A 288,358-nucleotide genomic window follows, 5' to 3' on the forward strand; every position below is an offset into this window, starting at 1 on the left:
GTAATTTAAAAATATCGGACAAATGATAAATAAAGACAACAGGTAATTTCAACAAGAGCAGTCTATTTTAATTTCTTTTTTGTGATACCTTCTCTCAGAGTCCCTACTAGCCCCCCTGTAGACTGAGAAATATGGAGAATAACATACATCTCCTTCCATTAAATGAATGCAACTTTATTTCATTTCATAATATGTTAACTTGTCAAAACTCATTATCTTCATGCTACACAATAAAACACTTCTTGATGCAACACAGTACTGTGTTGACATCCAGCTCACCTAGAAGAAAAATTCCACATAAACTATTTTGCTCCCTTTGTTGCTCTGCCTTGACAAATTTTCCCTTAAAAGATAATGCCTGTGACATGTTAATTGACATATTGTTTGGAAAAATTATGAAGAAACCTCTTCCATTGAATTAGTCTTAACATACTAAACTATTTTCTATTCTTATGTGTTTGCATTTTTCTTCTGATAAAAATAGTATTTTCTTCCTTTTTTTCTCGGAGAAACTTGAATTTTATTCCAATTTTGAAGAAATCCAAGCTGGTTGTCAATAAAGAGTGTACCATCTTATTAAAGATCAAAATTAAACAGAATTAGTTGTCTTTAATATTGCTCCCACATGTAGTAGGGCTGCTTTTCATCACTTGATGTGGGCATGATTTCTTTTTTAGAATAACTCTATTGCTAAGACACCCACACAACTCCCCTCTTGACTTGCTGAATTTCTAACTTATGTTTTATATCAGGTTGTTTGGCATAGAAGCAGACTGAAGAGAGAATATTTTAAGGAAAAAAGTGCTCTTCTCAATCAGAAGTGTAAGGACAGTCTGGGTACACTTGTGCTGCATGACTGAAGTTTTGTCTCTTTGCTTGCATTTTTGGTGAGAACTGAAATATCCTCCACAAGAAACTGTGGATCTCAAGGGAGAAAAGAAGGGAAGAGACTGCAAGCTATTATTCACCAGGATGTTACAAAAATAATCTTTCATGTGTCAAGTGGTACAATGTAGGTGGTGCAATTTAACATTATCTTGCATCAATGCTCGTCTATCACCACACTTTTAAAAACTATCCCTGTCCTTGGCATGGTGTTTACACACAAAGTGATTTCACTTTTTACTTTCCTGCAAAACAAATCCAGATTTCAAAACAATAGAATCAGACCAGGACAGGACTAACCAATCTCTACTAAAATATGTATACTTATATACATATAAAATGGGATTTCCAAGTTTTTATTTCATAGGCACTGATAGAGAGAGAAGTTTCTATTTTAATAACCTAAAGAGTGAGTTTGCAAATCCTTGCAATAAGGATTTAAAGAAAACCCATGCAGTAATATGGAACTGAATTTGGAGGTTTAAATGAGATTATTCGCAGAATTGGCTATTTTACAACATACTCCAGAAAGCAGTAGGCAAAAAACTCGCATGGAATTTTGTCCTTCCATTACTGACATAGCAATATGGGCTCTGGTAAGCCAGGCAACTGATCAACAACCTCACCTCGACTGTAAATGAAATGTTGAGAAGAGATTAAAAAAAGGAAACAGGAAAAAGGGAGATAATTTCAATAGAAAAAGAATAATGCCTAGGATCATGAGCAGGCAAGTAGTTTTAGTTTTTCATCAGTACAAGTAAAAGAACTCGATTCTTACAGCATGACACTATAAAGTGACATTTAAAGAGTTGCCAAGGGAATTTCAAAGCCCTTACCTATTGAGCCTTACTGCAAATGCCAGATTCAAATTATATAGAGGACAAAGGGAATATTTTGTACAAAACAAAACATGCAGACATTATCCTCTTCTGGAAGTAAGGAAGCTTTTAACCTGAGAAAGTCTAGATTGGTTATCTGGGGCACAGCACACTGTTCTGAAAATATACAGTATATATTTTAAAACTACGGAATAGCACTAGAGTAAAACCTAGGGTTTTTCAACCTTATTATAGACTCTCTGATTCAAAGAGGCTGGATATACATTATATATTTACCTGAATATTTTCAAAGTTACAAAGATTAGGGATACAATTCTATTCTTGTTTTTCATTCTATTTTGTCTCTTGTCCACAAAGTGTGGTTTGATTTTTGTCAACCCTTTGACAGCAGTAAAGTCCATGGGAAACTTGTTTTTTACCTTGCACTGTAGAGATCCTTTCACCATTAGGGCAGAGAGGTGTGATCCTAGGAAGAACTAGGTCAGTATGAATCCAAGTCTCCAACACTCTCTACACTTCTAAGGAGACCAGAATGGGAAACAAGACAATAATTAAAATAGTGTGGGATGAAGCCTTTAAACTAAAAGTTCACAGAGCAAGTGTGGAAACGTGATCTGGTACCTCTTGGCAAGTTAACTGAGAATTTAGAGCATTAAAAAACTAAGATAATAATCAATGGTTTAAAACCCCACTGATTGAAAGGTGCCTTATCTCTTTAAAGATAAGGTTGCTTCAGGTCCTAAAGGGATTTGCTGTTATTCTCCACTATCATCAGTAATTCCAAAGCAAGCCAGCATACTGTGTTATAACTGTTTCCAGACTATATAAACTTTGCAGGAATAGCAAGTATTGCAGAATACAGGTGACTGAGCCCTCTCAACTATTTGATGAGCTAACTATGGAAGTTTTAGGGCAGTCCTGTGCAAAACCATACTTTGAAGAAAGACAGAAAGCATCTGAGGTCATGGCAGCTAGAGACTGAACATATGCTCTCAGCCTGATCCTCTTAGTAAGGGTGGACACAATCTTTCCTGTATAATAGGAAACTGTATCATCTCTGACATTGGTGCAATAGCTACTGTAATATAGCAGCCAGCATTGGCCCTGGCCTGAACACTGTGAATGTCCACTAGACTCGCAAATAAAGAATTAAAAGGTTACAAAACAATCCGAATTATTTTTTCCACCATCGAAGTTAGCCTTAATATCTGATCATTGGAATTCCAGGCATATTTCTGTGTAGAGAGAAAGACTCCTCTCCAACTAAATCACTATTCCATGTATTGAGAATTAGAAATTGTGACCAAGATAAATCAAACTTTTTGTTAGGCAACACTTTAAGAAGGTTGAGTGCACTGTGTTATTATTTTACAGCAATGCCTGCTTTTTACTCTCTTGACCAATATGGGCTCCTGCAATATGCTCTTTTTTTTTTTTTTCTTGTGGAAGGTAGAAGGGCCAAGGGGCTCTTTTCTGATATTTGTGTTTTAGCTACATTTGTGTTTTGGTTAATGCAAAAGGATCTCCTTGTGTCCCCAGTGAAGAGGAGAGCTGTGACAAAAAGGTGAGGTCTGTTCCTGAAAATAGTGCTTATGTGTTTCTTTCCACTTTTATTAATCCAATTATTTTAGTGTGTGTGCTCACAGACACATAGACTCAGGATTGTCCTGTGAAGGTTTATGCACAAATTTTACTTGATGCACTGCAAACTCAGAGACAAGATGTTCCTGCTGAGTATCACCAAGCAATTGTCAGTTCTTTGATCCCAAACTTCCCACTATCTCTCTGTAGAAGCTAGAATGCTGTTGCAAATACTGGTATTAACATTAAAATGCTTGCAATACCTCAAAGTCAGCCTTGTCCCTTCTGTGAAGATCAGTTCAAAAGTTTTCTTGTGGTTTTGGGGATTTTATTTTCAAACTAAGCACTGAGGGCAAAACTCTTCTCCTTTGAGGAACCCAAAGCATGGAGCTGACTTCTGCAGATTGTCTGCTCTGAAACTGAGGAAACCTCAGTGCAAGGACACAAAGTATTGTCAGCTGAGAGCTCATTTGCTGGATCGTCTCTCCTTTTTAACTCTGCTTAATTCTATCACTGAAATAAGGACAACAGGGTCTATTTTTGGGTTTAAATGTAATTTATGATGTAATTGTTGCTCGGTAAATCAGTTTACGTGGGATACAATAATACATAATTTCAACTGTACTTTAAAGTCTGTCTTGCAAATCAATGTCATGTTTCTACTTGTTTAGGATCAGCACTGTCAAATATTAACAATATACAGGAAATATGTCCTTCTTTTTCAGGAAATGCTTGTATCATTGAGTCAGTAAAACTGTTTCAGCTTAAGAGAATCAGATTTAAATACCACTTAGAGACATGCCTAGCATTTATAAAACCAATAAATATTAGTGGTATATTAAGTGTTTGCTTAAATTCAGAAGCTAACAGACTAACTACCTCTGTGTTACTATTTTTCTTTCCATATACAACATGATATAACTGCTTGATAAAACATTTGCTATTAAACATTTCTGAAAATATTTTCAGGACATATATGTTCTGTATAATACAACAATTTTGGGTCTTGTGCAATACTGCAAATAATATATATCTGTGTGTTCTTTGTATATTATGGTGTGTATTCCTTGACAGCTGGAGGGAGAAAAACAAACAAAAAATCTTTAGAGGATAAACAATATTATTTAATTTCACCAGCAGAGATTATGTTATTGGGTTTTGAATCCTAAACAATTTTATTTAAAATTTACATTTATTTAAATTGAAAATATATGTGGTATCACCAAACTGGTGAAACTTCTGATAGTAACCCTATACCTCAAATTGTCCCCTTTTTCCTTTTTTCCTGCCTTGTAACTGGAGACAGGTTATAAGTTGCAGGCTGGATTCTTTACTACAATTCAGTTTTGCTGGAAGGAAGAGGCTAATGGGAATGTCACACTTTTTGTTCCCATCATTAGGTCCACGTACTATTTACTCTAACTACTTCTTTACTTTGTCTTTTTTGCCATGGGCTAATGGATGATTCTGGTCTCACTTTCCACTGACAGTATTTAGTCCATTTATGCCTAGCAAACTATATGAAAAAGAAATAAAGAATAACAATGTTGGATCTACAGCAGCCAGGGAGCTTTATTTATTCTCCAGCCACAGTTTGGTGATTGATGCAATTTCTTGCTCCAGCAGGTCTTTTCCAGATACAAACCAGAATATTTTGTGTCCTTGTCTTGCTTTGTAGAACCCAACAGTAATTTTCCAGACATTATTTCCTCTCGTGTTTTTTTGTCATTTTGCTTCTCTCTCTTCCAGATTATTTCACATATTCTGACATAATCCAAGAAAACAACAGATGGCAACTTCATCCAAGTGGGTGTTATCCACTGCAAAACAGGAGCTTGTTTTCCAGTAACTTCCTGCCTTTCAGGTTAAACGTTGCAGTGCTCTAATGTGAGTCTCAAACGTGGCTTAGGGCTGGATTGTCTTAGGCAGACTTAAATCTGCTGCTTTCAGTAAGATGAGATGGAGCCCTGCCCTCGATCAAAATTCTGAGTCCAACCTCACCGACTAGACTTGGATGTGGGATTTCTAATATGTAAGGCATGAGTAGCAGTGATAATGCAGTCCAGAAGAAGAAACAGAGGTAGTATAAAGAAAAGTAGAATGTTGAGAAGTTGTGTGGTGATGTGGGAAACAAAAAACAGTTGGCAGATTAAAAGGCTTGGAAGAGAAGCAGTAAGAGGAGGAAGGGAAAAGGAAGGAAAGTAAGGAGGGTCAGACAAAGGAGAAAAGTGAGAGAGAGAAGAGAGGAGAAAAGAGGGAGGGAGGAAGGAAGGAAGGAAGGAAGGAAGGAAGGAAGGAAGGAAGGAAGGAAGGAAGGAAGGAAGGAAGGAAGGAAGGAAGGAAGGAAGGAAGGAAGGAAGGAAGGAAGGAAGGAAGGAAGGAAGGAAGGAAGGAAGGAAGGAAGGAAGGAAGGAAGGAAGGAAGGAAGGAAGGAAGGAAGGAAGGAAGGAAGGAAGGAAGGAAGGAAGGAAGGAAGGAAGGAAGGAAGGAAGGAAGGAAGGAAGGAAGGAAGGAAGGAAGGAAGGAAGGAAGGAATATAAAATATAGAAGGGCATATTTAGCCATGCAATGGTGTCACTGAACTCTTCTTGACCAAAGTTCCATTTCTTCAAAACTTTAGAGCTTCCAGTTGTGCCAAAAAAACCCAATGAAAATAAATGCTCTAGAAGTCTCTATTTTGTCCTGACAAACAACTAAGGAAAGTTTTCCTTCTGGTCCTGAATAAAAAATATCCTTTTCATCACAAAGAGAGAGGAGTGCAAATACCTTGAGCTACATATGGTGATTAGCTATGAAATGGGGAAGTAAGCATAGAAGCACAAGAAAATTTAGGTCAGGTCATAGATGAATTTTCAGCTTTTTTCTTTAGCTGGGCCTTAGCCTACAGTTTAACCAGTACAGCAGGCTACAGCTAATGTATGTAATAACTGCTACTGAAGAAAGTGGTATGTACTATTAAAAACAGTGTCAGAACACAGGAAAAAATAGAGAATATAAAAGAAAAAGTAGGGAATAATTTTAGTTCTAGGATAAAGGGTGACTAGAATGCAGGGCATGTCTATTGTCACAACTGAAGAGGTTTCAAAAGGCATACAAAAAAAAAGAGCAATTCAAATCAGACAAAGATGTAAGTAGTTAATTGGCTTCACCTCACCTGCCTTCGGGTGTCTAAAGTAACCCATTTGGCCTGAGCTGGTGAGGCAAAATTCCCATTGGAAGGAAATAGGTGTTTCAAAGTAATAATTCATCTGAACTGTACCTGCCTTAGGTTAAGAGGAAGTGTCCTTTCAGGCTGTCTGCTTTTTTCTCTGTAAGTATAAGGTGGACCTTCTGCTGGTTGCTCAAACTTTGGTGACGTTTCTATTTGCTCAGGCTAGAGCAATACTAGGCAACCCAGGATATGCACTGTCAGCACAGAAAGCATCAATACCTTGTTGAGATGAGGAAGACTTTTGTACTGGGTCTGAGAGGACTGTGGTGAGTGAACCCCAGCCAACACCTGAACACCCACACAGCTACTCACTATCCCCCTCTCACACGAGACAGGGAATAAACAAGCATCTGTGTAGTATTGGCACTTGGCCGAGGTCAATCCACCGCATGAAGTGGCACTCACCAACTTTATGTGTTTGTCAGTTTTGTACTAAAATCCTTTATTTCACCTACTTGTCAGGAGGATTTTGTATGTTAATCAACTTGTTGAATTAAAAGATTGCTAAATAATTGTTTACAAACCCTGAGAGCTGTAAAAGCAATCTGAAATACTGCTATCATTAAACATATTTTCCACTACACATCAAGAAACAGAAAGATTCTAAATGATGGCTCTTTCCCATGGACTTCTTAACATTGAGAAATCTTTACAGAACCAAGAAATAGGGTTTGTGAAATACAGATATCATCTTTTTAATGGAAACTTTTTTCCTGAGCTAACACACTTGGCAAGAAATTAAAATTAAATTCCACATTTCCTGATACTGAAAGAAAGTAAGAGAAGCAAAAATTCTGATTTACTTACACACACATGCACAAAAAAAGAAGTTCACTATGTTTAGTTGTCTAAACACTTTTCCTGTTTGTTCCACTTAATTTCTTTGGTGATTTCAACTGCAATAGATTCTTCAATTTGTCTCCCTCTAGTGGATCATCCCTTTTGTATGTCGGCAGATACTTTATTTTCAATTTTTCATTTTTCCATCACTGGTATTGTGTGGCTATAATGTTATTATAATAATTGAATAATCTATACACGGCAATTTCTCTATTTCATTCCTGATGACGGCATCATTTAAATTTATATTTGTTCCTATTGCCCCAGGTATCAGCTGTCTGGGCTACAATTCATGCAATGTATTCTCAATCCTCTTCTCATTTAAAAAAATTACAATTATACTGTATTGCTTTTTGGTCATTCTTCTGTCTTCTAGATGAGTTCAGGGACTGGATCACTAGAGGCCTATGTAAAGCAGCCTTTTAAGTGGTCTAAATTAGGGCCTGGTGAAACAAAATAAAACTAGGCACAGTTAAATCATGTCACAAATATGGAATGCCTTGTCTAAGCCTCCAGCAAGTATCATCTTTCAGCAACACAAATATATTCTATTGCTTGATGAATATAAGACAATATGGCCTGGTCTTATTTTTCAAAGGATCCATATATAATTTGGGGAAGAACATATTTAATTATATGCAATGTAAAATCTGTCTTGGGCTTATTTGTATCATCTGCATTATGATCTTAGTGTTTCTGTGGTGGACCAGAGCCCTTCTGTGTTTACCACCTATAAATCACAGCAAAAAGATCTTGCTCTACAAGCCACCTCAAAGGTCTTACTCTACAAAAGATAGGGCAGCCAAAAAAGTGGACTTGGCAAAGAGAAGGTGGGAATGGAAGAAGCAAATAAGAACTGATAGTTGAATTGTTGCTGAATGTTATTAGTATCAGCACAGGCTGCCAAACATCTTTGTGAGTGCTGTATTTTGTAGGCAAAGAAAAGGTTTCAGATTTACAAATGCAGATCTGAAGAAGGAAAATTTAATGACCACTGGTACTGCCATGTCTGAAGGGGCACAACTCTTCCAGAGCAGAAGTTTCTACCGGTGAATACATTCAAATTATACTGTCGATTTTCTTTCCTTTTGTGCCTATCCCAGATAGCACTGCTGTTCAAGTAGGACATAAAATAGATTCTGTTGTAATTAAGCAATTAGCTGCACAATAAAATCTGAAGTTAGATAAGTGGTGTGAGCTGCACTTCATAACTATCTGTGAAGTTATACCCGGGTTTATTTGTTCCCTGTTCACTGGACTTCCACCTTCCCTTCTTCAAATTACTTTTAACACTTATGGGAATAATAATTAAGAACAATAGCAAAAAAATCTCACCATCATGCTCCTGCATACTGAGATACTAAGCCACCACACTTTTACTTGGGCCCATTCCCTCACATGGCAGTGAGATGATTCATCTTGCACCAGCTTAGAGAGTGGAGAGAGAGGAGCTCATACCCATTCCCACTCCCTTTTTTATGCTGAAATCCCTTGGGAAGGGATTTCAGGGGTTGATCTGGATGGAAAAATTGTGTAAGAGGGCATTAGAACCTTCCCTTCCTTACCTACTGTACTCCCTGCTTCCATAGCACACAACATAGTGGTAATTAGATTGCCAGCTGCTGTTTGTGCAATAGAAAGCACAGCCAAAGCACTCTCAAGTTTTAACAAAAAAAATCCTGTCTCCCATGAACTTGTGTAATTGTTCTCCTTGGATCGATTCTGCTAACGCCTACCCACTTGAATAACTGTATTCATTCTTTGAAATCAAAGTATGACTGACTAGTTGCATACAAACTGGTTTAAGCCCTTAAATTCTAAGCTTTTGAAGACAAAACTGCATCTGACGTGCTTTGTGCTGTTCTTGAACTCCTTCAGCACACTATGAAGCAAGGAAATAAAAGTAGAAATGGAGGCAAGGCTTTTAAGATGTCCTTAAACTGACCTTCAGAAAGAACCAACAACGAACACAGAGAAAATTTGTCAATGAAGAGGAATATTGTCCCAAGTGTAAACAAAAGCTCCACAATCCCATTTAAGCATTCTTAGAACATTAATCCATTTAAGATATTAGGACAGAAAAAGACCATTGCTGAGGACAGCGAGTGAAAGTTAAGATGGGTTGGGTTACTCTCTCCAACTCAGACAGCCAGATTTCAATTCTGAAAATACATTCAGAGGAATTTGAGGTATTTTCTTATTTAAGAGGCTCTATCGTGGACTTTAAAAGTGTTTATTTTACCATACAGCCACTTGTAAAACAATGCAAAAAATACACCTCCTAATGTATGAGCTAATAAGGTACAGGTAATTTAATTCCTCATAATTACCGTTTTCACGTTTCTTTCACTTGTCATAAAATTGAATCTTCCCAGACAGACTGTCTGATAAAATTATATAGCTAACTACAGTACATCAAAAGGAACAAGTGAAAGTAAGTTTCATATTCACACACGCTGAAATTCCGGTTGACCTGAAAAGAAAGAGTTCTTTGTATCTCTTGCCTCTTCTTTTGGAATCTATCCTTGGTGCATGCAGTTAATGTCTCTAATTTTCAATTTGAACTGTTTCATCTGAATGTAACAGAAAAGTAAAACAAAGAGATGAAACAACAATCAGATTGTTAAAGGTTTGTCTTTGCCTATTGTGTAAAAGATAATGCTGCTGCATTAAAAACACTAAGAGAATGCTAGTGAAGTTGGAGTTTCCCTGGAGGACCTGTGTTAAAGTCTTTTGCTGAGAAAGTAAAGATCATACTTAACTTCAGATGTAGACTTTGAATGACAAACATTTTCAAAGTCTTTTCTTTTAGAAAAAAAATTCCTATCATGGCCTCATAACAGCTGTCTTGACTTCTTTTTTTTTTTTAATTTCTTAGAAAATTTTAGGGCATTTTTAAAAACAGATTTAATCAATTTTCAGTTTAGAATTCCCAGAAAAAAAAAGTAATCTCATTCATTCTAATTTATATTAAACACAAGAGACTCTACTGATACAACTCTGTGGGATTTCAAATCTCAGCCAAGGTTATTTAGAGCTATTTTAAATCTGCCTTTCCGTACATGTGCAGCCTGTTAAGGTTTTCATTCTGTGTTCATGTATGCTAATGCAGTCATGACATGCAGGCCACACTGCCTCTTGCCACAGATGACAGCACAGAAGGCACAATTTTGTGTATTTTATTTACATTGACAAGGTCAGGGGTCAGGCTGCTGACTGTGAACTCTCCTGTTAGATGGACCCAGAACATATGCCAGCAGGGAATTTACTGTCTGCTCCCTTAAGCAAGGGCTTGGGATATTAATGTCTAAATGGAACAGCTGGGTGCTCACCTCAGCATTTGTTCTGGAGCAAATACTTCACTGTGTGCCACTCACAGCTCTGCCCTGTGGCCAGCCAGATGTGTTGAGAATTTTACATAAAAGTAATGTCTAGAGAGAGGTCAAAGGTTCAGGAATGAGGCAATAGGTATTTTCAGTAAGTAATAAGCACTTTTGGGAATATGTAAACCCCATAAAAGGCCTCATGCTCTACTGCACTAATGTTGTAAGTTCTGTAGCTAGAGTATGGTAAAGCTGTATTCATTAACAGCAAACATGAGCTTGTGAGATTGCCTCACAGTTTTTTGAAACTTAACTTTTGTGATACATGGAATTAGCCTGTGCTTCACAGGGATGATGCTGAACTATAGGGGAGTAACATTATTCTTGTCTTCAGGAAATCCGGCATTTTACTGATGATGTTGGGTCAATGGCACATGCCACCAGTGACACCTTGGAGGTTATTCTGTGCAATCTTCTGTAGACAGAAAAAGGCAGTCCATTGAGATATAATCATTAGGAAAAGCCAAGTTGTTTATAACTTAGGGAAAAAGTAAACCTACCATTTCAACATGGAAAAGGATTAAGATTTCAGGTAATCATTGATCAGATTTTGCTTAGCTCTTAATATATTAACAGCTCTACTAACATTTTGTGGCTGCCTATGAGCTGTGGGCTGCATCTGGAAAAGCTTTAGAATATAAGCACATTAAGACTGGGATGGAACTAGTGTATTTTATCCAGATACTACCTGTCCATTCCACTAACCAGCTTTGTGTACAGTTGCATAACACTCCAGTTATAGAGTCAAACACTAAATACAAACCAGAGAAGTTTATTTGGCAGATATTTTACACCAGTGTTGAGGTGGGTGAAGAGGATACCAGATTTGTTTTAGAGGATCATGACAGCCATGAAGGACACAGGAAGGACACCAGTGCCAGAGAGCATATATCTGATGCAAGTACAGATTAATCAAGAAAAACACAAGTGAGCTGATGCCCTACATTGATGATTACTGTGTATCAGAAAGAGTGTGGCCAGCAGGAGCAGGGCAGTGATTGTCCCTTGTACTTTGCACTGGTGAGGCTGCACCTTGAAACCTCTGTTCAGCTTCGGGTATCTCACTACAAGAAGGACACTGAGGTGCTGGAGCCTGTCCAGAGAAGGGCAACAAAGCTCATGAAGGATCTGGAGCACATGTCTTATGAGGAGCAGCTGAGGAATATGGGGTTGATCAGCCCAGACAGAGAAAAGGAAGCTCGGGAGAGACCTTATTGCTCTCTACAACTGCCTGAGAGAAGGCCGTAGCCAGGTGGGGGTTGGACTCTTCTCCCAAGTAACCAGTGATAGAACAAGAGGAAATAGTCTCAAGTTGTGCCAGAGGATGTTTAGTTTGAATATTAGAAAAAATTTCTTCCAGAAAGAGCTGACAAGCATTGGAACAAGCTGTCCAGGGAGGTAGAGGTATTCAGAAGACATGTAGGTGTGGTGCTTAAGGACATGGTTTAATGCTGGACTTGGCAGTGTTAACAGATAGATTAATCTAAAGGTCTTTCCCAATCTAAATTAGTCTATAATTCTAAAATACACATCCCTGAGTTCCTCAGATGGTTGTAGTCACTATCCAGGTACTGTCTTCTTCGGGAGGTGAGACAGCAGCAGGGTCTCAATTTATGGATTTTGTCTCTCTCTTCTTAGAGGGGTCATTGTCTTTGCAGAAGTGCTAACACCTGAAGTGTTAACACTATGCTAGGTAGTCCCTAAATCCATTAGCTCATACACAAGCATTGTCAATGCATGCTAGGCTTCATCAATCTGTGAATATCTGTAAAGCCAAAGAAATTCCAGTATCTGGTCATCTTACTAATTCTGTAAGAAAATTTTGTATCAATAGCAACAACAATATAGGTATATTTCACACATTGTTGTATATCAACAATATTGTTATATTTCATGTAACAATACCATTTTGGTATTTAATTCCTGAACATTTGACTTCATGCAGTTCTGAAATCACTAAACTGCTATATTAGTTTATTGTAGCAGTTTAGTTTTTCCTGAGTTAAAAGAAATAACAATTACAAAAATCAAATAAAAACAGCCCTCCTGCATCAAGTCATGCATCATCAGAAGAGCAGAGATGCCCCATCAGAGAAACAACATGAGTGAACTAGTTCAGTATATTTTCAGTAGATTTCACAACTATTTTTGTAAGCAGAAGAATACTGGGGGTTCCAGTGGTGCTCAGGAGATGTAAAACATGGTCATGGTCCTTTCAGCCACTGTCTTAACCTCATTCCTTGTTCCTATTGAAAAGCACCTGAAAGACAACGCAGTTATTGATCACAGCCAGCACAGCTTCCTGAGAGGAAAGTCCCATTTATCAGACCTAATTTCCTTTTATGACAAGGTAACTCACCTGATTGATTAAGGGAAGTCAGTAGACGTAATCTTTGTGGATTTCAGTACAGCTTTTAATACAGTCTCTCACAGGATCCTGATGGATAAAATGGCCAGCTCACATCTGGATAAACACATCATGCAATAGGTGAGCAACTGGCTCACAGATTGGGCACAAAGGTTTGTAGTGAATGGGGTGACATCAGACTGGGGACCTGTCACTGGTGGGGTTCCACAGGTCTCCATCCTAGGCTCTTCAACATCTCCATAAATGACTTGGATGCAGGACTGGAAGGGATACAGAACAAGATCTCAGATGATACAGGAGTGGGAGGAGCTGTTGACTCCCTTGAGGACAGGGAGGCCGTGCAGAGAGACCTGGACAAATCAGAGGGCTGGGCAATCACCAACCCTATGACGTTCAACGAGGGCAAGCACCAGATTCTGCACCTGGGATGGGACAACCCTGGATGTATGGACAGACTGGGGAATGAGAGGCTGGAGAGCAGTGCCATGGAAAGGGACCTGGGGGAACTGGTCCATGAACATGGACATGCAGTGCCCTGGCAGCCAGGAGGGCCAGCCCTGTCCTGGGGGGCATCAGACACAGCATGGCCAGCCAGGCAAGGGAGGGGATTGTCCTGCTCTGCTCTGAGCTGGGGCGGCCTCGCCTCCAGTGCTGGGGGCAGTTTGGGGTGCCACAATGTAAGACAGACATGGAGCTATTTGAGAGTGTCCAAAGGAGGGCCATGAGGATGGTGAAGGGCCTTGAGGAGAAGCCGTGTGAGGAGCAGCTGAGGGCACTTGGTCTGTTCAGCCTGGAGAAGAGTGAGGGGAGCCCTCAGTGCAGTTACAGCTTCCTTGTGAGGGGAAAAGGAGGGGCAGGCACTGATGTCTGCTTTGGGGTGACAAGTGACAGGACCCCAGGGAATGTCCTGAAACTGTGTCAGGGGAGGTTTAGGTTGGATATCAGGAAAAGATTCTTCCGCCAGAGGGTGGTTGGGCACTGGAACAGCTCCCCAACTGTGGGAAGCACTGGGGAAGTGATCACAGCCTGAGAGAGTTCAATAAGTGCTTGGACAACCCTACCAGGCACATGGTAAGACACCTGGGGATGTCCTGTGCAGGGCAGGCTACTGGGCTTGATGATCCTTGAAGGTCCTTTCTAACTTAGCTTATTTTGTGATTCTCTGATAACTTTTTATTCTCATCCAACATCCATGTAATGTTTTCATGCCCCCCTGCCCCTTCCCCTTTGGGTTCCTTGTGCTTAATTCACCATTTTCTAACTGTCCCTTTAGGCTTGGCTCCTAGTCCCTCTGCTCTGAAGAAGCACAGAAAGTACATCAGAGAGTGTCTTTGCAGTGCTCTCCGGCCACGAAGGAGAAATAAGAGGGGGAAGTCTGGCTCAACCAGTGCAGTCTTCTTGTATATTATCCTTCATACAAACAGAATATGTTGACCAACCTGTTAAACTATTATATATTTCCCCAGTTTTCAGCAGCTCATGATTCACACATACAAAAAAAAGAGTGTCATCAAAAAGCATCTTTCTGAAGAAAGAATTACTCTCTTAGCAGAACTGTACTCCTTGATCTAAAGCTCGTATACGGTGAAGTACCTAATTTTAGAACTGTTTTCATGTAGGTAAAACCAGAAGCAGATTTACGAGGCAGGACAAAGGTTTTAATCTTCATTCTCCCCACTACTCTCCAGAGAAAGCAGTAAGCATTTCCTTCATGTGATATGGCTGCTCAGCCATGCAGCTTTCTCAGTCACCTAGGGTTATAGCTGCTCCTGAGTAAAACATTCTCTTTTCTTTTTTGAAAAGTGGCTAAGCTATTTTTGTTCAAGTTTTCAAAAGAAGTGTTCTGCCTGCGGCAGAAATCCAGCATGAGAAATTTCTGCCCAAATTATTAAAGAACGGTGGAGTAACAAACTACTGAAAACAGATGGAATTTGGCATAAGAAATTACAGATGCCATCACTCATGGCCTTTATACTCTCTAAGCATTTATACTGTAACACATATTCAAATTTGCACTACCACTCAGCAGAGTTCTCATTTCTCTTACCTTCTGTGTTCCTTAAAAAAAACAACTAAATACAGGCTTTCTGGCTGTAATACTGATCTTCAAGAAATGTACTTCCAAGTAGCTAAAGGCTATTAGGTCAAACTTCCACTCCACAATCAGGTGGCAAGAACGTCCCTACCTCAATGTTATTATTTCTTACAAAAATCAATAATTACTTTATCCTTACTCACTGTTTTAGTTCAGTATAACAGTGCAAACAGCACAGAAAAACTCAGAGACAGTGGGATCTGAACAGACACCAAGAAAGCTAATGGAGTGGGTTTTAATAGCGTGGGTTTTAATTTCTTGAAGGAAGTTACCATACAAACAGATAGCAAAAATCTTTCAATCCTTAACTGAATTGGTAGTAATTATATATTCTGAGATGGGAAATCTATCATAAGCACCACTTGTAGAATGAATTATAGCACTGACTCTTGCTTATATTATAAGAGTGAAGAGGAAAGAGGTGCATATTCTAATAACCATTAGATACAAAGAAAGGCATAATGAGTGAAAGTCAGTTTAGCAAGAACTAGGAGATTAGGCACTTTACATTAGAACCTTTGTATCTTATTGGTGGATCCATTTCTCTTTTTTATACCAACTTGGATTAAACTAGGGGACAAATTTAGGATTCAAGTCAACAAAGAAACAGCTGTGCATTTCCATTTTTATTTGATTTACATTGTTACAAATCAATTTTCATAGAGGAGAAGCACCTTCTGGTATATCAAATACTCACTGTAGTGAATTAGAGTGGCTCCATGGAAATAATAGTTATATTTGTTCAAAATTGATACAAAACAGAAGAAAACAAGTCTGGCTCTCTACATCTACTATCTAAAGCAAGACATCAGTGGCTAGAGCTAATTTGGGAGAACAACTCTAGGTTTTAATCCAAGGAAACTAATTTTGCCTAACTGAAAAGAAATTATACAGAAGTATCCTCTTGATTTCAGGAAAATTAATGGTAAGCAAGGCCTGCACCAATGGCTTGACTTTCTCTGTTAGCATCACCAGATGGAACCCACAACACTAGGGAATTGTATGAATTCTAAGATACTTCCTTTTTTGTTTCTTCACATTCTCTGGACATAGTTTCAAAAGAGTTTAGTGTTAAACCTACCCTCTAGACAAAGCTTTAATAGTAAATGAAGACTGACTTACTCCTATTACTGCAGTCCAGCCAGACCATTTCAGCAAAATTCAGGCCTCAGTGCATACACTGGGAGATTTCCTATGAAGCTCAGATGAAGCCAGAGTTTCATCTCAGCTTCTCTGTTCTTGTGTAGGAGAACTGACTACAACTAGGCAGAGATGATGCATTGTTCTTTGCAGTCTGCACCTGTGTCTAATTCAGTCTTGCAGCAAGAGCTACACAGCAAAGTACTTGACAGCTACTAGATAGAATAGTCTGGAAACTGTCAACTCAGAGGCACGTTTTTAGAGCTCTCACTCTTTGGAGTAAGTTATTTTCTGTTTAATCAAAGGAAAAGTATTTTTGTTAAGAAACTTGACATTCCAAATAAGAGTGCTGTTAAGTCAGGGAATGAAAATATGAAATTGCTGTTTGTTACCAGTGCTGTAAATCTTGCTGAAAGCCTTCACAAATACACCAGATGCAGACTGCTAAATCCTTCCACTTCATGACAGCACTGAACCACTGACGGAATCACGCTTTCCACAGAGAGGATTGAGCAAGAACCAGATATGTAAAGCCTGTATGCATCAATGACGATTAGCAAGTGAGGCAGATGCCATACTCAAGCAATAATTTAATATTGTACAACCAGATAAAAATTTCACACGTACAAGAAAAAACTTGATTCTATACATTCACACTATTACATTAAATCTTGAGTGCTGTCAGGACTGAGTGTATAGCCTAAGAACAGTACAACATTCAAGTTGTGTATCTAAGTGTTTGTGTATACATGTACACATGCAACAAAATTACCAATCCATAATTATGCACAGAGATAACAATGTTTCCATTATATCTTTCACAGCAACAGTTTGAAAATCAGTCAGTATAGTTTTCTCTTGCTGCAGATGGAAAGTTGGAGGCTGAACTACAAGCTGAATTTGAAGTTTTGGAAAAGTTGATTAATTCAGAATTTTAAGACAATACTTTAAAAAGCAGAGCATTTTATAGATACATGACTCAGAAAGGGCTGAAATTTACAGCATTTATCTTGACAGGTGCATATATATACACACACACAGAGGTAAAAGGAGGCTTTGTACATTCACAGTGTGAAATTACTATGAAAACACCGTGAATCTGTACAAAACTAAAATGTCTCCTTATTTTCAGCATAGCATAAACCTATTCAGCATTCAGGTGATGCATTTAATCGCTTGCGTATCGCTTGCTATTTATTTTTTTTATATAGCTATGACAAAAAGGAAAAATGTAGTCTTCTAATTTAATATCCCAGACTGCTAAGATATGTTCATAAACCATTCTATTGTTATTTTGCCTCACTGACCTTCTAGTCTGTTCCAGCAAACCTTCTTGTTACTTAGCCTATCTTTAGCCTCCAGCATTTGTGATCTTCAGCTTACAAGAAATTAGGGCAATATCCATAAAAGGATGTTTCAATTTAGTTTATCCTGCCTTAGACCCCGAAAACAGGTTCACAGACCTATATTAGGTACTAAGAATAGAAATTATACCTAACCAATACCCTAGCCAAGAGGAAATGCTGAAGATCGTGAAATCTCACCTCCTGTAAGTGTTTAATGCACCTAGCTGCACTGAGCTGCAGAAACGTCTGGGACGAGACCAACATTCCTAGTTCATGATATCTTATGGGGGCTTAGAAGTTTAGGTTGTCTATGTTTAAACTGATGCTTAGCTCCCATTTTAATGACTTTATTTGGGATAATTGTACAGTGCTGGAAACATGCAGGAAATGGGAGGTTAACGGGAGCAAAATCCTCCCCTGAAACAGCCAAACCCTGAAGGACAGCTGATAAAGGTGGTGGCTTCACTCTGGCTTCTATTTCCACAAAGGTCCTTCACCGTATTTCTACTGGTGCAGAGATCCAAGTCTCAACTGGATTTTCCTTGGAATTAGGCTTACGTTATCGTGAAAGCTTCAGCCTTCCACAAATTATTCTAAAATTTACTCCTGAGCTTTTACATAAATCCAAGGGCAGTACCTTTACCCGGAATAAGCCAGTTTTGAAGTCTATTTCTGCACCGTGACCTTTTACAAAAATCTCACATCTAAGCCAAACGTCACTCCGGAGTAACTCAAATTCCTCCTGAAGTACGAAATGCCTGAATCCCGGGAGCGCAGGCGAGGGGCGGCACTGGGGCAGGACGGACCAGAGGTAGGAAATACCTTGGGAGCACCAACCCACCCCAGCCTCCCCTGCCCGCCTGGCTCTCCGCGCTGTTTCAAACGCTTCCAGCTGTGGAGTTCAGCCCTCTCACATAAAAATAAAACACGCTGCCCTCGCAGCTGAGTCCCCATCCTCCCGAAGGGCGGCCCCAGGGCTATGGCTCCGCTCCGGCCGGTCCCCGCACCCGGCGGCCCCGGCCCTCGCCCGCCCGGGCCTGGTTTCCGGCGGGACTTTGTGCGGCTGCGCTTCCCTTCCCCCGCGCTGTGCTGGGCCGCGGCGGTCCCGGTCTCCCTGCCCCGCCTGTGCCGTCGCCCCGCGGTCCCCATGCCGTCGCGGGTGCTGTGCCTGGGCGGCGGGGCCGGGGGTCCCGCTGCGCGCAGGGTCCGCCTGCTCCTGCGGCAGGTGGTGGGCGGCGGCGCGGCCGCGGCGCGGTACGGCCGCTCCGAGGTCAGGGCGCTGCAGAGCTCAGGTAACCCACCCCGGCCCCGCAGCCTCCCCCGGCTGCCCCTGCTCCGGGCACAGCCCCGGCGCTGCCACCGGGCCGTGGGGAGGCCGGCAGGCAGGTACCGCCTTGTGGGCTGCGGGCTTGTCCAGGTTGCGCTGCCGCCCCTGTGTCTCATACTCGTGAATGCGGGGGGTCCGGAGAAGGGCAGCAGAGCTGGCGAAAGGTCTGGAGTGCAGGTCCCATGAGGAGCTGGGGTTGTTTAGCCTGGGGAAAAGGAGGCTCAGGAGAGACCTTGTCGCTCTCTACAACTCCCTGAAAGGAGGGTGTAGCCAGGTGGGGGTCAGTCTCTTCTCCCAGCTAGCAGCTGACTGGATGAGAGGGCATAGGCTCAAGCTGCGCCAGGGGTGATTTAGATTGGACTTTAGGAAGGATTTCTTCACAGGAAGGGTGATTAAGGATTGTAATGGACTTCCCAGGGACGTGGTGGAGTCACCGTCCCTGGAGGTGTATAAGGAACGACTTCACGTGGCACGTGGTGCTATGGTGGTGTTCGGTCATAGTTTGGACTCGATGATCTCGGAGGTCTTTTCCAACCTGGCGTGAAGGGAAAGGACAGAGTTCAGTCACAGGCGTGCAGAGACACTTACTGTGGTTCGTGATAGCTCCTGATCCACGTGCTTCGGCCACAGTGAAGCAAGGGGCAGCCCTGCAGCTCCTGCCTGTGAGACCCACCCTGCTCTGCAGAGCGTCTGTCACATCTTGCCATGCTTTCTGTTCCTGCATCACATGGCTTCCTCTGTCGGCTGGGGCAGAGCCTCAGTGTTTGTCACCGGAGGCTGCCAAGGCTGGTGCGTGTCTGAGTGTGCCGGCAGCATATGGTAATGAGATACAGGGTTGACCTTGAGCCTGCAGATGCCAGGAGGGATGACCTGAACTGCCCTGGAATATCCTCTGGTGACCTTTGAGACAGGTGATGGGCTCGTGCAGAGTAGAAGTGGTGTCTGGAAAGGGTGACATATGCCTGTGGTAACTGACACTTCTCAGGATGAATGCCAAAAGCAACAAAGCTCCTAAGTACAGAGTGAGTGATAAGTAGTGATCTGCAAGTGATTTTGATGGGGGAGTACTTGCACAAGATCTTAACTGCACCCCTTTAATCCCATTTCTCTCAATTTTAATATTTTTAAATCTGTGTATTGACCAGTTCATTTCTTTGTTTAGTTTCTGAAAAGTTATTCAAGAAGGAAGTCTTTGAGGAATTGATAGCCGTAAAATTCCTTCAAGAATTTGTGAATAGGTAATATTTTATTTGTGAAAAGTACTTAGAATACTAGAGTTATTTAGCATTAAACAAATTAGGGTGAAAGAAAACACGTTAACAATGACGCGCGTCAAGTAAAACGCCTGAAGATAGGTAGCTCAGCATTTTCCAGCCTTTGCTTGGAATGAGTGACCTTAAGAACAAAAAGAAATTTTAACAGTGCAAAATGGTAGCAAATGCACCATTGCTAAGAGTTTCATCATTTTAAATATGCTGTGGAATGCACCTGAGTTTAACTCAGCGATATATGTGGAATAGTAGGAGTATTCCCAGTTACAATCAATGATGGTAGGAGTTCTGGTAGAAAGATTTAAGTCTCAAAGCTCTAGAGAATCTTGTAGATAATGTTAGGGATATTTGCCCTTCTGACAGCTGAGACATCTCATTCTTTGTAGTGCTTCCCACTTTTCTTTGAATTTGGGACTTTGGCATTAAGAATACTGGGGTTTTTTTCCTGTTTTGTTGTGGATGTTTTTTTAATCAAATTTAAAAATGTTTGTGTATCCTCTTGCAGATCCTAGCGTTTCTTTGAGGATACTGAAGTTACCAAGGATGATCTGAAATTTTTTTATGCCATATTTGTTTTTGCTATTTCTGTGCAGCTGCTGTAATTAACATTCTTGTTGTAAGCAATGTTGAGGTTGCATGTCTCTTACATAAATAAAAAAATAGGTCTTAAAAGGCTGAAAGCTGTTAAGAGTAAGCTAAACAGCGAATTGTTGTGTGTGCAGTAATTTGGATGTGACATCCCTGCCAGGTTGGATTTACTGTCTGTCCTGGTGCCTTTTGAGGGTAAGGGAGGAACTGTTGCCTGATGTTGTGCTGTTACACGTGAAGAAGCCATCCTTCTTGGCTTTTCAGCATAGTCTTTCCAAAGTAAATGTAGCTTAATGGTTCACTGGGGGCTGTGGAGGAATTGCTAAAGCTATCAAGTGGTAAAGCTTAAGTCTCAAAGTGAAAGAGACTGCATGGCATAAGGGTAATGGAAATATCTAGGAAGGGTTTGGGGTTGCACAACTTAATTAATGAGAGAAACAGTTTATAGTAGCAAATGTGTAGAAGGCTGACGGTCAGAATCGTTTTTAATGCTGGTGTCATGCTTCCTTCTAAAAGACTAAAAAGTATCAAATTTTTGTTGACTGTAGATTTACTTGTGATGAATTAGTTTAAATGCACTGTGAGCTAAATAAAGTGGAGGTCTATGTAACTCAGTTCACTGTTATTTTATTTTAATCAATATGTAATATGAATATTTTTAGAAAGCTGACAGAATACACAATATTGGAGTTGCTTTAAGAAGTTAGAGAGAACAAACGTGGAATTTGATGTAAACTGAAGAGCTGGAAAAATAAAAACCATTGCCAGTCAGATAGTATGAGTAAAGGCAGATCTCTCATGTGCTTTGCTGCTCAGTGTACACAAAATAACTTATGCTTTGACCAGAATATAACAGCTACATTCACTATTTTCTACAGTGCTGCCTGTCCAGGTTCGCTTCCTCTACTCTGCTTATATGAAATTTCTGGTCAATTCCATTTCCTAATCAAACTTGTGTTTAAAGCCTAAAAAAATTTCAGTAGTACATATGAGTGTATTGGCTGAGTAAAACAGCCACTTGTGAAAATTGCATCACACTTCAGAATCCTGTAACATTCATCATCCTGTACAGGATCTAAGTGATTGTGGTAAAAATCAATAATCTGAAAGAAGGTTATGAATTTGACTGTGTGTTTGTAAGTGGGGTTTTTTTTCCAGGTTTGTCATTGTCCAAAGACTAAAGAACTGGTTGATGATGGGTGTAAATACTTTCTGGCACGTTGCCTTTTCTAGTTTTACCTGTGTCATTATCTTTGAAGTTCACATGTCGACAGCTGTGTGTGTTTCTGATAATATTTTTTTTTTGCTGGCAAAACCTATTTATAAAGAGACTTCATTCTTTCTTTTTTCTCATGACATTCCTATAATTGTTCGTGGCCTCTGTAGTTGTGCTTAGGGGGCTGCATTGTGGTGACTGAAATTATTCCAGGGATTTGATTTATGGTGAGCCTTGTGTACAGTTGTTGCGTCAGCACAACTCAGAAGGCAGCAAATGGAGAAGGGAATTTTCAAAGCCAGTTGTCTGAAAGTTTGCAAAGTTATGCCTGGGTTATTTCAAATTATTCTAACATTTAGAAAAGAAAAGGTTCATGATAAAAAAAAAAGTGTATTTTGTTAAATGTGCTGATGTAGCTGGAACAAAGGGGTGAAATGTCAGGCCAGCTTATGTAGGACTTCACTTTTGGTATATAACTGGATGTCAGTAAATAGTTGCTGAGTATTAATATTTGCCAGTTGTTTGAAAATTATTTTTTTCTGTTAAACAACTGTTACAGGCTCGATATGTATTTGTGTTCTATAAGCTGTGCCCAGTTTAATGTATAAGATTGAAGTTGTAGCTGCTTGGCATACTCAGAGACTCAGGGTAGTTGTAGGCAATGCCATAGCTAATTTTAAAGCTGTTTTGTCAGTTTTGGATAGCTTCTCAGTAAATGTGGAATTTCAGAGACATTTCTGTTGATTTTCAGTTGTAGATTCATTTTGGTTGAAATACATTTTTGAAACTATACTAATGTGCTTGTTATCTAAGCTCAGTTTGGAATAGATAGTCTGTTTTTTCTCCACTGAGAAAAATGTACTTCAGAAGTCTTTATTCAGTTTTAAAACACTCTGAACTAATTTTTCACAAAAGTAGCACTGACTACAGAAGATTTGAAAGGGAGCACTGGTGATGTGGTGGACATCTGTTACCGTGTGACTAAGAGGAGCTGGTGGATATTGCTTTCTACAGACAGCTAGCAGTAACCTCCCACTCATGAGCTTTCATGCTCTCGGGGGATTTCAGCCATGCAGACATCCTCTAGGAGGGCAATCTGTCATTGGGTGTGCACTCTTGGTACTTCCTAGGTTGTGTTGTTAAAAATTTTTGTAACTCAGATGCCAGAGTCAGTGTTAACTCTTTGCTTTGTCTGCTACTTTCAAGTAGGGAAGAGCTGTGACCAGTTTGGTCATAGGTGACAGCCTGGATCTCAGTGACTGGAACATGACTGAGTTGCACATCTGAAGGAAAGCTGGGAAGGTGAGCAGCAGAACTGGATCCTGGACTTGAGGACTGTAAGCTTTCACTTATTCAGGAGATTGGTAGGTAGAATCCTTTGGATAACAACCATGAAGATGGAAGGTGCACAGGAGAGCTCAAAAGTTTTTAGAGAAAACTTAATGGCAGCTCAGGAATGAACCATTCAGCAGTAGCAGAAGCCTGTTTGACCAAGCAGGGAACTTCTGAATGACCTAAAACACAAAAGGGCAGAATACAGAAGTGCAAGTAATGACAGACAGCAGGAGTATAAAAGTGCAATTTAATATGTAGGGACAAAACCCTACCATCTTGCCAGAGTGCAGACATTTATTCCAGAAGGACCCTGATGAACATGAGAACTAGGACAACAGAAACCTCAAAGTTTAAGAAGTATGAAGATGGACTAATGGACTGAAGTGTTGCTGGGAAGGGACTGGCTGAGTCACAGCTTTGGTGAAAAGGCTGTGGGATTGCATTGATGTCTGGTTGACTACAGCAGGGGAAGAGATTGGCTAGACTGGCTGTGGAATATCTGTCCTTGAAGGTTGTTGAGATTCAATCAGACAGAGCCACAGCTCATCAGATCTCATCTTGGTGATGAACTGATGTTGAGGTTGAAGATGACCAGTGTTTTGATATTTGATGAAATGAGCAGCTTAACACCTGTCTCAATTGATGTATGTATTATGAAGAGATATTCTGGAATTTATCAAGTCTGTGTAAGATCATCATGGTAATAAACAATTGACTTTTCACCTCATAAGACTTCTGTAATTGAGCATTATCAGACTTCTACATTCAGGGTATTGGCCCAAACAAATAGTAGCTCTTGCTAAGTCAAGATTGTATGCTTCCTGCATGGTTGGATCATAGAATCACAGAACATGCTGAGTTGGAAGGGACCCATAAGGTTCATTGAATCCAACTCCTGGCCCTCTGTGGGTCACTCCAAGCGTCACACTGTGTGCCTGATAGCATTGTCCAAATGCTTCTTGAGCTCTGTCAACCTTGGTACTATGACAACTTCCCTAGCAAACCTGTTCCAGGATTCAACCACCCTCTGGGTGAAAAGCCTTTTCCTAATTAATACCTAGCCTAAATCTCCTCTGACGCAGCTTCAGGCTATTTCCCCAAGTCTTATCACTGGTCACCAGAGAGCAGATATCAGTGTCAGGTAAGATGCTGAGTTCATGTTGTTGATCTTCTACTAATGCGGAAAAATGAATGAAAATGTTATCTTTCTGTAAATACCAAGATTTTGTTTTCCTGACACCTTGGACTGTAACCAGTAAAGACACTCATTAGCCAGCCTGAAATAGACAATTGGAAGTTATAGTGTTTGCTTCAAACCTGAAAACTAAAAAAAAAAAAAAAATATAAGGTCTAAAAAGAATGTTGAGTAGGGATTAAGTAATAGTCAAATTTTATGTTTGAAGCAATTGTTTAGGTTTTTTTAGAGGGAAAGACTTCCTTTTGCCCATAAAACCCCAGAACTTTAGTGGATATTTTTGCTTAGCTTGGAGAGAAGTTTTGTTGTGTAAACACACACTCATCTATTTCAGCAGCTGTCAGACTGCAGTGTGCTGTTGACAGGAGCTGAGCTCCACTTCATCTATGTGTGAAGGCACTGGTGGTCAAGGATCAAACCTAAACCTTGTGAGTGCAGGAAATAGGCTTCTGTCCCTCTTACTCACATGTTTGGGAGATTCCAATACTGATATGAGGTGTAGAATAGGTAACAGTGTTGCTCAATGGAATGTAATATTTGCAGCCATGAAGATGGCCAATAAGAGCTGCTGTGAAATGTAAAAAAGAAGTAAAGTTACAGGGCTGCCTTTCCCCCCCCCCCCTCCTCTGAACAGTATATTTGGAAAAGTTAAGAAACCTGGAAGGTATCATTTCGGTTTCTTCAAAATAAGTCAGCTCTTCAAGGATTAATAAGAGCTGACACTCTTGTCTGTTTCTTTATGGACGTGTGCTGGATAAATACCAGTTCCAAGCATAATTTTTCCCCTCCTTCACATTAGAATGAAATATATTGGAAGTATACATTTGAATATAATATGGATTTCAGACTTTCCTTTAACAGGTGTGGTTTAATCACATAAAAATTATTATTATCAGAGCTTAGCACCTTCACAGTTTTAATCCTTTCTTGCTGTTGCTGGCTCTTGAAACCAGATGGATGGTCTGTGTACAAGTGAATGTATAATATACTAAGAAGAGTGTGTTAATCTCACCTATTTTCAGGACTAAAGAGGCCAGAAGGCAATAAATTCAGCAACCTAAAAACATTAATATTCCTGAAGCTTCATTGTAGTGTCTTATGAAAACACAGATAATACAAATATAATTTGCACATGAGATGGGAAGTGTTTGTGTTGTGTACTCAAAACCCTAAAAAACATGCATAGATCTCTTCAGGTTCTTTTCTTTTATAATAGGATTTCTTTATTTTAAAATAGCCTTTTCAAATGTATTAATTTTATTCTTTTTGTATTAATGTGTTATTTTACCAGAAAAATGGCAAATAGAATAAATCTTTTTTCCACTTTGTAAGTTCTTAGTGTGTAGTTGATATGCAATCTGTTTATCTTTGTGTGACCAATGTTGCTGTAGATAATTTAAACAGCAGTGGCTTTTTCTTTTCAGCACACAGGAATAAATAGTAGGATTAAGGAATAGTCTCATCTTGGGAGTTGGAGAGGTGAGGAGGGATAGTTGGTGTCATGCTAACTTTTAAGATCAAATGTGCCAAGTGCACAGTGAGACTGCATGTTCAGGAAGCCTTCTCACTGAGACTGTAGCATCACATTATCCACAGTGGGTCAGAACAAAGGTCCATCAAACCTACTGTTCCATATTGGCCAACAGTGAGTAGGAGATGCTGGGGGAGAATAAAAGCACAGGGTGTTCATGCAGGGGAGGCCTTCCAAAGTGCCTTCATGGGCTCTGGCTCTTTCCTCTGTAGCTCAGGGTTTTGGAGCTGGAGCTGCTGCCTTTCTATTCAGACTGAGTAGAAGAAATAGGCCTGGTTGTCTGAAGAGCTCTTCTCAGTTACTATAAAAAACAGATACAGACAATAATGTTGTTTTGGTCTGAAATGTAGGTCTAAGGAAGAGAGCATGTCATTCAGTGCTCTGCTATTACTGGGTAACTATATGGCCATGTGTGAATTTCCATACTGCCTGAGGTGCAATTCACACCTGTCTTTTTCAGGTGCAGTAGAAAGAGTTCATTGCGTGTATTGAGGCTGTTTTCTTTTTTTTTTTTTTTCAGAGAATCTCTGCAGGATCCTGTTACTGGTTTCAATCATTATGTGCTGCCAATTTTTGACCCCTATTGCATAGGCTCTTAAAAGACCTCTTGTGTCTGTATCCTGTCTGACCCGTGAATGGGATGTCCCCTTTACCTTTTGGGTTTTGGCCAATGTGGCTCTTGTTTTGTTTCAGCAGCCATGTTTCTTTGTGCACATGATGCACTGCTTGTGTCCCACTGTTTCCCCCAAAGGCTATAGTATCTAAGGGTACTGTTTTTTCTGTGGGAGACCAGAAAGCAGAAGCACATCTTCACTGCTTGCCCAAGCAAGCCTGATACAGCCTACAAAGTCTCCATCACAAAATCCTGTGGATATAGCTCATGTCCACTATAGTGTGGTAGTAGCTTGTGGAATGGGTTGGAGTATACGTGGGCTGTTCCATAATTTGCCATATAACCAAACAGTTTGGGATACATGTGCTCAAATTATGGGCTTTGTGATTTAACACCACCATTTTACCAAGGAGGCTGTTATCAGTTCCTTGCCAGCTGGTAAAACACTAGAAAGAGCCTGTCCAGAACAACATCTCTATTCAAAGGATTTGGAAATGCAGTGGAAATGGAGTAACCAAACATGAGTTTTTAAACAAGTACAGAAGAAACAAATTGAGACAAGAAAATATAGCCCAGGTGGAAGTGTGTGATAAGATTAGTGGGCTAATCCTCCCTATGATCATTTAGCTAGGAAAATGGACTCTGCTGTCCTGGTTTATTATTGCTTAAGGTTCTATTAAATGTTGCTAATATTTTTGCTTTTTTGGACAAATGCAAGCTGAAGGCAACATTTGTCTCTAGGCAGCAACAAACAGAAGCTGAATACCCTGACTGTGTGCTCAGCTCTGACCACAGCTTACATATAGTTCTCTCTGTCCGTTTTCCATGAAAGCTTGTAGGGCCCATTGATGTCTGGAATACTTGTGGGATTTTTACACATGACATGGTTGGATGTGTTGATCAAGGGTTAGTGTGATATGGACTGACATAAATACTACCACAAGTAATACATTTTTCATTTTTCACCTAGATGAAACTGAGTTTTGGGTGTTTTTTGTTGTTTTTTTTTTGTTTGTTTTAAGGGAGTATAGGAAATCAACTAAGGCTTTTCAGTACTGTGCTAATAAACTAGGTGGAATTCTATCCTGTAGATGATATCTATGGTATTTGGAAGACTGTGTATGCATGAAATAGTATTTACTATTGAGCTGAGGTGATTTCAGCTAGGAGCTAATTAATCATATACTCTTGTCTCATTGCATGTTGGCTGGGGAATTCTGAGAAGATAAACTGTCATTAACAGTCTAAAAAGAGCAGGTTGCCTTATATATCCCTAAGAAATTAAAGTTGTTCCAGGCTGAGCTAATGACAGAGATGTCAACTTTTGTAGGGAGCAGTGGGCTCCTGGGGTGTTTTCATCAACTTGGAGACATTTTCATAGAACGATATATTAATAGAATATCCTGAGCTGGAAGGAGCCCACAAGGATCATCAACTCCTGGCCCTGAATAGGAGTTTGACCCAAGAATCCCACCATGTGCTTGAGAGCATTATCCAAACATTTCCTGAGTTCTGTCAGGCTGTGATCACTTCCCTGGGGAGCCTGTTCTAGTGCCCAACCATACTCTGTGGTGAAGAGCCTTTTCCTAAATCTCGCCTGACACAAATTCATGCTTCCCCTGTCACCAGAGATAAGAGATCAGTTCTTGCCCTTGCCCTTCCCCTCATGAGGAAGCTGCAGACTGCAATAAGTTCTCATCTCAGTCTCCTCCAGGCTGAACAAGCCATGCGACCTGAGCCACTCTTCATATGGCTTCCCCTCATCCCATCACCATAGGTAGCCCAGATTAAGAAGGTGTGGTGGTAAAAGTGTTGGTGCCCTGCCATGATCCCTATTGGCTGTTCCCCAGTGAGAAACAGCAAGCCTGGAACTGCAGTAGAAGAAAGGCAAAGGGAGATGATGCTTAGCCAGTAGAATAGTTTTTCATACTATTAAGTTTTTTAAAAACATGAGTTTTTAAAACTCAAAGGAACGGGCAAAACACTGGGATAGCCAAAGACTAGATTTTAGTCCCTGCAGTGCTTGTGTCTGTTGTTCAATGACTTTAATTTATGTAAGTGTTCCCAGAGTCAGGACCAGGGCTCTAAGCTATTGCAGGACTTTCTTTTGGACTGTATTTGAATGCTTCAGGCTGGAGAGGGCACAGTACTGTGATACATTAGAAATGAAAATTCAGCAAGGGCCAGAAAAGGAGCTAAAGCCCTAGACAGCTGCCTAATTCTTAGCTTTACTCAGCTCTGTTTAGAAGCATTCCATTTTGGGCTCTTCCACAATCAAAGAAGGGTGCTTAGTTCTAGCATGGTAAGTGGGAACTGCTTGGTTCTGCTTTCCCTGAGAGCCAGGGATAAATCTTTTTCTGCCTTTTATATGGCAGTACTGCTGTTGCCTGTGTCCCACTTTCTGGCAAGCTACCGGAGCTCTGTATTTCTCCAACTGTATTGTTGCATAAAATGTGGGGACAATCACCAGCTTACTACCTTTTGCCACTATTTTAGGGAATAATGGAGGGCTGATTATTTATACTTCAGAAGCAATGCAAAGACCCATGTGCAGGCATGTATGTCAGGCTGTGAATCTCTGCATTCTAGTCAAGCCCTTCAATTTAGCAGGAAATCAGCTATAAGCCTTTCTTCACCGCTTCCTGTTTGTTACTCTAGGTGATTCTACTCTGACTATTTTAAATCTAGCCCGTTCCCATGAATTGTGTGAGCCATGTCAGAACCTGGGGGTTCTCAGTCCTGTGAGATGAGCAGTAACATCTGGATATGCTGGAAGAGTACTGCATTTAAGTGTAAAACTAGAGAAAAGGAGAATTAGTGCATGTGTGGGAGAAGTTTTAATTGCCTCTTTTAATTTGGTCAAGCTACTTCTCCAGTATATCTTTCTGGTTCCATCATTGGTCTTCCAAACTGTTTGGCTTCTTTGATAGTGCTGGAGATAGGCAACTGTAGATTGGGTCTTCTTGGATGGAATAGGACAAGAGCAGATCTACGAGAGGATTGGATCCTTGTTTGATCTTGTCTGTGGGCTCTCTACTTTCTGCATCTTGCTTCTGAGAAAAGTATAAATACATGAGACCATTCTAAAACTTGGCCTCAGTTCATGGAAAGGAGATGTAGTCAGTGCTGTGGCAAAACTATACCCCTGTGCAGCAGTCTTACTCCAGCAATCCTCTTCATGGTCGCACATGCACTACAGTGCAGTGGAGGTGGTGTTGTCTTTAGCAGCAGTAATGGGAAAAATGTTATTTTGCTAGTCATCTTCGTTTCATGGTCTTAATACTTGTGAACTCATTTGTAGGGCCCAAACCCTTGAAAAAAAACCCAAACAACTTTGGTGTTCTTATTAGTCCAAACCTCATTTTCCTGGATTTTGGGTGTTGTGCTGTTTTTCCATGTGATTACTGCTGCTTTGGTGCTTGCCCATTTCCATACTGCAAACTAGATTTCACTTTTAATGTCCATGAGGAAGTGCACAGGGCATGCCCTGCAATTTAATTCTAGCCTGTGGTTACAGAAAGATAGATAAGACAGGCAGGTCCTAGTGAAGAGACCATTAAGTAAAATGGCCAGATGCTTTAGATTTGTTGAAACCCAGAGCAAGAAGTGCTTGAGACCACTCAAACTTTGGAAAGGTGCCAGGTTCTGCAGCCATATAGTCAGGAAGGGCCTACTGGCATGGATATGTCATTTTGTACCTCCAACAGATACTGTTCTGGGCCGATTGAAAACTTGGGAAAATCATCACCCCTGCAGGTGTTTGCTGCTTATAGCTCTACAGGCAAACATGCTAAAGTTTTAATTTCAGTAAATCAACAATGGTAGCTGGAATTGTGTTCTAGAGGGCTTGATTTCCATAGCTCCCAACAGCTTAAGGGTCTAAGAGCAGCAATAAAAGAAAAAACAGGAAGAAGGATTATTAATTACATGTAAATTGTCCTGATCTGCTGAAAAGCAGCAGAGCCTAATTAGTAAACACCAACACATTAGAGGCTGCTTTGAGAGCACATAGTCAGCCTCAAAACAGCAGGCCTATGATTTAAATTTTAAGGACTTTAAATAGTTAAAAGTATCTAAGTATGTAAGAATTAATATACTTTATTTTCTTTATTTTAGGTGATACTGTCACTATTGGAGATGTGTCTTTTAAACTCAAAACACCGAAGAACCCGGAACTTGTTCCACAGAACTACAGTAAGGATCTGCTTTCTCTTTGAAGGAGTTTCAAGGCTTTATTAAAAAAATTTATACTCCCTCAAATCACCTCACTGACTTTACTGAAGTAATCTAACAAATTTTTTTCAGGAGGCTGTCTTTGCTGAGTTCATTGCTGTATCTCTGGTTCAGCTGGTTGTTTAGGAATCTTAACTTTGAATATAACTTGTCCTATTGCTAGTGGGACAGTAAGAGAATAATTTATATATGCTCAGAAGGGTTCTTATCCAGGGATTACTTCTAGAAATAATCTCAAATTGTTTGGTCATAAAACTGTTGCCATTTAGAATTATCATTCAATTGCGATACAATTATATGTCTTAAGAGTTGCAGATGTATGGTGTTTTTCTAGTATTTAGTATTCCCAGATTATCACATAGCTGTTATCAGCAAACATACAGATCTTTGCAATCTGTCAAGTTAATGAGAAGCCAGTTGCATGGTCATGAAAAATGCTGTCAAATGGAAAATATGCAGCCAGTTATGCACGCTAACAATGCACACGCCTTGATTCACATTATCATTTGATACCTTATTACAGACTTCAATGGTTTGCAGCCATCCCTTATTTCCCGACTATTCATAGAGAATACATGCTTCTCGGACTTTTCCTTTTGCAAAAGTGAATCATGTTTGCATTGTGGCTTTTCTCAGTACACAGGCCAGATGTTTCCTGAGGATCCAGAATGCTCAGCTGCCATTTTTTCAGTAGTCACATGTAGGTTGCTGGATATCCAGAGTGCAAGTTAAAAAACATCCCCTAACAACTGATTTTTCCATTCAGATAAATTTGCAGACCAAAACCAAGCATGTGTGGCATTCTAAAAGTGTATGCAAGTCTTATACTATGTTTTACACAGGGACAAGCACTGAGAACTCCCAATGACTGTCATGGTACAGTTCTACAGGTGGAAAGTGGGTGTAATCATTGACTTCAAATGGATTTGCTTTCTTCATTCCATGGTATTTTGAATCAAGAAAGCTCCTGGGGCACTCATCTTTTTGTTTGTTTTGTTTGTTTTTTAGAAGGATGACACTGATAATATCAACAATAGACTTGCTACTGCACAGCTGGCAATATAAAAAGTTTCTATTGTTTTCTTAGGCAATAGTGCTGCAGTTCATCAGAAGGCTTTAGGTGGTCCTGCTCGAGCAGGAAGGTTGTACAAGCTGGCATCAAGAGGTCCCTTCCAACCTTAACCATTCTGTGTTTCTCTGATTCCTGATTTTGTAATAACTGGAATAGTAGACTGTTAATATTGACATGTTTAGATAATTGTTTCTTATCTCTATTTTGTCATGCAACATTTAGTCTGAAATATTTACCCTTGGAGAGGTGTAGCAGAAATGCAGAATCCTAGCGCATGATTGGAAGGGGACCTTTAAAGGTCATTTAGTCCAACCCTCTCTGCAAAGAGCAGGGACATCTTCAGGTGGATCAAGTTGTTGAGGTGGCAGTATTAAAAGGAAAGTTTTGTTTGCTTTGGCTCTTTGACTGGTGTGAAATCTGCCAGTGGTCTGGTGGTCCAGATCACCGATCTGCATCTGGACTGTGGGCTGCTGAAGTCTCATAACTCAGTAAGCATCACACTTTCTGATCTAAGGTACTAAAAATTTCCAGTGCCAACCCTTGTTACAGGGTAGCCCATGAGGAAAGGGTTTCTGTTTCAGACTGTAATGACACTTCCCATTCCTCATGAGTTCCCTAGGAATGCAGCCAAACAGTCGAGAAATGTTGCACGGTATTATTACTTTTTTCACCTCCTTAAATAATAGATTTTTGCTTTTCACCCTCTATTTTGTATGCCTCTTTTCTCATTTTGATCATCAAGGACATCAGTTTCTATGCTAATCTGTTTCACTTATTTATAATTCTGTTAGATTGATTTGCTTTCTCATTTTCTGTGCTGTACCCAGCATGTTAATTATAACAATGCTTTACCAGAGTCACTATTACATATTTTGTTCAACCTGCACTTTTCACCAAGTTAAATGTTAGCTCTTAAGTTACTTTAACAGCAGCTCTTTTCAGTTCTTTGGACTGAGAATGTAAGAGAATTATGAAAGCATTTTGTAGAATCAAAGGAGAGATTTTTCTATTTAATGACTATAAGAAGGAAACAGTGGTTGAAAACTGATAGTGAAAAGTTATTAAGCATGGAACTGTACAGAATGAGATCTTAACTAAAATCTGATACCACATAATAATAATGTTATTGTTACTAACCTAAGTCTGATACCAAGTAACAGTAATATTTATTAGAACATTTGTATTATTAGTAGTTTCTCTCTTTTTAAAAATTTTTAATAATCATGACTGAAAGGAGCCTGTGTCATGCTCGGGATACTGTTGTTCATCAGTAGTCAGGTACTGAAAGTAGGCTTCTTAAGGTACAAAATTTTACTTGTAAACCTAAGTATTAAATGAGTTAAAATTAAGTAAGGAAAAATACTAATGTTTTTTATAGCAGAGAATCTATTTCAAATACTTGAGTGCAGTTTCTTTGTATATTTAGACTTAGGATTTTTTTAACCCAAGTTCTTTGATTATCTTACTATGGAGAACAAAGATATATTCCTGTAGTGGAATTAAGTAGATTGCATTGACTTCATGTTGATTATCGTCTTCTTGTGAGATATTTAGAGTGTGTGTGCACTACTTAACATATTTTTTTCTTCTTTTAAGAGTGTTTGTCTTTTTGCTGGGTGAATGACTGCTGTAGATGCAAGTTGTTTTGGCGTAAACCAAGTGGAAGTAATTGCATATTTATACTAATTTATAAACTAAAACATCATATATTTTGAAAATCTGTTTTTGCAATTAATACTAAATTTAAGTGAAAAATGTACTTACCTGATTGCTTTTATACTAAGACCAGAAATAATTAGATCATTTGCTTAAGTGGGAAGTATCTCAGAGAAGGTCTCTGACACTGTAATACTGGAGTAAGAATAGTAGGAGGGAATTGAAGCAATTGCAGTTCATTTACTAGTATTGCATATGATATTGTTTTCTAGCTATTTGTGTAAAATAGAATGTTTCTGCTTTTGTTCTTCTGCCAGATAAAAGTGATGTTAAAATGTGGTGATGTTGAAAGTTCATATCTATAATTTGCAGCAAATTTTAGGTATATTATAACACACTCTAAACTCAGCATTTTTTTCTACGTGTAAAGATAGCCTTAAAATCCAGGAAAATCGTAACACAGTAAAGAATGTAAATCTATTAAGTACCTACAAAACTTTGCATTTGTCATTTTGTCACATAATTGATACCAAAATTTTTCTTTGTGGTACCAAATTAGATTGATTTTAACTCCTTTATTGCACCTTACTACATTTTGCAGAAATAGATAGGATAGTTATTGCTGCTTGCCCTATGTTTCCATGTCTTTGCTTTTCAGGTTTTTTGCTAGGTCCCTAGCAAGTTTTCTATGAAATGCTCCATTCTGTGTGTTAATGTGAAATATTAATTTGTTTTGCTGTTGTTGGCAAATGGCTTTTTCTTGGAAGACAAAAATTGAAGGTGCATCAAATCTGAGTTCTTTTTGTGACAAGTGAAAGTGAGTCATGAACAAGGGAATTTTATTAATGAGATTTCTGTCATAACTGTGTCTGACACATTCTGAAAAGAGGGCACTTATTTTTGCATTACTTGTTCTTTAATCAGTAAAAATTAGCCCTACATTTTAAAGTCTTACCATGTCTGAAAGCATGATTGTTTCTTTAATTATACTTTGGAGAAACTTTGTACGATGGCAAATCCTCATTAGGGCAGGAAAAGGGATGTTCTTTTGCAACAGGGCTTTGCTGCTCTGTGAAGGTGCAGGTGCATTTGAGAGCATTTAAATGCAACTGCATTGAGCTGTGGAAGATTCATTTGAAACTGTCGTTTTTGCCAGATGCCCTCAATCTGAGTACCCCCCAGTGTGTGATCAGAAGTGACATGTGTAACAGGGGTTTAAGTGATGAATTATGTTAGGTTTTTTTCAGTTGAAATAGCTGAAACAGTAATTATTGTGAGGAATTCAAACAGAATGTTTGTGCATGTAATAATCTGTGTCCTCATAGGATAGTATGTGCCACGTAATGAAGCTGGGACTGGTGTATGTTCAGTTTTTGCTCTAAGTAGGCTCAGGTTTTTACTGGAATGTGCTTGTTCTTTTTTGTGTTAACTTTATATCTGAGTGTAAAGAGTGCAACACTTTCTAGACAGGTTGTATTGCAGGATGACTGTAATTTCATGCTGACAAACACTTCAGTCATTACATTTCTTCATTCCTAGCCTCAGGGAAGGTGTCTGCTGTCACAGATGATGACTATTTCAACAGTTTGAGTTTTCATGTAGGCTTCCAACTGTTCTGCTATTTGGATGTTACCACCTCATCCAGAATCTGAAATAGTGAACTTTTTGTCAGTAGAGCTCTGGACTTTTATGTCATTATCCTCATTTTGTCTGTACTGGGAGTGAGGCACAGGCATACATGGGTCGTGGAAACTTTCAGAGAAGGTCTGGATGGAGCTCAGAGTTATCTGCGCTGTTCCTTGTGCTTCAAAGCAAGGTCAACTGTATCCGAACCACTCCTGTGGGATGCTTGTCCTCCTTGTTCTTAAAACGTGTTTGTGATGCAGATTTCAGAGCTTCTCTGCACAGTTTGCCCCAGTAATTAAGGATTCTTTTGTGACAAAAGCTTGTTGGAATGCTTCATTTAAGTTTTTTGGGCATACATTTAGTTGCCAGGGGTTTATTCTATCTAGCATAACCTTGATGCAGAGAACTTTTTTTCCTCATGGTTGTTCTGTCTTGCATATTGGGAAACAGTTATTTCTTTTCTAGACTCAATTCAAATATCTTATGATATTTTTTCTTGTTTTTTATCCTAGGTTCTCTCATACTTTTTGGTGCTGGCCTGAGCTGTTGTGCTCAAAAGCAGCCACACTGTGTCCCTCCTGTTGGAGTCTGAGCTATGGATAACTGTTCTGACTATGTATTTTTCTGAGTAGTACATCCAGCTAGGAATTGTTTCACTTATTCCATGTTTGTGTCACAGGGAAGTCTTCAGAATACCATTCAGGGTTTCTTCCAGAAAGCTATTTGGTTTTACATGTTTCCTTTATGTTATCTTTTAATTTATACTCACATGGGGAAATGATTTATCTGTGTAGAACTAACACTTTCCTGTGAAATAATCAACTCAGAAGAATTGATAAATGAGTTTACAGTCTCATCCAAGAAGTAACTTCCCCCTTTCTAAGCCCCTGCAAAAACTTGCAACTTGGTTCCTTAACACCGCAAGACCAAAAATTTTTGGAATGAAGAGTGTTCCCATGAAAAATTTATGAGGAAACATAGTATTCCAGTGAAAACTGTCTGTGATGTAACCATGTTACGAGACTGAAAACTGTTTGGGTTCTGTGCATCAGCATAAAATGGGAAGAGCAGCAATATTTTATTTGCTAAATGGCAGCAGCTGCAAGCAGAGCACATAGGAGCACCTCCCTCTCCACCTTGGCCATGCTGCTTCCTTCACCCTGTCCTGGCCAACTCACTCTCCTTCCTCATTGTCCCCTAGCCTGAACAAACTGTGAAGTAAGTCTCAGTGAGCTCATTTAAAAAGTAAAATAAAAATTCTCATTTTGAAATGTGTTTGTTTTTAGACAAAGACCTCCTTCCTTGTCCCTTCTCCCTTAGCTGTGTTTCATGGCTGCTGCTGCCTATGTTGGATGTACTGCACACAGCCGTGGACAGCTACAGGACCCCTCGGTATTCAGATGGGAGGGACATCTTGTTCCTGTCATTAACTTTTAGCTCTCCTGAAACGGGGAGTCATTTTCAGACTCTGAGCATGCCGTGAAGTGAAGGTTCAAGGTGTGCAGAGGTCTTTTTATTTTTTCTGCTGAAATGATGTATATTGATGTCTTCTAAGTGGCTGTTGGTTATTATGTGATTGACCAGAGTCATACAGGGACAGGAGTTCTGCTATATTTTGTACCTCATCTGGAATAGGTATTCTTGGGAATCAATTTACCTAACTGTCTGAACAGTGGTAAGAGTTGCATGTCTCCTTCATTTATGGGATTCCTTCTGTAGGTGGGAAATAAGGACTTGCCAGCAGATACTGTCTGGTATCTCCAGTGAATCTTATGGCTTCAGTGAGTGTGCCAAGAATTCAAGTATGAGTGAACTGGAATATTTCCGAGGCTAGCATAGCATTTCAGTCTTGGCTTTATCAAAAGCTGATTTGTGGATCAAACAAGAGCAGCTGCTGCATTTGCTTCAAAATCTATCTAAAACAGTTTCTACTTTTCTTATTTGGAGATGTCTCTCTTCAGCTTCAGCTGCTCACTTTACAGAACGTTTGTACAGATTCTGCTAGGTGCTGTTCTACTTATTGCTTATTACAAATCAATAGAATGCAATTTCTTTTGCTGTCTGTCCTTGGTACACAGGAATAGCAAATTGTAGCACCAACTACTCTCCTGCATATGCCAGATGGTGTCTTAGAGAATACACGGCAGAGGCTTGCTATGCACCATCCTGCAGATTAGGAATATAGGGCCTTCTATTTAACTGCTGCAAATCAGCAGAGTGCCACTAAACAGATTGTGCAATCCCAGTTTGCATTAGATGCTATCTGACTCATCAGGTAATTAATAAAAATTGCTGTAATATACTTGCTGATGCTTTCCTCAGCGAATTTGCCCTGTCTTCTAAATGTCATAGAAAATTATTAAAAGCCTCGCAATTCAAAGAACACAGTACAAGTAGTCTAAAATTATGTAAATGATATACAAGATACTGACTATGTGCATCTGAGGTTGCTTTTGAAAAGCATACTGTGCTTTGGAAACTGCAGCACAGACTGCACGTACAAGAAAATGTTACATTCTTCTAATTTTAAAAAGACAACTGGGCAGGTCAAGTAAGTTTAGTATCTGAACAATATACAGATATTACATGTTAGAACTGAAGGAACTGACAAGTGGAAGCTGCTCTCTTGACAGTTCACCTCAGGGAATTCTAGCTTGGAATTGTCAGCGTCACTTGTAACAGGGTTCCTTTGAGTGAGTTTGCAGATGTCAATGTGGTACTTTGTGATTGAAAACATGTATTATAGTTGATCTACCTGTTTGTGAGGAGAAAGATGTGAATGGGGAAGCAAGGAAACCTTTTTCGACAAAATTTATCCATAAGGAATTGTCTTTTGTGATCTTTTCTCAAAAAAAGCAGGAAATTCTCAGACAGTAAGTTGTATTTTTTATATTACTATTGCAGAGTACATTTGGACGGTTTAAACATGATCATAATATAAGGGTCCTTAAATTCCTTAAGGTTTTCATGGGGATCCTCTTCTAAGATTTTACATTTTTTTGACTACTGTACACTTGTGTTCTCTTTTACATGATAGTTTTTCTTGCACATTCTGCTGAACATTCTAATTCCTGTTGCTATTTATGGTACTGTTTTGAAGTGTGAGCCAAGTTTTTTCTTGAGACCATCCTAAAACCGAAGAAGATAGCTACACATATTAATGAGAGTTATGCCAGAGGCATTTGTAGTCAGGCTATGTCAAAGCTGGTTTTGCTGTGCTTCTAATGCATGAATTTTGACATGAAAGAGTTCCAAGCTTATTTTTTCCACTGCAAGCAAAGTACTTTTTTTTCTTTTGAGAACAGCCATTGTAGAAATACATTAGAGAGAGGTACATCGGCTTTGTCTATGTAGACATAATAATGAGTGTGAGATCTGCCCTAAAATTTAAATTGTACCTTGAAGATAATACTTTTTCTTTGTGTTGTGCTTTTCAAATTTCCATACCTGTCCAGAAGTAAAGTTTGGACAAGGCAGTTATTCTGGTGTGATCTATTACCCTTTATTTCCCGAAGAATATATCTAGTAGGAATTTACTTAATTTCCTTGAAAATCTTGTAGAAAGGAACATGTTATTCCCTGTGAGGAATTGATTTGCACTTGGCCAGCTGTGTGTGGTACAATATGCATTGTTTTTGAACTACAGTACTTCAGCAAGGAAGAAGAAAACATTTTACATTCATATGATCTCACCACACCATATATGAAAGCTAATCCTGGACACACTGACAGTTGTTCAGAAAACAAAACTAGACAGTAAGCCAAACCTGAAACGCTTGTTTACAATGAATCTGATAATCCTAATGTATAGATTGCTCGCCTGCATGTGTATGCTGTTTCTGTTCGCATTGGTAGTAAGGGTATTGTAAATTTCTCTGAAAAGTAGATGATTGTAAATGGATTCCCCGAATACCAGACCAAAGACCAAAACCTTCGGTTAGTTTTTGTTAAAATTTTCATTTATCTCCCTTATGTTTGAAAAATCTTGATTCTCACACAGTCATTTAATGCTGTTTCTATGGTCTTACAAAATAGATTTTAATTCTTGTTTGCAAAGATTCAGCAGTGAACTGAAACCCTTTCAGAACTGAGTGGCACTATTGCCTGCTGTCCTTAACTGCGCTCTGTACGTACTGATTCCCCTGTATCCCATGTAACACCAGGGCTTGTTTTTGTAAATGTTAGGTTCTAATTGCACCCAGTAATCACACTGAAAAAGGGTAAATAACCAAGTATTAGTTTGGAGATTTCATGGCCTCTTACTCCTTTCTTACTGCACTTCAGCATCTCAGCCTCTGCCCTTGAGCCTTCAGCTTCAGATCTCATCATTGGTCTTGTCAGACTGTTCTGAAAGCAACCATACACATACATGCATCCATAAATCTCCTTCCTGACTTTCTTACGTTTGCCTTCTCCTCCTGCACGAGTGTTTTTTGCTTTTGGCTGAGAGAGCCAGGCTTTGCTGGGGGTTATGTGAAGGACTTGTCTGGGATTGGGCAATGTGTGGCAATGAGTGTGATGTATGGCTCCTTCAGTGTGCTGTTTCTGCATGATGATTTCCAGTGCTGCCAACATTGGTATACACGTGCTAAAAGTTTGTTTAATTATCATCAGGTTATTGCTTTTTAAATTACTGTGTATATTTCTTAATATAATAGATCTGCTTTGATTTGTTTTTTATTGTGATTTTGGAAGCTGTATGGTATAAATGTAGTGATAAAGCAAAGTTTGGATTTCCTTGATAATTTAATTCAATGGTTTATTGTGTGCAATTATAAGCAAGAGTGCAGCTGTCTTTTAAAAAAGTAGCAAATTAAATTTGTCACTGAACAGTAATCTTAGTCTGGTGCAATCAAAGTTGGGGTTAATTTGAACTTCACAGTTCACAGAAACATTGCAATACAGGCTGGATAAATATTTTACAAATTATATTTTGTAAATGTATTATGTAAATGTAATATGTATTTATATTAGCTGATGCTGGAGAGTCCACTCAACATTGAGTAATAAAAAACAGTCTTTATGTTGATCAGTTTAATGTGAAATACAAATTTGCAACTTTTTTTTCTGGTTTATGTTGGTTGTTGTTTTTTTGAAGGATGAAGCTGTGCAGAGAATAATGCAATGGGTAAGATAGATGTATAAACTTCTATATTTTAGTAAAGTGGTCTAATATAAACTGTGTGTAATTCTCTGCTTTTCAGCTGTCCAGATTAGGCAGTACAGCTTTGTGTATTTTAATTTTGGAGATAAGCTCAAAGAAAGTGTTGGATGGCCAGGTATCGAACACTTCTCAAAATTAAATAACGTGTTCTTATCTTTGTGTTTCAAAGTGACAGAGTCTCTGGCCCAGTCTGTAGTCCACCATTTAAGATGGATAATGCAGAAAGATCTTCTTGGGCAAGATGTTTTTCTTATTGGGCCTCCTGGGCCTCTCCGGCGATCTATTGCCATGCAGTATCTGGTGAGTGTGTTGGTTTAAGTGTTTTGGAGACATCATTATTAATGTCAGTCATTCTTATACTAGACAAATGGTAAAAGGTAGTCCTATAAAATCTTAGAGCAAACAAGTAAGATTTTTCATAAATATGCCTTCCAAAGCTCAGTTTTTGTTAGAATCAAATAGAAGGTACAGACATTTTAATACATGTTTTTCTTCTTAAACTCCAGGGGGAAAAAAAAGAGTTGGAAAACTGTGTTACCATATGCTATCACAAATGGAGAAACAGTTTGTTCTCGGCATTATGTATGTTAGAAGATTAAGATATCTGCCTAGTGCTACAGACAACAAATCGTTTTTGCTTCATTACATAAAAAAGAGATGAAGGGAAGGATTTGGGAGAGAAGTGTTCTGAGTAACATTTGGGAACAGTTATTCTGAGTGTTTTGAAAGAGTAGATGCGTGTATGATCCTCTCTTGGAATGTGGGAAGGACGTGCCTACAGCCATCTGCATGAACTGTGGCAGCACCATGTACAGAATTTCACGTTTAGAAAGTCAGTGCCCTTAAACGATCAGGAGGAGGGGGATGTCTGCCCCAAAAAGTGATGTGGGTAGGACTTGGTCTGCCATGAGCTCTATCTGGCATCTGGTTGAGCAGAGGGATCACAAATGAAGGAGTATAAACAGTTGTTATAAAGATCAGTCATTCCTTTAAAAATCAAAAGCTACTAATTCAAAAGCTAGCTCTCTGAAGTAAAGCATAGAAGAGAAAGCTGCAAGATTTTGAACTTTGTACAAGAGAGAAAAGGTTTTTTAATTCAGCAAACGAGATGTGTTACTTGACAGTTTGGTGCACTCCTTAAAATAAATTACAAGAATTTGGTATAACCTAAAAAGAAGACTTGGGAAAACACTTGATAGCCAGGCATAGGATATAGAATGTGCCTTGTTATTTATGCCACAGTCTCAAGTGTATGCACTTGAGACTTTTTAGAAAGATTGCAGCTTACTGATTCAATGCCATGCCAAAGAATTACGTGAGGGCTGGTCTTTCCATGTGAGCTGATAGATGCTGTGGTGCCTTCAGTGAAAATGTATAAGCCTGGAAAACTTCTATTTGCTGTTGCTGAAAGCTACTATGCATTCCTACACAGAGCTAATTGTTGAAAAACACTCTTCTTCCAAGACAAAGTGCAATTCTATCTACATGCAATATAAAGGAATTGGTGGCTTTGTAACTCAATAGGCACTGCAGAAGTGGAAAGGAAGTAGTTTTAATTGGATTTTATATCTTTGCTTTATTTTTTTCATACAACTGCAGTTGAAAGCTACCTGTTAAGAGAGGTGTCTTAAATGAATGACATCTTTAATTGAGGAGTAAGGGCTAAGAGCATTTCATTATCAATCTGTTTCCTAAGCAGAATGCATGATAACCCAGGTATGGAAGTATCAGAAATATCTGTTACAAATACATGGGGGAATTGTTCTTATTTCTTTAAGATAGCAAATTCTAAGTATATCTCATATTGAAACAAAATAAGGAAAACAATAACCTGAGGGTTCTTCTTTTTTAAATAGTCTATAGTTATACAGGTGCAGAGTGCATCTCACGACAGCCAAGGAAGAGAGGATAAGTATAATATAGTTCATCAGTTTACTGGTAGAGTATCTGCAGGTAATAAGCACACCTGCATAACAGTATAAGTCTTACTGAACTGTGAGAGTTGAACGTTTCAATCTTTTACAGAAAACTTCTGATTTTTATTTGTGATTGGGTGATTTTTTCAGCATCTGGAACCAGAAGATTAACCTACAGGATTTTACAGATGTTCAATGGAAAGAGTATATAGCTGGTTATTAGGTTCTTAGAATAGGTTTGGGGAAAATAAAAGTTTATTGAACAGAAATTCAAGCCATTTTGTTTGAGGCAGAACACACCGTTAACATTTTGAAAATAAGAGATATTAGATTTTGTTCAGAGGTATTTCAGATCACTGTGCTGCTGCCTAGAGCTTTTTTTGTACTATTATACCATTAGGCGTATTTTTAAAGTTCAGCCACTCGGGTTATAGTGTTATTTTTGCAATAACTTTAGACTGTTGTCCACAGGAACTGACAAAGCGAGAGGTTGAATATATTGCACTGTCAAGGGACACCACAGAAACTGACCTCAAACAGCGACGAGAGATCCGAGATGGCAGTGCTTTTTATCTTGACCAGGCAAGTTACTGTCACACACCACCTAGTCATTATTCACAAGTAGTTTGAAGGAGGTCATGGTTTATATTATGAAAAGTCAATATGTGGATTGACGTGTTTCTAATCCAAGCAGAAAGTCTCTTGCACAATGATCTCATTATTATCATAAATATTATCTTTACCCAATTCTCAGATTATTCTCTATTTTAAGAGTACTACAGGGTTGATTTAGACAGACCATTTTTGATAAGAGTAAGATCCATTCTGTGCAAGTTAGATAAGCACTACCCTTGCTATGTCTCTTCCTTGAAGCACATTAGATGTATTCCTGAAATGAATCTTCTGATCTAGCTTAATTGGAAAAGCATCTAGTTCATGTGTTTTATGACTGCTTTGTGTTGTGAAATCCAAGCACAGTAAAGGGAGACAATTGGGAGATTTGACTTGAAACCTCACTGCTGATCTGGAATAAAATAATGATTTAAACACTCTTACCGTCTATATTGGCCCAGACCAGTAGGTTATTTAGCACAGCTGTAGCGTGACTTGCACTAGATAAGATTTTGTAAGTTACCAGTGGCATGTTTGCTTTCTGATTATGCAGATAAAATACACACTTCATGTGAAATGCCTGTTTTCCCAGATACCTAACATTTTTACAGAAGTTTGGTTTCTAGTTAGATGGGATGGGTGAGTTCCTGTGATGTAGTATGAACTTAAAGGAGTTATATAAAAGAGTTTTCAGTTGGTGATGCTATAGAGGTTAATGATACCACCATCATACTGGTGTTTCGTGAGATAAAATCAGAAAGCTTTGTTCTCTCTTTTAAAGAAACATTTTTCCTTTATTTTTTTCTTAAATTCCCAATGATCTCTTTTTCAGCTTCCAAACTTTCAAGAAACCTTTAAATAGATTTTCTTGGGACCACAATAAATGCCTTTGAGCAGTGGAAGATCCTCAGAATGAAGAATTAACAGTTAATCTAAGTACATTTTATTTTAGTTACTTCTAGGACTTCAAATCTTTTCGTGCTTACCTGGAAATGTGAGGATTGCACAAAGTAGGAGATAATTTGAAGCACTGTACTGTGTACTAGGGCTGTAAATGGCTTCTCATTTACCAGAGGATAAGAGCATTTGTGTAGGTTGTGGGATTAACTCATGGACTAATGTCAGCTCCACACCTGTTGTGGACAGTCTTATCCTCACACTAGCTACAGGATAGTCAAGGTAATTGACCCATGATGTAAGAGCATTAGTTAACTAACGTTTGTAAGAACCACTGTATTGAGGACTATAAGAAGCTCACCAAGATGTGAGATGGTCTGTTACCTCTGTATTTGTCGTAGACTTGGATCCCAGTGTAAGTATGAGACAGCTTCACTTCGTACAATCTATTTTGAGTCATCTCACTCCAGCATGAACACTCTGGGAAGATCTGCTTCTTAAGATCAAAGTCTGAGATGACCACCTTCCTCAGTGCATTAGAAATTTTCAGTTGAAAGGTTTTTGCCATAATCCAGCACAGCAGTACTTCAGAACAAGACTTTTCTTCAGCAAGATACCAAAGTACCAAAATCAGTCTGAAGCATTGCTTCTTTCCTGAGCTCATCACATTTATAACCAATGTATGTTTAAGCTCTGAATAGAACTGAGGAAAATAAATACTTGGTATTTTGATGAACACTTTTAAAATACTGGAAACATGAAAGATGAGTCATGAAACATGAATAGATAGTGATGTTCCAGCTGAAGTTTTCTCATCCTGCATTTTAATTAAAGACGAATAAAATATGCTGCATAGTTATGTTTAGAACCATCATAGATCTAATTATTCCATTCTGTTATTGAGCTATAAAGTTTTACAGATTACACTAGTGCCTGAATTTCGGTGAGTTCATTTAATGATTTTGAGGTTTGAAGATGCTGTACTAATTTCGAGCTCTACAGAAGCCAGACACTACTCTTCTTTAAACTACAAACCACTAACAGAGAAAGGTATCGGTACAAAACCTTAACAAAACATTTCCTAAAGAGCTTGGATTGCTACAGCTGGCATAGCTGAGACCAAGACAAGGTGAAATCATATGGTGAACTAAAGACAGTAGACTGCTTTTTAGATTTTTCTGCCATTTCCTTTCCTGTAGAATCTCATGCTTGCTCTTCATGTCACCCAAGAGAAGACAGCAGAGCTTGAAAGTCAGGTTTCCAGAACACGTTGCATCTGAGTTCTATGGGTTCGATTAAACTTAATATATAGGAGGCTCTTTGTAAGCAATTCATACTATTATAATGCAGTTATTTTACACTTTGAATAATAATATACTGTAACAAAACCTGGCATCTTGTGACCAGAAAGAACTTTAATTTAGTGGATCATCAGGTTTGCAGACACAGAAAGGTTTGCAGAGTTGTGTCTGAATGACTGATAAGATGTTGTAGTTGTATATAGCTCCACATTTAATAGTGACAGATTAAATGCTGTAAATTATTATCACAGACGTTTCAAATATATCCTATATGAAGTTAGAGAATGATTGCAGTTACTTATTTAAAATATATTTGAGAAGTGATGATTTGGAAGCTGTTGTTGAAATTCCATATTGAAATATATTGAAGGGCCAGCATATAAAATATTCTTGCATATCAGTATTTCTTAGTACTAGAGTGAATAAAGTGAGAGAGTTGGAGTTAGGTAGTTAAAGACATATAAGATGAAGGCTGAAAAAAAGGATTTATTTACCTCAGAAATAGATAATTAAAATAAAGGTAAACATTGAATTGTCAAATTCACTTCCAGTTAAAATAATGTAAAATAACTTATGATGAGATAACGGTGAACTATTTGTTTTAATTCATGTACTGACAACAGAAAATTCTGCTTTTTGTCTTTACTTTGGGCCATTAATTTTGGCTTTCAACTGTTAATTCACTGTTAAAATCCTCAAAAATGTCATTTTTGCTGTTACTGAGCTAATTAGGTAACCTCTTGGTTTTATTCTCTAATTTATTGCATAGGTTAATTATATTGTATATCAAGTAATCAGTTAGAATTACTTTATATTGCATAAATATTCAAATGGCACCTTCAGATTTTACTGTTATTGGTAGAAGAGCTTGTCTTGCAAAGTAGTTTTCTGCTTCTATAACTCTGACAGTTAAGCTGTCAACTTCATTGAACCAGTGAGAAGATTCTAATAGCCTATTGTATTTCCAAAAATTAGAGTATTAGATTTGGTAGTTTCTGTCTCTTCTTTTTCCCCATTTCTGATGTAGTTTTACTTTTTATTTTGTGTGTACAACTACGTAAGTCACATCCCTGGTTTAAACTCTTATTACTACAGCCTCTTACATTAATAATTATTACATCTAAGGAAATCCTACATGAATTTAATGTAGCAGGTCAGTTTGGGAGAGCAGCTTAGCACTTTGTTAGTGCTTGAGAGATGTATTGCTCCAGGATTCTGTTGCAAACCACATTGTCCAGAATGCCCGTTTTTGTTTACCCTTTATCTTCCAGCATGTACATGAATGAAGGAAGCTTCCCAAGCACAAACCATGTAATAAAGTGTACAGTCTTTTCTGCTCAAGACAAAGTAACTGAGGCTGGAATAAGTAGAAAGATGTCATATGATTATGTGTTGAAAAATTTAAAATATGATGTCATGTTTTTGAAGATTACTGATAAGGCTGCATCCACTGAGTGTATATATATATACATATATATTTATTTCTGTCTGTACAAAATTAGACTCTGTTTTGCAGTGTCTTTGAACTATGTGAACATACTCATCTTAATTAAATACTTTTACATCCCTAACTGCATCAGCATCATCAGTTATACAATGGTAAAATGTGAAATTGATTGTCAAGATACCAGAAGAATAATCTTCTGATGTGGCTTGAAACAACTTCATGTAGTAAACACTCAAACACCCAGAGTGACAGAAATGACAGCTTAAAGTATCCTGTCTGTAAAATGAACATAACATGAAATCCCCTGGAGTAGCACTACCCAGACTTGAGTTTGGCTTCTTTTAATCAAAGCAGATTAGAAAGGGGATTATAAAATGAGATGTGAGATTAATTGAATGAAATTATAATTACATTGGAGAGTGAGATTATAATATTTGAGTGTGTGTGTATACACATATGTATGTATGTTTGTGTATAAAGATAAAAAGCTTTCTATATTCCTAAAGAGATGTGTAAGAATGATTCAGCTTTTAACAAAAATTAACTACTGACTGGAAATTGTGTGATTCTGTGATTTATTAACTTCCTGCCTTGGAGGTGACTGTGAGTTTTTGATGTGCTGGTAGGTTAGCCACAGCCACATTGTCACAAAGTATAACTGCATGGACTGACTAACACTGCAGTGTCTGTGTACCTAGAATAAGAAGTGAGATAGTGTAGTCTGTAGAAAGAAGAGGCAAACAATGCACTCCGAAAGTGTGAATGTTCCTATTCATTTCTTTATTTTCTCCAACATTGGAGACAAAGAGGGAAATATTAGGTAGAAATGAACAGTATTTGGATGAAATTAATATTTGTTGATGTTGACATAATATATCTTTTATCTAAATGAAAAATGCATGTTAAGGACCCCTATATGGTAGCCTCTTAACTTGTAGAAGTGATTTTGGTCATTTGCAATCCTTAATTCTTGCTTCTTAAAGTGTCAGCATTTAACTGCATTTGTTAGGCTAGCAGCTCAGACTCCGGTATCTTGTTTTGATGTATGGGGCATATAGATGAATGTCTGTGATGTAATGTGAGGAATATTAGGATCATGTATTTATAATTCCTTATAATAAGCACGAGATTCTTTTTTCATTTGTTTATGTCTGTTACATGTATATTCCACTTCCTTTTCAGCTGTTATTTCCTACTATGGGGAAAGGAGCAATACTTTGTAATGTGTGGGATCATAATATCCATAGGCAATATGGACTTGATGGATGGTGCTCTGAGTCAAAGTGATTTAAAAGTGATAACTAACTTAATAATTTTTAGATATCTGTCAAGTATTGACTTTTATTTTGCTACTCATTGGGAAGAAAAAATTTAAATTGCCCTTCTCCCTTATGCAAGATAAACCTTGCCTAGGTTTATTTCTTTGTAGGCATTTTTGCTAATAAGTCTGTTAAGAACCTCAGTTTGCTTTCTGCTGGGCCTTGTTTTTGGCCATGAGGCAAAATATTTTAAGTATCTGATGTAACTGTGCTCTCATACTAAGATACTTGGTGTGAAGCAGCTAAAATGACTGGACCCTGCCAATGTTGGACATAATTTCTTGTAAGCACAGTTTGCAGGCACTGTTGCAAAAACACCTGACCGTCATGTTAGGATAAGGGGTAATGGAAGTAAAACCAGATCACTTGATGTGTGGTGCTTCAAAAATGGAAAAAAAAAATTGTGGAGGAAGGTGAAATCAGTGACTGGGGAGACAAAAATCAGTGACTGAAATGAAGGACTGTTCCAGTTCTTGTCACATTTACATATTTGTGCTCTCATCATATGTTGATTCATTTCCTTGGTTAAATTCTTCTAGCCAAGTTTTTTGATTTGAAACTGAAATAAATTCAGGAGTTTATTTCTTTAGCTGCTTTTCATTCTGTGCCATGGTATAGCATCATGAAATAGATGCTCACCAGTTCAGGCCATTCATCCTCACTGAAACACTAACTACTGCATACAGCTGGATTCCCCCTTTGGATACTAGCTAGCCTGGCTGACAGTACTCTGGTGTACTGCAATTTTTCTGTCTTTTGTGGGATTTTAAATTAAAAAAAAGAGTGGATAATAGTATCTGCTCTGTAATTTTGCTAAACTCACAGGAGAAAAATAGCTATAAAAACTACCCAGAAAACACTTCATTAGCTCAGTGGGGAGGTGGGCTGGCTAGTGAAGATGTAGGCCCCTGCTCCATTACAGAGGGAGAAAAAGGTTGAATTAATTCTTACTTTTTTAATTTGACTGATCATATTAGTTACTATTACATTGATTTTCATTAAATATGAACATCACATTTGGAATATGTGTAACTCAGTATATTTGTGGCCTAAGTTGAAAAATGCAGAACTGCAACTTATCTACAAAGTGAAAAATTTTGTAACAAAAGATAGAATACACAGTTTTGGTGAACGATAGGCATGCTTGTCATCTTATCTTGGAATGGCATTATACATTCATAGCTTTTTTTATTAAATACATTTTATTTTAAACAACTAGCATAAGATATTAAAAATATTTAAGGAAAAAGATAACATTAATTTTTCATTGAAAGGTGACATTTTAGCTTTTAAAGTGGCTGAATGTGGCTTTAGTAGGCCTTTATCTTACTGCACAGTTTTTGCTGATACTTTTATTTTGGAGAAAACATGTTCTCATATTCGGTCATTTACCAGGAGTTCTTGTCAACTGTGGAAGTCCCAGGTGACTGGAAATTGGCGCATGTGACACCTCTCTCAGAACAGTTAGAGCAAATTTGTCATTATAGGATTCTATTACTTCAGTCCAGTAAGTAGTCATCTATTTTAGTGTGGCTCAACTGGTTTCTAATTTGCTCAACTCATAAGGGAAAACAATAGCTAGGGAATTAAGAGGCCTTAAAGCTTGAATAATAAATACTTTGAAATATAGTCTTTGGTAGAGGTATACCATTAGACCTGTCTTTTACATCTTGAAAATCTAACAAAATAATATCCCCAGTAGGAGACAGTAAAAGCTCCTAATATTCCATTCTGCTTCTCTGTCATTTCTTTTCCTGTTATCTTATTGGGTAGTTTTAACAATTTAAATTTTAAAGGTTTTATTAATTATATTGCACTTATGGAAATGAATTTAGAAGATATCAATTTCCTCTGAGTTTTGTGATATTTTTTATCATGGTAGTTTACAGGGACTCAAATCTCACCTATGGAAGATAGACTGTACCATGTATTTAATAGTTGAAGTTTTGTCAGCCTGCTGCAGCCAGTCAGCATTGTGTTAGCTCAAAACCAGCCCAAGTTTTGTGCTGTCTTTACCAGATGATTGTTCAGGACCTCTTTTTATCATAAGTGACATCTGGACATTACATTGTTGTGATGTTTGTGAGATACAGAAATAAGTGGAAAGAATTGGGTGGATGAGTTTGTGTGGGATATTGTGCAGGGGGTGGGAATAAGATACAGCATTGGAAGGGACATCTGAAATGTAGGCTGCAGATGAATCCTTACCTCGTTAATTCTCATGTTCACTGAGTTGCTTGTACTGTTGTTTTTTTCTACGTTCTTATGGTTGCTGTGCTTGAGATGTCACGATAAGGATCCAGTTTTCAGAGCAGGGGCAAGTCATCATCCAAAAAACCCTAAAATGTACCTTAAGGTAGCCCCTATAAAAGACAGTTATTAATTATTGTTGAGCAATTTCTGGCCTTTTAATTATAAAACAGTTCTGAAATTTAGCCTGTCCATCATATTCTGAATGATGCCTAGATTAGAAAAAAGTCCATTGGAGTTCCCCCGGAACCTTCCTCATGGATTTCAGGACAACTAGAATTTTCTGGTATGCAATAAGCATTTCCCTGAGAGAAAAGAACTACCACCTCAGTTCTGGTATGTGAAAACTATACTGTTAAAATTCTTGTGGCTTTACAAACTATTTTGGTAAGCTATGTAAAAATGTCTTTTCTCCGATGTTTTTGCACTTCAGTGTGTGCATTGTGGTGAGCTTTTTTTTGTTCTTCTTCCTGTTCTGACACTATATAACTTCATCCATATGCTTATACACTGTGATTTATGCCAAAATTGGGGTTTACAGCTTCCTGCATTTGTCATACTTTGCACTGCTCACCATGGTTCAGCTACAGGAAAGTCAATTAAGTGCTGCCTAGGGTTGTCTTGTTCCTAAGGTGTTTTTGCCTTTAAAGATAAAATTTAGTTTTTTGTAGGTGCAGTGTGAAACCATTGTAAGCCTTCTGTGTAATGAATTTGTTCCATAAAGCCACTACAATGAAAGCAGTGCTGTGGGAAGTGTTTCTGCTCCCAGCCTCTGGTAGCTTCAGGTATTCCCTGGAGCAGGTATCCAAGTTACCATCCTTCCAGAGCTCTGGGAGCACAGGTGGGAGGCAGTAGCATCTGTCCTCTGATGAGCAAAATAGTCCCCTTGCTGCAGTGAGAATAAATCTGAAAGAAAGTGTTCAACAAATCCTTCTTGGCCTTTTAACAAGAATTAATATGTTTAATCTCAGATTTAGTGACAAGGTTACATAATATAAACCTCCCTGTCAAATTTGTGGTTTTTGTTAGACATTTAGTGTGAACAAAACTAATGAAAGAGGGGGGTCAATGCAACTCTCTCTGGGTTCTCATTATAGAATTATGAAGATTTGTTACTTTGAAGCATTTTTAAAAATTCTTTTCAGAGACATATTGGAAACTTACTTTGCTTCCTCTGATTTTTTTAAAATGCATTTTAGCTTCCATACCAATCCATCAATACACAGTTAAAAATGATGTTTTCAGAGGATGCCTTGTAGTATGCCTAGATTATTGGAAAAACTTAGTACTCATTACCAATCAGAATGCAGAAATAGCATAATTCAGCGAGAGATATTTCAACTGTTTTGGACTTAACAGCAGACTTTATGCTACTTAACAAAAGAACTTTAGAGGCAGACGAAGTGTGCAGTTACTTCATTGTATTCTAGAGAACAATTTCCAGTATTCAGGTATGCTTTGAAGATGGAAGAAAGCACATCAGAGTAAGTGCCCAGGGGGTGGTGGTATCATTGTTATGAGGTGTCTTTGATTAGGAAATAAAAAACTATGGTTGTGCATTCAGTCTTTCCTGAATCTGATTGTAAAAGATGCATATAGGTAGGCGAAGATAATTTTAATTTTGTTTTCTTGAGAAACAAAATTTTGAATGAAAACTTCAAACAGTTTCTGGGTTCTGTACTTTTAAACTTTTGGTCGAGTAAGTTGGTGATCAGCAGTGTATACAATGTATGTAGTAAGCAGTGTCTCAGGATTGCATTGCTAATGGAGAGCATTCTCTTTTTCAAAATTAATGATTGTGATACACTTCTAATATTTGCTGTCTATCCTTACGGCAGATTTTCTTCATATACCATTTCAAGAGAGAGGTTTTTGTTAGTACTGGAAGCCTGTTACTTCAGCACATCCATAGTGTGTGTGTGTGTCTCAACATGAGTCAACAAGATTCTATGGATACTCAAAATATTTTGAAACCATATGAACAGAATGTGTATTTTTCTCTGGCTAGTAAAAATCAGTCATAAAGTCTTCATAGACTTATAATATGCAGAATCCAACCAGCTTGGCAAATAAATTGTTTGTTAAAGCAAGTTCTGACTGTGTCTCCAAGCTGCATTTAGACAAAATAGCATTTTGTTCGTGCCAGGTATTGGACTGTCTGCTGGAGACTCAGGTTTTCTGTTCAAGCAGGTTGGAGCAGATTTTTGACATGACCAATGACCTTCCTATGGAAGAATGTTAGTAGAAAATCTGTTCTTTGTACATATTTTATGGGATTAGGAGAGAGGTGTTTTATGTTGCTTTTTAGGTAGCGTATGATGTCCTGAATGAAGAAAAAAATTCATTGCTTTTTTTCAAAAGAATTAGTGGTTCAGTGAAAGAGGAATAATCTGAGGTTTAGTCCTTGTTTAATGGGCTTCTTCCAGGTTCCTCTGATACTGATTATGAGGCTAGATATAAAAATGTTGTCTTTTTAAGAAGGGAACTTGATCTGGAGGTCTGTACCAGGATTTATGAGTGCTTTTTTTGGTAATGTTTGCCTGAGTCCAGATTAGATACATTAATATTTAGGAATTGTTTCCATCTTAATAGTGATGTGAAAAGTTTTACTCCGTGGTTAATTTACCAGTTGTTAGTTATGCTTCTAAATTGCACAGAAGCATCTTAATTAATCTTATTGTTTAGTGTTGTGGTGGTTTAATACCAGCCAAAAATTAAACTGTGAATAAGCCTCTCCCCTTCCCTCCTTCCCCTTTCTGGTGAGAGAGTAATGAAATCTGAGATATGGGTTGAGATAGCAATTTACTGAAACCAAACACTAATGGAATAAGAAATGCACAGTAAAAGGAGCAATATTAACAACAAAAGTATACACACAGAAAAAAGAGGTGCTTTACACACAAAAGGTGTTCACCACCTCATCTTAATTCTGTCTTTCCCAGACAAAGATAAGATAGTGGATGCTCCCACAGTCAGTGCTTCCCATCCCTAGCTCCGAGACAATGAAAAGCAATGATGGACAAACCCCTGGAAACCAGGTCACATTGCACCATGCCACCTGTTTCTGGACAGCTCTGTGGGGCTCTGTTCCATGTGGCACTGCTGCTTTTGAGCACTCCATGCCTCTGGGGCTTGGTTTGGCCTGAGGTCCTCTCATCCTGGTTTTGCTGCCACTTCATTCCCTGCAGCCACTTCCCACACTGGCACCATGCTGCTCTGGCTCTGCTGAGGTTTGCCTCTGTGCCAGCTCCACTTCCAGACTGCTTTGCCAGGATCCACTGGGCTCTGCTGTTTTCATCACCAAGAGTGGCACTCGTCTGAGGGATGGGAAGGGGAGGGCAGGGTGCACATGGCAACCTGGCAAACTTCTCCCAGAGACAGAGAGTGGAGGCAGTGTCCCACCTGTGGTGTGTGCTCTCCCTTTGCTTCCCTGAAGCCAGTCCCATGGTGACCTGTGTGGTACAGAACAACAGCCTGGCCATGCTTGTGTGGCTCTGAGCTCTGACCCCTCTCCCAATCCAGGGTCTTCTGTGTCTCCTCAGATGAGTGTCTGAGTCAGTTGTGTGCTTTAAACCCATGCAGCAATTAATTTGTTGTGCTGAACTCATCTCTGTTTTTACTTTATCTGTATGCATTTGTCTTTCATATGTCTGCTTTCATATGAAATTTTTTGCTGTGTTATTTTTGTATTCTTGTGCTTCTTCATTATTCTTTTTCATATCTTCCTTCTTTCTCTCTGACCTATTTTTTGGCATCTATTGTATTCACCAGAGATTTCCATCTAGCATTATATGACAAGTTCTTCTGTAGGAGTTTATAGGAGACATGCTGGGAAAAGATATCATTTGTACTCCCTTTGCAACTGTGCTTGTGTCTAGAATTGTGTTTAAATGTGATAGGAATGCAAAGAAAGGCTCTGTCTCTAAATGTTGCCTGTGCCCAAACTGGCCGTGTTATTATCAGCTTAAACTTCCACAAATCAGAAGAAGACAAGAATGCATTGTATTTTAGAGTCTTTTACTGGGCAGTAATTATGAATATTAGCTATCAAGTGTACTTAATGTACTTGAGTTAATGTCATTGTAACAAAGTTGCACAAAACTGTCAGCGCCAGAGGTTAATTTTACATTTTGGCTCTGCATTAAGGAGCAGCCATATACAAACGACCAATAAAGTAGAAAAGAAACCATTTTCTAGTCCTAATTTTTAAAGGATTATCAAGTTAATGGCTGCATTTTTATTCTGGCTTTGTAGAAGACCATACTCAGTCAGGGAACATAATTTTAAATTAAATTAATGTTTTTAATTTTATCATTCTTTTAAAAATCTGGTTATTTGTGGCATTATTTTGCTTTCATCATCCAAGTTTGATTTCAACAGAGTTATATTCTAATCAAACTGAAGTGATGTACTGAGGATGAATTATGCTGATGTATATTCAGAAAAATATAAAGGAATACTGGACTTTTTTCTAAATGTCTTAATATAATTGTAAATAGTAAAACCCCCTTGATTGTATGTTTTCTGCTAAAAATGCTATCCCAGAATGGTTTGGTCATGTTAAAATACTTGAAAATGCAGAATATCATGTCACATCAAAAAGAAAATATGCCATATATATTTATATATACTGTGTTTAGTCTAAAATTCTGCAAGGTTTTATATCTTATTCTGTTGGAACAAAATACTGGAACTTTTTTCTGTCAGTGCTCGTTATAGTTAGGCAGTAAAACTCCAGTTCATGAATGTGTAGCACTGTTAAAGGTGGTCAGGCATCACCCTTCCTGATGACTTCTGATATGAGTCATGTTGATTCTTACGGAAATAAATGTTGTTTTGGGAAAGTTCTTGGAAGAACTTGGAGGTTCTTTTTCAGTAGGATTGAATTAATTATGCCAAGTTTATTTCTATTAAAATGTTGTGGGGCTTTATGTTTTTTTTGAAAGTGTGCAGTTCGTGCAGCTACTGAAGGCAGAATCCTTGTTCTGGAAGGCTTGGAGAAGGCTGAGCGGAATGTCCTGCCAGTGTTAAACAATTTGCTGGAGAATAGAGAAATGCAGCTTGAAGACGGTCGTTTTCTCATGTCTGCAGATCGTTATGACAAACTTTTACAGGTATGGAAATGCTATTTGAATTTTCTTTTTTTTTTTTCCCCTCCTCTTCTTGGTAGTGCTGGAATATTATTGTGAAGGAGAGAGTACTTAGGAGTCAAATGGGGGAAGTCCCACCAAGGTTTCAGTGGGTTTTTTTTATGTTGTCTACATATGAAAAAGTGTAGTCCATGTTAACCTTCCATGAAGCCTGTATGTTTCTAAAATTTGCAAGCCACAGTGTGAGAATAGCTAACATGTCCTTGCGAAAAGATATTTAAGTTGAAATTGTTGCCATGAAGTTCAGATAATGCTTCATGGTGGTAGCCTTGTTGCTAAGCTTTTAAAATATTAGGATACAAAGAGAACGAGATCAAGATGAGTGTCACTATATTTGGTCACTATATTGGTGCTGTTTTACCTTTAATTTACAACAGTATATGTAAACAGTCTAAACTATAGAAAATTGTTAGAGGCTTTTCCTTTGATAGGAAATGGGATTTCAGTGTCTGCTGTCATTACTGATTTAAACCATTTTAATTTCTTTGTGCTTTGAATCCCACTGCTTGGGTGGATACTCTTCAGGCTTTTATTTTGACAGTTTCAGTAGTACTTTGCATCTTAGTGCCATATACTGTAGTTTCCAGTCGCATATCTGTCAGTCTGACACCTGCTTCCTCACTTGCTTGCTCATGTTACTGTCACACCTGTGGTTAGGTGTGTGATTCAAATCCATGTGGCAAAGCAAGGACATTTGCAATAAGCTTTCAGTCACTGATCTCGATTATATGAAGTTGCCAGCTCTGCTGAAGTACCATAGTGAATTTCTGAAAATATATCATTATTTCTTATGCCTTTCATCTGTGGTTAATATTCCTCTGATCCATGCCTTTTCAAAAAATTTTTTGTAACATTTAATCAATAGGTGCAGTTGCTAGAAACATTATTATTATATTTCAAAAACAAGCTTTTAAAATGTAATTGCATTTAAAGAATGGAAATGAGAATTCAAACTTATATTCTGTTGTAAAACGTCTCTCTTCCTTTTAAACACTTTTCTAATGATTAAATGTTTCAAAACAAGTGCCTCAGGCACACTGATAATAGTATATGAATTAAATAGATCTCTTGCTACAATACTCAATCTAATATTGTTGTTTTATTGTTTGGGGACTATTGTATTACGTAAACCAGTGTTTAATTTCACTTCTCATATGGGAATAATTACTGAGCATTTTGGTCTGAAGAAAATGTATTCATGTGTAGTTTCAGGGAGCACTGTGATGTGGATAAAGAGCATTTTTGTTTGCAAAGAATCCTTTGCTTGACATAATACAACGTATAATGTCCTCATGAAGGAGACTAGTTCTATATTATTTCATATAATAATTTGTGAATCAAGCTTCTGAAATGGAGATTTTAGTTGCCTTCACAATTGTAAGAGAGGGAAAAAAGAAAAACAAACTTGTTCATTGTAACACACTTCTAATGTTTTAGAATAAAATATATTTTGTGGTCAGTTTGTTTTCTGTTCTTTGTAAAAAGAGTATTGTATCTGCACATTTTCACAAGATATAAGGTAACATTACAACAGGCACCATCATCTCTGGGGGTTTTTGGTCAGAATGCTACAGGTCTGAAAGCTATACCTAAATAATCTTTTTTTTCTGTGTTCATTTTTGAAAACCTTTTTTTTTATCATCCACAGATTTGACCAGTTCAAGTCTTCCTAGTCACTCTGTATGAAAGACAAGAACATTTGAGAACATTACCGCATTTAGGCTGGAGGACTGGGGCCTTTAGCTGAGCTGGAGCTTGGTCATCATAAGTTTTTAATGACACAATGTGGGTTTTTGTCTTCTTGTTGCTTTGTTTTAATTTATTTAGGAGCATACAAAATCAGAGTTAGATGCATGGAAGATTGTTCGCGTTAGTGAAGATTTTCGAGTGATAGCCTTGGGACTGCCAGTACCTAAATACTCTGGTAACCCTTTGGATCCACCCCTTCGCTCTCGATTTCAAGCTAGAGATGTTTATCATCTGCCCTTTAAGGTGAGTGTGGTAGCAGAAGACTGGACCATTTGTACTGAGTAGAGATAAGACCCTGATGTTGTTTTACTTAACCTCGCTTTTGAAAAGAATTCTTGGGTAACAAATTTGTCTTAAAGTGCATTTTTCATATTTTCGTATTGAATAATAAATTCTTGACATGCAGTCTTAGAGTTCCCATAGAATGCTGCAGCAGAGAAGTAACTTCTGTGACACAGCCCTAAAGAAAGAATTTGATTTTTTTTTTTAATTCTTAAATAAAATTAATTAGGTGTCAAGGAGTTAGTAGAATCCTCATGTCTTAATTAGAGGGAAAGATAGAAAATGCTTCATATCATGACCTCTGACCCACAGTATGACGCCAAAATTAATTTACTCTGTGATTTTATGTTCTATTTCCAGGACCATCTTCAGCTATTATATTCAATTGGATCAAACATTTCCACAGAGAGGTAATTTTTCAAAATGAAAAAAAAAATGAATGAAGAAGCTATGTCCTTTCAGGATTCCATGCTATGTTTGTGTCTCTTTCACTGCATACAGGCCAGAAGTGAAGAAATTTTTAGTATGTGTGGGCATATGCTTGCACAGCTTTTTATATGCAGCTTTCATACAGTGAATCCTTAGTGCTTTAGAACTTCGGTCACATCTTACTTGTGTGCACTCAGAAGTAGTTTCAGCATCTTTCACTATATTTAACTTCTTATGCTTTAGCATTTTAAATACAGATAGCATGTATAAAACTCTGTAATTACTTTTTCATATGCAGAATTTCTCAGCTCCTGTCTTTTGCTACAACTCTCTGCTCTCAAGAATCTTCTACACTGGGACTTCCAGATTTTCCTTTAGACAGCTTATCAGCTGCAGTTCAGATTTTGGTATGTACATACACGTGCTGTGAAACTGTATGGGTTTAAAATTTCTCAGAATTAGATCTGGTTTATTCATGTTGTTCGAAGAAGATTAACATGAATATTTAAAAAAAACCTCAAAAATCTAAGAATAGTTTCAGGGAGAAAAGTCTCAGATATCTCTGGATGTTACTTTAACCAAACATATAGCATAATACTGAAGAACAAAGTATGGTATGACATAAGATCTGTATTGTTATTAAATCTATCTTAGTGCTCAATTTATTTTTTTTCCTCCCTCTGGTTAATCACCTTACATCACTTCGGGGCATCTACAGTATATCTGTTGGCACTGAGGTAGCAGAAAAATAAAAACCACAACCTAAAACTGCTTTGGATTTTAATGTTAGACATGTAAATCAGATTGATTGCATTACAAAGACCTATTGCTCTCCACTGACACATTAAAGGACCCAAAACAAATATGGGCATAGGAAAGAATTAAAATTCTATGAGATGAAGCCTAGATTAGGTTCATTTGGGCTGACTGGTGGATTCAGAATGAACAGAAATGGAGGATTATATGAAGATGCAGGCTGTGCACACTTGAAGATGCAGTGCTTCCTGACAGCTAAGTCCAGAGGGAAATAGGAATTGTACATTTGTGGAGTTCACAGTGACAGGTCAGGACTAAAGCTGTGTCAGTTTTTCTGCTTTCCTGGATAGTCCTTTGTCCCTTGGACTTTATATAATTACATGGTAAAAAGTCAAAGGCAACATGAAAGGTGCCTCCTGAAGGAAGTCAGGGACGAGATCTGTATAAAGAGAGAGGGGTGGGTGCCCTTTTGCATGCAGGAAGGTATGGTCAACCCAGGAGGGTAAAATGCCAGGAGAATTTCTCAAACCCACTCTCCAAGGTGCAGGTGTCTGTAGAAGGAACTCTGGATAGTTCTCTGTCTCATGTGCAGTCATTTTACCTACAGTGCTGCTCAGCAGCAGATCACTTCCTACATATTTTATTGGATTATATACATTAAAGCATATAAATTACTTGTGTTACTGCAGTACTCAATCCCCTCAGTTGTGCTGGATACTTACAGACAGAATTAGTTTTCTGAATTAGGGGTCCTGCATTTGCTATTTAAGAAGTAATAAAAATTCAAGTTCAGTGAAATGAAGTAGTATTTGAAGGCTTTGGGAAAAAAATACTGTTGGATTTTCAAATCAATTGCAACTTTTTAGACTTTGAGCCACAAAGTGAAAAATTATTTTTAAATGAATGCCAGATGGCTTTCAGAGTAACAGAAAGAAAATGAGCCCTAAGCTATTATCTAAACTATGGAGTGAAGGAAGCATTTTATTTTGCATTAGAGAATGTGAAGTGTTACCATTGTATGACAGTGTCTTTTTTAGGTAAATGGAAACTGTTTATTTTAGAGTTAGTTTTAATCACTTGGATTTCTAAGCTGTGCTCAGCGATTTCAAGCTACATCATTTTTCCTTTATGTGCTGGGTAAGTGCCATACTCTGCTTCTAGTTCAGTTAGTCTAATTGTTTAAAAGTGTGAAGAGAGTGCATTGTGATGAGTAGTTTCTTATCTTCTGTCATAGAGTCACACAGTTCCAAAACATAATCTCTTAGTTTGAGAACTCCTGCCTGACAAAAGGGGAATTTTTTGGTAGGGTGTTGTTCTGAAGAGGCTTATTTTATTTTATATTCTATATATATTACATTCCATTGTAATTATTCCTAATTTGAGATAATGTGGAAAAATTACATGGTATGTTTTCATATACAGATGGAGGCCTTTTAAAATGCAATAAAGGGTTCCCTGATCCTTGAAGCCATACTTTAAATATAGTGCAATAAATGGTTTATTTTAACTGAGTTTTTTTTTTTATTATTATTTTGGAGCATTATAAATAACATTACTGCTTATAAATTAAATTACGCATTTCATAAAATATGCGTCTCCTGGCTTCATTTCCAAGGAACTCTTCTTTCAGTTGTGTGCTTATGTAAATCCAAGTGTATAACTGAAAATCAGTTAATTTCATTTGAATTGTTTTATTTGCTTTGATGAAGGCTTAAAAAGATAGTGCTAGTCAAATGACTGTTTACCACTAGTATTACACACAAGTAGTCCTTAAAATTTTGTATGTAATTTTTGAAGCAAACAATCAACACTTAATTTAGAGAGTTTGAAACACTTTTTTTACTAGGAAAGGCTTTATGCATAGTGCCTTCAGTAGTCATAAATGCATTTCTCTTTATTGCTGCAGCAGAATAGTCAGATATTTTTTCTAGTTCAGGCAGCATTTGACAGAAGACTTAGTACTTAAATCTAACAAGGAGATAGTAAAAAATAAGTTTGGGGTTTTTTTCTGTAGGTAGTGCAAGCAAACTTAGTTATTGTTTTCAAAACAAAATAGTTTTAATGTTTTAATCAAACTGTTCAGAAATTTCTATGAACTGATTTGTTAAGTAGAATTGGTACAATATAATACAATCAAAATTAAATACTATAAAATTGCTGTGAATGTGTAGATCATTATTGAAATAAAGATTTCTTGTCATATGATTTCTGTTCTAGTAGTACTGTGGAACTCATTTACCTGTGGTGGGATTTGTCTCTCGGCCATATTTGTGTTTAGGTATCTGAGCCAGTCAGTATAGCTTCCATTTAAGCACAAGAAAGAAAATAATTTTTAGGATGTAGTTCTTCTTATCTACTTTGGATGTTTAAATTATAATGAATTCACCTGAGAAGTGCCTGTTTCAACACTTAGTCAAATACTGCTTGTAGTGGTCCTTTGTATATTGCACTTACAGTCTTATTTTAAGTTCAAAGCTCTGCAGAATTTTGAGTTAATGGCTGGTGACAGAATGTGCCAATAATTTTTTCAAATTTTTAAAAATTTTAATTAGGATTCCTTTCCTATGATGTCAGTCCAACATGTTATTGACCGGCTTTACCCCTATAATCTTTTCCTTGGAAAGGAAGGCAGGACTGCAGTCAAAGACATGTTAAAAGTAAGTATTGAACTATATATTATAATTCTAGGGAGTGATGAATTATGTCAATAGTTCTCCTGACTAATGGTATGTCCTGGTTTGGGGCAAATTTTGGGAGGAAACTTTGGAAGTGGTCTTTTCTAGAAAGCAAATTCAAGTGCTGCTCCCCCAGCTGGCTTAGGAGGTAAACCTCCTTTGAGAAAAGTGGAAAGACTGTCTATTTGACAAGCAAAGTAGTCACAAACATGGAAAAAATGAATAATATTAAACAATGGAACCTCTCTCTGTTCTGAAGAGATGGCAAATTCAGAGAGTCCTCATCGTGGGGGCTAGCTCAGCTCGCTCAGTCTCTCTCAGTCCCTCCTTTGCTGGAAAGTGCCGTGTTCCAGCCCCAGTGGGCCACAGGTGTGAGCTCCTGGTGTTCTTCTGGGTGATCAGTTCCAAGAAAAACATAAATCTTAGGTGAATTAAATGGCTGCATTATTGCTGATGGTTAAAACTTTCATAACAGTATTTTAAAAAAACATCATAAACTAGTTAATTGCATAATAGTGAAAGGTGAAACCTCTAGGATCTTTGGAATATTTAGACTTTTCAGTTGAAGACTACAGAAAAATCCTTATTATATAATAAGTGGTTAATTAATTTGGAAGTAGTTACTTGTATGGTTAAAGTAGTCAAATGCTTAAAAAAACCTCTGGCATTTGACATTTAAGAGGGGATTCTAAAAAGACTAGATATCGCATGCACAAAGTACATTTAGTATTGCATGATTATAGATTGTGGTCGTCTCTGGATTTGGTCTGTGTTATTTTTTGTTTCTAGTTGTTGGTCAGATCTGTTTTGTCAGTTTGTCCATGTCTAAAAGTAGTTTACAAAGCCAATAATTATGATGGGTTATTTAATTTATCTTTGAAAACTTAAGCTTTCTTTAACTTTTTAATGTGTTGTAGGAGTTACATATGTGCTGAAAATTAGCATTAAAGCATTTTAACCAGCTCTTTCAGTCCTGAAAATTAGATATTATTTCTGTGTTCATATTTGGAAATCACCAACAAGGTAGTTAGCAAATATTTGGTTTCCCTAAAACCAAGTTTATGCATCAGGGAAATGTTTGCAGCCCATCCCTGCTGACGCGTTCTTTCCCCCTTCTCTCCCCTCCTTTTTGCATTGGAGTTCAGTCCTGTATTCCCTATGTAACTGGGCTGCACTTTTACTTGTCTTCCTCACTTTTGGGATGAACAGTCCTTGCATTTGATTAGAAGGCTATCCTGAATGACTTGCTAGCTTTTCTGAACCATCAAAGCTGACTCTTGTGGGGTCCTATCCACCACTTTTCTGAGTAAGTTAATATGGCGTGAAGTGCAGGACTGAAGTAATTTGTCACTTGCCTTTAACTGTTGCACAGGAAGTTCCACCTGGATATGAGGAAGAACTTATTTACTGTGTGGGTAATCCAGTACTGGAACAGATTGCCCAGAGAGGTTGTGGAGTCTCCCTTGCTGGAGATATTCAAGAACCATAAGGACACGATTTTTTGCCACTTGCTCTAGGATGACCCTGCTTGTTCAAGGAGGTTGGACCAGATGACCCCCTGTGGTCCCTTCCAACCTGACCCATTCTGTGGTTCTGTGTCATGCTTTCCTTCCACCACAGTTTGGGGTGATTGAAATTGTCTATAAGAACAATCATCCGTGTGGAAATAGACTTTACTAGAGCAGTAACAGTCGCTTCTATCTTAATATGACTTTATTCTAAATACTTTCTCATTTTGTTTATTCCTTCAATTACAGGTGGTGAATGTCTTTGTGTTCAATACCATCAGCTTCATTTTCTTTTAACTTTATGCATGCTTTTGCTCCTTGTATAAGACAGATTGATTTGGCTCATAAAATTTTCTTTCTCAATAATAATCTACTTTTAAATACCTCATTAATAAATGTTTCCGTGTTAATTTTCCTCTTTTTGAACAACGTCTTCTTCATCATTACCTTCACAAACTTACTATGTCAACAAATACGAATAATCTTATTTGGAATTTTATTCTATTTGCACACCACAAATCTTGTTAAGCAATGAACCTTAAGAAATGCAGAAAATAACTGGTTGTATTGAGGAACATCTGTTTATAATGATGTTATAATAATAGCAGCTCCAGAACTGTATAAATTTTAATAAGAGATTATTTTTTGCATTCTCTAAGGATGGCGAGGGAGAGGAGTCTAGCAGAAGCAAGATTTCTCTTTTCTATGTGTTTCCTAAGTGTCCCGGTAATAACAGCAGATGAATACTTCTTTCTGTGTAAAAGGAAATGCTAATCTTAACTGGATGGTAACAAGAGTTGAAGAAAAAAATAATTCTGGAAGTATGTTGGCATTGATGGATTAATTTGTGTATTCAATCACTTCTTAACACCAGATAACATTTAAAGAAAGAAACCCCAAATTTCAGGTAATGGAATGTAAAATTTAGGTGTCAGACTCAGAGGCAGATATGGGAATGTAGTAATATAGCTGATAACATACCCTAATTTCGGGATATCTTCTCTTCCAGTCCACTTTTGGAGCTGAGAAGTGAGATAGCCAGTGGTTATGCCAAATAGGTAGTTTTGGCAGCTATTAGACGCTCTGCATGTTTCCTGAAGAGATCATATTCTTAAAGCATTGTCTTCCAAATTATCTTCAACTTGAAGAAATCCTTTTCTTATACACCTTGCTACTTGTAATTCACAGCAATGAAATCATGTGACATATTGACTCACACCTTCCCTGGGAGTGAAGGTAGTTTCTTGGGACTGTTTGTGGATATGGAACTTGACATGATGCAGCAATGTAAACTTTGAGCCCAGAAAGCCAACTGTACCCTGGGCTGCATCAAAAGCTGCTTGGCCAGCAGGTTGAGACAGGGGATTCTGCCCCTCCATTCCTCTCTAATGAGACCCAACCTGGAATAATCTTGAAGAAAAAAAGGATGTCTATCAGCCAGCTTTTTAATTTGATACGAATGTAGTTCCTTGTTTCAAACTAGTTAGCATAAAAAAGGTATTTAAGGATTGCGCATTAATCCAGCATCAGCAGTGGTCTTTAGGGGTGCTTAACATATAAAAGCATTTGTACAAGTGCTGCAGTTTGCAGCATTCATTAATTCACTAGCTTGCAACTGACAGTCAGCACAAAAGTACCAAAATAAACTTTCTGATGATGTGCCTTTGTTTACCCTTATTTGAAGTTTCTGCACTTTGGCAACTGTATCAATTTGTATTCTGATTCTTAAAGGTGGTTCTTAACTCAGAAGATCTAACAAAGGAAAGTATAAGTTGGTTGGAATTTTGGCCTTCAAAATTATTCTGCACTTTCATGAAATACTGTCATGACAAATTATTTTGACTCACAGATGAACACTGAAAATATAATTTTAAAAATTAGATTTAAAAGTATTTGTTTTTCTCTGCAAGACTGAGATATGGAGAAATTACTGAATTCAAGAAAAACAGCTTCCAGTAAAACATTGTCAAACAATGAGCTTGAGCATGTATGATGTGTTTCCCACAGCACGAGTTTTCTATATGCAACTGAGAGGCTTTTATAAAACACATTGGCTTCATTTTGGCTGAGCATGGTGGCAAATAAGAGGCTCCACATTTGCTATACTTACTTCTTCATTGTCCCATAAACGTTTAGTATTTTACTCCAGATTCATTGGATGTTTTGGTTTTACTCTTTTAATTCTCACATGTTTTGTGCACCTTTTTTCACAGCTGGAAACACCCACTGTTTGAATTTTTTTTACCTTTAATCAGGAGAATCTTTCAATGAGATTTTAGAAAAATACATACAGAATAGATTTGTTTTAATAAATGAGCAAGTCACTTTTAGCCTATATCCCTTTTTATCTTCACTTTAAAGCCCTTCATTATTTTCATGCTTTTATTAATTCTGTTTTCTATCTTGATCTTATATCAAATAAAAGGGGTTTTTTTTGTTGCCTTTACTCATTTTTGTATTACTTGTACACCCATTTTAATCTTACCTGACCTCCTCATTGAAAACTTTTTCCCTGCCTCACAGTACATAGGAATGCATGTAAGACTGGAATTCTATTTCATGTCTAGACAAGAAAGAATTCTTCAGGATTCTTTTCTCTTCTAAGATATTTCTGTTGCAAATTTTGATCTAAAGGAGGATTTGTTTCTCTTACTCCTTCCAAACTATTTTATAATCTTTGGGGTTTTGCATTAATAGATGTTCTTAGTGCCAATACGGTACCATTGTAGTGGAATCTGTCAAACTTAATCTATCAATCCATCCTATCTTGCATTTGCAGTTCCTATTTTGCTCCTTGTGAAGCAGCTCAGTCCTCTGGTTCTGTGGAAAAACCTCTTTCCTTCCCATGCAGAATCTTCCAGCCTTTGGATGACTTTTGAATAGCCTAGCTGCCTTGTGGGTTCAGCTGAGTGGTCATCTGCAGCTATGGCTCATTTAAGGTCTCTGTTCCTTTGACCAGCTGGATTGCTGGTGTGTTCTTTGCATTTTCCATTTAGAGATATTGCCAATCATTAGATGCTTCCAAGTGGTCAGCATTCCTCTTCCTTTTTTCCCTAACTATTACAGTTTGCCTTTTCTCACATGTTCATAAGCATGCAGAACGTGGCCTGATGATTATGAGCTGCCAAACCACTTCCCTGGCTTTTGTGACTGATCTATTCTTTTTGCTTTCCTCTGAGTCAATGAGGCTGCCTGCTGCTGGCTCTTCAAGTATCTCTTAAATTTTCTGATACTGAATGCACTTGGGTAGTTGTTCTCTCAAACCCCAAATACATTTTCCTTTGCAGCTATCAGCTTAAACATTTTATAGAGGAAGTGTTTATTGTGTTGTACATCTATTTTATGCCACTTTGAATCCATTTCTGCCTATCATAATTCTAAATGAAGAACTGTGTCAAGGAGACCTGTCTTGGTCTGAAAGCCACAGGCAGTTTTGTTTGATGCTCCTGTTCAAAGGTGACGGTGTGGTATTTACTAGAGGTGTGAGGTTGTTTAATTACTAGACTATTCAGTTCAGCAACATCTATGTAATTACATGTGATAAATTTGAATTCAGTTAGATGAATTTAAGTTGTGTAAATTCAGTAACAATTTGCACGTAGACATTCCTCTTTCACTGTCCTGACTTAATGTCTAAAATGCTACAAAACCCTCAACAACAACAAAGAGCAACAAAGAAAACTCCACCAAACAAAAAAACCCAACCCCAACCCCCCCCCCCGCAACCTATCAAAAAAAGACTGTAGAAGTTTTAAACTCCCAAGACCTTGGTGTACAAGTTCTGCTGTTCCTGTTTCTAAATCTGTTACCCAGTATCCAGTATGGTGCAGGTAATCTTGCTCACTCACATTTATTTTCTCTTCTTGATAAGGGCTTTTGTGTACAAGCAGTTGGCAATTTTGTATACAAGCACCCTTGACTCTGTCTAAAATGCATTAACTTAATAAGAATATTGCAATTTATTGATGAAGGTTGAAGTGAGAACATTTGGTAGTTGCTTTCACAGAATTCTAGTTAGAGTTTCTTAGAATCATACTTGGAGGTAGTACTCAGCAGGCATTCCTGTCCTCTCTTGTTGTTTAAAAATTTAATGGTATCTGAAGTAGACTCAGCTGTTACAATAAGAATATATTTTGGTGCAGTCCGTTACTAAAGCACATTTATCTTAAATATATTATTTTTGTAGGCTTTTGCTCCAGAATGGAAATTTACAAAGTGATGAAGAGAAAAAGCTTTTATAAAACTCCATCTCAGTTTTCTTTTGAAACTTAAATAGGCAATGCTATGAATCCTAGTAGTAATAATACTATATGCCTTTAAGAGTGATTTTACGTTAATGACTTCTGTTAAAAAAACTCTGTTTTCTAAGAATTCTCGAGAGTTGGACAATACTCCTTTTTCTCTTGTTTACTGAGCTTTCACTCTGTTGAATAAAATAGCTTTATGAATTCAGTAGTTTGAGTTATTAGAATTTTTTTGTGCATAAAGTTCCCTATGTGACTCTCCTTACTGAACATTTTTAAAATGTTTTTTGTACTTTCTATGTACAGAAAAAATAAAAAGCATTATGCTCGAAAGAGGATTGAGAAAAGATATGTCCTGTTTTATGTCCTTGGTATAACCAGAACATACTGAAGGTTTAATTTGTACAGGTTGTCTTCTATTTTCATTGTATGAGACAGCTATGGAACTAAGCAAGTGCAATGTTTGCTGGTTATTTTTATTAGTAGTCAGATGTTTAAATCTACAATTGATTATAATGAGCTGCAGAGGTAGGTGATCTATTATTGCACATGCTAAATGCTACGGTTCATTTCTTGTGTTATTTTAGATTGTCAGGCTAAGAACTTGGCAAAGTCACCATGTGACATTGTCACTTTACATCTGTCACTACAGTCTAAATAAGTATACAATCTCTCTGCTTTGGTTTTAAATGTAAAATATATAGGCCATCAAGAAATGTGAACACAGGTATCTGCAGTAAAAGTTGAAGTAAATGGATTTAGGACTTCACACACTAGTAATCATGAATTGCTTCTGGCATTATTTTAGAAGGAACAGTTTTTAAAACCACAGAGTTTTATTTTATAAATAATTTCCTCACAACTGAATTTTACAGCGCTTTGAGCTTCAAGATTCAGAAAATCACTTGTTTCCCAGGAAGATTACTAGAGTACAAAGTGTACATGGAAACAAACCCTTCAAAGCTGATGTAACTGTCCAAATTGGTGAAAAAGAAGTTACATTCCAGGTATGAATTTATATAGTCATCAAACTATAATATGTTTTTTAAAATTACTAACTTGTTTTTGTCTCTTCAGGAATTTGACACACTTCATACTAAAAGTCATTTGCAACTGAAAATATATATATATTTTTTTTTAGAATAATACATGGTATTTATTGGAGACACATTTAGATGCAGGTATATTAGTTTATTGATAGGCATGATTTTATTTCTAGATAAACTTGGAGTTTCCTCCATGTGAATCATTGCAGTTTGGATGACAAAAAAGCCTTTCAATTTCTTTTTTTGTTTGTTTTATTGGATTAGAATAGTGGAGAGTACTTACGATGCTCTTAATGCTGCTTTCCCTTTTTCTTTTTGTAAGAACAATAGTCTGTCTTTGTTTACACTTGAAATAAAATCTAATGAGTGCTTGGTAATGTTCCGACACAGGATGTTGGGAAAATGGAACAAAGTAATCACATCCAATATGATTAGTTTGAGTTTCTTCCAATGAAATTTATGACCTGCTAGGTGGTGAAATAAGTTCTTACTCAGGAAACAGATGCTGATCTGAGAATTTGAAGTCAATGTTGAATTTGGAGAGTCTAGAGTCTGTAAAGAAGGTGAATTAGTGGGAGTCAGATTATAATAACATTGGTGAGGAATATCCTAAGAGAGTTTGTACCGTGACAAAATTAAGAGGGGAATAACAGCAAATGGGAATTTTTCAGGAAGAGTTGAGTCTGTAGGAACTTGATTCTGTTTTTTTCTGAAGCAAAGATTTTTGTTTTCATTTGACATATAGGTAATACGTTCTGAAAGTACTTCTGCAGTATGTCTTATGCTCTGTGAACAGGAGGGCATAAGAAGTTTGCAGATGAAACTGTTTCCAGACTAGAGCAGGAAGTGGAAATGTAGAGCAAGTACCACCTTAATGTGGTACCTTAACAATTGAAACTCTCCAAAGTTCAGGTCAAAGTAGTTCCTTCAGATTTTCAAAACAATATTTGCTCTCTTCCATGTATCTCTGATGAGCAGTGAATATTGGTGGCTTTTTATTTGTCTCTTTCATGAACAGCCTGAAGTTCTTTGCATACCCCAGTGCTGTAATTGTATTGATTCACATTTTTAAATTTATTTTCAGGCAGAGTGGGTGAAGGAGTTTGGCTATTAGAAAATAGGTGGTTTAATTTTGTGACAGTTTCAAGTTTGATGGATGACAATTATCAGCAAAATATCACTGTAGTTTTGGACAAGCATAACCTAGTTCATATGAAACTTAGAGTTATCACAGTATAGCTTATTTAGCATTTTGATTTACTCTTTTTTTTCTTATAGGTTCCAGCTGGAACTGGAATGTTAAAAAACCGTTCTCGGTCAGATACTTTCATAAGGACTTCCAGCCATAATCAACTGTTGGCAGAAATGATGCAATCCCATATGGTTAAAGATATGTGTTTAATTGGAGGAAAAGTAAGAATTTAAATTTCTGTTCTCCTTTCTTCCCCATGATCTTTAGAATGTAGTCTAACTAATATGTTTTAACTTTTTAGGGCTGTGGCAAAACAGTTATTGCAAAGGAGTTTGCTGATATACTGGGATATAGCATAGAACCTATCATGCTATACCAGGTAAGGAAACTATCTGATGATGATCATGCTTTAAATATGATCTCAAATAGAGACTTTCTCACAGCACTAAAGGTGTTGGGCGTTTTTGCAAGCCTCAAGCTCTGACAGGCTTAAGAGCAATGTCATAGCCAGTGGTCACTCAGTACTTGTTTGGAAAGAATTGTCTGTCTTAGGTTGTAGTACACTCTAACCTCATGGCATAAGCTGAAAAATTACAAGATTTAAAAGTAGAATTAATTAATTTGCTAGCTTTGCGCACAGAGAATCACATGTGTAGGTTTTCTCCATAACCCTGAGGAATGAAAGTGCTTAAAGAAAATATGAAGTCAAGGGTCTCCCATGACCTTACGAGTCAAAATACACCAAATATAACAGGATTTACAGTTCTAAGTGAAACAGGATCTACAGTTCTAAGTGATAATTGGCAATGCTGCAGGAAAATATTAGCTTCAGATTTAATGTAATATACTGGTCTCTTTCTTTGATCCCTCTTCTGCTTTAATTTTTTTCCAGACAGCATGGAGACCTCCAAAGGAGGAAATGGCAGTGGCATCTGATTTGAATGTATGCTGCCATGTAGGGAGAAACACTGACAGAGTTGGGTGGTGAGGTTGAAGGGTTGAAAAAGTGAGAGGAAAATACAATAGAGAAAAAGTAATGATAATGATGAAAAAAGACAGTTCATTTTGTGTTTTCCTGCACTGTTGAGAACCTCCCCAGACAGGATCCCACTGCTTTTCCTTCCCCCTCTGTGTGGTTCAGCTGATAAGGGTGAAGACTTTGAAACTCTGTCTGCATAACTGGAGTCAGACGGATGACTTCTGCCCTTTTCTTATGCTTTAACGTGGCTGAGTGTGAGCAGATTTGGGTTCCAGGGCTACATATCCTCATCAGTGTTATGTCATGTTCATAGTAATATACCTGGATTGCCAGCAGTGCCCACTGTCTTTTGTATGGTGGTGTATTAAAATAGGTGTATAGTTTCTGAGACAGAATTGTGTGTCCAGCTACTCTGCGTACTTCTCTGTACTTGTCACTGTAAACATAATTTTAAAGCATCCCAGAAAAATAACTTCTGCAACTTGACAAACCTACTGAATGGCAAGCACATTCTAACCCTTATATTGTTGGACACAATAGAATATTTGGTATTCACCAGCAAAATTAGATAATTATTTGCATAAAAACATGGCCACTGTTTCTCAACTTCCTACCTTTAATTAGTATGGCTTCAATTAATATGAGCAGAAGGCTTTATTTTTGGAGTCACATGAGCAGAGCTGACAATGGAACTATTTATTTAGTAAACATCTTTCTTTGAAAGAGATCTGTAGTTCCTACAAAAATCTAGGAAAGGATTTGAAGTATTTCCCAGTGAAGTGAACCTTTCTTATGGTTTTACCAGCTGATCAAGCTCAGAGGGCAAAGGGGTTTGATAGAAAGGCTTTGGTGATCTCAAAACAGTATCAATAAAGCAAATAAATGACTGAGAGCTGCTTGTTCACTTTAAATTCCTGTGTAGCCAAGAGGTAAGATCTGCCTATGTATCTATATGTATATGTATATGTTTCCTAATGTACAATGTGTTACATAAACTTAAAAGTTTTTACAAAAAGCAGTGTATAAAAATAGTATTGAATGTAGCTGAGCTATAAATAGAATTTTAGAATGCATTTGTTTTTCTTCAAATGTATAACCTACCATAGGCTTTGCATAGCAAAGTAATAGGATAATTTAATGATGGAACAAATTTTAAATTCATACACTAATTCAGCAGTTAAGACTATGAAAAGTTTGATAATGCTATAAATGTAGCACTTTTTTCTACTTTTGTTCAAAAAAGCTCTTCTGGGTATTTTTCAGAGAGACATCATACTGTCCTGAGTCTATTTCTAAACTTAAGGAGGCTTTTCTTTGTTCTGTGGTTCTCATTTACTTTCTGATAATTTTTGCAGGCACAAAAATGAATAGAGGGACACTTACCTTTGGTCTGTAGCAATAGGACTGTTTCTCCTCAGGCTGACTGAAATAATTAATTCTTGGATTTTTTTTATATATGTGTGTGTATATGTATATATAAAAATGTGTATATGGTCTTTACTTTTAATATTTGCTTTATCGTTCTTTGCAACTGAAGTTGATTTAAGGACTTCAGTAGTGTGAAAAGATGTAGCTCTCTATATTGATTTCTCAGAAAAAAGCAGCTCTAAAAGCTTTGATGTTGTGAAGTGAGAATCAAATTTACCTAAAGCAAATCTTTTGGAACATAGATCATCTCTTATACTAACAGTTGACTGAGAGGGCAGTTCCTGTCTCATTTGTGATATCTGACATCATTATATGGATTTCTCCTTATATGCAGTTCTATGTAGGTAAATTGCTGAGAAAGGAAACTCATCCTGATTAGAAAAGGTTTGTTTTTACGTTGTCTCTTAATGCAGTTAAGCAACAGAAAATGGGAAGCAGTAGCCAGCTAATGCTTTGTGGACTGTAGCTAGGGAACTTTCAGTCCAAATTACTTAAAATAAAATATTTTCTCCCCCCAGAATTTCAGAGGGGAAAAAAGTAACAGTCGAAGTGATCTTATAACAGTTTTTCCAGCAACTTGTTCCTTTTCTTCCCTAGCAAAAACAGTTTTGTAAGCACATCACTAGTGTTTGTGTACTGTGATGTTTTTGTTTCTAGGACTTTTTTTTTTGCCTGACCTCATAATTTTTCTTTACCAAATCCTTCCAGTTTTTTGTTTGAGAAATACTAACAAATGATGAGTCCAAATTGGCATGAAAAGCAGGAAACATAGATTCTTAATACATAATTGCCAAGAACATGATTAGTACAACAAGCCATGAAAAATGGCCAGGTTGGAGGCTTGTGTTGGTATAACTGCTAGAGGGAGTGCAACAGAAGTTATCCTACTTGGTTTTTCCCCTAAACATTTTTTTTTCCTGTATACAAACTGCTCTAGGGAATAAACAATTAAATGTAAAACACATAAGTTATAATGACTGTTACAAATTAAAATAAGCTTTTTGTTTCACAAGGCAATATATTGTTGCCATTGCTTTGTCCAAAATAAGAGGAATAATTAAATCTTATACTTCAGTTACCTCCCCTCCAAAGGGAGGCCTTTTTAGCATTAGAGCATTATAAAATTAGTTTTAATATAATATATTTAGTAATTTGAATAGCATTTATTAAAAAATGGGTTAACATAAATAAATAAAAACAATAAATCACTGGGCAGGTACTTAGCCATAAAATAAGCTCCTTGCAACAGCTGTGCAGGTGTTAGTAATGGTATTCCTTTCTAATCATCCCTTAACTAAATTTCATTCAACCATTTAAATCACAATGTTGTATTCATGTTGTAGTTCAGAAACTGCTTTGTACAAAATACTCTTCTGAGTTTATCTGCAGCAAATTAATGCATGGTTCTCATTGTTGGAATTAGAGATGAACATACTGTATATCATACCAGGCTCCCAGTCAATTCATACTGTATGTTGTTTCATTTCTCTAGAGGTGAATTATCCAAGTTAGTTAGTTAAATATTCATTACAGTATTTACTAGCTCTTGAACGCACAGTTCTTAAGCAAATCCTAAACCCACATTTTTCTGTCTTTTATAAAAATGTTTCATGTCTAATTCATTAATAAACTAGGATAGAGTGACCACAGCAGTAAAACAATAGAAGTATAACAATAAAAATTACAGTATGGTTTTGTGGATTTGAGACTTTAAATTAGATAAATGTGGAAGCACTGAAGGAGCCAGATTTTGTTCTGTTATTTTAGGGCTTTTAAGGAAATGTAGAAAAAGGAAATGATTCAGGCAATATGACGTAATGTATTTTATTTTTATTCTTTAAAGTTCAAGGGGTTTGTAGTTGTGAAAAAGACATATGCAAAAACTACATTTACAATAGAAGATGTTTTTATCTGATTTGGGGTTGTGTTCACAGCATAGCCTGAGGAAGGAATTTAGTCTTCCAGGTCACAAAATTACTATCGTGTCTTTGTTTCTCTAGTGCTATAATGGAACTGTTTCTCTACCTGTTGTAATGGAACATCTAAAATACATGTGCTGGAGCGTATACTAGATTTTGTCTTTGGTTTTATTCCTTGAGCATTATTTTGTGATAGGCTATGTACTTTTGATAAATTCTGTATTACGAGCTTCTTTCTTACCGTGTTTGTTATTCTCTGATGCTTCCACTGCATTTTCCTGCTGAGAGGTGCAATGTTGTGCTGTTTGTGTTCAAGATTAATGATAAAATCTTTGCTCTTTCGGGTGACTTCCATATGAAAGAAATTATTCTTGTTTGCTCCAGGTGTAAATTGCTGCCCCCTTCTGTACACAGGGCTGTGTACAGGTTGTCATATGCTTCTGTCTTGTTAAAGGGGCAGGGGGGAGAAAGACTTTTGTTCTTGTTTCAAAGAGGTGATATTGGCAAATCTAGAACTTCCAAAGACTATTTAGCTTTTTTGAGTAGATTTGTGTGTGTATTTCTAATACTCTTTGGAAAAGTAATTGAAGATTTCCTGCTAATCTTCTTATATTCTTGGGAAGAACAGAATGCAGTTTTTAAGGAGAAAGCATGTACTTGTAAATGAAGAGAGTAGATCATAAATATATTCTTCTTATGGACTGATACTTGCAGGATATGACAGCTAGAGATTTGCTACAGCAAAGGTACACTCTTCCAAATGGAGACACTGCTTGGAGACCGTCGCCACTTGTCACTGCAGCTCTGGAAGGAAAGCTTGTTCTTCTTGATGGCATTCATCGAATTAACCCTGGCACTCTAGCTGTGCTCCAAAGGTCAGGATGTGGGCTTGGATAAGTTGGGTGCACGTGATGTGTGTATTGAGTTCATGCATACCGAGACCTTAAGCTCCTGCTGGTGGATATGGCTTTGGAACTTCAGGAATATTGTAAAAATCAAGCCGAGCACTGAAGTTTCATAGAATATGTTGTACTCATTTTTTTACTTAAGACCAGAAGCAATTCTTTGTAAGCCTAAAATAATACAGGAAATTTCAGCCAGTTGTAAGTACGGAGTCTGAATTTTGGAATTACCTAGATTTTATTCTAGAATTATGAAATCTAAAAATTAGCAATATTTGTGCAACAGTTTTAAAATGCAAGATGTCAGAAAACGTTTGAAACACTTACAGTGTATTCTGCTTCTAAACAAGCATGTTAAAATATGAAATATGTTACACGGCATAGTTCATATTGATTGCAAAGATCTCTTTCTAAATACTATTTCATAATTCAATAAAAAATAAACTGCAGAACACAGTAATAGCAAATACTATGTTAATATTATTTATACTGTCAGGTCACATTTTTATGCCATTTCATATGCATGTGCTATACTGCCTTTTGCAAATCAAAGGACATCGTGAGCTTTAAAAGCAGGTTGTAGCTAAACCATTTTCTTTTTTCTCTTATTTTATATATATATGCAGATGGACAGAACAGAGATTTATACTTGCCTGTGTTTTTGCCTTTTCATCTGTTTAGCGTTCCTTTCTGATTTTTAGTTCGACATGTGAATGCATTATAGCTAATCAACTTCTGTATATCACAAAATAAAAGCTGGCTCTGTATGTAGGTTAATGATTAAAGCCAAATGAAAGAGAGCATTTCAAGAAATAAAAGTGTATTACTTGATACAAGCATAACAAAAAAGCAGTTTCATGCCATTTATGCACACTCCACTGCTAATATATTATTTTATTTTTCATATTCTTACCTTATGCATTTAAACTAAGTTGACTGACTATGCTCTAAAACTTATATATGTTATTTTATTTCCATGCCTGGATGCATCTTGAGTTGGTATCATTTTTTCTTTTTACTGAGGTGTATGTTAACTGAGATAGCTTTTAAAAACACTCTTAGTTGTTCTATGTGTTATAAAAATTAATGAAAGATAAGATAGAGCTTATTCTTTATTTTCAGACTAATACATGACAGAGAACTGACTCTCTTTGATGGCACCAGATTGTTAAGGGAAGATAGATACCAAAACTTAAAAGAAGAATTGCAGCTCTCTGATGAGAAACTACAGGAGAGGTAAAGTATCAGCTACGACTATAGAATGCAAACAACATTTCAATTTTATAATTTTTTGTGTAATAAAAAAACTGCAAAATGCTCTTCCATGAAACTGATTCCTTTTAATTGTTAAGAGAAAAATCTTTTAAACCTCAGGTTCCTCCTGAGTTCTGTTCTGAGTTTAGTTCAAGCACTAAACTTGAACTAAAAGGAAAACATTAAATATCCTTTAAAAGAGGGAGTTAGAAATTGAAGAGGAATTCTAAGTAGGTACAAAAATAGCTATAAGGCTATGTAGTACTTAATTTTGGAACATTTTATTAAAAGTCTTGGAAAAATAAAGCTAAATTGAAGTTAAATACCACTTTTACCTCATGAGCTAGAAAGCTGGTATTTAATTTACAACTAATATGGGACAGGAAATCCTAAGGATGGGTTGGGACCCATTATGCTTGTTCTTTTTGTTCCTTTACTTCCACTTGTCTGCTAGAAACATTCTACAGATAGAAATTTTTCTGGTCCTCTGAGGCCATACTTGATACATCATCGACCATTGCTGACTGATTTTTAGTTAAAGGGAGGGATGTTGTTAGTTGTGTGTCAGAACAAATGAAATCTAATATTCAGTAATATCTAAGGAGCTGAACATGCTGTGAGTCTGAAATGGATCTATCCTCTGAAAAGACAGTTGAAATTTTATGTCAGACATCCATGCTCATATTTATGCTGCAGTGTGTGTGGGTGTCCAAACTTTGAAGAGGCCTGATGGGTTTATAGCAGGGATACATTCATGATGTGCTACTCATTTTCTCTCAATTGTCTTGCTGAATCTGATTTTTTTTGTTTGACCTCCATAGTCCACCCTTTGGAAAAGCTGCTTTTCTTTTACTTTCTAGTTGTTTCCATATTTCTGGTTCCCTTTTTGATCAAAATACAGTGGGTTTATAAAAAAAAAGGCAAAAACTTCGCCTACAAAACCAACAAAAAACTCAAACTCATTCTAAGCCTACTTGTTGCAAATTCTATCCAGTCTGCAGTGGTCATACACCTAGCTAGATGTTAATTTCCTACGTTTGTTTTATTTGAGTGAAGAACTATGTATATATGAGGGGAGTGTTCTGTTTATCAGGATTTTAAGCACAGACTTTGAAAAGAGCAACAAAAAAGCTCCAAGGGCCCATCTGAGATGATGTCCCTACTTTGCATTAGACTTTGTGCTATGAAATGTATCTGTTGTGCCAGTCTCCTCCCAGCTCTGTGTTCATGGTCTTGACCAAGGTGCTTTCAGGCAGAAAGGCAGTGGCTGTACTGTTTTGCCTAGTACCCTTTATAGTTCATTGCCAATATATTCCAAAAACCTGGACAGTTCATTACACATTCATCTTCTGAGGTGCCACTCTTAGTGGATCAAATCTCTCACAAGAATAGAGATTTTCATCTGGGTCCTGCACATCCTTTTTTGTTCTTACAATGGCTGTTTTGGCAGTGGGCTCTCTTTAATCTTCGTTATCTGTAGAAGCACTGTCCAAGCTGTCTTCTTTAATGATTGTTTTGTAGACCCTTCTCCTTTGTGTCGCCTCTGTTTCTACTTTCCTTCTTTTCAGCCTCATTGAGTAACCTTTTGGTTCAGCTGTTCAGTGGTAATTGTGCATAGTTTTGGCTACTTTGGAGGCTCCAAAAGTTGGGGTTTTTTTTTGCTTTTCTTGAAAGGCTGTCTCTCTTTCCTTCTGATTCAATATACTGCTTTTATCTAACCACCTCAGTATTTTGTAATATAACGTTTCTGAGTTGCTGAGCTCTTAATTATCAGTTTGACTGATGGTAAGCTTTCACGCTCTAGTCCATAAGTGAGGGGTGACTGTTGCACTAGACAAGAATGCATTTTTGTGTAGGACTTAGTCTTAGAAACAAATGGATACCCCATTGTGTAGACATTCTTATATCTGGAAGCTCAGTCTGACCATTTAGCACCATCTTGGGTGCAGATGAAAATTCTTGCTCCTGAATTATCTGAAGTCCATTTTGCTGATAATCCTCTCCTCCTAGGTGAAGTGTTCAATTTGCCCTTGTTTTCTGTAATGACTTATTTTTAAAAGCTAGGTTAAAGTAATGCAAACATGTAACTTCTTATTTGGTTTTGGCTTTGGGCTTCTCTAGCATCCCTGGACAACTCCTCTATAGAGAGGGTACTGTTCTCATCAGCCCTTGATGACTGAAGGTCTTACAAGACCTTATCCTGGTTTTGGTGCCTTCTGTATTCTGAAAACATCACCGCCTTTTAACTGACTCTAGGATGCAATGTCAATATTTACTGTTTGATTCCAGGACTGTATTTGTTTTTGCTACTCATCCTTTTCAGCAGTAGTTACCAGTCACTGCAAATTTCAGTACCTTCCAGTGTTGCAGAATCCAGCAGAATTAATCCATCAAATGATATCTGAGATACTGACAGCTGATTTAATCACAGATTTTAATCACAACAGGGCTCACAATCCCTCCTTTGCCTGCAATATGTTGTCTTTGGAGAACCTACATAGAGTGTGTTGTAATATGAATTTATTAGCAGATTGGTTGGGCAAATTCATATCTAAATCACAACTGGGAGATGCTCTCCATATTGATGAGAGAAATCTCTCTTGCTGCATGCCAATAACTGTGACTAGTGGCCTTAGCTGGATTTCTGAAGATAAAAGACAACTTTACTTATCCTGATTTGCTGGATTTGATTAAAGTAATTTCAGTGAGACAGCATTTTGCCAGGCCTGTAGAATATATGATGTCATTCTCAGTTTTGTTGGGACTGAATCTGCAATATTTGAGTGACACATTGTTTACCTAATTTTCCAATAAGGGAATAATGATGTGTTCCTGCAGTTTTAGTGCCTTTAATCTTACAGTGCTTCAACACTCATATGATAGTGCTTCAGAATACTCATATGTATAGTAGAAGAGAAAGAAGAGGATCAAGAGGCTTGCTTGGGTTTTTTTTACTAAAGGAATGGTATTTCAGATCACACTGTGATCTAGAGAAATTACATGCCTCTGTGTACAAATGCAAACAGTATTACAGTAGAGAATGTGAATATGCTGAAGTCATGATGGTGTTATTAGAGGTGCAGGACAAAGAGGTTTGGTTTTGAGATTGTTTTCAGTTTGTGCAGATTAGATTATTTTTGACAACATTTCAAAGTTTTATTACTTTTGTAAGAGCTAATAAAGTATATTCTTATTTTAAATGAGGTTAATTATTGTCATTGAGTAATATGGTCACTATTATTTCATTACATTTCTACATCTGTAGAAAAATTTGCATTGTTCTAAGAAGAGCTTCAGCCTGGTGGGTACAATAGCTCTCTCAGGAGTGACAATTGCAAGCAGTGCATTGCTCTTGGGACATTTTGAGATAGTCCTTGGCCTGTTGAAATCCTCTGAGCTACAAAGTAACTAGTGGTGGCCACAGAGTCCTTTTTCCTATATTCTTTATTATGCCAGTTTGACTGTGAAGTTAAGTTAGCAAATGGTCATAGAACACATTTGCTCCTCTGAGGAAACTTAAGAATTCATGTTTATGAGTTGAAGGAGAAGAAAAAAAGCTGCCCTTGAGAAAGTGACAGATGGTCCTTAAAGATATTTTACATAGAAGGAAATTACAGCTGCTGATACCTTATTCATTTAATAACTTCATGATTCATTTCCCTGAACAAGTTCAGAGCAGAGAGTAAGAGAAAGTATGTCCAAGTAGTGTGTATATCTAAGATTTCTATATAGAATTTCTTCTGTAATCAACCATTACTTCATGGAGACACATACTGTAAAGGTGGCACACAGCCTTTACAAATCAAGCAGCAAAGTGTTTGTCTTAGGATGCAGTATGTAACCTGTTTGTGTGAGTATACCCCCTCAACACACACAGATGCTAGTTTCTTGGTGTGGTGAGCAGAAAGGCAGCTATTATAGGAAAATCGAGGAGTAGGTACATAACAGGATAGTTCAGAAACTAAAAAAAGTGTCTCATAATGTATGGGTGGTTTTAATGCCTTGCAGACATTGGGGCTATTTTCCATGTGGTTAGATTGAAAGGGTATGCACAATAGATAAGATAAATATGAAGTATGGCAGGGAGTGAATTTAACAAGCAATATAATTTTTAATTGCTTACATTTTTTAGCTTTTATTTCATTTGTTGTTTAGGGGTTTGGCTTTTTTCCAGTTTAGTGAAATTTAAGATAAAGTGATCTGTTAATGTTAGACTGTGGTGAAATTTAAAAGAAACAGCAAGAAAATAACAATAGGTAATTTTGGTCCTAGTGTTACAATAATTCCCAACTTACAAAATTTGATAGAAAATTACATTTATTAAATCATGTTATGGGAAGAGATTACCAAAACCAGTTTGGTCTTACAAAAGGTGCCATTAAAAATGCAGTTCTGCATTTTATTTTATTTTATTCTATTTTTTAATGAGAAGCTTCAATTGCTCAAAACCATGGTCAATAACAAGAAAATCTTTTCCTAAAATCACCCTGATCAATATGTGTGATTTTCATTGTAAGAGCAATGGTGATAATCCTTGTCTGAAATTAAACAGTGATGTCAAAAGAAGGACAATCGTTTTATCAGGAGAGTGCCTTGCTGCCTGTACTGTCAGTAAATGTGTAATAGAGAGAAGGATAGAGACTCTTTGCATGAATCAGTTAACATCAAATCTTCCCACTGTGTTTGAGGCTCATTAATTTCAAAGATGCCAAGTTTTTAACAAGACATACTTACTTCATCTGTAAAACCCACAAGATTTCTTGTCATGACAAAGATTTCTTTTCTATGGAGTGCAGCTCCATGTAGGAGCTCCTCCATATTGTATTCTTTTTGAGACTTGATCTGGAATGTGATGGAACAACTTTGAAGCTCTTCAGTTGTGCTGATGGAAGATGGGAACTTACAGACCACTGCAGAACGAAGTCATTTATGATATTAGCTTAATAATACACTTAGCCTGACATATTCAGCATTGCAAACATCGCTCCAAACAATAGGCTTTTGAAATAGCTAATTAGTTTTATTCATGTTTACTGCCTGGAAATCTACAGCAATGGTGTTGTCCAAGTCTAGAGAGTATGTCAGTGAACTGAACTGATATCACCAAGTTAGCTTGCCCTGACTTTGCATCTCCTCTCTTCTCATTTCTTTCCATGCCCTCCTTGGCTGTCCCCACCAAGCCTTTTGAGGGCAGTGACTAGGAGGTGATACAAAAGAAATGCGATTCCTTTACCAGGAAATGATACAAATGAAATATGATTCCTTCATCTGAAAAGTTGAGTCCTTCATGTGTTCTCTTATGGTATTGCAGAAGGGCCAGAATTTGATTGATATCTGGAGGAGAGTTGCTTTTTTTCTTACTAATGTTAGGGAAGGTAAGTCTGAAAGTGTATTTCCTATCTAGGAAATGTTTTCTTCTATAATAAAGTTGGCTAATGTTCCCATACCTTCTTTTATGCTTAGTGGCAGTGACATTCCCATTGGTTTCTCTTTCATGTGATGTTTTCAGACATCTATTTCTATTTTTATCAATCAGGGAGTAGCTTCCAGGCTTATGACTTTCCACTGAGAATAACTCATGCCACTGCCTTTGTTTGCTTTGATAGAAGAGACTGCTGTAATTGCCCTGTTGTATCACAGGTTTATTGTTGTGATGTACAGATGATCCAGCTGTGCTCAGTAGGTTTGTCAATTTATGTCTTCAGTAATTTGTATGAAAAATGACATGGTAACAGCAATATAAACTGCCTAATCAAATTTCACTTGTTTTTTTTCCAAATGAACATCCCCTGTTTTAAAAAGAGTGCTGTAAAATTAGTTGATGAAAACAGGCCCTTCTGCACAAAATTTGACTAGCTTTTGTATCTGATGTGTTATTCCACTGTTTGTGCTACTTCTGGAAAACATCTCAGTTGGTCAAAGCATGGTGCTAATAACACCAAGGTCACAGGTCTGATCTCTGTATGGAGATCTGTCATTCACTTAAGAGTTGGACTTGATAATTCTTCTGGGTTGCTTTCAGCTCAGACCATTCACTGATTCTGTGTGATGCTGTGATCTTGCAGGTGTGCTGATTAATGAGTACCAATGAATGCCCAGTCAGAGGAGGTGAAAATATTACAGAAATAAGGGATACAAAAGATGTGAAGAAGGCAGAGATATCGAAATCCAAGGCAGCAGTCTTTTAATGCCCATCTAAATGTTGCATATTTAAGTTTGTGTTGCAAGTTCCCCTTATCTTCAGTGGAGACTGTTAGTTACCACATCTTCAAGTGAGAACTGGGAAACCCTGACTTAAGCTAGGATGTCAATTCTATAAATATTTTACAAACAATAACAATAAAAGTACCTTTTAGAGCCAAGAACAGTGCGTGTTTTTTCACAGGAAGCTGTGGATGCAGATAGGATGAAGAAGGGAAGTTCAGAACGGTATTAGAAAAAAATTTTGGGCAAAGAGAGATTAAAGCAAATAATGATCTATACTATGATGTCTTTGAAGATATGGTTGGGGAGGTGCTGAAAGAATATGAGAGGGACAGACTACTTGTTGTGGCTAGACTTTTGTGCTTGGTTGATTTAAGGAGCCAGGATGGCAATTCTCAAGTTCTGATAAATCTTAATCTTCCACTGGAGACACCTGTCTCTTCATGCTGACTCTAAAATGAGCCAGGGTGAAGAGATTGGTTTGGTCTTTGAAGCATAACTTTCAGGAGTGTTATGAAGTTAGACATAAGAAGTTAGACGGACCACAAAGAACATCTGTAAGGAAATGTTCCGAAGCTGTTACTAAATTCAGCTCTTCACAGTATCTAGGCAGATCTCTCCAGTGTCATCCTTTCTGTCAGTCTAATTGAGTAAGTTACTCAATACTGCAGTGCTGTCTTATTTTTTTCCCTGCCTATGAGACACCCTGTTCTAAGTAAAGCACTTGTAAAAGTCCGTGAAATGTGAGATGTACCCATTTCAGACATACAGCACAGTAAACTTCAGCTTAGTTGGTGATACTTGTCCATCTTGAGGCATACAGGTCTTGTTATAGATGAGGAGACTTGGGTGCATTTCTGAGAATAAAAAAAACTGTGTAAATTTAAAAAATTTCAAGTTGCTTTATAGAGTCTGTCTTTTTTTAAAAAATAAAGTTGCATTGCAAATGATGTGAATATACTATGATATGTTTCAGTACAATAATTTATCTTGTTTTCATGTATTGTAAAAATTAAATCTGTTATTCCTTAAGACAGGTAAAACTCTTTTTAAACTTTTTAAACTCTTTTTTGCAGGTCAATCTTTCCTATCCATCCTTCTTTCAGAATAGTGGTCATGGCAGAACCTCCTGTCATTGGAAGTAGTACCCAACAATGGCTGGGTCCAGAGTTTTTGACACTGTTTCTTTTTCATAATGTTCGATCTTTAAGCAAGAGTGAAGAAATGGAAGTTATTAAACAAATGGTGAGTACATTCAATACTTTACGTGCTTAATGGCTATTGCATACTGAACAGGGTTATCTGCTGCATATAAAATATATTGCTACTTCAGTGTAGCATAAAGGAGCTGATCTTTGAAGCTTATCAAAGCAACGTACCTGCTTATCTTTTAATGGCGTAATTCTTAATTTAATATTAAATGCTGCTGTAATGAAAATTACTGGTTTGTCATAAAGCAACTATGTCAACTCTATGCTTTATTGCATATGTGGAACTTGGATATCTTGCAGTAAGATTAATACTGTTTTTATTTCAACCAGATTCCAAATGTACCCAGTGTTGCTGTGGAAAAGTTGTTGACAGTAACACACAAACTGCGGGAGACAAATGATGCCACTGTGAGCCCTTTTTTTTTCTTTTGTTTTTTCTCTTTGAATTTACTAATTCCTGTTGCGACTGTCTTAACAAAGGCTAGGTGAAACGTGCTAAATTGTAGTGTCACTTCAAAGGCTGCTTGATTGGAAAACCAGCCCCAGAAAGCTATTGCTGGCAATTACTGTGCTGCATACTATAAACTTCTTTGATTTATGACGTATGTATTTGGAATTTCCTTAAGTTTTAGGAATTTGCACAAATCCCAGAGAATCAAGAACAGAACACATGTTGTCAGTGAGTTTAGGTATGTGGCTCACAGTGAAACATGCTGAGGTGCCTTTTGAATGTGTATGGATACAATCACGTGTGTTCAGGTATTTTCTAGTCATCAAAAAATGTAGTCATTATAAAATGATAATGGCAGCAGCAGAGATTCAGAAAATAGAAAGCTCCAGAACTCCTGGCTGTATTGCTGTTATAGACTATTCTATTAAAGAAGTAATGTCAAGAAAAATAAGTTCTGCTGACAAAGTGACCTCAGAATTCTTTAAAAAAACCAAAGTTAAATCATGGTGAAAAGAAAAATAAATTATTGCTATGGCAGCTAAAACACAGCATGCCTTTGATGTAAGCAAAATGTAAAACATCTTTAGTAGAATCCAGCAGCACCAGCTTAACTGGTACACAAATTTAATCCATTGTCCTTAGTTTTCTTGATTTTAACATGGATAATAGTTTTTATAGGTTTACTATTTAGGAAGCTGGGAGTGGCTGTTAGGTTCTTTTGAGCTTAAAAACATAAGTAAAAAATTGACTTCTAGGTACATTGTTGGGACAGTGGTTATAATTATCAAGTGAACTTCCTACATCTAATGTATAAATGTATTGGTTTTGACATACTTGGAGACATACCATGCCTGAATAGAGCATCATAAAAATCTTTTCCAAATATGTGGATATCTGTAGAATTGCGAAATATCTAAATGAATTATGTAATACTGAATGAGAAGTGAGTCATGGTATGGTTCGAGAGAGGATTCTTGTAGATCAGCGTTGACATGAGGCATGTTGGGACCAGAACACCTGTGCAGAGAGATTAAATGTGTGCCTTATGTACATTAGGCTGTTTATAGAGTTGTCTAAGTAAATAAGTCTCTGCCAGAGATTGTCCTGAAATATTAACCATTGTTTAAATTGATTTTGTTAACAATAGAATACCTGTAGACTGTTCACTCTGTGGGCGTTGTCAGCGTCATCGTAATTGTTTGCTTGATTTACAATAGAATCTGGAGACCACAATCAAGGTCCTGTTGAATTAGATGCCTCACAGATACATATTAAAAAAATTGTCACTAACACAGTTTTGAGTTTACAGTTGTTAAATATGAAAAAACCCAAACAAATCAGGTAAGAGAGGAGGAAATTTTGTTGACAATACTTTTAACTACTAATTGGAAATACTCATATGTGATACAACTTTTCCTCAATGGTCTTATCCTCTATGGATAGTAAGGATAGAACATTTAGCCTTCCTCCTTGCCCTTGCTTCAGGCATGACTTACTAGGTCTGGAAGTAACACATGAAATGCCATCATTTACATTGTAGTATCCACAATGCTGGGTTGTAAACTAAACTGGGTTGTTCAGAAGGTGCTTCAAAATCTTCTGTCAGTAAAAGCAGGAGGAGCAGGGATATTTGCATTTAGCAATATATTTGCAAATATTTGCAGTTAGCCCAATCTAAATAATTCTTGCTCATTGCCCAGAGGTATGCTAAAAAATATTATTGTTCTTTCCTTTCTCATAATTTGAGAGAAGTTTTGAGTGATTTCATAGAATTGATTTTTTTTTTTTTTTAATTTAAATGCCTTTTTGTCAAAACTGCTGTTGTTCAGGGGAAGAAATTGGTGTGAAGTAATTTCTCATGCTTAAATATTAATAGAGGAGGAAAAGGCTCTGAAATTCATTAAGTGTTGCTTTTCTCTATTTTGTCCCCTGGATTTCAAATGTAAAGATTTTTTCTTCCAATTGAAACAGCATCATTAAGACGATTATATTAATATAGTTATATTATATATAACTATATTAAGACCATTTTTATGCAGTTATAAATCTTATATAAACTTGTATAAACCCAAACAAAACATTTTGAAATTACCTAATTAAAGTATTTCACTTGATCCAGGCAAAACATGGTGTGACTTATCAGATCACTCTCATTGTTGTGTGTTTCCTGCTAAAATAAGGAACCTATTTGTATTAGATACCTTCATCCGGTAGATATAATTATAGAATGATTTCTTTCTCAGTCTTTGGGTCATTCTTTAAATACGTGGTTGTTTGTTTTGTGGTTCTGTTTGTTTGCTTTTTAAAATTTTGCTGTGTTTATTTGAGGTCTGCCTTCCTTAGCATTGAATAATTTCTGTAAATCTTTGCTGAATCATGTCCAGTTTTTAACATTTGTTTTAACATGTAGACAACAGCAAAGAACACAGTGTTCTAGTAATCGCCTGCCCAGAAGGCGTGTGCAGAGGTGATACAATCTCCCTACTGCTGCCCAGTGTTTTCTTGTTTATGTCTGAGAATCCTGCCAGACCTTTTTGCCAGAGTGTTACATGTGGAGCTCATGTTCAGTTTGTGAAGAGCAGATGAGTTTTTAGCACACTGATCCTTTCATAGTAGCTAACCTGCTTTTTATTGCTGGTATTAATGTTAGAGTTTAAATTGCACATAAAATTCAGTTCACAGCACTTTTTTCTTCCTGTTGCTTATCAATGTAAAATATCAATGATACTTTAAGGCTAATCTTTTGATGACATAATAATTTCCATGATAGTGACTTACTGCAAAAAAATACAGAATTACAAGCTTGCCTATTTAAGTGCACAGGTTGCTGTAGAAGGCACAAAGCATCTGTGAATCAGGAGAAAAGTTGAAATAATTCCTTTCAGATTACATTTTTCTCCTGACTTGTACGCTTTAAATCCCTCACACAGATTAAATAATTAAACTACCCCATATTTTTGACAGGCACAGTCGCTGGCCTCGTTTTTATCTACTCGACAGCTGTTGCGAATTTGTCGTCGACTGTCACAGCATCCAGATGAAAGCCTTTATGATGCTGTTAATAAAGCCTGCCTTTCCAGGTAGATCTGCTAGTTTTGGTGGAAGTTCAAGAGCTTCTTGGTCAGTTGCTAACATGCAAGATAGCTTCTAATGTGTTTTAGTAAATTCTTGCTCCTTGAAGTTGGTAATTTCTTAAAAAATATTTCTGTGGTATTCTCAAACTTAGAAGGTAAGTAGAAAGGACTAGGTACCCTTTCCCCATGTTTATGTCATTATGTTATGTAAACTAGGTCACCATTATCAGCATTACTGCCCTGTCTAAAAACACTCAAAGCAGAGCTATATTAATGACTAGTTAGACTATGTTTCATGGATACTTGGTTTCAGTTCTAAAAGAAAAGTTATGAGGGTTTTGTTTGCTTTGGGATTTTGTTTGTGTGTTTTGGTTTGTTTGGGCTTTGTGGTTTGTGGATGTTTTTGGGTTTTTTCCTCTTTTCAAAGGAAAGCAAGTTGTTATTATCAAAAGGTTTGGAAAACTGAAAGGGTCTAGTTCTAGACACCTCAGAGCTTACTCTTTCTCTCTGGAATCTGAGATCCAAGTGAATTTAGTCATGAGAAAAGGTATTTCCAAAAAGCAATTGTTTCTGTTGTTGCTCTTATTTGCATTGGATTGCGGACATTACATGCCACCCTACATTACAACCCTATTGCAATATTTGATAACACTGAAGCCTTTTTTAAAAAGAGTGCACCATCACATGTGTAGTTCATTGCCTGTGAAAGAAACTCAATTCCCTTCCTTAGGGATAGGTGAAATATGAAAGGCTTTTTGTGAAAAGAATTGGCATTCAGGCTTTGGAGGTGCAAGTGAATCTTCACTTTAGATTTTACATTACAGATTACATTAGCTTTAGATTTTACGTTACAGAAAATACTGAAAACTTTAGAAATAAAAACCTTAAAATACAACCTCCCTATTATTCTCCTTCTTTTAGATTTTTACCAAACCTCGCCAGATCAGCTTTACATAAAAATCTACAGGATTCTAGTATTGAAACAGGTCCAGAGGACACAGAGAAACTAGAGGGAAAAGATTATACATGTAAGCTTCATCTGGTTTTTTTTTTTTTCCTGCTTTACATGAATGCTATTCAGTTTGCTGGACATACAAAGGTATATTAGTTATCCTCAAAATTAAATGTAATTTTCTTCAGTTATGTCACTGACTTTGTTCTATCAGAATGTGTTGCTGCTCTCAGTACGTTGTATTGTCTACTGAATTTCCTGCTCGTGGAATTTTGTTATCCATCATGTTTAAGTGTTTCTCAGTCTATAAGATCAATGGTCTCAGGCTTTTAGTGCTGTTTTTTCATTTCTTTTCATCATTGATAGCTAGTCCTCTGTACAGTTACAGCCTTAGTTTGATCTTAACATTTCTCTGTTCTGTTTTTTTGCCGTTGCTTCTTTCTCTCCCATGTTAAAATCACTTTTTTTTTTTTTTTTGAGATTCCTGTAAAAAATTTATGCTATCATTTGCTTTCATTCTGGCACACACTTCTTTGTTATTCTCTTTATTCTCTTTAAATTGCTGTAGTAGTTGCATGTCACCTTTATCGAGCAGGTCTTTGTTTCTTTGGCTTATCCAACTTGTACTCATTTGTAGTGGCCTTCAGGGCTATGCATGTATTTCTGCTTCTGCCATTTTTCTCACTTCTATTTTCTCATTCCTGTATGACCCCCTTCATGCTGCCTGTATATCTTTTCATATCCTCTGTCAGGCAGCATACTGTGAGCAATTTGCCATTTTCCATTCAGTACGTTTTTCCTTTTCTGACTCACCAGTGTTATCTTTGCTCTTGTTCTTCTGTGTGTTTGTTCCCAGTTTTGAGATGTATTACATTTCTATATTTTTGCTGTTAGATCTTTGCAGTGGTAAACACATCTTTGGTTTTAATTCATGTGGATTCTATTTTTATGAATTTATAAATTTGTGTGTGTATATAGAAGTACATATGTAGATACTGATATATTAATGGATATATAGTTTATATTATATGCAGTATAATATCCGTTTATAACTATATACAAATATCAAATGCAGCCATATGTGTGTATATATGTATATGCAAGTGTATATATTCATATATGTATATGCAACTATCTGTGTATTATTATATTTCTTATTCACATTTTACATATATATAAAAACTATGTATACAAAGTAATTTGAACTCTTGCCAGTTGTGTGATGCTACTTGCTTAAACTTTTTTTTTAACTCTGGATACATCCCTTGAATTTTCTGTTTCATGCCATAAAGGCAAACAGCTAAAAATATCTGTCTAGAAATCAGGGTACTTTCAAATTTATATCATGCCACATTCAGAAATTAGTAGCAAAAAAAGATTATTTTTATTGTATATGTTATTATTTATGCTTATTTATTATTTTCCTAAGTACTGAATTCATGGTTCTTTTTATGTAAAATTTTTTAATGTACTTTTTCTCTCAGAGCTGTAGTTGAGGGATATTTCACCTATGCAGTGGTGAAAGGGAGAATCAGCAGTGGCTCTGTACTGTTGTGGTGGGTACGCTCCCCCTCTCAGCTGAGCACCCACACAGCTGCTTGTCACCTCACCTTTGCACCTCACTCCACAGTGTGACAGTGACAGGGAAACAGAAGAATGGAAGTGTGAAATCTTGTGGGTTGAGGAAATGTAGCCTTAACAGTATTGTGATGTTCCAGTAATACAATAAGAGTGTGAAATTAGACCAAGGCAGTGGTCACAATTTCTGATGTTTCTTATGTTCCTTTTTCTGTAAGATCACCTTTTCATCATTTATTGTAATACACTTCTTTACAGCTTTAAAGAGAATTCAAATTCATGATAATGAAACCTTTTGTAAATTGATACCCTTCCAAGTGTTCTCTTTCTTTACATAGAAATAAGTTATTACAAACCACAGCCTTGTTAAAATTTGTAAATCATTACTTGCAAATGTTGGGTATTGATTGTATATCTGCTTAGAAGATGTTGTAAGAAATGCATTTGTTTATTTCTTGAAAAACAACTAGGTGAAATAAAAAACGGGATTCTGAAGATAGGGTCTGTGACCATGCCAATTTATAACCCAGCTGAGAAAATGAAAGTGCCAGATGTTTTGTTTTATGAAAATGCACAAGTAAGTACAAATGTCTTGACTTCTTATTTACAAAAGTTTGTGAATATGTACTAAGGGGTATGCTCATATGTGTAGTAAATAATGTACTAACTAAATTTTAAGGATATATTTCTGAAGTAGTTTCTTTAGTCTTAAATTTTTCTTATAGCTTTTGGTTGGTCATTTCAGACATGCATTCATCCCCATTTGAAGAGATTGTAAGAATTCTGTTGAACATTTTATTTATATTTACTGCTGCTGGACTGATCCACCCTTAGGATTAGATTGTAGATTGCATCCGAGACTGTGTTTTACAGGTCTGTTGCATAAAGTTGTACCTCCCTGGGGTGGGTTGACCTTGGCTAAACTCCAGGTGCCCACCAAGCCACTCTATCATTCTCCCTTCCCAGCTGGACAGAGGGAGAGAAAATAAGCTGGAAAACAACTCATAGGTTGAGATAAGGCAGTTTATTAATCAAAAGCAAAAGTTTGTGTGTGTACAATCAAAAAGAAAAATCAACAGTTTACTTCTCTACTTCCCATCAGCAAGTGATGTTCAGCCACTTCCCAGGAAGCAGGGCTTCAGCACATGTGGTGGTTGCTTGGGAAGGCAGACATTGTAAATAACAAATGCCCCACTCCTACTCCTTCTCTTAGCTTTTGTAACTGAGCTGATGTCATACAGTATGGAATACACCTGTAATTACTTTGGGCCAGCTTGCCTTGCTATTTCCCCTCTCAGGATCTTGCCCACTCCAGAGGACTGATGGGGGGGAAATGCTGGGGAGACAGTGCTGATGCTGTGCCAGCCCTGCTCAGCAGGAGCCAAAGGTGTGTTATCAACACCTCTCCAGCCACCAGTGCAAGGCACAGGACTGTGAGGGCTGCCAGGGGAAAATGAACTCATAGAATATGATGAATTGGAAGGGACTCAGAACGATCAGAGTCCAACTCCTGGACCATTCACAAGAATAACATCATATATCAGAGAAGATTGCCCAAACACTTCTTGAACTCTATCAGGCTGGTGCTGTGACCACTTCCCTGGGACTTCTGTTCCAGTGCTAACCATCTTCTAGAACCTTTTCCTGATACCCAACCTAAACCTCCCCCGACACAGCTTCAGGACATTCCCTGGGGTCCTGTCACTGGTCACCCCAGAGCAGAGATCAGTGCCTGCCCCTCCTTTTCCCCTCACAAGGAAGCTGTAACTGCACTGAGGGCTCCCCTCGCTCTTCTCCAGGCTGAACACACCAAGGGACCTCAGCTGCTCCTCACACAGCTCCCCTCAAGGCCCTTCACCATCCTCATGGCCCTCCTTTGGACACTCTCAAATAGCTCCATGTCTGTCTTACATTGTGGCACCCCAAACTGCCCCCAGCACTGGAGGTGAGGCCGCCCCAGCTCAGAGCAGAGCAGGACAATCCCCTCCCTTGCCTGGCTGGCCATGCTGTGTCTGATGCCCCCCAGGACAGGGCTGGCCCTCCTGGCTGCTAGGGCACTGCATGTCCATGTTCAACTTGCCATGGACCAGTTCCCCCAGGTCCCTTTCCATGGCACTGCTCTCCAGCCTCTCATTCCCCAGTCTGTCCATACATCCAGGGTTGTCCCATCCCAGGTGCAGAATCTGGTGCTTGCCCTTGTTGAATGTCATAGGGTTGGTGATTGCCCAGCCCTCTGATTTGTCCAGGTCTCTCTGCACGGCCTCCCTGTCCTCAAGGGAGTCAACAGTTCCTCCCACTTTTGTACCATCTGTGAACTTACTTATCACCCCTTCCCGTACTTTAGTATCCCTTCCAGGTCATTTATGGAGATGTTGAAGAGCACAGGGCCGAGGATGGAGCCGTGTGGAGCCCCACTAGTGACTGATGTCCCCCCATTCAATACAACCTTTCATACCCAACCCGTGAACCAGCTGCATCTTAGCCAGACCCAATACACATTAGAATTAATATTGAATGAAAAAAAGGAGAAAAGCAAGGAGAAAAGAACTTAGTAAATTAATTATTATATTTATTAATTATTTCTTTTAAGTAGTTTCACTTACTAATTAGATAGTAGTTTCACTTATTAATTAGACATTAGTGTCAATTAGTTCATAGTAGTAGTAAAGAGTGCTTAGGAGAAAGAAGGGCTTTTTTGGTTTCTGTTTCTCTAGCACCCCTTTTGTAGGGCAGCTTTTGTCTCTAGCATGGAAGCATCAAAAATGTCAGACAAAGGTATCCTTAGGAAGAGATTTACTGTCTTGGTGACTTTTAGAATATTCTGCTACTGAAAGGCAACACTGATAGCGTGATCTTGTGAAATACTTTGCTTTAGGGGCCTGGTATGGGTTTCCATACTTCCCTTTCCTAGTCTTTTTCCATACCTCACTTATAATTTTGCCCCAGAAAGACTGTGGTACATGGGTATCACCTATTAAAGGTGATGACAATCTCTGCAAGGGGAACAGGTGACGGAGTTCTTAATCTTCCCTACTAATATTTCATGTTAGATTTTGTTCTGTGTTGCCGTTTTGATAAAACATGTAGTTTCTGTCTGTTGGAAATGAAATCCTGAGTTCTCCTAGCACTTAACACCTGTATTGTTTTTTCGACCTTCTTACTTATAGCTTCAGAAAACTGTAGACAAAACTCTGACCAGATTTTATTCAGGGAACCTCTGTTAAAACTCTTGCAGAGAATGATCTGCTCCTTATCTCTCCTTGTGCTGAAGGAAACAGCAACCGAATACCAGCCAGGATAGGTGTTCCAACTCCTAAATGAATTCTACTCTTATTTTCTGTATTGCTAGTTTTTAGTTTGGTCATTCAAGTGCTGTAATGATCATTTAACAAAACCTGCTGGAGAACAAATTTGATTTGAGTTTAGTGCAGTGCTTCATTACCTAAAAGCTACAGAAATAAACTGAAAACAGAGAAAAAGATATGTCCTCAGCCCTTGCAATGCTGCACAGTGTAATGAAACAGATTTTTATCTTTGTATGTTTGATCTTGAAACAATTCACATTACAATGAAATTTAATATTGCCATGAAACATTGCTGTGGGTCCACAACAGGTGGCATAGGGATAGGAATAATTTTTTTAGGTAATATGCCAAATGCCATTTTCAGACATGGCACTGGGGAAGATGGATTGATAAAGGTGACAAATGTGTCTACTTACAAGTCCTTTGCATAAATAGTTAATATTAAATGTCTGCATGCATCAACATACAATGCTAATTTAAGTCCTGGTGCAAAAAAAAACTAACAAAAGAAGTATCAATACACAGTATTTCTTGTGGGTAATCTGCTTAGCAGGGGAGCCATAATGTATGCATATTTGTTCAATTTAGGATAAAAGAAGTCATCAAAAGGATGTATTTGTGCCTTAGCAGTAAAATTTTAAATTCAATCAGTGTGTGTGGTAAACTGACTTCCTAGAATTTCTTCTGTATCTGGTCAAATTTATTCTCAGTTATAAATTTCTAGTATATACACATGCCAAAAGACAGAGTATTTTGCCTTGAAGTGCTCTCCTTAAATTGTGTGTTGAGTATTCAATAGTCTTTTGAAATGCCTGGTTAGGATTTTAGGGTATTAAGCTGCCTTTACAAGAGTTTCTTTCCCCACCCCCAGCCTGTTCTAGAGAGATTTGGAAATTTAAACTATCCTTCACACAAAAACGGAGGGTTTCTGTTCTCAGAAATTAGGAGCAAGCTGCTGATTTTTAATTTTTATTTTAATCAAGTACTAGAGATGAGATGATAAAGTGTTTATTTAAAGGCAATCATTTATTTCTGTAAGTAGGCTGACTGACCTACTTACGGATGACCTATTTTTACTAGATACAGTGGAGAAATATACACGACTATTGCGAGTAAAGTAGTCTACATTGCCACATTATCCTGAAATCCTTTCTATCCATTTAAACAAACCATTTGTTAGAAGTGAGATAAGGTTAAATCATGTACAGTCTGTGTTACCTTTTATGATATTGGATGTATGTAAAAATATACCTCCAGTATTTTGGCTTCAATTAGGCACATATGAACTAATAATTAATAAAAATTGAATAGTCAGGCACATATTGTAAGACACGTATAAACATTTTCAGACTTGACCATGCGTTTTCCTATCTTTGTTTTCCTTGAAAATAAAATTTAAATAGAACAGGGAAAGTATATTTGTTATTAAGTTAGACTCAGTGTTTAATGTTTAATAAAATATAAATGTATAAGTAACATATTTATTTTAGTCTTTCTTTGGTTTCTATGATGTTCTACTAGAATATTGCTGGAAAATTGGCACAAACTAAAAGTTCTTACACTCTGGGTGACAAGCATTCAACTAGGTAAAAGGAAACACACAAGGAATAATTACAGAGAATTAAAAATATTTAGGGAAATCGGGTGCCCACAATGAGTTTGAGCAGAGGATGTAAGTGCATCTTTGTTCTAGTCACTGGATATATTGCCTCTGCTATTACTGGCTGAGAGGCTCTTGCTATGTAATAAGTAGCTATAAGTATAAAGTTCAAAAATATTTGGCCACATATCTTTGAAGTTAGTTTCCTATTGTCATTAGTGAATACATATACTTGAGAGCATAAAATCAAGTGAAAATTGTGGTTTTGTTTCTGTAGCATATGATGGTAATGGAAGATATGCTCAAGGATTTTCTGCTGGGAGAACATCTTCTTTTAGTTGGCAACCAGGTGAGTTAAATATTTCTTGCAATGCATGGAATAAACTCACTATTCAATAATGAAATTAAATCTCTGTTTTGCTGCTTTGTAATTGCATTCATTTCTACTACTGAGGTATTTGGCCCATTTTTCAATTCCTTACTTAACAGTGTCCAGGGGTTTTATGGGCACACATATGTGGAAAATGTAAATGCTGTAAATGTGTTTGATATGTCTGTCAGAGTAAAAAGTCAAGGCATTAATCATAGGATATTCTGAGTTGGAAGGGACCCACAAGGATTATCAAAGTACAACTCCTAGTCCTGCAAAAGACCATCCTCAGGAATCACATGCTGTGCCTGAGAGTGTTGACCAAATGTTTCTGGAATGCTGTCAGGCCTGACCACTTCCTTGGGAAGCATTTTCCAGTGCCCAAACACCCTCTGGGTGAAAAACCTTTTTCTGATATCCAATCTAAACCTCTCCTGACATAGTAATAGCTATATGTAACATCATTATCATTAAAATCTTCAGTTAATAGCTTTGGTTATCCTTCTTGACTATGTATGAAACCACTCCTTTAAAATCTCTAGGGGTAGGTAAGAGGCGTACACTTCAGTGTTACTTAAATCTTCTTGATAGCTAAATATTAGTTTTCTCTAAAAGTCTACCAGATTTGTATAGTTCTTTGGCTATTGTCTTTGCTGATCAATACTCTATTGGTGAGATTGGTTTTCCCCCAAGAAGTAATCCTCCTTTAGTTTAGCTGTCCCTTAGCAAGGATGCAATAATTTTTTAGTAGATGTTTCTCTTTTGTTTTGTAATGGTCTTTAGAAAATGTCTAACACAAAGCACTAACAATCTAACCATCATGGCAATGAACATAAAATGCTAATTCTTCTTAATGTGCGTATACTGAAGTATAGTCCCATCTGTTTAGCATCCTTGTTATCAATTAGAATTTATGAAGATGGTGTATTTGAAACCTCTGTAGACTTTTGATGGATAATGCCAGTTTCTCCAAGAGGTTAAAGCTCTTTGTAAATAGAAATTGATCTATTTCATAAATGAAACAAGATCTGTTTTTTCGATTTCATAAACAGTGCTGTCTATGCCTGCTTCCAAACTGGTGTTGAAAATGTTATGTACTACTGATTGCCTGCAGCACCTGCTGTCAAGGAATAGCAGGAGTGGGCTGAACCGCAGGAAAAGGGAAGCAGGGACAGAGTCTTTAATGACAACTTTTGCAGTCCCTCAGTGCCAAAGCAAGAGTAGCATGTCTGGGGTCAGCAGCCATGATTACCCAAGTGCTCAGTGGCTGCCAGAGTAGTCCATGGTGATTGAGGCAGGTCTGAGATTAAGCTGGAAAGTCAAGTCAGCAGGTCCAGGCTGGGATCAGCAAGATACAGGGCCAAGCACAGCATCGCCACCGTGCAGGTTGGGAAGGAACCAAGGAAAGGGCTTGAGTGTAAATGCAGCTCCCAAGGCGTGGGGGACAAAAGAAACCCCAGCAAGGCAGGAAAACCATGTCAGAGCTGACCTTTAATACCAACAAGTAAAACTCTAGACATAGGGAAAGAGCTTATGTAGACCAGTGGTACAGTCAGAGCTCTGACATGTGCCTCATTTGGCAGAAAAATTTTGAAGACTATGCAAGTACAATTACTAGGGTATAAGATCGTTTTCCAGCAGTTATATTCTCATCTCTAATAACTTCATGCATGTCACATTTTCTCCCACCTTTTGAGTTTCTAATGGAAGACAGCATTAAAAGATCTGACTGGATTGAGGTATTGGAACATCTTGCTTTGATTCCAGACATTAAGCTGGACAATTATTTGATTTTATGAGGTTTCTCTTTGGCAAATCAGCAGTACAGTTGTTTTTTTAATTGCAAACACACTTTTGAGTACTTCCAGGTTTACTGTTTACGAATTTGTTCCACAGTTTTTATGTGTGACTAAGAGAAGGCCAACAGGTCTTTTCCTTTCAGAATATAGTTTTTAAATTCGAAGTGCTGTATTTGCCATTCTGTAGTCTTTCAGAACCACAGCAATCATTCTTCATTTCTCAGGAATGATCACTAACCATTTAATTCCTTGGCTAATTCCTGAAATATTTTACTGTAAATTTTTGGAGCTTGTGATGAATCATTTTCAAGTACTTTAAAAGCAACCATACTACATCAATTGTGCTTTCAGGCAGTATGTGCAGATAGCTCATTGAAGATATCAGACTTTTTATCCATCTTTTTTAAAGAAAATTACTTTTAAAAAGGATTGGTTTTTTTCTGTTCAGTTACTTTTAACAGTTCAGTCTATATAAGAAGCTAGGGTTTTGTGATTCCTTGATGTATACATCAGTGTGTACCTGTGTTTCCCATCTGGAAGAAATAGATAATGATTTTGAGGAGATACAAAGTACTGTTTTGAGTTCCTTTCTGTTAAACTTCTTGTTAGTGAATGAGTGAATCATGGAAATTCAATGTAATAACTGAAAATTCAAATTCTCTGAACGTGGGTATTTCAAAACATAAGATTAACATCCCTTTGAATGCTTGTGTCATTTCCTAGATATTTAATTGAGTTGGCATTTACCTTAGGACATAATTTGGTCTTTCAAAATGATGACTGTGTGAGTGCCTCCATTCAACTGTGATTTAATGTGTAAGGCTTGACCTGTAGTCTTTCTTTTAGAGTCTGGATTTGATTTTGGTTGGTTGACTAGATGTGATTTTCCACCTTTGCCTCTTTTGCTTGCATAACACATGTACATACACAAAATTCCTGTTAGTTTAAGGCCTCTGTCTTTTCAAAGTCTGTAAATGTGGTTTCTTCTATAAATCTAAGAGCTGACTGATGAGAGCCCTTTTACCAAGATCGTTTTCAAGATTCTAACTCTGACAATTAATAGCAGTAAATTATAATTATCTTGGTGGATGTTAGAGACTGGCTTTCTTAATGAAACTGAGGAGAGTTTGAAGACCAGTGTTAGGTGCCAACAGATATTTTTAGAAGTACTCGGATTCTGGAGTAAACTATTTTACAACACTTCATTCATGTTTGTTCCCTGAGCCTTATATGGCCCAGGATTTCACAGCATAAATGTTTTACATGAAATATAAATATTTGTTTGCGGTGGGTGATGATTTACTTTGGATGTTAACTGGAATGTCTTTCCATTCCGTATACAAACAAACAGGTTTCTTTGAGTTCTGTGGATAGATATGAATTTTCAGCTATGAAATAACTTCCAAGTAAAGGACATGACAGTGCCTAAATATGAGTTCTGATATTGCTTCCTGAATGAGCCTGTAGTCTGAGCATGAATGAGACCATCTATGACCATCTACAGTTTTTCAAAGCACCTGCAAAGCAGCTTCTTCTTTTGCTGAGAGTAAGAAGCTGCATATTACTCTGACACCAGCAGGCAAAGGACAGCAAGAGCCCCCAGTTATTTCAAATGTTGCAGTGACTGTTTGCACACTCATTAAATACAGGTATTGCAGTGGCTTTTGAGCTTCATGACACAGACTGGAGTAGTGATTCTTACTACCTTGGAAAATTTTTAAGCTGTGTTTTTGTGATATTTTTCCTGATGGACAATATGTAGTTCATGGATTGGCTTGAAGCTATCTTTTGGCTTGGCTACCATGGATTGGCTACCACTACTTGCTATCTTTTATTGTCTCCTTGGATTTTCTTTGGCAAATGCAAGAGAAACTTAATAATGTGTTCATAAGTAGAATTTGTTTATGTGGAAAACTTTGGAAAATAGCATTGGCTGAAATGATTTTATTCTGTCTCACAATTTTAAATGTTAAATATAACATTTCCCAAATTGTTACATTTGGAGGTTTTGTAAAGAGATGTGTTGGATGCTCTCAACTTTCTTAGTCATAGGTGAGGTCTTGGCAACCATCAGCTGTCTTTAAAGATACCAGACATAGTATTTATAGTTACATAGGATCTGTGGCTTTCTGGATAGAGAAGACTCACAACCCTTGCACTTCTGAAGTATTTTATTGCCATGAAATTCTAAAACACCCAACAGCATGTTCAGAAAAGTTGAAGTTACTTGACATCACTCTGCCATGATTTATTGAGTGAGCTGTTCAGAAGTAGAATGAAGAATTCTATGAAGGTGCTAAATGTTGTAAATAATCTGAAAGAAACTCTGGCAGCACTTATTAAAAGTGTTGATGTGAACCTACAGTAAGCAGACTACCAGAAATACCTGAATTATGAGTGCTGTGTCCAGTCTAAGAAGATGATGAGTGGACTGGAACATCTCTCTTACGAGGAGAGGCTGAGGGAGCAGGGCCTGTTGTGCTTGGAGAAGGGTATCTTGTCAATGTATACCAATACCTTAAGGGTGGATGGCAGGACAATGGGGCCCCAATTCTTTTCAGTGGTGCTCAGTGACAGGACAAGGGCAATGGCCACAAACTGAAATATAGGAAGTTCCATCTGAATATAAGGAAAAACTTCTTTAGTGTGAAAGTGAAAGAGCATTGGAACATGCTGCCCAGAGAGACTGTGAAGTCTCCTTCCCTGAAGATTCTCAAAACCCTCCTGCATGCAATCCTGTGCAACCTGCTGCGGGTGGACCTGCTTTAGTAGGGCAGTTGGTCTAGATGATCTCCAGAGGTCCATTTCAACTCAAACCAACCTGTGATTAAAAGAACTTAGAAATGTAATGGCATTCTGGTACATTTGCTAATATATTTCCCTGACTCAAGACTCTAATTTCATCCTTTCTGCTGCCTTTCTTTAACTGGAAGATCAACTTACATGAATTCTTGGGCTCACACTAGGAATTTATTTTATTCTTGAAGAATTTAGTAGGACAAATGATTGAGTCTTTCTTAAAGATATTTAAAATTACATGCTTGATTAGGTCTTTTCTTCTAATATAATATTTTTATTCCTAACTCATTGTGAAATTGAATTAAGTACAAACTGGGACTGTAATAATATCAGTCTTCAAAAAACTTGAAATAGCAAATGCTTGGCATTTCAACTTTTCTAGAAATAAATCTTGTTTTCTTGCTTAAACTTGTTTAAAAATAGACAATTTCCTCTGCAAGTCAAGAATGTACTATCCTAAACCAATTTTTTATTATTATTGTGAGCATGAAGAAACTGAGCTCCAAATGAGCTAAATTGGGCCAAATGGTATGATATTTCTTGTCTAGGGAATTAAGTATGACAGTTGTGGAAAACTCAGAAAATATTTCTCTTTGACTTGGTACAGTCAGTGTGTACACATACGAGAGTAGACAAGCTTTTAAAATGTCTCTGCCTACGGTATTGCTTTCTGCCTTTACGTGTTGAACTGAAGAACCAGAATTTTAAAAGAAACACTGAACTGATGTTTCTCTTGGATATTTCTTCTTAGAGTTTCTTTCCATCATAAACTTTTCATATGCTCCTCTCCATTGGGCCACAGTTGTCTTAATCTCACTGGAAATGTAATGATTGCATTTAGCCTGACAGGGCTCTGGTTGTACTTAAAGTCAGAGAAAGGCATAAGCTCTACAAGCTGATCTAGAACTACAGTCAGAGATGTATTCAAAGTATTCCATTCGTGATTCCTATCAGGGAATTAAGTTGATTCTTATGGTGAAATTTTCTTCTTTTGCTATCACTATAATTTTTGTGTGCCCCAGACGATAAACTTGTAATTTAAAAAATGAGATACTAAACCACAAAACACTATTTTGTAACTGATAAATATGTAGATTGCAGCTGGGGCAAGAGTTAAAATGACTGCTCTTTTTCACAACTGTTTAAATTTCTTGCTAACATTCAAGCAAGGTAGCCATGATAGGATTGATTGCAGTGGTCCTCTGGTAGCAATATCTGCTGGCACACCTTCTGCAGTTATTAAAATGCATTATTCACATTTGTTCCAAGCAGGGCTTCTCAACATCTGAAGTGTGTGAAATAATTCTGTGTAGGTACTGCAAGTTGCTTTGCTGACAGTAGTACAGTTTTTTGAAAACCAGAGATGCATTCTCTGGTCTAAAAATCACAGCCTCAGCCACAGTACATGCATTGCAAATGTCTTTGTTGATAGAAACACGTGTGCTGTGGCCATGAAAGGTGGTTTGGTGCCACACTCCATGGTAGAAACATTGTTGAAAGTGTTTTAATTTTCTGTATTTTCATTGTTCAGCAAAAAGTTTCTGTGATAATGCAACACTTTGTATGATGTTAGAAACTGAGAACTCTGACATGAGGGTTCTGTGTACTAAAATTGTTAAATTTGTCTTTCATTCTCTAATAATGCAATTTTAAAATTAATTATGAAATGAAACTTCTTAAGGTGAAAAAGTGATGAACTGCTTTCTTACCAGTTTCAAAAATTTGTTTCATTCTTTTGTAATGAAACAGGTGCTCTGATACATGTGATTGCAGTGTTTCAGCTGAAAGGCAGTACTGAAGAGCACAACATGACAACCTCTTTGGCTGCTCAGTATGACCTGCAAATCAGTTAAAAGAAAATAAAAATGAGGCAGCATGGTTTAGATGGTTTTTTAAAATTATTTTTAATTTTTTTTTTTACTAAGTGGCAGAATGTTAATTTTAAAAACTTGGGTCCGGTTCCTTTGGACTGTATTGTATTTATTTGAGCTATGCAGGGGATAACTTTGTCCCACTACTGTCAAGTCTGCATCCTGAATTGCAAAATGCCTCCTGGGACTTAGAACAACCTTTTTTATATTTGAAACTGCAGCTTCTGGTGGGAAATTAAGCAGTTTCATCCTTGGTAGCAAGTGTTTACAGTGTCAGTTAGAAGAATTTTTAACTAAGGGATTATTTTGCCTTCTAATTGCATAATTTCTTGTTTGTTATTCATTAGTGCAGATATTTACTTCCCATTTTTCTATTTCAGTTGTCCCATATGTCTGATGGAGTAAAAATTGTCTAATATTTGCTTTCTGAAGTATTTTTATTCTGTTCAGCTGAAACACCAACACAGATGTTCTTTTCTCTCTAATTAGCATATGTTTATATTTCTGTTAAATTAAGTAACTGCAATAGTGTGTATATAAATAGCACACAGCAAGTGTTAATGGCAAACTGGCTTGTCCTCTGAACATTACCTTAGGCTGCAATAATTGCAAAATTACATGAGATTATGTTCTGAATCCAATTCAGGTTCAGCTCAGTCTTTGAGTATGTTCATGTGGAAGATAGTTCAGGTTATTCCTGTTTAAATAGTTTACTGCTAGCTGTATGGGTACCCAGAAGATCCAGCTGGGTCTTTGGCAGTCAGGGCAAAGGAGACTGACTTGTTCCCGTTTTTGTAATTTCTTTTTTCTTAAGTGCCTGTAACTAGAGTTGCTTCGGTTTGGTTTTTTTTCGAAAATGTCTTAGCATTTTCCACATTTCTTTTTCACCTGAAGAAGACTACTACACATATTCTTTATCTCATGGAGGTCAGGTGAATTTGGAACAAACCTGCTCTGTCTGACCTTATACTAATGCATACTACTTAAGGAACAAACTCATCTAAGCTCTTGTTTTTTGTGGTTTCTTAATGATGCTAAAGAGCCTTCTGAATATCTTTGGTCTCTTCCTTCCTTTCTATTATATTGTGACTTCTCAGTGAAGTAGCTGAGACCAAGAGGAATGGTAACTTGTCATCAAATAGGAATGTAGAGGGATAGAATCAAAAAGCTTTGACGTGAGCTTTGTTCCAGCTACTGTTGCCAGCCAAAGATTTTATGTGGTACACCACAGCCTCTGTGTGAAGGCACACAATGTACCCTCTGAAGCAGTTCAGTCTAGAAGTTGGGTAATGTTAACTTGTTTATAATAGCTAAAACCTGGTGGGAATGCCTTTTGGCTTTTAAATACTGCATGCACCTTTTAAAAAAATATATGTTCTGAAATTGAAGTATACTTAAATAAAGGGGATAATGCAAAGAGTGTGCAGAGATGCACAGATGAAAATGAAGAAAGGGCGTGAGATGTGGTCACGGCAGAACTCCCACTGACTTCACTGGGTTACTTTGGTAACTGTAATTTTTTTTAATTACAGTAACCACTTTGTTTAATATTAAGTATGTTTTACATTGATTCAGTATGTTGATCTATTTCATCATCTTTGTACTTGCCACAGCTGGCTGGAATCCCACTCTGCACTGAAACAGGATACGCGATCTGCTTGGGATCAGTACAGAAATTCTGTGCAGACATCTGCCCAGCCATCTTTAGCTCTCTTAGGAAAGGAAGCTGCTTTCAGCATGGGTGTTTTGTGCTTGACATTAGAAATATTCCTGTTTAGTCACCCATTTATTCACCCTGCAAGTGGCAGGAAGCATACGTGAATAAAACTGTCTGTGTGCACCACTAGGGGATTCTTAGTCTGTTTCTGGTTACTTTTAATGTCACTGATAAACTTTCTCAACTTACGTATTTCCCCCCAAATGGGTATGTCCTATAAGTTCCTGAAAGAGCCTGTGAGCACAATTTCATCCCCTTTCACAGCAGTGGAGAACTGTTTCAGGTGGCAGTTTTCAGAAACTACTGTGGAAGGTGTTAAGAGTGTTGCAGCTTCTTACTACACCTATAGAAAGCTGTAGATTCTTCTGAAGAATTAGATAGAAGATTTGTGAGGAGGCGTGTGGCAGGGCACTAACAGAGTTGGCTCTTCTGTGTGGGAGTCAAGTCTGCAGTAGAATGTAGGTAGTACTATTTTTATCTCATCTGCAGTATTTTTTCCTCTGCTCTCATGGTGAGAACTCTCCTTCTGTGATTTCATTATACATATGTGCATGATTCTCTATTCTTACAAATGTAGTCAGAGGAGAGACTGTGGTCCCATTTTAAGAAGCTTAAAGTTTGCAATTCTGCAGCTGGCAGTTACCATCACTCAGCTAGAACTCACAGTCATAAATGTCATAACTTGCAGCTCTGAAGGCTCTATTCTGTTTCAATGCCAAGTGAAACAGATTAGTGAATCTCAAATTGGTTTAATCTAATCTCTTTAATCTTTCTTTGGGTTATATTTATCTTCTTTACACTGGTGTGGACTAGTAGATACATTCATGCAGTCTGAGTGAGAATCTCGGCAGAAGGCTAGTGTCTTGTTAAACAGCTTTTGGCTGGTCTATAATTGAGCTTTTCTTTCTACCGTTTCCTTTTTCTTTGCAACCTGTAGCACTCTAACTGGCATTATGAGCTTCCAAGTCTGCAGCCACCTCCTTGCAGGAGGGATAAGACCTTTTGCATGTGAGCTGTCATCTTGGTCTGCATCTACATTAACATTTCAGACCAGATCTAGAATGTACTTTTGAAGGGAATCTCCTTACTGCAGTTCAGTACATACTCATCTCTCTTGGGATGAGAGTGAAGTGAAGGATGTTCCCCAGCAGCCCACCTAATTCATGCTCTTTGATAATTCCTTCCCTGGGAGCAAGTTTGACCTGGACTGAAATACCAGTTCCTAAAATGCTTTTATGGGGCACACCTGATTCACTGTCATCATTTTTCACTACTTGCTAATGCAGACATCCTTCAATAGAGTTATAGATCAGTTTTATCTCTGGATTCTATCTGGTTGTAATGCCATCGGAATGGGATCAGCAACTATTACCAAGGTTGTGCCCAAATTCCATGTGACAATTACAGGATGTTTCCTATGACCACCAAAAATTAACTTTGCCTATTAAGTGCAAGACAACTTCCTAGCATTGACATTGCAATACCTTTGTGAAATAAAAAGGCTGGAAAAACTTGTGTTAGTTAAGGGATGCACAGCATGTGTGACATAACTCTAGGGACACAATCCTATTTCTGGTTATTTCTAGTAAGACAGATAAGTATTTTGTGAATATATATATATAAAATAAAATACATGTAATCAGCTTGTGTTCACAATTTTCTGATATAGGTAGAAGTTGTATATACATATGAAGCAGTATGGAGAGTATTTTAACCATTTTGGCAAGTTATCTTTTCTGTCTTTATAACTTTTAGATACGTAAATCTGTATTATGTCTTAATATTGTAATTTTTTTCTGCAGGGTGTTGGGAAAAACAAGGTTGTTGACAGATTCCTTCACCTTTTAAACAGACCCAGAGAGTATTTACAGCTACATAGGTAAGAATGTGTTAGATTTCCATACTTTTTGTTTTTAGTTGAATTTCTTATGTTATTAAAATTCATGTTTCTGAAGTTTAATGTGTTCTTACTGTTTGAACAAAGACCCCCTAAGTGGCACACAGACCACAGGAATGTGTCTGGCAGAGGCAATAAGCTGGCAGGTTGAGGAGTGGGTGCAAGAATGTGATGCAATCACCTTGTTTGATACATGAGGAAGTAGAAAGTGTGCTGATGCTAAACTTTGTTCATAAAACAAGTTATATTTTGCTATCATTTCTGGAAAGATTTCCCTAAGCATGAGGTATTGTGTGAGGGAGAAGGTGTTTGAGTGTATCATTCAGACAAGAAACATTTTACATAGTAAAGGCTTTCTGGCTTTTTTCCTTTGGCACTCCTGCTAAGTGCATATATTTCTTTCTCACCCATAAAAGTTTGGATTAGAAAATTACATCATAAGCTAAAAAACAGACTTCAAGACAATAAACCGACTGAAAACAATTCAAAAGCTGAAAAAATAGAAACTTATCTGCCTGCTTTTTATGACATGAACTTGAAACTAATAAACGGAAATAAAGAATAAATATGTCTAGAAGACTCATTTTCAAGTGAACTGAATCCCATTTTAGCTTCATTCCTAATCTTTATCTCTTTGTCTTTAACTTCCTAGCTTCATCACCCTGTCTCTTTCTATAATTGCTGTTTTTTAAATAGTGCTAATAAAAATGTCGGTCTTCAGTATTTTGCCCATTAACAACACAGTCTTTGTAACACTTTCTCTCTCACTTTCTCACCCAGATTTTTGTCTTCAAATGTCTTGTACTTGTATTCCTGGTACTTGGATAGCTCTATCTCATTACTTTTCTCCTAGTGTTTTCCATTGTACTACCTATTCTAGACTTCCATCACTTCTATATGAAATAGTGCTTTTGAGACCTCCTACTTTCAGCTTTGCATTAACCTTCCTGCTTGGAACAGCCACCCTCTTTGTCTGGATAAAATACACTGATTTTTGCAAATCCCAATTATGTCACAAAGTACTACAGTATTTCTGACCTTTTGTGTGTTCTCCATTGAGAAGTGATGAAGCAGAACAGTGCTTGAATATGAATTCATATAGCTCTGGAGAATATTGTATAAGCACCGTGTTTGAGGTTTTCATGTGGCTGTAGAATGTATGAATTACACCATGCTAGTTGAGACATCACTAGGAAGAAAAATGTGCATTTATTGTCTTGACAATACAGTGTTCTATGGTCTCTGTGAGGTACTGCTTATGATTACAGGGTTTAAGAGATGGGTTGAAGTAGAAGATTAAGCAGAAAATTATGAGCAGTCCTATGCAATTTTACAAAAACAATTTATGAATATAGAAAAATCAGGAATTTCTATTTCCTGGGTAGCATTTTGAAATGCTATGTGAAGAACTCAATCTATATAACATTTTGGTTATACTTTACAGGGTGTTTGCAAAAAAATCCTAACAGTTTGCTAGTAAACTTTTACATACTTTGTGGGGAGATTCAGGTGGTAGCTTATGGCAGAGATTTATTAGAAAATACTTTATTAGAAAATAATCTATTATTTATTTAGGAAGTACTTTTTTAGAAAATATTCTAGAGTCTGTGCTTTATCTTCAATAGCCCTGTGTGTTTCTTCAAATTTCCTAGCTAGCTACCATAAGCATTTCCTGGCTAGCTACCTCAGATTTCCTAGCTAGCTACCATTGGCATCCTTTAAGCATGCCAAGGAAAGTATTTCTAAATATAATGCTTTTAATGCTGCTCATATACCTGGATTACAAATCTTGACAAATTCATTAGGGTCGGGTTTTTTGTTGGTTTGGGGTTTTTTTTACTGTCTTGATAGAGTGTAAGGAGTTCTGCTGTTCTAACTCTACATATGGTCAATAACATTCAAGCAGGGAGTATTTACCTTAAAGGCAATAAGCTATTACCAGGAGTCATTTTAAAATCACACATTTGTCTTCTACTTCAAGAGGATGAGAGGAGATAAAAGGCAGAAAAAGGGACGTCCCTATTTACTTGCTCTGCCACTGATTTACATGACGTCAGCCTGACCTAAAGGTTTTGATTGCTTAAGGAGGTTATAAATTCTTTCTCTTAACCTTTCATGCAGTATCTCATTGAAAAGTTTTGTATTCTTGAAATTTGTAAGTCTTACAAATAATTTTGGTACCATAAAGCAGAAAATCTTAATGGAAGGAAGCTGCAATTAGATTCAATAAGGACAGAAATTAAGAAAAATGAAAAACGTTTATGAATTATTCAAAAAGTTGTCTACTTTCTCTTGCAAACTTCCTGATATTAGCAGCTGATTATGAGTTGACCAGCTCTCTCATTGCATTAGTTATGGGGTTATGGAAACAGGTAATATGGCACATGCTCAGCACAGCATTTTCCTAGGACTGCAAGTATTAAGCATTTTGCTGCTTTTCTGTGTTAAGGAAGAACTTCCATCTGCCAAGATTTCCCTGTTACTCCTTTCCTACAAGAGTAAGTTTCAGCAGAGAAATCCCAAATTTTGTTTACCCTCCTGGTATTGTTGTCTCCATTTTGTTCACCCAGGACACCAGCTACATGTTACAGAATAAGCAACAACTTTACCTTGTCTAATATTCAAGAACTTTTAGGAGTTCTTCATATAAATTAAACATGTACTGCCAGTGACTAAGAAACTCTCTGTAAAAGAAAATTTTATATTCTCTAAGCTAATGTAACAGAGTTAAGTATTTGTTTTGCTCCTAAATTAATGAACTCTGGACAGCTTCATTATTTTATGAACCTTTCTGTTACTACTTTTGCTATGTCTCCTGTGAGTGATGTTGCAAGAATTTTCCAGTGGTTCTACACAAAAATCTGAAGTTAAACTTGGTGGACTAAATTGGTATTTTATTAAATCAGGGAAATAATTTTGATGGAGACTGATAATCATAGAATCATAGAATGTGCTGAATTGGAAGGGAACCACTAGGATCATCAAAGTCCAGCTGCTGCCCTGTGAAGAACCAGGAGTCACACCATGTGCCCGAGAGCATTGTCCAAATGCTTCTTCAACTCGGACATGCTGCAACCACTTCCCTTGGGAAGCTGTTCTGGTGCCCATTCTCCCTCTGGCTGAAGAACCTTTTTCTAATATCCAGACTAAACCTCTCCTGACACAACTTCAGGCCATTCACTGGGGTCCTGTCACTGGTCACCAAAGAGAGTTCAGCGCATCCCCTCCAAAAGATATCTTGCTTTATTATTCTTTATTGTATATTTATATTTATTTATATCTTGCTTTTTTTATTCCTTCATGATAATATCTTGCTTTGAATTACAAAGTCTCTAAAACCAAGAGCATTCCACAGAAATAAGAAAAAAAGACCTTTAGAGAAAGACTCAGGCAAGAACATATGCCCTGTTAAGACTGTAAAATCCTTAGCACTGATGAGAGCAATAGGTAAGTATAAAACTTTAAACTCCCAGCTCTCCTACATAAAAATGTCAGAAGAAGGTATCATGGACTTTAAATAGTTGTCTCCTTTGATACGATCATAGGAAAAAAAGATTAATTTTACTTCTCTTACCATCAAATTACTAACTAATTTCACACCAAGAATCTTTTTCTGGAGTAAGATGTACTTTATCTGTCATTTAAACATTTAAGTTTGCATCTATTTGTAATTAAGTCATATTCTCAAGCTGTTTTTTATATTTCAATTAGAATGATTTCTCCTCCTTCCAGTTACTATTTTTGTGAAGACTATATATACAGACCTACAGCAATGTACAGAACTACCTTTTATTTTCAGTGCAAGCCAGATTTATTGTTACAGTTTGGGGATTTTGGAAAGATTTTTTGGTTTTGTTTGGGTTCTTTGGGGATTTGGGGGATTGTGAAGAGACTTTTGATACAAAGTTCCCTAAGACACTAGGTTCTGACTAGGAATATGTAAACTTCAGGTTTTTTTAGGTTTTTTTGCAATTTTATGGTAGGTTCTAGTGGTATAAATGAAGTGCTAAATGTGTAGGGATGTGGATTAATATATATGCATCAAGTTTTTGGAGTCGTATGTTGTTATCTGATCTTTCATCAAAATACACTGCTATGCTTAATACAAATGCATTAAAAAGTAAAAGAAATATTTATGTGTAGTTTATTCCAATATACTATGTCACTTCAAGACCTGTGGAAGCTCTCACCTCTGTTCTGCTGGTGTTGGATTTGCTTCAAGTTGCGTAGCCAACATGAAATCTCTGAAATTATCATCTGCCATTGTGAATTGTGCTCTGAATTGCTCTGAGAGAGAACAAAAACCTCTGTCTTGATAGTGCCTTTACAAAAAAATAATTGCAGAACATCTGTGTTCTAAGAAACATGTTTGTGAGGTTCAGCAAGACATGAAGTTCAGTTTTCCATGTCGAAACCTTTTCTTTAAAGTTTGGTGTACATTGTGCTCCTTAATGTTTTGAGATATTCAAAATCTGGACGCTGGACACTGTCTTGAGTACCTTGACTTTATTTGGCCCTCTTTAGCAGGGGTGTTGGATTTAGATGGCCTCTAGAGATGCCTTCCAAACTCAACCACTCTGATTCTGTGATTTAGAAATTTCTGCAAGGTAGCAGCTCTTGTTCAAGGTATGTTGTAGTAAAAAAAAAGGTGAAAATTAGTTTATTTTATCTTAATAAAAGTGTATAATCCAGTAGTGGTTGTTGCATGAGGGGGAGACCATTTGCACTGTCCTTAGCTGATGCTCAAATATATTAGTAGGAACAGTAGTTAAAATTGTGAGAATTAAGAAACAGCTTCAGACTCAACATTGTTTTCAGAACACAGTGTGTTAATGAGATGAAATATGATGACTTCTAGATCATTTATTTGTTGTTATGCATGTAAATAATGAGTGATTGTTAAGCAGAAGTTTCTCAGATATGTATCCAGCTTCATGCTGTGTCAGCAACAGATTAGCTGAAGCAAATGCAAAATTTAGAGCCCACAATCTCCTCTGCAGACTGTCTATGACAGGCATTCCTCTGTACTATTGAAAATGGTCAGGAATAAAAAGTACTGATCCTTTTCTGTTGTGATGGGAGCTTGATTGCTCTTAGCTAATGGGAGAACTGGATCCCTCCTCTCAGCTACTACAGAGTCAACTTCAACTCTAATGTTTTCAGTGTATAGATCTGCATAAGAGCATCACTATCACTTACAGAAATAGAAGCTTTTGATGTAAAGACTGCAGTGTAATCTACATCAATAATTTATTGATGGCTATGAATGGATTTTCTGCTGCTAAAAACCTCAGTGAATCTGCAGAAAATGTGAAATGATTAGTTCCATTCCATTGTTCTCCTTCTGTGCATCAAAAAAATAATCTTCTAGGAAATTGCTTTATTGTGAAAAGAGATAATATGAATCTTCATAGAGTCATATGACAAAAAGAGGGAATGTTTTTTAGTGTATGAGGGTTGTTCTCTATGAAGTGAAAAATGTTAGAACAGCTTGTAAATATGATGTGATGCTTTCTCATGAAAATGGAGAATGTAGGAAGTTTTCTTCTTTAACTTTTGATAAAACAAGTTTTACCCCTAAATTAGCCATATTAAGTCTTAGTTCTCCATGTGATATCTTTTTTCTTACAAGTTGAGATAATTAATTTTTCTAAGCATTTACATATACACTACAGCAATTTATCATGGTTGTAAATGTGATGTTTGACACTGTCAATGGAATGCTAGCTGCTATTGAAATTCTATTTTGTATCTGATGATCTTACTATTCTCTTTCAAGATATTATACTGCCATGCTCTATGTGCCCCAATAACAGTTTTCTTTCAAAGAATTTGCTTATCACATCTTTATTTGATATCACATCTTCCTGTCAGAATTCCTGTATTTATTCTAGTGATTGACGATTGGAAAGAGTGATACAAAGTTCATTTTAAAAATCTACTACATTTTCGGTCTTTTCTAGTTCTGTAATAAATTACAGTAATCTGATGATCTTTTTCCCAAAACTTACCTGACTTTGCATATGTTATCCTTTTCAAAAGAAATGTAATTTTGCTGTGATCTTTAATAATCAAATTAGTGGGGAGTTTGGGGTAGGAAAATGAGCTTATGGTGTCCCTACAAGCAATACTTACTACAAACTGTGCATTAGTCTTTAGATCTTAATTTTCTTTCCCTCTTTTTCAGCACATGTAATAAGTATAAAATCTAATTATCTGTTTCCCCTACTGAGATAATTTTAAACTACCCTTTCAGCTTTATTGACTTAAGATTTTTTAAATTGTAATTTAAAAAGGCTGTTTCAGAAGAAACAGCTTCCTTTGCCCAAGACACAGGTGGACACTAGAATTACAGTGTGCCTTTTCTTAGAATTGCATGTGATTATTATATCTTGAAAGAATATAGGACTACATAAAATAATTTAAATGCTGATATAGCTCTGCAGATGTGTTTTTACAAATGAACAATACAGAAAAACTATCTCCATAGCGGGCTGTTGAAGGAAGTGTTCTATAGCTGCATTGATTTATTTCAGTTGAACACCGGAAAGGTGGGGGAAGTGTTGCTGTGTTTTTGTTTGTTTGCAGCCACAAACAAAAGTCTAGGTAATTTTTCCTCATGATTCATGAGTCATGAATGTTTAGATTATTTTCTTTTAATATTGTACTTTATAGTGGTGCTTTATTCTTTATGTAGCTCACGTTGGGAAATAAGTAATAAGAGGACACATTTTTGTCATGAAGATTTATGTTGTGAAGCACTGAATGCATTGATTATATAATAGATGTCTTTATGGGTTTTTACTTGTTTTTTGCCTGTTTTCTTAAATACATTTTCAGCCAATACAGAGTTGCAATGCAAAGCTTCCAAGATTTCATGCCAGCTGATGGTTCCTATTTTCAGTGTTAGCTTTTCATAATCTGGCTGACTAGCTCTGCTATTGTCAGATTCCAGGTGTTAAAAAGCTACTTCATTTGTCTTTTTTGTAGGAATTGAATTCAGCTTTAATACCCTGCTGCATGGCAGTTATGGAGAAATAGCTCAGGTTAGAAGACCCTGTTGTTTCATTTTGCTCTAAAGCTGAAGTAAGAGTTTCTCACTGTTTACTCAGTTAAATGTATTCTTAAAAGCAGTAAAGGAAGCTGCAGGGTGTCATGTTTCCCCATTTATGGATTTTACAATTAGGGTGAATGAATTTTGCATCTTGTTTTGGCAGATGGATCACGTACAAGTAATTGTGTGACTTCAGATTTAAGCATATAACATGAATTAAACATAATTCCCTTTGACCTTTCTTCTGCAACCTGCAGTCATACTGAGTAATGAGTACCTTTATAGCACAAATAATTTCTTGCATTTTAAACAAACTTATGTCCTGCTGAGTAGCTGTAACAGCCTAGCAGGAAAAAAAGGTGGATTTAATTATCAGTGCATACAGATAAGTCATAAAGCCTTTACAGGGTCATTTTTAACAGAGCAATGAGACATCTGGTTGGCTTTTCAGATATTTCAGACTTTCCTAAACATAGCAGTCAGATCATGCAATGCAATGACTCTGTGATGGATTGGCTAAAAAAATTAATTTGTAAATGTCAAAAACATGCAGATTGATTCTTTGTGTTGGGATTGCCTGCTTTTCATCAGGATAATCCATGAGTAGATTAACTGACCAATTAACGGCTTCAAATGGACTTTGGACTAATTATTCTTCAAATACTCTTTAAAATTAGGTCACAGCAGATGGGTATATACATGTCTGATTGGCATGTTGAGAAGAAATTGAGAAGAAATATGTGTCTATGTACATAGGTATTTAGATAATAGATGCCTCATAGAAAAGAAGAATAATTTCTAGGGCATACATTCTGCATCTCTGATTTTTCCTTTCAACTACCATAAAGTTTTGTGGGGTGAAACAGAAGAAGGCCAAACCTGAGCTTGGTTTATGTAACCTTGTTACCATGAGCAGGGACTCTACAACACAAAGTTGCCTTGCACAAATAATGCCTTACCCTTTTAGCCTCAGTGTAAGTACATACAGAAGCCAGGACTGTATTCTTCTGCACTTGTCAAGATGGAGTAATTCCAGGAAATGTGAGTGTTTGTGATGTTAGCTGGGGCCCTGACATTGTGTCCTGTATTTAGGCATAAGCCTTGCTGGGGACTCAAATCTTAAATTAAAGTGTTGGAACACCTTTTGTTAAACTAGAGAATAACATCTAACTCTCTGAGGTTGATGGAAATTTCTCCTGACAGAGTTCATAGTTCTTCTCCAGAAGGAAGGCATTGCTGTCAGTGAAACAGAAACTGTCACAGTTTGAGTCATTCTGCAGACCTCAGAAATAGCTGCCTTTAGGGTAGATAATGCAGCAGTAGCAAAAAATAAATAAAAGACAGTGATATGAGCTAATAAAAAACATGGGAAGAATTCTCAGAAGTCTTGAATTGAGTGGTCCTGTCAGAAGAGTTGCTGTATTTCAGTAGTAAATATATTTTTTCTTGTTGTTTTCTTCCCTTTATTTTTTTTCTTTTTAAAGGGAGCACTTGTGAGAACGGCTTCCTAGATGAAAGTAAAAGTACATTCTTAGGAAAGACATTGGTGAACTTTTTGTATTTTTGTTTTACAATCAGGTGAAGACAAAATCAATTCAGTTAAGTAAGATGACAGTATGTCAGACATTTTTTCTCACTCACTTCTATGTTCCTACAGCCTTGCTTCTTTGTGTCAGACCTATTTTCATCTTGGGTGCTAAATGTGATGAAATTAGAAGGTTTTGTTAGAGCCTGTTAGTTATTATTAAGGTGCTATTATTACTAAATGAAAGTGAATTGGAGTTTTTAGTTCCTTTCCTGTGGGGATTTTGAGTGCCAGACACATTTTACAGTTAGGAAATGCTGCTTGCCATGTTGTTCAAAACTATTTCAGACTTAGTGTGTTTTTATCTTTCTATATTTCAGTGCCTTTACATTTACATAATTCATTACAAAGTGGAAATTTAAGAAAAAGCCCTAAGGAGACAGTTTATTTTTAGCCATTCTTTACTGTGTTTGGGTCATGGTAGGTTTCTGAAGAACAGAAATTAATGAAATGAAAGTGTATAGCATATGATTCTGAAAGGAAAATAACATTAATCTGTAATAACCCTTGTAAAATCATTCTTATATACATGTCTGAATCTAATAGCCTAAGCAAATACAGGAGTTCTGCATACACTTATCAAGCCAATGGAATTAATATTTGACTTGTATTTGACTTACATTTAACTTCTGTAGTACATTGCAAATCCCCCAATATATTTCCTTAAATATTAAGCCCGACTATCAACAAAGCAGAAGAAAGAGAAAATAAGAAAAAAAAATTAGACTATAGATTCAGGATGTCAATTCTTATTTTAGTTTGATGTTTTTCTGTATTTTTTTATTATGCTACTTTTGTAATAGCACTTGAATAAACAGTAAACTCTTTCAGTGTTTATTTTCCCCCAAAATATGTCAGCTCTGTCTTCTCTGAAGAATGAGATCATCCTAAGGATTTGTGTGGGCTGCTGATTATTATGGAATACTAAGCACAATTTAGTACTCCATATTAGGGGCTTGTAAGTAATCTCTGCAGAGCCAGAGGATTAACTCGCTCAGCAACAGTTAATTTCTGTTTCATGTTAGAGAAAATACCATTTAACATTTTTGTCTTTTCTTGTGTCATCACCTGTGACCGTCTGCAGCACCACTAGAGATCTTAATTTCCTGATATGTTCTGTTCACTTTATTGTTTTTCATGCATTATCTCCATGCAAATTTATGATCTGTAAAGTATTCTGCAATGCATCTTCCTTTCCATTATTCTTGGTCTATGCTATCCTCTCATTTATCTATTCATAGCCTCTTTACCCTCCTATGCTGTCCTCTCATTTTCTCACCTTTCTATTACTTTAAAGAGATCACAGTTCAAATTTGACAAATTCTTCCCCTTTTTACCTTGCATTAATTCCTCAGAACGTTTTTCCTTGAGTTATTTCTGACTAATTAGTACCTGTGACTGTGACTTTCATATATTCTAACATTTGGTTTACACATATTAAAATTCTTCTGCATCTGCAACTGTATAGGTTTGAACCAGAAATGTTAACTGATAGTGGACACATACAATCTGAGAATTTAGTCCCTAAATGATGTGTGTTCAAGGAACAAAAATCATTGGTTCGTTGTTATTTTTGGATCTGTTAACGATTTCTCTGCTCAGCATATAAATTAGTTAGACACACAAGATGACAGTAGAAGCTTTGTTTTTGTGTCCACAGTAGGATTTCTAAGATAATAGATTAGTGCTACTGCTTATTTTAGTGATTTAAAAACTGTATGTTGCAAGTGAATACAATGTTAATGCAACCATTTGGAGCAGGATTGCCTAATTTTAACAGAATTAAATGAAGTGAAGGTGGTCCCATCTTTGTAACCTTTCCCCTTCTGGATTGAAGTTCATGTCAAGTAGATAGACATTAGAAGTCTCTCCTTATGCCCTCTGCTTTATTTCTGTGCTTGGGAACTGTGGAATAAATCAATCGCGAGCTTAAAGCTAAACAAGAAATTATTAGTTATTAGGGACAGAAATCCTGCTGACAGCAGGTTCAAATAAAGAAAATGTGCAAGTTAAGCTCTCAATTTAAAACTGTAATTGGAAGCTGGCCACTTAATAGTGTGCTGCTAACAGTACTGTTTTATTTCCTGTACCCATGAAGCTTATCAGAATTGTTGGTTTTTACAAGGTGTTGCAAAATTAAAGATAGAACTAAGGGGATATTTGGAAGCGTGAGTCAGCTAGGCTTAAGCAAACAGTTTTGTTACACAGCACGGCTGTGAAAAGTAAGAGATTTTTGTTGCATCAAATGTTGCATACAGTGCAAAGGTTACAAACCTTACCAATGGACCAGTATGTGGATCTCAAGCAGTGTTGAGAGGTTTTCCTGTGATCAGCCCATCATTCTTTTGATACAGACTAATCTAAGTTTTGAAATACAGGAGGAAAGGGATGGCAAAACCCACTGCCTTAAGATTGAATTTCCTGTTGCCCATGAAAGCGTGGGAGTCATGGGGGCCTTCTGTCATCACCCATGTCTGTATTATTCTCTAGCTCATTGGTCCATCTAAACCCCAAAGTAAACGGGGTTGATTATATAGAGTATGATAAAGGTCTGGGCAAATATTTTATACAATCAGGAGGGGCTTTCCCCAGGTTATGGGGAAATAATTTACGTGAGTGAATCCATTGTGGTGTTGTCTGTTGCTTCACCTTTCTGAATTGCAATTGATTTTTATTCATCTGTACATTCAGTGGTGGTGAAAATAGATTAAAATAGTGAAGATTAAGGAATATTCTCATTACGGATTTTAATTAGCACAATTTTAAATTTGAAGAAGAGGTAATTGAGCAACTCAAAGACAAATAAAATTTCAAAAAGAAACTGCGCTACAAAAGCCTCTGTCCCGTCTAAGAGCTTATACTGTTTATGATATAAAATGTAGCAAGCCAATCGGTCTTAGAACTAAAAATAATTGATTTTAAGAATTCCACGTGATTGGTTGTTGGATATGTTTATTTGTTTGTAGATTTTTTCATGATGATATGCGGAGAACAGCTAAAAGAGTAACAATTCCTGTTTGTCACATAAATGACAGTTTCAGCTAGAAAGTTTTAACTAGAAATAGTGACATCTGTAATGTGCCTGCGTACAAAAAATACCGAGTCTCTTCTCAGCGATTTTGTTTTCAGGGTTTATGAGAAATGGGGAACTGATGTGAAAGTCCTGACAGAGGCAGGGATACTCACATTTGACCACTAAGCTGGCACACTGTTGTTCCCAGTTATTCAAGTATTCTAAAAAAAGATACTTTTTCCTCTTAGAAAAATAGACTATTCAGTTTTTCATTTATTCATTTTGGATTTTATTGTAACTAAAATTCCTGTGTGTTTTTAATTAAAACCATCTGCTTTTCCACATTTCAGGGATACCACTGTACAAAGCCTTACCCTTCAACCTTCTGTAAAGGATGGTCTTATTATATATGAAGATTCACCACTGGTCAGTAGCATTTGGATTTTATATTTGGAAACGTTTTTGTTTTAAAATGTTGGTGATTTGATTTTTCACGGCATAGTGAGTAAGCATAGTAAAAGACATTTTATTAATTTTTATTTGGTCACATTTGCTGTGCCAAATGTGAATAAGATTATAATCTTGGAAGTCTTCACACACAAAATGAGTATGGAAAATATTTTAGTATTAACCTGACACATTCTAACTGGTAGAGTGGTATTTGCCTCCTTCTTTGTAGCACCTCACACTGACATACTAAGTTTGGCTCCAAACAGCTGTTGCAGCCATTCTTCACTTCTTTCAGCTACGTGTTGACAGGCTAGATGCAAACTGGCTTTGCACTTCTCTGTCTGCACTCCAAGTGAGTCAGGCTCCTCACTTCCCTCCCTAGTACACCCATTTTCATCCCTATCCAGGAAAAATGGAAACGCTCAACTTTTCTGCCTCATCTTCCTTCTATTGTGCTTTTGTGACAGCTTATCCCTTTTCTTGGTGGTCTCAGTGCCACCAAGGTGTCACTGCTGCTTACTGAGAAATGATGAGAAATGTTATGATTCCTTTCTCTTCTAGGTAAAAGCAGTGAAGTTCGGACATATTTTGGTAATTGATGAGGCGGACAAAGCACCAACAAATGTTACCTGTATCTTAAAAACTTTAGTAGAAAGTGGGGAAATGGTTTTGTCAGATGGAAGGCGAATTGTTGCCAGTAAGTAGAGCAAAAGCATTTTCATTGTTTCGGTAAAATGTTGCTAGTTTTCAGCAATCACATTGCTCAGTAGCAACACAGACCAAGCCAAATGGATAAATCTTTTGTTGCTAAAAAGTTAACAATTAAGGAATTTACAGTCATTTTCTTTACTACTTTTGCAATAGCCACCATGTTGCTTTTTTTAAATTAGCAGTCTTGTGAAGTTTACTGAAGAACTACAAAAAAACCTAAACCCCAAAAGTGTAACTCGACCTCTCTTCTTCTCATTCACCATAATAAATAAAGATCTAGTTGAGAAAATTATGATCTTGGTTATGCCTGCCTAGACAGTTGAGGTATTATTGGATCAGGTCTAGAATGACCATATGAACATACCTAGGGTCAAGTTGTTAAGGGTTTATCTAATCAAGTATTGCATATGCTTATTTCATTATTTAAATATATCCTGCAGGATGAGGCTATCTGTAATTTGATGGAATTTAATTCATCTGAGTTCCAGGAAATAAATATTTTTCATTATTTTTCAAAGAAAGACTGTGTTTGAAGGTATCTCTGGATGCTACTAGACATCATACTTTATATAATTAGTTTCATTTTAACAATATTAGAAATAATGTTTGAGTGTAGCAATCATTCAATAGTCTCATGGCACATCTGAGGTTTGCTTGTCATTATAAACTCTAGGTGGGCTTATCTAAAATATTTTGCTAGCCAGTCCTAATTATTACTGCAGTATTTTTAGAAGCAGTTAAAAGATTCCCAAGCACCATGGCCCACTGGAATCATGCTGAAAAGGAACAGGGTTCTGAATGAGGCCAGTCTGAGTAGTTTTGGAGAACCACAGACTTCACATGTGTTAAATAATGTATCTCTGTCTTCTCACAAGTTTTGTAGTAAATAGGAGGAATTTCAGTCCCGTCTTCCCAGATCAAATAACATCAGACCCATATAAAATCATGTTTTATTCACCATTGGCATTACCATTTTAGTGAAATTAAATATAAAGGAAGCAGATAGTCGAACCCTAAGAACAGTGGATGCATTTGCATGTTTTTTCAGTTAAACACTTTGGTTACATTTTTGTGAAACAAACTATGAAACTTTAAAATGAAACCTAGAAAACTCAGTTGAAGAATGTGTAAGAAGCTATTGAGTCTTTTTGTTTTTGTGACTGTTCTTCTAATTCTAAGAAGAATATAATTAAATCAGAAGAATTTTTCTTCTAAGAATTCTTCATCTAACCTAATTATGTTCATTCATTCAGTATTGCAAAGCTTAAATATGCAAGTAATACATTTTATTTCTTTTCTAGATGACGCTCATGTAGAGGGGAGAGAAAACGTAATAGTTATTCATCCTGATTTTAGAATGATAGTTCTGGCAAATAGGCCTGGATTTCCTTTCTTGGGTAATGACTTTTTTGGCACATTAGGTAAGTGATTCATATTAATTTAGGATCTTTAATAGACTTGACTAATAGAATATCTGTCTTTATTAATTAGATTGCATGAGGAGAAGGGGCCTTATGTATATTGATACTTTGTTCCATATAAGACACTAAGACTATCGTGTAAATTTACATATCTTTATAAAAGTGCCCAGACTTGCCCTGAATGGAAAAGCTGTATGTGATCATCTGTGTTAAAACTATTTTGTTGCATGGGATCTGGACAGACATTGCAGACACAAGGTAATGGGAAATCTTTGCTAATGAGTGTATAGAGTATACAAATACTGCAAACAAATTAACTGTAAACTTGACACCTGACAGCTCTCTCAACTGCTTTCAACTGCTGTCCCCCATACCAAACAAGCCACATCTCAGGTGCTGTTCTGTTTGGTACAAGAGAGGGTAGCTTGATGGATGGTTCTTTCCTTTGCTTTCAGCAGTAAAGGCTCCTGTATTTTTTGCTGCTCGCTGTGCTACCTGCTTCTTAATCCTCATTTGCTTCTCCATGCATATGGCCATGTGTGATAGCCTTAGTAAAATACATATATTTGACAAGATACTGAATTTATCTCAGTATCAGGTAAGGCTGTCCAAATTTCATATCAATTATTTTCATATCAACCGAAGCCTTATTTTGAGGTCCCAGAAATTCTGTGCATCAACAAAGATTCCTTAGAGCTTCATCTCACAGAAAAGACAAGAAATTAAGTTGCACAGGAGCAACTGGTGAAGAAATCATTGGCCTTTATAGTCCAGTGTTAGTCTAAGTGGGCCTCTGGCAAAGTTTTGGCATTGTTGTTATGTGATTTTGAACTAAATACCTTCCAGACTCCACTGACTGTTTTATCTATGTTAGTTTGGCCATTTATATGCAGGAAACTTAATTTATGTGGTTTTGCCTGTAAACTTTGGCCATAATGCTTAGTCTGCAAGAAATAACATACTCAAAAAAGCAGGTGCAAACCCCATCCATATTACCTAGTAGTTCTTTTGTTTTTCAGGTGAGATTCCCACTGAATAGACATTCACTGTCTGAAACTCATTGGCTTTGAATTTCACCAAGCTATGTTGCTCCAAGGAAATTTATTGTAGTGTATTTCTTTTTCATAGCCTATTTTTCTTCCTTACCTGGACCCTTTAAACAAAGTCAATCATCCCAGTGTTGCTTCTTTTGATCCACGTGACAGAGGTGTGGTTGAGATTTTGGGGTTCTTTATTGATATTGTTTTTCCATCTTAGGGTGTCTTCTGCCTTTAGTTCAAGTCCTTTTTCTGCAGGATCTGATCATGCTTCTTCAAAGTTTTGTTCAACTGTTCAGAAACTTTTTATGAATAAACTCGATTTATAGATCATATGTTAGGGATCAATAGAATGCCAATGTATGGAAAATATTTTGCCACGTTTCTTACCATACTTCCAGACAGGCAGGGAGAAAAGATAAGATAAATTCAATATTTCCTCTAGACCTTTTAATTGGGTTTGCATTAGGGCCCTCTGCATTTCAAGATTACCCCGCATTCTATGGTGTTTTGAAGGAGTTAAAAAATGAGTTCCATTCAACCAGTTATGTTTTCTTAAAATATTTTTTCTCTTATTTTTTCCTGCATTCATTTGACTTGTGTTTCTTCTTGAAGTTAATTTCTCCCTCATATCAACTTCATTAAAATGACAGGCGAGATCTCTGTGTTTCCAGAAACATCAGTGTTCTTCATAACTTTGTACTTCATATTTTTTAGGTTTTGCCACCTGTTACTCAGCATTCTTTTGAGTCATATCTTTTCTATTAAAGGTGCAGTATTAAACAGGCTGTTCTGATGCTACTTCTTTATAAATTATCTAACTTTGTGCTTTTTCTTTTTTCTTTGTAGGGGACATTTTTAGTTGCCATGCTGTTGATAATCCCAAACCACAGTCAGAGCTGGCAATGCTTAAACAATATGGTCCCGATGTTCCAGAGGCAATTCTGCAGAAGCTGGTAGCTGCTTTTGGAGAGCTCAGAACCTTAGCTGACCAAGGAATTATTAACTACCCCTATTCAACTAGAGAAGTTGTGAACATTGTAAAACATTTACAGGTACAGTACATCAGATTTAATTGAAAACTTGAGTTCATCAATACTAGTGTTTTAATGCCTGGAGGCTTTAAAAAAAGATGCCATTTTTATTTAATTCTTGTGAAACAGTATACATTTTGAAAGAAGCAAAATATTAAAGATGTTCAGAGAGTCGAAGGGTAAGGATCACAGATGTACATGGGCAGATATTTTTTCTGCATATTTATTTATCAATAGGAAAAAACCCTGTAAATCTGTTTTTCTACTATGTGAGAAAAAAATTGCATACTGTGTGTAATGTTCATACTAGCCCTCTTTATAAAACTCCATATTCAACATATGATACTTCCACGACAGTGCAACTGTTAATTTTATTCTGCTATAAAATGTATGGGTTTAATCCTTTCTTGTGAAAAACACAAGTTCCTGCTGCATAACAATAATACATCTGAAGTGTATTTTTTCTAAGGAAAATGCTGTATGAATAACAACTCACCAAGGGAAAACGTAGGATTCATGATTACTTCCTACACACATTAACTGTAAAATTGTGAATTCTGATTTAATGATGATCTGGTTTTTAAATATTACAGTAAAATCTGACTTCTGTCTTTATAAATTGAAAGATGTTTTTTGCCTGGAGGATTTGAAATATAAAGTGTCTTAATGCTCTTTGAAATAGCAGTGGTTACATTTTGTTCTTTATTTTGTTATTTATGATCCTAAAATTGTTAATTAGTTAATTTAGATGCCATTTCTTGAATTATTGAATCCTAGATTTTTTTAATAGTGGAAATTAATATAATTAAAACAATTATAATGTCTCACACATTTTTACCTACTGCTCCTGTGTTTTATACCGCATAGTATAGCAGAGTTGCATGATAGTTTTGTGCTTGTGATCATAAACATATTCACACATATTCAGCCATATACACAGACTTTCAGATCCTGTAGGGTCTTTTAAAAATCTTCATCTAGGTTTTTGGGGAGGATAGATTTTTGTGCTCTGGGGTCTCTAGAGTGAGATCTCAAGACAAACTGGTGGTCCTATGTTATCGATGATATAAAGAAAAAATAATGCTCTGTAACTTTGTACTGAGGGTTAAGGTTATTCAGACCTAAAGGCTGAGAAATCCTTAAGCAAACATAAGAATATCAGAAATACATAAGCAAAGAAGTCCATTAGGATCTGTTATCAGCTGATAGGTTTTTTTACCAAGCTGATAGAACATGTACATGCTGATCTCTAAAGATATAGTAGTTGCATTCAAAATGACAGTGGAAAAATTACAGACCTAGGCAATATTTGCTGTGCTGCTAAGAGGCTAAATTTTAGGGTGTTTGTTAAATTAATTCCTTTTTTGTCTTCATACCTTTCTGCTGTACCTACCTTCCTTCCTAGCTTCTTTCCTTCATCATCATCTATCCCCAAGTAACCTGAAATTTCTTTTGGTAACCAGTGCAGAAACATAAGACTTAATTCTTGTTTTGTTTGAGTGTGAAAAACATCTAATTGAAAACTGAAAGAGCTGCATTGCTTATTGTCTTAAAGGCTCTTACTGTCTGCTTCTGTTTCCTTCACTTAAGCAGATTAGTACAGTCACTTCAACCTGGACTTTGGGTGTAGTTCAGTGGGAAAGTTTCCCATCTGCTAAGCTCTCACCTCTTTCAAAGTGTAAATATCCAAATACATCTCCAACATGCATCTTTGTTTTGTATCATTTATTTTCAAGATCCCAGTCTCCTTGCAAGAATGCAACATTTGTTTACTGTAAGTTGTTTTTCAATCTGAATAATAAAAAAACTGGGAGTAGCCAAATGTAAACAATGAAGATAAACATAATGGTTATTCCAAAGTAAGAAACTTTTGGGTCTTCAGGTAGAAAAGAAAGAGGAAGGAGGGAAATGAGTCAATAAAATTGCTGGTCCTTAGGAAGGAAGGAGGGAAGTTAGTCATATTGTTAAACGATTTCCCTTACAGCAGTTCCACAGCCCCGCTCTCTTTGTACTATTATGTTGATTTCTTTCACATAATTTTGGAATTTTTTGCTAGTGTAAAAAAGGGTTGGATGTTTTGGAGGAAAAAATTGCTTTTGATTACTGCTGTCTGAGAGTACATCTGAGCATCAGGACTAGTCAGTTAAAAATACACTGATTGCTATGGTATCAGCATATCATTAGGCTAATCTGTGATTCTGACTAATTGTGATCTTCAGCATTTAGGATACTCATAGGGAGTGCAGCTACAAGATTATCCTCCCCTAAAGATTATGCAAGTAGGGAACATGTAGTAATTTAGTTTTAAGTTAGACACTGTGCTCAGTATAGGTTGCCTATACTAACTTTTTCTTAGGGAAAGTTTTTTTTGGTGATGCTTGAGACACCGAACTGTTTTGAAGACCCAAAACTGCAGGCATAGGGAGAATTGTCTAATGCAGATACCTAACTTGATGGTTGCAACTTTTTCTCCTCACATACTCACATCAGGAATTTGGGTCTTGCTGCTCTAGTTGGCAGGTGACCTGGATACAGCCTTTGTGTCTTGCTCGCCTCCAGTTTTCAGACTGTTAAATGCCAAAAGGCTTTATGTTAATAGTAGCTTATGGGTAGGCTCAGAAGCTCTGCCCTTGCTCTGTTGGGTTACCCCAACCATAAGGTGCCTGTAACCAGGGTATGCTATGACTGCTTCTCTGCAATCTAATAGGCTGTTTTTCATGAGACCTTGGTAGGTGCTAATCAGGAAAGCCACATTAGTCTAGATATAATGGCAATAGCATTTTTACTAACTCTTTTTTGGTGTTGGAAAGCTGAGGTTTCTTTCTTATAGGTCATCTTTCTTGTTTATATCTGAGATTGCTTTCTAATAGTAGTCACTAGTTTAACAGTTTTCAAGCAGTAAATGCATGAAAAGAAAGCTGGATCTGAAGTTTACTCATCATCAGGTTTTAAGGCCTATTCAGTAAGGTTTTGTAGTAAGATAGTGCTTCTTTTTTTTCTTTTTTTAATGTTCAACCTAATCTCAAAAGGAAACTAGGCTTATCAAATAACAGTTTTTATCCCCTTCCCACTTTGCTGCCTAATAACCTTTCACCCCTTTGACCAGTCACAATGAATCTCAGTTATCAATTTTCAAAGATAATTAAGTTTCTGCTGGTTTAATCAAAATCAGTGGCTATGTGACAGAGAGGAACTGATTGAAGTTGCAGGGGGATAATTCAGCTGTGTCATTTGACAGTAAATGATGCCTACTGAAGGCACACGTTCTGGTTAATCCATAAGCATGTCTGTCACTCAGGATGAGCCATAGACATGGTGCTTCTGGCCCTGCTGAAGGACAACTGAGGAGACACTGAGCTGGGAACACTGAGTTAAAGGGCATGGGATGGGTGCAGGGGGAAACCAAGAGCACAGAGGAATGAGCAGGTAGGCAGAGATCTGTTAGAGTGTGCAGCCTTTGAGATGCTGCTCACAGGATGGAAAATAATCAGATATCTGAAAGGCATCAAGATACACAGGAAATTGAGTGTTAGTGAGAACACAAGCTAGAAGTCTAAAACAAAAATCTGGACTCATTAGAGACTGATTACCAGATAATTTATCACTTTCTATTCTGGGCAGCAGTAGAGGTACAGTAGACCTCAATGGGTATAGCATATTTGAATTAATATTCTCAATTTCTACTAGAAAATTACAATTTTCCCATAGATTTTACACAGATTGTAGCAATACATATCCTCATGGAATTTTAGATCCATAAAATGCAGCTTTTTCACCAAGTCAAATTTTTTATCAAATAAAGCATGCGGTATAAAAATAAAAATATAACATTGTTGAAGGCAAAAAACTATGTTACTTACTATTTTAAGGAATAGCCAAGAATCTAAGTTTTGGAAATAATCTAAGGTACACACAGAAGTGTTACTTGTAAGGGGAAGAATCAGTGAATGGCAACCAGACAGACTGATAAGAGATCAATATTTTCCTCTAATAATCTCATTTTAAAAATCAATAGAAACCAAATTTTTTTTAAATGCTCAATTCAAACCCCAAACATTTAACCTTTTTTGGGTTTTCTTTTTTTCTGTTTAAGTGAACTCTCATTTCCTTTCTTCAGACAGCAGTTGTGCAAGTAGTTATTAAAGAGGGATTGGATTTGTTCTGGTTGAAACAGGAGAGTTGTGATTTTTTTTTTAATTACTGAGTAGAGGACCTTTGTACAAGTGGCTTGTGTTTCTAGAAGCCATCTGTTGTACCTCAGGAAATTTTTTTATGATGTCCTGCTGACACAAGAGGTATGGAACTGTTGAGGCAATTCATTGCAGAAAAATGTATAGATGTCAGAAGTTATGCAATGATTCAGAAAACTGTGGACGTGGAAACTTCTAGGGAAAACTGGATATTATTTGAAGTTCTTGATCAAGGTTTCTGCAGTACCTAATGCAGGGCAGGTGAAAGCATAGCTTTTATAGCTTCATGAGTGAATTGGATGGTTATGTGCCAGTGTGTTGGTTGTGCTTTGTACTGAGAAGAGCACAGAAAACTCAGTATTCATCATATAAATGTTGATTCAGAATTATGCTTACTTTTGACTCAAAGATGCAATTAAAAATATAGAAGTTAACACTTTCACTACTAAACGTAGTCATGAACTTTTCGATACCTTACGTGTGAAATGTTTATACAGTGTTTATTTAGAATGGATGATGAGAGAATGGGTTTAGTGCCTATTGCATTCAGTAAGAACTGGACGTTGTAACAAGGATGGCACAGGCTGTATAACAATTTTGTATTACCCCACAATAGTTTGTATTTTGCTAAGCTATAATGATGCAGAAGTCCTAATTAGTCCCTCAAAAGCAGGTTTAGAAAGCAGAACATAGTTTAACATCCTTTTATAACAACACTAGTACTAAAATATTCTGTGCCATGTACACCACAGATAAAAAAAGGTTTGTACAAGCTTAATTTAGCAGTAGTATTTTAGTCTATCACAATGACTAGCTAATTTTAGTATTATTCACGTCACAGGTATTTTATTACTGAGATCAGATATTTATGAAGTTGGGAAAATATTAAATTCCTAGTGCTGATATTTGATTAAGAGTACAGGTCAGAACATTTCTGAAAATCTTCTGTTTTCTTCTGTTTTAATTTTTAATCAGGATTCAAATACCTGTATTTTTAATACATTTATAAACATCTATACACTTAAGTCTGTTTTTCATGTTCTCTACCAGCCTAGCTCACTAATGGGGCAAAAAACAATTAAGACTACAGCTTTCTAAAATACCTCTTCACAAGTTTATGTTCATCTCTGTAAATGTGCCATACTGAGCTGGAAGAATCTAGGTCCTTGTCTGAAAGATCTAGTATTTGAATGAAAGGCTGTGGAGAAAAAATGAGACATTTTTAAATAGAAAGATTCTCACTCTCATCTCTTGCCAAAAAAAGGATAAAATAAATCAGTTAGGCAGTAAAGTTCTAAGATATACAGCAAGTTGATAATTATTATAAAAAATTATTTTTATTTGGTTTGCTCCATTTACATCTGTGGTGGGCTGACTCCGGCTGGATGCCAGGTGCCCACCGAATCTATTTTGTCACTCCCCTTCTCAGCTGGGAAGAGAAAATATAATGAAGCACCTGTAGATCAAAATAAGGGTAGGGAGAGATCACTCACCAATTGCTGTCATAGGCAAAACAAACTTGACTTGAGGAAATTAGTTTAATTTATAGCAAATCAGAGTAGGAAGATGAGAAATAAACACAAATCTTGAAATACCTTCCCCCTACTCCTCGCTTATTCCCAGGTTCAACTTCACTCCTACTGTTCACTACCTCCTCCCCTTCAGCAGCACAAGAGGATGGAGAAAGGTGGCTGTGACTAGTTCTTCACACGTTATCTCTGCCACCCCTTTCTCTTCGGGGGAGGACTCCTCACTGTCTTCCTCTGCTCCAGCATGGGGTCCCTCCCATAGGACACAGTCCTTCATGAGCTTCTCTACTGTAAGTCCTTCCCACTGGCTGCACTTCTGCAGGAGCTGCTCCAGCCTTGGGCCCTTCCACAGAGTCACGAATTCTGCCAGCAAACCTGCTCCAGCATGGGCTACTCTCCCCATAGGGCTGCAAGTCCTGCCAGGAGCCTGCTCCAGCGTGGGCTTCCCACAGCCAGAGATCACAGCCTCCTTTTGGCATATACCCACTCCAGCTTGTGGTCCTCCCCCTCAGTGGCTTTCTTAATTAATGACATCAGTCTCTCTGAGTGGTTTTGTGATATTAAAAATTCTTCATCCCTCTTATTTTTACTTATATAATCCTAGAATAGTTTTAGCTGGAAAGCACCTAAAAGATACTCTAGTTCTAATCCTTCTGCTGTGGGAAGGGACACCTCCCACTAGACTAAGTGGCTCAAACCCCATCCAACCACTTCTTGAGCATTTCAGGAATGGGGCATCCACAGCTTCTCTGGGCAACCTATGCCAGTGACTCGCCACCCTCATCGTAATGAATTTCTTCCTGATACCTGATCTAAATCTGCCCTTTTTCGGTTTAAAGCCATTCCCACTTGTCCTATCACTACATGCTCTTCCAGTCTGTCTCCATCTCTCTTAGGTGTTATAAGGTCTCCTTGGAGTTTTCTCCAGGCTGAGTTACTCTTCCAAGCCTATCTTCACAGGAGAGGTGCTCCAGTTCTCTGATCATCTTTGAGGCCTTCCTATGGACTCAATCCAGCAGGTCCATGTCTTTTTTATGTTGGAAACCCCAGAGCTGGATGCAGCATTGCGGGTGGGGTCTCACCAGTGCAGAGTAAAGGGGCAGAATCCCCTCCCTCGCCCTGTGCTGCTTTCAGTGCAGCCTAGGACACGTTTGGCTTTCTGGGCTGCAAGTGCACATGGACAGGTCATGTCCAACTTCTCACCTTCCAGCACTCCCAAGTCCTTGTCAGAGCTGCTCTCGATCTGTTCATCCCCCAGCCGGTGCTGATACCAGTGGTTACCCCAACCCAGGTGCAGGAACCTGCACACGGCTTTGTTGAACCTTATGAAATTCCTGTGGCCCCACTTCTCCATCTGTCCAGGTCCCTCCAGACAGCATTCCATCCCACAAGCATGTTAGCTGTATCAGTCAGCTTGGTATCATTTGCAAATTTTCTGAGAGGGCACTCAGTCCCACTATGTCATTGATGAGGATAATAATGGTCCTGGTCCCAGTACAGACTCCCGAAGTGTGTACTGACCATTTGTTGCACATCTCCATCAGGACCTCAAGCCATTGCCCACTTCCCTCTGGATGCAGCCATCCACACATTTAATTCCACATCCAGAAAAATCAGTCCAGCACAGTAACAAAACTTTAATTGCTGTTAAAGATACTAATGAATGTCTGATAAATATTTGGGGTTTTTATGTACATAGCACATTTCAAACTAGTATTTTTCCCTAAGGAAAAAAACAGTTTGTGAATCTTGAATGAATTTCTCTGTCTGCTAAGATCCATCATGACCTAAAATAGTTTTTGTTAACCAAGCAGTGTATTATTTGTTTCTCTATGGTCAACATTAAGAATCAGAATTATTAAATTAATTGTATGGGTGAATTTTATGAATGTGTATCTTTGTGTCATGGTTTACAGAAAGCAAATTTTAAAAATACAGGCTAGTATTAATTACACCGTCTTGTTATGTGTATAATGAAAAGAATTCTTTAAACCGTAAATGATGTTTAGTGTTAAATAATTGTCACATGCCTTTTTTGTTTAAATCAAGCTTAGTGTCAGTAATTTCATTCTGACTTGAAATGATGTCCTAGAAATGAAAAGTAAAGATTACTTCAGCACTTGTCTGTCAATCAAAGTTACTGTTACAGTTGTGTATTTTAGAAGTACACAATGATATGCTATAACTTATTAAATAGTTGCTAAAAAATATTTGGTGACCTGTTTCTTCACAGAAATTTCCATCTGAGGGACTCGCAAATGTTGTCCGAAACGTATTTGACTTTGACTCCTACAACAAAGAAATGTGTGATATTTTATACAACACTTTGCACAAATATGGGATACCCATTGGAGCAAAACCGACCAATGTACAGCTGGCCAAGGAGTAAGAATAACATAAGATATATATTAAGAAGACATGTTTCTCATGATGACGTTTTATAGTGTGTTATCTTGCTGCTAATTGATTTAAAAACAACCTGGAATGCTTGGAAGTCAATCCTCCACTGGTTCAAATTTACAATCTTCCAAATAAGTTACAACAATATAAATTACTTCATGATCAAATATTTGCTTATTATTAATATTTAATCTATAATGTCCGTGTACATATTAATAGCTTGTAAGGTAAACAGGTGTATCTTAATAAAGGGAAATACTTGTTTCTTCTCCTGTGTTTTTAATTGAATTGCAATACACTTCTGTCCTGTTTCTTATCACCTAAGTCTGCAGAAAAAAAGTTGTCTTCAGTGGTAGTTGGATTTTGTCTTTGATGCTCACAGAGGGCTCTACAAAAGTATTTCTCCTGAATAGAGCAGTGCATGTAAGCTCCAAGAGCAGCTGTTGTATGTGTCTGTAAATCACTGTTATTCTTTAATTCTATTACTGCTTGACATATTACACCATATACTTATTTTGCAGAGGTTAGAATCAAACCAGCTACATTATGTAGTAATACCCTCCCATCTTCAAGCCACCCCCACTCTCTGAAGAGACCTTACCAGAAAGCTGGAGAGGTACTTTTTGCAAGGACCTTTATTGACAGGACAAGGGGGAATGGCTTTAAACTGGAAGAGGGTATGTTTAGATCAGATATTAGGAAGAAATTCTTTACTGTGAGGATGTGATACACTGGAAGAGGTTGCTCAGAGAATTTGCGGATTCCCCATTTCTACAAGTGTTCAAGGCCATGTTGGACAGGGCTTTGAGCAGCCTGGTCTAGTGGAAGGTGTCCCTTCCCATGGCAAGGAGAGTTGAAACTAGGTGATCTTTAAGGTCCCTTATAACCTTATGTACTATTTATGATTCTGTGAAACAAATCGAATATGTTCTTCCAAAATTCACAGAAAACAGGCATAAGTAGATCATATTAAAAAGCAATTGGACAACTTACCGTCTTGAACTCTAATACATAATTTATTTATGAAGAAACAAATATTTCCCTTTCGAGGAGAAAGCTTTATGGAGACATGGAAAATTGAGTTTGCAACATGGCATACATACTTTACATTTGCTAAGGAGGGACTGATTTTTATGGCATGATGTATTGATAGAGATTCTGGTGCCAGTGAGTGACCACTGGAACAAATTGCCCAGAGAGGCTGTGGAGTGTCTCTTACTGAAGATATTCAAGAACCTTTGGATGCAGCCTTGTGCCATGTGCTCTAGGGTGACCCTGCTTGAGCAAGGAGGTTGGAACAGATGACCACTCTTGTCCTTTCCAGCCTTACACATTCTGTGGTGTTAAGTGTCCATGTGTAGGTTTCTCCTGCTGCATCACCACTGTTATCATATCTAACATTCTACATACAATTATTTAAAAAACAATTGACAGCATAGTGCCTGGGCTGCATCTTTTAGTTTTGACGACAGGACTATTACATGCCTGGGGAACCAGTATTTGAGCAATGACAAAGTCTGTCAAATTGACAGATCCCACTTGAAACTCTTGCCATAATTTCTTTGCTGAATGTCCCTTGGTAATTTCTATTTTAAAGAATTACAACGTTTGTCATAGTTTTTGAGAAATTTGCTCTCTATATAATTTTAGAAGTATTAGATGTGGGAGAAGACTGTTTAGTAATGAGACAATCAGAGGTTTAGAAAATATAAGATTGCTGTAATTGGGGGCTGCTCAGTCTAGAAGTGAGAAGATAAAAGAAAAATGTAATTATATTGAATTAAAGATAATCACCTGATAATTTTGAATTCGTCACTGAGGTTTTCTAGTATAGGTTATACCAAGGATGATAGAAGATCCCCACAAGATGCTCATCAAAAACTTCACTAGGCAGGCAGCTGCGAGCACATAATTTGTGCGCAGGGAAGGAGAAACTAGAGGAGCAGTTCACATACAGCTCATAAAAGCAGCTTTTTCTTAGATCTCACCATGCTGGGCTGAGCGCCTGACTTTGATCTGCCTGTCTTGGTCTCAGTCCCTCATTTGCATCCACTACAACTGGCATTGCAGGTTCTTACCCCTCCATTGTGAGACAACCTTGGGTCATGAGATTCACTCTTATGGAACATGTAAGCCACATGTAGATCACCTTGAATTACAGCCACCTCTCTCAGGTTTAGGCAGAGTTGGTTCTGTCCTGAGATTAGAGAACATTGAGGTAATTGTCTCCAAATCTGTTCCAGCCCATATTGCAAGCTCCCATAATGGACAGACACATTGAAGTAATTGGGTATATGTTTGGACTGCTACAGAAAAGGTACTGGAGTGCTGACATCTCTATTGCTTTCCATGAATCTGAGAATAGGATAATGGTGTTAATCTAGTCTGGCCCACTTCCTTCAGAAAAGATATGGGTTATTCTAAAACCTTATCTACCTCATTTTTGTCATGATTCATGACTGAAGACCTTCAGAGATTAAGTTTTATAACCTCCCAAGGCAAGTCAGTCTTGCTTCTAAAGAGCCTCAGCACTAGAAAGTCACCTCTCAGTCTTCCCTGTTTTTGAAAAAGGACTCTGGTTTTATTTTTCCTCTATGCTCCTTGTCTTCACTTGATGTGTGTCCATCGTTAAGTTTGGGTGTGAAACTGGTGATATTTTGCTGGAGCCAAGTACAGTAGTATGAGTACAGAATAGAAATGTATTGACACGTTAAAAGTCCAGTATGTTTGCATATCATGCAATATTTAACTCATCTCTGGTTTTCTAAACAGATCTCCACATACTTTTCGTAAAACCCTTCATAGCTCTCACTTTATGTGATCGACTTTCTTCACACTTACGTTTTTCTTACTGTGTTGGATTTTTTTCAGATTGGTTTTATGACATGTCAGGATCACTTTCTGTTTTAAGCTTGTTTTCATATCTGCTTCTAGGCTCTCACAAGCTGGCAATCTGAAGGTGTGATTTCTATGCTGTTCCAGTGACAACAGCATATCCCCACAGATGACTTCTGTGCCCCAGTCTTTTTTTGGTAGACTTTAAAGACTTACTAGCTATCATAATAAATTGCTTAGCAGTTCTATTAAGTAACTTGAAAACTGGGATAATAGTCCAGAGCAACTCTGCCTGAGGATGTTAGTCATACAACAGCAAAATCATTGTATAAGAATACAAATCCTGTACAATTAAATTTTGCGATACAGAAGCATTTCCAGGAGATTCTGGGACAGGAAAATCGTTCTAGTGAAATGCTGACTCCTGTATACAGGTGGTCTCTAGCATGTCTTGGATCAAGCAATTTATGAATTCTTATTTTAATAAGCTTTGGAGAATTCTGTCACATATTACTGAATTGAAAAGAAAACCTGTATAAATCAGAATTATTTAAATTGCTGCTGCAACATAATTGCTGTAAATATAGGGGGAAAATCATGAGACACACAAGAAACAGGCTAAAATAGAGGGTCTTAATAGAATAATTATTTAGGTATGTATCCAGCTGAAATTGCTGAAATCTAGCGGAAATTAAACAGATGTTTGCAGTGACCCTTATGGGAATTTTAGATTAGACCCTGGAATTAATATACTATTCTTGAAAGGGAAGATTAGATAGTGTACAATGACCATTTACAGAATAGTTCTTGCAGTAGTTGTTTTTTCAAGAGAGAAATTAATTTTTTTATACTAATTTATGTGTTAGCAAAATTAGTATCATATATTAGACCTGTAAAGGAATGCTTTACTTGGTCTTTTTGCTTTCTTCAGTTGTCATTTTTTTCCCAGATAGGATAACCATTCTTCAAGGCACTTATGTGTTCAATATTGTCAGGTGCTAAAATACTGTCTCTCCTGCTACCACCTGTTCACTAGTTTATAATTTTTATCAGTATTGTATGTAAAGCAGATGGATTGGCTATGATGGTTTGCCAAGACATAGTAGGTAAAATGAATTATTCATGGTACAAACTCATTATCTTTCTTTATGTATACAATTACATTTTGTTTTTCCCAATGACATCTGTTATGTCATATTTTTCTGAATTCATGTTAAACTGCCATTTTGATACACAGTTCAGACCACCTGCAATTTCTAAGTAAAAAAGCATTTAATCCTAATTCTGATGTTTATCCTTGATGAAATTGCCATTCCATTTTTTTCCTCCTGTCACTTCTCACTTCAGTGCTTCCTATAACTTCAGTATTTGTTTTATATTAATTGGGATTTTTATATGTAATGTAAATACATAAATTTTAACAGCTTTGTTTTTCTCTTGAGACTGTTCTTTTGTGTGGCTTTTTTTTCCCCCGGGTAATCTGTAGTTAATGATTGGATATGTCTCATATTGTACATATCTGTTGTCAACTCTGTGTGTTGTGGGGCCAGCTGAGGAAGGGGAATTGTCAGGGAACAGGAGTTTTAGCATACAACTGTTCTGAATGTCTACTGAATGCCTTCAAATCAAAATATCTTTGGATAAATTATGGAGAGCTGGTTGGCAAGGAATTTTCCCGATTTCAAGCAGTATCTTACTTAAGTCCAAAAAGATTACGTGGGATGGAAATCTTTTCAGCTAGATGGAGCACAGGCTGTTACTGGAGGCCTTGAATAATGCATTCTGTGCCAGCACTGAGCTGGTTTACAAGATCATATATTAAGCAGCTTTGTTGTCTGTCATAGTTCTCGTCCACAGCCGTACTAATGTGATGTCTGGCAGAGAAGAATTTGCTTTCAGTGGAACTCCATTTTTACAAGATTCATAGCCATCTTCTAGTACATTCTCTGAAAGCTTTATAAAATAACTTTATAAAGCAGGTTCTGTTGACTTTTTGAATACAATTGTTTGGTGATTTAGGTTTTTTGCTGTTTGATCATTTTTTAAAATACTCTAAAACGAATTTGTTTTCTTAAATCAAAAGTATAAAATGGAAAGAAATTGTGTTCTATAGATGTCACTTTACAAAGTTTTCTAGCAGCACAAGAGAATTACGTTTTGACAGATCATTTCCCCTTTGATGACTGTGCATGCAGAAATTCAGGCTAAATATTAATTTTTTGTAGAATTGCCCCATCAACTGTAAGTCTTGTGCAATCACTCTTCTGAACATAATATTCTGCCTATATATACATTTCATGGACAGCAGTAATCCTGTAGAGAACCGGGATCTAAAATTAAAGGTGAAAAAACAAAAACAATTTTGGATTTTCCTTAAGCAACAGGCTTTGATACGTCCATATTTAAAGAACTGATCAGGAATAATTCCTTAGAACTTGCTCTTAAATCTTGGATTTCTTACAAGATTAACATTTACAAGATTAGATGCAGTTTACCTGTAGTTTTTCTGTTCTAGAAACCCTTTCCAGCTTTTGAGGAAGGCAAAAATTAAGAATTGCTCTGTACACCCCAGCTTGGAGAGACCAGTGAAGTTTTAGTACCATTCTTACCCAGCCACTGCACTTTTTATACCTATCAGTTTTCTTTGCCTTACAGATTTTTGCCAGTCTTGACATTTCCATTGTATTCTATCTGCCTTTTATGTAAATGCTATTTGGTTAATTAATTTGAAATACAGCAGTGTGGCAGGAGCATCTAGTGAAGTTTTTACTAGTCCTGTCACTTCAAGTTATTTTCAAAATCTGTTTGTTGTAATTGTAAGTCCTGGGAAAAGAAGGTAATTTCCTTTCTTCGATGTGTATCATATGTATTCACTAGGGGAAGGCTGTTGAGATGTGTACACATTTTCAGTGTGAATATGTTGTTCCAGTCGTTCTGCACCCTCACTCCCTCCTGAAAGTCATTCAGGAAGCAGACTGATTATAAGACCTTAATTCCACCAGCTTCTTCAATACTCTTAGTTTTTCTTAGACCAGATTTACACGAGAGAGCAGTGAGACAGCAAAAAAAAGATTGTCAAGCCTTGGAAGAATGACTTGACAAAGAGCTTTGTATTATCAATTCTGCTTTCTGTTTTATTCTGAAATCCAGATCTGCATTTCCCTCCTCTTTGCTATTTATGATGTCTCTCTCTTCTGCCTCAGAGAAACTAAATCATTCAGGAAGAGGGAAGAGAACAAAACCTCAAAAGGTTTTTTCTCTAGGAGAAAGTAGAAATCAATTTTCCTGAAGGAAGAGAGGAACTATTAGCAAAGAAAATCTCCAGAAAGCTGAAACAGAGTGAAAATGTTTATTTGGGAATGCAGTCTGTAATTCTGGTGCTATAAAAAGTATTTGGTTAGAGCTGGTTATTAACATATGTTTTGTTTTAAATTTTAATAGCTATTCATGATCATTAGTAAAGTTGTTTTTCTAGGATGTTGTCCATGGGAGTAATGTGTAAGGAATTAAAACTAAAGTCCAAATCCTTGTGAGAGCTGATGTTCCACTGAGCTAATGGGAAATAACTGTTGCTGATTATAGGCATATCAGAGATTATGCTACTCAGAGTCATAGAGCAAAAGGAAGTTTCCAGCGTTTTTTTGCACACAAGACAACTTGTGGCTCAAGACATAACCAATGCTTTGCCAAGAAATCATTTAGAAACCCAAATGGAAGCCTGAAGTAAAATTCTAGTTCATAGACATCTAAACTCACATTTAGTCTAGTGACTTGACTGCATTTTTCTGGTTGCATGAATAAATATATCTAAGAATTTTGTATATGTTGAAATACTGCATCATGAATGTTTTTTCCTAATGGTGTTGAATGTTGTCATTTGCCATGTAAAACACAGCCTCATGTACTTGGAGGTTTTTGTTTTGTTGGTTTTGGTTTTTTTTAAAATCTGGCTTGGTTTCTCTTCTTCATTTGGGAAGAATTTCAGGTATACTAGCTAGGTGTAAGAATGGAAAAATGCAGAATGAAGTGAGGAAAAATGCTAAACTAATCACTCAGCAAACATTGATATCTGTTGATAATTTTAGCCAGGCAACAAACAGGCAATGAAGACTCTCCTGGCTCTTTGACCAAGAGAGAGAATTAATGAGGTACTCTTTCCTCATTACACGCCCCAGTGGCACACTACTGGCAGCTGGCCATTTATTTATGTGTGAGCATCAATGATCTATAGCATCCAAACCATTTTCTGTTTGCAAAACAGTGCTTTGGCTGTCTGACTGCCTTGGCAGATGGTACAAACACACAATGGTGATGGAGGCTGAGTGAATGCCTGTAATTTCTGGCTTTTGGTTGCTTGAGATTTGGTATCAATATACCATTAAAAAATGTTAAGACATCTTTTCTGAATGAGTAGTGAAGATTAAGGGATATCTATATTCATTCCCTGACTTTTCCATAAGTTCTTAGGGGAAAAATAAAATAAAACTAAAATTCTCTAAGTTTTATATATAGTCCAACTGATCTTTTAATATTTTTTTAAATTTGGGATCCCTTCTTATTCTGAAAATAATATAGAGAAGAAATTAAACAAACCTCTAATATCTAAAAGTGCCAGGTTGGTTGGTGAGGAGAGGGAAAATAATTGTAACAGTAGGAACAAGAAGAGACCAAGGAGATACTTTTAACAAACAGTCTAAGAGAGCTTCCTTAAAATAGACTTTGAAGATATTTATAGAAACTGAGAGAAGGAATGTCTTCTATTCTATTGCCAAATCCTGTAGCTGTACAATAATGTGCAACAGCATGTAACACAGAATTCTGTTTTGATAGGAAGTTTCTTTAGGAGTGACTGGACCCAAAGAAAAGAAGCCAAAAGTTACAAGTTTGTTAGCTTGAAGGTATCTGTGCCAATTAATGAAGTCAAACCGCTTTCAGTGGCTGTAAATCACTTCAGAGGAAGGAAGGAAAGAAAGAAAAAAAGAAAGAAATTGCGCTGTCTGTATTTTGCTGTGATGCTACATTGTCACACATCAGCATTTTCTTTTCATGTATAAATGAGTTTTGCTGTGGTCCATATATTTCTTCCTTAGATAAAAGATACAGAAATGAGGAAATTAGACCAAGGCAAGCAAATGTAGCTTTTGAAGATGTCCCTGTCCTTTCTGTAGATTGTAGTGTAGAAGGCAATGGGATACTCTCATGTCTGCATTCCTTTGCCTTTGTTCATGTGAGCAGTGGTAAGATAAACAGAAATACTTTGCAGAACTTTCATTGTGTGGTTAGCAAGCCACAGGGCTTATTGTGCTTATTCTGCTGGTCTTTTAAAGTGAGCTACTGACAGGGGTTCCTTTAAGGGGTGCTGTCACAAGCTGCCTGATCCAAATAAACCAAAGCAAGAGATAGTTTGGATATATCTCACATAATTCAGACTGGAAAACTTTTCCTTTTGAGGCCGTGTTATATGCATTGCTTCTTCTTTTATGATACTGCTTAGATTATGTCTTTATTAGTAGAAGGCTAAAATTTTTTGTGATTTAACCTTTTAAAAGTAATTAAATATTTTGGCAGGGAAACACCTTCTGCAAGAGAATCTTCACATATATTTTGTTGAAAAAATGCAGTTGTCTGAATTATTTATTCCATATCACTTTCTGGTTAATAAGTGTAAAAATTCATTTGTTCCTACATTGTTTGACAGACTGCCATTACCAGATCATAAGTTTATGGGCTACTGGAAAGTCGATCAGCCGGGAAATGCACAAAAGAAAATGTTGTGTCCATCAGAAACTCAAAAAATAGATGTAAAGGTTTGTCTTTTAAATGATTTTTTTATTCATATAATACTGGTTTTATGTATTTAATTTCTTCAGGAAAAAGAGTGTATACAAAGCATGGTCCTTGACACTTCTTCTTGTAGTTTTTACACTGACTAGAAAAATTACCATTTTTGTATACCTAACTTTCTCAGTGTAAGATGTACTTGAAAATCAGTAAGCTTGGCCAGAAGTTCTTGAAAAGAAGTATTATTAAGGATATTGAAAATACCTTATCTGAAAAAAACCTTGTAGCTGCTTTGGATTTTTGGGGGTGGCCAGTTACAGGCCTCAGATCTCAATTTTTGACTAAGATCAGAGACTGAAAAGAAAGCTGTTTTCTGCTTCTGTTTTGCCTGCTGCTGAAGTCTTATGGGTCATTGGCACAGGCAAATTTGCATCTGAACCTTTGGTACAATTTGATCTGCAGCCAAAGTTTCTAAGTCATTTTCAGTTCTGAGTTCTTGGTTTAACTTCAGTAATTATTACTCCAGTGAATAAGGAAAAATCTGTACTTCTAATGTAGTGTATGGGTGAGATTTAAACTTTATGTAATAAGAAATTGCCATATAATTTCTTTGAAATAAAAATATTCTGGTATTTTCCTTGTATGAACTGTGTTTTATCAGTACATGATATCTCCTCATGCTACTAAATCATAATGGTTCCAAACCATGGAAAGACAAAGAGGAGAGGCACAAGGTTTCTATACTGTAAAGGAAATGGTAGTGTGGACATTCAGAGAGTTTATAGAAAAGGCATTTCCTTTTCCCTTTAATTTGTTTCGTAATAAATAAAAAAAATTTAGTAGTTTTTTATTGTTAACAGTATTATAGCATGAAGAAGACTTCTGTATTTTCATAAAGAATGGGGAGTGAAATATTTTAGGAAGCCCTCATGGTTATTATTTGTTTTAGGGCCCTGTGTACTTAAATATTCAAGGCTTTCCAGTGGAACGACATGAAGCCAGGTCCATCAGTTTCACAGAAGAACTTGCTTTTTGGACACTGCCTTTAGATGAAATTAACTTAGTTTGTGATGTCACGGTAACAAAAGGTACAGTAAGAAAAGCTACTGACTTTTGTAATGATCTGCAATGTTACAAAGAGGTGAGATGTCCTGGAGATGAGGAAGGACTGGGCTGTTGACTTTGTAAGTGCTTACCAATAGCCAGTGAGAGAATATAAAAGGGCAATATGAGGGATTTCAAGTGTAGTAACAACACTCCACTGCATTTACAGTAGTGTATATTTCTAGATATGCTTGCAGTAGAGTATACAAATAATACTAGGAATTGTAATATTCACATTCCTAGGAATAATACTAGGAATTAAAAATATGAAGTATAGGAGTGAACTATAGGAATAATAACTTAACCTTTTTCCACTTTTTTTAAAAATACTAGGTGAAATACAAAAATAATACATTGAAATCAGTGCATAATTTCACTGAATCAGTGGTAATTGTAATGCGTCTGTCTCAAACTAAGAGAAAGATGTGTGATTGAAGTAGAACACAGCTACAAAATTACAAGTTTGTTAAATTTGTGTATTCAACACTGCATTACTTGACAAAAACAATTCTTTGACTTTTCATCTCTCAATTCAGTTTTAATACAAACCTTTTAACTTAGAGAGTGCTGTGCTTTTTTCCTCTGTGCTCATACTGATTCTTCCTCATTGGACAAAACCTGCCTTTGTTACCTCTACAGCTTATGTCCCAGAAGCGCACCATTGGGAGTATTAATAAATGTTTTTAGGGTTCATCATTAAGCATGTATTGATGCCTTAAGTTTTTAGCTTTTATGTTTTTCAGACCCTGTACTGCATTAGTGTATAACCCTGAATTCCTTACAGAGTGTTAGTAAGCTCTCTTCACATTTGGTCAGACAAAACAATCCTTCCAGGCCTGAGAACTGAAGTCATCATCAGGTCTGAAAAGTATAAACAAAAGTAAACGGGGGAGGAGCAAACTCGGGGAATGTGACTTCATTACTTGAAGCTGTAATCGGACAATTAACCCCTGATATGCAAATAGACCAAACTTATATCTGTCTGAAAAACTTGTGACCATTGTCCATCTTGGGTATAGCCTCTGCAGGCTCTTGCAGTGCCCAAGATTTATCTGTTAAAGCCCTTTAATAAATACCTACTTTATTCTCTAACTCTGTCTAGCCTCTGTTTTAGGTAGCCATTCCAAGGCACCAGTCTAAACATTATTATGTATTATAAACAGATCTTTAATGATCAATACTGGAATGCTGCTCTTTCTACTTGCAGTCCAGTGTACAAATACATTAGCAGACTTTCATGGAAACAAACCAGAATTTAGGTAGCTTTGTATTGATTTCAAGAATTGTCTGAAATTATTCAGGAAGGTAGTTTATATGCAAAGTTCTGAACAACTTTTGCATTCATCCTATGTTTAAATACATAGGATAAGATAGAGAAAGAAGAAGAGGAAACAAAATTATAAACCAGCAAAATCAGGTAAATGTACTGTCTTGGACTACTTGTTTAGAGTTAATAGTGTTGTGGCAAGGTTCTGCCTGTTAACATTTAGTTAATATCAAGAGATCATTTCTCTTTATCTGCCTTGTCAACAGTGGTAATTTTTCAGTACTTTTTGCTGTATCATGTCAAGTTTATGACATATCTATTTCCAGAAGAGAAATGCAAAATGTCAGTAGACTTTCACTATTTTGTTTTCTTATTTCAGAAGAGGAACCTGAAAACGTTCTTTATGTTACTACATGCAATCCCGTTTCCTTGTACTTCATGAACATTTCTAGTAAGACTGGATACTTTGTGGATCTTTATGACCTCTTCCCAAGAACAGTTGGAAGTGTCTGGCAACCTTTTGTGACTGCAGCACCACTGGGAAATCCACTTAAAGGTCAAGTGGTTCTACATGAAGAGGAGGTAAAAAAAATTAAGTTCCAGCTAAATGTTTAGTCACGAGCAAAGTAGTGTCATGAGGGTATGTCACTGGGGACTCTACCTCTATAGACTGGACAAGGCTACCTCCTACTGAATCTTCTCTCTTTTACTGTACTTTTAGCTTGGGAGTTGCCTTCAGCTTTAGTTTTTAAATGGAGATTTTCCTCTTTCCTCTTTAGCTGGACCATGTCCTCTTCCATTCTTGAAGCTGAGTTCTACCTGCTTATCTTCTCTCACTGGCAGAGGGAGGTTGGCTTTATGGGAGAAAGGAGGAGAGTGGGTCAAGTTCAGGAGTTTCGGTCAAACTGCATGTGTTTGCAAAGTACAGAGTAAAGTGTTTTATGCAAACTTAAGTTCTGCTCCAATCTTGTCGCCCTTTTACTTCTCAACTAGTATATAAAAGAGATATTTCCTGAGTCACCAAGTCAAATGTGGCTTGTATTTGCTCCATATTTGTTTTGTGAATCCTTGTATTTCTTCTTCTGTAACCTGTGAAGTGTTGAGACTAGAAGGAAGACTAGGTAAGCCTTAATATCAGCAATGCAAATTGAGAACCACTGGCAATTTCAGTGTTGGTTTGACTCAAATCCTTCTTTAAAGACAACTATTGCATACTTTGCACTTACCTATACCATCTGTGAGCTGATTGTAACATTTCCAATTCAAAACTTATTTGCCCAGTAATGGGAAGAGACAACAGTGTGTACCAGGCTGCTGCTGTTCTATTTTTAGCATTAATAATAGTTTATTTCGCTGCCTACCAGTCATTGTGGTTTGACATGGGCATTAAATCTATCATTATTGTTGGCTGGTTTTTCCTTGCTTTGAATTTTTTCTGTCGATTTTTCAGTAGGTGAGAGACTTCAATCTAGAAGAACCTTTCCTGCATTGAGTTTGGGTGTTAATAGTTTTCAGTCATTTCTGGTATACCTGCAATAATGTTGTTCCAGGAACATTTTTCAAGTGTTGCTGCCACTTTCTGGTGTCAGATGCTGCAGTTAAGCTCAGTGTCTTATGAGAAACCCAATTCTTCTGCCTTTGGTAGAACTGCCTATACAGGTGCTGCTGCCTAAGGGATACTTTCCAATGCAAACTGGAAACAGTAGGATTCTGAGGTTACCTGCTTGTTGAACAGCTATAGAAATACCATTTGGGCTATTTTGAGGTTCACATAGCATATTTTTTGGTTCTAAATAATTCTTGGCTTCCTTTGGTGAAGTTGATGCAGGAAACTAAAACAGATGGCAGTCTGTCTTGTATCTAAGAATGTTTAGAACGTCTCACACTTTTTAATATGAAGCCAGCAATATTTTTTGCGTTCTAAATCTCCAACATTCCTACCGTTTTGTATTTAACAAAATCACAGTAGCATCTGGTGTCAGAAATGAAGGTTATTCCGTGAAGCTTTAGGTAGTTATCTCAGAGTCTGGTTTTGGCTGTCCTCATGGAATATACCTTTTAGTGATGGTATGATATGATACTTTTTCAGACTCTGAAATAAAACTTGTTCTGTAGAGAAACTGCGGTAGTTCTGTGTCCCTTTCCAGATTACTTCAGTCGTGCTGTAACCTCATGTTTTACTCTGACAAAGCTTAAATATTGCCAGTCTCTGACTTGCCTTTCTTGGCAAGTGCTACAGGTGAACACATCCTGTCTGTAAAAAAGCCTGTTTGACACTGAAAATAATACAGAATTAAAATATTCTGAATGTTTTGCATTATCTTAGGACTTTTAAAATATTTTTACCATTAAGGCAGACCTTATTCACTGTTTCTGTAAATATGTTTCATTTAATTACAAACTTGTTTGCAAAAAGTCCTTTTCTTAGGGCACCATTTAAAAGGAATTTTAGACTTCTTGAGAACTTAAGCAAGCAACTTAGGGGAAAAAAAGAAGAAAAAATATTCTCTTGTATGTTGCATGCTTGTATCCATGGACTACATTGGTAATTTATTTGGAATTGGTTCTTAATTGAGGCATTAAAACATAGGTTAGACGAGTGCTGCTGTTGTAGTCTTCACAGCCACTGCTGTCCTATCAAGTGTTAGGATGTCTAGTTCTCACTGATTCACAAGAGAGATTCTCAAGCAGTGTAATTTTTCCACCTAGAGCTTAGGTTTCATTCCTAACTCTTCCTGCAGTGGAACCATGGAAAAATCATGTTCTCTGTGTACCTGTGAAACGAGGTGGATGTTGCTGTGTATGAAATTTAATCCATTATTATTGATGTTAACAGGTGAGCATATGGTCTAAGATAATCATCTGGGTAACTTCTGTATTTGCTAGGATAGAGGTGACCTGAAGAGCATTTAATCTCAGCTAAAGTAGAACATGTTTAATTGCCCTCTGGAAGTGCCTCTCTCTTTCCACAGAAGGAGGCTTGGCATACAGTCAAGATGCCTACATTGGGGTATACTAAGATCACTGGCAGGTATAAACTCAGAACCTGCAGCATTCAGATGTTAAGAAAAGTAGACTAGTGGCACATCTGCATTTTGAGCAAGGCTATGAGAGTTGTGCCTAGGTGCATCAAACAAAACAAGAAAAACTAATTATATAAATAATATATTTGATGCTTTAGAAATTCATCTGTGTTTAGTTGCAGAAAGACTAAGAAGTATTAACAATATTTGTAGAAATAAGAACTTGCATTTATTAAATAAAAGGGCCACTTGACAACTGCTATTTCATAATAATCAGTATAACCCATTAATTAGACAATACCAAAAGCAGCTTTTTCAATTTTTTTCTTTTAATAAAGGTCTTTGGAGATTAATGTTTCTGACTAAGTTATAAAAAAGAACAATTTTAAATGGATGATAACCTTATTGGAAAATATGAAATGATGATATTGTGGCTCTTCAAATAAGCTTGTGTGTTTTATCTTGTTCCCAGATGACATCCATTTAGATTCAGTAGAGCCCTCCAGTGAAATAAAATGAAAAATCACCATTTCTTCCTGTCCTTTTAAATTAAAATTTACTGAAAGTAAACTCCTTGGGGATTTAACTTAATGGCACAAGTGGGAGATTTATCTGATTTTAAGCCACATTTACATCTTCTTGGAAGAAAGGGTAGATAATTTTATTCCTCATGGTGGCCATTGGTCTCAGTGTGTGCAAGCTGTTTTGACTCTTTTTGTTCAGACTAAACTCATAGACTTTGAAAAGACTGCAGAAATCTCAAGTAACTTCTTTGTAAGGTGGGAATTGCATTTATATTTTCAAAGTAGCAATACCTCTGCCATCTGTGCTCCTCACAAGTAGTTCAGGGTCTACGCTTATCTCCTGCTAAAGCTCTGTGCCCTCCCTATGCACTTTTCTTTCTGCATCTATCACATCTACTGCTCAGAACAACTACTACAGACAGAAAAGAATTTTCATAACTTTTATGCATTATTTCATATGGGGTTGTAGGAGCAAACTGAATTGATTTGCCCATAAATTAACAGCACATTTCCAGGATTTTTAAAAAGCAATTTACTGTGTTGAATGGCTACAACTGGACAAACAGAGTAACCTACAGGCTACCTCAGGGAGCACAACAAGCTTTGTTCAGGCAGTGTCCTGCCAGCATCGTTTAAATCTGCTTTTATCTTTCTTGGTCAGGAAGTGGGGTGGGGAGGGAGGGAAATGCTTTTCCCTGTCCCACTTGCTGCTGCAGTTCTGTCAAAGCTCTCTCCTAACAAGGGAGTGAGGGAATCTGTGGCACAGAAACTGACAGAGATCTACCTCACTCACCACATGTAGGAGACAGCAACCATTTTTTAAAAGACTTCTTTTAACAGTTTGTGATCTGGCCCTGATGGACAAGTGAGTATCTGAATATGAAAGTACCAGAAACATAGTAACTTCTGTAACATCTAGTCCCCATGATATTCTGATGTATATCTTCAGAAAAAAGGGTGTAATTTCTTATTTTCTTCAAAAACTAATTCTCATCTTTTTTTGATATTGTGTAAGACTTTCCTTTTCTATGAGTACACCTTATAGTAAAGGTCTGCTTATATAGAAATGTTTGCACCTTCTGTAGAATGCTCATTTTCTATAAGCACAAAGCTTATACCACTACTCGTTCTCAAATACAGTAAAGTCTCTCAAATCATCTGAAAGACACTACTTGCATTAATTAAACACCAGTAATCTATTTGCATACATTTCCCTACCTCTGAAGATGTGATGGTTTGAGCCCCAAACCATAAATTCTTGCAACAGACTTTTTCCAATTGAACCTGATGAACAGTGTATTAATAATGTTTCTATGTGTTCCTGTTATTTACAGTGTCAGGGTTGTTATGTGTCTATCACTGAAGGGATCCTTGAGTAGCTCTAATAGAAAAGGTGGGGCAGGAGGCAAGAGGATGTATGATTACCCTGCCAAGCTAAGGATCAGCCTCAGTCTGAAGCAGTGTGTTTGCAAGCTTGCTTGCTCAGGACATGAACATCGAGGACAGAGCAGATAAAAACTGACAGTGAGTTTGGGGAGAAGAATACAAGAATTTTAAACTGAGTTACTTGCACTGTCCCACTCTGAAACTTCCTCAAGCTCTCCCCTCTGTCTGCAAAACCATAAAGAACAACTTCCCATACCAGCAAAATGAAGTCACAGCCCTGTTTGGTTTAAGAACTTTTTAGAGGAAAATGCTGGCTAAAATAAAAACAGCAGTAAGGAAAGGGAAACTTTGCAGTAACTAAAAATAAAGGCACACCACTTCACAAGATTGGTTATTGCATCTGTCCAGAGTTCGGAATTCCAGACATTGGGGTCGGGAGGTCGCCCAGAGGTTACTTTTCTCCCAGTCAAGAACAAACGGAATTGCACACCAACATCTTCTCCCAGCCCACTTGAAGAGTTGCCAGAGCTGCTCTTGGATGTGCTCACAAGTGACGCAAAAATCTATTCTTGAACACAGACAGAATATACATCAGTCACTTAGCACAGAAGGAAACCATTAACATCAAAAGGGGTGGAGTAGAGAAGCTTTTTATATTACCAACTGGTCTCATAAATTTAACACTAAGTGGAAGAATGTAATTGATTTGTATGTGTTCTTTAGCTCACGTGGAAGGCTAATGCTGTTTCAGAATTGTATAAATGAAATATGGCAAAAAACCAAAATCCAAAGCAAATGTCTTAGTTTTTTCCTGAACCACATTTCTATAATTTTAGTTTGTAATACATAAGCAAGCTTCTTTTTTTGGAAATATTGAACTTGAAGTGAAATTTCCAAATGCTCCAAATAACATGATATTTTAAATACTTTACCATATTTAGCTTCAAATTACTGTCATTATTAAAGTCAATTCTCAAAAATATTTCTAGTGAAAGTATGAAGAGTACCCGAAAAGAACAAAACTGCTGTGACTCAGATTGTTTGTATTTGTTTTATTTAGGGGAATTCGTGGGAATTTATGTTTTACTTCCTTAACGTCTATTGTGCGTTATTGCACATGTTGTACGTAGGCAGTTTACTTTTAGTAAGTCCTTGCAGAACCTAATGTCCTTGCAGAACTGGATGTTTCCTTGAATGGCAAACAAATAATTGAACCCAAGGCTTAATTAACTTATTCCTTTGTACCTTTTGAATTTCATTTGATGCAATTAAGGTTGTCCCTGACTATTGTCTTGAATTCTTAGTTAAACACGTTAGGAGCAGCTATACTACTTTGCAAAAATAAATGTTTAAAAAGCCCCCATCATTTGACAGCATGTGTTGGCCCTTGGGCATTGAGTAACAAATGAGAAATCAGAAGAAATTCAAAATTTAGCGCACCATATTTTCACGTGATACGTGGAGATTTGCACCATCCAGTCTGCTTCTGGTCTCCAGCTTTTTGAGTTGTCCTGCTGTCCTCCAAGAGCTGTCCTACCTCTGACACTGTAAGCTATCAGAGAGTGCAGGCCACAGAAGGATTGTCACACCCTGGGATATTTAATAAAGTCCACAGTATCAGAAGTATGAACTTGGAGAGAAAGTACTAAGCCATTTCTTCTTTCACCAGTTTGTCACCTTCAGTGAGACTTAAGCAATAGGTCCAACAGAAAATTGGTAAGAAAACATTAAAACTAAAACGAATTATTTTAGTGACTTGACAGAACTAATTGGTATGTCTCTTACCTGTAGCTCCATCTTAGACATGTAAGCCATACTAGTCCAGTTCCTAGAGGTTTTACAGAACTGAATGTGAGGTGTATAGATAAAATGCTGTGGAAAAACTGTAATATCATTCCAGCCCTTGCATGTACTTAACCTCTTCAGTTTGGTTTCTCTATGAACTTTGAAATGGACCAAGAAAATCCAGCTTACGTTTTGCAACAAAATCTAGATCATCTTTTCAAAATATCCTAAGTGGCTCGAGTTGCAAAAGTCCTTCAGACAGATATGTTGTAGTCTCTTAAACAAGCTTGAGATGTACATGGATCTGCTTTTCATTTACAGAGCAATGTTGTGTTGTTGCTGGATACAAACAACAGTTCCCTTCGCCGACTCGTACTCTCACCAGATGCTCAAGAGTCTCCTAAGAGAATATCTTGGTGGAGAAACAAAGAAGAGACGGTGAGGAATAGCACCTGCCCCTATTATACTAAGTTTTTTTAAAAGTAAATGTCAGTATTGGAAAAAAGGATCATTAAGTTTTTCCTGGTTTTACAGCCCAAGCGTTTGTTTACTGTTATGTATGTTTAAATGTCTTACATATAAAATAGTATTGTAATGGAATATTGCTATAAAAAATATAAATAAATTTCCTGAAAATATGTGTCTTTAAAATATCCCTTTTTAGGACTAAAACTGGAAAAATTGAACATTTTTTTACAATGAATTATGTCGTGAGCTCAGTTATGATACAAAAATAATAATGAGCTCAGTTATGATACAATTTATAACTAGGAACAAGGCAAGCTAGATAGCAATTTGAGAGGTAATTAAAGCTGTGTATTCTTCTAAATAAAGGAAAACAAACAAGTACACTTTCAGAGAAGTCAAGGAAACTCACTGGGACAAATCTAACAAACACTAATTGTCCTATGATGTATTTTTATATAGAGCAACTACAAAATGTGCCGAGAGTTTTCACACAAAAACTGGCTGGTGTTCTACAAAGAAACAGGGTGAGAGTAAATTATGTCCTTGTATTCAATTGGTTTATATCAGATCTCCTTGTGTAGATCCCTATCTAATTATTCTTTTCTTGGCTTCCAATTTTATAGAAACCACCTTATTGTACTGGATGTATTGGAGGGTCAAACTCACACCATCTCACTTCCAATCAGTCTGAAAGCTGTTTTCCTGGTGGCTGAAGACCGGTGGCTCTTGGTGGAAAATGAAACAAATAAGTTAGTCAGCCTAGTTTTCTTGATGGCATTATTTCTTGTTTGTGTCTCATTTGTGTTCAGACGTTTCACTCCTGGTCTCAAACTTGGTTTTTTTTCCTGTTTGTGAGACTGACTGGACTTAAAAAGTGGGTGTTTTAAGATGCAGATTTGCTGTGGTGAAAATGCGTGTAGACTTTTAGAATAGGAAAATAAGAGGATATGCCAGCCTGTGAAAGTCTAGACTAGTTTTAATCACATGTGTGTTAGTATTAGTTTTACTGATGTGATATTGATCTTTAGAAATCAGAATGTTGGTGGACCTGTCTCTGGAAATACAGACATGTTGTCCAGAGTTAGCACCTGCTTACTTTCATGGTTACGTGAAAGCAATGTTACTCTGCTGTCTCATTTTTATAAATGCAGAGCAAATGAAAGTGTGTAAATAGCTACCAGAAGACAAATCTGCCACTTGCTGGCCTACCCTTTCCTATCTCACAGATGTCTGGGAAATTATATTTATTTTAGCAAACGGTGTTGATAACCTTGTTTATATAAATGTAGAGTGTTTTCACTGTTCCAGAAGATAAAAGTCCTTGTTTAGAGTGACAAGTGTAATCGGGAATTATTATAAATGTGTGTATTTTACAGGAAATTTCTTTTAACCAAGCGTGCCCATATGGAAGCTCAAGACAATGAGGTGTGCCAGCTGCATGCATTGAGTGAAGAGCCAGCTGACACGGGATTTGGCTTAACAACAGGTATGGAATGCATACTAGTTCCATTTTTTGTTGTTCTTTTTGTCATTTCTGTTTGCAGCTGCACAAACAAGACCCTTTAAAGATCTGAGTAACCATCTCTCTGATTCTGTTTTTGCCCCCTTATCATGTTTGGTTAATAATATCAGCTTTTCTCAAGGCATGGCACATTCCATGCCAAACTTTTAAGTTGTTTGAATAAAGCATTTTTGTTTCATTGTAGCATTCAAGACCCTCAGTCATGGACTTCCAGCAAACAGAGAAGCATGTAGAATGGGAAAGGAAGAAAGATGACTGGGCAGGAATTAGAACAGGAATAGAAGGGAACAAATATACTAATGATTCCAGACTGTAGACTGTTGCAGGTCTGCTACTCAACTCAGATGAGGTAGAAAACACTTCCCAACCCTTAGAAAAATACAAACCACCTACTGTTAGAACAGAAGTCTCTGTAGTTCTGTTGTTTCTGTAGTTCTGTTGATAGTGTGCAGGATACCATTGGTGCCATAACGCTTGTGTTAAAAGGTAGAGGGAATTTGATCAGTAAAATTCCCAGATGGTGCTAGGCATTGAGGCATATCTTAGTTACACAGTAGGGAAGAAATCTGCAGTGGTTGTCATTCTGCCTGGTAGATCTGTCTGTCTTCAAAACTGATAGCATTTGATCATAGTGCACGAAATCTTTAGTCTGCTTGGTTTGATAAGACTGGAAGCGCATGTGCATCTCATCTAAGAGTTCACAGGTTTTGGTCATTATGTATCAGAGAGACAGAGGAAACAAATAGAGAAACCACTTTATATCTCTTAAAGAAGGAACAAGTTTTGTTCTGGTTATTGTGGCTAGCATAAATAAGAAAAATTAGATTAACACAGTGTAAACATTTTACAAACAAATGTTATTGAAAAAAATAGGGCTTCGTTTACATAAACAGCAGCCAGGTGGATACCAAAAACTAATCATAGCCTAAATATTCAGAATCCTTTTTAACTCCTGTACAGTTTACTCTACCAACTTATCAAGTACTATCAGAGCACAGTAGTTTCCTTCCTCTTACTACCTTATTTAGAAACCATTCTGGAGTATCATTCCTCACATGGATAGAGATGTTATTATAATTTCCAGTCTCAAAGTATTTGTGGGCAGTTTATTGCTGCATGCTTTCTGTGCTATTTTTATTCTTTGTTATCTTGTTTCTTCTCTTCCAGTCTGAAATGTTATCATATCCCCCTGTCCACCTTTTTCCAAATCATCCAGCAAACCCCAAATGTAACATCTTCAGGCTGTTTTTGTTCTTTGAGGCAGAATTTGTGATAAGAGAACTAAAAAAAGGTAGACCAGTGTGGGTTTACTGCTGACCCAGACCAGTTATCCTTTGAGGGAGGAAAGATTTTCTCCCATGGTCATGTAAACAAGATAGACTTGTGCCCATCAAAGTGGAAACAGTGCAGAGCTAAAGATAGCAATTCTGACTGTGTTGATAATTTGAGGCAAAGTAAAGGGCTCTCATGGATGCACAGAATAAAATTGAGTATTTCTTAGCTTAAAGACAAAGAAAACCAGACCATTATTTTTACAGGAATGCATTACAAACAACATTATTTAAATTGCAAAGACAGCAAGAGAGTCACCAAGAAATGTCACATTGACACTTACGTGTTCAAACCTATGTTTTGCCTTGTGGTGCATTTGCATTATAATAATTTTCAATGAGATCACATCATGTTCTGTTCTATTTCATAGGCTTCCTGCCTCATTTGTACAGTAGAGGGCAAAATTAAGTGGTATAAGCAGCTACAAAGCTAGTGTTTCCTGATTTTAAGTACTTGACTTTACAAAAATAGGATTACTTCCTTCTCCTCTGTGTTACAGTGTAGTATAATCAGATCTTCTGCTTTTTAGTAATTTTATGCTCAAAGTAATAGCCAATGTTCAGTGCTCAGCAGTCTTACAGTTAATATTGTTTTCTATTGCACATCTGGATTTAATGACTTTCATTTTGTTTAATTTTATCCTGTTTAGTGTCAGAACTGTGTGTGCCTCAAGCAGTTTCAACTGACCAGCTATCTTCAGAAAACCTCAGTGCAGCTGTGGGACAAAAGATCAGCTCCCCCAACAGGATCTTCTCAGATGAGCATAATTATGCTACTATTGTTATTGGTTTCCCAGACCTCTTGGTAAATACTCAGCATTATTGTACGATGGAATAATATGATCTCATTTATTCTGTAACCCATTAAATACCTGTTTACCAAATGATTTGGGATGAAGGGAATGACAGCAAGGGAAGAATTCATGTAGTGTATACCATTTTTTATGGTAGTCCAATCTAGAGGGATGTCAGTGGTTTTTTAGGTTATAGGAAATGGCACAATACAATGTCTAGCACAGACAAAATTAATTTTTGGTAAGCTCTGAACACTGCCGACTAGAGTAATACTTTTTAAATCATGTGTTTTTGCAGTTTTTTAATTAAGCATAACCTCTGAGAAAAAGGATCAATGTGAACTTCTTGCCCAGTTTGAAGCAGGTAGATTAAGGAAAAAGAAAAAAGATACAGAAAATTATAGCAAAACTATAAAGCCCCTTCACTACTGAATAATGTATCTAAGTGTAAATACTATATGTAAGTGTGCTCACTGCCATGACACAGTTAGAAAAAGACCAGAAAAGAAAGTAAAACTCAGCAGTCTAATGACCAGGGCTGTTGCAAGGAGTAAAGACAAATACAGGAAAATACAAGCAGTATGTTTAATTCTTTGGACTTTTTTTTTTAATAATTGCTGCCTAATGGTACGTAAAAAGGGTAGTGATTATAGAATAAATAATTGTATGTCATGTTTATTTGATAAATTGGGGCAAATTAGAAAATGTAACTGTTAACAGACATGCATTTTGGAAAAGTCAAATGACAGAAGAAAAATCTTTGCAATCCAAAATGATTCAAAAATATGTTCTTGTCAATAAGACAGTCTTTGCAATTAGCTTTTGAGTTTTCCTTGGTTTTATATTACCAGATGGTTTATTCAAGTTTTTCATATTGCTTACAATAGATGTGAGTTAATTGCTGGAAAAGGGAGGTGGCAATTGTGAAGGAGCTGCACACTTCAATACTAACACACTAATGCAGATGGTGAAGCGTTTTTTGCTCTGCCTGATTTAGAGTGAGGTACCATCTTTCCTCATATGTAGTTTTAGATATCCATGTGAATTTCAAAGAGAGCCTGATAAGGGTGCATGTAAAAGTGATGGGGTAAAACTTCAGATTCAGTATTTAGTGCTGGTGGTGCAGGTGTTTAGTATGAGCAAGGTATCTGAGTTCTTATATGTAATAGAATTGCTCAGTTTACCGAGCACTGAGACCTTCGAGATGATTTTTTTTGCCAGGCTCTTTCAACCATAGTGGGAGATGAAGTCAATGGCTTTCATGTGGAGACCTACACTTAAATCTTTGAACCTGGAGCTAAGTCTCAGCCCTGTTGCTTAGCTTTGAATTAATTACTGAAATATCTGTATTTATCTTTATTAGTGGAAATCTAACAGTTTTTTACATAATTTGATTCCAAAATAGGTTATTTCAATGCTTTCTGTTCCTGGTTCAATTAAAACAAAAATGTCAGTTCAACTTTGGATCTTCAGAGCATCTTGGTGCCTAACACTCGTGTAGATGTTTGTTAGTTTTCACCCCATAGGAGTTTTTGATGACAAAATAATCCAGCCATTCATTGTCATGTGGTAGCATAAGAAATAACCACAATATCCACATTTTATTTGAAATTAAATAAGAAGTGGAACTTTTCAAGAAGTGTTTCTTCTTAGATTTAATAATAGTAATGTTTTCTTCAGTAGATACCTTCTCTTTTACAGTCTCCCAGTGAAGTGTATAGCTGGAAAAGAAACTCCTCTCTGAGTCACAAGCGTGCTTCTCCTTCTGATCCACTTTATTATGGAGCCCAGAGGAAAACAGGAGCTGCAAAACAAACCAATTGTGTTACTTTATTGGCTTCTAATCAAATAGTCCGAATTTTAGCACCTGGAGATGTGCCTCTGAAAGACATTTACCCAAAAGGTAAGAGGTTCATATACTTGTGCTGCAACACACTTGTTTTTTGTTTTGTAATCTGCTACCACTCATTAATTTTTCCAGAATGTTCGTAAGAGCAAGTATTTGAGAAGGAATGAGTGTAGTTGCACTTAGTTTTAAAATTAATTTAAATCTTATTAGCATGCTGAATTATACTTCTGAGGAATTAACAGGTTTTCTACTGTGGATATCTCAGTAGATGGATTTCCCTCTGTCTGCAGAGGAAACCCAATAATAGAATATGATCATTCCAGTTCAGCAGTTGGCCCTCACCAGTATTTCTAGCTTCTGCTCAGTATCATCCAGAGATGCATGATAAACCTGTTGTATGAGTAACTCAGAATTCTATCCCCAGCAGGGACAATAGGAGAGGTTTTTTTGGAAATGCATGTGAGCCTGTCCACTTCTTTGTCTTTCTCTTCATACTTTCTCAATATTTGCACTTGTTTTGCTGGGGATGTTGTAGAGGACATCCCTGCCTCAAGCTTTCAGTCTCCTTTTGTTCTATCTCTCAAACTGTTGTCTACAAGTTTATCTGGTTCCTCTTTGAATCTATGTATCTCCACAACAAACTCACAAGTTCATGATTTTTTGTGATCAATTGATCTCTTAGCAGGTTTATCACATGCCCCTTGTTGTAGCATGGCAGTCTTGGGAGAGTAACAGTTCTGCATTCACCTTAACCATCACCTTCATGACTTGGCAAAGTCACTCCTGCCTTCTCTCCAAACTGAAGAGACCCAGATTATTTAGTTCTTCTGCTGTCCAAGAGAATGTTGCATGAACAGCTTTCATATGCAGCAAAACCGTTCTCTATTTTGACATTAGTAAAGCAGGTGTAGACTACAGATCTTTAGACATTTTTGTGCTGCTGTGCCAAGCTTTCTGTTATCATTATAACTTTAGCTTCTTCAGCCAATTGCTAAAAATATACCAATTAGTGCTAAATAACAGCATTTGTGAGTTTTGCATTAATTACCTTTAGGAATCTCCAAAGTTTACTATCAAAAGAGAAAATGCCCAGAATATTTGTATATTATTTCATCAGCACAAGAAGCTATTCCTGATTTAGTCTCTGTATGAACTCTCTGTCCCAGAATAAGCATTTTATTCCAAATTAACTCAAACAGAATGAATGATCTAATCTGCCTGTCCTCATTTAACACAGATCAACTTCCCTATACAGAGAAACCCTTTTATTTATTACCAAGAGGTTAAAACATTTACTTGACTAAAGAAGCCAAGTCAAGGATATCAACAGGGTAGAAAACTTCAGTTTCCTTCTTTTGTAACTGAAGGAAAGCTTACCTCTTAAAAAGATTAAACTTAATAAAATTAGTTGCAGTTAAAATCTTCAAACTAATTATACAACTTCAGGCTGTAATCTTCTCATACTTTATAAACTGCAGAAGGGTCAGACTGGGTCACGTTTTTTCAGGCCTTCACAGAAAAAAAAAAAAAAAAGGTATCTGAATCTGATGTTTTAGAAGGTAAATCTTCTGAGCTTTTGTTAAAATTAGTTTACTGATTTGGAAGTGGTGGATGTATCTTCCCTCAGTGCTTCCAAAAGATACCTAAATTGAGATCTTGACTGCTATTTCTAAAAGCCTTTTAAGTTGCTGTTCTATGTAACACCTTGTATTGCTAAGTTAGTATAATTAAAAACCAGGGGACATTCTTCATGAATCCAGGATACCAGTAACCTGAGCATATTATCAGTCTGAGAATTGGCTTCTGTCTGACCAAGCAGTTTAATTGTTTTGCTCAGCTGTGATGAAATATATTTATGAGTAGGGATTGATAGCTTTAAATGTATAGAAAGTTGTATGAGGTTTGTACAGTGCCTTATGGCCATATTTATGTTGAAAGATTTCATGCCTTGAAGGTCATTATTATTGATTTTTCTTTTCTGAATGTTGTTTTAATTTATGAATTTAATTTTAACTGAATTGTGTTTAATATAACCTTACTGATTCAATTAAATAGGACCTGAGCAAGACTCCAGGTTTTCTGTACCGTAGCCTTTTTCAGGACTTCTTCAAGACATTTCCATTTATCAATTAATGGCTGGACTTTCTAGTAGAGGAGAAGCTATGAGGGAAATCCTACGGCAACCTCTGCTACTCAGCATGTCATGAAAAAAATTGAAATACTAAGTAACACTGAGGTAACAGTGCTGATGATAGTAGTTATTATTCATGATACGAAGGATTTACCATGAAGAATTACGAGAGACTACAATTCTGAATCAATATAACAGATGAAATTCAGTATAGGTGAATTTGTAGGAGATAGGAGAAAGAAAAAAGTCCTAATTCTACATCAAATAAGATGGGGATGATGAGAACATCTTACTAGCATTATTTTGCTGTCACAATAGATGGTTTAATTAAGATAACAGTTCAAAGCTCAGGAGCACTTGAAAAAAGCAAATCAATGTTAAGAATTACTAGGGAAGAAGCAGAAAAAAGCAGAGAACCTCTTTGTGCTGTTGTACAAATCCATGTGTCCTTAACACTGTTCAATTTTGGTCCTCAATCTCAAGGTGAGTGGAGCCTGAACTGTGATAAGTTCAGAAAAAGACAACAAAGATGAGCAAGATTGTATTGGCCAACCCTCCTACTTGTGAAGACAAGATCAGGAAAGGGACATATGGTAGAGTTCTACAAAAACTTGTATGGCATGGAGATGTGGAAAAAAAAAGACGATTTTGCACTCACTACCTGAGTTAGGGAGCAGCTAATGAAGCTATTAGGAACTTCATCAAAACAAACAAGACATAGCTCTTCATGGAGTACTAACCTGTGAAACTGCTTCCCAAAGGATATTGCAAATGCTGAAATGACAATCCAAAAGAAAACTGGACAAACTCCAGGAAAGTTAACTAAATACATAGGCATAAAAACATAGACACCACATTTAGTTTAAGAAGCCCCTAGATTGGAACTGGTTGGTGATTTGAGGAAAATATCATGTGCACTTGCCTGTTCTTACACATTTCAAGCATCTAACTACTCCTGGAGACAGGATACTAGATTAGAGGGACCTAATATTGCCCTTGTAATGGCACAAATATTTCCAGATGAAAAAGAGAAGCATGTGTCTTTGTGCTCACATGGAAGGTGAAATAAAAAGGTAGTAGCCCTTATGATGCTTGTTTGAGATTCTGTTCTTGCAACCTTCTATGCTGGGCTGTTGTTTCTTCTGGAGTTTGCCTCTCAGTCTCACTAACTGACAGAATATTTGATTAAATACCCATTTAACTGCTACCAATTGCTGCTTAACAGTCTTGGTCCCTTGAAATTCACTGCTGCTTATTCCTAATTGTGCTCCATTGTTTCTGTATTGGAAACCTGTAGTTTCTTACCTATGAAAGTTGTAGCCTTCCCTGGGAGATGATAAAGTGAAGCAAGGGCATCCTGCTATGTGAAATCAATTATGTGTAAGACCCTTGAAGTTCATGCCCTATTGTCTTCTGTTGCCTTTGAGAAGTTGTTTTATATTTTTGATTTTGTTTCCATATCTGTCAGATTTTCTTTCTCATCTTTTTGGACAACTGGTCAGTTTTGGCATACAGCCTTCCGTTTCTATTAATAACTCAAAGTACTCAGCCAAACTCTGGCATACTCCAATATGTATTACTGAAGCTGTTCCAGGAACAATAAGCAAAGGAATAATTGCCTATATGTTTTATTGGAACTGTAAACCAAATGATAGTTGTATTTGAAAATAAATTATAACAAGTAATAATTTCCCCAAAGACTGCCAAATGGATGTATGGACACAAAATATAAACTCAGACAAGAGATCATAGCAAAATCCAGCAAAGAAGAATTAATGTTTATTCTAAAAACAAGACTGTAGCAATGAGGGACTACTTGAGATCAAATATTTACTCGGATTCTTAGCACTTCCTATAGATGAACATAAAATAACAGACTGTTACTAAGTGTGTATCTTTATAAATATGACAATAACTGGAACAACATGTGGTGTAACACACGATGTTACCAAAATAGCCGTGACACATCATCTGGTCCACCTGTTTATATAAGGACAGGATGACATGTGTCGTCTCTTCTTAATTGATGTTTGTCAAACAATTGGCCTATTGCGTTGCTTCACTCTCTTTGTATGGGAAAAGCTTTTCATGGTCTCCATCTTTTCTTTCTCTAAACAAAGCTGAATACCTCATGTCACCTTCACTCAGGATGATATTTATTTCTTTATAATAATCTTCTAAATAGGATTGGATGTGTTTTTAAAAAAAACGCTCTGTTTATTAAAAAAAAAAAAAAATCCTGGCATTTGTCCTTATAACCCATCTGTTCTGAACACTTTTTCATCCTCAGGACTATTTCATGTCACAGAATCACGGAATGGATAAGTTGGAAGGGACCACTTGAGGTCATCTGATCCAATCTCCCTGCTCAGCAGGGTCCCCTAGAGTATGTTACTCAGGATTGTGCCTAAACAGTTTCTCTCCAGGGAAGGAAACTCTACAAGCTCTCTGGGCATCCAGTTCCAGTGCTCCATCACCATCACAGTAAAGAATTTTTTTCTCATGTTCAGGTGCAACTTTTTGTGCATCAATTTCAGGCTGTTGCCTTGTCCTATTCCTTGGTACTACAGAGCAGAGCCTGGTCCATCCTCTAACACTGTCCCTTTAGATATTGACAAACACTGATGAGATCCCTTCTCACTTTTCTTTTCTTGGGGCTGAGCAGGCCCTGGTCCCTCAGCCTTTCCTCATAAGAGAGTTGCTCCAATCTCCTCATCTTTGTAGCCTTCCACTGGACCCCCTTCAGGAGCTCCATGTCTCCCTTCTGAGGAGCCCAGAACTGAACATTGTGTCTGTTTTCCTTAAAGTTTGATGTCTGGAGCTGTGCATAGACGTTTTTCTCTGTCAGGCTTTGACAAAAGAAGAACAAACTGCGCTTGTTCGTGTCTGATGTTCATGTTTCATCGTCAAGATTCTTGACTGCAGTTCTGGAGCCTAGCCAGCAGTTCTTGTATAGAGTTTAAACATTTGATTGCCTTTTTGTCCACTTCCTACTCTGCAATCCTTTGTCTTTTTATTGTCTTTAATTTGTTTGATTTGTGTTCTTTCTCTAATTTATTAACTTAATTTTTAATTCTTATCCCACAGAGAATTCCACTCCTTCTAATTGAGCATCTGCCCTTGTTTTAGAGCTTCATCAGAATTTTTAATGTGTATCTTATTCTTCATTACTAACAAAAGAGAGAGAGCATATTTTAAAACAGTAAAAAAATCTAGGTGAAACCAAAACTGGTCTTTGGCCCACAAACCTGCCTTTGTCCAGACCTTTTCCCCCTGTTTCTGATGTTTTTGATATTCCCATTTGTATGAAGATGAGTAAAGTCAATAGATGTGCTGCTGTAGGCATGTATACTATAGATGTATAATTACATTGGATATGCATAAAGTGCTGCTGTGAGTTGTTCTGTGTGCTCCTTTGAATATTAGATCTCCTTATGGTACTGATCTTACTGGTCTTTTCTGTGTGTTCTCTCTGCAAGCATGAACACTTCTGCAGGTAAGGTCAGACTCCTTCCTTTCAAGGAGGTGGAAGATATGTTGTTTCAGAGGAAAATCTAAACTTGTTTTCATCTTGTGACAATGATATTTTGTATCCATGCTGGGCAGTGCGATTCAGTCTTGTGGTTTCTTTTCTGAAAAACTGCCTCAATTTACTCCACGCAGATGAAGGTCAATCCAAACTGGCAGCCACTTCTGAGCCCAGGCACAATGTACTCGTAAGTTGGCAGAAGCCAGTGTAGGCACACAAACACAAATTTATTTCTGAAGGAAGGACCATATATTATTCATTATATTATATATTATTCATATATTATTAATTAAACTGTCCATAAAAACAATATTTAATACTTAATAGTCTAGGGCCTATAAGTTATAAAATCTTTGCATACTGAGAATCTGCCTCCAAAAAAGAGTGGTTCGATTTCAGGGAGCAGTGTTTAGGTTAGTATTATTGAGAAGTTTTCAAGTGGAAGTCATAAACACAATGTTTTGAAATGTTCCTGAATATGCTTTTAAAGTCAGATATACAACTGACATTCTCTTCAGTGACAGATCAAAACAGTGAGTTAGAGATTGCAGTAATGCTTGAATAGTGCTTTTGTGAGCAGTGCTATATTTGTGTGTAATTTTGACATTTGCCATACAAATACATTGTTCTTTTGTAACTGTGACTGTCTGATTACTCACTGTTGTAATAATAAAACAATTCCTTATTTGCAAGTTATATTCCTTTCTTGAATATGAAAGCATATCATTTTCTGACAGGTACTGTGTAATAAAATGCTTAAATTTAATCTGCTTAATGCAAATGTAATAACCAGTTAATCATGCAGCTAGAAAATAACATGTTTGTTTGTTTTCAGATGTCACTCCTCCACCAGCTGCTGGATACTTGGAAGTGACAGATCTTAATTCAAAGAAAATCAAATACATTGCAATTCCTAGGTAACTGATTTTATTGATTAGAGCACTGTCATCTTAGAAGAAGAGCAAAGAGAATTTAGTGTCTATTATTACTTCAGGATAAGCAAATATTTCTTTTAATGTCAAACGTAAGACTAATTCATACCTAGTGTAAAAATCTGCTAACATTGCAGTATATTTTTGTCAACATTATGTATCTGTTTTTACTAGGTACTGCTGATGAAAACGTAGCAATTAATTAGTAAATATGAAAGGTAGCTTTATCTTCTGATTTTCATTTCCTTTGTTCCTACCTCCTCTTCCATCCACTTTATTCTCAACTCTCTTTCATTATAGTTTGCAGTCTTTATTTTCTTTTCCTTTTTCTCTATCTTTTGGATCTGGGAAAGACAGGCAAAATGATCCAGTGCCAGGTGTTAGGAAACTGGGAATCAAGTTCTAGTCCAATATAAAATTCACTTTGAAAATAGATTGAGCTTTTTTGTGGTTCTCCCTTTGGAAAGTATACATTCCCAAGTATCTTGCATGATACACAAATATCTTGTATGATAAATTAGAATAGCCAGATTCTATGGCTTCTCTTTGGTTTTAACATCTGTCTCTCACAACTGTAGAGAGTATTTGCAAATATTTTATTATATAAAGGTATGTTTTGGTCCAAAATTGTCATTTTCTAATGTAATAGTAGTAAAGATTTTTGTTTTGAATGGCACTCTTTCCATTTTGCATATTTAAATAGCACATGCATGAAAAACACAATTTTTAAAATTCTATTCACTTGATGTTGATTTTGGAAGTACTTATTTAAATTCATCCTGGTTCATTAATAATCTGGGAAAAATTTAATTAATAGAAAATTATTATTGCACCATTCACCATTTATGATTGGTCCATTGGCCTACATCTCACACAGTCATTCAAAAATTTAAGATATTACCATAAAAACAGCAAGTAACTTTATTTTTCACTAGGATTGTATAGGAAATAACAGAAATTACAAAGCCATATTTTAACATTAGGACCCTGAAACTAGCATTAGGATTTAAGATGTGTATGGCAGGTCTGTGCAGAAGCCCAGTCAAATGCTGAGATAACTCTTTCAGTTGAGTTAGTACATGGTGGTTTCAGTCATAGGTAGCATATATGTTGCTCCTTCTTATATTTTTGAAAATTATTAATTTTGCCATTAGTGCAGGTTGCCAAGTCATTTATGTATGTAATTAACAGTACTGGAAAATGCATAGATTTTTCCCTCCATTGTCTAAATTTCCCTTCATATTATTACTTATTACTCTTTCAGCAGTGAATTTTTGATAGCAGGCTGACTGTTTTAAAAAGTGCTACAGTTCTGTGTACATAAAGCTGTATGATCATTAGATGAGTATTTAAGTCCTAAAATTTTATTAAAGATCTAGAGAAAGGTGTTACTTCAAGTTGATGGAAATATATTTTCCTCACTGCTCAGATCATGTTCTCTCTATTTCTTTTTTAGTTTTATATTTTTCTGAAGCATCTTTTTACTTTTTTTTATTCATAATAGTTGGGTTTTTTTCTAAAGATGGACTACTTTTAGATAGATTAGATACAGCAGTGTATCTAAACTACAGCAGTGGTTTTGGCAGCATGCTGCCTTTCAGCCTGGTGTTTCATACTGCTTCTTGTACAGTCAGGTGTCTTTTGGTTATGGCCAGTTTCATTAATGGAAAGTTTCTGTTAAAATAGTGGGTCTACAGGGATTGGTTATAGTCTCTCATGAAATGAGGATGTAATTTCATTTAATTGTTGCCTTAACTGCAGAAATACCCATCCCCCTTTTAATTGCAGCTTCAAGAAAAATCACATTGATTCTTGTTTTTCAGCTCACAGTCTCTCTCTCCATACACATCTTGGCTCTCTAAGATCTCAGATGCTGATGCCCTGCTGGCACCACTGGGCAAAGTAGGTTTGGTTACAGTGGACATGGGAGGAGGTGTGAGGCTTTGGGAAACTGGGCTGGAAAGCCTCCAGCAGTCACTGCAGGAATGGAGGAACATGATTGGCCAAGAAGATGGTCGTCCTGTGCAGGTAGGACTTCACAAAGCTGAACTGGAAAATGTAACAGAATGAGCTATGGATGAGTTTTTAGCTGGGAAAGGAGTTGAGGGGAGAGCTGTGTTGAAAAGCACTGTGAAGTAGAAGTGCACCTGTGAGAAAAATTTAATAGACTTCTTCCCTGAAAAAAGAGGCACAGTAGCTTAATTTAAAAACATTTTGTAACCCCTGTAATTATGGTTTCTGACAGACTCTTTGTTTTACACTGTTTGTATTTTTGCCAAATTCCAGTGCAATTAAATGCAAATAAATTCTTTATCTCCTACTGATTTTTAACTGTAACTTTCAGAATGTAGAATAATGAAATTAATTTTTAAGAAAATTATGTACTTTTCCAGAGTTCAAATTCCTGAGAAAAAAATACTGGGGTTTTACTTCGAAAAAGAAACTTGAAACCTAGGTTAAAAGTGCCTTGAATTCACAGTAGAGCCTTCAGCTAATCTTAATAATTCTCCCAGCTGAGCAGAGTTGCAAGGATCTCCATACAGCCATGTTCTAATGTGGAATGTTAGGTAGATGCTGAAAATACACAGCATATACATGTATGGTGTGTTTGTGTGCATGTATGTATATATGTGTGAGTGTTAATGTATTGGCTAATATGTGTGATCACCATTGCAACACAGAGGGAACAGTCAGGACTGTTCAGTTGCATCTTTAAATAGAATGGGAAAACAGAATGACTCTATTCTTAATTAGATCTCTCTCTGGTTTTGGTTGGGTTTTTTTGTGAATGAGATGTATTAGGCCAAAATGTATTTTACTTAATTTTCCCACTCTTAGCTCCCTTTCTACAAGATGTTTTGTGGTTACAGAGACTTGGGCAAGAACTGTTCTTTTTACTGGACCTCAGCAAATGCCATTCATAAATGTCATGAGAAAAGGGAACTGCTACCCAGTAGCACCTTTGTACTCCACACTCGTGGCTTTGCCAGTGCAGTAGCACTAGCACCATCTTATGGTCAGATATAGTCGGTTTACACCATCCCAAGGAGTTTTACTAGTTTTAATAGATATTTTTTCCTTTTTCCTTTTTTTATTTTTTAAATAACTCGATATTTTATTCAACAATATTACTATATTGTCAATAATAGCCAACAAATTATTAGACAATACTGGCTTGGAAAGTACATGCCATAAGAAAATTTAAGTCATTTAACTAGAAATCTCAAGAAACCATTTGAAAGAAGGCTAAGAGGTTTTCCCACAGTCACTAAACAGTTTTCAAAATGTGCTGTAGAATTTCTCTCCAGTGACAGCATGCCTTGCTACTAAGCACACTTCAGGGTAAAGTCTCCTTAGAATATCTTTCTTTTTTTCTGTGTCAAACTAGTGATTTGTCAGAACTGAAATGATGTGTTCTTTTATTTGTGCTAAGGGGCTGGAACAGAGCCTCCTATGTGATCTTCTGACTTGCATGATTATCACTAACTTCTGTTTCCCTACTTTACTTTTTCACTTTGCTTTGAATGAGGAGATAATGAGACCTAAGAAGCTTTGTATGCAAAGGCATGGCAGAGCAATAAGAAATAAATTAGGTCTTTTATTTTATGTAATCTCCAATAAGATAATAGATATGTAGTTGCTGTGTAAACTGTGTGCTTTGCTAATTGGATATGAAGGGGCCATCACCTTTCCTACTTAATTTCTCATTAGGTCTAGACATAAAAGCAGTACTTTATTAAGGCATTCATTTCTGGAAATGAAAGGATCCTGTTACCTTAAAAACATATTCGTGTAGCTTCCCTGTGTAATTGAGCATGGCAGGAATATGTCTCCTGATCCAGGGGCAATTACTTTGCTAAGAATACTTCATCTAAGTATTTCCTGATACCTATTTTTGCAAAATTAGACATATTTTGCAGCCATGTATTGATCTGATCATTCAAGTGTATGAAAATGACCTCCTGTTGTGTAGTATTTCGTGTGCATGCTCGTGTTAAGTAGCTTGGAGTCTAATGAGGTTTCTCTGGTTCTTTGACTAAACCCATCATTCCCAATCATCTTGTAGCAGAAACTCACTTTAAGAGAATTGTCAGTGTTCTACCTATCATCCACTCACCTCCAATTTCCCCTTCCCTTAAAACTGCCATTATTGCATCCTACAAAACCGTGGCAGGCTTAGCAAACCTTCGTGGTGATTTTCTTAGACCAATCCAAGACCTGTCTATGTGGCTGGGAACCACTGATCTGCAGAAGCACACACAAACTCTGTGAATCTTCCTGACCCTTTAGAGAAAAAAGGATTAGAGGGCCTTCAATATAAATATAGTTTCAGAGAATTAGAATCAAATCTTCAACCAGGCTTCAGTTGGAACTATTGGTACTATCTTCTAGGGAAGAATTTCTGCTTTCACAAGCATGTTAGCTCTGAGAAGGAGGCTGGATATACATAAGCAATGAAACAGAGGAAAACAAACAGCTGTTCCACTTGTAATCAGTAATTAGGCTCCCTTGATATAATTTGTGACAATCTTCAAAACAGTCAACATTTGTTTTGTATTGTTGACATACTCAGCAGAGTTCAAACTGCTGAAGTCTTAAGGCTACCAAATTAGTTTATCAAAATATGGTATGTGTTTACGTAAGCCTGCATTTATGCAGGCAGGTCAGAGTTTTTTGTCATTTATTGAGGTTTTAAACTCAAAATAATACTACAGGATTCTGAAATTATTAAATTGGAGTTTCTGAAGTACAAAATCTAAACAAAATACTGTATTTTCTAAAGTTGTAAGCTCTACTCCAAAAACCATTGAGCTTTTCCACTTTTTGATGTCTCTGACAAAAAGGTCTCTTAATTATCAAATACCTTTATTTTTAAAATCTTGTCCTAAAAGTTTCATGGCAATAGGCAGACATTGATAAGCTTGTGTTACCTTTTGCAGTCCAAGGGTCATTGATGGAAATTAAATAGAACAGCACTGTAACATTCTGATATCGTTCAGATATTGTCTTTCAGTAAGCATTATTTAGTTGTATGTCTCATTTAGATAAAGTACAATGCTTATATAAAATAATTTAAAGGTGCATCATTTAGAGGTATTTCAACAGATGTTAAGGCATTTAGCAAAACCATTTAGTTCTGTATTCACTCCACTTAATGTTCTCCTGCTGTAGACTGTAGTCCAAAATGTTTCATGCTATGTACTCAGTGTGCTATTGTTTTCAGAAGTCCCAGGACATATCCAAACCTGTAGAGTGCATAAAAATGTACTTAGTGAAGGATTGCAAAAACTTTGTCATCTGGTTTATACTAATATGTATTTGAACTCAAAATCGAACTTGCAACATTTTTTTAAATCCATGTGTAGTCTTGGTCTAGGTAATATCACCATGCAAAGTGACATCCTGAAGCTGATAGCCTCCTGTCATTTCAGTACCAGGATTGTCCAAAGAAGTGATCTGATTAGTTAAAAAAAAAATAATTCCTATAAACTAAGACTTCTGAGGGGTTTATTTGGGTAGGGGGTTTTTTTGTGTGTCTATTGTTTAATGTATTTGTGGAAACAGCAGTAGCTGTATCATCTCCTACATGCATGAGATGGGGTTTTGAAATTGCAGTAGTGCCCTCTGTTTGTAGCTATATATAAAGCTACCCAATGAGTTTAGTAGTGCTGATTGCAACTATTTTGATTTCCTATGGACTCTTCTCTCTCATTTTCATTATAGGAAGCCTTCCTCATAAACATTCAGGTACTTAGTTGGAAATCAATTCGTATTTACATCTCAGTGAATAGTTAGCAAGGAAAAAAAAAGTGACTTCTTTGCATTTTCCCATCTTTCTGCTGTCCTAAAACAAGGTCACAATTTCCTCATACATCCCAGATTTTAAAGGTCAAGATCTGCTTGTTCTGTAGTACACTTCTTCAAGGATAGATATTGTTTATGTTTCTTTGGCCTATGACAGAATCCCACTCTAACATAAGTGTTCTGTGTAATGTGTGGTTTTCCTCAGAAACTTAAAAAGCTGAAATGTTTGACACAGGTTATGTCTCCTATAACTCTAGAAAACTCAGGTGGATTTCCTAGATGATTCAGGTTCAGCTAATATGATGTCAAGATCACATAGTGTAGGACTGAGCAGGGCAAAGATATAGCACGTGTGAATTGAGTGTGCACCAGCTGTTTAAAAATAGATAAAGTACATTTACCTGTGAGCAAGTGCATATGCTATGTAGAACCTGGATAATACAGCACCTACACCATCCCAGCTCTCTAATTTGTAGACTGATGGGCAACTCTCAGCTTAAAAAATGACATAATTCTTTGTAGGTGTCAGTCCAAAGGAAGTGTTTAAGAGACACTGACACCTTAATACAAAACCAGGTCCTTCCAAAGAAAAGGATCAGCTTGGAAACGTTTTCTCTCATTTTTTTCCTCACTTTACTTTTGTGACTTCACCTGACATAAATGTTCAACTGGAGTCCAAGTTGAGTACATTCTGGAAGTATTCATAATGCCAAAAGTCTCACATTTACTGTTAAAGAGGGCCAAGCACGTTAAATTAGGTGAGGGGTGTGCAAATGTAGCTGAATATGTGTATCATATTTATTCACACACAGGTACATGTATATATTTGCAGACACACGTGCATGTGCTTATTCTTTTCCCAATTGTCTGGCCTAGACATTGGTTTTCTTGAATTAGAATTACTTGAAGAGATCATCATAACTTTGCAGGTAGCCAGTCCCACAGGGACTGTATTTCATAATGAGCAAGAATTGAAAGTCAATTTGGATAATGATCGTCTTACTCCCTTCCTTGAATAGAATCATTTATTCCATTTGTATTCCATGCAGCTAATCATGCAGAACTCTACATGAAGTATTCACCCCTTAAGAGAATTAATATTTTTTTATTTTATCGAATGCATCTTTTTTTTTCTCTTGTTATTTTCTGAAGCTCTGCTTTAAAGTTCAAGTTAATGCGAGTTCACCTGATGAAATTTAATTTTTTAAGTTGAATGTTTATCTAAAGAATAATTGATTCAGGACTTTTAGTGATTCCAACATGCTTATGTTTACTGCTCAGAATCTACTTTAATCTATACTGATAGTTTGGGAGTTTTCTCCCTTTTTAAAAAGTGATACTGTACTTTATAACATAACAAAAATCCAGCCTTTTCCTTATGTTAAGACTGAACTGGGCAAAGCTGCAGTTCTTTAATCGAGACAAAAGCATGACCTTTGGCAAGAGTGGCCGGTTCTTCCCCGCCACCCTTTGCTGTTCTCAATTTTCTACTTTGCACCAAGCAGACTTGGTCTTCTGACCACATGAGGGCATCGGCGGGCTAATAACAGTGACTTCCCTCTGCTTTTAAATACTGTCGCTGCAGATCCCATAAATTATGAGAAATGCATTCAGTGGAGTGTTTCTGTAAGTTTGTAATAACCATATGATGGCATTCTTCAGACCTGCACAGGATCCTGAAAATCCTGAAATATTGCAGATTGCAGAGTTATCTAGTCAATAGGTGGATTCCAAGGTATAGTTTGATAGCATTTCCAGTTCTGAGATCCATGAGCCCCAAATCCACAGTTTAATTTTGTGACCTCTTCCCGGACCGTATAATTTATTCAGCTGAGGGTTACCAGCTGTGTACCAGCCCTTGAATGAAGGCATCTGACTGTGGGGAAGCATGAGACTGGAAAGCTGTGAACTCACAGAGCTAAATAAATGCGTATCTCTGAAAGTATTTATGGGATAAAGCAACTCAGATAAAGATCACTGGTTCTCTGCCAGATACCTTTTCTATAAATTTCCTCAGCTTGAGTGAGGCCCTTGTTAGAAGCATAGTACAAACATGTCTGAAATACATTCCCTTTCCTAAGGAGATCTTCCAGTCTAATTAGAGCAGACATACAAAGAACAGGAGGGAAATAACCTTAACTTTGTATTACAGCAGACTGATCCAGCACAAAGTTCTCTTTTCTTCCTCTGACCTTCCTGTGGAAGCCCAAAGTTCTCATGGGAGAAAATATTATTACCTCAACACACCATCTTGAAGATGTCAAAAAGTCTGCAGCAGTTCACATTGCTGACTTAAAGGTTGGGCTCCTAACACCAGCAAAATCCTGCTGGCTCAGCAAGACAAATGCATACTAATAATTGTGCCCTTATGAAAGTTGTTCCCTGATTAATGAAAGGATAAACATAGGGAATATTTAAATAATCTGATCTGTTACACCAGTGCCAATTATAAGAGACTTCCCTTTAGAAAAGAAAACAATGTAGTAGATATTTAATAACTTCTGCCTCTGCTTTTTAAGGATGGCATTGACAAGCTCCTAGGTATACAGAAAGTCAGGCTTTTCTCCTTCCACATGTAATTTTTTTCAATTTTCATTTTACCCTGTGGTATTGAGCCTGGACCATTCCAAACTGACATAATGTGTTCACTTATCTTGCCAGCTGGTCTAGGAGGTGTGTAGTAGCCATGATAAATAACCAAGCTAGACACTATCTTGTCTCCTCTGATAACATTTCATAGTGGATTAGAATACTAAAAAGGTGATGACCTCACATCTTAAAGTTGAATAGAATTGAGTAGGGAATTTTAAATAATGACATAGGAAAATGGTGTTATACAAGTGTTTACATAACAGAAGATCAATTAGATGAAATAAATGCATTATATTCTCTTATTACTTTATTTACTTTTCCAGTTTTTAAGCCACACGGTGTATACTTGTGGGCAAAATACTTTAACACATCTGCTGTGCAGAGTTTCTAAGTTGGCTCTTCAAGTGACAGCATTTAGTTCAAAAAGGAGCCCACAGCAGCATTTTGTGCAGTGGTTTGGTTTTTTCAGTTGTTGTATATGAGCTTCATTTGCAAGCCAGATACAACTTTTTATAAGTTTCACTCCAAATCTCTACCTCTTCCTCATCCAGATTCACGTTTCTAAAATGCCATCAAAGTTATGATGCTTTCAACAATTTTGGTATTCAAGACAAAAGGTTAATGCCTGCATGAATTTTAAATGCTACTTTTAGAATTAAATTTTCTCAGGAGTCAGATAGTGCATGAAGCTTGATTAGTTCAGTTTGAACTCTCGCAAAGTTTTAAAGACAAGATAGAAAATCAAAATGAAGTCAAATAAAAAAGAAAACATTAAAAGTTTTACACTGCAGTGCAATGTTTTTTTCATTTCAGGATACAATTGAAGAAAGAATGTATTTCACACATCTTTATTGTCTTGTCTTAGAATTAATATCTTTTCTGTGGAAAAATTGCTTGTGGACTCAATTTTGTGCTGTTCTTGTGAACAGAAATTATGCTATTAATTTTTAGTACATAGAAAAAAGCTGTACATGATATGGTACAAGTTAACATAATAGAAGCCGTTAGAGGGGTTTTTTCCTCTTTATGCCTTTCTCTCTCCCGTTTGTGTAAGTAGATTATAAAAAGTTTTATTTCTCTCTTTAGTAGAATCAGTTTTACAGTAGAGTGTAAAACCACAATGTAAGAGGCAGGTTAGCCTGTGATCTGCCTGATGTGGAACTCCTTTGCTCTTTGAGAATGTAATGCATATATTCATGCTGCTGATATGGATGTGTTAGAGGAAGGTGTGTTCTTGTGACCTGTTACATGCAGCCTACGATAATACTGAGAATTTAAGGTTGGAGAAGCTCAAGAATAAAAGAAAAACAATTCTTTTGTTTCAGGGAAACATCAATCTTTTGCACATCTGCAGAAGTACATTCTGCATTCCATGGAATACATTTCCTAATCCTTTGTGCCACTGTGGGATGGATTACTTAATGCATTTTTCACATGGAGTACAGTTGTGTTTTATTACAAAGTAAATCTTCTTTTATAATAATGTATGAGAGTGAAAGCAAGTTTTGTACTGACTTTAATGAAGAAACTACCATCTCCTAAATCACCCATAAGGCAAAAATCTACAAGGTTTTTCCTTCTTTTCCTGAAATATTCTTGTGACACATGTCAGTCTTTGTCTATGGCACTAATAAAGAAAGCGAGTTAAGATATTTTTTACTTTTTGGTGTTTCTAGTGGGTTTACATTCATATAACAAATATTTTTCGGCAGTAATTTAGAGCATTCTGTGCAAAGTAACACATATTCTTCACTGACTATAAACTGCCCTGTTTAGTATGTTTTTTGTTAATGAAAAGGCAAAATACCTGATTAACCCTTTCATTCCACATCTCAGATAAGTTACAATAAGAGAGGATATATTCTAATTTGGATCTTGGAAGGATTCTTTCCTTTATGATAAAAAGAGTAAGTGAATGGGATCTTGCCAGCCTACATCTGCCTACTTTCCAGGACTATCTAATCATGCAACTAATTAAGCTAATGCACGCTTTCTTAATTTACATTGAACTAAGCACCTGAATTGTACGAATTATATTGTACCTCAGATCTTAGTGCACACATCCTTTTCCCTATTTTCTTCTGGTCAACAGTAAGAAACAACCAGTAATACAGTATTATTACTAATAGTAGAATAAGTGCTTGAGAAAACAATATTTGGGCACCCTAAAATTTTCGTTTTAAAGATTTTCCTCCACAAATATTCTTTACAGCTGTGAATACTGAAGCTGTGTCCCTGTTTACTTGTATAATTTGTATGCATTTATACAGTTGCAACACATGAAATCATGCTGGTTGCATCTTTAGTAAATGTGTTCTATGTGGAATGATCCACTGAATGCTTAAAAGGGCTTAGCAGAGATTGATTCCTTGTCACCACATGCAACAAAGAGGAATTCCATTTATTTCTATTTTGAAGATGTAAAAGCCTGTAAGGAATGCCCAGCTCTACTTAAACATTCCTAAAAGGATAAGAAATACTTGATTTGGGGAGGTTTGAAGAATGGAAATACAGACTGTTTCTTAAAGTAAAATTCCATCCCTTTGCACCTGCAGGATGTTAGCCTGGAATCAAAGTGGGTTTTTTCTGGTTTTTCCACCTTTTTGTACCTGGAGTATTAAAATAAGCATTGTGTTTTATGTGAGAGTATTAGATATGAGTTCACCCTGTCAGGGCCAGAGATAATTAAAGCCAAGAGATGAAAGGTCCATTCCCCTGTACACGAGGCAGCTCACCCCCATTGGAAATGAGAGTTTCTTTGCCATTCCTGAGGCAGAAACTTGCTTTTGTTGCTGTGAGCCCCACAAAGAAACTTTCTGGCAAGCAGTCCTGAATGGGAGGCACTGACAACTCTTGTGCCCTTCAGGAATTTTAATGAAGTTAACCCTGTCAGGATACAAAAGTAAGCTGCTTTATTAGAAGACCATCCACTCTCTGGCCAATTTGCAGTGTTGCAGTGTCAGTTGCAGAGCAGGATGGCAGGAATATCTACAACAACAAAAAAAAAAAACTATTTACATCCCAGTCAGCATTAAGGAAAAAGCCCATCACATTTTACTGAAAGCTGTCACTCATTGATTACTTTTCTATTGAAAGCTAGAAATATTTTCAAGCTTGTCTGACTTCTGTTTACAAATTCTAAAAGATATTTCCTAACCTGCAATCATGAATTCTCTTTCTGCCAGCAGTTAAGCCTTAGTATATGTTCTGCCCCTTGTTTTACAGAGTCAGCTTTTTACACATCTGTAATGGAGGTTTGGACAGTGAAAGCTGTTGGCTTAATCTCTTGTGGAAATCTCCCAGGAATAAATAAAATTTCAAGTAGGACAAGACAGGAGGAGATTAAATTCCCTCTCTTTCCCTGTCTCCACAATAAATACAGCTTGAGGAATTTTAGTCTTAAGTTAGTTGTAAAAGACTTGAAGAATGAGGAGCTGATGCACAACTTAAAATACTTGAGGGAATGTTAATAATCTGAAGCATGAATGACTGAATAATAGATCAACTTAAATGTTCATTTCAGTTGACTTTGCTAAGTGTCTTTTACTCATTATATTGATACTATTATAAACATGTTAATAATAAACTATTAATATACATTCAATGCAGATGTACTTTGAATAATACTTGCTAAGATACAAAAGTACGTAGTTGTGCTGCTTAGGATTCTCTTTAAATGGCAAATGTTCTTTTTAAAGATTTTTTTTTCTTCTCAGTTTTCTCAGCAATGTAGGATTAAGATTACTGGATGCTAAAATGTCATTCAGGTCACCTGCACAAAATCAACTGAAGCTAAATTTGATAACACTTTTGGTCTGTTTTACTCAGAGAGCCAGAGAGACTTTTTTGCAATGCATTCGAAGAAAATTAATTCTGAAATCAAAAGGGAAGTACTGTATTGTGAAAATAACTCATATGTTAGAATGAAATATGGGTATGTGTGGGACATCAATAATCTTAATAATAGAGTACAGCATCCGTCTTCATAATTCCCACGCTTTTATTGTGGATTATTTTCTAATGGGTTCATGCAAGCTCTTTTCTTCCCATAGCTGTGGCAGTGTCTTGTAGGGGCAATGCACAGTGTATCTGGGTCAGCTCTGTGATCCTCAACAAATACAGCCTCTGTCTCTTACTGAGGGATTATAAAAGTGTCAAAAATATGCCAGTGCTTCTTTACTCTCCAGGGGAAATGTTATTAAATTAGATGATTTCACATCGGAATTCAATCCTACATTCACTTAACTGGCATGAATGTAGTTGTAAATCCACTTCCAAAATAGTTAAGATTTGTTTAGTACACAATATACCATAGTTTGTTTGACCAGCTGAAGTCTAGACAAAACTACCAGCCTTTGGTTCATCTTCACAGTGGCCACTATTACAGGCTGGTATGTGTTTAATGGCTTTTTGGCATAAATATGGCACAGATGTGAAGCACCTGGTTTCACTGTGTTGTTGAGTGCGGTAAATCATGTAACTGACATTTTTGAGCTTCTTTATCTTCTTCATGAAGGATGATAAGACCACTTAGTTTCCAAACTGACTATGTTTGTATCAGTTTTCCCTACTCTGTTCACTCTTAGAATTCCAGTGTTGTCAGGAAGGAAAAGAAAGGGGGGGAAGAGTGTAGCCATGAATGTAAGCCATTTTGGCATACATTCATATTTTTCAGAAAGAACTGATGTAGAGGAAGTTGTTCGGATACCATGTATCTCTCACTGAAAGTAAAACCAGTGTTTAGTTCCTGCCTGGCTACCCTTACTGTCAGGAGTTAATGGATGTATAAGAGGCAGGACCAGAAAATTAAGTCAAAGCATTAACAAGTCGTGGTATTGGTTGTTGTTTCTTAATTTCCCTTTTTCTTAAGCACTCCTTTCATGCCATTGCCTCTTAAGAAAAACACATTCCTTTGGCATCTTTCTGACCTGAACTGTTCATATTCTTTTCATGCAAAATTTTTAATTTTTCCATTGAATTTGGAAGAAGAACAGAGCCTGCATCACAAAGTCCTTATGCATGTACCCATTACCTATTGCTGTAAGTGCCTGAAAATATAGAAAGAAAATGTGAGAACAAAAGCATTTGAAGCCAGAGACTAAGATCATTGATGATTACTGACAATTAGGACTCTACAGGGAATAAAATAAGAATCATGTATTCCAGGAGAGGAGGGCAGTTGTGCTTCTTGTGTGTTGAAGATTTTGAAGAAAAACCTGCCCAAACAGGGAGTGGAAAAGTGCTTTCACACTCTGATTGTGAATCACTAATATGTATAAACAAGTTTAGATAATTTACAATTGAAACGTGTGCCTTGAATGTTTTGGAAATAGTGGTTATTTTGGAAATCAAAAGGAACTTTCAGAGGGAAAAATTTAGTTTCTCCAGCTATTCTACTCTGACCTATGCCTCATAGCTGGAGCTCAAGGCTGCACGACTGAATTCGTGTGTTGTTTCATAAAGCCATAATATGCACACCAGGCAGTATGGAATCTGCACAATGATGCAGTAATGAATAGTGCCTTTCACTGCATGTACAGCTAGGAAGAGCACAGATTTCTCTCAAGAAGGGGTGATTAATCAAAACTTGTTGAAAGAAATAAAGTTCACAGAAGTCTTGCAATTAGATTCAAATGGAAAATATTCAGGAGGGGACAGGTCAACTTTTAAGCAAGGAAATAATTTATATATTTGAAAAATACCCATCATAACAGTAATAGAAATGTCATTGTAGAAATTACAGTCAGACAGCTTGGCAAAGCTACTGTGGAATTTAGGTTTACTTGAGTCCTTTCTCTGCTTTTTGTATTTGTTTTTCTTGTCTTCTCACTCCAGGTAAGCTAGGTATTTCCAACTGAGTGTTCTTCAGTTTCTCGGGTTCCTAATGCATTCAGTTTTGGATACTGCCCTTTAAATCTACCTTCCAATAGTTCCTAATGTCAAGAATTCCTCCAGACCCAAGAGGGGTGACTCACCTATGGCTCTTCCATCTCTTTATATTTGTCATGCCAAAGAATGTATCATTGTCCTAAAGTTTTTCTCTTCAGTTTTTTCCTCATCCTCCCTCTGATTTCATGTCAGGGCTCACTGATTTTCTGTTTATTTGTTTGTAAAATGTATGTTCAATTCTAATGTAGATATTTGCTAGTCTAACTTCTAGTTTATAGAGGTGCTTTCAGAGTAGAGAGAATTTGTTGGCTGTAAAAAAATACCTTGAAACTTATAAAATTACCTCCCATAGCTATGGGAATGGGAAGGAGAAAAATCTGATCAAAGTCAGTAAGGGAATCTAAGAGCTCAAAGAAAAACCAGGGAAGTACATCCAGAAGTTTGTCTTCAGATGTGTGCTAGTATACTGCAGTTTCTAAGTATATGGTAAATTTTAAAATAATTACCCCAACAAGCCAGTGCTTGTCAAAATGGGCTGTTAAAGCATTCAGAGTTAACAAAATTCTACTACCTTTTCTCTGCGTAGGTGACACTTAAAAGTAAATGAAACTAGTGCAATTCACTGGCATGACATTTACACATCCACTGGTGGTATTCCATTCCAGTATCGTTGAATTTTCAATTATTTTATCCATTCAGCCATTAACTATACATAAAAAGAAAAATAGTGAAGAACTCGCATTCTTAAGCTTGATAGATTGTAGCTCTTGTTTCTTTTCTTCTTTCTCAACCAATTTTTTTCAAAGTTTTAACAGAAATTAAATGTTGGATGTTTGGTCTCCTTTTAAGAAAAGAAAGCAAAAAAATAATTATAAGATAGAAGATTTTCTATTAACCACATGCCATTTCAAAGTTACAAATACCTGCTTTAGTGAGATCTAATCAGATCAATACTGTTGTAAAATAAGTTTATAATAGAAACTTGTCTAGTGCTTGTGTACTAGAAACACTGTTTGTGAACAACTTATACTTGCAAAAGATATATGAGCACCAAAGCTCTTTTGTTTACAGACCTTTTACTTAGATTTAAACAATGCTTGTATTTCAAAATGTTTAGTAGATTTTTTCGGTGGAAAAACTTGACAAAAATAGAATATGATATTTGCATCACTGGTTATAGTTATGTTTGTTTTGTAGAGCTTTCTTTATAAGAAGAAGTATTTTTCTATAAAGAATACATAAGCATGAACACTTAAAAATTTTGCCTAATTTCATGTTTCTCATTACAGAATAATGTTTCGTTTCATGAGGCTGAAACTACCATTTTGGGTTTACAATTTTGCTTTAAACTAAATTCAGAAATTTTTGTTAACCAGTGTTTTTGATAGTTTTTAAATCTACCAGTTATGGGGGAAAAAAAAAAAAAGGGTTCATTTTAGAGGAAATCTCTTAAATCAAAAAAAGGATAACTCTAAGGATAACATGCTGTTGTGGTTACATGTTTCTCCCTATACAAATGTTAAATGGATGTAGTTTGTCAGATTAGATCTTGATTTTACACTAATGACATGGTTCACAGAGGATGTATTGTACCTCTTTGAATTGATATAAATTCTGTAAAGGGAAAGAAAATGATCTTTTGAATAGCTGCCAGGACAGTGTTGTTAGAGCATATGTGTTCAGTTCAAAAATACGTGTGGAATTCATGTCAGCATGAAGTTGAGTCTGCAAGACAGTGAATTCAAGGATTAAGCTGCTCTACAGTGAAAACCCTGATAATGCCAGTCAACTTCTGAGAAGGCAATAAATCATAGTTATTGGGACACATAAATTCCTTGAAGAATTAAATGTATTATGGTAGATAAGAAGAAAGTTAATTTTAAGCGGTAAGAGACATTAATTTTCTATCTCAGTCATTAGGTTTCGTTTAAAAAAGTATATAAAGTGGTACTAAATTATAGAAGATTAGTAAGGGGCAGTTCACGCATAATTCATTGATTTACTACATGACTCAGAGTTCATAACGGGAAGGGGTATTTTTGCCTTCAGTCACCACTTAAATCCAGCCCCAGCCTAAAGTGACTCAGCCCTGACCATCTGGCAGCTGTTGGGCGTTCAGCTGTGCCATGAATCAGCGGCCGAAGTGCCCTCAGCGGGCAGGTCTGGAAAACCCAGCATGGGAGACCTGCTGTGGTCCAGGCATTTCTGAGGATTGAGTGAGCCTGTCATTTGAACTGGCCTTTTGCTGACCAGTCCCATCTCTTTAGTCAAAGGAACCTCAATCTACCCATCAATAGGGACTGTGGGACTGCAGTTGGGTGCACATGAAATGTGTAAATGGATGTGCAGTGCTGTGGATATACAATACTCTGAGAAGTGTTTGAACCACAGGGGATTCTGTCTGAGGGATTTTGACTTATTTCTAGTGTGGGTATGAACAGAATGCAGAGGGCTTCAGATGTGGCAGTAGTCTTAATTTGGGTGTGAGTCTAATGTGCCACTCAGGGGCCCTGTTTTACTCTGCTCTGTTCTGAGGTGGAATGTTGCATTTATTGGACTAATACTGGTCCTACAGCTACTCAGTACACCTGGTATGTTATTATTAGTTTGTTAGGGTGGTTTTTTTACTATAAGAGATATTTGCATCTCTTTCTCTCTTTTGCAGATAACTATTGAGAGGGAAAGTGGTTTGGACGTCAGCTCCCCTAAACATGGAAAAGTGGATCCATTCAACATGCCACATGTTGGTGGAAATATGTGGGCTGGTGGAACAGGTTTTTCATTGTTTTTTGTATTTTTTTAATGCATCAGTGACAGATATCTAAGGGAGATGCTGAGATGCTGTGCTAGTAAAAAATGGTTTTACACAAAGTTGTTCTCTGCTTAGAGCTGTTTTGCCCAATACAGGATTGCTTTATTGCCAGAAGAAGAGAAAGGAAGTATTTGCAATGTCTAACTTTAACTGTATGTAGCAGATCTCTTCTCCAATTATATTTTTTTGTTTCTTTTTACTGGCTATACAGAGAACAAGAAACTTGCAGCCACAGAAAGTAGGCTGATTCAATTGCCATTCTCTTAGATGTCCGTGTAGCTGCAAAAATTCTGGTAGTGTAGGCGAGAAGTGCACAGAACCAGCAAAGTCTCTCCCAATTCTAATAGGTCATGATAGTGATCACTAAAAGTGATTTGGAAGCAGTGTAAACCAAAAATTTCAAGGGAGAAGACAGAGTCTGGGACCAGGAGCTTGGAGGAGATGTACAAGATTTATATGTTCTATGGTCCCCTTTGTACAGCATAGAAACCATTATGAATCTTGTCTCAAGATTATATATATATATATATATATGTCTATAATGAACAAGTGTATATATATATAATAAACAAGTATTTATATATGCTATATTATAATGTATATTATAATTATAATAATTAATTCTAATATATATATATTATAAACAGGTATTCCATGGGAGTTCTTTATCATGATAGCTGTTTGGTTTTGGAAGCCTTTGGCAATAAATATTTCAACTGGGTATTGTTAACAAGATTTTTGGAACGTGTGTAGATGACAATGGAAGCTTTAAAGAAAATGTGTTCTTATTTTTTTATCAAATATATATTCCTAATTTTTTTTCTTATCTCAACCATTGTAGGTGGGAGAGACACTGCTGGGTTAGGTGGCAAAGGTGGGCCGTATCGACTGGACGCTGGCCACAGGGTTTACCAAGTATCTCAAGCTGAAAAGGATGCAGTTCCTGAGGAAGTTAAGAGAGCTGCTCGAGAGATGGGTGAAAAGGCCTTTAAACGGAGGTAATGTGAAAGTCTTCTTTTGTTTTCCATTTCCCAGAAGACTTTGAAAAAAATGGCTGAAAAGAATTTTCTTTCTTAACTGCATTTATCAGCTACCTTACCCTATTCATTATCACTTAACAGAGATTACCAGCACATGTTTAGCTATTCTCAACAGGATGTGTGGAATGTTTTATTGAATTAAGCAACAATCTTAAAATGACTGTGTGATTTGGTAGAGTAAAACATAGCTAGATGGAGAAGGAGATTGAGGTAAATGTTTATCTTTTTAAAAAGTAATAGATTATATGAAAATTTCTTTGAATTACAATGAATCCAGATTGTATGTTGTTAGGAATTAATCACTGAACAAGTGTCTTTCAAAATGGACCACTGCAAGTAAATTACTTCTGTTTGAAAGATCTATGACCAGATGGTTAGAGCATGGTGCTAATAATATTGTGGGTTTGATCCCTGTGTGGGCCATTCACTTAAGAGTTGGACTTGGTGATCCTTGTGGATCCCTTCCACCTCAGAATATTCTGTGATTCTGTAATTTGAACTATTAAGCTTCAGCAGCTAATTAAGACGAACAGCAGGTCTTCCCAGCATGAGTGTAATGTGTGATTACTGATCAACTCTTTCCCAGAATATGCACAGAGATTCAGATTTCTTCCAGCAACTGTACTCTCAAGTCAGTCACTGATACTTTGTATTTAAAAAAGCATCACCCCTCTTCAAAATTGCTTCTGAGCTGCTTCATAGTAGAAACCATGGATATGTATGGTCTTGGATACTGTACATCTGTCTGTGCATATGTCCATATACACACCTGGCATGCTTTGATGAGTTTCTACTGCCTGTGTAGTGATTTACTAAAATAGAGAAACTGGGAAATTCCTGGCTACTGCTACATGCTGTGGTAACAGTGCAGCTATGCCCTGTAAAATCTGGGTATCTGTACATGAGGTAACAAAACCCAAGTGGGTTGGCTGCAAATGTAGCCTATTATGGAAACCACATTTGACTTGGATCATTGTTCTGTACCACTTGTATAGTTGTGGGAGCTAACAGATAAGAATAGGGAGATTGTAGTCCTCAGGCTGACAAAAAAAAAAAAAAAAAAGGGAAACTGCAGATTTCGCTGCTTTGTTTATATATTATCTGGAAAGGAGAAATTTTATATAAAAGTTATTGATGCTTTCCTGGCTAGGTAGTATTTCTAGTGGTAAACATTTTAAATTGCCCTATTTGACAAAAACAAAATTAACATCTACTCTGGAATAGATGCAGTATTTTTCATGGTATTTTTCTGAACTACCTTTCACTTTGGATTGATAGCATGTGAGGTTCTTTTTGTTTGAAACAAAATATTTCTTTTATAGATCTGAAGATACTAAAAACTCTGTTGGCAGAATTCATGAAATTAAATATGGAGCACTGAAAGTTACTTTTTCCTACCTGTCATGAATAAAACCTGACTATAATGACTATGTGTATGCAAAACTTCAAATAGAAAAAAAAATCATGATAGGGACAACAAAGATTTTGTGTTTGATTTTAGTATTATCTTCAAAGGGCTGGTCTAAACAGCAGTTCTCAGGTATGCTTTATGATCCAGGCAATTAACTTGTGATAGTGCTAATAAAATTAGCCTATAATTTATAGTTCAGTTAAAAGCACAGTATTTTTTAAACACTGTGAGTGAGATTATGCTGTTACAAAGTGCTTGTTTGAAATGGGCTGGGCACAGATCAGCCAATATCTTTTAGCTTGAGACTGAACCCAGCCACATGCTGGGGGTGGGGTGGGCAGGTACCCAAGTGCTGCCTCCCCGTGTGATGTTGGGTCATGGCAAATACTGTGAACACTCCCAGCATTATTTATCTGCCTGTCCCCTAGCTCGTTCTTCACAATTGGACCTCTGTAATTACATTCTGGTGGTGAATTTCACCTGTTCTGCTAAGCTATGTTGTTTAAAAGCTGATACAGAACTTGAAATAGACACATCTTTGCTTAGAAAGCATGTATTTGTTTTCATGGTGCAGGTGTGCTCTCTATTACAGGCCTCTGGACAGGATAGTGCATGACTCATTTTCTATGGGGGAAGCACATTTTTGTTAATGTTCATTTAAAACTTCTTTGTTTCAAGGATTCTTCATTTAATGAAGCACAAAGATAAGTATTTGAGACAGTTACTATTTGTAGGTCTTCAAGGACAGATTTTATAGTGTGTCTTTACTTAACCTTTGTGTTGAAGCATGAATCAGGATATGTTTAAAATACTCCGACTGTGAAGTAATGAATAGACACTTGTGATCCTTTTATGTACAGATAGCAACACCTGAGCCAACAAGACCTTTCAAATTTGATCAGATTTTTCAGAACCTCTGATTTACTTTGCAAACTTTAAAGCAGATTAGGAGAGTCATAGATTAGTAACTTGAATAAGTTTTAATGCGATACAGTCCCTGTAGACATTGGTGAACATCTGCCTTATCAAAAATTCACAAGAGCGGCTGCCACTTCTTTGATTCATTTCTTCTGTGTACTTGTGCCATTCTAAATTTCCTTGTTATCAAGTAAATAAGCTTTTAGTTTACCTAAGTAAGTGAAAGATATGCTTGTTTCCTAAACTATTCTTAGTTTAAACTGTTCTTTCCTTTAGATTGAAGGAGATTCAGATGAGTGAATATGATGCATCAACTTACGAAAGGTTTTCCGGGGCAGTCCGACGTCAAGTTCAGTCACTCCGCATCATCTTGGACAATCTGCAGGTAATCTTAGATTCTCTGATAAAGAAACACAGGGAGGTCATTATATTAGGCCCCAAATACTATCCTCCTAATATCCTGTTAACATCTGGTGGTCATATCTTTGAAGGGTAAAAGAAGGTTCGGGTAATAATCAGGAAAAACAGTTTCATATTACTGTTTTAAAAGGCAGCTTACAAGTGGATCCCAGTGCTCATCTGTACATGTTACAGTATTCCCATTCCACACCTTACAGAGATTACTTACTCAGGAGCACAGTTTTGTGACAGAAGATTCTACTACATATTATGAAGGGAATTTGTGAAGGTGTGTAATGCCCAGTCTTTGTCTTTACCTTAGTCCAAAAGAATATTGTTGTGAAGTGCAAATGCTATAGATGTTAAAAGAGGCAACTACTCCATATAGGAGCTTTACTGCATATGCAGCTGAAAACATTGATTTTTCTCAGGTGTGTTTTAACTCTTGTGAACAGAAATAGGTATAGCCCAAATCTCCTAAGTGGAAACTCACTGAAACCACCAGTTTGCCTTCCTTTTGGTAACTGGTGTAGTGGTTGTTCTGGGGTTTTTTTAGTACTAGTGTTCATATACAGGGTACATAAAATTGTAACTGCATTGTTTCTAGGTGGCATCTGCTAATCTTCAGTGAAAATTAAAGGAAAGTGATTTACTCCTTTTAAAACATATTTGATTGTAAATATTTCTGTTGAGGGCTACTAACCACTAGTGTATATATACCTTAGTTTATTAGTCACTGTGCAGTGTTTTAAGTAATAAAACTGAAATACAGAAAGAAGTCACTCTGTATGATAAACAGCCTCCTCCTGGACAAAGAAATCCAATCCCCTGGTATTGCAAGTAAGAAGGGTAATATTATTTTGCCTTATTTACACCTTTAAACCTTTGTAGCTACAACAGCATTACTATAATCACATACATACACAGAGAACCATTAACCAGTTTTATTCTGAATGTACCAATTGAGAGAACTCCGCCTGTAATGAGCATTTAAGTTGGGCATGATTAGGTGATTCATGCACTTAAGATGTGTCTCAGTTCAGGACAGACTTTTGGTTTATAAAGATAGGTCTCTGTTGAAAAAAATTTGATCTATCTCAGTTTTTTCTACAACACATATCTAGATGGGGTTTTTGCCATGTTTCTAGCACACATGCAATTGGAAGCACATCTGGGTAAGAAATCAATAAGTGAATCTTCAGTTTGAAGTCTTTTTTTGAGTTTGCCTTATCTGTCCCTTGAAGCCAAAATTCTTACCTTCAGGCATCATGTTAATCATAATAAAAAATAATATATTTTAATATAAGGAGGCATATCTTCTTGCTTTTTAAAAAAGGTCATTTTAGTATCAAGACAAAGTCTTATAAGGCACAGTATTTTATGAGACTTTGCTAACTTCCTGCCAAAACCTGTAACAGCTAACCACAAAGTTAGGAAATGTAATTTATGATGAAAAAACCAAATTACTGAATTTGAAAAAGCTAGGCATAGAATAAGAGCAATAGTGAAAGAAAATTTTTCATGTTATAAATTTTTATGTAGATTTTGGTAGGGATTTTATTAGAAGGTGATCTAGGAAAATGAATAAATTATTATAGGAGATAAATGATAATAGGAGTTACTTAGTTGCAAAATGCCTTTTGTTAATAAGGAAGGTGACTACAAACACATTTCGTGTGATATTTTTGAGAGGGGGGGAAAAAAGGCTGTTTGAATTCTTTAGCATAGTAATTCATCCAGCCCTCATGAAGAACTGTGCATATGTCTCATGTAGCCGTGGAAAGGGGTTTTAACCCTTTAAGTGTGGCAGAAATAAGATGCACAGCTTCATGGTCGTCTTTCATGACAGGAAGAAAGAGACAAGTTTATTCAGAAACACACTTGGTTTTATAGCATGACTCGAAATTCCAAGAGTAGAGAAAAAATGATTGGTTCAGAGTGAAGACACCCCATTCCCAGGGCCTGGTCACACACCACAACAGGTGTTCTATCTTTGTTATTAATTCCTTTTTATTTTGACCAAATTATCACCCTGGGAGAAATTCTCCCTAGCCTTGAGCTGGACCAGCTTATCGGCTGGGAACAGAGCTGAAAAGCTCCAGCCTGGAATATTTTTCTGGCTGTAATTTTCTTACTTTCTCAATATGTGTCCCACAGTCTCACATTATATTCTGAATTGTCCTGAGTACACCGTGAGTTCTCAACTAGAACAGTTTTCTTTCTGTTATCAGTCAGTCATTCCTCATATCTCAAATAAGAAACCAATGGCAAAGTTCATTGCAGTAAAATTTGCAACTCAGATGTCTATGCGTTTTTAACTTTATGAAAATCCCAAATTACCTTCTCAGTAGAGAGGGTTTGGCTTTTTAAAAATGTTTGAGCTTGCTTTGTTTCAAACCGTGTTCACGTAATCAAAATACATTGCCCATATTTATTTAACCTGGATTTTCTCTTCAATATATGCCTTTTTATTGTTATTTTTGTGATTTTGTTTGAAAGTATATTCATTTGATTAAATTTTATCTCCTTAGAATCAAGAGACTGGAATTCAGGTCTAGTTGTGTATGGCTTGCCAAAAGTTAGTAGCAGCAGAAAAAGATTTCTGGAATAGGCAGATCCCTGAAACTGATACATAAACATAGTCTGAGAATGTAATTTCATTGTTCATTTTGCTTTTTATAACTTGCTGATCTCTGTCAGCTCTTTGAACAACGTTATCAAAACATAATGAGTTTTTGTTTATCTTCTGTAGAAGTAGCAAAGCCAGAAGTCCAGGAAATCCTGTCACTGATGGGCTCTTTCTTCTCTCCCCTGAAGCTTGTCTGTCTGAACTCCAAATTCCAAAGTTCATAATCAGTCAGTCACTCAGAAAGACCTTCTTTAATATTAAGTGACTTGCTTTCCAGAAAGTACTTCTCTTGTTATTGATTATTGCAGAGAGAATTAGGGGCAGCTGTCCCTGTAGCTTCTGAGTACATTTGTAGCTTCCCTACATTTGAGCTGGGCAAACCTGAGCCTGAGTTACTGAGCCTGCTGGCCACTGTCTTGATTTAGACCATGTAGGAATGGTCTGGTCATAGCAGCAAGAATAAAATGTAGCAGTCCTTTAATAAGCATGGCTTGGAGAGCTGGAAATTTGAAAAACCCTGTGCCCTGTCAGTAGAAGATTCGTGATTTCAGCAGCTAAGGGAACATTTGTGTAATGTTTTCCCAGAAACAAATGCAGACCACAACTGGCAGTGTTGAATACATCCTCTGCTATTACGAGCTACATATTTAGATGTGATAACTTCACATACACAACTTTTTCTCTGAAATTTGGAGACATAACAGGTGTTGTTTTTTGTTTGGTTGGCTGGTTTTTTTGTAAATATGCATATGATACATCTTCCAATGAAAAGAATTACTATAGTGGTGCACTGTGATCAGCCACTACCATATTGATAAGATACAGTATCTAGCACATTTTTCAAATTTCAAAAGCAGCACCATATTTTTCCATCAATATGGTTGCAGAATATTGAAATTGTAATATGTTATATGTCCTTTCTAGTCAAGTATCAAAACAAGGTGTATATATATTAGTTATGGTTTTCTCTTAAAAGTGTAAATGTTTTTAAACTTAAGTTGGTTTTGAACATATGAAAATTGCATATTAAAAAGGATTTGAAGTTTCCCTGTAATATGTAAAATGCGTGCATTGTATAAGATCCTTGCTTAAGAGGATGATGTTTTTCAGCATTCATAAAAGGAAACAAATTCTTAGTAGCTCTGCATGGAAGAGGCAGACACTAAGTAGCCTGATTTTAGCATTATTTTGGAAAGAGGGAAGATCAGATTTTTGGCAGCATTCTTTCCCATTTTAGGATAAGATACCAACTCCATGCCCCTCCAATAAAATTTCAGCTCAAATTCTGACTTTTGTTGAATAAACTTCTGAAGGTATTAAACTGTTTTTAGCTGTTTTTATCCATATTTAAAAGCCATTTTCTTCTCACACTGCTGTTCCTTGAACATCAAATAGCTGCAAAGATAAAGCATTGTAAATAAATAGCAAAACTAGTTGAGAATTTGCTCAGTAAAGCTGAAAATTTATAATCTTCTGTTGGTTGTCCCTCCTGCCTACTAAAAGAAAGCAAATTACAAAAATTTGACAAAACACCAGTGCTAAGGAAGTGATAAGGATCTACCTGTGTTCCATGACTTAGAGTGGCTAAGATGTGTAGAAACGAAGCCATTCTCATCTGCATCACCCTGGAAGGTGCATGATTCATTTTAGACAGGCTTTCCTTACTCAGCAGCAGGTTTTCTCCAGGAGTATTTTTTAATGGTTAATTGGAGTCTTGAAATTTGCCTCTGGGCTTTTCACAGGAGGAGAACTCCTACAGTGGAACATTTTGGTGGGACATGTAGAGGTCACTGGGAATTTGCAGGTGAATGTTACACAGCTCTGAAGGCAACAAAGGAATCAGTGATCCTATGGAAGATGGGATTTAACTTTCAACCCAGGCATATTTAATGATAGTAGAAATTCCTAACTGATGGTACAAACTCATGGATGCCCCACAGCCAAAGCAGTTTAAAGCTCAATTGACTGTAGCACCATGGAAATGTATCAGAGAACACAACTGGCTGAATTCACAACCTCAGAAATCTTTTCCACTTTCCCTTCTGTGATTTACTAAAGGGCTAAGGTCTCCATGTTTTTTGGGGAACATTGCTTTTACTTCCCATCAGGAAGCATCTATAAAGCTTTTGATTTCGTTAATCAAAACATTTTTCTGTGGCTTTGTAGTCTTTCTGCCCACTTATTTTCATGGGCAAGTAGTCCATTAATCTTGAGTAATTATAGGCAATAGTCTGAAGTCCAGAACTCCTCTACACACTGAAACAAAAACTCATACATTTAGTCCAAAGCAAAATCAAAGATTCTCTGAACCTGAAGTCATTACCTGCCTGCTCAGCCTACACAAAACTATAAAGATTCATCCTTTCAAATCCCAGGCCTGCACTTTACTGAGGATTTGTAGTGTAAGACTTCCTGCTCATCAATTCCTCAGAGAGGAATTGATTTTCATTCCTGAAAGTCAATGTTTAAGGCAGTTTGTGTCCTGTTGGATATTTGATTTTCCTCCAGTTGCTGACCAGCAATTCACTGAGAGGGGAAAAGGATTAAAAGTATACAAATTCAAAACTGGCTTTCCCTGTTGGGCTAACTACTGTGATGAGCAATTTTAACGTGAAGATTTAAACAAATTAAATAAACGATAAACCGCATATGTACAGACTTTGCTGTCTTTAGTATGAACCTATCCTACCTTGTGTATGATGAAGCTATCCTTTGGAAACATGCTTATATATATTGCTTATAATATTATAATACTCGAGTCTTCAATCTTAACTACATGCTCTGTGTGCAGGGGTTCCATGAATATTTGAGTTCAGGGATTGTAATGTTTTTTCATCAAGTCGGGCTGTAGATAACCGATGTCCTTTTAGCTAAAACAAAAGAAGTGTTTATTGGACTGTCTCTTGAGTATCACGATATTAAAAGTAGGTTTTTAAAATAGGCACTTAGTTTATACTGTTAATAGTGTTTGTAAAGCAACTATTTGCCATTGCCTAAAGTGGATATTCTTTAGTTTTACCTTTAAGTCACCCAATGAATTTTTTTGTTCTATGTGGACTGAAAACAGCTAACAAATGGTCAGTTATGTGCGTCCCTTCAGTTGTATGTGTATCTGAACAGGCTTCTCACACACATTTTCAGTGTATTTGCAAGAAGGGCTAACTAGACCAAGTTACAGAGGGAATATGTTCTTTGTCAGTGTTGATTTTTCTTTCAGAGAAGACCAGGACAGCTGTGAACATGTGTTAGGATTTCTTTGACTTATGCCAAAACTATCACATCATTACAAAGAAATTAATGTGTATGTCATGTGCAGTAGGTCTTAAGTTGTCTAACACACACTCACATCACTGACTAAGATTTCTGTTGTAGGCCAAGGGTAAAGAAAGACAATGGCTGAGACACCAAGCTGTTGGAGAGCTAGATGATGCCAAAATCATTGATGGGCTGACAGGAGAAAAAGCCATCTATAAACGACGTGGAGAGCTTGAGCCACAAGTAAGTATCCAGCAAGAACCAGGGAAAGGTGGAGAAGAGCTTAACCAGTTTGCTGATTTCCTAGTGGCTGTACAGTATCTGTGCTTGGAGTTTGAGTACGTTATATGGATGAGAAACTCAGAAAAATATTTCTGGCTTGGGATGTCCCTGACACAGAGACAACCACAACATGGAAAATGTGCTGTACCTCTTCACATAGTCTTACATAAATATTTCCTGTTGGCCACGCTCAGGGAGAGGACACCAATCTAGGCAGTGCTAAATTTTGATCCAATTCAACACTTTTTTATGTTCTTATTTCATATTTTAATGATCAGAAGGCAATTAGCAGAAAACATTTATTTTGTTTGCTTTTATAGATAAAAGGAAAATATTTTCTCACTAACTTAATTTTTGATAACAAATATGCTAATCCCCTCAGAAGTTTTTGTGAAAAGTGCTTTACAAATGTATTTTCCTTATTCCATGGCATGAAAATCATTTCAACTTCCACAGATACTTGGATTTACAAGAAAAAAATTATGATAGGAAAAAAAAAGTGTGAGGAAAAGCCATTAAGATATGATAAAGTTGACTGTCCTATGGCCTGGTTCAGCTGTTCCTTAGAAGGCTTTACAGTGAGACCTATGTGAGTCAGCAACAGAGAAACCACTTGAATCAGACCAACTAAACCTGGCCAAAACTAGTGGGACTAGTCCATAATACTTAACAGTAATACTTAATGACAGATTGCAGTTTTTAAGTACACTAAGTTGTGTTTTTTAAATGGCTGAGTACAGCATCTTTTTGCATGTCATCTACCCACATGTGATAAATCCCTGGTATTATTTTTATGCTATTTGGTCCTTATGTTGCTTTGAATTATTTTTGGAATATGGCACTCCTTGTGTGAAAGACCAGTAATGGAAAACTGATTGAATCTTCAATTTGTTTCAAAATGTGTTTACTCAAAGTATCAGTTTTAAGGCGTTGTAAAAATAATTCAATTAGGGGAAAAAAGGACCTTTTATATCACAAAAAAAGCCCAGCTTTTATATTTAAAAGGACACTTCTATAAAAACCAAAATAAATGTAGGATTTAATTGGTAATCTCTTCTTTTGTTTCTGGGAAGGCAGGGATGCCACAGTCTATTAAAAGAATAATTAAAAGAATAATGTACACAAATCCTTTACAGGTAAAAGGAACATCATAGTTATTTGTTTATATTGTGACTGGGGTTTTTTTCAGATCATCTTTAATAGCTTCATACTTGAATCCAGACACGTCTTATTGCATGCTAAATAAAACACCTCCCTTGAATGTACTGTGCCAAAAATTATTAGAACAGATGGGATTTGTTTCGGGAAAAAATAATGGTTTCAGCATTAGAATGAAGATGGAACTAGTAGTTAATCAGAACAAGATTTCAAATATTTTTGGAATGTTATTAACCTCAGAAGACAAGTTTTTACAGTCATATACAGTCCCTGTTAGTACTGCATGCCAAGGAAAAGCATTTCCATTTTGAGCCTTGGCAGAAAGAGCAAATTTGAGAGTTTCTTTACTGAAATAAAATGTTAAGAATCAAACTGAAGCAGAAAAAGTATTTTCCTGACAAGCATGTGTGGAATTTTTTGAGGTATTTTGTTTCCAGTCATTGAAGGTGAGGGAAAACAGTGAGCTATCTGTCAAAGAACTGGTTTGAAATAGAAAAATATTTGTGTTCTGCGTTCTTGAAAAACAAAAAGAAAAACAACAACAGAACCAAACAATATTTGCTGGATAAAATTTTCATGGTTTGCAAAGTGGATCTTGTTCTCTTTCTGGACTGTTTCATCTTTTCTGCTGTTTGGCTTTCCCACTTCCCCTGTGTTTATTTGTGTTGTGTTTCCCTGTCAGCCGGGGAGCCCCCAGGAGAAGCCCAAGCGCCTGCGCCTGGTGGTGGATGTTTCCGGCAGCATGTACCGCTTCAACGGCGTGGATGGGCGCCTGGAGCGCTCCATGGAGGCCGTCTGCATGGTCATGGAGGCTTTCGAGAACTATGAGCACAAATTCAAGGTAACTGCAGCTGGGCTGGGAGCTCTGTGGTTATTGCACAGGCTGTGCGCAGCAGTGGAAAAAGTGTTTCAGCAGTCAGTCTGGCCAAAGATTATTATTCATTCCCATAAGGAAATAAAGACATTGATCTATTTCTAGCAACCTGAAAAATAATACTAGTGAAAGGGTAAAAAACATTACACATTTCAGCAGGGGAGTATTCAATCTAAGACTTTGATTTAGTGAGATTTGCAGGCGAGGGGGGGTTTCTGGTTTTATCAGTTTCTTTGAGAAGAAACACTTAAGCCTACAAAGCACAAGTAAATATGAGCTTCAGGACATGCAGAGATACCATGTCCTTCCATCCACCCAGAGTGCACACAGCAGTCCTTGATCATGGGGAGACCAGACTTCTTTGTCCCTTCTCTCTTCTAGTTAACTAAAAGCAAGAAATAATTTCTTATACTGAAACATACTAGGTGCTAAATGTTATTTAATAGTAGCCTACAAATTAAATGTAAATAAATGTAATACTCTTTTTGTCTCAGTAAGCCTAAACAAGTCTAGGCCATGTTTCTTTAGCCATAAAGAAGACAGGAATGGCAGTCTCCAGTTTTTTCTGGACATACCCTGTGTTTGACAGAAGAATAGAAATGTCTACTACCTTTACTGAAGAGTGTATCAAACATGAGAATTAAAATACATCTGAAGAAAATGTAAAATCTCCTAAACAAAGTTAATAGAAACTTAGTCCAGATCAAATCAGTCAGGTCTGCTTTTGTTCCTCCAACAACATTATTCTACAGGTTTCTGTTCTCCCATAGAATCTCATGTACAAAATCAGGCACATGCTTTTAGAATGTCTTCTAAAGTACGGTCATGCACACTTCTATTTTTCAGTAGAAAAGTCTACAGAAGGAGACAGGCATTATGTTTTTCCCTAAGAAAGCAAGGCATGTGCTACCATCTTCTTTGGCAGAAATGCATTCTTGCCCTTTAACTTTCTTAAACAGAGCGTGTTGCAGAATTTCAAACAAATTTGAAACTATGGTTTTGTTCCCAAAGTCACTACATTCCTGAAAACATAATTAAAACAGGCTGGGTAGAGAGTGATGCTGTGTAATCCTGTAGGAGGAAAATGCTGTAACCATAAACTTCTACCTTAGCCCAGAGAAGCCATGTGGCAACTCAAATGTAATTTTAAAAAATAATTGGAAATCAGGGCTTTATTGGTTCTGCTGTTTATGTATCTCCTGCTCACTGATAATAGAAAAGTTAAGGGCAGATATTTACAGTGGCAGTGCAACTAAGCAGCATGATTTGTGTAGCTTGGTAAGTCAGGCATATCTGAGCAACACAGATATGAGTATGGCAAAATGCAGGATCCACACAGAAAAGTAGTGGGCACAAGGATAAATATCATATACTGTAGTGCAGTCAAGATGGTTTTGTAAAGGGAAGTAACAATGTGTGTGATAAGCAAGGTTGGTTGGTTGGTAGGTAGAGTCTCCTTGGCCAAAAGCGACTGACAAAGTCCCTCACCAGAGACTTTTGTGGATAAAAAGGAAATCCTTTAGATAAACAAAATATTCCTAAAAATATAGGAAACTGAATGAGTGGTCATGTTTTAGTGGGTCAGTGGTGGAGCTGTGTTGGGACCTATGCCAGAGTCCATGCTGTTATGTTGTTCTCTGTATTTGAAAATGATCTGTTAAAAGGGATGAATAGTGAGGTGACAAAAGTTGCTAATTGTTGAAGTTATTTGAGAAAATGAAAAGAGAAATCCAGCTGTAAGAAGCTGGAGAAGGACCTGGCCATAAATGGTGACTGGGAAATAAAATGGTAGCTGGTGCTTTTAGATGTGAAGTGCTGCAAGTGGAAGAAAAGAATTTTTATTTTAAATGCACAGTGAGAAGGTCTCAGCTTTCTGTTAGTCCTCAGTCCCAGCTATAGACTGGTGCACAACAAAGATATCTTGTAATTATGTTGTGTGGTTCTTTGAACACTCCGTTCTCACGAGCTGTCAAAAAAGCTAATAGAATGTTCTAAACTATTAACAAAAGAAGAGGGAAGAAAGGAGAATGCATGAGAATGTTGCTATAAACATCCACAGTGCATTCACATTAGGAGTAATGCATGCAATTTTGCTCCCCCATCTCACAAAAATTCTTGTAGAGCTGAAAAAGAAGAGAGGGTAACAAAGATTGCAAAGGGTATGGAAGTGTCCCCTTATAAGGAATGACTAAATAACTAAGCAAGTTACTTAGTAAGAACCGCTCAGTGTGGAGGAGATAAAAATCAAGGAGCTGATAAAATCTTGACTAAAACAGAAATGGTGACCAGGGGACACTTGTTCATTCTGCTCTTACTTTGAACAATAAATTATGTTACATTCACACAGCTGAGGAAAATGGCTTAGAAAGTGATAACACTTGAGAAGGATGTAACACAATGGCAGAAAACCACTTGTCCTTATTTCCAGTGAAGCTCTAAAGCTGAGAACCCTCAAGTGCATGATAAAGGAATGACTTGTAGAACCAGACATGCAGCCAGCACACTGTGGAGTATTACTTAAGATCATTACAAACTCTCTTCAGTTCTGTGATTTTAAAATCCATGGGTCAGGATTCAGAGAGCAGGAGAGACAGTGTTTTATTTAAATATCACTGACTCCATGCTGTACAACTCTAGACACTTTGCATGATGCTGCTGTTTTTTCTCAGGATAAAGCTGAAGGTTTGGTATGTCTGCAAAAATAGCATACATTTCTCATATCTAAGAGAGGAGCCATTTGTAAAAGAACACACAACTGTGTAGTGTGCAATTAAAAATCTGCAGTTTATAACTTTTTTCTTTCTTCCTTTTCCTTACTCTCTTCTTCCCTGATTTTATAAAAACATTTTTTTTGGCCTTCAGATATGCCTGCTACTGTCTATCCCTGTTGTAGCCCCATCTGCACAGTTCACAACAACATATGCTGCAAATTTGAGGGGTATCTTGCAAAACATGTGTTGAACCAAGGGGATCATCTAGCTTGTTGAGCAAAGGGGATTTACAGAGTAAAGTTCCCTTCAGCTGTCTAACTGCAGTGCAGACTTTGGAAGGCAATTCCTGGCTTTTGGTCAGAATGACTTTTCTGATGTTGCTTGGTTTACTTCTCTGCTAAACACGGTTGTGAATTAATCAGATGGGCTTTTCTTTGGCTGCTTATCCTACCCAACTGAGCTTTCCCCATGGGTGATACCCCTTGGTATCAGGGATGATGTTGGTTGTCTGATGATCTTAACAGCACTGAGTGAAGGTAGAAAATAGTTTCTTCTTGCTTTCTTATACAGAGGAGCTGAGTAATGGGTATGTGACTGCACCAAGCAGGTATTGAAGTTACTTTTTATAAAGGCAGACAAGTGCAGTAGGTATTTTTCAGCTTTTTATGTTCGTATGGGACATCCTCCCTACTTCCATTTCCCATAAGTGCATGTAGCGAATCATTCCTTGTCAAGGGGAAAGCAGGAGGCCCATCTTCTGAACTTCCCATTTTAAGTGTCAATTGTTTGAAAATGAACAGAAGGCCAGTTTGTTCTCTTTTTTATCTGAGGTAGTACTATGTCTGTCACAAACTGTATGTTTTTATATCATTCCCGATTACTGTGATTTGCACACATAATGGCAGATTGAGGAGGCATGTCCAGTAAATTATCCAACAGCAATTTTATGAAGCCTTAAAAATATTGTGACTCAATAAATAGCATATTATGTAACAGGTAGGAAAAGCCTGAATTGTTATTTATAGCTATATTAAAGGGATAGTGAAGATTTTAGATGCCTCCTTTAACATTCTGTGTTTGTAAAATTTGCTGTGGAGGCAGCACTGCTAATTCAGGAAAAGAAGAAATGATTCACATGTTTGGCAGAATAGTTTCTTTTAAATAATAAACAAAAGGTTTGAAATAAATTCAGAAAAATAAAATGTTCAGAATTGTCCAAAGAAGGACGAATTCATAAAGATCTAGCCCTCCAGCAGAGTCTAATTCACACTGCCTTTTACATTCAGCACACATCTTCTTTCAGCTTTTTTAATGCCTTCAGAAATGAAACCTTTTGGCATGGCAGCTGCAGAAGACAAAGTCTTCCATTTTACCCATTTTAGGCAGCAGCAACCATCATTCAGTGCAGAATGTGACAGTGGAACAGAGATTGTTTTAACCTTTTGCTATGGAAAGAAACCAACAAAATGATGCTATTTCAAGATACATGTTTACAAGTTGTGTACTCTGAATAGAGAAGTCCTTGTCGCAGTGTACCTGAGGCTACTGGAAAACAAGCTCCTGTGTACCACAACAATATCTTATTTCAATTAAGCTACACTACAGCAAACTATTTTGCTGCTGGATTTGTCCTGAGTGCCTTTGCTTGCAACTTTGTAAAACAAAACCAAGTAAGATTGTATCCAAGTTCCAAGTAAGATTGTATCACAACTTTTCTCTCACTTGTAACTCCATCCACGTAAATCCTCCTTAGAGAATTTATGAGGGAAAAGCGTCAGATTGCCTCCCTGCTTTCTAAAGGCCCTTCTTCTGTGCTCGTCTTTAGCTACTGCAAAGGAAGGAAACTGGTTTTGACAAAGTCTGCATGTGCCTGCATGTGTTGGGGTTCCCAGTTGACCAGGGCTGTGGAGCTGTCTGCACTTTTTCTTTACAATGAGTTCACCAAGATAATATGAAATCACTGAGGGTTCATTTACTTTAAGACAGATCAGGAGGAGGTAATAATTTACTTCAGGAGAGATTTTAATTCTTTGCCATTTCAGAGTGAGCTTCTTTGCTCCAGTTTTGCTCCTCTCTCAAACTCTGTTTTTGTAAATTGTGACAGATTCTATACATTCCCCTGGGCAAACATCTCTCTTCTGTCACCTCTAGAACTTTGCTGTCAGCCTACTCTCATTCCCCCTCCCAGGGAGGGTCTCTCAGCCTGCAGTCTTATGTTGATTTAAGTCAATCCAAGTCAGTGCAGCTACATTCCCTTGCTGTGAACTCATCGAGCTTCATAGTTTGGGGAGCTGAGCTTCCCAAAAGCAAACTCACACTCATTAGATTTTTGCTGCTCCTGGTCCTTGACTTGGCTTCCAGAGGAATCAGAGGAGCATGAGCTCCAGCACACAAGGGCTGTTGATCACAGCTCCTCTCTTCCCCAGCACAGCAGGATCTGGAGGCCCTACTTGACCCAGAATGCAGCAGTCAGGATGAATCAAATAGCCACTTCTTCCCTGCTGCCTCACCAAACGTTTTTAAGTCACAAATAGCATAGTAAGCTGTCAGCAAAGAAACAAGGAAACTGATAACATCTGTTAAAGATAAGCACACGTATCGGGTGCACGCATGGGCACACACAAAGAATAATAAGCAGCTCTCTGAGCAGGGAGCAGACAGGACATGATGTTCCCAGGTGGATGCCTCTCCATGCCTGCCATAGTTTGCTCAGTTCATTTCAGCCTCGCCTTGCCTGTATCCAGATTGTCTGTTCGTGCCTTGTGCAAGAATGTGGAGGGGGCCTTACTGTAGGGTCAACATCTAATGTTTCATCGAGGAGATAGAGCAATTCCCCTTACACAGGCTGTCACACCGAGTTTAAACTCAGACTGTTTGGTTGAAAGCTTGGTCTGTTACTGGTGTATATCAAGAACCACAATGATATTCCCAAACAGCAAAGTTTGGCCTATTCCCATGAACTCAGTATGGCAGAGCTGACTCAAGATCAGCCAGTGGAAGACATCCAGGAAGCCAGGAAGGAGCCTTCTGCAAAGGGATTAGCCTTTTTACATGGGAAAATGGTAGCATCTTGCTTTACATGGTTAGGTTGTTGATTTAAAAGTGGTACCGAATGCAAAACTGCTCAGCAGAGGACGTGCAAGATTTCATAATTAGGAGCCTACCCTGAAGATGTGTGGGCATTTCTGACATTGCATAAGAATCACGAGCACTGTATATTTTCTGCTCCATTAAACCTCTGCTTTATTTAGTTCCTCTGATTTGAACAGTCTCTAATTTTTAAAACAATACTCATGCACACATTCTCTGTGCATGGTTCAGGTTTTTTTTCAACAGAATATATTCCTCTTTAATTTAGGAAGTATACTGAATGTAACCTCAGCATTATTCTCAAAACTTTTATATTTTAATTTGCCATTTGTCTTCATATCCATCAAAAAGGAGAGACTCTGGAGCATTATTGGTGATAAGAAATAGGTTTTGAAGAGAAAGCATGTGGCAGACTGAAAGCTTTACATGAGGCTGGGTAGCAAATACTAGGCATATAAGAGCTGAGGAGAGCAGAAATGGGAAAAACCAACAGAGCAGAAAGAAATAGGATTGTGTGAGGACTAGGTTATATAAAGATTTCCTAGGGAAAGGAAGTCTGTTTTACATGGGGCTGTCATAAAATGGCCTGACCTTGGGTGAAATAATCTACAGTATGTTGCACGTTTGCTCTTTAGCAGAGTGAGGTGTCACCTTTAGAAGTGTTGTTCCAGCTGCTCTAGCTTTCTTTTGATATATTTCTTAGCAAATTAGTGATATGGAAACAAAAAGAGCTTTGTCTGTATTTCTCCTCTCTCTAGGACCTGACTTACACCAAATAAAGTGTCTTTCAATAGGAAAGAAAAGACAGGAAAAACTTTGAGGAATAGACCTGCCTTTTACCAGATGATTATGTGGGAATTAGGGATGGTGAACCCAGCAGGAACCTGTAACTGTACTTGAAAAAATAAAACAGAAAGGTAAAATACTGCATCAGGGCTCCCTGTCAAGTAAAGGCAGGTCTGTGCCAGCTAGGCAGGGGGAAATACAGGCGTGTTCATGCTGAGGAATTGCCAGCTCAGGTCTCTCTGAGCTCAGGTTCTGGACACTGTGCTGTCTTGCTTGGTGTAGACAGCTCTTAAATCCATTTTTGTCTTGCTCATGAATTCTCCCTGGGGTGACTGCCACATCCACAACACAAAGGGCAGGTCAGGACCTTGCCATAACTCGGCTTGTCTTGGTTTTCATGTAACAACAATGAAGCTCTCACATAAAACAGAGGCGTTCACAACATTGTGTTATTTGTTCAACGAGATATTTGAACTATTGCAGTTCTACATGTCAGTTTTGCAGCATCTTGCAGGAGAATGATGCGCACACCATCTCCTTTGAAAACATAGAGAGGCTCTTGGAATTTGCTTCTCTACATACTTTCAGCAATGGCTTTGATCTGTTATGCACAAAAATAAGGAGTGCTGATTTTCAAGAAAGGGGACTTGTAGTACTTTTTTTTTTTCAGAGCAGAATGAGGTCAGCAAAAAGATCCATCAAACATAGGAGCTACTCTCAAACAATGTGCTTCTTGTTTGTCAGGCTCAAGACGATGAAAATTGCTGCTTTAAAAGAAATACGTGGACAATGTGAGAGGGCAAGGTCTTGGTCTTACACATCACTCTGCAGTTGGTGGAATGATGTGAAAACTGTTAAGGAACTGCTCCTTAATTCCATTATTTAACAATTCTTTCCAATGTTTTTGTGTCAGTGAGAAGTTGCAAGTAGTTCTCTTAAGCAGCTCATAAACAGAAACAGGGAATAGTACTTGGGGTCTTTTGTTGAAAATTGCAAATTGCCTTTGATCTGTCTTATGTCATTGTGAGCCAAGGGCCATCTGTGACTAACAGGTGACTGATGATATTTCTTTCTTGTAGTACGACATTGTTGGACATTCAGGAGATGGCTTCAACATCGCCTTGGTTGGGAGTGACAAAGTTCCCAAGAACAATAAGCAAAGATTAGAGATTCTTAAGGTAAATCCTACTGATAAGTGGTGCTGGTAACTAAGGATTTTATGACTGCAAAAATAAAATTGTAGGCAAGTCACAGAATGCAAAACATGAGGATAGTAAAATAAAAGAAAGACAAGAAGGCAAAAATGTATGCCTTATTCTGTACTGCTGCACCCTAAATGTGTCATTTTGACTACCTGTCAAAGGATAGGGGAAGTTCCAAAGATTATACAGTGATTATAGATAGCTCTGCCCAAATCATGTGATATTATTTGTGCATAAGTGACTCATTCAAAACTGTAGAGGGATCTCAAGTCAGTGATTTAGCCTGGTACCTTCAAGAAGTTATGCATCACACTAGCATTGGGAAAATGTTTCAGTGCTAAACTGGAAACATTAAATCACGATGTCAAAGCAAGTGTATTCACCAAAACTTTTCTCTAGTCGGATGAAGAAAAATTGAATATATTGTAGGATTTACCTGGTTGGTAGCTTGATAGGCTAGAAGCATGTATTTGAGCTTCCTTCAAAAACCATTTTTAAAATAGCTCCTTTGATTAGAAGAACCTGATTTAGTAACATCTGAAATTCATGGCCTTCTACATAGGTAACAGCTTCATCAATGAATATGGTGTATTTATTTTGTAACAGCTCAAACAAAATGTTTTATCGTTTTTAAATGTGACTGCCACTGTCAGGAATCAGATATTTGATAATAACTAAGACACTACTAGAATTTGGAAGTCCAGTGCAAATTATGAGCTTACAGGAGCTGTTCATAGCATTAGGAAACTAAGCCCTGTTTTCTTCCTAAGATACATAAGAATGTATCTACTCGAAGTACGGCTGACCAAAGTGTTTTACCGTCCCTAAGGCCCAGTCTCATTGGGTACCTGTATGGGTTTTGATTGTTTAACCAACTGTGTTTTTAAGAAGTGCTGCCTGTCTCAAAATATGACATATCATATACAAAAAGCTGCATCTTCTTTTCTATCTGGAGCACTGTCTGCATTTCTGATCCCCTAATACAGCAGTACTGAATATTTACTGCCTCCTGTGCTAGCTGAAACGAATGCTTGTTCCTAAAATCATCTTATGTGTTTCCACATGGTTATGCTGTGCACACAGACCATGCATGCCCACGCTCAGTTCTGCATGAGTGGAGACCATACCTTGGAAGGGACAGAACATGCCATTCGGGAGATCGCCAAGGAGGAGGCTGACGAGTATTTTGTTATCGTCTTAAGTGACGCAAATCTTGAGCGGTACGGAATTCAGCCATCAAGGTTTGCACAGGTCTTGACCACCAACACTCAAGTCAATGCTTTTGCCATATTTATAGGATCCTTGGGAGACCAGGCAGATAGGTAAGTGTGTTTGGTTTATCCCTAGTACTTATTTACCAGGGCCTGTGTGATGGGTAAAAACTCTCACTATGTCCTTATGAGCCCCTTGTATTTATTGAGAGGCCTCAATAAGGTCTCCCTGGACTTTCCAGGCTGAACAACCACAACTCTCTCAGCCTGTCTTCATAGCAGAGGTGCTCCATCCTGCTGACCATTTTTGTGCCCATCTGCTCCAACAGGTCCATGTCTTTCCTGTGGTGTGGACCACACAGCACTCCAGGTGGGGTCTCACCAGAGTGGAGTAGAGAGGCAGAATCACTCACTCACCCTGCTGCCTGCACTGCTTTTAATGAAAGAAAGCCAGAGTGCAATTGGCTTTCTGGGCTGCAAGTGCACATTGATGGGTCACGTCTGAGTTTTCACCCATCTTCTTTTTATTATTATCATTATTAATGTACTGGTGAGAAGCTGTAGCTCCTGAGTTGTGTCAGGGAGGAGACTGGCTTGTGGATCCTGCAGACATCCCTTATAGCCAGCAAATTCAGAGCATCCTCTGCATCCATGCTCATGCTGATGCCATCCTCCTGCTGCAGGATCTGCAGTAAACCCTTATGTAGTGTCACAATGTAATCATATTAGAGATGTGGTACCTGTGTCATTGTCCAGTATATGGTTACAATGTGTGTAGGCCTAAGAAAAGAGATTAAAACAAAAGATGCTGGACTTAATTGGTCTTCCAAACAGCCAAAAATTTGACTCAGATACTCCCCTTGTGTTACAGACAAATTCTGTGGAATGTCCGAGACAATATGCCTGGGTTTAGTTCTACTATATAATTTCACTTTAAAATATTTGGGCACAAGGGGGAAAAAAGAAATTCTGCCCCAGGTGTTCTTCCAGGTTCCACATCCATCGAGGACCCATACCTGCAGCAAAAAGCTGGTATAGCCACAAATATCAACAGTGTCTTTTCTATTTTTGTTTGAGTCTTTAACTAGAGGAGAATTAAAGAAATCTGAAAGGGAGCTGGCCCTCAGTAGACAATTTTAAGCAGTAAAGGATTGAAAGATACAACTGGACAGACATCATGAGTTGTGACTGCAGGTCTGTACCTCAGAACTGTGTTATTCATTAAAAGATAATCCATTCTGAAAGATTATAATTACAGAAAGTCCCTTTATTTTTTATAGAAATTTTAAAAAAGAAAAAAAAAATCTTTGACTACATCCTTCTGTGTAAGAGATCTTAAAATGGCCCAGTTCACTGGGTATGGAAAATGCACACCATACTGTCACTGAAATGTATTTCTATGTATGTGGACATGCAGAATTAGACAAAGCCTTCCTGAAACTGCTGTGGATGAAGGAGAAGGGAATTCTGTTTTTATTAAACTATTTTTCAAAGTGGGAATTTACTTGGCATTTGAGGAATAGTATAGAGCAAAATTTCATGTAAAACTCCTAGAAAAAATAAACCCCAAGCTTGCTAACTGGACACAAGGGAGATGGGGTTTGTAACATGCATCTAGTTTGACTTTTAAGGGTGAGTTAAGCTGTGAATAAAATGTGTCAGGTTAATATTGGCAGAAGAATCCATTTCCATGTAATCTTCAGCGATGTCAAAGAAGAAATACAAAGAGCACAGTTAGAATCGTTGGACTTGTTGAACTGAAAGAGCTGTGGGTTCATGGTAGTCAATTTAGGACAAGTATCTTCATTTCCAATGTAAATCTGTAGCTGTCCACAGCAATCTAGTTGTGATGACCTCATGGGATCCCTGGTACCTTGATCAAAATGGAGTTCTGGCATGTCAGAAAGACGACATGGATAGAAGTCTCTGGAAACACTCTTGTTCATGTTGCTGAGAGGAACTCAGTGCCCTACCTGCTCTCAGTGTTTTCTCCCTCTGTTGCGCTCTCAGACCTTTAATTGCATGGTGACAGTAATGTAAGGAATCCTGTTTTGTGGTAAGGAAGATAATTTGAGGTGGTAATTGTGTCTTGTCCCTCATTCTGCTCCTTAGGCTGCAGAGGACGCTGCCAGCAGGTCGGTCTTTTATTGCCATGGATACCAAAGAGATCCCTCAGATTTTGCAGCAGATATTCACGTCTACAATACTGTCAAGTGCCTAAGCGTCACTGATGTCACCAGGTGTGAGCTCAAAGAGGAAATTCACTCCTGCTGGAGGTACAAACCCTAAAGCTGAGGATAAACACAATTATTAATAAAATACATACTCTTCTCTAATCAGCCAAGCAACCATAATCTACATGACAGCCAGGCTGTAAATTTTCCCAAAGAATCTCTCAAGTGACTTAGCACACTCAAAGAGCTGCATTGGGGCAGAGGATGGCGACAGAATGAATGTTTTTCCGGAGGGACAAACAAACAAAGGACAGTCTGTGATCATTCCTCTGCCTGCTGTGTTGCCAGCACTACGGAATCATCTCACCCTGTTTCATTAAACATGGCTCACTGGGATTTGGTAATCCTGTGCAAGGCAGATCCAGGCAGTCTGTGTCAGTGTTTTGCGTGCATATGTTTGAATGGGTGTTTAACTCCATCTCTGATTTGAACAGGACTGCTCTTGCCAGGCAGGAAATCCTTCCTTCCTCTCCTGTTGCTTTCTTGTCTTGATGGGCATCAGGGCTTCACCCTGACGCTGGAAACAATGGAGCAGTTTGGAAACACTGACCGTCACATGTAAACATTCATTATCTGATCAGGCACGGTGCTCCGAGTTGTCAGATCTAGAGAAAGTGGCTGTTAAGAAGTAAAACAGCACAAAAATAGATTGGTTCAGTTCTGCCTATGAAAAGTAAGGGGAAAGGGTCAAAACTCTCTTAAGAACCCAAGAGGCAGTGTTTCCAAGGAGAGAATTCCTACCATGTCTCCTTTGCACAGCTGATGATGCTGCATTCACTGCAGTGTTACATAGAATCCTTGGGATGGCCTCAGCACACGGGGGTGACTCTTCAATCAGGAGACAGAAAGGTTGCTAGTGCTTTGCTAGAGCACATTCATGGTCTGTTTTTCTTGAGTCATTTGAAGGTGAAACTGGAGGAGAGATTTAGGCATGAAAAAATAGTTATTTTTTATAAAGGAAGAGGAAAGAGTATTTTAGCAAGATATCTGTGTATTTAATATCCAAGTTAGTTGTAAAGACTTATTTTATGATTCAATCAATTGGTGTTTGGTTTGTTCCATGAGGCAATAATTCCTTTTTATCTGCTAAAGAAGAGATATTTTGTAGTTCTTTGGGAACAATGGAATATTTGATGAATTGAATGTATGATTTAATTAAGCTGTTGTGGGGGATATGCACCATCACTGATACTCTGCTGATGTTAATTAGAGAGTAACTGAATAAAAGAACATTCAAGAAGAGTGCTTATAAAAATCCAAAGGAGGAATTGCAATTCTTTTAATATTTCTCTTAGTCCTGCAGTTGAGCAAGCGGCACCTTGAGCAATATCTTTGGAAGGAAGGAGGCAGATTAATTTGGTCTTTGCATTAAATACAACCATTGGTGTTTTAAGTTTATGGTGGTCATTCTCTACTCTGTCAGTCCTACAGAAAAAAATCTTTACCAGAGCATGAAAAATGTCTCCTGTTTAGGATGAGTTTCAAAGTCTGGTCAGCTTTCAAACTCTTTTTGACAAGAGGGGACGGAAGACATTTTTCAAAGTCTTATTGGCATTGTTATGATAACCATATATGTGAAAACAAAGAGATTGAAGATGCAGTTCCTGTTTAGAATTGGGAGGAGAAGGTTGGGAAGGTTATCTCTGGTTGGAGCAAATGCACGTGTACGCACATACATACAGATGCTGCTGCTAAGGGGAAGTGCGCTTCAAAATAAAAATATCTTGGTCCTTTAAACGTATGATGAAATACTAAATGCAATAAAGAATCGATATATTAATAAGGCTCTTACTAAATTTGTGTTTACATGGAAATTCCTTCAGCAAGTCTGCCTTTATTGCTAGCAGTCTTGAAGAAAAGAAGCTTTTTTTTTTGCAGTTAACTAGCACTTTATATATTACTTATGTGGATAAACTTTCTCACCTCAGATTTATATGCAGTAAAATACTGTTGTCTTTATCATTAAAAAATTAGTGCTACTTAAGGGAAAAACTATGATAAATCCAGTTTTTAATCTTTAGTTTGATTATGCCTCTAAATTGTACTTGTAAAAGTATCATGTATTAGTATCATTTACAATTACCTTTCTGTAGTGTTTGGTTTTATTTTTTTGTTTCAGGAGATGTCTGTTGTGTTTCAGCTCATGTTCCTTGGGCCCATAGGATACAGCCGTGTCCAGGGCCAGGCTTGCCCATGAGGCAAGCACCATGAGGGTGGGTGGGAGTGGGTGAAAGCTCTAAACCTGCCCTCTTTCAGTTTAAGGCCTTTCCCCCTTGTCCTATTGCTACATGCCCTTGTAAGAAGTGCCTCTTCACCTCTCCTGAGCCCTCTTTAGGTACTGAAAGGTGCTGTAAGGTCTCCTTGGAGCCTTTTCTCCTCTTGTTGGCTGACGACCCCCAGCTCTCTCAGGCTGTCTTCACAGGAGAGGTGCCTCAGCCCTCTGACCATCTTTATATCCATCCTCCAGACTCAGTCCCACACGTCCATGTCCTTACTGTGCTGGATGCAGCACTGCAGGTGGGCTCTGTCAGGAGTGGAGGGGAAGAGCTACTGCAGTAGATTTTGAGACAAAGGGAGAAGAAACGAGTGAAGCTTTTTTTAAGTTTTCAGTTCAGAAGGAAAGGGTTTGGATTTTGGCTTTACTAACACTGCATTGCAGAGCATATTTGACCTGACAGTGTCTCTCTAAATTATGAAAATTCAGGGCAGAATTTTCCCCAGGCTGTACATCTCTCACCTGCTTTAATGCCCATCGCTACCCCAGGGACATCAAAGCAGCAACTGTGCTTTTCCCTGTCCCACCAGGACTTGCAGCATTATTTCACTGTTTAAAAAAATCAGCAAACACTCCTCTTTCATGTTCCTGGGATTTGCAGAGCTTCCTATTATGCATTTATTTTTAATTAGTGGAATGCTTTGTCTGGCTAACAGCAGCACCAGTGGCTGCTCTGATTGCAATGCAGGCACCAGCTTTGTGTGTCACTCATCCCCTCTGAAAGCGAGTTAAGGTATTTTTCATCTCTTCTCACAGTTTAACAAGGCACTTTTGCACTCATTGATTTTTATGGAAAGGCCCTGTTTCAGCACATGAATAGAGCTGCCAGTTGGAGCAGGGCCTGACCTATCACTAATGCTTTAATAGCATTAGTCACATCAGCAGTAGTGATTTTAATTACCTCTTGCAATGCAGATTGTGGTCTAATTCTGTTTCTATCTGTAATGTGTTCTTACCTACTAGCCAGTTAGTAGCACTACACAGTCATTTATTATTTAACTTCGGTGCAAGAAAAAAAAAGGGAACCAGAAAGTCCAGGCAGGTGAGATTTCAATCAGAGCAAATGCAAGTGATGTCTCACTCAGGCGTGTGAGATTGTTTACAACAATTTGTAGCAAACAAATTCCTCTACAGAAGAAACAGCTTGCAAAGCAAACTGCTCAGCTGAAGGATTTCCTCTTGTAGGAGACAGGCTTCACATCACCAAAATAAACAGGTTACAAATTGCCTAATTCAGAAGTGTTTTTGTCTTTGAGACTGGTGTGTCAATGTGAGCAGCATTGTCACTGAATAAAATGTTTTAAAGTCAGCTACATTTTCTGGGAAATAAGTGTATGTGGGAAGGATTACAGAAGAGATTTGACATTCTTGAGAATAAAGGCAATGGTGGGTTTTTTTCAAAGGCAAGGCAAAATTATAAAATTTGAATAACTTCGTTTTCATGACCGTCTATTCTCCACCTTTTGACAGGACAAGCATGTGAAAATGAAAATCTATTTTTAAAAACCAGATACTTTAACATTACTCACAACATCCTTAGTCTGAACATCTGGCATGACTGCATGCTGAAAAACTCTGTGTATCACAACACAGATTTACTACTACACTTGTAGTGTGATCCTAGTTAAGAAAAAACTCATTGCAGTAAATGTACTGACAGTTAGAAATGTAAAAAAAATTTTAAAAATCTTAGATATTGACCCTGGTTTTTCCACCCATCACATACAGTTTTTCTTTGGACAGGCTGAGCTGTGCAAATCCAGGTAGGGCTGGAAACTATACCCAGACCCTGGTTGCCTGAGGCTATGGATCCCTACCAGCTGGGTGTAATCTGGCACCAGAGTTCCCTCAGTTCCAAAAGAAACATAAGGAGAGAGAGCAGCAAGGGAAAAAGGGACAAATTCCTCATTTTCAACCTTCTCAGCTTTCTGAGCTGGCTTGACTTGAGCACCAAAGCAGGCATGGTCAGGATGGAGGTGAGAAAAGCAGATGAAGTAGCCAGAAAGATCTACCAGACCCAGCCACAGCAGGAGAATTTCCCCCAGTGAAAATCCCAGTTGGAGGCCGGGAGGGGCTGCTCACTTGGGGCTCACAGAGCAGCAGTGAGGTGCTGCCACGTCCTGGCCAAGCCCCACCGTGGGCACCAAGCAGCACAAACCCCCCCTGGCTGACAAGGGGCAACTCAGAGATGGAGCTCAGCTGCCAAAGTCAGCACCACATCAGAGCCATGAGGGCTGAGCCTCAGGCTTCAGACCTTCAGCTCTTGTGCTTAAGCCTCCTCATCAGGAACATGCTCAGAACGAATTGAGGCTTGTTAACCTCATGGAACAGTGGCATGGGGACTAGAATACAAGATCTATTCTGCCTGCATACAAATTGTAGGAGCTTTCTTTCTTTTTAAATGCGTTCAAGTTCATTCTAGCACAAGCCAAAATTTACTGGCCCCTGGAACCTTTTACTGAGGATGGAAATATTCACTCAGCACCTATAAACTAAACACATCTCACAAATATGAAGAATAAAATATCAGGACTTGATACAAAGCCCATCCTTAGCAACAGCAGCCTTTTCAGTTCAAATAATTAAATGAATATTTTATATGAACTACTCACGCCAGGCTGAGTAAGATAAAATATTGTATGCAGACTGTGGTCTGGAAAAAGTCCACAAATAACATTCGTGGTTAGGAAAATGTGTTATACTGAAGGGTGATATAAAGAATGGTGTCCCACATATTTTTGCTGTCATCATGACTAAATCATGCTCCATGCCATCTGCACCAACATGTGCATTTCAGCTTGGATTGGTTCAACATCTGCAAGGTCATCTACTTGGTTTCCAAGTTGATAATTATAAACAAGTTGGAGGTTTTTAAAGAAACATTTTGTTAGAAGCAAGGATGCTCCCCTTGAGTGCTGCATTCAGCAGCAGAAGGTGTGGCAGAATTTGGATGCACCAAAATGACCATCAGAATTATCTCAAACTGCTCTGAAGGTCTCCCCCACTCCCTGCTATCCCCAGCTCCCTTAGCATTCCTCAGGAGGGTGAATAGGGAATACTGAAACTCTGTCCTCCTTCTCTGCTGTACTGAGGACTGAGAACCTCACTGCATCCCTTTAGAAAGAAGTCATATAATGTAACCAAAACAGAAAAATCAGAGTAGTGATACAGCTGCCATAGTCCTCCTCCTCGTTCCCTCAGTTTTCTGACATGACCCACTTTCAGCATGGCACAGTTCCCAGAGAGCAAGCCAGCTGTGAGAGGAAAAGGGACCTTCAGTTCACCAATACATTTACAATTAAGACCCTGCAGAAAGACCATATCTATGTTTAAGCACAGATCTAATGGGACAAGGTCTGAGCAGGCAGGCAAGCCCCTGGTGAGGACGTGTTCTAAACTGGCTGTCAGCTCGGTATCTGAGGGCAGCAATCGTACTAGGAAGAACAAACAGTGGAGTTCATGCTTGCCCCGGGCCATGCTGACCTGGAACACACGGGTCTGCCATACTGCAGCTGCTCCCCCTGCCATCACCGGCTTCTCCTTGGCTGTTATCTTCTCGTTTGAAGAGGACAGAGTTTGTTCCCTGCTCCTGCTGTGATTTCAAAAATTTGCTGCAAAGGTTGTAGCTGAGCACTGAACAGGCACGGGCTGATGAAGCAGTGAAGTGGGGGAAGTCACTGGAAGTGCCACTGAAAAAAGTTTTTCGGAAGTTGCCTTATTCTCACTCATTCTTACGTTTTTTCAGTTCTCTCAGTCACCATTGCACTTAAGAGGGTTTCCATGCCCACAAAACAACAGATTTCCCTCTGTCTTATAGTGCATTTAAAGACCTCAAAACTCTCCTCTCCTTTAGCACCAGCTCAGAGAAAAAGAATAACATCATTCCCTCAAATCACTCCTCTCTCTGCTGCAAACAGGACTATAAGATCAAGGAGCCTATGGGGTCAGGTCTTTCACAGGCAGGACAGGTTGGAAGCAGAAGGATCTGGATGAACACAGCAGAAGCCCCACACCCCAACACTCAGGAGCCAAGCCCTGAACTGCAGCATCTATACCCAAACATGGGCCAGCATTAATGCTGCTTGTGCACTGGGTGCAGAGAAATGTGAATTATTGTATTAAAGCTTTAATCACGTGGTATTAAAGCTCTGAAGTTATTAGGGAGTTTATAATGCAATGAAAACATAGAGTGTCCTTTCTCCTCTGCTTTTTAATTCACCAACTGAGGTTTATCCACTTGCATATCACAGATAAATCATTCAGTTAGAGCTATATAGTAACAAAGGCCAAAATATAATTTAAAACTAGCATCTTAAAGTGTTAATCCAATGCTTGGAATCACAAAATATAAGCAAAGCATTTCCATAAATGCATGTGAATGATTTTCAAAGCATCTGAAAGATCCTTGTGTTTGGTCAAAAAGCAGCTCACAGCTCATTAGCCTCTTTTTCTAATCATCCTTCCTGTTCAGTGCAGCTCCTAAGGGGTGTCTCAGGATTGACAGGCAGATGCCTGTCACTTTACACAAGTTACATCTTACCCACTGGCACCTGCAAGTCCCCTCCACAAGACCCTGCACTCCATTCTCAGCCTCATGCGGATGGTTTGGCTAAAGGATTGCACAAGTGGTTTGCTAAAGCAAGGCAAGTATCTACAGCAGGTCTCTGCATTGACACCTAGGCACGACCCTTGCAGAGAGCTGTCACATGAGCCTTTTGAGCATTGTTTGCACCCTCCACACAGCACACCTGCCCCAAAATCCGTTACACAAATGGGAGCCAGTGCGTGGGGGGGTTTAAAAGCTTCCTACTTCTCAAGCACTGGTGTGCGCCCTCATTAGTCTGCCTCATTTGCAAGGTGAAAAAATGAAAAGGAAGCAGTGGTGATTCTCTGTAAAAACAAAAAGGGAAGAGATCCTTCTTTTCACCACCATTGCCAAAAATGAAGAGGGAAGCCAGGAGAGAAGTTATTTTCCAAAAATAAATGAGAGCAGAAGTAGATGCAAGGGGCTGGCTAGAAAGAGGCAGGAAACAAGTTAAAGCCAAGCTGACACAAACAAAAGCAAATGGCTAAGAGTAAGTGTGCCCAGGCAGAGATTGCGACAGAAGAGACCCTAAAAAGAGCTCTTTTCTATCCTCTGAACGCTGAGGACAGTGGCTCTGAGTAGGTGTCAGACTCCAGACTTGCTGTCTCCTCATCCCACCCAGCTCTCCCCCAGCCACCCTTTGGAGGCCCGGGCTTTGCAGGGCAGCGTCTCCCTGGGCTTTCAGCTGAGACCTGCTCAGTGCCTGCTTCAGAAAACAAACACACCTCTCCAGAGGGCTGGAGTCCTCCTGTCTGTCAGCTCACAGCTTGCAAAGCCCAGCCTAACTTGAGGTAATGGGAGACAGCAAACCGAAAGGGCACTGAGCTCTTTCCGTGCCATGGAGGGGTCTGAAAGCATCATTATTTAACTGAGCTGGCTGCCCCTAACAAAAGGCACGTTGTTCCTCTGGATGACTTCTTCTAGGAAAAGCATGTGTGTGAATGTGGGAACTCAGATTGGCAAGGCAATGAAGGTCAAAGTTTAGTAATTTTTCCTCAAAACAGGAATTCAGTATTTCATAGCTTCAAAAAAAAACCTCAACCAACCCCCTTTGAATCACTCAAGTTTCACACTCTGTCCACAACTAGGTAAGCATTGTTTGCTCAGTCCTTAAACTTTTTTAAGCTCCCATCCTACACCATTCCTTCCCATTTCTTATCTCCTGCTTCAGCAGGATCACTGCAGGTGGGAAGAATTTGCTGGTTTTAACCTTACTGGTGATTGATTGATGGATACTTTCATGTGCATGCTAATCAGCCAGTCTTGTCCACACCAAGGAGGATGTGCCAGTGTGCTCCCAAGCCCCTGTAAGGCAGGCATGCCTCCTACAGGAAAGGGTAGTGGAAAATGTAACAGGCAGAGGCTTTCTCAGTATTAAAGTATTATGGTACAGGATTACATTAAGTCAAGACAGGAATTAAGATTCTTGCAACAAACCCATGATTAAAACAGTTTTAATTTAACAAGGGCTAATGTATACAAATATTTAAGTGTTTGAGTATCCCTTTCTAGGGACTGAAACTCCCAAGTATCCATCAGTCATGCAGCCTTGGTTAACACTGAAAAATGCCAAGATGAAGCAAACTCCTCAGGGAGTCACAGACAGAAATTCTATGCATAGGCATAAAAGTAACTTGTTCCATTACTCATGGGGTTTGAACATTACTTTTGCAGTTCAGACGCTGTGGTGTTTGTGAAGACACAGCTGGTAGTGTGGTTTAACGCTTTCCTGAAAAGCTAGTTATTTTATTAATATTTTTTTGATCTGTGTGTGATTGCTGCAAAGCATGCCCAGAGATTTACAGTGATCATTTGCTTATGGAAAAAACTTAAAGGCATGAGACATCCCTATGAATCACATTGACCCTTGCACAGCCAGAGGCAATGGGATGTGTTTGTACCAGGTTTGACACAATCTAATTGCCCCAAGGTGTTCTAGGAGAAGACAGCTCCATCTTGCAGGCCTATCTGAAGATAAATCTCTTCATTTAGGATGATGGGCTTTATTAATTTATGCTATTTGTATGTCGTACATATTTTAAAAAAAAAGAAACAAGAAGAGAGCAATCAGAAGATTTTGGGGGTTCTCTTCCCCCTCCTAGTGGGCGTGGCAAACATGTTGGCTCCCAGACTCAGGGGCCACCATACTCCAAAGGGCAGCACAATAGCAGATCCCTGCTGGGATCTGAGAGAGTCCAACATGCAGATACACAGGAGGAACCTAAGGGCACAGACAAGTAAGAAGCTCAACAAAATGGCTAATCTATCATCATCCAAGCTCTTGCTGGCTGTTCAGCAGGGTGCCAGCAAGCACTGACCATTTCTGCTTGGACTTAGAACCCATTGTCAGTGGTCAATTCATGTTTATGCAATTCTCCTTTTCACCACAACACTGTCAGAAAACCCTTACAATGAAAAAAATTCTCTACAGTTTCTCCAATGCAACGACAGAGTTTGGCATTGAACCCCCAAGAGATTCAATTTGTAAGCAGACACCTCATTGTGCTCTTGTGGTGACTGGGTTTTTTGAGTTTTGTCCCTGAAAAGCACAATTTCCTTTGTCCAAACAACTGGAAGAAGGAGGAATATAATAAAAACAGCTGAAAGACTCCCTGCCTTGGAGGTAACTCCATCCTCCTCTGGGTACAGACCACCAGCTGCTGCCCCATAGCTGTCAAGTCCCAGGCCAAATGGGGCAGCTCACCCTTTCCTTGGCTTTGGGAACACCAAAACAATAGAGACCCTGCCAGGCACCTCCTTCTGCAGGGCACAGGGCCAGAGGAGGCTAGTTGTTGGCACAGAGCAGCCCCTGTGCCCACTTCCCCAAGGCCAGCCTTCCACATCCGTGTTTCTAGTATTTCCTAAGCCTCAGGAGTCCAGGAAATCCCAATCACTAACCAATCTCTCATTATCTTAAAACCAAAAATCCTGTTAATGGCTTTACCTCATACTCTGCAGCTCTGGAAACTTGCCCAGCTCCTTCTTGAGTTACTTACTTCAGCTGATGATCTTGGCAGGTTTTTCCCCCAGATCTTGGCTACTGTTCCTTGGTGAAATTGTGCCTAACCCTCTTGTTTTGTGGTGTCTGTCCTCAGGCTTGACTCCACGGCACATTCATTCCTGCAACCCTTCACAGACCAAAAGCCGAGCAGGCAATTAATCAGTGCAATGGAGGCTCTCAGGCACCTACCATCAATTAACGACTTCACCATGTGTTCATTAGTTAGGAAAATGTTTCCATGCATACACATGTGATAAAATCACTGTAAGTGGTTAAACCTGCTTTCCATAGCTTAATTTAAAAACTAAGCTTTATTGCAGTGGTTCTCCCATGGCAAGGCTGAAAGGTGCAGCCCTTGCTCCTGTGATTCCTTTAATAAAGTTTAATAAAGTTCCCATTTACAAGCATCTCTTGTGCCATTATGTGGCATGAGGTACATGAGACAAAACCCTTCAGAGCCAGCACCTTTATTAAAAACATTGTTAGGGTTTCATCTGGGGCTCTTTTGAAGGTCAGTGGGATTTAATGACCATCCTTGCCTTCAACACCAAAAGCTGAGCAGGGGCTGTGCAAAGCTGGGGCCTAGCCACAGACAACTGGTGGAAGAAAATAGCTCCAAGTTTCAAGGCGAGACACCATCCATCCAGAAATCAGACAGGGATGGAGGATGGGGTCTAAATTCCCTGAAGACATGCATTTGCACCAGACAAAATGTAATGGGCTTCTACAGCTGTCTTGTGTGTTTGGGCTCAGTTCAACCCTCTCTTATTAGGTGACAATTTGGGGAGTTGCATCCAGTCAAATTACCCCCTGATTTGCCCTTGGGGTGTATCCATGGCAAGGTTTCAGCCAGATTCAGGGTAACCCCATCAGTGCCTGTCGCTTCCTCAGCTGCATTTTAAGCCAAGCTGCTCAAACAGGGCACTGGAATGCTACTTTCAGGAGTCATGGACAATGCAGGAAGTGCTCATGTCAGCTGCCACCATCCCCAGTGTCACCCCTGGCACTGGTGACAAGGACATTGGAGGCTAAGCTATATCTCCTTAAAGAAAGAACTGGATTTCTCTATCCCTCCTAAGACAAAACAGAAACAATAATCTCAGATAATTTGAGCAAATTTTGCTTGCAGTCTGGTTCTTTTACCCCACCACGTTACCCATAGGAGACCATTGCCCCATTGAGCCAGGTGGGTTGAAGGACTTAGAATTCTCTTGGCCACCACTCCCAGGCAGCTTCTGTCTCCTTTCTGTCCTGAGTTAGCAGCACAAGCGAATCTGGGAGTTGTGCTCAGCACACGCCAGCTGCTGCATAATGACGCAGGGACAAAGGAAACCCGTGTTCCCAGGCCTGGCATGTCCCAGCAGAACAGTCTCCTCTTTGTGGCTTCAAAGAGCCCAGCACTATTTACAGCATTTCAGTTTCTGTTCTTCAGCAGTTTCATGTTCATTGAAAAACAACTTTCTAATTTTGTAATGCCGCACAAAAAGCACAGACAGGATGGATTTGTCAGCTGCTCCTGCCTGTAAAAAAATAATAATTTTACCACCAAGTCTTCCTTCACCAGACTCTTTCCACCCCTTCCCTAATACTCTCTCCCACCAAGAGCTTTTTCAGCTTCTGCCTTTGCAGGTGGACAAGTAGCTCACCTCTGGCAAAGCACTTATTGAGGCAATGGTAACACTGCAAAGAAATGCACAGGGAAGGACTCACAGAAAGTAATTTTACATTTCTGAATTTGGAAAAAGCTCTGAAGCCTCATTGACAGATTAATATATCTGAGAGCTCCTGTGAGATGACAGTGCAGCTCCTGACCTTTTGGGAAGCTTGTGGGATGCATTGGTTTGTATTTATGGTGAATGCAAGAAGGGGATGCATGTGATTTGAAGTGTAGAACCACAGAAGATTTTGGGTTAGAAGACACCAACCCCCTGCCATGGACAGGGACAGTGGCCAGTACACCAAGTTGCTCAAAGCTCTGTCCAGCCTGGCCTTGAATGCTGACAGGAATGGAGCATTCACAGCTTCTCTGGGAAACCTATACCTATGCCTCACCACCCTCATAGTGAAGAATTTCTTCCTGTTATCTGACCTAAATCATCAATTCAAAATTAGTGTCTCATGATTGGGAAATACTTGAGGGGAAGGTAAGAATTAGGTCATAACGCTGTGGAAGAGCTACAAAGAGGCTACAAAAATAACTGGAAATATCTGTATGACTGTCACTGCTTACCATGGACCTACATACCTGTCACAACATGCTTGAGAAGCCTAAAGTGAAATCAAAGGCTTATTTGAAGTCTAGAATGACTTACTGTCCAGGTCCTTAAATGTCTCGGTAGAAGAGAGCAAACTGAGAAGTTCCTACAGCATTTCAGAAAGAAATTTGTCTTGGTAGTGAAGACCAACTCCAACACCAACAAAGACAGAACACCTGGCAAAGTCAGAGCCACCATGTTTAAGTTGGTTATGTCTGAAGAAACACTTTTCTTTTTCTACTCGAGCTCAAACTTACTGATTTTGGAGCCCTCACTTTTTATCCAGAGGTCTGCTTTGAGATCACATTAGGTGAAATTTCTCCCTTCTTTTTAAGCAAAGCTTCCAGCCCTTATGGTTTCAGGAAAAGTTTTAACAATATGACACAAGGCAAGCAAAGGATTAAAATGCTGTAATAGTATCTTATGTCTGCCCTGAAATCAGGTTTGAGACAGTTTGGAGTCTCCTTGATATGTTTTGAATACTTGTCATAGCTTTAGCTTTAGCTTCCTAAAATGTTCTTGTCTCAGCAAGGCAGACAAAAACACGGATGACTGTTTGACCTGAGCAGATCAGATACACCGTCCTGAAAGAGAACATGACTTTTGGCTCGGTGTTTGTGTCCTCAGCAGTTTGCAATTTGACCTTTCTTAACAAACAGCACCTCAGCAGTGGGACTGGGAGCTATTCCCCTGGAAATTCTTAGAGCCACTCTGTCATTGTTAAATATTTAAATGTCCTTTTAAAATGCTCTCCAGATTTCATAATATTCACCATCGAGTGTTTGCACCTTCTTCACTGGGCACGTCCTCAAAGGCTCCTGGTTGCATGAGTCTCCTTACCACGGAGGTGCAAGCCTTGAACCAACAGTTTCTAAAGTTTTCAAAAGCTTTGCTAAAATCAGTACAAACTGGTTCTGGCTGGAATTTTATAGCTGGGGTGCTGGGGTGGTCTAAAGAGATTTTTTTCCTTAGTTTGTGCTGCACTGAAAGCTGAGAAAGACGATGAGGAGGCTGGAGAAGGTACTAGAGCATTTCTGGTCACAAATCGGGGAGATGAGAAGCTTGGGCCCAAATCTGCAGGCAGCCTCTTGTTTCCAAGTCCAGAACATCAATTATATTGGATTAAGAAGTTTTAAGACAATGTCAGCTTTTGCCAGAGGTGATCTGGGACCTTGGAGTAAAAGAACAAGCATCTGGTGTCCAAGGTTAACATGTTATTCAGGCAGAAGCACAGGTCCTTGGAGAATGAGCATCAGAAGATAAAAATGAGGGGACACAGCATGAAAAGCTCAGCAAAGGCAGCAAGATATGCCATAAATTGATAATCAGGTCAATTATCCAGAAAAACACAATTAAATGAGATGCAATTACTTAAAGTCAAACAAGTATGCAGAAACAAGGATAGCAAAATAACTACAGTTTTAGATCCCCTCTATGTGGTGCATTGGAGATGACCAGGTGGAGTCAGCTGGAGTCTCCTTGGAAGCCTTTCCATGTACTGAAAAGATTTTATGATCAGTTGCTGCCAATATTCAGTCCCAGAGACAGGTCTCCACCTCAGATCTTAGATACAGACCTGTGTCCCCAACCAGCCAGAGACTAAAGGCTTGGAGCAGAGCACTGGAGGGAACCCTGAGGTGTGTGCTAAGCACAGAAAATCAGAGTAAATACCCAAGACAGTGCCTTTTAATGCCCATCTGACATGTGAGCTCGATACAAACGGGAGAACTTGGATGTGGCCTCCAGGGATCTGAGCAGCTTGGCCCATACGTGCTGCATGGGAGAAGAATTTGGTCCAGGATACACAAATCCACTTCTCAAAGTCATTAACATGTTTTGGGGTGAAACAAATCCAAAAAAGGTTCCAAAGGGAATCAACAGATGTGGACTGCACCAAAGAGGGTGGAGGGAAACCTCCAGTGAGTCACATTCTTCTGGAAGAAGGATGCATGCTTGCAAGGAATCTTTATTTTGGGCAAAGTCAGTCACTCCTGAGTCATGCCAAAGCTACACCACTCAGATGATCAGGCAGAGAAAAATATCCACACTGCCTTTCCCAAGCAGAGCAGGTGGCAAATGCCATACAGGGGAGTGACAGTGTCCATCTGCAGCTCGGGTCCCTTTCAGAGAGCCCTTCCTCCTCTCTGAATCCTAAAACCCAAAAGTGGACGGGAATGACGCCTGGAGTTCAGTTGGGATCTGTTGCTCTCCCCAGGAGGGATGTGTTTGCCCCCCTGCCGTGAGTCAGGGGCCTGGAGGGCACCCAAATTGCACCACCCTGGCTCTTGTGCAGCTGCCAAGGACAATCCCTCCGGCCACAGAAGAGCCTGCCAGCCCTGATTCCTGGGAGCAGGAGGAGCTCACCAGGGGCAGGGAGGGGAGAGGGGGGTGCCAGGGGCAGCAACGGGGAGCACAGGAGATAGGAGAGGAGAAAATGAATTGAGGGCAGAGAGGACGTCTCCAAAGAAAGCCAGAAAGCACCTACACATGGTATATAAATAAATACTTTCCTGTCCCTAATTCTGACACATGTGGAAATAGACCTTTTCTGCTGTGCATGCTGGTGGATCTGGGGGTGGATCTCAGCAGCTGCAAGAGGAGCATAGATTCCTCAGTGATTCCCTTCATGTCAGTATGGAGGCAAGGAGAGACCTGCAGGTGTCCACCCACTGCTCCTTCCCTCAGCTCCTGCTCACCCAACAGTCAAAAAGCCCCAGATATTGGGCAACTTCAGCATCCCCAGGAACAAGGCAGCAGTCTGCCCTCAAACATCTCAAAACTCTATTTCCTTTCACTGAAGAAACTTCTACCCCTCAAGGCTGGAAGCTTAACAAAAAGACCATAAATGGGATCCACTGTTTCAGGGTGTTTTCCAAAGTGAGAACACCTGTGATTATGTAGGAGGAAAAAGCCATCCACTCAAGCTGAGGCACCCAGGAAAAGGAGCCACATCAAACCCACTATTTCAAGCCAATGTAATTTTCCTAGAACTGGTAGGGATTTAGGTTAATCTGACTCACAGCTGGGGAGAGGCTCTCTCATGGGGTCAGGCACAGGAGCTCAGTGTCTTTAGGACAGGCTGTAGGTCTGAGCATGACGCTGGCACTGAGTCACGCCAGCTCCTCATCCAGGAGGCTGAGGTTTCACAGCACGGAGTCAGCAACTTCTCAGCTCCAGCTAAAGCACATAGTGAGCTAAATATGAAAAGACAGCCTGAAGCCAAGCCTCTAAAAGCTGAGAATACATAATTTGATGCTAAAGTAGGTCTCGATTTCTATTGAGCTGGCTCTCTGGTGCACATTCCTGCATCGGCTGCTTCACATTGCACAGGCGGGAGCATCACTATCATTTGTTCACTGCTTGCACTGTAGCAGTGCACTGTTGGTTTCTGAAGCAGTGAGCCAATAAGCCAGGTAGATTCAAACTTGCCACGCAGAGACTTGTGTCAGTGTTTGGGTAAGCTTCCATTCTAAGCAGTTTATTTTCCCCAAAGCTTTAGCAAGGAAATAAGTATGCTAAAAGGGCCAAGACACACATGGCCTATCCATCAGCTTCTTCCCTCTGGATGAATGACATTAACACTATTATCCATCCATCTGGCATAATCTGAAAATGGTTCAGGATGGATTTCTGTCAGCCCTCCTTTGATGGTTTCAAATGAGGCTACCCAAGCCAGAGGGCACGAAGCTTTTAGAGGGGTTTCATTCTCCCAGTCCTACCATCTCCCGAACCTCTCTTCACCTGCTGCTCGATGGAAGATGAATGGTTCACTTCAAACAGTGGAATCTGGGGTCAACCTTCTTTTAAACCAGCAAGCTAACCCCCAAAGCAGCTGAGTACAGTACCAAACAACTTCAGCAAAACTTAGAAACCCTTGCTGATGTTTGTGTGTGCAGGGAGCTTGACACAGCAGAGGGTCACTGCAGGGCCCCAACACATCAGTGGTTTTGCTCCCTTTGGGGAAAGCCCAGCATCTTGGGGTCTTTTCTTCACACAGCCAAGGTGACAGAGGCAAGGTCTCATGGGGCAGCAGAGAAACACTGACCTGGTTAACACTTATACATGCACATACCACGTTGACATATTTTTCTTTCTATTTCTCATCTGGTTTCATGAAATTAGATGGAAGCATCACACTAAGTTCTGCAGTTCTGCATATAGCCTAGCAAATCACTCACCACATGAACTAGGATTGTCTGGAAATCTTACATCTTTTTTCCATTAGGAACAAGAGTCTCTTGTAATTCTGGCAACTGAGATGAGCTGAGGGCATCAGTTTCCATGCAAATCCCTATGATATCAGTCTGATTATGGGGGAAATAAAAGTTCAAAAACACAGGAATTGGAGAAAAGCCAAAGAACAGGAAAATGGGAGGCTGAGCCCTTAACTGAGCAAAGCTGAGAGAAGTCACTTTTCCTGCCTTCTCCCTTTAGCATGGTCAGTTGGCAACCACAGATCACTACCATGTAGCAATGCTCCTTCTTGATAAAAAAAAAATCTACATTTACAAGGCTGGCAGGTCTGTCATCCTGCTATTTGATTCCCACAAAAGCCAGGAAAATTTGTTTATCTTGAAGGTATTTATAACTTTGAAAAGATACAGCAGAACAGATCTGTTAGCAGGGTGCTGCATTCAGACACACCAGCTCATGTAACTCTGCCTCTGAAAGCTCTTCAGAGAACTCTGTTGTGTGCCAGAAACTGAGAAAGCAAATCATAGAACCCTCAAAATCCTACCTTGCCTTTTCCCTGCTACTGCAACTTCACCTCTGCTACTGACCTCTTCTTTTAAGGACCAATACCAGCCTACTTCAGGCCAGGCTTTTATGTATATGCATATCTGTGCACAGCAAGTCCCTAAAGGAAGGACTTTTCTCAAGGACCTGGCTCAGTTCAGAGTCTGTTTCCCATTTTGGACATCATCATCACCACACCAACTGCTCACCCCTGGATGGAAAGAGAAAAGAAGAGAAATAAGAGCTGCCTGGAAATTTTTCCATCAAAGTCTAGACACGTCATTATGGGGGAAAAGTCTGCAACAGAGGTGCTCTGAAAGTAAAAATTCCTGAATAAAAAAAAGTATCTCAAAGAAGGTTTCCAGAAATGTTTGGGTGATTTTATTCTCCTTTCCCCTCATTTCATGAGGTGCTAACGATGGCATGTCACAGAATAACACAGAAGCTGAACTGTCTTACTGTATTTTGAATATCAGCCAATAATCAGAACCAATTTAAGCCACTTTTTTCTTTAACATCAGGTCTTTGTTACATGGGAGCCAAGAGACATTTCAAAACAACGATGTTATTCAAAATACATAGGGAAGTCTGCCTCATTGGCTTGGTAATGTAAAATTTATTTTTAGTCAAGAAGAAGTCAGTTTTTGAAAGGTGACTGGAAAAGCACAATTGGCAGATGCTGAATGATTTCTTCTTATTTAACCACTCAGTCATGAAGACTAGAGAAGAGTGGCAGATGGTCCAGCCATCACTGTGAGAAATGCTTGTTTTAGTCTTAAACATGAGTCCACAGACTCATGTGAGCCATTGTGGATGCATCCTATTAAAGAAACACTAAAACAGATCTGACATTTTAAATATTGAAATGTTTTTCAATCCAGATTGCCCATTGTTTGGGTGCTTGTTCCCTTCCCCTCCATCCCAGGCCCTGATAGGGATAAAGTAACACAAACACCAGGGCCCATCCTCTGAAATTGAACCATTTAATAATAAAGAAAATTTTAAAACAAACAAACTAACAAAAACCCCAAACAACAACAGATGTCAGATTCCAATAAACTGCGTTTTGGTGCTTGCTGCTGCTGTAGCACAGCCAAGGCAGTGCAAGGCTGCAGCTGAGCCAGGCAGGGCAGGAGGACCAGGAGCAGAGTCACACCACAGCCACACTTGGCCACTGAGAAGGGATGTGATGAGAGAGCTGCTGCCCCTCGATGCGCAGCAAGGCACTGATGATGCTGAGGAAAGCCAGAGTCCATGAAACAGTCTAAATGCTTATACACCATTCCAATGGCCCCACGAATCAGGGGAATGGGGCCAGCTGGGATGCAGAAAGTTTAAAAACCTGGGGAGATGATCAAGGTCTCATTTAGCTCAGCTCTGGCTCTGGCTGCTTTCTGCTTTTGAGGTTACAGGCAAGGGGCTCTCAACTCACAGTTCTTTCCCAGAGAAGACCATGTGAATTTTGAGCCACAAAAGAAGATCAAGGAGGAAAAGAAATCTGCAACCTCTAACTGTGTCTCTCTTCTTTCCTTTTGCCTTTCTGGATGGGTCAGCTGTCAGACAGCCTGTAATGCCCATCTTTTGGTCTGACTTGGGAAGACCACTCTGTAAGAAAGGGTTTTGTTGGATACAAAGAGATGTAGAGGGAAAACCATTCATTTTGGTTTTTGTTAAAAGGTACCTTCAGAGCTGGTGAAGATGCATTTCAGTAATGTATTTCATCAGGGATCAAGTGTTTCTTTATACCTTCATGGTCAGTGGATTTGTAAATAAACACATGGTCCCTGATGAAAGCATTACTGAAAACACTAAACAAGGATACTGACGGATTTCTGATAAGTTTCTCAAAACTCTGTAAGTTTCCTCTGCAATCATCTGGGCTGGAGTTACCTGGTAGCGAGCTCAGGAAAAACCCACCAAGTTGGTTCTCTTAATTTCATTCAACAAGGGCTCAGGAGTGTCAGACACACTTGCTATGGCAAGACATTCCCTACAAGATTATTTAAAGATGAAGTGCTGTGAGCAAGAAGCTCTAATCCTAAACTCAGCATTAATGCAGTCTTTGGATCACCCATGGACACAGCCAGCCTCCTCTGGCCAAGCACCAAACTTTCACCTCTTCCTCCAAACTGGGGCTGCTGTGTGCTGGAGAGATCTGCCCTGAGCTTTATAGTGGAATTTATTTATTGTGGCATGCCAAAGTACTTTGAGGCAGCTGATATATGGCTGCTAATGTGTAGTAACTAACATTGTATTAGCAGCACATTGTACCAGCTGTCAACAAAATAAATTATCTGGGATGCTGTTTGGGGACTGAGAGCTGAGCTGTTCTGTTTGCTTCTGAGAAAAAATATGTATTCTGTTTCACATCATAAACTCTACACATAAACAAACATAAAGCCATTGTTCATAAATCAGTTTTCCAAGAGCATAAAACTACTAAAGTGTACACAACCTTGAGAACCAGTCTATGGAAACAGATTGCCAGCATCAGAGTCCACAGAAGTCACAGCTTGAAAGCACAAAATATTTGTGGGTATAAGCTCTGAGCACCACCCTGTTGCCAAATCCCATGGGGACAAGAGCATTAAGTCCCATCCACCCTCATGAATCACTCTGCTTCTCAGAGAGATGGAATAAAACCAGGGGACAGCACAATCATTCACTTAATTTTAACTGAGACACTAGGCTAAAAGTCTCCTGAGATGATCTAAACAGTGTTCAGAAACTCCTACTTGTGTTGCACAAGAAAGCTGACACACCCCATATTTATAGACTTTCTGGAGCTCTGAGGGAGCCATCAGCCCAGCTACACACTGACACAGAGTTAAATCCCAGCCCACCTGCAAATTTCACCATGAACTTCAGTGGCATCCATTCAGTCCTCAGCCACTGAGCCACAATTTATGGATAATTAACCTAGAAATTGTCTGCAGCTGAGATAGCCACAGCCATAGTCCTAGAATGATTAAAAAAAAAAAAAAAAAAAACCAACCCTAATGCTCCAGATATGCCAGTAGGGCTGGCCTGGCTGTGAGCCTGGGGTGGGCAGGTTAGGGACTGGAGCTGGGCTGCAGATGGGGAGCACTGGTGGGGAGCAGAAAAAGACAAGAGAGTGACAAGTGCTCTGAGGGTGCAGAAAGCCAAAGGGCACAGGCCTGGGCTCAGCAACGTGACACCCAAGCACCATCCTGAGACTCCCCCTGGTTTCCTCGCTCCTGCCCAAGGAGGCCACTGGAGCTTCCCAGCCCACCTAACACGGTGGGAATGGGCAGGCAGTGCACTGGCAGTGGTGAGGATGAGGAGTGCGCTGCTCCTGTGGCTTGTTCTGCTTCAGGGCACAGAGTTCCAATGGGATCATCCTGTCACATCCCATATGGGCTGTGCTCCCAGCACCTCCCACCTGGCCCAGCAGTGCCATGCCCCAAGTCCCAGGGTTGGAACAAGCTGCTGTGCTCGCACAATGTGATGCAGAGTCCCAAAAACAGGAACCCTGCCCAGCTGGGTGTTTCTGCCTCTGCTCTTCCAGCCCCACCAGCTGTTACACTTCAAAGCCACTTGTAGGCAGGTTTATTTTGACACCTACACTTTTCTTTAGTCAGTGGATTAAGAAGCCCATGTGAAAAACCTGCTTAACTATAGTGTTTTACAATATTTGCTGTAGCAAAGGATTATCATTAGGGAATAATTCAGCCTCCTTCTCCTTTCTGTAATGGCTATTGAAGAAGCCAAGGGCAACATCCTAACCTCAGTGGCTTACATATGTGCTTAATTCAGGCTAAATTGGTCCTGACCTGATTTGATAGAGTAGCAAGATTTTTTTTTTTAATGTGAAAATTACATATGTACCATAATATTTTAATTGTTTCAGAGTTTTTTTTTTAAGACAAGGGCAACAGTTTTAATTAAAACTAATGATCTGATATATATTACCAACAGAACCAAAGGGTGGCAATCAGTGTCACAGCCATCAGCTATGGAGAAAGCAACATTGCACCTCCATTCTGTAACCTATTTAAGCATTCTCAGGCCTCCCAGAGAAGACAGTGGGCTCTGATGCCTTGGGAGAATGGAGCCACGGGCCTCCAGTCTGTAGCTTTTAAAAGCTAAACTAATAAATATTTTAGCTTTCTAAACATAGGTGTGAAAGAACAAAAGCAACCAAAGCACTGGGCTGCCTCTGTAAAGACTGGCCTATTTTAATCCCACAGGTCAATCTATAGTGTTTGACTGATAGCTCTCTTAACCTCTAAGAAAGAAAAGAACCTTGAAAAGGCCTGGTTTACAAATTTGATTTACGGTTTAGAATCTAAACTGATGAGATGTAGCAGCCAGGACCATCTTACATTATTGTAATATTATCTAGAGAGCTAGAGCTGTCAGCCAGGCAGAAAAAAAATCAGTAATGGAGCAAGTAACATGGAAAACAGGAGATTTCCCCATTGAGAATATGGATTTCGTGCTGTCAGTATGCAGAGCTGGATTTTGTTCAAGAACTGCTGCAGTCATATTGGCTTTGCTTCCAAACATTGCAACTTTGGAAGTTTCTCTCCAACAGTCTAGCAGATGTCATGTCTAGCACCTTTAGATAAACTAAATCTCCCATGATGGGCTCCAGTGGTGCAAATACCACTCCTATGGGCAGCTGGGTACACCTGAGCCATCTGAGATGAGCTCCAGAGGAGACCCATGCAGGGTGGACCTTTCCCACTGGTGAGTTCCTAATATTTCCCAGCAGGCAAAAAATTCCTGTGTCGGTTTTCTTTGCAAGCATCCACTACTGAAACCGAGATTTAAATGAATCTGTGAAGCTCTGAACATGGATTCTCCTGCCCTCTTTGACCCTTCAGAATAGGCAGTGCTGCTGGAAATCAGTTCCACACCCAGCATGTACCAAAAAGCCCATAACAGTAACAAAGAAGGGGAGAAGGCACAAGCACAAGGGCCATGGAAGCCAGCAGGGGTTGTAAGGGTTCCCTTACAAACAAGTTCCATCACTGCCAATGCAATGGTTTTCTCCCTCCTAAAAACTCACCTGGCTGTCAGTGCATCAGTAGTGGCTACAGATGCACATGCAGCCCAGAATAAATATAAATCCCTCCTTTGTCTGGTCTCTCTCCCTTATTAAGGTTACCAAGCATAATGTGTAACCTGGTGTCAGCTTGCACCAAGGGCACGCAGAGACAACAGCAAAGCCAAGATAAAATACATTAGCTCAAGCCTTGGTGATGGGGGGGTTAAACTAATCCATTTAACCTTGAATTTGCAATAGGTAAAGAGCACACGTGCACGTAATTGTTTCACCTCACCTTGCACAGGTTAAGCTGTGGCCACACATCTGCTTAGTCTAAGCTGCTCATTTCCATTTCTAGGTGCGTGGTCTTAGCACAACAGTGCTGAGACTCTCCTGAAGTCAAATTCAGCATTGTAGCATGAGAGGGAGGTCAAAACAAGGATTGAAAAGTCAGCCAGGCCCATAAGGACAGTGCAGTCTCCAGCAATGTTCCTTGGGGATAAAGCATGACAGAACTTTTTCCGGCAATGCATTTTTCAGTGCCATATGTAATCAGATGATGAACTTAAGTCATAAGCATCCTCCAGTGAAATGAATCTACATTAGTGCCTTCTTTCTGACACATTGAAAATTGAACATAAACTGGCAGGAATTCAGATAAACAGTTCCACAGAAGATACTCCCAGATTTGCAGCTGATGATCTCCAGATCTGCTGTATTAGCAAGAAGTCTCCACCTGTTCATGCATAAACAAGATTAAAAAAACCCAAACAGATGGTGACTTAATCCCCAACTCCATCACCACTGACGTTAGACAAAACGAGGAGCACGCCTTGCTAAAACCTTTGCTGATACTGGAAAAACTTCCAACATTAGGTGTCTGTAAGGACAAAGTATTGCCATCCCAAAGTACTGCACTAATGAGGTGATTTCAGTCTATAAAGGGAGACATCTGACTTTAAACACTGGTTATAGGCACAGAGTATCCAACAGGATTAAGCAACAAGTAAACACGCAGAAGTGAAAAACTGATGCCTCAAACAATCCGACCTGAGGAACAGAGGAGCAAGTGGCTGCTCAGCTCCCTCCACTTTAGGATCACCTGAAGTGGCCACTCCCTTGTTCACACTATCAACTAGCATTAAAATACAGAAAAACAGCCAAAACTGCTGCTGCTATTCCAGCAGGTTTAAAAACATGTCTTATGCTAAGGATGTTCCTTAAAAGGGAAGCACAGGCTTGTCCCTGCTGTCCTGGTTCCCCTTCCCTCAGCTCCTGCTGAGAGGCAGTGTCTCTATACTTACCAGAAGTCCTACACCAGCCAAAGGAATCCCTTCACATCTGGGGTGGGGAGGAAGGGCAGACACCCCTCTCAAGTTCATAGAGGCAGCAAAAAGGAATAATTGCTCCTGTATGTTTACAGCACAGTAGCAGTAAATTTTATACTGCTAATAGTGGGGTTGTCGTGATGCAGGAGCCTCTGAGAAGGTCCCAGAGCAAGGAGGACATCACTGTCTCAAACCAGAATCATAAGGATTTCCTTCAAAGATCTGAAAGTTAACCTACTGCAAGAATGAAACTTTGCCCTCCTAAATAATTTTATTCCTTTTCTATTCTAAGGGACAATTTACCAACAGAATCTGTAGGAAATGCTGAAAGGAATGTTTCCTCTTCAGGAACACAGTACACCACACGCTGCTCTACTTTACATTGCCCTTCTGCCTGAAAGAAGGAAAAAAAAAATTAAAAAAAAAAATTAAAAAAACCCCACACAACAAGCTCAAGACTCTTTCAGACTGACAAAAATGTACCTAGTTTAGATTTTTTTTCTTACTAATGAATAAAACTAGGGGGGGGGGAATTATATGGTGTTTAATAAAATCCGAATGTTTTGGTAAATAGATAGGAAATCTAAAATCCAGGGAGATTAATCTGCACCATCCTTATGGTGTTTCTTTTAGGAAACACACAATAGGTGTTCTCCAAAGTGCATAAGGCAGGTCCAAACCTGTCCTTTAAAGTCCCCTAAGCAGTGCTACAGGTACACACACACTGCAGACACACTCAAGGGGGCACAACAACTGAACCATTCCAGCAACTACTCATGAGACAACTTTGGTCAAAATTAGGCAGGAGCTGAAAGCAGCCCAGCCCCAGCTCCCTTGGTCTGCAGAGACTGGAGCACAGCTCAGACAGCAGAGCCAGGTGTAATGCCTGCAGCAGCTGGAGGAGAGCTCACATAATGACATTCCCAGAGCCTAATGCATATGGAAACAATCAGGCTCCTTGTAAAAGTACAGGTTCACCTTCCCTCTTTCAGCACCACACTGATGGCAGGAAGTCTTTTCAGAGTGGTTGACTGTTCCAGACACAAGGGCCTGGTGTTAGAAACATCCAGACATGAGTGTTTCCTCAGTGGTACAGGACCCTCCATGCCTTTAAACTGATGGGCCTAAATGTCTGACCTTCCAAATAGTGAGTGCTTCATGTCAAATGGTCTGAGAGTTTAAAATCAGCTTTTACATAGGGCTTAAAATTGATGTTCTTGTTCAAATCTCTAGTAAGTCAGTATTATGTCATTTATATTAACACAAGTCTGAAGCAACAGTTTGACCAAATTTATTATTTTCCTGATTGTATTAATTTTACATAGTACAAAGTTCTCTTATTTAAGCAACCACATTAAACTAGCATAACAAATTTTGCCTAACAGGAAATATACCATCATCAAGATATTTTAAAACATGTTGTTTTCAATAAGAGTTTAATTTGTACTTATGTTTCAGAGTTTGCATGTTCATAGGAAGCTTCCAGACATCTGGATTCCAGTTCAGGATTTATTTGCATACAAAAATATATTATAATGGAAAAAAGCACAGAAGTCTTCAACTATATAAAATTACAAATATATTTGCATAAAAGCAACTTTAAATTAAAATTAAAATTCAAGCTATATTTTAAAGCAAAATACAGCTCTAACATTTAAGTTATCTTATTCCATCTGCTGCAAAATGAAAAAAAAAAAAAAATAAAACCCAAAACCTATGTTGCCAGTTAAATACTTGTAGGAGTTCACAAAGGTTATGTTCAGAGGGTATCTTGGGGAGTGAAGTTATCAGACAAGGGCAGCAGTTCTCACTGACTGATGTCACTTATCCTTCAGAGGACATTCACATGCAAGCACAATGCTGAAAATTCATTTCACATACCTGAAAACACAGAACAAGAAAGATATTAAGCTCTCTATTAAATACGATTGCATGTTGTTGACATATCTGACACTTGCCTATGCCCAGCTTGCTAGACTGCCTGACAAGCCAAATTATGTCTTTTTTTAACTTAACATGAAAGCTGAAATGCTGGTGTGCAAAAAAGTCAAGGCAAGTACTGTTCTAACAAGTGCATTAGGCTTGAAAAGATATCTGCACAAAGTTCTGTGTAACCTCAAGCACATACTCACAACTCCTCAAAAATGTGATGACAAATACCAGATGGAAGGTGAACTTCTGCCTCACTGTACAGTGATACTGTACAAATGGAACTCTGCTGAGATCACTGGAGATTTGTCTAGTTGGGATTTAAAAAAAAAAAACAAACAAAAAAAAACCAAACCAAAAAACAAAACCAAAAAAAAAACCAAAAAAACCAAAACCACTAGAGCAGGTGGTAGTTCCTGCCTTCAACTTTGATGTACTTACAAGGGAAAAAATGAAACCTACATATTATAGGCAGCCCCTTTAGAGTTGCAACATGGCTGTGCAAGATACAGCAATGTAAAGATTTACCAGTTTGGGCTTTCATTGTCCTACACAAACCTTCAAAAACTTGGATTTTTTTTTTTTAAGAAGAGTGGTCAAATTTTAGTGGTAATGATGGAGTTAGCTCAAGCTTACATCCATGACAGAAGACAGGAAACTAGAAAATGTATTTTAAGTGTGAGATGTGAAACCAGGATTAAGGTACAAGTAAGTCATCAGGGAAGCAGGAAGCTCCTAGGGGCAGCTGTCTCAAATTAAGTCCATATCTGCAAGAAATACAGGGAAGGGAAAACACCTAATGAATACACAAAACTCTCAGTTTATAGTTTGAAAAGACTTTGTTTATGTTGCTATTTAGGTCTAGTCCTATATCTTGTTGGTTTGTGCTCTATAACCTAGTTCCACACAAAAAACCCTCTAACCTGAAACACAATAGAAAAGGTATTATATCCACAACAGGGGAGGAAGAAGCAAAAGAAATAGGTAGAGGACATTGCTGGCAATAGGCGATCAGTTTTTTGGTTGTTTTCCTTTAAAAAATGTAATGAATTCATTACTGTAGCTGAAAGATACAATTTCTAGATAGTGGCAGAAAAAATGATCCAAATTCCATTCCTGGTAAAGACAAGCACAAACAGGATTTTGGCAATTAGTTCAGTCAACAGATACAGATGTCTTCTCTTTAATTCTTTCATAAAGCAGAGTCTAGAACAAAAAGGTTTTTCCTCACCTAAGGATGCTCCTCCAGTTACCTAGCTTTATAATGAAGAAATAGATCACCAGTTTTTAAATTGAGTTTTGAGTATTTAAGAAACTGATGTTTATTTATCAATCCACTGTCAAGGAGGGGTGAATTACAGCTGACTTAGAGATTCATTGAGTTCAGCCTTTGTCACACAGGCTAAACTGCATGCCTTGAACATTCAGACAAAGTCTGAATTTAGCCTGTTTTACCTTCTTATCCAGATAATGATCCACAGGACTAACAAACTGAAAGGAAGCCACATTATATAACAATTTCTATTTTTCCCTCTCTCCCTATACATTGGCTTTCAATACTCTTTGTAACAAGCAAGATGCAAGCAACTAATAAAAATCTACTTACTTGCTAGTGTTCTGTCAAGATCAGCAATGAAGTCCTCCAATTCTTTTGTGTCTCCGAGCTTTGCTGCAAAATAAGGGTCAATACTGTTTAGACATATGTTTTTCTGGCTTGAAGAAACACATGAGCCTCCAAATAATTTTCAGGGGTACCAAACATGCTGTGGATTATCATCAGCAAAGCTCATCAGGGTTGCTGCAATATCCAGAAGCACTTAGAGAATATGAGAGACTGAACTGAAATTCTGGCTTTTATAGTTTTCTATTTGACAGAAGCAACACAAAGCTACTTTATGTAGTTTCCTTAAAAAGAAAGGGTTGCAGTGAAAAATAAGAAATATATATTAACTAATCCATGTCTTTGCTACTGTGGCCATCTTTCCTGTTTCCATCTCTTCAGATGCTGCATGCACAGACCTAATCAATCCCAGTGACCTCCCAGTCCTACACAAATCTCAGCCCTTTAAAATCACATCAGTATCAGAGATTTACTGTGCTGCCAAATCCATAGATCTTGATTCATACGCTATAAATTTGGAACTAAACATCCACCAAATTTTCCACTCCTAGAAACACCACTGGTTCTATTCAATCTAGTTTTACTGCAAGTTGCTTCCTTATCTCATTTGTGAGGTCTTTTCCAAGCCAGTTCCAACTCCTGCCTTCTCATCAGGAAGAGCATCTTGTCCTCTCGTAATTATTCGCTAGATATTTCCTGTCATTTTAATTGAGCTCTTTTTTTGCTACTCCAGAGAAACTGTTACTCATTATTTCTCCCTAATATCCCACTAATTGAAAAGAAATCATTTAACTTGGGGTTTTTTTTGTGACTAGTCACTGTGAAAAAGATATGAAAGAGTGAAAGGCTATTGAATATACACCTGAGGAGAGTAGTTGTAATAAAAGCACCATGTAATACCTATATATGAGTGTTCACTTATTGATAGGTCTGCTCCAGAGTTAATCCAAGTTAACCCGAATGAAACACTCTCCTGGGAAGTCAGATCAGCTGCAAGACAGAAGCATATGCTTTGAAACAGCATAGCTTCAAAGGAGGAAGGAATTGCTAATATACGGCTTGTATAAGCACTGTGTAAGATCTATATGGATCTAAGCAATTGTGTTCACTTATCTGGCAGCATAAGGCTTCAGAGTCCTTACCCCTGCATTCAGGCTAAGCATTTTTGTACAGAAAAGGGACCAAGAGTTGCCAAGCCACCTGCAAAGTGCAGATACAGAATGTCATTGCCATCAAGACAACAATACTTGGATCTGTAGTGTGCTCAATGGTAATCCTGAGTTTTGTTGTCATTAAAAAAAAACAACAACCAAAAACCAAGGAATAAAAAACACCAAAAGAAAAAAAAAAGTCTACACATGCATGTGAATCCCGGCTCCCAGCAAGAAGTCCATATAATTGAGGATTAGGAAGAAATGCCAACAGTTAAAATTAAGATACCTTTACAAGGAGTTACTGAAGGGGATGGCAAGCTTGGAGTAGATGCAGTTGAAGAGTTGAGCTTTTCATCACTGAGACTGAAACTATTTCTGTAGAGGGAATCTGCACCTGTAAAAAAGCAACATTATAAAATAAATTTGACACATTCTGCAAGTTTGCAATATAATTGAAACCCAAAATGCAGCCTTTCCTATACAGACTTCAAAGTCTGGAGAGCTCCAATTTAAAGTCTTCAAAACCAGAGAAGTGAATAAATAAACCCTTTATTGTGTGAAGGCTGCTGCTCCCACTCCTACTGTTAAAAAGAAAGCAGCCCTAGGCACAATCCTCATCCCCAGAAAGGAAAGTCTTAGCTTTCCCTGAAGTCAGCACCATTTGAAAAATTAAACAGAAATTACAATTATCCCACATCAGCAAAATTAGACCTGGTAGGACCTGCCTAATTCACAACACTCTAGAAAATACTGTAAGTTTTTCAAAAGTTAGCTAAAAACCCCGAATAGAGAGCTCCAGGACAAGGACAGCCCCTCAATAAAGAATACATTTAGTGCTGTCCTTTATCCCCAAAACAAGCACGCTCCTTTCGCCATACATTACTCTGCTGCTGTAGATATGACATTTTTAATTATTTTATTCTGTGACTCTCTGGAGCTCATGAAGCAGTATACTGGTACACAAGATACCCTGCAATCTTATTTTTGGTCATCTGTCAGAGAAAGCCTTATATGCCCTGCAAAGGAACAGAAAAGGCCCCAATAACATTTTGATGTTCTGGTATTCAAGAGGAGGCCTTAAGTTCAAAAAGCATCAGAAAGGATCTTTATGTACAGGGCACCCCAAGTACAAGTCCTGGCTTCACTGGAAGGAGGGATTGTCATCCTACTGAGACACCAGAACTGCTGGTCCTGCAGTTTCAAGCCAGTGACCTGAAAACTGCAGTTCTACAAAAACACATCACTGTGATACAAACACACCCATGGTCTCCATTTACTTGGCACATTGCTAGGACATCAATGCATGCCTTAATATATAGGGTGGAGAGTACCACTGCTTGCCACTGAGGCCAGCACTTCTGCTCCCTGCAGCACACACAGCACTTGTCCCTGGAGCCACAGCCTGGGAGGTGGCTCCACTGCAGCACCAAGCCCATTCAAGTGAGAATTGTCACACTTCCTTGGATGCCTGTGACATTTGCTATGCCAGGAGAGGACAGCTTTAGCTAAATTAAGGGTGTCTGGATGAATTGGCCAAAGGGGGCAGGACCACAGCTTGCCAAGATCTGCACATCTCCACCTCCACTGATTGTCTAGATGTCTCCAGACAGACACTGAGACCATCCTCTTGCAGACTGGTCCTTTTCTTCCCAAAGACAGCTGAACTTGAGGCAGAGTGTGTGTCCACACCTCACCTCCTCTAGCCTGCTGTCCTTTCCAGCACAAAAGCATCTTTCACAGGAGCAGACAGGCAGAGTGACAAGTCAGACCAGACGACTGCACCTACAAAGCCTCTCAGATCCTTCCTCAGCCATAAAAGCTGATTTGTTTGTTCTGTGCTGGCTTCCAAGCTCACCTCTGTTACAATACACACTGAAAAGGCTTGGGGGAAAAGCTTCAGCCTGGAATACTTTTCTCTTTCCCATGCATTTTGGCCCACCACTGTGCTGTATCTTTCATTTTCCTCTGCCATCATCTCAGATCCTGTCCTGGCAAACAAACGTGACCCACAGCACCAGGCAAAGGTGAGCAATGATATGACTGGCATCTGTCACCTGGGGCTATTGCCACCTGGGCAGCCACCACTTGGCATTTCTTGTTTATAGAAACGGGTATGCTTCTTCAGACTACCCTCTAAGTGCAATTTCTTTGTCTTCACTCTTAAGAAGTGCTGTTCTCTCTAAACTTCAGCAGATCAAAACCAAGCTACTTGAAACTTCAGATACAAGAAAGACTTTGTGAATACAATGCTGAAATGAGATAATTTTAGATAGAAAATGGGAGGAAAAGACAAGCCCTTTAAAAGTAGCTCCTAAAAGCAGGAAAAAATTTTAGAAAAATGAGGGTGAAAGAAATCTGGTAGTGCTCTGCAATGATTTGTGTTACCAGTGCTGTACCGCACCACTTAAACCCTGTACATTAACTGATACTTTCTCTCCTTTAAAGGTATGGCAAATTTCCTCCGAAATCAGTTTACAGAACAATTGCCTACTAAAAGCACATTTTTTTCAGCCAAGATGCAAACCCCAGTGACTAAGAAACACAGAATGGAAAATTCTAGCTGTTCAGGACAAAACCCCTACCGTCACCAAAAAGCCAAGTAACTTGTAATAGCTCACACAAACAGAGCTGTAGCCAAGACTGTAATTCACTGAAACACTGACAGAAGAGACCAAAGACAAAACACTTCTCAGGCTATTCATTTGAAAAGAAGAGAACAAGAATTTCCAAATTAATTCTTTTTTTAAAGGTTTTACAGCTCATTGAATTAATAAAATATTCAGAGAACTATGGTTATAGATCTGAGTATACTTCTAATGTGAAATCTCTGCTACTAACATCCAGACACCAAATGTAGCAAGGCTGGGTTGACAACAGAAAATGTTATTTCATACTGGCTTCCACAAACCTTATGCTGGGAAATATTTATAACTGGGCAAAGATATGACAAAACTGTTGCTTTAAATCTCTAAATGTTTTTTTTCCAGTTTCAAAAGATGAAATGATTTCACATAACAGTGTAATCTTCTGATGGGTTGTAATATTTTCAGGAAAATATCAACATTTATCTTTCTCAAAACAAAAATATACTTTAGCTACTGACTGTGGCTTATTCATGCCACCAAGCATCAGAAATTCTAGTGATGTAAGGAGGAACACATTGACTCCACCAGCAAGGTCACCATAACTGCTGAAAACAATGTACTGTTAAAAAATACCTGTGACATCCACCACAGAAAAAGATGCTCTTTGGCAAAGTGTGGCTGTAGGGCAGAAAGCTCTGGGAGAAGAACACTTCAGTCTTTGCTCTCTACCAGCTGCCAAAGCCAAGATCTGCTCATTCACCTCCAATAATGGCCCTTGGAAGAGTTCCACTGCCAGACAAATACTACATCCTCTGCGACCCAATAACCAGGGGCTGATGCCAGGGATCTCATTGCTGCTGTCCTTCCTCATCCAGCTCTTTCTCTACCACCACAAGTTTGTAATTCATTACTTATTTTTAACTTTGTACATGGATTCTAGTCCCTATGCTTATATATAAACTACATCAATTCAGGTGTTTAAAAATAATTAAACTCCAATTATCTCTTTAAAAATAAAAAAGCCTTAAAATCTGAGAGTTTTGTCAGTGAGTTGATTAGTATCAGCCAAGCTACACTGCAAAATTAGGGGTTAGGAATAAATATGGGTGTATTTTACTTTGGCAAAGTAATCTGTAGTTAGTATAACTTTACTGTTCCAGTATATGGTTAAACCACAAAATAAACCATGGCAACACCATGTAAATATAGAAATGTCCCCATGAAATGAGCAATTGAAAGGCTCTCAGCAGTAATGGACTGAAGGAGGAAAACCTCAAACTTTTCATTTTAAAACAGACAATGGAAAAATTCAGCTGTGTAGCTTCTTTAATATCATGCTCTTTCTAGTACCATGGCTCAAGATACAATTTTGAAGAGCACTGGAGCTGGTAAAATTTTTACTGCAGTTTTCAGTGGGGAAAGTTTTAGGGGAAAAGTTGAAGCACCTCCCTAAAACTTTCCAAGAGAAGCTTCATAAGTCCACTCAAGTGTCTACAAGACATGAATTCATTATAAAACTGTAACTCAGCATTTAATGAGCAGACTGCACAACTAATTCCTAACAGAGCATAGCTTACATGCTAAAAAAATCAGAAAAAAAAAATCTGGAAATTGTAATGTCACCAGCAGAAGTGAGAAATATTCATGATACAAAAAGTCTGTTTCACAATGCATATGTTTCAGCCCCCAAGGAGTGTTTATTTTTATCATCATCACAGTTACACTTGGCTGCATTGTTTATTTTTGTGGGGATTTTGCCTAGCTAACAAACATCTGATTCAATACTGACCAAAAAATGACACCTTTTCTCTATTGACACATCTAAGCATAATTATTAAAGGATTTCAAATCATATAGCTACACGAAAGTGGATCTAGGAAGCCTGAAATCCAGATGTACAAGTATGTTTTCTCATTATTTACATTATTTACCTTCCCATTCCCCATCATGCTTAAGAGCTATGAGGCAGTTTCCAACTCCAGCCCTCCCTTTACTACTCTTCCTTTCTAATGAGCAAGAGCAATGGGTATGCTGGAGTGACAAGAACAGGAAATTGTATGAAAAAGTGCATTTCTCAGCACACTGAAATACCTGTAGAGAATGCTATGCACCTGAAATTTCCAATTTCTCTTCCCCTTGAACACAGAAGCAATGCAATAAAAATTCACTTCTCAGATCATTTCATAAAAGGGACTTTCTCCAGAAGAGTCTCACTTCATTATTTCATTATAAACATTTTTGTCATCTTGTTTGAGACAAGCCATTGGAAGTTCACAGACACAATCTACTCCCTTTTCATGTTACAAGACTGGCATTTGCTGCAGAGACCAAAGGCTCATCTGCTGCACATCCTGTCTCTCACAGCAACTCACGGCAGATGCCTGTAAAGGAGCTTCAGGGTGGTGCAGCCACACACTGACAGCTGCAAGATGGGCTCTACCAAATTCTCTCCATGCACATACCAGTCTCTTTCCTGAGACAGCAGTGGCATCACCCCAAGCAGTCCTCAGTGGCCCCAACCCTCCTCCTGGAATTTTATCAAGTTATTTTTGATTATGTGAACTTTTAACATCAATAATACCTTAAGGCAATAAATATTTTTAACTGTTCATGAAAGAAATAACACCTCATTTATTTGAAACATGCTAATTTAATTTGATTTCCTCATACTGGTGAGGTCACTTTTCTAATGTCACTTAGGATTCTCCAGAGGACTGTCTTGTCCCCACCCAAAACATCTCTTTTTTGCCTGACAGTCCCAGACTATTGAAGCATTTGGAAAATATTTTACATCTTGAATCATTTCTATTGCCTTTTTCTTTGCCTTCTTTATGGTTGCATATTACAAGACTGACAATGTAAACAAGTTTTTCAGGGTGAGTGCTAGCAGTGCAGTACTGACAGATGCTTCTTCACCTCGAACAGCCTAGGCATTAGCACAAGCACATGGAAACATCCACAGCCACATCCATGTAAACACAAGTGCTGCCACTACACCAGGCACTGAGTGTTAAAAGATACTGCTCAACCCCTGCACCTACTTGATTTTAAAATCATAGAAATCCTGAGTGCATCTAGAACTTTCAGTTTTTTGTGTTTAAAAACTGAGATGTTGCTCAGAAACCATTTACTTACCCCTAAAAATAACTACAAAGAAACACTGCTGGCTGTATGAGCACAAGAGTTGAATTAACGAAGTTATTCTGCAAAGCTTCTAACAGAGAGGCAGGAAGCTGAACCTGCTTCAAGAAAACATGGAGCTACAAGTGTCAAACACTTCTGAGAACATGACAACAGATTATGATGTAGCTTTTCAATGTTATTGTAACTTTGGCCCAAAAAAACACTAAAGCACTTCCCTTCTCAACCTCTCATAAAGTCCAACTTCCCATTCATTATCCTAAGCCTAAACTTGGAAGATGTCCTGACACTGCCATATACTGCCCTGGCACTATGCACTGACTGGGCGAGCATTTTCCACAGGCAAGCCTGCACTCTTCTTTGCAAGCTTATTCTGACATAGGAAGATAGCACTATCTGTAAGTTCATTAATACAGCTGCATCTACACTAGTTTCTTCTGCCAGCACAGCACTCTCTAGCACAAATCCTCCTTTATCACAGCCAAGATATGCTGTGAATAGCAAAGAGTTCTAAAGTATTCCTCAACTTAAGTTAATGACCTAAAGAATGAAGCTGCTACCTCTGACTCCTTTAAATACATCAAGTTGAAACAGAACTGGTACTCACTCCCAGTCCAGAAGCTCTAGAATGCTGGAGTAACTCAGTGGTTGTATCATGATTTCCAGCACTGACCCAGTCAGCTGTGGAGGTTAATGTAATACTCCTGGGCCCAGCTCATCACACACATCTGCAGCTCAAGCCTCTCTCTTACTGCAGGGTCTAGAGTCCATTGTGCTACGTACAAGGCTCAGCCACAGCCAAGCCAGACGTCGTCCAAAGATCATTAAATCAAATGACAGGACAAGATGTGGGAGAACAAAGTACTACTGCACCCATTTTTCACACAGAGTCTTCAAAATCCTACTTTTTCCCAAGAGCCAGAAATGCATAATGTAAGAATTTAAAGTAGCATTTTTGCTGCTAGGTCCCTCCGGAGATTTTAAGGATAACAGAATAGCTGCAGGATTAACTGCATTGACAGAGATCTTCTGTAAAATTTCTGTTAAATTAAATGGGCTCATGGCAGAAACCCCAGGACAGGAAAGGCTTTCCCATGAAACTGAATTTAAGGCTGATTCAGGGGCACTGAAACAAACAGTGGCAACAGTATAAAATGTTTCCTCCTCCGACAGTTCCATCCTTGAGTGGAAAGATAACACTGCAGGAGTGGCCAAAAGATACATATGCATAACCTTCAGCCACACCACATCAGTTAGGAAGATTAGATTGAACAACAAACAGCAGATAGCACTAAAACAGAGTAGCCTGAATTTTATATACACACATGATAAAGTGTCTTGGCACTGGATAACAAGATTTTGCAAAGATGTAAAGAATCTTCATGAAGATGATCATTCAAACTACTTGCAAATAATATGGTTTTTAAAGATTCCCGTTATCAGAACTTACTCTTTCAGCCCAGTTACCCCTTGATTTTGCAGTGGTATTTTAATCTAAGCCTTATCGCAGGAAGAGCAAGGTCATGAATTGAGCACTGTACTGGCTAACACTAAATTACAGAAATCAAAGGGAAAATAAACTCAAGAAATACTTGAGTTTGAACCGAAAGAACCTGGGTAAGTAGGCAACTCCCTGCATTTATTCTTAAAATAGATGTAGGGAGTGGAGCTGGATTACATCAGACACTAGAGCTTGTTTTATAAAAGGAGCTCTTCATAAATCCACAATTCCTCTCCAATCCTACTATAACTTCAAAATAAAAAGTTGACTGCACTCAATGACTCCTTTAGGAAGAAGTGTTTTACCAGGCCTTTCCTAAGCCATGAGCAGAGCTGGCTGGTTTTGTCTACTTTCCCTTAAACATATGTTCATAGACTCTGGTGCACCCTCCTGGAGCTTTACATGCCAGTGATTTCAGCTTCTCCAGAGCCACTTTCACATGATCCATCACCAAAGGAGGAACTCACACGGGACAGGATTATTTCCTCATACGAGATATTTGAGGACTTTGTATACAGCCATCAAACCCTCTCTATCCTACTACCCCACTACTGCCTTCAGCCTAAATCCCTGTGGATTTGCCACGCAGATTTTTATTTTCCAGATCTTCCTGAAGATCTGCTTTTCCCCTTTTACATGAGCATGCTCTTTTCTCACCAGGCCTTCTGCCCTGCCAGAGAGCACTGTTATCTTCCTCCAAAGATCCTTCTTGTCAATTCTAACAGAGAAATTTTAAGCAGTTTTCAAGATTTAAGTTTTTTGAACCATAGCAGATAGCTGTCTGTAGTCACCTAGCATTTCTCCATACAAGAATAAGTTCTAGAAACTGGGTTGGGGGTTTTTACAATTTTCTCAACAGTAGATTACTTCACTCTGCCATTACAAGTGTCTCAATTGTGAGACACAATAAATGTATATTAGAGGTTAACATATCACAACGATGAAGACTGCATAAAGAAATAGTAACATTAGGACTCACAGTTTGACTCAGTAAAGGCAGATTTTACCTTACACACCCTCAGCCATCTGAGAGAAAAAATTTCAGTCTACATTGGGCACAGAGCTCTAAATCCTCCTTGGAGGTAGAGAGATTCTTAGAAGGAGTTCTACACTCACTACATTATGAAACAGAAAAATAGCATCTTGATCCATATATTTCCACAAAAAAAAAAAAAAAAAACACCCCAAAGGCAGTGCTAGGCAAGATATCCAAGTGCAGTGCAGGTAAAACAACATTTGTCAACACAATTAATTACATCCATGGTGATGAAAGAAAGGGCTCTGATAATTTGGAGAATCTACGCTATTGTAGCTCAAGTACTGGGGAGAGAGCACTAGAGTTTAAGCACTAAACCAACAGAACTGCGCCTTGAATCCCTGACCTGATAAAGGGGCAGAACAGAAATTAGACAAGCAGTCTTATTACAAATAGCTGCAAAACAAGTAAGTTTCAGCAAATTTCCCATATAGTTAGGAACTTAACAAAAAAAAAATACAAACAGAAAAATCAAAACAGAAACCACAAAACAACAAAAGCAACAACAACAACAAAAAAGAAAAACAACAGAAAACACAACAACAACAACAAAAAAACCAACCACCCAAACAAAAAACCACCAAAAAAACCAACCAAACAAAAAAAAAAAACCAAGCCAACAAAACTGGTTATAGTTTGCATTTAGCAGGACTTACTTCTGAGAAAGTAACCTGCAGCTCTCAAAGAGAACAGCAGTTTCCAGCCTCACTATCTGGAAGAGGAAAGATGTTTTCTCTGCCCGATTAGTAAAGCCAGTAAGAGGGGTTGAACTTTTTTCCAAGTTAACTAGAAAAAAATTTAGATCCAATTCTATATTTTCTTGCTTTAAGTAGCTTTCTACCCTTCCTGTTCCATGTTCTGCACACGCCATTCATATACATCTACTGTACCTGGGCACAAGGTAGCTTAATATCAGCAGTGATAGCTGATCGTCCATCCAGGTGGATGGATGGATGACCATTCTTCCAACGGGAAATCTGGGTGAGTTTCCACCTGTTGTGGAAAGCACATTTTGGCTCGCTCGCTCTATCCAGGCGGTTCTGCTTATCGAGACACAGCAGACAGTCCCTGTGAACCTAAGGGACATCTTCCACTGCAGGTACCGGGACGTCCCGGTGTCCCGTAGGCGGCTGCCAGCCCAACTTTCTCTCAGAGACAGCGTTTTAGGCTCCACTCCGGCAGCTCTCCCCTCCGTTCAACACCTGCGGGTAAAACCAGCGGGGCCAGACTACGCATCCCCGCGGCTTCTAACCCAGAATGGCAACGAGAAGGCACCGACCGCTTGTATAGAAACAGAGGCGTTCCCGCTCCCACATCCCTGCCTCTCTCAAAGAGAGCGACGTGCTGGTTTAACACCCGCTCCGGAGCGTGGCCCCCCACCCCGGGACGGGCACAGCCGGCACGGACGGACCGACGGACACTCACTCTCGGAGTCGCTGAGGCCGCTGCAGTCGCTGACGCTGGCGCTGCTCCGCCGCTTCATGCGCTCCAGGTGCTCGCTGTAGAAGAAGCGGCGCCGGCCGGCGGGGCAGGAGAACTCCGCCAGCACCGCGTCGAACTCACCCAGCGCCTCCGCCAGACCCCCGCCATCCTCCCCCGGCGCTGCCGGGCGGGGACAGAGGCGTCAGGACCGGACCGGACCTGCCCGACCCGACCCTGACCCCGCCCGCCCGCACCCGGGCGGAGGGAAAAGGGAGGGTAGAGAAGGGGAGAAGGAAGGGTCCCGCCCGCCCCCTCGTCCCGCCGCTCCCACCTTGCCCGGCCGGGCGCTGGGCTGCAGGAGACTTCATGGTGGCGGCGGGCGGAGATGCCCCAGCGCTGCTGCCGCCTCCCGCCGCCAGCCCGAGCGCTCCGCACCGCCACCCTTCTTATAGCCCGGCGGGGCGGGGCGGAACGGAGCGGAACGGGGCCGGCCCCGGGGGTGCAGGTGCGCCGGGCCCGTGTCTCGGCGGCCGCAGTCCCGGCAGCAACGCCGCCGACAGCGGGAAGTGTCGCCGCGAGTGCGGCTCCTTCGGGAGGATCGCGCTGCGCTAAGCCCAGCAGCGGGTGTGTGCCGGGCTGCTGCAGAGGGAGGAAACAGCGGGAGTCAGAGCTGGCTGTAAGGCGGGACTGTCACGGGAACACGGGACTTGGTCAGCCGTACCCAGCCCCATGACTGCCAGCAGGACAGGGCACGCAGCACGACGAGGAGACAGCAGCTCGATTGCAGTGAGCCCCTGGCTTTGCATGCAACAGCAGAGCTGCTCGGCCACCCCGGGGTCCCCTTCCTTCCCCATCCCCATGGCACTGTGCTGGCACCTGCCCCGTGGTTGTTGCCCTGCTCTGTACATTGGTGGGCAGTGAGCACGGCCATGGGGGCAGCTGGGCTAGTTAATTCCAGAGGATGACCCGAGGAGAGGAGCAGGGGGCAGGAGACATGCAGGGAATGCTCAGGCAGAGGGAGTCATGACCCCGGGTGCATCAGCCAGGGTGTTCTCCAGTGGAGTGTTTCCTTGTTTTTAGCAGGAAGATTCTAACACTTGTTCTGAAGTCAGGTAAATCTGATGTTTATACATATCATAGCTATGGAGTGTTGCTCTTGTGCTCTCTCTTGCTCGTTTTAAATGTAAGCTGGCTGAGCAGATAAAATACCAGTTCTGTTAAGTACTCATTGGGGTAGACTCTGTCATATTTAGTTATGGCCAGAAGTACTGAAAACAGACATCAGCTGCTATTCTATGAGAATGCGTCAAGAGTTATGATTACGTTTGTGTGCTGATGAAAATATTTAGAATTGGAAGAGTCAGGGAGAGGTAAGAAAAAACATCTCTGAAAGTTTTTGACATTTTCAGACATGCTGTCATTGCTCCTGCAAGACAAAAAATGAGAAAAACAATGTTCTAGACAATAAAAAAGATTTGTCCACCTCTCCTTACAGGCTGATATGGAGGCATTTATTTATTTTTGCAGTGAATCAAAAGAAGTTCTCATGGCGAAGTTCAATTGTTATTTATTCTGCGGCTTCCTCCTCCCTGTGGTCTTCCTCTGTTTTTCTTTCTGCTAATAAAAGTGTCTCCAAACAATCCTTTTTAAAGAGCATAGTGACACAGATGGAAAGCAAGGTTAAAAAGTAAGGGACAAGGAGGTACAAGAGCATGACGTCAATAGCACGAGCAGGATGAAAGACAATGGATTCAAGGCAGAAAGGGGAACTGTCAAGGATGTGACTAGGCACAGCTCATGGCCCAAAATGACAAGGACCTGGCCCTGCAGCTGATGTCAAATATCTTTTGATCAATCACATCTGATCAACCCTACCTGTACCACACACATCCCCACCGAGCACTGGTGCTTGGTCTATAGCCCAACCTGGCTTAGGGGCAAAAGGTGATTGAGGTTAGGCTTGAACGTCCCCATGTTCTCAGGAATGCAGGCAAAATAACCAAAGACTAAAAGTCCTCCTGTGCCCTTCCTGTTGTTTCTGCTAAAGATGGTCAAGCAATCTCAAGCCTTTTGGGACGGGGTCTGAGGTCATGTCACAAAGAAAGAGCACACAGGGGGATGAAGCTGTACAAGAATGGTTGCATTGCTTGGGGCCTTGCTGCCACGAAAATGGGAATGACCTGCTTACTTCTCTCGTACTCCTGGCCTAGACCTTCTGTATGTCTTTTCAGGTTTTTTCATATTTTTCTCATCTGCTTCTGAGCCAGTTCAACATGTTAGAACAGCAGAAAATTAATCCAGCAAGAAAGTGAGTGATTTTCTGTTGAAGTGAGTTGAATGGGCTCAGCTGAGGAAGCTAATAAAAGGAGGATGTGGATAGGTAGGGGAAAAAACCAACTGCTTCCCTATAGTGTTGTAAGAATTTATCCCTGGCATTCTCTTTAAGTTATTATCTTACACTCAAATTGAGCATTCTCAGAATAATTTCTAGGCATGCTGAAGAAACTATTCTATAAACTTCCCTTCTTTAGAGCCATGTGTTTGAGAAATCTTCCTTGAAACAACCTGGGCTTAAAACTACTTAGTTGTGTTTACTGCTCTGCAGACTAATCTCTTAACATTTCTTCCAGTAAATACTCATGTTTTCTCCTAAGCAGCCTTGATTCTGCTGAATGCAACCGACACAGCTGGTGAATTTCAATTTTCCACATAAACCATTAGCTTATACAAGAGGGAACAAAGATTCACTTCTATGATTATTGGTTCTATGTCATAGACCATGTAGCCATGCACATCCATAAATATTCTTGAAAGGCATGTTCCAGCTCCACTTTTGCCACAGATGCCAACAGGATCAGCCCACATCTGGCAAAATGAAGAAGTCACTTTTAAGTGCAGTGCCCTGAAATGCTGCAGGCTGACACGCCTGGCTGCTCATGTTTATGGGGAGAATTATCCAACACAACTCCTAATGTAAACCTCAGCTACTGAATCCCTCTCATTTTCTAGGCAGCCGTCCAAGCTGTATTTAAAGTGAATTTCTTCTTGACCATTCGACACAGTGTCTCCAGATCCTCCTCAGCCTATGACGCTATGTTTACAGTGGCTTCCTACTGCATTTTTAACCTCACAAACTTGTGAGCCACACAGCTATTTGAATCAACAAATCCTGCCTGTAAACACACTTCAGGGAAAGGCTTTTAAAACAGGCACTTTGATATAGCCAAGCTGCAAGGCTCATGGAGTAACTTGGGACACAACGCATAGTGTTGCTATAACAAAGTGACTCCTAGAATGGGTTTTAAAAGGCATTGATGCTGCAGGTTGAATGATCTAATTGCTTCCAAAGCATGGCCCAGAGATGCCCACAGATCCATGAACAACCTCTGAGGTATTAATACAAAACAGGGGGAAAAAATTAAAAAAATATAAATATACTGGAAATAGGTTAAAATTCACAATACAGGTGCACCACTATATGCACATACACAGCAACTGGAACTGCAGAAGGGGGAATTTGCAAATCTGAAATGGCTGAAAAGTTTTTGTCTAATGAATAATTTCACTACTTCAAAGATTAAGAATAACCCAAAATATCAATTCTGTTGAGTAAGTACCATATTCCCACAGTTAAAAACAGATGTGTTGTAAAACCTACACCTGTCTTCTCATTGGTATTGATACTAGACAAAAGCCAGAGGGCCAGATCCCTGCCCATGGAAGCAACCTGGAGTTTTGAATATTTAATTTCCATAAGTCTTTTAATATTTATTAGCTTGTGAAAATAATAATTCTTTACATAAGTAACAATACCAAGTTGTTAAAGTAGATAATTTAAAACCCGCGAATGATAAACAACAGCCCATCATTGCCAAATTTCTAGCTGAAGGAAGCAAGGGAGTCCAAAATTAAGACAGCTGTCAAAGAGAAAAATGAAAACTGCCAGAGGATGAAAAAGCACAGGTGCCAGCCAGACTGACACACAGGGAAACCCAACTCCTTGGGCTGCAGAGCAGGAATAGACCAAACATCACCAGCATAACTTGTCTCCCTGTGCAGCACATCACAACCCTGCCCTCAGAATGCTCCTTTGAAGGGAAGAAGTGGTTGACACTCCAGCCTGTTTTATCCTTCAGCTGCAAGTGGAATTACCTATGTGAGTTAATTGCTAAACTTGTTTTGTAATGAGGAGGCCTGCCCAATTGAACCCTGTCAGAGATGAGCCATGCATTTACATAGGCTGCTTAACTACCATCCAAGGTGTTTTGCTACTTTTGCTGCCAGCTGGGCTAAATGAAAGCCTATGACCTGTAGCTAAATCCACACCACCACTGGGAAGAGTGAGTGACTTACAGCAATATATAAATCTTGAGAGACTGTCAAATAAAAAATCTTTTGCTAGAGGTCTTTCATGGGACTTTACTTCCTCTTCTCCCAACACGTTCCGTAGACCTTGAGCTGCAACCTGGAGTTATTACAGACTGCTGCATTTCCTTTTGGTTTTCTCTCTGTCCTTGACTGATACACAGTGGATGCAAACTTGTGGACCTGCTCACAGCCATTCACAGCTGTGGCCTTATGAGCAAATCACACACCTTCCTGCTGAATTCTGCCCAAACCTAAACTCACTTTCTCTGGCCCATTATCCTTCTACATTTTCTGCTTGTCAAATTAACCTCCTAAATGTGAACACGACATGGTCTGTGTCTCTTCCTCTGTCTTTCAGTACCTAGAGGCAGAATCCTTTTGAGTTTTGAATGGGTGTCTTTAAATAAGTTAATGATGCTGAAACATATTTATAGCAGTTTGGATTTAATCCCTGTTGTCGTAGCTGGATTAAAAGCCATTTAAACTGATAAAGTAGATTTGTAACCTATATTGACATCACTGGAATATAGAGTTGAATATTGAGCTTCTGTCCATAGTAAAGAGAGACACAAAACTATCCAAGACTGAATGTTCTGGGTCAAGGGACGTTGGCTGAACACTGCATGGGAAAGGGAGAGAAGTTCAGGTAAGGAGAAAAATGGTAGTGAATAAATAAGAGATAAAGAAGTTTTAAAATAACTGTTTGCTGCCTTTTGGAGAGAAAATTGAAGGATTTGTGTCTTTTTATGAAAAATATGTTTGTATTACCCATTGAACTCAGGACCATAGTAATTTTGTCTCCAGCTGTCTTCTGGTGATTTCAGTTTCTAAGCATTTTTCTTGTGCATGAGCTGACTTCTTTCAGAGTAAACTGAACTCAAAGGCCAGCCCTAATGTACCCCAACTCCACAAGACACATGTAGGTCCCAACCAGAGTCTTGGACCTCAAAACATGAGGTTTTTTTCTTCTGTACTCAGGAAAGTACTCCCTGAATGCATGCTGTTCTTCACATTAGTGTAACTTAAACCTAAATTTTAACTGCTTGGGTCAAAAGAGAGAATTGCTGACAACTCCTGGTCACATTTGCAGAAACACCTATTTCTATCGAGCTGGATGACTTCTTCTTTTCCTCATTGGTCACCTTTGTTTTTTTTCCAGTTATGCTGATATTTGTTTAATAAGTACCAAACATTAGCCAAATCCTGAAAATAGAATGTGTAGGAGCAAAGCAAATGGAATAGATTGCATTATAAAATTAGAGTTACAAGAGTTAGTTAGGCTGTAATAGATGTTACAGCCAGGCTTGAGGGAAGCTTCAATCTTGAATTCACTAAAAGTCACAGTAAAACTTCATGCCCATCAGAAAATCCTCAAAATCCAACTGCACAGAGCATGCACTGACTGTAAAGTATATAGGCAGTAGATAGTACAGGAATGGGAATGGAGAGAGGTAAGAAGCTCCTTTTCAGAGCGAGATAACTTCGGATGTTGGAGAAACCAACCAAAACACTGCTTGAAAGCTGTACTACTGACTCTGGATCTCAATGGAAGGAGGTGGGTGCTGTCTGGCAGTCTTTTCCCTGCAGTGCAAAGGAGCCACCAGAGAACAAACAGAGAGAAGTGGACAAAAAGCCAGGAAAATGTAAGCAAAGGGACCACGGCAGTAAGCCAGGAGGGGAAGAGAGCCTGGCATTTGGAGTGCTGTGTGGCAATTAGAGGTGAAGAAATTGCCTCCATTCTAGCTCTGTTTTCAGGAAAACAAGGCTGTGCACATATTCTCTGCACAGGAAGGCTGCACATGAAACTCTGCACAAGGCTGAGTGAAGGGAAGAGTTTGTCTTCTTCCATTAAGTCCTCCCTCAGCAGAAGCCACCCAAAAGAGTTCAGTAGCAGTAAATATCCATTTTAAAGGGTAGTGGTGGGGGGGAGGGAAAGGAAAGAGCACAGTTATGAATGCAAGGTAAGAAATTTATTTCCTGTATTAGGTTGTGGGCTCAAGCTCAGGGCAAACCATTATCTCTACCTCTATCTGATGTTGCTGCCACCATACCAGGGTCCATATATATGGACCAGGAACTGGAGTTGCAGAATTCTTTATTTTTCTGCCAGTTTTGCTTTAAAACCTTTCATGACTACCACTCCATCAAGAAACTTGTACTATTTCAAATACAAATGAAAAACAGTTGTTGTTTCCCACCTACTTTGGCTCTGAATTGTTCATAAATTGAGGAGTTAAAATTGCTGGATACTGCACTACTTAAGAAAAACATGGCAATTTTCTCCATGGGAGAAGGAATGTTCAATCAACAGTGCGTGATTACATACAAGAAAAAAAATGAGAATTTAGGACTCGAGAGGCTTGTATTTAATGAAAAATATCTGATACACAAACCACATTGGAAGCAAATCTAAAGCCTTATGAAGCAAAACATATAAAGGAGCTCTTATGTAATAAAACAATAAGACATCTCTCCTAATTTGTCTCCTCCACCAGCAAAATAAAAGGTAGTGAATTTTTCTGATAGATACATTTCACATCAGTGCTATTTGCTGTGACTAAAAATTACACGTTTTGTATTTCTTCTATTATATTTCACTCCCTCACATGCATAGGGCCTGCTTGGCTCAGTCATCTGGTACTTCCTGTCCAACACTATTTGTGGACTCTGTGTTTCCAGAGCCTTAAATCTGACCAGGAAATAGAGATTCTAAATAGATAAAATTAATAACTACAATGATAATATAAAATATTTGTGGTCAAAATACCTAGCCAAAAAGATATCGACCACATCTAAAGGAATAAAAACACTTACTGCTGAAGAATTCGAATTATAGTTTTCCGGGAACACTGAATACACTCTGGGTTTTGTGGTGGTTTTTCAGTTTGTTTTTAAAAATGTACAAGGGTTTCCATTTTGTTGTTTCTATTTGTCCTTGTGTTATTAAACCTGTATTTTGAGTTTTCCATGGTTTATTGCACCAATCTCAAGGAAATTTAGACCAGTATAGTGACAAGAACAGGGGAAGTTAGGAATGGCGGGGAGTGCTGGGTATTGCTCCCATCCATCCCACTGAAGCAAGCTACCAAAACAGGCTGAAAAAAATCAAGACTTACTCTTCCTCCCATGCTCTGTTGGCTGAAAGGTAGTAGGAGGCAAAGGGAGAAGCCAAGACTGCTTGTTTGCTGAAGGCATGTGGCTGCAGAGGTTAGAATAGGAGAGAAGCTCGTCAATTATTTGTGTTGCAGTAGTGCCAGTCATAGACCAGGACCCCATTGAGTCAGTCACCATACAAATGTGGAACAAAAGCAGTAATCCTTGAGCTTTGGTTAGCCAGTAATTCACGCCCCTTTAACGGACGGGGATTTGCATGTTTATGGTTGGGAAATAAAAATGTTTGAATCCATTGGAGCCTCTCCTATTACCAGTGCACAGGGGATTGTGTAGATGGGAAGAAAAGAATCTGTTACCATGTGACTATGTACTGCATCCATCCCTTTCTTCCGAGTGAAGCAACTGCACTTCATTTCAGGAATAATTATTGAGCCCTGGGTATTTTCCCCATTTTTCTCAGCTTCAAATAATTTTTGTGACAAGCCTGTGATAGCAGAATCCTGTTTTCGTCACAAATGGAAGTAAAGCATGCTCTAATTCTCCCAGCCAGAGGGAGGATCTGTGACAGCAACTTCTTCCATATACTCATTTTCTATTTTCAACTCTTATTTCATAAATAACAGGCTTTCAGAATTGCTCACTCCATACTGCCCAGCTATACTAGTTGCATGTCTACATCAGAGGACTTGCATCTAAAACTAGAGTTCAGAGCATTTATACAAGAGGGAGGTAGTTTAAAAAAATAAAAGAACATGAAACACCACTGAAAAGCAGAGGCTTTGCCACTGTAGGCACTTAAAAAACACAGCTCTGCACATCCAGATTTATCGTGCCATGGCACTGAGAAACATTTTATTGTGCCATTGTACCCAGGGTTACTTGGGGCACAGGTCTTCCTGAAAGCAAATTCAAGGAGCACACACTTACTCAACACTTACACAGCAGGGTGCCACACTTGGCACTTGACACAGATGTGAGTTTCCTGTTATTACAGCAAGATTACAAACCCTCAGCAAACAGGAGGAGACAACACAGGAAAAGAGGTGGTCACAAGAGGCAGAAATAGCTTATGTTCTTCGGAGGATCTCTCTAGCCAGTTTATATCATGGTAGGCCATGTACCTGGCACTGCCCACTGTGGCCCTTGCTCCACAGGAAGGCCAGGGCTTCTGTCAGCATGGCCAGTGCTCATGAGAGGGTATCTAATAATAAAGAGCCAAATGCAGTAATAACTTTCTTCTGATCAGTTATTTGTTGCTGCCAGTTCCACAGCGCCCCTGCGCCCCAGTCTGGCTATTCTGAGATGGCCAGGATTGTAAGAGATTGATTACCTCTGAAACATGGTAGGAAGAGCCAGGCATGGTCATAGCAAACCCAGGAGGATCACAACTTCTTCTAGAAAAAACATACTTCCTATGATGGAAGGTGATTGAGAAGAATTTGTACCTTCCTAGAGGCCATGTACAAAACAGCCTGATACACCTATGTGTGGACTGCTCATGAAATACTTGATTAGCCATTGCTGTCTTTTCATTGTCTATCCATCTGTAATTGGTAGACAACCAACCCACATTTGCCAGGTAAAGTTGGTGCTAAGCTGTTGATTTGAATCTGTTCACAGAAGTAAACAGCAAGGGCCAGAGGCTAAAGTGGAAAGAGAGACTGAAGAAATGCAGTGGGGAGAACATAAAAAGCTTTTAGCACCACATTGTCAGATAAGCTCAGGAAATAACATGGATGTACATCTTTCAGCACAACCTGTTATAGTCTAGGTGTCACTTCAGATGAAAAAATCAGCCTTGCAGATCTCATTACTGCAATAACTATTTTTAGATGTCTGGCATCCTTCGGTGGCCATAGTTTTGCACTGGATATAGGGGTGTCCCTATATACAACAGAACTGTCCAGACTTCCGATTTTTTATGAATTCAGTGCCTATTAAACCAGAAAGACTTGAGTGAAGGTGTAAGCTCCCAAAAAGAAGACTGAATACACCTATTGATATCACTACAGGGCTGTTGGTTTTTCATTACCTGTCCCCTGGAGAATCACCTTACGGGTCCTTCAGTGCTCACAAATGACACGGCTGAGTGCCATGGTCCTGATCAGTGCAGGAACAGCAAGAGACTGCTGACAGTCCTGTACTGCTTTGGGGATGGATGCTCTGCAATGCCTGAGCTAATCACCAGTGCACGGTTCACCACCTGGAGTAGCCCTCCAACCCCTCAGCAAATGAATCATGCTGCCTCTTACAGATCCCGAAAATAATTATCCATGGCAAATCTAATGGCTTCATCTCAGTGGTTTGAATTTCCCTGGACAGGTTATTTAGACATGCAGGGAATGTGTTACTAATAGAAAAGTTCCTCCAACTTCAGGAACTGTCAGAGCTCATTTTAAATACAACCATATGCATGGATTAGTTAACATTTGATAGAGTATCTCAGTGACAGTTAACAAACTCCTTTGGTGGTTGATGCTTTTTGTGGAGTCCTGGATGTCTCTTGAACTACATTTACAGAGCCTGGCCTCAAGCAGGTATAGTTTGCTTGCATTTACAAACAGGCTTTATGACAGTTTACTACCTATGGAATAAACCCTTGTCTCAAACTAGGAGTTCTCTGCGCTAGGTATGGGGAAGAGGAAGACAGCTCCTGCTCTGATCCTTGCTTCTTCCCTTCTGTGTTGCTTCAAATGTGAGCATTTATAAGAAATCAGTCCTAAAACTACCATGTATTAGTTCTTCTTAATGCATACCTAAAATATATCTAGGAACCTCTCAAAACCTGAGCCTCCTCCTTAGTGCTAACAGCACGTTCTCAAATACCTTGTCTAGACTTGAAATATGTTCAAGCAGCGAAGTCCAAGTGGGGAACAGACAACATGTTTTGTTCATGATAAATTAACTGGAGTGAAGGCTAATCTTCAAGGCCAACACGTTCTGCCTCTCTTAAACAGCCTGAATGCAGGAATGGAGTTGAGTGAAACTTTTTGCACAGGACATGGGATTTTCCAAAAAAGACAATCTGATCATCTGTGGGCTCAGACATCTTTTCCCAGTATGTCTGTTCTTCAATGGTACAAAGTAAGTCCAACCAACTGCGCTCTCCACTTGAGATCCCCACATCAATGCCTACAGACAGCTCAGTTATACAAACACGAGTCTAACTCAGACATTTAAGCACATACAAAACAATGACCTCTCTCCAATGCCTGAAAGGAGGAAAAAATAGAAGCATTTTCCTACACTCTTACTACAAAACAACACCTACAAGATTTCAGCGTTTCGTTACTATGAAAATATTCTGGATGCAAGGCTTCCCTCTAGTGGAAAACCCAAGAACTTTTCATTAAGAGCTGCAGTTAAGGCATGGCAAAACAAGTACATATAATGTTGCTGTTGAAACAGCAAGTGACAAGCGCATTCACACATGCCAACACGATTATGCTTGAACCTTCTGCGTCACACTTAACGCCTGACCTCTTCCCAGATGCTACAGCTGCAGAGATGTGAGAAACCGCCCCTTTCACCTTAATTGTCAGTTCAGAACTCATAGCCATTACTATTTATAGATATGCATCTCAATCCGCTAAATAGTCATTATTTTCTTAACTATTTATAGAGTTAACGTTAAACCAGTGAATGTTGTAACTCAATAGAAGAGCTAAAATTTGATGTCTATAAATATGCAAAAATTCCAAACCAAAGGCAAGTGTGTACAAAATAATTTATTACAGCATAACATATGTTGGCAATATTTTACAGTGAATTTTCCATTCAACATCTTTTAAGTCTAAACAGATGACACACAAAGGAGAATTTCAATTAGAACAGTTTATTTGTCTTAATAAAATCCCCTCTTCATGAATTTGTATTTGCCTTTGAGGGGCTAGTTAATATTACTGAAATTATTTACATTGCAGTGAAATAAAAACAAACTGAGATTGAATAATTCCATTACAGTTTCCAGAAAACAGATTTTCTGTACAAGCCACAGTATAATTACGTTTTGATAGCAGTCCTTATAGAATGTAAAGCCGTCATGTGATATGTAGCCATTTTGTCTAGAAATGCTATGCTTTAAATAGGTATATTAGATTTAAACTTCCATTTTGATGTGTTGTATATTTAATAGTTAATGCACCAGAATACAAAATAAGAAAAAAGTTCATTATGATTTGTAGTCAGCCTCTTTGTGCTCCCTAAAACAGTTTTAAAATGTAAAACTTATTTCTCACACACAGTTTTGCCTTGCAGCACCTACAGCAATAGCATTTAGGCAGGAGAAGTTCTGGAGTATTGGCCATAAGTAGACAACTAAGATTTTTAATGGAGGTAATACAGCACACCCACCAGTGAGTTTTTATGATGTAGAGAAAAACTGTATACCCCATTACTGTACCTTCTGCATTTGCCCAAAATTGGAGCAGCTTTTTTCATCCTAAGTGTCAAAGGTGAACAGACGGGGAGAAACCAGAAGGAAGAAAAGAAAAGGGGAGATGGAACAAAGTACAAACAACAGTATTCAAATGCATTATGTCTTCTCAAGGAATTGCTTCAGGGTATTAAAACTTTAAAACGTTAAACTGACCATAAAATTAAGGAAACAATAGCTATGGAACACAAGGTAGAGGGAATAGTTTTCAAAAAGCCTTAGATATTTGTTGTTTTGGGGTTTTTTTACAAACCTAATCTTCATATCTGTCAACACTGGTTCCATATAAGACACACACCTGACAAAAACATGCAACCCCCAATGCCTTCATTGTCACTGTGCTTCAAAAGAAACCAAACTGACCAAAGATTAAAATAGAAATCCAACCAAAACAACTCAGAATAAAACCTCTAAAGAACAGTAAAGACAAAGAGGGCAATTCAAGCAGCACTTCAGTCTTAATCTGCTAAAAACTCTCAAATGATAATTTATTAACAAGGTATGTTCACATATATTGGCATATGTAACAACACTTATGTGAAAGCAGTCTTTAATATCCATATTATTGTGAGGGAGGGCTGATGAATTATTAAAAGACTTAAACCTGTACAAGTATAAACATGAAAAATGCTGATTAAAGATGTCTACATAAATATTGGCAGTTTTCATTGGGAGGAAAAAAAAATCCTAATAGCATACTCCATTTAACTATCCAAATATTTTGTTTTAGATACCTGTTAAAGATATTAAAATACAACCTGCAAAAGTAACCCTGATCTGTATCCAGCCAGCATGTAATGAGAGTCAGAGTTTCATATACATGTGTGCATGTAGGTATACACACACACAGGAGCTTGCACACACTACTTCAGATCTCATTGGACAGCAAATCATGGTTAATGGCCGTGTGATTCACAGATGCAATGCTGCTGTTGTCCTCATTTGTGGCAGGCATGAAGGCAGATGTAAAAGGAAACAGTTTATGACATGCTGCTTGATATTCTTCACATTGAGCATGGCAGCTTCCAAAACTGCCATCAAGCAATGCCTCAAAAACCTTTGTTAATGTCTAAAGAAAGAAAAGCAACAGTTAATAAATGCAATTTACAATTGTTTTATTTTTAAAGGCACATACTGTTAAACAATACTAGTCTGACCAAACAGGTTTCTCTGTTGGTATTTACGTATCTTTTATTTGCAGGAAAAGTTTGAAAACTTGTTCTTTCAAGTATTAATTTATCACGATAAACAAAGCATGCACATTGTCCTGCATTAAATTATACACTACTTAAGATCCCACACAGTCGGTGGCTTTATATACTGTATCTTTTACCTTCACATTTTTGTCTCTCATGTTTTTATCCAATCTAGTTGCAACAGCAATTGCTTTTTCTTGTCTTGATTTGTCCAGGAAATACATCATCTTTGCACCTTATCACAAAACAAAACCCACAATGTTTAGTTTTCCTAAATGTCATACCACATATACAGACATACAGAACCTGAAAACTTATACATAGAGGTGAATTAGACTTCTTACAAGTTTTAATAAACTATATTTTCCTCCCTGATTTGTAACTGAAAACTAATGAAACTAAAGCCATTTTTAAAAGTTATTAGAAGCATAAGGATTGAATAATATAGGAGAGCTGTTCCTGCAACAGTGGCACGCCTCACTTGACTGACAGGTCTTCAGTAGAGTAAAGTATCACGGACTATTTTGATGATAAACCCTTCAAATCAGCAGGCATCTTGAAATCCATCCAACAAATGCAGAAGCAAGTAATTCTCAGACACACTGAATTCTCTTTACAAGTACTGGATATGGAACATGGCCCAGTAGAAGTTCATGCCAGTCCATAAGGCAGAATGCAGGGTCCATGGCTGCTCACTTGGAGCTAAGGACACAGCTCAGGTACAAGGAAAGTGCAGCACAAGTTTGGTGCTTTGCCTGGACCAGACTACATTGGTGGAAAGGAAAACACTGCATTATGGAACCACACAGATTCTTGGACCACAAACAGCTTACCAAAACTGGTCTGGGCATCTCTGTAAAATTCTGCTCCTTGTATCATAGCTGCCTTAATTTAAAAATCTCAGCTTAATGAATGTGTTGGCGTTTCATGTACCTTTTTTTGCCCAAATACCAAGTCCAGACCCACCCGACTATGTAATCTAACGCAAAATCCAAAAAGCTTAATCATTTTACTGAAAATGTTAAACCCCCACATTCTGGATGTTTTGTCTGTGCTTTGGTTTTGTTCAATTCATTTCCCCAATTATTAGCTCTCCTAATTAAAATTTCCTAGGTCTTATTGCTTTTTGTAGGTGCAAGAAAATAAAGTGCTAAACTCAATGTAGAGCCATTATTGCCCAAAACACTGATATTAGCCTAGTTACTCTTGCTTAAAGTTAGGAAGGCTATGGCACAGAAATTGGAAAGAGGTTAGAAATCTGTGTATAGTTTTTCACTAGTAATTTTAAGCTGAGAAAACATGAATTTGTGCTCTCAGGCTTAGGGTTTATGTCTTTCAGATCTTCACATTTGTGAACTTTAAAGATAACTGTCGAAGAAACTTTAAAATCGTACAGTATGTAAGTCAATTGCCTCAAACCTGTTCCAACATAAACAGAAGACTGACACACAGCTCAAGTCCTAAAGCTACCAAGAACCTACCCAGTGACTGTAGTGTTTTCTATAACACTGGAGGATCAGAAAATAAGACCTGTAAAGCAGCTAGTGAGATGCTCAAGATTTACAAGAGTGGAAGAACACATTTCTAAGAATTAGAAGCAATTGACTGCTGAGATATCTGCACTTGACTTCTGAAATCTTGAGCCTGCTTGCAGGAAAGGGGTAAAAGTATTTCTCTCAAAATGCAAATTTCTCTCAAAATGAAACACAGATCTTACAGAAGCCAATGGAAGTTTGTGGTATTCTACCTATCCTTCCTTTAGGAGTGATGAGCAATCCTCTGAAGCTAATTTCTTCCAGTTATTCTGGACAGATCTTGAGTAACTTTTAAAGATCAGGTGAGGTTAGCACTAAGTTCTTGAAGTGTGTAACAAAACTACACTTACTCTTGTTTCTTAATTGCTGGAAATGCATTTTGTTTTCTCTATCAGCTTATTAAGCCACATCAATATTTCAAATCTTTCTGTACTCACTCAATTCCAACTTCCTATGACTTAGCTCCAGCAGCTACTTGTGGCTCTTGTATATAAAGTGTCTGAGTGTCAGATTTCAACATTTTCACTACTGACCGTGAAACAGAAAAGCAAAGGCTGCATAACAAGTTCATCATGGTACTTTTATTGATGCTGTTGCTACGTGATAGTTATGAGTGGAAACAGAGACATTCCAGTTGAAAAGAAAACAGGGAAAAGCACTTGCTAATGGATATGGGGGTTTTGTTTTGTATTTTCTAATACTTAAAAAAAAAGGTGTAACAGGAAGGATGACAGTGCTTCATAACTTGAGTATCTCTGGTGGTTTAACTGCACTTTTTGAAGGTAAGGAGCAAGTTCCTTATGCATCCAATAAAAAAGTGAAGCACATTTTAAAAAAATTGTACAAGCAGACAGAAACACCCTGCCCCCTCCTCCCCAACATAAACATGCAATTTTACATCTCATTAGAATTTACGTGTGAATTCATAGAATAGTTTGGATTGGAAGGAGCCTTAACAATCATCTAGTTTCACATGCCCCGCCATTCCCAGAGACACCTTACACTGGACTAGGACGCCCTAAGCCCCATCCAACCTAGCCCTGCAGACTGCAGATAAAGATTCTGAATTTACATCACTTAAATCATCTCCTTTTCGAGACCATGAAAAGTTAGACAAACCTGAGAGTTGGTGCTGAATGGAGGTAGCATTGTGTTTGAGAAATTCTTCATTAAAACTCTCCAAGTTTTTATTAACAAAGATTTTCTGCATTTCTTGAGTTAGGACCTTGCTCACAATTTCTGGGAGGTTACTATGGTCAGACACTAGAAGAGGGAAGGCAGGGGGTAGAGAAGCAAAAAAAAAAAAAAAGCTATTTAAACAACTGTAGACAACACTGAAACCATACACTGCTAAAAGTCCCAGTTTTAAAATTTGTGCACAGACATGAATCTCAGATCAAAATGTGTCAACACAAACACTGCTGAAGCATTTATAGAGGAAACATTCATAAAGCGTGTTCTGTCACATGAACTTTGTATTACAAGTTCACCACACAAATTGTTTCAGTCAGAATCTCTCTCTCATATCTGCCATTTATTTTCTTAAAACTTAAGGTTTTACAGGATCCTTACAACACTCACTTTTCTGTGAAACCTAGCAAAAATGAGTTGTTGGGTCCACCTGGTGGATTAATGGAGGAAGGAGTATAATACAATACATATACACTGGGTAGCACAGCCTGTGTTTTCTTTGATATTGCCATGGGAAAAAAAATTGTTTTTATTTTTCTTTGTATCAGTCTGTGTTTCAGAAGTATACATCACAAAAAATATGTAATTATGTCCTTGAAGAATGTAACTTCTTGTATCTTTATAATTACATATTTCCTATACACATACCAGCTTTAGAGAATTTAATCAAGCACTCATGTAGCCATGGGTTATTCCTGTTGATAGCAAAAGCTCTTTTGACAGACTGTAACATTAACAGAAACTTTCCTGTGGGAACAAGAAAAAACAAATATTAGGAAACCAAGATTAAGAATAAAGAACTTTTTCTCATCATTACCAATTACTGTTTTCTTTAGTAAATCTCATACAAATACTAGAAACATCAGTGTCTATACAGAATTAGAAAGGAAGTTTATTTTCCCATTCAGATTGCTTAACAAAACAGAAGTTCTTGCTGCTCAAACTCTGGCAACACTGCACAGATGTTACCACCAATTTACCTTTGGTTTCCTCTAGATAATTAAAGATCATACCCCAAATACCATTCCACATTATTTATGTGTATATACCACAACACGGTCTGCTCTTAGGGTTTCTTTTAATTTAAGGGTGACTAAACAAAAACAATATTTATCCTATTATTATTGGATATGATGCACACCTCAGTTCAGTCAGGTAAGTATTTATTCCAGATAATTTTCCACTACACTTGGATAACAGAGGCTGCACTGAGGGACTAAAATTTTGCAGAACAAAAATAAAGTAGTACTTTACCTTTTCTAAAGTATATTTCAAATGCTAATAAATGTGTTTCTATATCATCTCCAATAAGATTCTTAAGTGGTATAAGGAACTTAATGGCTTCTTCTAATGGATTTTCTACCTGTTTTAATAAAAGAACAGTGAAATTAATGGCTTAAAATAAATGTCAAATAAAACCCACCAATAGTTTGTGTTATTCAGAGCATTTAAATAATCAGATATCAAAGCTGAACTGAAGCTAGCTTTCTGAATTAAACTGTACCACAAGATTTTTATTTAAACTGCACCACAACGTTTTTATTTAAACAGTAAGATTTTTTAAAGTGTTTATTCATCATTTCATGTTGACAAAGACAGCATAATTGCTAACTCTGGTACTGCTTGTGCACAGCGTTGTAATTTAGAGTTTAGGAAACAATTAAATACAACCCCCTTAGACAACAAGCTTGAAGTTTACTGTGATAATGGAGGTAGCAGTTTGTGCAAAATACTGGCTCATGCCTTCAAACTTTGTGAATTGCAATAATGTCTGTTACTTTTTCCTCTATGAAAAGGTATGAAAAGCAGATTTCTTCAGGCAAAATGCACCTTTTTGTTCAGGATCTATTTTAATGAAGTATGGACTACTGTTCGGAAAAAAAAAACAACCCTGAAATTTGTGGGAAGTAACAATATTAACGTAGAACTTGGGTTTATTGAGGAAAAATATTTCTCTTTAGTGTAAAAAGAGATGGACTACAAAAAGGTACCTCTGCATGCAAAAATTATTTTATAAAAACACCTAGATTCTTTTAGGAGAATCTGATAGCAAACCCATATTATAGGCTTTTTATGACAATCATGAGAGTTTAACGTGAAAGACCATGCTAACCCTTTCCAGTTTTTCAGGAACCAGCTCTTCCCTGGGTCCACTAGTTTCCTCCTCCTCTTCATCTCTCTTTTTCTTTTGATTTTTTTGCTGTCGTTCTCTTTCTGCATGCTTTCTTTCTTCTTCAAGTTTTGCTTTTTTCTGTGCTCTTCTTTGCTTACTAAGCATTTTCTTCAATTCTTTGGCTGAGAGATTTTCTACACATTAAAGACAACATATAAAGTATTTAATTCAAAATCTTGTTTCTCTCAAACAACTCAGGTCATTATGCTTCTCCCCATCTCAATATGGCAAATTTTTAAGTTATTTCCACAACTACCAACAGTCACCAGAGTAGCACCACTACACAGGCCAACACTGCTGCTGGATTACTACATTATAGCCTAACACAACACTTGATCTTGCATATTTTCTCTTACATGGCTGTTACAGAAACCTCAGTGATTTCGAAGGTTAGCCACATACAATTGTTACATCTGTCATAGGTTTCACCTTAGAAAATGAACAGTGGTAATACTAAGCTCTCATTTTGACTGTAGCTCAGCTTGCTTCTAATGCTATCTAGAAACATCCAGACATATTCACACTCCATCTGAAAACATGCTAAATTTGCCATTTTTCATTAAAGTGTCTGACTAATATACAGCCATGATAACTACACTGATTTCTTGCAAATGCCATGGCATAACTAAATGGAAATTATTAGTTTAGCCAGAATAATACTGCAGCTTCCAGTCTGTTTCCTTTGGTGTTTCACTGAGAATAGGATTTTTGCTAAACGTGGCAAGGCACAGAAGAATGGGCTCCTGAGGGACTGACACATCTTTTTTGTGACAATGGCAGCATGATCTCCCTGCTTGGGTCATCCCTATTCTGACGCAGGGAAGCAAATGTTCTTTGTACCCCATGCACACAGTGCTGCCTTCTCCCACAGATAAGCCTACTGAATCCCAATGAGCAGCAGGCCAATGAACTGACCTGACTTCTTAGACAGCACCCTTTATGATATATTGCTATCCTCTGTGACTGATCCTCTGTCACACACAGATCTTACATTATATAGAGAAACAAAGTTCGAGAGAAAAAAGGTGCAACTTCAACTGTTCAAATATGCCTCTTTATTATTCATAGGCAGGTATAGAAAAACCTAATTCACTTCTGAATAAAGATAAGATTTTATTTGCAATATTAAGTGGCAATTTTGGTTTAGCTTCCCTTTTTCCCCATGTCAAATATTTTTCCCTTTGAAAAAATCAGACATGAATTTCACTGCTTTAGTCAACAGCCACTGTAAGGCTGACAGTAACTGCAATTCCACTAAAGGAGAACTTTAATTTATCTTAAAGTAAAAAAATCTTAAATAATCTGCCCCTGAATCCTCAGATTTCCAAACCATACCCCACTGGCTTCCTAAGACTGTTTTCTATTTAATATTAGTTTTAAATAATGTTCTAAATATATATTATTGCTAATACATTTACCCATTTATTCTTTGGTCCTCAATTTGTGTGAAAAGTGATAAAACTTAATGCAGTATCACCATGTAATAAATTAAATACAGGAGACCAAAATTAAATTCTTACAATTCAGACTGTTTTTCCAGAAAATCTATCAATTACTTCATAATTCATTAGTTAATATTTATCTAATGGCTGAACTGAATCTGATTTTAATGTTCTGAAATGTTACTCCTCCCCAAGTATTCCAAAACCACAGCCATGTTCATTTATGTTCTAGTTCTACAAAGTAATGGGATGTGAACAGAGAGAACTGTAGCCTGTTATCCATGATCTCTTTTCAGTTATTGTGATAGAAGAGAGGAAACACTTGTGTTCTATTTACTCTGCAACATGTAACTTACTTAGCTAAAGCCTTTACATGTGTTATAGACATATGAGCCTTCATTAAAGTGTACATACCTGAATTCACTTCTTGTTCTTTGCTTTCATTGGTAAGAGGATTATCATGGAGCTTCAAGTAAATTTCAATTGCTGATCGGGCAGCCTTGAAATAGAAGGCATGTTTCCTGAGCACATCTTCTAACCTCAGAAGGTCTACATAGGCACGGAGAGTCATCTTTCTCATGCAGTACGTGTGGAAGTCAAATTGATCATCCGTTATCTCAAAAAAATGCTTAAAAAAAAGGAGAACACACTCTTACACTCATCCTTTACTTAGTCTACTTTTTATTAGACAGAGGTGAACAAAGTTACAATTGATATTATTTACAGACAATATTTAATAGGTATAAAGGTATCCTTATAATACTGACTGTTCAAGAAAACCTATTGGTAGGGAAAATATCTCAGTTAACAATGCCTCTAGTGTGATTATTCAATGACTTAAAACTCTAAAAGCCACTGACACTCTACAAGCCAACTGAAATGTGACTGTTCGGATTAGAAACACAATTGTCAGAAGTCAGCATGAACTTAATGTAGGAACAGGTGCACAGTTAGGAAATATGGTATTTTATATTGAAACCTTTTCACTTCAATAATAGTCTTTCACACAATAGCTAGAGAAGACATACCCTGTTGCAATAAATCAACCTGTTAAAAGCCATTATACTAGGAGTTTTGTATACTTCTAGCACACAAAACTGTGCTGATTACCTCAACAAATATCTTCATTTGTGTATGAGAAATACTGGGGAAGCAATGGGTTGTGTTTGCACCTACTTACCCTTTCTACTTCATGACATTTTTTCAAGGCGTCACCATACTTCCCTAGCCTTTGATAAGCCGCAGCACATTCCGTCTGGAACCACATACACTGCATCTCATTAAGGTTCTCCATAGCAGAAGTCCCTTCCTGAAATAAGCATTATCATCAGGTTTTGCTATTGTAATTTACCAGCTGCGTCTTTCAACTGTGGCTGGTTTCAGGCCATTAGGAGCAAACAATCAATCCTTCAACTTACTTTGAATACAACAGGAAATGAACACCCAGTGACTGAGAGTAACACTTGATATTCTATGCCCCCCCAGATAGAAAGCAGTAGATTGAAATGATTAAAAAACGCCAATTATCTGAAGATTAATGTCTCAACAGATTTTTAAGATTAACTCATGCTTGTACACACTGTCTCACTTCTAAAATTTGAGGGCAGAAAACAACAATACTTAAAAATATTCCTTAAGTTCAGCAAACAATTTTAGCTGTTTTTTCCTCCATCAGGTAAGTGGCATCCACCGGTCTAAAAATCCACCAATTCACTGCTTTATCACGCAATATGAGCAATTACACATTTGCCTAAATAAGTGAAGTTAGATTTCTACTTCATATTTTGACAAGAAAAAAATCCTAGGATTGAGACTTTGTAATAGTTGTAATGCTCTAGACTAAGTGAACTGGAAAAACATCCCATGTATTATTAATATTAGTTATTAGATTTTCAGAACAGTCTTTATAGCAGAAAAAAGACTCAGTTACACTCAACATTTAGTTACTGAGGATGATGCTCGGTATCCTGTCTTTCCAGATATCTATGATAAAGTTCTTTCTTATTTTAACACTTCCAACAAGCAAACATGACGAACTTTAGCAATCAAATGTTCAATCATTCCTAGAAACATCTAGCAACCTTGAATCCAATTTCAAGTCTCACCACACCTACAATTTGAAAGAATGAAGGAGCCTAATTTATGTACTCCAGGATATCCCAGTAGTCTTCATATTTAGTTCCATAATGCTATGAAAATTTGATATTTATGAATCCAAATTTTGTCCAATGTAAAAAAAAAAAATTAAAGTGCTTATCCCATAGTTAGGGATACTCTTTGCTTTAACAAAATTTTTGTGTGTAAGACTAGCTTAAAGGAATGAAATGTTCAAGCCCAAATTAATTTATGCCAATACTAAATCATAATGAATATAGTACACAATCTTGTTCAGTTAGATCAGATGGTAACAAAGGGAAACAACAAGGTATCCATCAGATGCATTTAAAAAGAGGTATTTTGACGTATGGCAATAAAAAATTCTCTGAGAAAACCACCTTTGAACAAACATTTTTTTCATTATTTAGTGGGTCTAGACACCTAGAGTACTGCATCTATCTCTGGGACCCCCCAGCACAAGAGAGACATGGGCCTGTTAAAACAGATTCAGAGAAATGCCATGAAAAATCAAAAGGCTGGATCACCTGTCCTATGACAAAAGGCTAAGAGAGTTGAGGTTCACCCTGGAGAAGAGCAGGCAGGCTCCAGGGAGACCCTAGAGCAGCCTGACAGTATATAAAGGAAGTCCATTAAGACAAAAAGGAAGAGACTTTTCACCAGGATCAATAGCAACATCAACAGGAGCAAAAGACTTGAACTAAAAGAAGGCAGCTTTAAACAGGATGCAAGGAGAAAAAACCGTTACTGTGAGGATATGGCAACTCACTGCATTGTAGTTGCCCAGGAGAGTTGTGGATGCCCTGTCCCTGGAAGTGTTCGAGAGTGGGAGGGATGCAGCTTTGAGAAAACTGAGTTAGCCAAAGATGTCCATAACCATGCAATGGCATTGGACTATTCCATCTTTAAAATGCCCTTTCCAATACTCACTGTTCTATGATTCTGTGTAGTTCCTTACTACCAGGTGTAGGAGCATTGTAATAAAAATGGGTATTAATAAAAGATACTTGATCAAAAGTTACAAGTGAAAAAACACCAGAGGCAAGCAAAACACCTCTTAATTAAAGCAATATACTTGCCCTTGTGAATTTAGAGCACATCTCTTCTGCATCCTTCACCATATTTGCTCGCAGCATGTATTTAGCACATTTAGAATTGATAAATCTGTCTGCAGTATCCAAAGACTGTGCTTCATCCATCCATTTGGCAGCTTCCTTGATGTTACCTACATGCTGTTAGGGAGAAATTAAATAGTTAACTTGCAGTAGACGCCTGCTATTGACCATCTCTTGAAATCTGTATTTGTTACTGGTATTTTTCCATCAGAACCAAAAACCAGTGTTATTCTCATTCCCCCCACTCCCAGATTTTTTCAGAATTACAATTTGCTGTAAGTTGTGACTGGCTTTACAAAACCCAAACAAGAGAGTTTTCATTTTCTTCCTGACAAAACAGTGCTCAAAAAGAAACCCACGTGAAAACTGATGCCCGTAACCACTGCTAACTGAAATACTACCCACACATTCACACCAATTTGATGGGTTGATTTTTCTTTTATACACTAGGTACTCCACATGTCCAAATTCCCCTTTTACCTTGTAAATTTTTGCTTTTAAATAGAATAGCTCTATTAATGTTGGAGTGCTTGCAATTGCAGCATTAATGTAATCCAAGGCCAAAGAACACTGGCCAAGTTTGTCAAAGTGCTGTGCCAGGAAATACCGAACCCAAAGCAGTGTTGTTGGGGGCTCTTTCTCTCCATTTTCTGCAACAAAATGGGAAAGGTTACAATAACCAGTAAAGCTGAAGACTACATTTGAAAAATGAACACAAAAACAAAGCTTGGCAAATTCAGAAAATATTTCTTGTAATGAATTTTTTTTTTACTAGAAAATATAGTAACTACTTTTTTTGCAAAAAGTATCAGCACTTCAACAGTTCTTGATAACTTCCATGAAGAGTATTCGTAGTTACAGGGTAATTAATGTAAGACCGTAGAAACTTACCACATGTACTAAAAAGGTTACAAGTTTTCAAAGAAGCTTCATAACCAGTAACAAGCTCCTGGATTGTAGAAACCTACATATAAAAAAATAGTATGTGCTTAAGTTTTGCTTTACTATCATTTTAACAGAAACTAATACATTGAAAAGAACACTTGAGCAAATTATAGAAACTATATAAAAATAAGTACTGAATTTGGAAAAAAATTGGATGTATCTTCACATAGTTTACTTCACCTTTCACAGGTATTTTGATCACTCATTTTAACTAGTGATGTGGCAGGGAAACGGTTAATCTCAGGCAGCCTACAGCAAAACGTATTCAAGTGCATATGCTTAGTATCTTAGGTAAAAATTCCAAAATATAAGTTAATTTATGCTATTCATTTTTAAGCACTGAAACTGTGCCAATTAAAAAAAAGGTGCTTTGAAAAAGACCATGTGTAATCTTCCCATAACAATGATGAAACAGAGACATCTGTGTTTTTTCAGCACGTTGGTCTGTACTATTAATGATGTCTGTTTTGTTTGAAAGGTATTGTTGCCTAGAATGCAGGTCCCATCTTTTGACAAAAATCTATACATTGACTAACTGAAGGCTAATACTTCCTGAAATCAGACCTTGTCAACAATACTGGTTTTCATTCCTAGGTTTAAGACTTAAAATTAATCCATACAGTTTTTAACTCACACTATACAGGTCTGACATTTACAGTAAGTACAAATGCTAGGATTTGTGCATTTCATGACAACTATTCCAATTCCAGGTCCATTGCTCAAAAATGCCATTTAGTATATCTAAATGTTTTCTGAAGTGCTCAACCTGTTTTGTAGCTTCATTTGAAACATGCCTGCCATATCCAGCAAGTAACTGATGAATCTCTTTAGGTAACAAGAACAGTATTGCAGTAAAAATATGATCTATGTATATACACCCATATATATATATACATACCATATATATACAGAAGGGACTTAAAAATGTAAGACTTGACTTAAGCACAGCAGGATAATGGCTACATTCACCATTAGGTGAAATCTCTAGATGGCAAAAACCTAAAATTTCAATGGTTACAAGTAAGATGATCCTACACTTAAAAAGCTGATTGCAAGAGTAAAATACAATTGTAGGGAGACAGCAAAATTTTTAAAAAGCACAAATTGACAATTCATGAATTCACTTCTAGATATACTTTTGGGAGAAGAAAACAAACCTTGTTCTAGAAGATCAAAGTATACAATTTGAAGGATACCACTTAACTCAGCACAATAGGCAAAAATGGTTTCAAAGAGAGCAGAGAAAGCAACATGCCCAGGTCACACACAGCCACTGTAAATATCTCAAAAGTGTAATAAAACGTATAAACGCACACATTCTGGAAAGCTCTGGGCAAATCTCGTAAGAGATGAGTTTTAGTAGCAAAATCTCATAAAATACAATAAAATGTTACTGGACTTCAAATAACTACAAAGTGACAAAGGAATGTGAAGAATTCACAAATAAATGAAGACAAACAAATGCATTAAGTTGTTCTCTGGCCTGCCTCAGATATCTGTTCACTAGAAGAAATCAACCGCCTCAGAAAATATTTGAAGATCCTTCTCTCTAAAAAAATGTTTAAAAACAGAAGCATCTGCTTCAGGTAGCAGGGCTGCAGTGTGTATATGCAACTGTGTGTTATTTCCTTGCTGATTTTCACTGCAATTTCCATGTATTCCCAAAGTTATCCTCATTTGGCTGCTACTAATCTCATAATCACTGAATTATGTAAGGGAGAAAGACTGCTTCATTTCTTGAATAAGCACACCTCACCACCAAACTCTACATATAAATGTTTCAATTACTGCACACTTGGAAGTACAGCTTCACATCTGGACAAAGACCAAGTTACCACCAAAAAGAATGGCATCATCATCCCTGAGCCACATGTGCCTGGTCCCTGCTTTGGCTGAGCACTAGTGACTGTATCCAGGGTTACGAGTGATTTCCTCCCCAGTCCACCTCAGTCAGCAGCAGGCACTGGCAAGAGGGTCTTCAATCAGCTGACATTAACAGTGAAATAAAATGAATCTTGAGGAGATGGAGAAGACCAAGATGTATTCTGTTGTAAAAGATGTCAAGTTCTTCCAAATTCGGATGTCTGCAGAAGTTTTGGCTTTTGCAGCTCAAGAAAATACAATGCAATTATCATTCTGAAAGCTACTATGAACAATACATTCGGAAACAAGTATTCAGTGAAAGCAACAGCAAAGAAAATGCAAATGAGATCGCTGGATTATTGCAGACATACTTAATGAAAATGGCAGTATCTTTTTCCCTTACTTTTTATGCTTATGCTTCAGTCTCTTGCTAGTAATTTAGGAAAATAATTCCAGGTTTGTGTGCTGCTTCAGGGAGCTAATGATCTGGAAAAATGAACCGTACGTTCTGTGTCCATATTAACTGCAAATTCAGTTGCAAAATTTTTATCTTGAATTTGCTATTATCTGTATTCTGGAGTCATTGCTGCCATCCTAAAGGCAATAATATTTCACTATTTCTAAAAGCTAAAACATGCTTCATAATTTTATAATTTCCAAAAACTGAGCTGAAGTATCTGGAAATACCATGGTATTGACCACAAGCTAATTTGAAATAGTATTATTCTAGGAACACAGTGTGTTTGTTCTCTTGCCATTGAGTTGAAAAAGCTTAAGGCATCATAAAAGTGTAGCTGAAGTCATCAACAAATCTCTCATTTCATTACAAAAAGACTGAATTAATTCCTGGGTTCACTAGTTTCAGAAGCCTCTTAATCAGAGTTCAAGCCTCAAACCTTTTCATCGGTCACTACCTACACCTTTCACTCATTACAGAAGAACAACGAGCTGAGCAGCAAGAATCCAAGGAGGAAATGGGCTTTAGTCTTTTTTTTTTTTTTTCTATATTCCATGTTACTGCATGGAAAGTAAGTTGAATTAAATCACAAAAGGAATAAAAGTAAGGAGAACAGCAATACAGAAAGCTTAAGAAATATCTGTAACAAACCTGAGGTGAAATACATAATGGAAGACAAACTTAAATGGCCCACTACCACAAAGCAAGGATGCAAATCTTTCAAGTAAAAGGCTTAAACTCTCTGGTTTATTTATGGAACCTAAATTACTACATTGATTCCATATTCTATTAAAATACTTTATTATAAACTTCTGTTTCAAAAACAACCTTCCAAACACCAATACAGTATTTCAATAAAACAACTGCAAGAAAAGGAACTGAATTATTGTAATGTACTATAAACTGGTTAGACTTAAGCTGTGTCAATAGTCATTTTTTAAAGACTTTGGCTTATTAATTTATCAGCTACAAACACTTCATTCAAATATTTTTGTTTTCAGTTGCTCCTATTAGAATTTAGTAAGAAGCTACCAGCACTTTCAGTGCAAACACAAGTCAAAATCTACTGCATAAAGGCAGTTTGGGAAACAATCCATGTGTTGACATTTGGCACTGGTTTGAGTCCCTGCCTTTTGATTTCCTGAGGATACATTGATCTGCTCCATTCACACAGCCAAATGACTAAAAGGGAAACTTTGAATACTGGTACTGAGGTGTAAAGTTTCAAGGTGCACCCAATAAAGCTGCCCAAACAAGAAAACATACTGATCCATAGATAGAGATGCAACAGTGATCTTAAGCTTAGAAAAATTAGTTCTGCATTAGTACAGGCAAATCTTCAGGCAAATTCAAAAAATACTTTAAGATGTGTATTCTAGTATGTGCTTTTATAAAAAGATTTCACTCTTGCAAAATTCATACATAATTACACTACTGATTCAGACAAGGGGTACATTATCGTGCCTTGAATGTCATCAGCAGTGAAAAGAACACAAAACAGTGAGTGACACTTAAAATACTGAAATGGTCCATCACCATGCATCAAATGGATCACTTCTGGGTATAATCACACAGTAGGAGATTGATGCTTTAGAAAACCACTTTGAATGCTTCCTCCTCATGAAATGCCTAATAATCATATATACCAAAAGCTAAACATTTCCATGCTGTGGGCTGTTTTGGGATTTCTTATGAGAATTGAAACTTTCTAAAGACCATCTATTCACAGTTCTGTACTGCAACCAGGGTAGTTTTAATTCTTCAGTTACTTTAATGAAAGTCACTTTATTCTCGTTCAAGCACAGTCCACTGCAGCCTACTCCTACACAGCAAACAGTGTCTCTAAGAAAATGATGCGGCAGTCTCAGAAAATAGTCTCACCTCAGTGTCAAGTCTACAAGCTTCTGAAATATCGGTGTCTAATACTGTACCTTGTTCTTCAAACAGAATTCAATAGATTCTGTAAGTTTGAAACCCTCTTGAGCTGGAGACTCTCCTATGTGGGAAATCTTTGGCTAATGCTTCTTATAACCACCTACAAAGGGCTAGAGGAAAAAAAACTAGACAACAGTTTTTCAGCAGGTGACTGAACAATGCTTCCCTTAAACAACTTCTGGCTACTTACTTGGCAGCAATTAGAGCAGATAGGTACTAAAAAATAAAAATTTCACAAGAATCTCACCTACTCAGATTCACCGATCTCAGAAAGCTCCTGAACAAAAATGTAAGAGAAGGATGACATAGAAGAAACATTCTACATTCAAAGGTCATCAGCCTCAGACTGGAAAAAACAGAGTGAAAGTCTGAGTGCTTCTTATTCTCCACCTACGCGACAGAACTCATTTGAGACATCCAATCCTGAAGTACGTAAAACCTTCAGTTGCAGGAAGAAGATCTGTAACATTCAGGAATCAAAACTGCCTTGGTATTCCTGAGCAAGTATCTTCCAAATAGTTATATTTTGGCACAAGAATCAGATATATTCTCTATGGGCGGGCTCTTAATTTCAGAGACAGTGTTATATGGAGCATTACCTTTCTGAACTTCAATATGCAGACAATTTTAAAGACAACTGTAGCACTTCCTGAGGAGGACAGTGGTTTGCTGCCAAACTTTTCTCCCTCCTACGTTCACAAGAACAAAATTTTATATTGATAAAGCACTTCTACTGCTCTAGCAAAAGGACATCTAATGCAGAAAAGCCTGAAAAAGAGAGGGAAAACAGCTGGGAGGAGGGAATACCCTTCATGAACTTGTTCATCCTCCACAGGAGAAGGTCTGTGTTGGAAAAGAAATAGGTTGATTCCTAAAAGAGATGTTCTCTAATCTGGAATCTGACAATCTGACTCAGATGTCAGGCAGCTTCTTATGATTCAAAGTGTTGATATGGGTGGTCTTCACCACTGGGAAGATGGATTTTTCAGGTGGTTCTGAAGCTCCAGAACAGAAGGAGGACTGCAGAAACCAACCTGCAAAGGCAGTACTTCTGCATATTACATTTTCACTTAAGGCAAAATGATGCATACAGGGGAAAAAAGAGCATGTGTTGCTGCCCTTCAAGGAAAGGTTATGTCATCTGTCCTCGAACCTTGGGATTGAACAACGTTTCTCCTTAAATAGAGAATTCTCCACAGAAGCATCTTTCCCGAAGAAAACTTGTTTCTTGCAGATAATGCATGGTGCTGACAACACTGGCCCTGCTGATCACAGAAACTGAACCCAAAGCACTTGTATTATCAGCAAATCAAACATCTCTGAATCAAATTTGTATTTATTTGAAAAACCAACTCCTAAAGATGCAAAAACTCCACTTAAATAGCAGAAAAATACATCTCAAAGCTGAATAAATCAATCCCTTCATTTACATTTCCAAGTATAATTGAATTTTAACAGTATCTCCTTTCACTAGCTTTGTTAGTAATGGTGCTGAAAGAGAAAGTTTACTGGTTCCATAAAACCAGTATTCTTTACTCAGGAATATGGGATTTCGTTGAGTTTGTGACACCACTTTTCCAGCCCAGCAGAAGCAGCATCCATTAGATGTGTCACTCTTACATCTATTCAAGAAATTGAAAAATAGCTGTACTTACCAAAATATTTGAACTCCCTATATCTAGATATCTCCCTATGGACAGATGGAGATATTTAGAAACCCTTTGCAAATGGCTTTGCTACATAGTACCCAAAGGTAACTGCTGCTGTGCAACTTCAAAACAGTCAGTCCTGATCATCTAGAAAAAATGGGATACCTAGAGACTGAATGACAAGCAGCCTTTTAACAGCAGTTGAGTGCTGTCCTTGTGCCAGAAAACCATGCTGACATTAACAGAAAGTCCTTGTGACCAAATTAGGAATATCTTTCACGACACAAAGAAACATCTAGTGCATGCCCTGAAGCAATACTCTAAATGCCTCATGGGAAACGGAGAAGCAACAGAAACAAAAACAGTCCACAAGAGTACTATGTCAATACCTGAAGTCTTTGCTACAACAAGATTTTATCTAAGAGAGGTAAGAAGGTGCAGGAAGCAGTATCAGTATCACATCATGCAGAAGTGGTATCAACACACTCTGAATAACATTTATGAGCTTAGTACCAAATAAATTAAGACTGAAAAAATATAATACAGCTGCTGGCTCAGAGTTTTGGAGAAGGCCTTTGATGACAACATTTTGAAGAGGGTTTTTTAGCTGGTCTGTGGCACACAGTTAACAACAAACCAAGCCTTTCTTGAGCTGTCTCCAGTATCAGTCCATTTCTGAGACAGTGCTACTCATACACACACACACAAAGCCAGCCAACACAGAGCTGAAAGCTGAATCCACAAAACAATGAAGATTCCCACTATGATAAGACGGTTCCTTATTTTCCTTTTGATTCTATGGTCTCCACACCATTCTAAACAGAACCTTCCCCAGAAAGAGCTTAGCACTAGAAGAAGCTCTGACACAATGACAGCACAAACAAGAATGGCTGCCATTGCTCACAGAGACACTTTCACAGCCTCCCTGAAAAGGGTTACTTAACTGCTTGTGATGGATGAGCCCCACATACAGTCTGGCAAGGAACTTCTTAAGAAAGGTCTCTAGAAACACTGTGATAGAGGATCCTGGGTTCAGACCAAGTTAAGCTCTGCCCAAATGGCAAATCTGCAACCTGAAGTTCCCAGCCCTACAAATGCTGATGCTTATATGTGAATTTTCAGGCCTGCAGAAATACTTAAGAATGGTAACAGAGGCACACGTCAGATAATCTCTATGTAGCACGGCCCCATCACATGATAAATGGTATTTCAGTCCAATACATTTTGACCATACCCTTCTGGATGGAAAAGGGAAGGAAGTTTCAAATAAAGAATCTGCCAATAGACTCAAAAAGAAAAAAAGCTCATAAATCCAATTAATTACATGGGGGAAGGGGGAAGGGCAGGAGGAAAGAGCAGTTACAATTTTTCTAAAGTGTTTTACTACAGCCTAATGAAGACAAGAAGCATCTTCATCTATAGCCAAGAGGTGACTGGCACGAATTGAGATCTACTTTTTATCCAGACAAAGAACAAAACACACCAAACACACAAGCCAGCTGGCACACTTGCACTGCACAAAAGGTCTGAGTTCATACTCTCCCAACGTAATCTGCACAGGAAGGTATTTATGGACATCCACCTAAAAAGTTGCATTTCCTATGACTTATTATAATTTTATGTAAATTAATATTTAAGATCACAGCATCTATAAGCTTAGACAGTTTAGAGAAGAGCCAAAAAAACTCTGCAGCAAGGCTCAGACTGGTTGATTTTGATTTTTTTAAAGCAACATTTCTCCATTATTTAAAAAATATCCCATCTACCTGCTTTCAAACATAAGATACTAACATTCAGATAAATACACCAGTAAAAGGTGTAGGGTATGCAAATGACTTGAGTATTTCTGTTTTTAGTCATGGCAGCTATCCACATTACTTACAACTACTTCCTTTGTCTCACTTGAAAAGTTTCTGCTCCACAAGTTTTTATACAGCAGATACAGATTTCCTCAACCAATATGGTATGAACAAGTCCACAGAAAATATTCAAATAAATTTCTCCAATTGTGAAAGTCTAGTTAGCCCCAGACAACTTCCACTGCTTACAGCTTAGGCTAACATCTGAACACAATAAAAAAAAATCACTATCAAAAAATATTATACAACCTTCACACCATGAAAACAAAACCAGAAAAACAGGACAAGCAGCCTTTTACTTAACACAAGTCACCTTAAATATCTTGTTTATTTTTGATATTTACAGATATCAAGGATGTAGATTTACTGTTTTGTTTAACACCCAATGAAAGAGTTGCTTTAAAACTAAAAGCAATTCACATGTAGGTACAGCTCAATTTATTCAACTGAGCCATCAATACTACCCTCTGCTTCCATGAGAAAACCATTTCTAAATGTGTGCATATGCTCACGTTACACAGGGAAAGAAAAAAATCTGTGAACTGCAGTAGAACACACATCTTATGGTATCATGGTTAGTCACCAACTTCAGCATTTCTCAGTGTGTGGTGGTTAAGCAGGCATTTACTCTCAGGAATTCTGCCACAGAGCTACCAGCTTGTAAGGACTGGCTAACCACGAAGCCATAATTTTGCACTACCATATTTTAAAACCACTGGTGTCCATTGCTGCTAGCACTGCTAACAGCTGATCTTGAAATAAAACACGTGATACTTCTTCTGGTGTCAATAGCACAAATGAACACATAGGCTATCTCAAACACTAAACTCCATAAGAGAAAATTCCTCCATTTATCTAAGTAAGTCTAGTCATTCAAAAACTAGCCTGTGACAGCTATTCTGCATGTTTGTTCTGCTAAAGCAACGTGCACTTCAAAATAATGCTATGTACAAGCATAATCAATTGGAAAGTTTATAGCAGCGGTAGTACAATACAGATACAAATTCAGAGCAAATGAATACTCTAATATGACACTGCAGTCACCACACAACTAATTTAATGAAAAACTGGTTTTCTGAAAGCTTTTGGACAAGTCTGGGGACTGCACTAAAGAAAGCAAATCATTCCACATGAGCAAAACATCAGCAAGAGTAATTATAAGCAGAGATATCTAGAGCATTTCTTATGGGTCTCCAAATGGGTAATTTGAAGAAGTTAATCCTAATATAGATCACTCAAACTAAAATAGCTCTCTTGATAAAGTAGTTCATATATCAGCTGCTATATCTGTCAGCTCCTGGCTTACATGTTACCTCACAGACCTAAGCTGTCAGCCATCAGCATGTTTTACACTCCCTATTCTCAATGCAGACTGGAAGCATCATACCCTTGCTGTACCTACAGTAATGACACTTCCAACCCTGCTTCCTCTACTTATTTTTAAATATTTCCTTACTCCTCCTTATGATCCAGCTGCACAATTCAAATGCTATCTTTCGCTATCAATGTACCAGTTGTCAGCCAGATCCTAGGTAAGTCCACTAACCAGATCAACCCTCCTGGAATTTTAACTCAAAAACACTAGTTCCTAATACTTGAAATGATGGAGCCAGTATGAACAAAGGGCTGTCCTTGATTAATCATCTTAAAATACAGAGTTTCCTAACAGATCTAATGTTTTCACTTCCTTATGTAATCCACCAATAATCTACAGAGAACATCTAACTAAAAAAAAAAAAAAAAAATTAAAAAAATCAACCAACAGTGGCAACTTGCTTTATATTGCTTTAGCTTTCCACATTAAGGAAGAAATATGCCTTCTTTCCTGAAAGGTTAAAGAAAGATCTTCACTGAAGACAGCCTACCTTCCTGTGTAGACAGTCTTACACCTTTTTTTGAGACTGGTGTTTCTGATGTTTCTTCCAGCCAGACATTTTCTCTCATCCAGTATTTCCTCACAGTCTCCATGATTTTAGATACTCAGAAAAAGGGCACATGTGCACTAATGTCGAGCTTCAATGGAATCAACCAATGCACCTGCAACACAATCGACGTAAACCTTGATGTTGACTAATTGAAGATCTTCACTCTTTGGATTTTTTATCTCATGGATACAGAGACCAGCATGTATGGGGAACCAAAGAGGATTTCTGAGCATTGATCAAGTACAAAGAGAATTTTCTGGGGAGAAGGTGAAGGCAGCACTCCAAGATCCATTTCTTATGAGGAAGAGTAACAAATGAGACTGTTCACAAATATTTTTAATACACCTGGACTGTAGCTTATAGAATGTGAAAATTACTTTATCTCATGTAACTGCTTACACTTCAGGTTATTAGCTTCCAGCAGAAACATTCTGCCAAGAGCCACAGTTATGTTCACTCTGGGCAGTAACTTTGCATAAACAACAAAACTCATAATAATAAAGTGGCACTCCTAAATGCTAGTTTTTGCTTCCCAAACATACAAAGCCTACATCTTATTCCTGAGATGAGAATTGTACCAACTGTGCAAATTTTATTCAAGCAGAAAGATAACAGTAGAATAAATGTCATTTAAATAGTCAAGTACTCTTGCTAATCAGAAGCTAAAAGAAGACTGATAAAAAGATTCGATAGTCCTCCATGTTATACTGTAGGCTTTTTAAATTAAAGGTTTCGCATAACTCATGGAAAATGGATATACTTTGCTGATATCAATATTTTAATAATAACAAACTCCAGATACTAAAGCACTAAGCAAAGTATAAAAGCTATGAAACCACTTGTAGTGTAAAAGAAAAGTCCAGCAGGTAGACAGTAAATCTCTTTGCCTGCACAGGAGACTAAGACATCCATATCACAGAACTTAAATTTACACATAGACTATATTGTGTTGAGACATTTTCCTTGTAAACCCTCCATGGTTCTTAGCATATAAAAAACCCCATACAAACAGTCACATTCCAAATTCGTTCACACAGCAGTAGTTTAAGTTATTATTCCAAAGTCTCCACAAATTATGAAAATTAAATTGCTCATACCATTACAGAAATATCAACTATAAGTAAAAAAAAGACTATAGTTATATTTTTAAAAGCTGTGTTTTAAATAACATTTCAAAGTTGTAGAGAAAAGCAGATTATCTTGTTAATAAAATCCCTAAAACACAATCACATAAGTTTCTTTATGCTGAATGAAGTTTTTCTATTATAGCCTTCCTGCTATCCTCCCATGTACCTCTCCTGCTTAGAATTAGCTCACTGCAATTAGCCACCTACAATTCTTACTACTTAGTCTTTAGTTAAAAGACCAAAGACCAGAAATTTTCTTTAAAATACACGTTACCTTCCAGTATGTTTATGAATTGATGATGCAAAAACCTTAGTATTTTATGGCAAGATCAAGAATATCAAGTGAATAAATCTCCAATGGCAACATGAGAACTACATTTCTTAAATGTTCTTAAGAAAGTACCTTTTTTCCAGAATTAACTACAATTCTTCAAAACACATCATAATTGTCCCCACTACAGACAAGCTACCTCTTATAGCATGTTATTTTTTTTTTAATCATGTCTGTAGACTTCCCAAATTAGGACAGCCAGTATTTTTTTTCCCCCCTCATGTTTAATCCATCCATCTTTTCAAGCTTGGCATTGCAGAAGCACTTTTTTTGAGCAGCTCCACTTTTAGCTTAATAGCACAGCATGTAAAGAAAAAAATTGACTACAAACTTAAAGCTGTACAGACTCGGACACTAGTACTCAAACACTTGGACTGTTCTTTCAGTAAAAAAGGCAGAGTGGAAAGACAGGGTGGAATGGACAATTGAGAACGTGAACTACTCCGTCAACAAGTCAGAGCTCTTAGATAATCCATTCTGAATTGCTTGAGAGACTCATAAATCAGCTCCCTAGGAACATAATCTGCTGGAGTTCTATAAATTCTGTGTCTTTTACTCTCCCCTTCAAAATACACAGTATAGAAAGAGCAAGAACTTTTCTGGTGCAGAATTGCTATATACTAAAACTCTAAGATAAGGATGACAGCTCATGGGACTTGTGTGATCACCTCCCATAAAGCAAGCTATTTTTGGGCTAAAGGCCATCTTCTCTTTAAACATATACCACTGTAGTTGTCACTGGAGGTCACATCAAGGCACCAGGTACTGGGAACAGCAGATATAGCTAGCAGTTGTTAAAAGTTGAAGTCCTGATCTCCACAGCACAGCACCTCATTTATAACTTGGCATACGACATCTGTCTTAGTCTTAGATAACTGCACCTCTAAGCACCTCCCAGCAGCTGTGCACTTTCACAGCACATCAATGGTAGGGACAACAGGACACTGACGCCACCAGTGTTGCACCAATAGTCCCTGCTGCATAATGCTACCAACACCAACAGGTTTGCTAGAACAAACTGACTCCACTAGCAGAAACCTACTCAAAGTGAACATGAGCTATCCGACCTAAGAAATTAATCTGGATGCAATTATGACTTTACTAGACTTTTGTCAATATTTTGTCCTCCACTTTGCCATTTATATAGGGCAAACTCATCTTCAGTGAGCATCTACATTAACAGCCTGGCCAAATGATTGCTGACTTCTAAGCTGGAAGTATTCTTTACACAGCTCTTTTTTTAAAATTGAGACTACAAGCAGATGGTCACTGACAAAAAAACAAATACACAACATTTTCTTGTAGAATTTGCACTGTGAAATTTTGCAGAAATAAAGATGGATGCCATATGTACCACTCTGAGAGCTCCAAAATCAAGACTGTACAGAAGGACTGTACAGAAACAGTCATATGTGATCTGTAGATCACATCCTCAGCCTAACCCCACTGCACTCCTTAATAAAGCACTTCGGCAAGTGCCTACCTTGAAGCATCAGTTTCACATGCTCCATGTGACCTGTGGTGAACAATGCATTTACTCACATTTAACATAAACCCAATGTGGGTCTGCAGTTACTCAGCTGTGTTTTGAAGTTAATCCATTTCTAAAAGGCAGATTCTGTGACAAGTTTTTCCCTTTGTGAACAGCTTGAAGCAAGAAAATTTAGGAAGTTATTAGGGCTCTGCTAGCAAATGGATATAAAAATCACAACTGGAAATTCCAAATTACAGTATGTGGATTAGGGATCTCAGTGCTTCTGTATACAGGCATTCATGTGTATCAGCATGTCAGTCTTTATTGTGCCTTTCTGCACTGTTTGCTGTAGTGTCTCGGTGCTGCCAGACTGACATAAAATGCTTGTGCCCTGGCACTGCAGTAGCAGTTCAGACAAGTTTGCCTGCTAGCAAGGGAATGGCTACAAGCTGCTCCTGGACTTGAAGGTGAAACACAGAAAAAAGATTAAGAAATCATGAAGATTTGAAGAGACCTCTACAGACTGCCTAGTCCAACCTCTGCTACACAGCAGGGACAGCTGAAGCAGGCTGATCCTGGCCGTGTCCAGTCACGTTTTTACTATCTCCAAGAAGACAACTTCACTACCTCTCAAGAATCTATTCTCATGTTTGACAACCTCTGTGACACAAATGTCTTCTCTTCAGCTCAAATAGTCTCTTGTTTTGTGCATACAATACATTGTCTCTGGCCACCAATGAGAAGCATGTGCCTTTTTTCATTCTTGCCTTCAGCAGTTAGTTACATACACAGGATCCCATCTGAGCCTTCTCTTCTCCAGGCTGAACTAAGTCACTGACAAGGATGTTCCCCACTGCTGGCCCCAGTGTTATCTACTTGGGGACACCAGCTGGAGCTCATGCAGCAGATGACAACACTGAGCCTGGCAGTTCAGTCAGTTTTCAGTACAAATTACTGTCTACTAGAGTGTACTTCAACATGTCTGTGTTATCACAGATGGTGTCAAAAGCCTTGCTAATACACAGGATCAACTGCTGTCCGCTTGCATGCTGAGATAGTAATTTTGTTACAGAAGGTTATTAAGTTAATCAGGCATGAATTCCCCTTCATAAATCCATCCTACCTACTGTCTTTTGTGTGTTTGGTAAAGATTTATAGGATTATTTGCCTTATCAGCTTCATAAAGCCTGATATTAACCCGACCGGCTCATAGCTCCTCAGATTGTCCTTTTTGTACTTGAAAACAGGAGATATTCACTCTCCTCTAGACCTTAGAAAACTCCATCCATCATGATGATCTCTTAAAGACTGAGAAGTGCAATTATATTGTCTAGCTCTGCTAAGAATTAGAGATGCACCCCAGTCAAGTTCGATCATCCAGTATATTGAGACATTCTATCCTCCAGTACCAAGATGTGCATATTTAAGAAAGTATTTAAAGTGACACCCACATACTCTCAAAAACCACAGAGGTGGTGTACACTCTCTGTTGCCTTGATATGCCAAAGTTGATACTTCATCAGCAACTCATAGAAGACTTCCAGATTTACCAGAACTGTTGAGCTTGAAACAAGAATCTTGTTAGAAAAGATGACAAAAACCAGTATCATGGAAGGTGATTTGAATTTTATTGGGTTCTGTCTCATAAAGAAGTGTGGAGCTGTACATTCATTTGTTTGCCCCTTTTTTTTTTAGCATAACAGCAAAGTTGTCAATGAAGTCACTGACAATTGGAATCTTCTGCTTGTCAATATGTAATAGGAATCTGCTCTTGGACATGTAAAAGAATAAATGCTTGTATAATCAAGACAGCACTACATGCACCAACTAGGCATCAGCTGAGCAATGCACTGCTCTTGTGTTGTATGCAGTCAATTACAGAACGTATGCAGGTGCCTTAACTGAGTCTCCTGATTTAAATGTCCTATCAGAGGAGCAAAAGAGTCCTAGAAGATGAAAAGATAAATATCCCCATATCCAGTGTTTGACTTGGTGCTTGCAGATATGAAGATGCAGGCTGAGGAGGTAAAAGAAACCCTAAGTACCAGCTTGGGGCAGGTCTTCCCCCCAGGAAGATGAAGCATGTGCTACATCTACCAATTAAAGCCATAGATGCAATGCATGAAGAGTAAAGTTTAAACTGCAGATTTAGTGTCAACACCACAATGATGTTGTTTATCACACAGTGCTTTGCCTTTACAGGTAACTCTTACCCCAAAAGTCTTCCATTTTATGATAGAAATTATCCAAATAAAGTTAACATAGGGCAAAAAATTCTGAGAAACAAACAAACATGGAATAAACTTAGAGAGTTTTGTAGAGCAGTAAGACATTCACAGGGTTCCCTCAGGATGTCTTAAAACAACAGCCAGAACCAAGAAGGTGTTTCAAGGGGAATTGTACGAAGAGGCAAAGGCTGTTACTTGAGAAGGTAGCTGAAAACGAGATTATGAACTCAGCCATTTCCTTTTTCTCCATACCTCATGGGTGAGAAGAATCTGGTGCAATGCTTCTTACATTTCTGAACTTTGCCTTTAGGTAACCACACTCATTATGACCAAGGGTTTTCATATTTAAAAAGCCTCAGGCTGCCATATAAACAGAAGGAAAACATAGCTAATTTCTTCACAACATACAGTGATTACTTCAAGAATCATCTGAAACAAGCTGGCAGTGATAAACATTATATTTGAAGTAATTTTTAAAATACAAAGCCATCAAGACAGTATTCCATCAAATGATTTCTCTAATATTTTGCAGATAAAAAGTGATCTATGACTGAGTATCAGGATTGATGCACCATTGAGCACAGTTTATATTGTATTATAAACTTCTTTTGAAGGAGACACTGAAAAACAGTGTACAGCTGAGTCCAATAGTCTCTAGCACCCTCCAATTGACCTTGTCTTCAGCTGGAAAGACAGAATCTGGCTGTGTACCAGTGTAGCCAGCTAGGAAGTGATTAGTGCATGCCTTTGGTATCTGCAAACAGGGAGCACAGTAACAATTATCACTTGAGAAATAATTTGAACTCTTCACGTCCTAACTCCTCTTACTCCTTATTCATGCACATAACTTGCACAAAATCAATTGCTAATATTATAAAAAAAAGTAAGCAGACATTGACTCAAATGGCCTTTGTCCAACTGTTCATCCTCCAATTCAATGCCCCTTTCCTTATTCCACTATTAGAGTAATTTTATGTTACAGCATGGTATAGAACTGCACTCAGGATACTGAACAGCTGGCATGATTTTTTTAAGTGTGCAGTGTTTTTATAATCAAAAGTTCTATCCACAGCACAATACACTGATCAAGTTAAAATGACAGTACAGTTTCTAGGCAAAAGACAATTGTTAGCTTCTTTTTTTATGTTTCGCACTCTTGAGCCTGAACTACTTACATCTCCTCCAGTCTAGGTGGCTTGACAATGAAGAAGAAACAGTAAAAAAGCAAACCAGTTCACATGCTGCTTTAATGCAGTAGCATAACAGCACAAAATCTGAAGAAATCACAACCTCATTTGAAGAGCTTTGAAAGATTAAACCATGTCTTGTATAACTCCCTTCTAAAACTATGAAGAAAAACATAAGTCAGCTCACTGACTTGCAAGCAGTGATGGATCACAAAGTCTGAAACTAGGTCTTGCTGCAAATGCATGCACGATAATTTACAGCAAAGCCAGCTTAACACTTTCTACCCATCAGGTTCTGTAGTTCTTTTGAAGTCTGCTTTATCATAATCATCAGGGGGTTAGCAATTTCCTCCTAAGAGGCAACAGTATTTCCGGGAGCAACAAAATCCACCACTGCTTGTCCCAGGTTTCACCATACCAGCTCTGTTACTTTCTCAAGCATCCAAGTTTCACAGTTACCAAATCTTGAACAGTTTCATTTTCAACCTAATTGTGCAGTCAAATATAAACCCCTGCACATCACAAACTCCACACAAGGCCAACACACAATTTTTACTGCTTCAGAATTGCAGGAAAGACATGGATTGCATAATGCAATATGAAGCATATTTTAACTCCTTTATTAAGGAACAATTTACCTGAAAACAAGTCTTTGAGTATACATAGAGCTTTGTTGCTTTTTGGCAGTCTTTCTTTATTGAACATATTTCAGATTCTCATGTTTTTGGTTGCTGAAAGAAAACTTCTTCCAGCAATAACCTTAAGATTACTTTTTTATTAAATGAACAGCTTTACTTTTCCCACTTATGGCACCCTTCTAAGACTTCACCCAAAGGATCTTGAACAGTTCAACTTACGCTGTGAAGGAAGATTAAAACCACCTTTCCTACTTAACCAAAGTAAGGCTTATTCTTTTACGAAGTGATGAAGAGCAAGTTGTAACCCACACCCTTTCACCACACCAATAGTCACACAAGTACATAAACAAATTCCAATTCTGTAGCTGAAAACATCCCATGCACCCAGTTGGCACTGCAGTGATTTCAGTTTTATTTTTGGTGGGGCATTCATTAATTCTTTCCAGAAGCAGCTGGGAAAGCTTCCTCAATGTCAGTTTCATAGATATGAAGTGCTTGTGGAATACATACTTTGTGAAGAAACCTACCTAGCACAGTCAAAAGGCTGAGTACCAACTTACATCAATTAGATAATGAACATTTTCCTGAACACATCTGACAAATGTTTGCCTTCTATACAACCACTCTTTCCTCCTTGCTGTTCATGAAAGATCACAGACCCACCTGGAGCTCTAGAAAGAAGGAACTTGCTAGACTTACATACCAATTCTTTCATCAAGTCTTCGTATCTACTATGCCACTTCAAAATCCAACTGCAGTTGACTACACCAAACTGCACTTGTTCCCAAAGAAACACAGGGGGAACTTTCTTCCCAACTGGTAGAGAAATCAGAATTTTGCTAGGTATTTTCTAGAAGGTGTAACACAATCCTCTCTCAGGCAAACTATACAAGTAATATATGTGAGAAGCTAGTACTAAGCTCCAACTTAGACAAATTAGATACCAAAATAGAATATTTTCCTGAAAGACATAGCACACAGATTGTCACAATTTTCTGCCCTCAACCTCTAAATTGTAGTAATTCTAAAATTAACTGCCAGGGACTAAAATTAAAATTTCTCTTAGTTTCAAAGATTCTTGTATTCTTCAAAGATTCTTCTATTCATACTAAAGCTGTAAGTAAACCTAACCAAGTGAAATGTAAAAGACAGCCTGCCTTGGTAAGGAAATTATTTGAAATATGACAAAAATGCTTTTGCAGAAGTTAGCAGCACAAACAAACCTCAAGCTTGTTTCGAAAAGGTGAAACTATTGATTTTAATTACTTTTTAGGATTAAGCTGGCAGTTTTGAGCAGCACTGATTCAATATAATTAAGATGACTACCAGAAAGGCACCCTTCTGTGTAAGGCTACCCCAAAATATCATAGTCCTCTTTTTTACCCATTATGTCAAAAATTAACTGCTAAAAATAATTTCAGATACCAAATGAATTTATACATATCTTTCAACATCCAGATTCTTCACACTTCAAACAGCAGAAGTAAAACTTCCCTAACACTGACTGTAGTTCTATCTAGATACCCAGTGTATCAGTTTTAAAATTTCAATTCCATTTCATTTACACTGATAAGTGCACATTAGCAATAGGCACTGTAGAAAAGCCAGTTCTATACAAGTGTCTTGCTTTCAGCTGGGATAGAGTTAATTTGCTTCTTAGTAGCCAGTACAGTGTTGTATTTGGAACTTAGCATGAGCATAATGCTGCCAACACACTGATGTTCCTTCCAGTTGTTGCTAAGGTGTGCTTATACTGAGGTGAGGATTGTTCAGGTTCCCATATTCTGTGAGGCAGCAGAAGCACAAGAAGCCAAGAAGGAGAATGGCTAGGACAGATGATCTGAAGTAGCCAAAAGGATATTCCATACCATACAGTGTCATGGCCAGTATATAAACAGGAGGAGTCGGCTGTGAGCTATCAATCACTGCTCGGTGGTGGGCAGGGCACTGGTCAGTGAATGGAGAGCAACTGTTCTGTGCATCATTCATTTCTCTTGAATTTTATTCTTCCCTCTTCCCTTTTCATTACAATTATAATAATAGTTTATTTTGATTCAACATTAACATGTCCTTATCTCAACCCAAAAGGTTTGTGTGCTTCTGTTTCTACTCCCCATCAGGCAGGGGTGCAATGAGCAAGCAGCTGCATGGTACTCAAGTTGCCAGTTGAGGTTAACCCACAACAACATGATAGCAGATTTTACTAAAATTATGTCAACCATGGAAAAAGTAGAGATTACAGAAGAGTACTGAAAATTGCATGTTAGAACACTAGCAAAGAGACTCTTCGAAAGAAGAATAATTTTAGTCCAAATAATGGAGTATTCACTTCTGGTTGAAAAACTGCATGATGTATTTAGGATTTTTCCAGATACAAATCCCACTTTTTACCTAGTCATGAATGGATTACAATATCCACAGTGTTTGTAGCAAAGATCTGAAGAGACTGATCTTAATTATTCTGTTTTTTAAACACTTAACAGGCTTTAGTTCAAAAACTTATTTTTGGTATACCTTATTGTCAAGTTTGGAAGCAAAAATTACATTTGAAACAATAGTTCTTATGTGACACAATTACACCAAATTTGAGTCTAGAAGTACAAAAATTATATGCTGAAGTTTCAGCTAAAAACTGAAACAGGAAACAAGCCTTTGTGGTAAATACTAATGCATTCATGCATTCAGAAATGTACATAGAACAACAGCCACCTGTTATTTTAAGTGCATTACTTCTGGTGACATCATAAACCATAAGTTGAAAAAATCCTGTAACACTTGCACTCAAAGCACACAAAATTAATAATTATCTTTGATTTTTCAAGAACCTCAGTGCACTCTGCATCATACTTCAAGCATTTTGACATCAAGGGATCATTCACGTATGACAAAACAGCACATTAGGAAAAAAAATGCTCAACAACTCTAATTGGTAGGTTACAGGGAAAGCTACAAAAACTCAGAGTATTAGCAATTCAATACAGAAGATTTCATTAAAACCAAATAAATACTAAATTTTACCTTTTCTGGATTGTAATATAATGATTTCAAAGTGGTAAACAAGGGTGGGCAGCCTTTACTGAAGTTAACCCTCAGGAACTTATCCGTTAGTTCTCTAAATTTTTCACCTAGGAACAAAAGTGTGTTTGGTTATATGTCAGTGATTGCAAGTGTTATATAAATATATGCACTAACTCCTGTGCAACTCTGGGCAACAGAAAAACTGAGAAACTGCAATTAAGGGTTTTAATCTTTTCTATTATTTAATAAGACACAAATATGCTCCAAATTTAAAAAGAAAAATTAAAAAAAAAAAAAAAAATCAGAGTAAGTTGCTAGTGTTTAGGAGTCTGCTAGCAGACATGGTAACAGTCTTCAAACCTGAAGTCTATTAAAAAGAGAAAATAGTAAGTGCTGACTACAGAGAATGTAGCAAAAGCTATTTAAACAAACACTGAAAACACCCTATAATATTAACAACGGAGATCTTGCAAAAACTCCAACTGAGGTTTTTATGAGCAAGTTAGAAAAATATGTGTTAGGTGTAGTACAGATATAAAGTATCCTGATTTGAGGAACGATGGATAAAATGAATCCTTTGCCCTCTCTTCTAGTCCTATTTTTATTAGTAGGACATTGTAGTATGATTCTGGAATTATGTATGTAAGTATGTAGATGTTTCTGGAATTAGAAACAAGACTTATTGCTTCAGAAACATAAGCTCCATATCACAATCACCTGTATCAAAATATACCGCAGAAAGCTAAAAATCCAATTTAATTATATTTTCAGTTAAAACTTACAATACTTGCAGTAAGTGCTACCTTTCTGGGAAATGCTGTGGAAAAAAAAAAAAAAGAAAAAGCAGTACTTCAAAGAGAAGACATTCAACCAGGAAAATAGCTGGTTTTCATGTTTTTTCTCCTATGATGAAAGTGATTGTTTTCAACTGGGAGGGGCTGGAGGGGGTGGTTGTTGTTTGGTTAGGTTTTTTTCTATTATTTTTATTGACTTTGTTTGCTTTGCATAGGGATGAATCTTTCCCATACTTCAGTGCCTCCTCTGTTGTGGGCTTCTCTAACTTTCTCAACCAGGAAGTAGCACACTTCACATAATACTGAGATTCACCCGTAAAACTGACAGAACTGTTAAAATAAACAATTTCAATACGAATACATTAAAAATTGGATTAACAGATTGTTTTTAGATATTCAGAAAATGCAGACACTACTGCTTGGTATACAATCTTTTCACTTTATCCATTCTCCATTGTCCTACACTTACTGTTATCAGCAGTGTTGCTAATAAACACTGAGACAAAGTTATTCATATTCTCACCTTGCTGTACTAAACCGAACTACTGTATATACAGAAACTCCTACTACATGTGGATGGGGATCAATAATCAGACTAAGCACATGCATTATTACAGATGGAATAATTAAAATGTGTTGTCTCACACTACAGAAACTCCTCAATGTAAAGAGAAAATCCATCTCAGTTTCTCCTGTTGAATTCTTCTAATTTATTATCTTGCTGGACGAATCATAATTTAGAATTTAGGAAAGCAAGATTCAAGTTTCCACTAAATACATATTTATTTATAGAACGCAAAACAGTTTTAAAACAAAGTCTAAAAAAAAGACACACACCTGGGTGCCCATCTATCACAAGAAGTCAAGCTACAATTTAGTCTCTAAGGCACACACCTGACCACACGAGCATAAACAAATCTAAAAATGCATGCACACGTACTTGATCAGTAAAATTGATGGTAACAGCCTTCCTCCATAAAGGTGGTTTCCAGCTCAATCAAGGAGCTGATTTGTATCAAATACAAGGTTAGGATGCAATGCACAGCAAGGTCTGGACAAGAACTTGTCCTTTTAACATAAGCTTGGATTTTAGAGTACTTGAATTTTTAAGAGTAATGTAATTCTGAATCAAACAGTGTCAGCTGTAACTGGTCAGTGCCCACACTGGAACAGTAACTGCATTTAACCAGAAATTATATCCTCTTGAAACCTGCAAATATTTTTCTGCAAATATGTTCCTTTCTACAGCTTCATACTCTTGCTATCAAATTTCTACCAAAAGAAATTCTTGTCTCCTGTACTTGTGAACATAGAAAATCATTTCGTAAACAGATTTACTTCTACAGGATCAAAACCAGGTCTTACACAATCATGTCTCATAGGCTTAATAAATAAGTTAGCAAAAGCAAGTTTTAATTTTGAAGAATTCTTATTTTTATAAAATGCTACAGAAAGTAGCCAAGAGATTTTTCTTGACCAATCTAATAATGATTTTTGCTTTCATTTATCCTATTGTTACAGCATGAGCAACTAATTCTTGTTACTACACATTTCTATTTCAATGAACATAAGCTGGGAAACTACACTGTCAGATAAAAGGCAACCTAGTGCAAAACACACAGTGAAATGAAGTCAACAGCAAACCACACTATTAATAGAGAGACAGGAAAGCATTTTGCAGGTTATTTCCTTGTTTGCTGTGTTACCATAACAATCTTATTACATTTAAAAAACCCAATTACTCATCACCCAGCTGTTCAAATCTAGCTGAAATGCCTTAAAATATGCCCCTGTACCATCAACGAAACTGAAGTATATAGGATGATAAAAGGCACAAGTGGCAAGTTCATATGAAGCAGTTAAAAACCTTCTGATTCTATGCAGGAAGTGTGTATGCACTTATGTTCAGAAACATAAGCAACAACAGGGGAGCGGACTAGATGTGCTCTGGAACATTTAAAGTTACCAACAGATGTGGTGCCCAGCAAATGAGCTAAACTAAAAACTAACCTTATAAATATAAAAGCATGAGGAGGTATGTTGGGAATTTGCAGCTGATCTCAAATTTCTTGACACTTGTTATCTAGCTTATGTACTTTCCAAAGTCTCCTACTGGAGTTTCAGCAGCTAGACAGCTACACACTAATTATATATTTTTATGGTATTTACCATTTCATTTAGTCTCCTTCCTTCTATTTTGGAAGAGCTTAACTTTCTATTTTAACAATTATATACACATTTTCCTTCCAAAACAGAGGGTATTTGTGCACGATACTTCAAAACAGACTTTGAAAGGGCAAAGTCACAAAGAACTTAGCTATAAAATGTAATAACTTGGGCTACATAATACTGCAGATATTTTTGTTCCTTTTTTTATCAAATTAGCAGCACAAAGGTAGTTTTCATTGCCAAATTAAGTTCTAATGGCCCTACAAGAAAGTAGGTGCACATTTTTACAGCAAAAGTATGCATACTAAAGATACAGGAGGGGGTATGAATACATAAACGCTCACTCCTTGAATTAAAGTGTACTATACCCTACCTTTTAACTCATTATTCTTAACTTGCATAAAGCAGAACAATTATGTACAGGAATTCCTACAATCTACATATCATTCTGTACTGTAGTTTTTTCAACATAAGTACTACATAGCTCATATCATATTTAAGTGTATGAAGCTTTTCTATCAACTCCTAAAATGTAAAAGAATTTTGTCTAATCCAAGAGAAATGCATATTTGATTTGTCTACATGTTCAAGTAGGTATTAAATGCACAAGTAGGTATTAAATACACATTAAACAGCCTGATGAAAACTTCAGAAAAAATAGGAAAAAAAAAAACTATTACAGAATAGATATGCAACTTGTTACCTGAAACAAAGTTTAAAGGTAATCTTCTAGGTGAAACTGCTCTGGGATGTCTTTTACTAACTTCTTCATAAATCTGAAGCCTCTCTTCTAAAGTGCCTATTATCAGCAAATACAATAGATATAAGTAACAGACATAAAAACCTATTTTTTTTAAATGTCTTAAAATGTTGAGAATTTAAGTGTGGCAAATTAATTGAGCTAGATTCCTTATGTGGATTTGGAATAATTTAACATTTCATTTTTTCCATTTAATCAAAAACAAAAACTGTGCTGAGAACATATTGTACATACAATACACAACTACCAGCATTAATCACTCTAAGGATAAATTGTAAACAGGACCATTATCTTTCACATTCAGTCACACAGAGCTGGATTTGGTTTCTTTCAGTTACATGTTGTTCAGACCCATTCACACATTGTATTACATTCATAGCATCAATTAATCCTTTTTTTCACCATGCATCCATTTCAGACACACAAAGCATTCAGAGAAACGTTGCATTTCTAAACCATAGGTATATGAATAGCAAACTATACAAGCATGCCTGTATTACAGGTCCTCTGGTGACTGCAAAACCAGAGTACAATACTGCCAGTGTAAGTATTGAGTACTGGAACTCTTTATACCTTAATGTTTAACAAAAATAAAACTACTTGAAGATTTTCTGCCCACTCCTCCCCTTTCCCCCATAATATGCTTTGGAGCTCCAATGTGGTTAGAACTTAAATAACACTAATCTTTTGCTTTAATATGCCATTTTTATATTAATAAAATAAATTTTGCTTAAATACTAAATTCATCAAACAATTGAAAACTGAATGTACAGATCAAGGCTACAATACATATATATTAAATATATCTGTTTTTCTTTCCTAAGAAAAACAGTTTATCTTGTCACTGAGCTCAGATGCTGGGGAAGGGGGGGGAATCTATTACCCAGTTTCTTCAAGAGATGTAGAGTTATAAAAGTAATACTAAAATATTGTTTGGACTTGAACTAAAGCACATAAAAGCCCTAATTGAAGTCACAAGTTGGAGCTCCAGAACTTACCATGGGGGAGGAAATAGTCCTAAGACCACCTAAAAAATAAAGTAGCATTATTAGTTTTATAGAATTAGTACAGTTTTAGTCTACATAGGATTTTAATATATCAAAAACTGCTGGACTCATTCTTTGTTAAAAACTACACGCTTTCATCAAAGTATTTGTTGTATCAGAGAGATCAACAGTTCCTGGGTAATTTAATTCCTGAGACAATAACCATGTCATTCAACTCTATGGCTACACCAGGAAAACCATTCAAAGGGCAATACTCTGAATATATGTAACAAATAATTTTCATTACCCAATCACTAGCTTGTTCTCAGACCTCATGAGACCTAATGGCAAAACTTTCTAGAAGAAAGTTGGTTGAGAAATGTAATGCAGCTATAACATCTACAAATAATATAATTGTGAGCTTATGATTTATGATGTCATCAGAATAACTCCAATAAACTTTCACTAATTAGTGAAAAACTAAACACAAAGAAACCATTCCTGTATAAATGTAAATACTCTGGAACATTATCACTGCAAAACACTTAATATAGCATAAATAGTTGCAATATCGTAGTTTGAATACAAAAACTTATTTCCAGCTATTTTTGCTGGAAAAACACAATAGCAGAAACATGAGCTGGCATTGGAGTAACAAAGGTTTTAACACATTTATCACCAACTTAAGTGCCAACTTAAAGGTGGCTTTTTTCAGATGGGCTATCTTAAAAGGCCATCTTAAATAGTTATTTGATGATTTCCTACATGTCAAGGTATCATCTAAACAAGTTTCAAGAACACAATTTTATGTTGTGGCATATGATAGCAGTCTGACAATCAACTACTAGACAGGAATTAATTGCCATTTGGTTTCCAAGTTCATTTGTGGCACGGGAATGTTCTTTGTATAAGCATCTTAGCAAATGCTACCCTTAATTCCAAGAGGACAAATACTTGCTGTTGGTATTTTCATGCATACAAGTTTTTTCTGTGAACACTTTAAAAATTAAAGAACGTACTATATAATATTCAAGATCAGAAGGTACATAATGTTCTGCCAAGTAGAGCTTTCCAATCCAAAGCAGTATCATATCAAACAGGAGTTCTAAGTGCATCCTATATCATCCATATTTTCACTGTATCTGTACAGCTTAACTTACTGGGTTGTAGGGCCTTTTCCAAGCCTTCATAATAATACCAGTTTTCTGCATTACGCTCTATTAACTCCTTGTATACTTCACCAGCTTCTTTCAGTCTTCCTAACTTGAGTAACATCTCTCCTAGAAACACCACAGTACAGAACTATGAATTACATCAGGAAACATTTGTGAGTAAAGTTTACAATACTAGATATATAAAATTCTTCTTAAGCATACACAGATACTTAGAGGCCTTATTTTTCCCAAAGGCATTTGCTATGTGTTACAAATTACTTGAAGCTACCACATATAGAGCTCAGAACATTCATCACCTGTGAAAACAGGCTGAGTGTCTGTATCTGAGTATTTAAAATAACCATTGAGAATATTAAAAAAAAAAAAACAAACAAGCAACTCCTCCTTCCAGGACTTCATCACACAACTAGATCAGTTTTTATCAAGCTGTTTACTTAAGCACATTTTTCACATCAACTAACCAGTTTTTAACTGATTAAATCACACTGGTTTGCTACTAAGTAAATGGTTCTACCAGGTCTAGCTTCCAGGGAATTAATTTTCTTCACGGCAGCTCATGCTAGGCTGTGTTATGGGATTTGTGACTAAATGTTGATATATACACCAACATTCCCACCACTGCTAAGCAATACTTGTAGAACATCAAGGCTTTGTCTTTTTACCCCCACTCTGCCATCCAGCAAGTAGACCAGGGTGGACAATAAGGCAGGAGTGGACACAACCCAAACAGCTGATCCAAACTGGCCAAAGAGATATTTTATGTTATTTCGTTTCATACTAAATAAGAATCGAGGAGTGTTGGGGCAGGTAGGCACTGCCTGGAGCTGAGCAGCAGTCTGTGGGAAGCGTACAGTGACACCACCAGCTGAAGATCAGGGTTTGATTTTCCTTCCTCTTTCCATCACATCCATCACTTCACCTCAATGCACAAGTTCTCTTGCCTTTGTTCTTCCTATTCCCTCCTGATTTGACAAGCGAGGATGGGTGAAGGGAGTGGGCAGCTGTGTGGAGCTAACCCCACTGGTCAGGGTCAGCCCACCACAACTGCACAAGCAAGGAGTAGCTGAATAACACGTGCCATTACTCACACATATTCAGAGTTCAGTACTAGCACTTCAAATCCACAAAACAACTGTGAGTTTTTTTTAACTAAAAAAGTCAACTTCAGTATTCCCTTCAATAAGCAAGTGCATTAGGAAGCTTGAAAAGGAAACAAGAACTTGATACTTCAGACAAAAAAGAAGAAAAATTTGTGTTTGTACTTCAAACAATATTCTTTATGAAATTCTTTTCTGTAAGATGAAAACTGGGTTATAATAATTATGCAATTTATGGTAAGCTACTGTAGTGTACCAATATAATCTGGGATTTCCTCTATTCCTGTGTTGACCCAAGACAGACTACCTGCATCCACTACCCAATTTGGTAGGAAAAGTTATTTACTTGTGCACGAAATTGTAAAGCTGTTGGTACCAGTTTTCCTATAATAATTGTTACAAACAAATTAGAAGACTTGACATGCTGGGGTTTTTTTACTTTTACTGCTTTATCATTTCTGAAAGTCATTAGCAAAAATTTCTAACAAAATTGGCTAAGGGAAGAATAATAATGACTTACCTTTGATTTCTTCCACTATTAATTTATCACATATTTGCTTTTCATATGTCTCTATATGTTCTAAAGACTCCTGAAAAAGATCTGCCTCTCTCATCACTTGATTCTGATATAAAATCAGTTCACTGTATTCATAATCTATTTTATTAGGAGGAACCTAGGGGGGAGAAAACAATATATTAGTTAACATTTACCGGTACCTCAAATATATATATTAATATATAGCATTAAAGAATACAAGATTTAAGCTACAGAACATAATAGGGTCCGTTTATATATACCACCTAAACATTCAAAATGTGAAACTCCCATTACTCACAATCAAAACAGATTCATTTAAGGATATCCTTCATAGTTAACATTTTAGAAGAAGTC

General features: G+C 37.8%; 3 protein-coding genes and 1 long non-coding RNA gene across 5 annotated transcripts in view; 1 reads left to right on the forward strand and 3 right to left on the reverse strand.

The window, feature by feature from the left end:
- Window positions 1–18,667: 18,667 nt before the first annotated feature.
- Window positions 18,668–201,514, forward strand: VWA8 (von Willebrand factor A domain containing 8). The gene is made up of 45 exons (XM_014890712.2): window positions 18,668–18,980; window positions 30,881–30,958; window positions 40,685–40,815; window positions 42,903–43,013; window positions 55,204–55,371; window positions 57,235–57,399; window positions 57,799–57,848; window positions 58,166–58,274; window positions 61,176–61,280; window positions 67,926–68,057; window positions 69,375–69,509; window positions 69,590–69,667; window positions 74,329–74,489; window positions 75,639–75,752; window positions 83,051–83,219; window positions 83,516–83,593; window positions 86,601–86,716; window positions 87,632–87,738; window positions 89,711–89,817; window positions 94,423–94,494; window positions 104,504–104,580; window positions 116,601–116,676; window positions 117,262–117,397; window positions 118,713–118,832; window positions 120,719–120,924; window positions 128,856–129,007; window positions 137,556–137,664; window positions 138,588–138,726; window positions 140,389–140,591; window positions 147,049–147,165; window positions 147,655–147,719; window positions 147,819–147,944; window positions 148,572–148,681; window positions 150,699–150,853; window positions 152,544–152,745; window positions 159,187–159,268; window positions 161,107–161,311; window positions 176,235–176,343; window positions 177,223–177,379; window positions 180,027–180,135; window positions 186,151–186,276; window positions 188,156–188,314; window positions 196,014–196,112; window positions 197,220–197,458; window positions 199,460–201,514. The coding sequence occupies exons 1-45, from the start codon at window positions 18,668–18,670 to the stop codon at window positions 199,566–199,568; spliced, it is 5,886 nt and encodes a 1,961-aa protein (XP_014746198.2). The 3' UTR covers window positions 199,569–201,514.
- Window positions 201,515–217,398: 15,884 nt separating this feature from the next.
- LOC148224816 (uncharacterized) lies at window positions 217,399–223,200 on the reverse strand. Its single transcript, XR_015801499.1, has 2 exons — window positions 223,080–223,200; window positions 217,399–222,184 (listed from the first exon to the last, which is right to left on the reverse strand). It is a non-coding gene; the product is annotated as an uncharacterized LOC148224816 (long non-coding RNA).
- Window positions 223,201–224,051: 851 nt separating this feature from the next.
- On the reverse strand, window positions 224,052–237,798 carry RGCC (regulator of cell cycle). Its single transcript, XM_014890718.2, has 5 exons — window positions 237,497–237,798; window positions 237,169–237,345; window positions 227,767–227,874; window positions 226,312–226,374; window positions 224,052–224,657 (listed from the first exon to the last, which is right to left on the reverse strand). The coding sequence occupies exons 1-5, from the start codon at window positions 237,531–237,533 to the stop codon at window positions 224,650–224,652; spliced, it is 393 nt and encodes a 130-aa protein (XP_014746204.2). The 5' UTR covers window positions 237,534–237,798; the 3' UTR covers window positions 224,052–224,649.
- A 10,562-nt stretch (window positions 237,799–248,360) lies between these two features.
- NAA16 (N-alpha-acetyltransferase 16, NatA auxiliary subunit) overlaps window positions 248,361–288,358 on the reverse strand; it is a 62,365-nt gene continuing 22,367 nt past the window's right edge. The window contains exons 6-20 of one of the 2 annotated variants that reach the window (XM_088159709.1): window positions 287,987–288,140; window positions 286,355–286,474; window positions 284,152–284,247; window positions 280,486–280,592; window positions 260,741–260,813; window positions 260,330–260,499; window positions 259,810–259,966; window positions 257,800–257,924; window positions 257,034–257,247; window positions 255,118–255,311; window positions 254,259–254,367; window positions 253,653–253,751; window positions 252,933–253,076; window positions 250,416–250,513; window positions 248,361–250,151 (exon numbers count right to left, since the gene is read on the reverse strand). In XM_088159709.1, the coding sequence (XP_088015835.1) occupies window positions 249,951–250,151; window positions 250,416–250,513; window positions 252,933–253,076; window positions 253,653–253,751; window positions 254,259–254,367; window positions 255,118–255,311; window positions 257,034–257,247; window positions 257,800–257,924; window positions 259,810–259,966; window positions 260,330–260,499; window positions 260,741–260,813; window positions 280,486–280,592; window positions 284,152–284,247; window positions 286,355–286,474; window positions 287,987–288,140 (2,061 nt within the window). In that variant the 3' untranslated portion in view covers window positions 248,361–249,950. Of the gene's footprint in view, window positions 250,152–250,415; window positions 250,514–252,932; window positions 253,077–253,652; window positions 253,752–254,258; window positions 254,368–255,117; window positions 255,312–257,033; window positions 257,248–257,799; window positions 257,929–259,809; window positions 259,967–260,329; window positions 260,500–260,740; window positions 260,814–280,485; window positions 280,593–284,151; window positions 284,248–286,354; window positions 286,475–287,986; window positions 288,141–288,358 lie in introns of both variants that reach the window. The other variant, XM_014890713.2, reaches the window with a different exon arrangement.

This window comes from Sturnus vulgaris, chromosome 2 (assembly GCF_052056855.1).
Source record: "Sturnus vulgaris isolate bStuVul1 chromosome 2, bStuVul1.hap1, whole genome shotgun sequence".
NCBI lineage: Eukaryota > Metazoa > Chordata > Aves > Passeriformes > Sturnidae > Sturnus > Sturnus vulgaris.

Coding starts and splice junctions, on each gene's coding strand:
- VWA8 (XM_014890712.2), top strand. CDS start 18,668: ATGGCTCCGCTCCGGCCGGTCCCCGCACCCGGCGGCCCCGGCCCTCGC. Junction 147,720..147,818: donor GTGTTCTACAAAGAAACAGG/GTGAGAGTAAAT, acceptor CCAATTTTATAG/AAACCACCTTATTGTACTGG. Junction 161,312..176,234: donor AAGATGGTCGTCCTGTGCAG/GTAGGACTTCAC, acceptor TCTCTTTTGCAG/ATAACTATTGAGAGGGAAAG.
- RGCC (XM_014890718.2), bottom strand. CDS start 237,533: ATGAAGTCTCCTGCAGCCCAGCGCCCGGCCGGGCAAG. Junction 237,346..237,496: donor CCAGCGCCCGGCCGGGCAAG/GTGGGAGCGGCG, acceptor CCCGCCCGGCAG/CGCCGGGGGAGGATGGCGGG. Junction 227,875..237,168: donor CGGCCTCAGCGACTCCGAGA/GTGAGTGTCCGT, acceptor GCTTTTTTACAG/GTGCAGATTCCCTCTACAGA.